Source organism: Oncorhynchus mykiss, chromosome 28, assembly GCF_057628025.1.
Source record: "Oncorhynchus mykiss isolate SJ-2025 chromosome 28, ASM5762802v1, whole genome shotgun sequence".
Lineage (NCBI taxonomy): Eukaryota > Metazoa > Chordata > Actinopteri > Salmoniformes > Salmonidae > Oncorhynchus > Oncorhynchus mykiss.
Window position 1 is genome coordinate 22,753,334 of NC_143049.1, and position 243,133 is coordinate 22,996,466.

General features: G+C 41.6%; 3 protein-coding genes and 1 long non-coding RNA gene across 8 annotated transcripts; 2 read left to right on the forward strand and 2 right to left on the reverse strand.

Moving 5' to 3' along the window:
* The first annotated feature begins 3,939 nt into the window (after positions 1-3,939).
* Positions 3,940-45,463, forward strand: tnn (tenascin N). The gene is made up of 19 exons (XM_021589499.3): positions 3,940-4,319; positions 14,965-15,390; positions 15,607-15,978; positions 20,129-20,392; positions 21,206-21,388; positions 21,676-21,765; positions 29,009-29,272; positions 30,553-30,816; positions 31,725-31,988; positions 32,979-33,242; positions 34,159-34,422; positions 35,530-35,793; positions 36,149-36,279; positions 40,942-41,080; positions 41,282-41,433; positions 41,587-41,683; positions 41,901-42,065; positions 42,341-42,504; positions 43,677-45,463. Exons 2-19 carry the CDS (start codon positions 14,967-14,969, stop codon positions 43,800-43,802), a joined length of 3,891 nt encoding a protein of 1,296 aa, XP_021445174.3. The 5' UTR covers positions 3,940-4,319; positions 14,965-14,966; the 3' UTR covers positions 43,803-45,463.
* A 13,717-nt stretch (positions 45,464-59,180) lies between these two features.
* On the reverse strand, positions 59,181-61,636 carry LOC110508740 (uncharacterized protein KIAA0040 homolog). Its single transcript, XM_090226106.1, has one exon. It carries the CDS (start codon positions 61,499-61,501, stop codon positions 61,184-61,186), a length of 318 nt encoding a protein of 105 aa, XP_090082232.1. The 5' UTR covers positions 61,502-61,636; the 3' UTR covers positions 59,181-61,183.
* Positions 61,637-78,310: 16,674 nt separating this feature from the next.
* On the reverse strand, positions 78,311-242,931 carry LOC110508741 (tenascin R (restrictin, janusin)). Of its 5 annotated transcripts, XM_090226107.1 has the most exons (24): positions 242,359-242,687; positions 182,018-182,055; positions 173,484-173,531; positions 145,693-146,296; positions 144,903-145,379; positions 139,247-139,510; positions 138,033-138,148; positions 131,440-131,590; positions 128,902-129,171; positions 126,957-127,160; positions 126,092-126,181; positions 123,778-124,041; positions 120,110-120,376; positions 117,788-117,907; positions 117,177-117,320; positions 110,997-111,116; positions 110,205-110,348; positions 102,984-103,114; positions 100,480-100,612; positions 100,036-100,187; positions 99,780-99,876; positions 88,308-88,469; positions 87,659-87,822; positions 78,311-86,304 (listed from the first exon to the last, which is right to left on the reverse strand). In XM_090226107.1, exons 4-24 carry the CDS (start codon positions 146,207-146,209, stop codon positions 86,182-86,184), a joined length of 4,110 nt encoding a protein of 1,369 aa, XP_090082233.1. In that variant the 5' UTR covers positions 146,210-146,296; positions 173,484-173,531; positions 182,018-182,055; positions 242,359-242,687; the 3' UTR covers positions 78,311-86,181. The 5 variants fall into 5 exon arrangements, with proteins under 5 accessions (XP_090082233.1, XP_021445181.3, XP_021445180.3 ...); XM_021589506.3 differs by lacking the exon at positions 182,018-182,055 and having other exon boundaries at positions 126,957-127,142; positions 242,359-242,931; XM_021589505.3 differs by lacking the exon at positions 182,018-182,055 and having other exon boundaries at positions 242,359-242,931.
* On the forward strand, positions 154,861-170,854 carry LOC149970800 (uncharacterized). The gene is made up of 3 exons (XR_016493051.1): positions 154,861-154,978; positions 155,328-155,389; positions 170,729-170,854. It is a non-coding gene; the product is annotated as an uncharacterized LOC149970800 (long non-coding RNA).
* Positions 242,932-243,133: the final 202 nt, after the last annotated feature.

Consider the following 243,133-nt stretch of genomic DNA (forward strand, 5'->3'; position numbering starts at 1 on the left):
GATTTGTTTGACACTTCATGTATAGCCATTAGACGAAGGATGTTTTGTCCTCCTCATATTATGACTGTTTTTGGCATTAACAAGGATATAAAGACAGCAGTGAGCTGCAAGCTCACAGCCAAGCATCACAATAAAACCCAGGCTACTCCATTTCCCACTGTAACTGTTCATCCCATCAAAACACAGAGAACAAAGCCACTTTCATTTGATTCGATCCAAAATGCCAAACAAAATGATAAGGGGAACATTACGTTTCTGAATAGTTTCAGAGCAGCGTCTGTTAACTCACTTAGGGTGGGACCACCAGAACCAACGTGAGATCCTTAAAGCTCAAGCAAGAAACTTTCGACCAGTACCAGTCAAAAAATGTGGACACACCTGCTCATTCAAGGGTTTTTCTTTATTTTCACTATTTTCTACATCAATCTATGAAATAACACATATGGGATCATGTAGTAACCAAAAAAAGTGTTAAACAAATCAAAATATATTTTATATTTGAGATTCTTCAAAGTAGACACCCTTTGTCTTGATGACAGCTTTACACACTCTGATGATAATGACAAGAAAATTAATCTAAGGAGGACCAGTCTAACCTAAAAATGTGTAAGGGAGGATTTCCCCATTGAGTGTCAGTCAAGGTTACATCCTTTTGGAATTACTGTGCCTGGATTTCTTGTTAAACTTCTCAGAAAATGCTTGAAACATCATGAGATGATCATATATCAACATTGAGTGTGCAGTTTGTATCATTGAAACTCTACTAGAGACACACAACTGTAATTCGTGACATTTATGAGGTTTACAAGGGAGTACATCTGTGTTGTTACTGGATAATTTGCATGAGAAATTGCAAAGACTGACAGTACGCCTTTGTAATTTTCTGAGCAGTCCTTGCCGCTTTTCACATGTGGTTGTCCTAACAAGAAATATATTGCCATCAAGAGATTTGCTATTTATGTTTCTGGGGAGAAAATAACATGATGAAATACAAGTGCGAGGGAGAGCATACAAAAGTGTTCCATAAATTATGCCCAGTATTTACACAGCAGCCAACCCTATCTGCTGATTCCAACCACCTGAACAGCAGCTAGCGGAAGGGTGACAGTAATAACAACGGTAAAATGAATTTCACATGGCTTAAATTAAATACAGTACTTGCGAGAGGAAAATGTGTAAATTGAGGTAAAAAAGCGCAAAGGATTAGAAACAAGATTCTGCCACTGATATGAACATTCCTTTGAGGCTGTGAATAACAAAAAAGGAATTTGGGAATATCCTCGTGAAATTCAAACCGTGACTGACTGGGACTAATCAATGTAGAAAACTGTTGAACAAAATTAAAACACAGCAGCCTTTTGTAGTGTACTCTACTTCTTCCCCGGGTACATTGTAACCATATTTACACGTTGACACTTAATGTTCCTCTCTGTGGAATACATGCCTTTCCATCACGTTACTCTTCAGGGTTACGGAGGTTTTGCTTAGTGGGCCTGTTATTGGCTCTCGTCACCCACTGAAGGAGTTTAATAATGTCAGAACTGGGTTACTTCCAATAGGAGAATCCATGGGGAGAATCCTGCCATCTGCGACTCATTAACACTGTTCAAATGAACTGCTACAAAGTACTACCTAAATCCAAGACATTACTTTAAACATCTGAAAGGTGGGCTGCCATTTTTAAGTGTGTAGTTGATCTTACAGGAGAGTTAAATAGTCAAACTCAAACAGCAAAGCTAGCTGCAGCTCTGGCTATTATGTTACCTGAATTAATTAATACATCTCCCTGCGCTTATGAGCTCATGATTAGGGACAGAAGTTTTATGCGATTGGATTCTCATCACATGAAAGGCTTTTTCAAAACAATCTTAAGAACATAGTAACTAAAAAAGTAGTACCAATTTGATTTTTTGTATTTTACCCCCTTTTTCTCCCCAATTTCAATCTTGTCTCATCGCTGCAACTCCCTAATGGGCTCGGGAGGCAAAGGTTGAGTCATGTGTCTTCCGAAACATGACCCGCCAAACCCCGCTTCTTAACACCCACCCGCTTAACCCGGACGCTAGCCACACCTTTGTGTCGGAGGAAACACTGTTCACCTAAAGTCAGCCTGCAGGCGCCCAGCCCGCCACAGGGAGTCTCTAGAGCACGATGAGCCAAGTAAAGCCCCGCCGGCCAAGCCCTCCCCTAACCCGGACAATGCTGGGCCAATTATGCACCGCCCTATGGGGCTCATGATCACGGCCGGTGGTGATACAGCCCGGGATCGAACCCGGCTGTGTAGTGATGCCTCTAGCACTCTTAGACCGCTGTGCCACTCGGGAGGGGCGGTAGTATGTACTTTTATCAGATGATATCCCCCTACTCCAAACAGAAATGGAGCCAATGTTTGTGAGTCTTTCAGCTATTTCCTGGCTCTCTGTTCCTAGACCTCCCACATCACTTTCCTTATCAAAACATTGTAATTTCACTGTGCATGCTGAGTCCCTTGCTAAGATTCAGACTCATTAGCAAGAATGAAGTAAGTCTTAATTTCATTTTACGTCATGTTAACATCCTTAGTGCATTCCTGAATACAAGCTAAATTCCCTTCTCTTCTACCTCCAACTGTTGGCTTTAAGAGTAGCAACTGGTATAGGTCGTCAGACATTAAGGGCCGAATGCCCCAACTCAAATGTTTCAGCAATGTTTTACAGAGGAGATGATTCAATGCTAGACCATGCGATATAATGCCAAGGGCCATGACAACTTGATAAGATTGAACATTCAGTTGAATGTTCCGAGGTTATTTCTCAACTCAGAGGAAGAGTTAATTGCCTCTACTGGCTTTTATCATGTGCCATCCGGTTGTTCTAGAATCTTTACACAGAATGGTTCCAAAAGGGACATTTCTAACTATTATCTGATTTGAGTCATTTCTGCAGACCAGTGAGTCTCTAGCTCGGTGAGCTCTGGGGTAAAGTGTTCCTTAGGTACAGATCTGGGATCAGTGTCTAGGGGCAACTTAACCCTTCACCACCCTGTGATTTCAATCAGTAGTAAGTATTTGTTCTTTAAAGACCATCACACCTGGCCTCAGCTCCAGCTCCAGTTTCACTGAACTATTTCACAGACAGCCGCTATGTCACAGTAATGTGATACCATATTATATATTTAGAGACAAACAGATGCCAGTGAAAAATATTACCAACCTTGACACCTGGAGCCTTTGGTGATGCTGCATGTCCATTAGACAAGGGTGGGTCGATGTGTGGGCGTGAATTCACGTTATTGCATTGGTTTCTATTGTATTTGTGTAAATATTCTTATGTAATTCATCTAAATACTTAGGGAATCAATTCATGATAATCCAAACACTTTGGTACAATAGATGTAACTTTATCCATCATTTGCTATTGTCTCTTGAAGTGTTGCACAATGTGGTCTGAAGGCTATTTCTGATGGTGGTGTTTGTGGTTTTGTACTAGCTTAGGAGAAGTGTTAGCCTGCTGTTTTCCCACAAAGATATCTGTCTTTCCTTGTTCTTCAAAAGGTAGGAACATTTCACAATGGTGCCGTATGCATAAGCCAAACCATGTACAGTATGTATAAACGATTACATGTGTTTTCTTTTGTTTTATTTCAGACCCATCCATCCTTGTAAGGATGACCACATGTAGCGTTTTAGTGGTTAATGTGATGATGCATAAAATCACATTGTAACTAAAGTCTATAATCTCTTAATCCAAATTCACACTTCAAATAGACTAATAAAGGATGGCTAATCTGATGGGACATTTAATTCACTTCACAGATATGACTAGATCTATTTTTTATTTTAATGAATTCCGGATTTTTCTTGGCAGGAGCTCAACACTAAATCCAAACGGTCTCTGGTTGCCTTGCAGCACATATTACTCCTGCTCAAAGTGATTCATTTTCTTCCACCACTGCTACTGTAACAGACAACATGTAAAAAAGTTCAACCCAAAAAAATGGTAGTGAAGGGGTGAGAGGCAACATGAGTGAGGGTCATGTTGATGTAGGTGATTAGCCCCAGACGGAGGAAGAGGGAATGACTCTCATTATCGCTCTCCATTCCATGATTGAGGAGCAAGAGAAGAGACACTCCCAAACTACTTCCCATTGGCCATAGGCCTTTCGGAGATGGAATTTAACGACTTGAAGGAAAGACTGTTGCTGCAGGAGCCACGGAGGCATTGGTTATAAGGGCCCTTTCAAACTCCTGCTCTGAGCTTGTCAACAGGTGTCAGAGAGAGAAGCAATAGAGCGACAGATTCTCAGGCTTTCAGAGGACGGAGTCACAGGGAATTGCGACGGTAAGTTAAACACTGCTTTCTGTTATCGTTGTTGTATTATTCTGCATTCATTTTGAGAGGCTTTGTAATATGTGAATACAAATGTGTTGTGATTGTGAGTTGTGTTGGTTAGTGATTGCATTTGATTTGACACATTTTTTTTGTTCATAGTTTGTTCACCTGTTTAATATTTCACAATTATATTGTTTAATTTTCTTCTAACAAATGCAGGTATAGGTGAGATTCACACTTCCTGCTGAAATAAGTAATTACAACGAAAAAGTCATACTCACAACAGAATAAATCATTTGCAAAGTTACTCCTGTTTCAGGAGTCATCATAAGATACAGCATATGATCAGGAAACATGGTTATCATCAGAGCAAATGAGATGTTAACATACAGTAGTCCTTTAAACAAAGATATGAAATGATTATAACAACTTCCAAAGCTAAGTTCTTTCAGTAGAAGGTACACAGTAAAATAAATGGATGAAAGAAACAAAAAGCAATCTGTTGATAGATTTATTTTCATATTTTGCATCAACCCCCCCAAAAACGACATGAGTTGTGACTAAGGCATCAAACCCAATACGGTTAAAGGTCCATTTCCTTGTTTATTTTACAAAGTTCTTGAATAGTTTCAGTTTTTAAGGAAAATAACCTGTGTTTATTATACATTTTCCTATTCATGACCTTCTATTAACCTGCCTTCTCATCACAGACTAAACTCCAGCCTCTCTGGTACCAGACTGAACTGCCGGGCAGTCAAGCATGAGACTAACCACTAACACGTGATACCTCAGCTAGCCAGACATATCTAGTAGGGACATAACTGACATTTTAGAATGCTATTAGATGTCTTTACTATGGGCTTAACACAGGTTTTATTTTAATGTAAAACTTTTCATTGAAGGTGCTATTTTAGTTTCCAGGAAAATAAACAGTTGCAGGCTTCATAGACATTATGTATGGTCCTTGCAGGTCACTCAACTTGATGAAATGCTACTGTACTGGCTTAAAGTTGACATGGAAGCAGTGATAAAACAAACAACAGATGTAGAGCGTTGCCTGCATCTAGCCATGAATGGGGTGGTTTCTAATATGTGACCATTACATAAGGCCAATGGAGTGACTTCTGGGCTCTTGTAACCTTATCAAGGTTTTTGTGGTTTGGATGGCAGGACCGACAGACAGAGCAGAGGGATATGAGTTTTAGCTCAGACTTACTCTAATTGCTTTCAGGTTTTTCTGCCTACAAGCAAAGGGAAATTCAACAAACGTTGCAAGTTTGCAACCACATAAAGACCATGAGCTCTGAGCTCATCCCAGGCTTGTTGGTCCAATTCAATTCCACTTGAAACGTAAAAGAGCAGACTGCCTTTTGTCTGTCTATTGGTTAATGTGTCTCAGGAGAGGATGGGGCATTGCACACCATCTGTCCTTGCTTGCTTCCCTTTCTTTCTCTCTTCCCTGCACAATTATTTTGGAGGGAAATTAGGTCACTGTGAGGACCTGAGATTGAATGCATTCACAGTCTGAAGCATTTCTGGTTAGTGAGTGAGGGGACACTTTCTACCTCCTCTTATGCCAGGAGTACACTGAGTGTACAAAACATTAAGGACACTTTCCTAAACCCAGCAGCATTGCAGTTCTTGACACAAACTGGTGCGCCTGGCACCTACTACCATACCCTGTTCAAAGGCACTTAAATATTTTGTCTTGCCCATTCACCCTCTGAATGGTACACATATACAATCCATGTCTCAATGGTCTCAAGGCTTAAGGTTGAACAAAGAGTAGAGGAAGCTCAATTTGACCAACCAGTGGAACACTGTTGAGCATCTACACTGAGTGTACAAAACATTAAGGACACCTGCTCTATCCATGACATAGACTGACCAGGTGAATCCAGGTGAAAGCTATGATCCCTTCTTGATCTCTCACTTGTTAAATCCACTTCAATCAGTGTAGCTGAATGGAGACATGTTAATTAAATAAGGATTGTTAACCGTTAGAGAGTCTATTTGAATAGCTGTTTGAAGTTTACTCTGAGCACTACTTGCTACCTCTGGAATTGTTCAGGTACTGTACTTTCCTGCCAATCCCGGTTGGAAGTCTATCAAACTTCACAGCTAGTCGACAAGTCTGCAAAGAAAATGGAGGCTGAAAAGAGGACAGACATTGTGTCTGACTATTGGAATCCCTTGTTATGTGAAGGTAATTCCCCTGTGTGTCCATGCCAACTTTGAGCGCGGAACTGAGGAGACTTTGAGCCTGCCACGGCTCTGCCATGTCTGACACGCATCACATGGATTGCATCCCAAATGGCACCCTATTTCCTATAGGGTGGAATAGGGTGCCATTTGGGACACATCCATGGATTGACATCGAGGAGAATCCTCAGGCTTACTAGTGTATCGTTCCTGCCTTTCCTGCCCTGCAGAGATTTAGATGTCCGTTGCAGCCATTTTGCTGAGCTGGAAGATGGCCACATTGGAATCTTCTCCAAGACAAATAAAAGTCTGAAAATGGCCAGCATCAAATAAAACCTTGACAGTGAGCTATAAAGGAGCTTGTTAAGGATCTGTGTGCGCCAGCGCCTTGTGCCATACCACAGGGCTGTAAAATGCTCCTGTGATGTGGGTTATTGTAAGGCTTTCATTGACTCGCTGGTCTTTCCCCCTGGTCTGATCTACTGTACTTCCTGGTTGCTGACACAGTGCCAACTACTGTAATTACTGCCAGAAAGTCAATGGGGCTGAATGGCCATAGATGTGAAGTCATAGTCTGTCTGAATCTCTATGGTCTGGCTACTCTGACCTCAAGTTTTTCACCCACTGAGTTTAATAGCAGACACAGGACTCACAGCAAACATGGTGGAACTATGGAGTGGCACTAATAGAGCTTGCCAGCTTGTAGTCCTAAAACCTGGGAATAAGTTACCTCTGGTTCGTTCAGCCATCCCTATGTGGAAAATGAATGGGGAAAGAATAGGGTTTGTAATAAACACATAAAACAAGGTCTGAGGTTAACACAGGCTTAGGAGACCTTAAATGTCTTGTTCTATGAGAAAATAGCAGTCAATTAACATTTCCTTTATGAATTATGAAGCCTTTATGCAATGTATGTGTGTTTTATCATTACATAAATTCTGATGATTATCTCATGGCACAAAACATATAAGTTCTCCTAAGCCTGTGTTTACCATAGACCTTATTTTCAGCATTTATCCCAAAACCCTACAAAAACAACATGAATTTTCCTCAAAGGCTTTGTCCAATGAGCCATGGCAGAGTTATTTCTCTCCATACAGTTACTGTAAGTCGTTAGCAACGTAGTCAACATAATTTTTTCCAATACATAGCCTACTGATACTCAATTCGTGAGCCACTGAGAACTCTACTATTGGATGGAAGCTTTCCTATAAGGTTCAAAGCAGTGTCTAAGGAAGTTTCAGTTGCAATGTTCAGTTTGTATTTGTGTTTATTAAGGATGGCAGCAGCTACTCTTCCTGAGGTCCAGCAACATTGAGGCAGCCTGTAGTATCAAAAACATCAACTCTTCACCCTGTGTCTGACAGCCAGCAGCATCTAAGCCATTATGTCAATCTCTGAACATCTTGACAAAGTCACTGATGTTGTGGACTGCTTATGATGCCATAACACCTATGTCATTGCGCTTATCACTTTCAGGTTAGGCTCAGAAGAAGCTGGTGGGAGGAGCTATAGGAGGACGGGCTCATTGTAATGGCTGGAATGGAATTAATGGAACGGAGTCAAACATGGTTTCCATATGTTTGATGTGTATGATACTGTTCCATTGATTCCATTCCAGCCATTATAACCAGCATGTCCTCTTATTGCTCCTCCCACCAGCCTTCTTTGGTTAGGCTACTTATTTTCAAGATCCCTCAGACGACTACATGGGCAAGCCTCAGTTAGCAGCACATGTCACAGCAGACACATATGCAATTACTTCAGCCTGTGGATGAGGTTGTTAGTGTTGTATGATTGATATATTCATTGATGTAGATTTCTTTATACTGGTATACAATGTTAAAGGAACCATCTATTAGCATAATTTGTTCTCTCATATACACTTCCCTACGCTACGTATTTATTTGGACAATGAAGCTAAAACTCTTAATTTGTATCTATACTCCATAATTTTGGATTGAAATCAATTGTTTCATATGAGGCGACAGTACCGAATAGGGATGAATATTTTACAAAAATCTACCAAGTTTCAATACTGGGAATAATTCATGTTATCCCGAGAGTCCTAGGAAATACTGCATAAATGTGACATTTAAAAGCGTTGAAAACCAAGATATTGTCACTCTGCCAGGTTTTTCCCAAAATAAGAGGGGTGCTGTGCCACCTTGTTGGCTTGGTTAGGATACTATGTAAAGATTTCAGAGCAAATGAAACTGTTGTTTTGTAATGATAGTTGCTCTATCTTTGATAGCCAATGACATTGTTGTGAGTTGCAAAACAGGCCATTCATAAATTCTGAACACTATTATGTTCCTCAATTCATTCACTGCATTTCAACAGTAAGGCTATCTCCACACAGAGCGCTTAGGACTCACGTCGAAATCATACAAAATTTGTTTAATGCCAGTCAAACAAAAGTCAAATGACCAAAGTTGCTAAGCTTGCTAGATAACCTCCTTCAACAAATGACAGAATACAATGCCTTCGGAAAGTATTCAGATCCCTTGACTTTTTCCATATTTTGTTAAGTTATAGCCGTATTCTAAAATTTATCAAATTTAGTTTCTATTCATCAAAATACCCCATAATGACCAAGCAAAACAAAAAAAAAGATAGTTTTTTGCTAATTTATTAGAAATAAAAAACTGAAATATCATAAGTATTCAGACCCTTTATTCAGTACTTTGTTGAAGCACCTTTGGCAGAGATTACAGCATCGAGTCATCTTGGTTATGACGCTACAAGCTTGGCACACTTGTACTTGGGGAGTTTCTCCCATTCTTCTCTGCAGATTCTCTCAAGCTCTGTCAAGTTAGATGGGGAGCGTTTCTGCACAGCTATTTACAGGTCTCTCCAGATATGGTTGATTTGGTTCAAGTCCGAGTTCTGGCTGGGCCACTCAAGGACATTCAGAGACTTGTCCCGAAGCCACTCCTGCGTTGTCTTGGCTGTGTGCTTAGGGTCATTGTCCTGTTGGAAGGTGAAGGTCCTGAGCCCTCTGGAGCAGGTTTTCATCAAGGATCTCTCTGTACTTTGCTCCCTTAATCTTTGCCTCGATCCTGACCAGTTTCCACGTCCCTGCCACTGAAAAAAATCCCCACAGCACGATGATGCCACCATCATGCTTCACCATGGAGATGGTACCAGGTTTCCTCCAGATGTGATGCTTGGCATTCAGGCGAGGGGTTAAATTCGGAAGACCCATTTCAGTCGAAGGCATTCGGTTGTACAACTGACTAGGTATCCTCCTTTCCCTTTACAAAGAGTTCAATCTTGGTTTCATTAGACCAGAGAATCTTGTTTCTTGTGGTCTGAGTCTTTAGGTGCCTTTTGGCAAACTCCAAGTGGGCTGTCATGTGTGTTTTACTGAGGAGTGTCTGTCGTCTGGCCACTTTACCATAAAGGCCTGATTGGTGGAGTGCTGCAGAGATGGACTGTCAACTGTGGGACCTTATATAGACAGGTGTGTGCCTTTCCAAATCATGTCAAATCAATTGAATTTACCCTCAGGTGGACTCCAATCCGAAGGCACTGAAGGCACTGTATCTCCTATATTTGTCAAAACTGAATTGATTTATACAGATAGAAGGTCAGCTCATGAATAATGGAAATATGAAGATGGAAATAGTTTAAATATTAATGGGGACCAACTCTGTTGAACAAATATTCATATCTACTCTCATACTGTTTGTTGATCACAAAGAAATTACTACCATTCCCAGTCTCTCCTACGAGACAGCACAGAGAAGTGGGGGAAATGTTATAGTGGTCTTTTGGCATGGATAGACAGGAAACGTGCTTTGATAATGTAATTTATGGATTACAGAAAAAACGTTAGGAATTTTTATGCATGATTTGGGATTTGGGGTTTAATTGGGATTGGGACTGGATAGGAAAATAGACCACGCTCTAGGACAGGATAGAATTTTCCCTCATGCCTCTGAATTGTTAACAGAGTTCATGTCACTGACAGAGATGCCTATGTAGTGAATTGTGCATGGGCCTATCAGATGTCTGAAGAGTCACAATGAAAGCTCAGAGGCACATGGTCTTTTATAGGCTGTAGGGGTTTCCTGTAGGGTTTATAAACTGCATTCGGGTCGCGTATGCAGTCCGGCAGTGTCAATTATACGTGTGCTTTGAATTTATGGCAACTTTGTGTGAAGAAAATACGCTAGGCTATTTGGATAATGTGCTATTTTTTTGTGTTAATCTGATGCTGTGTATTTTGTGAAATTGTTTTAGTGGCGACATTGGAGGAAAATATAATTTCCCTAGTTTTGTCTTTTTTTCTGGAGGTGGGTAAAGATTGTTCCTGGGACAGTTACCCATGTTCATTTCTAGTAGGGGAAACCGGGGATTGTTGTAACACTTTTTTTTATTTTTTGTAAATTTCTCAGAAATTGTTTGAGCTACTACATTCAAAATGTGATAGGAACAACTTCCATCTGTCTGCTACAAATTTGTACAAGTATTATGTCTTTAAATCAAACAGACAAGGAGTGAAATGTTACAATTTACCACATCTCCCGGGTCAGTTGTAACAGGCCTTGGGGTGAAATATAACAGTTTGAAAAAATGCTTAAATCACAACATGCAACAAGATATTGAAAGGATTTATTGAGAACACGAGAACAACATTGCAATGTTTAGCATTTTGTTTTGCAGAAATAATAGTCATAATATAAATCATAAAAATGTGAATTATTTTTACACTCCATTAACTAGCCCTTCTCAACTAAACAACATCTGACAACATAGCAGCATCAGAACTTAACAACTGAAGGTTTGTGGTGTGTGTGTGAGTGAATTTGAGAGATAGGCGTGGTGTGTGTGTGAATGTTGGACATGTTCAATCAGAGTCACAGTTATGGCAATGGTATGGTAGTGCTGGGGTACAGGCTTGGTGGGCCCATCATTTGTATTCCCAGTGATGCACCCAGATGTTAAAACTATCCCTTACCCAATTTTAGCTACATGTTAAAACTTTAGCATTGTTAATTTACATCAAATTAAACCTGAAATAAGTTTGGTGAATTTGAATTACAAAGCAGGTGATGCCATCACAAAACAAATTTGGCCCCAAAAATTACTTTCTTAACTCAAAATCTGACTTTTAGCAATAAAATGTGTAGAGTTTATCACAGGGTCTTGCTTCTTCACATGGGGGTTGAGGACTAAACTGAGAATGTGCAGTGTGAGTCACATGATTTTAGATTGTTCCTGATTGGTGATATTAAGAGTGTTGCAACTGACACCTTCAAATGTGGGGACTAGATACATGAAGTGCCTTCATTTCTAAACAATAAGACAGATAAAGTGGGGCAAAAAAGTATTTAGTCAGCCACCAATTGTGCAAGTTCTCCCACTTAAAAAGATGAGAGAGGCCTGTAATTTTCATCATACTTCAACTATGACAGACAAAAAGAGAAAAAAAATCCAGAAAATCACATTGTAGGATTTTTAATGAATTTATTTGCAAATTATGGTGGAAAATAAGTATTTGGTCACCTACAAAAAAGCAAGATTTCTGGCTCTCACAGACCTGTAACTTCTTCTTTAAGAAGATCCTTTGTCCTCCACTCGTTACCTGTATTAATGGCACCTGTTTGAACTTGTTATCAGTATAAAAGACACCTGTCCACAACCTCAAACAGTCACACTCCAAACTCCACTATGGCCAAGACCAAAGAGCTGTCAAAGGACACCAGAAACAAAATTGTAGACCTCCACCAGGCTGGGAAGACTGAATCTGCAATAGGTAAGCAACTTGGTTTGAAGAAATCAACTGTGGGAGCAATTATTAGGAAATGGAAGACATACAAGACCATTGATAATCTCCCTCGATCTGGGGCTCCACACAAGATCTCACCCTGTAGGGTCAAAATAATCACAAGAACGGTGAGCAAAAATCCCAGAACCACACGGGGGGTCCTAGTGAATGACCTGCAGAGAGCTGGGACCAAAGTAACAAAGCCTACCATCAGTAACACACTACGCAGCCAGGGACTCAAATCCTGCAGTGCCATACGTGTCCCCCTGCTTAAGCCAGTACATGTCCAGGCCCGTCTGAAGTTTGCTAGAGAGCATTTGGATGATCCAGAAGAAGATTGGGAGAATGTCATATGGTCAGATCAAACCAAAATAGAACTTTTTGGTAAAAACTCAACTCGTCGTGTTTGGAGGACAAAGAATGCTGAGTTGCATCCAAAGAACACCATACCTACTGTGAAGCATGGGGGTGGAAACATCATTTCTGCAAAGGGACCAGGACGACTGATCCGTGTAAAGGAAGGAAGGAATGGGGCCATGTATCGTGAGATTTTGAGTGAAAACCTCCTTCCATCAGCAAGGGCATTGAAGATGAAACGTGGCTGGGTCTTTCAGCATGACAATGATCCCAAACACACCGCCCGGACAACGAAGGAGTGGCTTCGTAAGAAGCATTTCAAGGTCCTGGAGTGGCCTAGCCAGTCTCCAGATCTCAACCCCATAGAAAATCTTTGGAGGCAATTGCTCTAGAGGAGATCTGCATGGAGGAATGGGCCAAAATACCAGCAACAGTGTGTGAAAACCTTGTGAAGAATTACAGAAAACATTTGACCTCATTGCCAACAAAGGGTATATAACAAAGTATTGTGACAAACTTTTGTTATTGACCAAATACTTATTTTCCACCATAATTTGCAAATAAATTCATTAAAAATCCTACAATGTGATTTTCTGGATTTTCTTTTCTAATTTTGTCTGTCATAGTTGAAGTGCACCTATGATGAAAATTACAGGCGTCTCTCATCTTTTTAAGTGGGAGAACTTGCACAATTGGTGGCTGACTAAATACTTTTTTGCCCCACTGTGTGTATGAAAATAGCCTCAAATAAAGTAAAAATAGCCTCAAATTCTGTACTGTCTTCTCATATAAAACATTTGATCTTGTAATGCGTACGATGGGAGACAGAGTGCTGGTTTCAAGCGCAGCAGGTGTTTATTAGGACCACAGGAGGAAGCAGGTAGCTGTGTCCAGGGTCAGGCAGAAGGTCATACACAGGGACTCCAAAAAAGTAACAGTACAGACAGGGAAAAGGCTAATATCGTAGTCCGGGAGATCAGGCAAGAGGTTGATGACAGGAAATCTGATAGGCAAAAATACAGGTAGGGAATAGGCAAAAAGGCTTCGTTAGTGAGGATGGCCAAAAACTACGATACACGTGAGGACTAACACAGAAATAAACAGAGCTTCGAATAGTATATGTACAAAACAAACATACCTCACAATGATGGGGTGCAAAGAACTGAACTAAATACAGTATGTAAATGACATACAGGCGTGTGAACAGGTGATCAGAATTCAGGTGATTGGGATCTGGAGAGTGAGCTGCGTTCAGGGGATCTATGTGTTGGAGAGTGTGAGCTGGAAAGTGGGCTGGAAAGTGAGCTGCGTTCATGGGATCTATGTATTTGAAAGTGTGAGTTGGAAGCAGACGTTACAGATCTCAAATCCAAAATGCTGAATTCTAGAGACAGATATAAAGTTTTAGCTTTACTGGTCAAATAAATATGTAGGGGAGTGCACATACTATATACAGTATCTATGCTCAGGTTAAATTAGCCTAGTATTTGTTCATGGTTGAGTCATTTCTCTTCTTCGATAGTCTTACATTGTGTGCTCCAAATGAACTATCCCTTTAGTGTTTTTGCACTTCATGCATATTCCATTGTCCAATCACCATTTCTTTAAAAGTAACCCAAGCTTTTTATTAAGCTTGTATGCTATTACTGTGCAGATTTTCCAGTTGTCAAGCACCCTGGCCTCTCTTTCTGTGTAGAGCAGAGCAGACAGTCACTTCATTTTGGTTTTCAGTTTCCACAGACCACACAAGTTCAGACCTCAACTATAAGTTCTACACTACCAATTTTCAAATGACTGTGTGCCAAAGAGGCAGTGGTTAAATCTAACATGCTTGAGAAAGAGGTCACTTATATTCACTCTAAAGGTTTGAACCAAGTCGTTTCAAAAATATATTTGGCCCGTTATTTTGATATCATAGCCTATAATTTCTCTTTCCGAGAAAGTCAAAAAGCTGGATGACATCACTGTCAACATGACATAATTTGGAAGACAGGGTTCCATGCTCCTTGAAGCCCTTATGGCTGGATGAGCACAATTCATGGTTAGGAACATGGGATAAAAACGTGCTTAGTTGGAGTGATGACTGCTGGCTTTCTGCTGAAAATTCCGACATTGTTCATGTCCCTTTTGTAAAACATAGGCTGCCGGCACTATAATGAATGTGACTTCTTTAACATCAGCCTTTATCAACCTTGTAAAATACAGTGATGTTCTCTCTGGAAAAAACCTTAATAGATCAAAAAGGTGCCAAGGGCTCTGTGTGTATGTCAAGAGTGTAATATCAATTTCCCCAATTATTCTACTTATTTTTCCATCTAGCCATGACTACTAGACTTCACTGGCTCTCAAGAGCCCTCTGCCTGATAGGCATACTGTGCACTGTCACTACCACATATGTGACAGAAGATTCTCCAGCCCCCGCTGAGAAAGGAGTCACCTTCAGCCACATCTATAAGATAGACCTGACCAAGAGCCCTGGCTGTAAATTGGCCTTGCAGACCATGCCTCACCAGCAGGACCAGGGGTTAGGTCTGCAAGAGCTGGAGGGGGGCCCTACTCTGGAGGGGGACAAGGACATAGTATTCAGGCACCAAATCAACCTCAAGACCTCAAAGTGTGACTGTGATGAGTCGGAGCGCTTCAAGTCTTTGCTGTACAGAGTCATCGGGCTGGAGGAGGAGGTGGAACACCTGAAGAGTCAGTGCTCCCAGGGCTTCTGTGGTGGCAAAGGTGGTGGAGCAGGAGGTACAGTACAGTTTATCACCATAAGATCTGACAGCGCATCTATATTCAATAGCTACAATATATCTGGAACTATTGAGGAACATAACCTAAGAAATCATTCAAAATTGGGAAACTGTTGTTTGAAAAATGATTGGTCTACAGACACTGACATTACAATTACAGTAAAGACTATTCAAATATCACATCATGTGATTTTTTTCTTCTAAATTTCCACAGGTGTGGACACTAGCTGTAGTGGCCATGGGACCTACCAGCACGACACCTGCAGCTGCCAATGTAACCCTGGCTGGGAAGGCCCAGACTGCTCCGTCTCCACCTGTCCTGATGAGTGCAACGACCATGGGCGCTGTGTGGATGGCAAGTGTGTGTGCCTTGCTGGCTACATGGGGAGTGACTGCAGCCAGCTGATGTGCCCAGGTGACTGCAACGATAAGGGATACTGCGTGGACGGGAAGTGTGTGTGCTTCAGCCACTTCACCGGCGAAGACTGCAGCGAACAGAAATGCAGTCCTGACTGCGTCCACGGTACCTGCGTGAATGGAATGTGTATCTGTGACGAGGGCTTCTTCGGGGATGACTGCTCTGCAGGTAAGGGCCCATATTCACAAAGTGTCTCAGAGTAGAAGTGCTGATCAAGGATAAGGTCATAATCAGGTCATAATGTCTTATTCATTATAATCTAAAAGGGAAACTGATCCAAGATCAGCACTCCTACTCTGAAATGGCCTAGGTCTACATTACAAACTCTACCTGTCGTTGATTCTGAGAACTGGAATGCAGAAAATATACAGAGAATGTAGAACATATACAGAGAATGCATAACATCTACAGAGAATGTAGAACATCTACAGAGAATGTAGAACATCTACAGAGAATGTAGAACATCTACAGCTGTAGAGGCCTAAGGGTTCTGTAAAACACTTTAAACCTGACGTTAGGTATTGCAGTTATTTGACTATAAGTTATTAAAAAGCAGTTATTTGACTTAGGTGCAGAGAAGCAGAACATTTGCGGTCAAAACATTCTGACAGATGAATTTACTGCTTCCACACTTATGAAAGTGGAAGTAATTGCTGCAGCCTCAGGCCATGTCTGCCAATCAACTGTGTAATGATTTCACTTTGTTAAAACCAAGTTTGCCTTGTGCACAGACCTAGGGTTGCAGGTCAGCTATTCAAATCTAATTAAATCAAATGAATTTATATAGCCCTTCTTACATCAGCTGATATCTCAAAGTGCTGTACAGAAACCCAGCCTAAAACCCCAAACTGCAAGCAATGCAGGTGTAGAAGCACGGTGGCTAGGAAAAACTCCCTAGAAAGGCCAAAACCTAGGAAGAAACCTAGAGAGAAACCAGGCTATGAGGGGTGGCCAGTCCTCTTCTGGCTGTGCCGGGTGGAGATTATAACAGAACATGGCCAAGATGTTCAAATGTTCATAAATGACCAGCATGGTCAAATAATAATAATCACAGTAGTTGTCGAGGGTGCAACAAGTCATCATCTCAGGAGTAAATATCAGTTGGCTTTTCATAGCCGATCATTAAGAGTATCTCTACTGCTCCTGCTGTCTCTAGAGAGTAGAAAACAGCAGGTCTGGGACAGGTAGCACGTCCGGTGAACAGGTCAGGGTTTCATAGACGCAGGCAGAACAGTTGAAACTGGAGCAGCAGCACGGCCAGGTGGACTGGGGACAGCAAGTAGTCATCATGCCAGGTACTCCTGAGGCATGGTCCTAGGGCTCAGGTCCTCCGAGAGAGAGTGAGAAAGAGAGAAAGAGAGAATTAGAGAGAGCATACTTAAATTCACACAGGACACCGGATAAGACAGGAGAAGTACTCCAGATATAACAGACTGACCCTAGCCCCCCGATACATAAACTACTGCTGCATAAATACTGGAGGCTGAGACAGGAGGGGTCAGGAGACACTGTGGCCCCATCCGATGATACCCCCCGGACAGGGCCAAACAGGCAGGATGTAACCCCACCCACTTTGCCAAAGCAAAGCCCCCACACCACTAGAGGGGTATCTTCAAACACCAACTTACCATCCTGAGACAAGGCCGAATATAGCCCACAAAGATCTCCGCCACGGCACAACCCAAGGGGGGGGCCAACACATACAGGAAGATCACGTCAGTGACTCAACCCACTCAAGTGACGCACCCCTCCTAGGGACGGCATGGAAGAGCACCAGTAAGCCAGTGACTCAGCCCCTGTAATAGGGTTAGAGGCAGAGAATCCCAGTGGAGAGAGGGGAACCGGCCAGGCAGAGACAGCAAGGGAGGTTCGTTGCTCCAGAGCCTTTCCGTTCACCTTCACACTCCTGGGCCAGACTACACTCAATCATATGACCTACTGAAGAGATGAGTCTTCAGTAAAGACTTAAAGATTGAGACCGAGTCTGCGTCTCTCACATGGGTAGGCATACCATTCCATAAAAATGGAGCTCTGTAGGAGAAAGCCCTGCCTCCAGCTGTTTGCTTAGAAATTCTAGGGACAATTAGGAGGCCTGCGTCTTGTGACCGTAGCGTACATGTAGGTATGTACGGCAGGACCAAATCGGAAAGATAGGTAGGAGCAAGCCCATGTAATGCTTTGTAGGTTAGCAGTAAAACCTTGAAATCAGCCCTTGCCTTAACAGGAAGCCAGTGTAGGGAGGCTAGCACTTTTATGATCATTTTTTTTGGTTCTAGTCAGGATTCTAGCAACCGTATTTGGCACTAACTGAAGTTTATTTAGTGCTTTATCCAGGTAGCCGGAAAGTAGAGCATTGTAGAGCTATTGCAATCACTGAGATTCAGATTTTCAAGCAGTGCCGCAAGAGATATTTGGAGTTATAGCAAGTTTCATATAGGAACTGTTGATTTAACTCCAACAACAATGGGGACATGTGAAGGGGAAAGAGGGAGGCTATGTGAATTTATGAGTTGGATTTGGAGGACAAATATTATGAGTATGGGACAAAAGCTATAGTATACTGAGTCATTTTCTGTTTTGTGTGGAGGAGTGCATTTGAAGCTACGCTATATGGTAAATAGGGATCTTTTCCACAAACATAGGCATTTTAGAGTCCAGAAAATGATCAGACCTTGAGGTGCACTATCATGAATTCTATTTCCATTTAGCAATGCTAACCATCTCCTAACTCACTACTATGATTGTGTCTGGGATCAGAATGTGGGCCTTTGGAGATTTGGGGTGTTTATTTAATGATAAAGAACTCAGACACACATTTCAAATAAATCACCAAGAGAAAACCTAAAGGGTTTTATTGAGGGTATATTTTATTCTCCCCACAAAAGACCTTGGTGGATTTCTGTGGATTTCTAAATGCAAGATCACAGCCATACAGATGCTGCATGTGGATTTGGTCTGTTTTCCATGTACACTTCCTGAGTTGGCCCATAATGCTCTTTCCACCATGGCAGACTCAGTAAAAACAGGACCTTATATGAATCACTGAAAAGTGGGATCACTCACAGACAAATGGCAGTTACAAGCAGACTTGTTCATTCACATTTTTGCTTCACATTTCAGAATCACATTACATTCTCAAACGGGTGATCTTGAATATTATTTGCATTGTAATGATGTATGGTCACAGCACAACATGGAAACAGCTTCCCCACTTGTGTCTCGTATTAATTATGACACAGAGAACACTGGGCAGCACACGTTCAGCCCACTTGATGAAAAGCTTATTTACAGTTTTCTCCAAATGTTTTTAACACCAAACAGATTTTTCCTTGGTTCAGAACCTGCCACTGTAGATTTATGCTTCCCTTCTTTATGAAGTCCAAACATAATTTCTGTTAGGATATTAATTTTCTTCTTCAAAATATGCTTCCCCCATTAACAATTCCGTCAGGACACACATTTCCCTTCCTTTAGCTTTTTACAAATCTCTAGATGTTAATTTATTCGTCCCTCTGGCCTTTCTGAAATATTATTTAAGTGCAAAATTGTTACTGGCGGTGGCTGTAGAAAATGTCAGGAACAGGCATAATAACTGCCACTGTTTGAAAAGGCCCCTGCTGAAGAGAAAGCTTCCTGCCTTCATCATGTGGAACAATGTCCAAACCTGCTGTTCATTTTTTCCTGGTAAATGTGGTCTCCTGAGCACCCATTTCATATTTCCCCCAATGTACAGTTACGCTTTTTCTGTGCATGAATTTCTCAAATTCACCACCTAAGGTCGCCTGTGCATTTCCCTGTACCCGCAGGAATATCTTGGCGTGGAAAGTTTGCTCCGTACACAGTTGACTGGCCGTCTCCCTAGGCTCACTTTCATGTTATTGAAACGTTCCCCTATAGTCTCTGATTCGCCAGACCATATTTTCCACCATCTTAATTGAAGGATCCTGGCTAGATATAACACTGTAACCACAGAAAAGCAATATCTTTTCACCAATTTCCATCTCAGGTTTTTGAAAAACCACTAAAAGTTAAAAATGTTATTTTCCTTAAATCAGATATGTTATTTCTGTCAGAGTAACATCGAGTGAAGTGTGAAAAGAGTGAAAAAGAGAGAAAGCAATAACATAGCGACCTTAATACAATAGCTTCTGATCTCTTCAAGAGGGTTTGATCTCCTGGCATAACAGCTGACGTTTTGAACTGACAGGCCACCAGGTTTATCCTGGTTGGGGTTACCCCTCGAATTCATGAAAATAACATAGTGAGTAACAGAGTTTTGAGCTGTCCCTTAACCAACCATACCCATGTTCCCCCTTAGTGTTTGGCCCTAACGGCCTGCGTCTGGTCAGGGTGACTGATGTCTCGCTACTGGTAGAGTGGCAGGCGGTGAGAGCAGCAGAGTACTACGTCTTGACCTGGCACCCTGAGGGCAACGAGGCAGAGCTGGAGCAGGTCACCGTTCCCAACACAGAGACCTCCTACCTGATCACCGGTCTTAGGCCGGGGGTCACCTACGTAGTGCAGGTGTACGCTGTCATCAAGGAGATCCAGAGCGAGGGGGACAGGATAGAGGCGACCACAGGTAAAGATGTGAAGTGAACCACAGTATGTTTCTCACAGCATTGATTTGTACTTTGTCCTTTTCTCTCACAAGTGCAGCTGCTTTCGTTTGTAGTAAGTGGTTCTGGATGCCAATTTTAATTTTCTGTCATCACATATAATTCACTGTGTACCGTATGTACAGTTGACCCAAATAACCCTGAAGTCTGTTTGTACTAAACTATTCACTTAGTGATAGTTTGTTTACCATTAGGTTAAAGGTAATTACACTAGGCAGCCTAATTACAAGGAAATTAAGTCGTGGACACATTTTATGGAAATGAGGCTAGTTCACAGATGTGGCGAAGACAGGAACTGAGCACAGAGCCTTGGGCTGTGGGAAACATCTCAGTGCATGACATTCCTCTCTGGGCATGAGAAAAAGCCTGATCATCTGGCTATGACAAAGACTCTAGCCACACAAGACGCTTTAACTTCAAAACATTATCCCTTCCAAATGGTTTAAATCTTTTTCCCCCCTGAGAAAGAACATTTAAAGGACATTAGTCAGCCCCTTTCTGGTATTTCATTAGTTTTTCCTGTCCTTTAATGGGCTCGTATGCAAGATCACGTACAGGAAGAGCCTCACAGGAAACATGCTGTGGTTCTGTACTTCAGTTATGACACTCTTTGGTAACCTACTGGGCCTGTCTTATAACTTGTCCCCAATCAAACCATACAACTAATAGATCATTATTGTGACATGAATGATTGTCAGCTTCGGTGTTGTATAAATACAATGGTTAAGTGTCACTATTTTGACATATTCTAATGAGACCATGTTGACCCTACACAGTGGTGTCTGGTATTGATGGTATCCGGGTATTGGGCCAGACTGAGGACTCTATCCAGGTGGACTGGCAGAACCCTGCAGCACCTCTGGACCACTTCAGACTAACCCATGCTAACCCTGACGGGCAGGAGGAGGAGCAGATCGTACCTATGAGTGCAGAGGCCAGGACCACCAACACCATCGTAGGTACGTCATTTAAACAAGGAGAACACTGTCTGGAATATTTTAAAATAGAATAGTACGTCATATTTTAAAACTGTTTCCTGTGTAACCATCTGTTTTAATGTTCTCCACCTCCCCTCACTTGAGCAGAACACTCATAACCCTTTGAGCATTCACAGATCATCCATTTTGTTTTCTATGTACATAAATGGCTATAATCATTGAATAGTGTTCAAATGTATTGTGGTAGATTAAGAACCTTGAACCACTGTGAGGTTTTGCAGCTTACTTTCTCTGTATGTGTTATACAGGACTGCAACCTGGCACTGAGTACCTCATCACAGTGCAAGGCATCAAAGGCACCATCGAGGGGAAAGCCTCCTTCGTCACCGGGGTCACAGGTGAATGCTGCTGATTCTAGACAACATGGGATATCTGGGGGTTTCAGGGAGTGGGGAGAACCTATGGCTGTGTACCAAATGGCACCCTGTTTCATGTATAGAATAGCCCTGGGGACCTGGTCAGAAACAAGTGCACATCATAGGGAATAGGGTGCCATTTGGGACACGGTTACCATATCCAACATCAGCCAGCTGTAACCACCCTCTGTAGCCCATTGGACCATAGTCTAACTCTAAATCCTTCCCAACTCTACTGTGGGAACAGCAGACAGGCACAGAATGTGCTATAAAGCATAGAATGATAACTGTACCCTGATATTTGGTCTTACTATAACAGACAATGATAATAGAATAATGACCGAAATGACAGTCTAATAATTATGGCTAGTGATTATGGGTCAGAAATGACAGTCTAATAATTATGGCTAGTGATTATGGATCAGAAATGACAGTCTAATAATTATGGCTAGTGATTATGGGTCAGAAATTACAGTTGAATAATTTTCACAGGTTCTAATAATTGAGGTAAGAGTGGTTAGCGCAAGAATGGAAGAGGCAAGTGGAAGGGGGAAAAAGTAAGGAACTTGTCTTTTGTCCCTGCATTAAAGACCAAAATTGGTTAAAGAAAATTGTGATGAATAAAAAAGTATACCAGTTTAACTTAAGGGCCCAAAAATTGACAGCTGTGCCGTATAGATTGTAAAATAGTTAGGAAGAGATTTTCAATGTACCGATTCCATGGCACATGGTTTATGAACTGACACACAAAACAACGGCAGAATAAAACGTATAATTTTAAAAATACATGTATTATACACAATTCTTGCGACCACTAGAATATTATAAATATGGGGGATACAACCATCCCAGCTCTGCAGATTTTGCTGCGAAGAGACCGAATCATTAGATAATTTGTTTTGATACTGTTCATATGTAGCTTTTTGGTTGCAGGTTCAGGAATGACTGAAGAATTGCAACATTTACCTGGAGCTAACTCTGCAGATAGCACTACTGGGGGATTTTAAAAGTCATCATCAATTGATCAATAACATAATAATACCTTTAGCAAAAATGTTTATCTTTAATTTACAATCTGTTGAAACTATGAGAATAGAAAGGTTCAGAACTTTTGTGAAACATCACAGCACAGTTGACACATTTTTGGCAAATTGAAATAAAAAATGGATGGTGTTAAGAGAGAGATGGGAGGGGTTGAGCGGAGCTGAAGGGTGGGATTCAAAACAACAAGATAACTCATGTCAAATATACTGTGTTCGTAAAATGTATAAACAGCACAGATACAAATATATGGCACTGGATGTTCTTCAGAGATAGATGGGAGGGGTTGATGGTAGCTGAAGGATGTTCTTCAGAGATAGATGGGAGGGGTTGATGGTAGCTGAAGGATGTTCTTCAGAGATAGATGGGAGGGGTTGATGGTAGCTGAAGGATGGGATTCAGAGATAGATGGGAGGGGTTGATGGTAGCTGAAGGATGTTCTTCAGAGATAGATGGGAGGGGTTGATGGTAGCTGAAGGATGTTCTTCAGAGATAGATGGGAGGGGTTGATGGTAGCTGAAGGATGGGATTCAGAGATAGATGGGAGGGGTTGATGGTAGCTGAAGGATGTTCTTCAGAGATAGATGGGAGGGGTTGATGGTAGCTGAAGGATGTTCTTCAGAGATAGATGGGAGGGGTTGATGGTAGCTGAAGGATGGGATTCAGAGATAGATGGGAGGGGTTGATGGTAGCTGAAGGATGGGATTCAGAGATAGATGGGAGGGGTTGATGGTAGCTGAAGGATGTTCTTCAGAGATAGATGGGAGGGGTTGATGGTAGCTGAAGGATGGGATTAAAAACAAACAAAAAAAGAACTATTGTAAAATACATAGTGTCTGTAAAATATATACAGTATGTATAAACTGGAAGTAGAAACCTAAGTGTTGTTGTCTACTATTTTACTCCAAATAGGGTGGGGGGAAATAATGAAGGAAAATATATTTTTTAAAAGCTGATCTACCTGAGCAATAGTCTCATGTAGCTCAGTTGGTAGGGAATGGTGCTTGCAATGCCAGGGTTTTGGGTTTGATTCCCATGGGGGACAAGTAGGAAAACATATGCACTCAATACAGTAAGTCACTCTGGATAAGTACGCCTGCTAAATGACTAAAATGGTAGTAGAACACATTGTGTAACAGCTTGATATTGTCACCAATGATCCGAGCCTTAAGGTGAGAATAGTCCATGATTTATGTAAGCCATCTGGTCCTTAAAGAATATTAACATGGGAATCCCTTATTTGGACTTCACAAGGATTCCGTTGAGTTGTTTGAGGATGAATTCATTAAGGATATTAACTTCTACAGCTGGTCCTATCCAACCTGTTACTTGCCTCCTAGTTGACTGACTGACTGGTCTACAATGGCAGCTTATCCAACTTGACCTGCTCCTTTTGTCAGGGTGATGTAGTGGTTCAAAAAGGAGAGCTCCCTGTCTCGTTACGCTGATGACGCTTTGTTTTCTCAACTCTCAGACGACTTTTAATGGTTTTTATTTGGAGTTAACTCTGTAGCGCTCCCGTTTGATGGTTGTCAGGTGGCTTCCATGATCTCACACATGCTTCCCCTACAGAGCTAATCTTCACATGATTCACAGTGGCTTGTCCTAAACCTTCACATGAGGAGTTGCACGTAAGGCTTATAGTGATTTTGTAATTCGGAACTCCTGAGTTCCCTTAGATAGGCATAAAATTAGTTCAAGATGAGTGTGTGGGGCGGTTGCTTTTAAAAGGGTAATCTATTACTGCTACTGCACGGTTTGTTCTCCTCAGAGCAATAAAGTCACACACGTAAAAGAAAAATAGGAAAAAACAAACATAATAGCATTCACAAAGAGACAGTCTAATATGTCTGTGACTGTCTGTGAATATATGAGCCTCCTACTAACTGTACAGAGTATGAAACTGTATCCTGCGGGGCCGCCCCTGACAGCTCACATTACAGTATGGAAGCCTCAATTATAGGAGCATTTTCTTCTTCTCTCAGCAAGTTATACATTACAGAATGTTCTCTCACACAAGTGGCCGGTCCTCCACTTACAACAAGAGAGGAAAAGGGCTTTTCAATACCTCTCTCTTTCAGGACAGACTCAGTATTTATTTACTATGAAAATTGCAGCTAGAGTGCATTACACACACATTAAGTATTTGATACACTGGCGATTTAGCAGGTTTTCCTACTTACAAAGCATGTAGAGGTCTGTAATTTTTATCATAGGTACACTTCAACTGTGAGAGACGGAATCTAAAACAAAAATCCATAAAATCTCATTGTATGATTTTTAAGTAATTAATTTGCATTTTATTGCATGACATAAGTAGTTGATCACCTACCAACCAGTAAGAAATCCGGCTCTCACAGACCTGTTAGTTTTTCTTTAAGAATCCCTCCTGTTCTCCACTCATTACCTGTATTAACTACACCTGTTTGAACTCGTTACCTGTATAAAAGACACCTGTCCACACACTCAATCAAACAGACTCCAACCTCTCCACAATGGCCAAGACCAGAGAGCTGTGTAGGACATCAGGGATAAAATTGTAGACCTGCACAAGGCTGGGATGGACTACAGGACAATAGGCAAGCAGCTTGGTGAGAAGGCAACAACTGTTGGCACAATTATTAGAAAATGGAAGAAGTTCAAGATGAGGGTCAATCACCCTCGGTCTGGGGCTCCATGCAAGATCTCACCTCGTGGGGCATCAATGATCATGAGGAAGGTGAGGGATCAGCCCAGAACTACACGGCAGGACCTGGTCAATGACCTGAAGAGAGCTGGGTCCACAGACTCAAGAAAACCATTAGTAACACACTACGCCGTCATGGATTAAAATCCTGCAGCGCACACAAGGTCCCCCTGCTCAAGCCAGCGCATGTCCAGGCCCGTCTGAATTTTGCCAATGACCATCTGGATGATCCAGAGGAGGAATGGGAGAAGGTCATGTGGTCTGATGAGACAAAAATAGAGCTTTTTGGTCTAAATTCAACTCGCAGTGTTTGGAGGAAGAAGAAGGATGAGTACAACCCCAAGAACACCATGCCAACCGTGAAGCATGGAGGTGGAAACATCATTCTTTGGGGATGCTTTTCTTCACCGTATTGAGGGGAGGATGGATGGGGCCATGTATCGCAAGATCTTGGCCAACAACCTCCTTCCCTCAGTAAGAGCATTGAAGATGGTTCGTGGCTGGGTCTTCTAGCACGACAACGACCCGAAACACACAGCCAGGGCAACTAAGGAGTGGCTCCGTAAGAAGCATCTAAAGGTCCTGGAGTGACCTAGCCAGTCTCCAGACCTGAACCCAATAGAAATTCTTTGGAGGGAGCTGAAAGTCCGTATTGCCCAGCGACAGCCACGAAACCTGAAGGATCTGGAGAAGGTCTGTAGGGAGGAGTGGGCCAAAAGCCCTGCTGCAGTGTGTGCAAACCTGGTCAAGAACTACAGGAAACGTATGATCTCTGTAATTGCAAACAAAGGTTTCTGTACCAAATATTAAGTTCTGCTTTTCTGATGTATCAAATACTTATGTCATGCAATAAAATGCAAATGAATTACTTAAAAATCATACAATGTGATTTTCTGGATTTTTGTTTTAGATTCCGTCTCTCACAGTTGAAGTGATAAAAATCACAGACCTCTGCATGCTTTGTAAGTAGGAAAACCTGCAAAATCGGCAGTGTATCAAATACTTGTTCTCCCCACTGTATATACATATATATATATATATATATGCCATTTATCAGACACTTTTATCCAAAGCAAATTACAGTCATGCGTGCATGCATTTTAAGCATGCAAATAATATCATGCCATTTTATTCAATGGCTACAAAGGGCTCTCTCTTCTACTGTGTGGTCATCATAAATCCTTATTTCACAGACAATGAAACAGTGGAGTACAGTGCTAGACCTTGACACGTTTCCCAGGGCGCAGTTAGGAGACATGAATTATAGCGAGCTATTACAGCATCTGAACAAGCCAAAATCGATTGAATCGCTACCTGTCATAGTGACCTGCCAGAGGATTGTAAGGCTAATAAACACAACATAGTTGTCTGCTGGTGTTACCTAATCAGATTCAATCAAGTTTACACAGGAGCGGTCGTATAACCAGAAGCAGCTGCATAGCTAGGTGAAAGCCAGGGAAAGTGTTTAGCCTTCATGCTATATGGTCCCTGGACTCGAAGGTCCTGTGGAGCTGTGGAGTACAGCCGGGCTGCAGTTGGTACGTACAGTAAGTGGAGGCGGACTCTGGCGCCCTTAGTCCTTATTCTTCAGAGTTATGCTGAGGTGCTGAAGTTACTAATCTCTTCTTCCCCTAATAAATATCTTCAGAAATAGTTATGAGCTGCTAATTTCAGTGTGGGTGGACTTTAGGTCTATACATACCTGTACATAGCCATGTACACTGCTGTTAAGAAAAATGGCACCCTTCTGATTGGGCCGGGACGATACCAGTATCGCGATACTCGTTAGTATCGTGGCAAGGAAACAAAACACGAAGCGGATTAAATCCTTTAGGAAAACAGCCCTTAATGTAGGAAACAAACATCATTATGTTGTCATCCAGATTCACATGTATTTATTTTCCAAGCTACAGTATTTATTTTATTTTACCTTTATTTAACCAGGTAGGCTAGTTGAGAACAAGTTCTCATTTGCAACTGCGACCTGGCCAAGATAAAGCGTAGCAATTCGACACATACAACAACACAGTTACACGTGGAATAAGGAAATAAAGTTAAGGAAAGTTAAGTTAAGGAAATAAATAGGCCACGGTGGCGAAGTATAGCACGCAATATTTTACATACCAAAGAGTTTGATCTGCTCCGGGTTTTCATTTTCGCCATGGAAAGAATATTGCGATACTGGTATCGTCCGGCCCTACCTTCTGACACAGCTCTCCCTTGGGCTCCTCGAGCACTCAACTTTCTGCCGTCACTGCCCGTTTAAGTAAGGCTATCGTGTAAATGCAGCTCGTTCCCCAGGCGGTAAGGCCTGTAAGGAGGCCTATGATGGAATAGCTGTTTTCCACATGGTAAACCACAACCAGTGTTTTGTAGTCTCCCACTCAGCCACTGTGGCGGCAGAACCTTGAGCTAACCCAATCCGTCATACGCCACGGCCTCGCCAGGCTGTCTTCAGCCTCTCCCACGGAAATAAAACACCTACCAAAGTGCTGATCTGTTCAAGCATGAACAACCATGCATTGCAGAGGATGATAAATCTGTAGCATGTGTGTCTGTCTGCATTTTTGTTTGATAAGTAAGAAAGATATTTCTGACAAGTGCTCCCTTTTGCAGGGAAATGAAGGTCTCAGCTTGGGACAACAGAGAAAAGGCTTAACTCATACACTGTACACATGCTTTTCTCAAAGTCTACTGCTACTTTGTTAATTAACTTGTTGGCATTTTCTTGCAACTAATCTCTTTGAGCTTGACGAGCAATGTGCCCACATGCAGTGGCAAAAAGACAACAGCTAAACCCTATATGTGGCTCCCATTCCCAGAACGTTGTCTTTGGATGCATCATTAATCAGTTTTCATGATGCGGATAGCGCGGTGACATAGAGCTGACCTTGGCGGAGTCATGGAGGAAAAGCCCAATGATGATTTCTTTTACATGTTTTCTCACTTCCTCTCTCTCTCTCTCTCTCTCTCTCTCTCTCTCTCTCTCTCTCTCTCTCTCTCTCTCTCTCTCTCTCTCTCTCTCTCTCTCTCTCTCTCTCTCTCTCTCTCTCTCTCTCTCTCTCTCTCTCTCTCTCTCTCTCTCTCTCTCTCTCTCTCTCTCTCTCTCAATGTCACGCTTTCCTTACTCCAGCGACCACCATTTCACTGCAACCCCATTCCCCTCACTCATCCTGCTCTGCTCTGTGCTCCGGTCTGGATCCCCCCTGTCAGTGTGTCCACATCCGCCATATTTATTCTCTGTCCTCTCATACCTTAAGCCCACTGACCTCCTCCTGTTTCCTCACAGAGAGATAGAGAGCCTGTCTGTGTTCGTCTTCCAGCCTGCTACTAGGACCTCTGTCTGCCCATAAGAATGTATTTTCCCACAGTTGAATGACCGACTTCAAAAAAAGTCAATGTTTCAATAGTGTTTTATAAACCATATGAGTGTCGGTATAGAAAATAAATATGCTTTACACAGCATCTCGCCTGCCTCCATCCTCATTATATCAACAGATCTTGACGCTCCTACTAACCTCTTGACCAAAGAAGTGACAGAGGACACTGCTACCGTGGAATGGCAGAAGGTACAAGCAGAGATCGACGGCTACATGATCAGCTACAGCTCTGCTGAGGGCTCCAGTGGGGAGATCACTGTGGGGGCAGACAGCAGCTCCTACAGGCTGACTGGGCTGAGGCCTGGAGTCATCTACACAGTCTACATCTGGGCTGTCAAGGGCTCCCGGATCAGCAGGAAGAGCTCCACAGAAGCTGAGACAGGTAAACTGTTGTGACTCTGATAGCATAATAATTAAACAATTACATAATTTAATAGTGATCACGTTGTTTTTGTTTCCGTTCTAGAAATAGTCTTAAGTGACGTCTGTCTTTATGTTTTGATTCTGATGGCTTATGGATGAATAGGAGAGATCTTCTCATCCTATGCTTTCTGTAGGTCCTTTGACAATCCTTTTCTTTTGGGCTATTGTGGATAGATCTTCGGGTATTTTCACTTTTTAAAGGATGTACTTTACACAATGGCAACATGGTAAAAAAAAACAACAACTGTTAGGCAGACTTTCACCCTCCGATCTTTTGTGCATATTTCTCTTCCTCACATCTTTGCCAAGAGGGACACTCTCACTCAGACCTGTACTGGGAAGCTATTTTAAGTAATAAGGGTAGATACTTCTTTTGACATGAGTTTAGCTTAGCCTAGCATTGTGGAACATGTTTGTGAGAATGTTTTGGCGACAACAGAGGAGATTTAACTCAAAGGGAACTAGCAAGTATTTTTTTTCTCATTTAATTCTCAAGTGCAATACCAGATGATGCCTGCCGCCAGGAAATAGAGACTATAGAAAAGCACTGCGTAGTAAATGTCCTCTTGGCTCTCACATCGCATAAATATCATCACCCAGTGCTACTGTACTTTCTAAATCAATGTATGTTTTCTCCCCCACAATTCCATTGATACCCAAAATGAACAATACGCTACATTAGGATGTAGGTGACGTGGCGTTGTCTGGCCTTCAGGGACTGTTGGTGTGGGACATTGTGTTAATGGAAGCCTACAGCTGCCTAGTTATGGACACCTGTTTCAGTGAGAAAATGACTGAAACAGACATAGTACACTAACCTGTCCCATAAGTCAAATAACGGGATTCCACATGAATAGAAACATCCGAAAGGGGTGAAATACACGCACGGCCACGTCAGCAGGCAGCGCTCCCCCTGTTTCCTCTGCTGACTGGTTCGGGGAAGATGGGGCAGGGTAGGATTTCTGGATCAGCGAACGTAAATTAACTGTGATACCGGACTGTGGGAAGCTTTCTGCTCTCAAACAAGAGGCTAAATTGAGTCTTAAGTGGACACTGATATTTGATTTAAAAATGTCTGAAAATGTATTGGCGAAAGCCAAAAGCCGACACGCGTTGGTTTTACTTTGAAAAAGAAAGAAAGTAACATAATCCCGAACACATATAGCCTTTAGTGCCTGATACTTACATAGTATATACTGAAACTAATGTACCTACTTACTTATACTGATACCTTTTCAGATCTGGATGCTCCTGCTAACCTGTTGACCAGAGAAGTGACAGAGGACACAATGACAGTAACATGGGAAAAAGTCCAGGCTGAAATTGAAAGCTATGTGATCAGCTACACCTCTGATGAGGGCTCCAGTGGGGAGATCCATGTGGGGGCAGACAGCAGCTCCTACAGGCTGACTGGGCTGAGGCCTGGAGTCATCTACACAGTCTACATCTGGGCTGTCAAGGGCTCCCGGGTCAGCAGGAAGAGCTCCACTGTAGCTGAGACAGGTCACAAACTTGTCTTGTAATTTAAAGGGTCAAAAAAACATGTGGATATCACAGGGGGCTGCTGAGGGGAGGACGGCTTATAATAATGTCTGGAGTGGAGTGAATAGAATGGCATCATGGAAATCATGAGTTTGATGTATTTGATACCATTGCAGTGATTCCTCTCCAGCCATTACCACAAGCCTGTCCTCCCCAATTAAGGTGTCACCAACCTCCTGTGGTGGATATGGCAGTTACTTAGAATAGGACACATTTGTAATAGATCTGGGACTATAAAAAGGAGTGTGTAGTACAACAAATTATCACTCAAACTTGTTTCACTCGTCCTTAGTCATACCTCAACTGACCATCACAGATAATTATGTTTTCAAACAATATGTTATACATAAAGGGACATTCCACTCCAAAATGTAGGCTTGTCAGATGTTTTTTAGACATAAAAAGAATGTCAAGATGAGTCCACATCCCACACCATTGGTTGCGTAGATCCAGCAAGTTACATTCCTGAACCCCAAATTAAAAGAAAAGATAAGCACTGCAAAGCTGGAAATTACATGGTGCTTATCTTTCCTAGTCATTTAGAGGTTTGTCATATAGCTAGAACTACAAAACTGATGGCCTGGGATGGGAACCTATCTCAACAGAAGACCACTTTTGAGGTCTAAAAACACAAGACAAAATCTGATTTTGGAGAATAATTCCTCAAATATAAGACTGTAAATTGTATGCAAAATACTTGTGATACTTCTAAACAAATCTTTACTAGAGAAATATTTTGCCTGTCACAAAAGTCATTTTTTTTTGCACTTGTGAAAATGTGCAACATAACATTATTTCTCCTAGAGGGAAAAAAAATAACAGCATGGAACACTAATATGATATTAACCCATTTACTAATGTCTCTCCAGATCTGGATGCTCCTACTAACCTCTTGACCAGAGAAGTGACCGAGGATACAGCCGATGTGTCGTGGGACAGACCTCTAGCGGACATCGACGGCTACATGATCAGCTACAGCTCTGCTGAGGGCTCCAGTGGGGAGATCCCTGTGGGGGCAGACAGCAGCTCCTACAGGCTGACTGGGCTGAGGCCTGGAGTCATCTACACAGTCTACATCTGGGCTGTCAAGGGCTCCAGGGTCAGCAGGAAGAGCTCCACTGTAGCTGAAACAGGTCACTAACTAGTCTCATACTTTTTGAGTGTGAGGGGTGAGATCCCACACACTGTAGAGATGTTAGTTTAGGGTTTGTCTTTGTTCTAGTTTCCATACCTGTAGGTAGGTAGAACTGAGGTCTGAGCAGACAGTTTACAGTTTCTGCTCCTTTTTATAACCTGTAGGGAACACAATATATGATCTATACTTGTCATGTAGGTTTGTTACTTATGGGTGGCACAAATTGGGATATGGGGAAGTGGAATGTGCAGGGTATATGCAAATGAAATACTGTAGTATAATATTTAAGTTATAATGCCAGAGAAGCCGATGTTTGGAGGATATATTACCACGGGTGTTGTTACCCCTAAGTTGAAGTCGTGTAATACTATAGTAATTACTTTAGTGTTTTTGAGGACTGTAGTGTTTTATTGACATTACTGTAGTATTTACTGTAGTTTTGTGGTGTGTAGTATACTGTATTATTTACTACATTATTCTCCAAAATTATATAGTAAGTACTACAAATGACCAAGGGATACTACATTGTGTAGTATAATATGCTACAGTATATTACAGTTCACTACAGAATTCCATTGTATATAATGTAGTATTCTATAGTAAACTGTAGTATTTGTTCATGTCCAACTACATGTCTAAATTCAAAATTAATGAAAAATAAAATAACTGTCTAAATTCATAATTTAAGATAGTAACTATATTTTGCATTCTTTTGGGATTTGGGATGAGGGCACATGGCTAGATCTACACAACAGATGGCAAGGCATATGGACTTATGTATCAATATTAGACCATTTATTTGGCCTGAAAACCTCTGACAAACTTTGATTTTGGTGTGTAGACTGTTCCTTTAAAGTCTCTCTTATACAATTACAGTGATTTACAGCTCTCTCAGGTATAGCAGGTCTTGAAACAGTAAGTCAATTAAATATCAAACTTCATGACATGACACAGAAGAGCATTAACCCTTATATCAATGGTTCTCCAGATCTGGATGCTCCTACTAACCTCTTGACCAGAGAAGTGACCGAGGATACAGCCGATGTGTCGTGGGACAGACCTCTAGCGGACATCGACGGCTACGTGATCAGCTACAGCTCTGCTGAGGGCTCTAGTGGGGAGATCACTGTGGGGGCAGACAGCAGCTCCTACAGGCTGACTGGGCTGAGGCCTGGAGTCATCTACACAGTCTACATCTGGGCTGTCAAGGGCTCCCGGGTCAGCAGGAAGAGCTCCACTGTAGCTGAAACAGGTCACTAACTAGTCTCATACTTTTTGAGTGTGAGGGGTGAGATCCCACACACTGTAGAGATGTTTATGAGTCATCTTTGTTAATGTTTCCATAACCTGTAGGTAGGTAGGACTGAGGTCTGAACAGACAGTTTACAGCTTCTGCTCCTTTTTATAACCTGTAGGGAACACAATATACAGGTATGGTCTATACTTGTCATGTAAGTTTGTTACTTATGGGTGACACAAATTGGGATATGGGGGACTGGAATGGGCAATGTATTTGCAAAGGTAATACTGTAATTTAATATATTATATGAATTACTTTAGTGTTTTTTGCGGAGTGTAGTGTTTTATTGACATTGCTGTAGTATTTACTGTAGTTTTGCAGTCTGTAATATACTGTTGTATTTACTATATTATGCTACAATATACTACAGAATTATATAGTAAGTACCACACATGACCGAGGGATACTACATTGTGTAGTACAATATACTACAGTATACTACAGAATTCTATAGTAAGTAATGTAGTGTTCTATAGGAAACTGTAGTATTTGTTCATGTTAAACTATGTGCCTAAATCCCAAATGAATGGAAAAGAAAAACTGTCCTAATTCATAATTTAAGATAGTGCCTACATTTTACATTATTTCGGGATTTGGGATGATGGCACATGGGTACAGTAGATCTACACAACAAATGGCAAGGCACATGGACTTATATCAATATTAAACAATTTATGAGGCCTGATAATCTCTGACAAACTTTGATTTTGGTGTGTGAACTGACCCTTTTAAAATCTCTCTTATACAATTACAGTGATTTACAGCTCTCTCAGGTACAGCAGGTCTTGATACAGTAAATCATTTAAATGTCACAAACTTCATGACATGACACAGAAGAGCATTAACCCTTATATCAATGGTTCTCCAGATTTGGATGCTCCTACTAATCTCTTGACCAGAGAAGTGACCGAGGATACAGCCGACGTGTCGTGGGACAGACCTCTAGCGGACATCGACGGCTACATGATCAGCTACAGCTCTGCTGAGGGCTCCAGTGGGGAGATCCCTGTGGGGGCAGACAGCAGCTCCTACAGGCTGACTGGGCTGAGGCCTGGAGTCATCTACACAGTCTACATTTGGGCTGTCAAGGGCTCCAGGGTCAGCAGGAAGAGCTCCACTGTAGCTGAAACAGGTCACTAACTAGTCTCATACTTTTTGAGTGTGAGGGGTGAGATCCCACACACTGTAGAGATATTACTTTAGGGTTTGTCTTTGTTCAAGTTTCCATAACCTGTAGGTAGGTAGGACTGAGGTCTGAACAGACAGTTTACAGCTTCTGCTCCTTTTTTATAACCTGTAGGGAACACAATATATGGTCTATACTTGTCATGTAGGTTTGTCACTTATGTGTGGCACAAATTGGGATATGTGAATGGGCAGGGTATATGCAAATTAAATACTGTAGTATAATATTAGAGCCAACGTGCATCTACACCTGCATTGCTTGCTATTTGGGGTTTTAGGCTGGGTTTCTGTACAGCCCTTTGAGATATCAGCTGATGTAAGAAGGGCTATATAAATACATTTGATTTGATTTGATAAGGCCCGAGAAGCCAGTGTTTGGAGGATATATTACCACGGGTGTTGTTAGGCCTAAGTCGAAGTCGTGTAATACTATAGTAATTACTTTAGTGTTTTTGCGGACTGTAGTGTTTTATTGACATTACTGTAGTGTTTACTGTAGTTTTGTGGCATGTAGTATACTGTATTATTTACTATATTATTGTAAAAAAGGATATAGTAAGTACTACAAATGACCAAGGGATACTACATTGTGTAGTATAATATACTACAGTATATTACAGTTTACATCAGAATTCCACTGTATATAATGTAGTATTCTATAGTAAACTGTAGTATTTGTTCATGTCCAACTATGTGCCTAAATCCCAAATGAATGGAAAATAAAATAACTGTCAATTCATAATTAAGATAGTGCCTATACAGTATTTTGCATTCTTTTGGGATTTGGGATGAGGGCACATGGCTAGATCTACATAACAGATGGCAAGGCACATGGACTTAGATATCAATATTAGACCATTTATTTGGCCTGAAAACCTCTGACAAACTTTGATTTTGGTGTATGAAATGTCCCTTTAAAATCTCTCTTATACAATGAGAGTGATTTACAGCTCTCTTAGGTACAGCAGGTCTTGAAACAGTAAATTAATTAAATGTCACAATCTTCATGACATGACACAGAAGAGCATTAACCCTTATATCAATGGTTCTCCAGATCTGGATGCTCCTACTAACCTCTTGACCAGAGAAGTGACCGAGGATACAGCCGATGTGTCGTGGGACAGACCTCTAGCGGACATCGACGGCTACATGATCAGCTACACCTCTGCTGAGGGCTCCAGTGGGGAGATCACTGTGGGAGCAGACAGCAGCTCCTACAGGCTGACTGGGCTGAGGCCTGGAGTCATCTACACAGTCTACATCTGGGCTGTCAAGGGCTCCCGGGTCAGCAGGAAGAGCTCCACACCAGCTGAGACAGGTTATCTATTTGCCCTGGGGCTCCAGTCGACAGCCAAGTCTTTTCATGATAATTCCACCCATTCATTGTCCAATGAGGCAGATAGTCATTACTGAACAGGAGCTTATCTTGTGGAGGCATAATCATTGAGGAGCTGCAGGTTCCTCCACTCTTACTGGAATGCTGGTCAACTCTGACTAACAGTTCAAGGATCTGCTCATTATGTGAGACATATACAGTGACCTTTTTTGGAGAATAGAGATGGAGGAATGAAAGGCATGATAAATTATACAGAATCTTATTCAATGACTGCAACTGAACATATTCACGTTTTCATTTGACTGAATTGCTTATGTTTTGGATCTTCTCTTCATAGAAATTGATTCGCCTAAGAACCTAAAAGTGTCAGATGTTAAGCTGGACGCTGCGACCCTGACCTGGACTGCTCCCTTAGCCAGAATCGATGGCTACATCCTCACATTCAGAGCTGAGGATGGCACATTGAAGGTACTTTGATTCTCACATGGTTCACCCTCTAGTAGTTGTAAACAGTGATGTATCCAATGTTATGACATCTGTGCATAGCTATATAAATCTATTATCATTGTCAGTTATGTTTTTTATCTTTTAGTATTGGCGATCACAATGACCTTTCATCCTTTTGGTATTTGGTATTTTATTAGGATCCCCAGTAGCTGTTGCGAAAGCAGCAGCTACTCTTCCCGGAGTCCACACAAAACATGAAACATGACATAATACAGAACATTAATATACAAAAAACAGCTCAAGGACAGAAATACAGTGCCTTGCGAAAGTATTCGTCCCCCTTGAACTTTGCGACCTTTTGCCACATTTCAGGCTTCAAACATAAAGATATAAAACTGTATTTTTTTGTGAAGAATCAACAACAAGTGGGACACAATCATGAAGTGGAACGACATTTATTGGATATTTCAAACTTTTTTAACAAATCAAAAACTGAAAAATTGGGCGTGCAAAATTATTCAGCCCCTTTACTTTCAGTGCAGCAAACTCTCTCCAGAAGTTCAGTGAGGATCTCTGAATGATCCAATGTTGACCTAAATGACTAATGATGATAAATACAATCCACCTGTGTGTAATCAAGTCTCCGTATAAATGCACCTGCACTGTGATAGTCTCAGAGGTCCGTTAAAAGCGCAGAGAGCATCATGAAGAACAAGGAACACATATTGAAATGGAAGGAGTATCAGACCACTGCAAATCTACCAAGACCTGGCCGTCCCTCTAAACTTTCAGCTCATACAAGGAGAAGACTGATCAGAGATGCAGCCAAGAGGCCCATGATCACTCTGGATGAACTGCAGAGATCTACAGCTGAGGTGGGAGACTCTGTCCATAAGACAACAATCAGTCGTATATTGCACAAATCTGGCCTTTATGGAAGAGTGGCAAGAAGAAAGCCATTTCTTAAAGATATCCATAAAAAGTGTTGTTTAAAGTTTGCCACAAGCCATCTGGGAGACACACCAAACATGGGTCAGATGAAACCAAAATTGAACTTTTTGGCAACAATGCAAAACGTTATGTTTGGCGTAAAAGCAACACAGCTGAACACACCATCCCCACTGTCAAACATGGTGGTGGCAGCATCATGGTTTGGGCCTGCTTTTCTTCAGCAGGGACAGGGAAGATGGTTAAAATTGATGGGAAGATGGATGGAGCCAAATACAGGACCATTCTGGAAGAAAACCTGATGGAGTCTGCAAAAGACCTGAGATGATGATCCCAAACATAAAGCAAAATCTACAATGGAATGGTTCAAAAATAAACATATCCAGGTGTTAGAATGGCCAAGTCAAAGTCCAGACCTGAATCCAATCGAGAATCTGTGGAAAGACCTGAAAACTGCTGTTCATAAATGCTCTCCATCCAACCTCACTGAGCTCGAGCTGTTTTGCAAGGAGGAATGGGAAAAAATTTCAGTCTCTCGATGTGCAAAACTGATAGAGACATACCCCAAGCGACTTACAGCTGTAATCGCAGCAAAAGGTGGCGCTACAAAGTATTAACTTAAGGGGGCTGAATAATTTTGCACTCCCAATTTTTCAGTTTTTGATTTGTTAAAAAAGTTTGAAATATCCAATAAATGTCGTTCCACTTCATGATTGTGTCCCACTTGTTGTTGATTCTTCACAAAAAAATACAGTTTTATATCTTTATGTTTGAAGCCTGAAATGTGGCAAAAGGTCGCAAAGTTCAAGGGGGCCGAATACTTTCGCAAGGCACTGTACATACATTTAAAAACTGGCACACATAACCTACATATCAATACATACACACAATATCTAGGTCAAATAGGGGAGAGGCGTTGAGCGGTGAGGTGTTGCTTTAACTGTTTTTTAAAACAATGTTTACTGTTCATTTGAGCAATATGAGATGGGAGTTCCATGCAGCACTTGACCATGTGGCTGGACAATAATCAAGATAAGGCAAAACTAGAGCCCGCAGGATATGCTTTTTGGAGTGTGGTGTCCGAGAAGCAGAGCATCTCTTTATAATGGACATGCCTCTCCCCATCTGTACAACCATTGAATCTATGTGTTTTGACCATGACAGTTTAGTCTCCTCAACAGCCACACCATGCATTACCAGATCCAGCTGAGGTCTAGAGCTTATGGAATAATTTGTACCAAATACAATGCTCTTAGTTTTAGAGATGTTCAAGACCAGTTTATTACTGGCCAGCCATTCCAAAACTGACTGCAACTAATTTTTAAGGGTTTCAGTGACTTAGCTGTGGTTGCTGACATGTACAGTGCCTTTGGAAAGTATTCAGACCCCTTGACCTTTTTGTTTGTTAGGTTACAGCCTTATTCTAAAATTGATTAAAATGTTTTTTCCCTCATCAATCTACACGCAATACCCCATAAAGACATCACAATACCCCATAATGACATCACAATACCCCATAAAGACAACGCAAGCACAGGTTTTTAGACATTTTAGCCAATTTATTCAAAATAAAACAACTGAAATATTACATTTACATAAGTATTCAGACCTTTTACTCAGTATTTTGTTGAAGTTTCTCCCATTCGTTTCTGCAGATCCTCTCAAGCGCTATCAGGTTCTCTTCATCTCTTCAGAGATGTTCGACTAGGTTCAAGTCCGGTCTCCGATTGGGTCACTCAAGGACATTCAGACATGTCCTGAAGCCACTCTTGCATTGTCTTGGCTTTGTGCTTAGGGTCGTTGTCCTGTTGGAAGGTGAACCTTCGCCCCAGTCTGAGGTCCTGAGCACTCTGGAGCAGGTTTTCATTAAGGAATTTTCTGCACTTTGCTCCGTTTATCTTTTCCTTGATTCTGACTAGTCTTCCAGTCCATGCCTTTGAAAAACATCCCCACAGCATGATGCTGCCACCACCATGCTTTACCATAGGGATGGTGCCAGGTTTCCTCCAGATGTGACGCTTGGCATTCAGGCCAAAGAGTTTAATCTTGGTTTCATCAGACCTGTTCTGAAAGTCTTTAGGTGCCTTTTGGCAAACTCCAAGCGAGCTGTCATGTGCCTTTTACTGAGGAGTGGCTTCTGACTGGGTTCTTGGTCACCTCCCTGACCAAGGCCCTTCTCCCCCGACTGCTCAGTTTGGCCGGGCGGCCAGCTCTAGGAACTTCTTCAATTTAAGAATGATGGAGGCCACTGTGTTGTTGGGGACCTTCAATGCCGCAGAAATGTTTTGGTACCCTTCCCCAGATCTCCGCCTCGACACAATCCTGTCTCAGAGCCTTACGGACAATTCCTTCAACCTCATGGCTTGGTTTTGGTGCTGACATGCATTGTCAACTGTGTGCCTTTCCAAATCATGTCCAATCAATTGAATTGACCACAGTGGACTCCAATGAATTTGAGAAAAATCTCAAGGATGGTCAATGGAAACAGGATGCACATGAGCTCAATTTCGAGAGTCATACCAAAGGGTCTGAATACTTATGTAAATAAGGTATTTTTCCCCCTTTTTGTCTGTTTGTCATTATGGGTTGGGTCATCAGCATACATGGACACACAGGATTTGTTTAATGCCAGTCGCAGGTCATTGGTAAAAAGGGAAAGAGTAGAAGGCCTAGAGAGCTGCCCTGCGGTACACCACACTCTGCCTGTTTGACATTAGAGAGGCTTCCATTAAAGAAAACCCTCTGAGTTCTAATAGATAGATAGTTCTGAAGCCACAATATGGCAGAGTTTGAAAAGCCATGAAACATATGTTTTCTCAACAACAGGTTATGGTCAATAATATCAAAGGCAGCACTGAAATCTAACTGTACAGCTCCCACAATCTTCTTATTATCAATTTCTTTCAACCAATACACTCAGTGTATCTCACCGGAGAAAGCATATGAGCGAGCAAAACAGCACCCCTCTGTCTTACTATATAGCCCATGTATCTGATATTGTCTGGCCTGAAATAGTATGACATGCCATTTTCTTTTTGATACATGGTCTACACATAAAAGGCCATTTATGCTTGATCATTAAATGTGGTCAGAGTGTGTATGGAGGGTGTGAAGCAATTGAGGGGCCTCCGGAGGCATGCAGAGGCCAAATTGTGCGGGGCACCGCATTGCTGTGCGTCTCCCACATTTTGTAACAATGCGGTGTGCTCTGTAGAGTTCTGCATTGACATGATTGGTTGAAGGTAGGTGAGGGCGGGAGGTCCTGTATAAACACAAACTCACTTCCATGACAATTTACGTAACAACAGCTCTGCTCTGCTCCGTGAAGCGCAAGAAGTATGAATAAACTGACTTCTGCAGAGGCCGTATTACAATGAAGACTTAGGATTGACCATGCAGCGCCTTTTATGAGACAGAGCGGCGCTGTTTCACTCGCTTAGATCTTTTATCTGAGATTGATGTCTTTCTGTCAGCACGCATCTCCGCAAATAAATTATCTATATTTTAAGGGCAAGGAGGTACTGTGGGGCAGACCAGGCCCCCTAAGGCCCGTCCATAACACCGGGCCTAATTTTATATAAGGTGTGCATCTTGTGCAAAAAATAAATACTGTGTATATACCACGGACCTCTAGTAGCAAAATATTGTAAAATCAACATAAATGGTCTTGAATTCTGTGTCAGTGACTCTTCTTTGTCCCAGCCAAGGATTATAATTAATCTGTGTTCTGAATAGACTTTGGAGAAGAAGCTGAGGGAAGGAGAGAGCAGGTTTGCCATGTCAGGCCTGGAGATGGGAAAGAACTATATTGTTACCCTCCTCGCTTACAGAGGAGCAAAGAGGAGCAGAGTGATAGAGACCACATTCAAAACAGGTATGATGTACCCTCTATGAACTTCCTCCCTAGACCAAACTAGTCTGATTTATTCACATATCAGTGTGTGAAATATCACTGACAGCCAACCTTCTGGTCAATTTGTTTATTGCTTTATCAGGGTAAATGAGTTAACACAACTACTTTTTCCCCCCTGAAAATGAAAGCTTACTGACATCATTGTACTTGTACCTTTAACAGTGGGTTTGTTGCACCCGTTCCCCATGGACTGTAATCAGATTAAGACGAATGGTAACATGGCAAGTGGAATCTACACGATTTATATCAACAGTGATCGCACCAAGCCCATGGAAGTGTACTGTGACATGGACACTGATGGCGGTGGATGGGTGGTATGGTCAAGCTAACGTACATTATGATTCATGTTATTGATGGCTGAAAGAAAAACATGTCAGGATAGATTGAACATTACTCTCATCAATATAAACTGTCAATCAACTTTGTGTGTGAGCAGAGACTGAGATCTACGGTATATCACTCCACAGGTGTTACAAAGACGCAACAATGGACAGATGGACTTCATGAAGCGCTGGAGACCATACATGGCCGGCTTTGGGAACATGACTGATGAGTTCTGGCTCGGTTAGTACTGTAAAGGCATCCTTTTAATCTCTTGTATCTAAATAGGACTGTTAGGTCCCTAGGAGTTCCTCTCATGGAATTGAAATTGATGATGCTGATGATGATGATGCTGCTGCTCTGATGATGATGATGATGACGACCACAACGATGGTGATGATGACAACCACGATGATGATGATGTAAATCATCATCACAATTCTGTTACTCTATCCCATAGGTCTGGACAATATCTATGAGCTGACCAATACTCCTACCCAGTATGAGTTGCGAGTGGACCTGGGTGTGGGTTCAGAGAAGGCCTATGCTGTCTATGACAACTTCAAGATAGCCCCGGCAAAGCAGAAGTTCAAGCTGACCATCGGCAAATACAGAGGAACAGCAGGTGGACCAGCTCTTTGTATCTTTCTAACAATTTGTTAAAGCAGACATGCATAAATACTCTACACATACACACCACACAAACCCAAGGCTCCAACCAACAAACAAACCTATTATCACACAATACCTTGAATTCTATTTTTACAATGGTTTGCTAAAAATACATAAAAGCTGGCAGTTTGACGTCTACCTGCCATTTAGGGGTCTTTTACCACTGTCCTTCTCTGACTTGGATTGCGTACAACAATTCTGTGAATGTGGTATGTGATTGTTTTCCAGGTGATGCCATGAACTACCATCAAGGTCGCCCTTTCTCTACTGTTGACAATGACAATGACATTGCTCTTGGTAACTGCGCCCTGACTCATCGTGGCGCTTGGTGGTACAAGAACTGTCACCTTGCCAACCTGAACGGCAAATTCGGAGACAACAGACACAGCATGGTAAGAAGTGTTCTTATTTCTTATTTTTATTTCTCGTGTGTTATTGTTTTGTAGTACTACGTTGACATTGATTACTGCGTTGTTGGCAAGAAAGGCATTTCACTGTACATTCAAAACTTGAAGTGTGCTCTTTAGTTTTTTGGATCTAGTGGGAGATTGTTCCAGCAGATGGCAGTAATAGAATAATGTAGAATCTATGGGGGTTGTACATGAGCGTCCTGTAGGGTCTTTCCAATCTTAGTTTGAAATGGCTATGTCCTACATCTATGAACTATTTATTTTTCTTCTCAAAAAGCCTTATAAATAGCAGGGGCTAATAGAGAACTTTCATTCTCAGAAAGTCTAACAAGAACTGTTGTTGTCTCACATGAACTGTTTGTGTGTCTCTGCAAAGAAGAATGTTGGGAGAAAATGGAAGGGTATCGTTTTGTCCTGTCACCTTATACCATGTTTCTCTTAATAATATGTTTAATAATTTTACGTCTGTCTTGGTGTAGGCAACACAAACAGAGTTAATAGAAGTTTGCAAAGTGGATAAATCCATCCGTTTACCTAATGTTGATTGATTTAAAATAGTTCCAAAATGCTCATCAGCATGTGTCAGTCAGTATCATGAAACAACTGCCTGACTGGCTAATCTAATGTGTGGCTGTGCCTCTCTTTACCGGAGACTGGATTTATATCATACCTATAACATACATTTTTATTCCACCTTTATTTAACCAGGTAAGCCAGTTGAGAACAAGTTCTCATTTACATCTGAGACCTGGCCAAGATAAAGCAAAGCAGTGCGACACAAACAACAACACAGAGTTACACATGGAATAAACAAGCGTACAGTCAATAACACAATAGAAAAAAAGAAAGTCTATATACAGTGTGTGCAAATGGCGTGAGGAGGAAGGCAATAAATAGGCCATAGCAGCGAAGTAATTACAATTTGGTCCCATATACAACCCTCTGTGTAAAGGGTTCCACATGGAACTCAATAGGGTTCTACCTGGATCCAAAAAGGGTTCTCCTATTGGAACAGCCAAAGAACCCTTTTAGGTTCTAGAAAACCACTTTTTTTCCCCCTAAGAGTGTAGGCCTATTAAAGACTGAAGCAGAATGAAAAACTGCCTGACTGTGTAATCTAATGTGTTGTCATGTGTCCCCCTAACCTCTACCAGGGTGTGAACTGGGAGCCATGGAAAGGCCACCTGATGTCTCTTGATTTCACTGAGATGAAGATCCGGCCAGTGGGCGCCGCCAGGAAGAGGAGGTCGCTTAGCAGCAGAACAGCTCCCAGAAAATAGTCCCTCTGACTAACTAAAATATTCAATGGGAACCTCATTACAAACCAGGCAGAGTAGCTAGAGCCTCAACTCTATCACAGGATTACTGTATAACTTACCTCTGTAACGTATCACATGACTGTCTTTATTATGAATAGAGGTCCCCTTTGTGATAGCAAATTCATCAGGGACCCCCTCATAATCAGAACACAACTCGAGTGAGATAAAAATAGCATTCAAGGAGTTTTACTATGACTTCAGCAGTGCATGGCCAGACGAACCAAGTCTCAGGCCCTGGAAAGGAATGTTAAACATAATTTTAAAAATGTATATTGTTTGACTTTTTTTTATCTGGCCACGGACCCCTGTGGACCCCACTTTAAGAATCCCTGAGCTAGATGACCTATTGACACCATGTTTTTAGAATAGTTATACCGCTCTTGTTCACATTCATAACATAGCATAGACCCTGACCCTCTCTTCTAAGGTTTGGTCCCCTGCCTACCCAGCCTACTCTGAGTTAGCTAGACATCACATTTCAGATGTCATGCATAGAAAATAGAATGGATGATATGCTCCTGTGCTTGTAAGATTGTATTTTCAAATGTGTATTGTAGTTGTTGTATTATATTCATGCCACACATTCTCAGAGAAATAAAGTCCCCTCAAAAAAGTTGCTTTTTAGCTCTAGCATCTACAGTATGCCTGCAGTGTGTGAGATTGTTTTTTGAATGGGACATGGCTTTGCAAAGTTATCAAATAGATGCATTTGAGATTAACCAAGAAATTTGATTCATACTTGAATGCTACATGCTCACTCAAATTCTAAGAAGAGAATCAAAGTGGAATATATTTGATTTCATGAGATTTTTTTCATGTGCAGTTGCTCTCTTTCCCCCCCAAAAAGGTTTGACTTGCTTTTTACCATTCATGTCACGTTGTGACATAACTGCAGGGTTAACCCGATCTTCATACAGGATCTTTGAAAATGGTCCCCATTTGTCTCAATTTTGAATGGACTACTATGGTTTTCTCTTTGTCAGACAGAGTCTAGGGTAGCCTACACTTGAGTCGTGTATCATCTACCACAAATTAAGCGCAGCAAGTTCAGACAGGGAACCTGAGTATTGGCTCCGGTGATGCATCAGCTGACATCGCACCATTCTACAAACACTTTCTACGAGCTGACAAGGTAAAAATCTGTTGTTCTGCCCCTGAGCAAGGCAGTTAACCCACTGTTCCCCGGGCGCCGATGACATGGATGTTGATTAAGGCAGCCTCCAGCATCTCTCTGATTCAGAGTGGTTGGGTTAAATGCGGAAGACACATTTCAGTTGAATGCATTCAGTTATACAACTGACTAGGTATCCTTATATTAATTCATTCTACGCAGCCTCAACTGCTGTTGGTCGTATGATACCATGCGGTTGCATTTTCTGGTGAGCGCTGGTGTTCTTGGTGACATGCTAATGTTGTAATATGCATACTCACCATGTATGTCTGTGTTCTGCTAGCTAGATCATTCTTTGCTTATGCTCTGTAACCAGTGGTGACTCGTCATTTAGAGCCTCACCTGTTTTGAGCCATATCTGTAATTCTGGCATCCATTCGTGTGACATATCCGTTTAGCAAACAATGTGAAAAAAAGATCCTTGACTTAATAAAGCAGCATGCAAACTTGATCTATTTCTTTGAGTAAGGCAGCTCCAAAATGCAGCTGTTTCGGCCTGGTGCAGTGCTTTCTGTGGTGGAGGGGCAGCCAGCAAAAGCACAGAGCATAGGGGCTGTTCATCTTCTCTGGTTGCGCCATGATTGGCTCAGGATTCTGTCACTCATGGGGACACGACATCACAGCAGAATCTATGGGAGAGCTAGGCAGTTCATGCCCCCTTGGGTGCTCTCATAGATTTACAGCAGAAGTGCCCGTCCAAGAAGGCTCAAGGTCATTGGTCACAGATGAAATATGTCAAATCACATAGATTTGATTGGACTGATCATGTCAACATCATACTTTAAAATCATAGCTAGCAAGCTAGATAAGCAGTGATCATCCGGAATCACGTCGACAATCTACTGGCAAATCCTATTCAATCTTTGTCATATGAAGAGAAATCAGAGATAAAATGTGTTGGTGCTCATTGGCCATTGGGCATAAACATTACACAACAAGTCGGAAATTGCAAATTTAACAATGAGTGGTTTGAAAATAATCAGTGGCTAACTGCGAGTGTCTTAAAGCAAACACTATTTTGCTTCCCCTGTCTGCTATTCGGTGCAGAGGGTGTGGTCCATGTCTGGGTTATTTTGCCATTTGTCAGTGATTTAGCTAGCAGCCAGACGGATCACAACACTGAACTCAGAAGTTCCCTTACTTAATGTTATTTTCTGTTTTAACACACTCTATTTCTCTCCACTAGGAGGCAGTATTTACACGTACACTAATTGTATTATTGCTACATTCTAGTCATGCATTAGTTTACAGTGCATTTGGAAAGTGTTCACACACCTTGACTTTTTCCACATTTTGTTAAGTTACAGCCTTATACTAAAATGGATTCAATCATTTTCCCCCCTCATCAATCTACACACAATACCCCATAATGACAAAGCAATAATTTTCTTTAAGAAATGTTGGCCAATTACTTAAAATAAAATAAAATGAAATATCACATTAACATATAGTGTCTAGAAAAAGTATTTGAACCCTTTAGAATTACCTGGACTTTTGCATGAATTGGTCATAACATTTGATCTGATCTTCATCTAAGTCGCAACAATAGACAAACACAGCCTGCTTAAACTAATAACACACAAACAATTATATGTTTTCATGTCTTTATTGAGGGTGGAAATAGTATGTGAACCCTTGGATTTAATAACTTGCTGACAATCCTTTGGCAGCAATAACCTCAACCAACAATTTATGTAGTTGCAGATCAGACCTGCACAATGGCCAGGAGGAATTTTGGACCATTCCTTTTTAGGAAACTTTTTCAGTTCAGCAGTATTCTTGGGATGTATGTCTGGTGTGAACCGCTCTCTTGAGGTCATGCCACTGCATCTCAATCGGGTTCAGGTCAGGATTCTGACAGGGCCACTCCAGAAGGCGTATTTTCTTCTGTTGAAGCCATTCTGTTGTTGATTTACTACTGTGTTTTGGGTCATTGTCCTGTTGCATCACCCAACTTCTGTTGAGCTTCAATTGGAAGACAGATAACCTTACATTCTCACGCAAAATGTATTGATAAACTTGGGAATTCATTTTTCAATCGATGATGGCAAGCTGTCCAGGCCCTGAGGCAGCAAAGCAGCTCCAAACCATGATGCTCCCTCCACCATACTTTACAGTTGGGATGAGGTTTTTATGTTGGTGTGCTGTGCCTCTTTTTCACCACACATATTGTGTGGTCCTTCCAAACAACTCAACTTCAGTTTATCTGTCCACAGAATATTTTGCCAGTAGCGCTGTGGAACATCCAGATGCTCTTCTGTGAACTTCAGACGTTGTCCTGTTGGAAGGTGAACCTTCGCCCCTAGTCTTAGGTCCTTAGAGCAGATTTTCATCAAGGATCTCTCTGTACTTTCTCCATTCATCATTCCCTCGATCCTGACTAGTCTCCCAGTCTCTGAAAAACATCCCCACAGCATGAGGCTTCTACCAGATTTCCTCCAGACGTGATGCTTGGCATTCAGGCCAAAGAGTTCGATCTTGGTTTCATCAGACCAGAGAATCTTGTTTCTCATGGTATGCGAGTCCTTCAGGTGCCTTTTGTTAAACTCCAAGTGGGTTGTTATGTGCCTTTTACGAAGGAGTGGCTTCCGTTTGGCCATTCTACCATGAAAGCCTGATTGGTGGAGTGCTGCAGAGATGGTTGTCCTTTTGGAAGGTTATCCCATCTCAACAGAGGAACTCTGGAGCTCTGTCAGAGTGACCATCTGGTTCTTGGTCACCTCCATGACCAAGGCTCTTCTCCCCCGATTGCTCAGTTTGGACGTGCGGCCAGCTCTGGGAAGAGTCCTGGTGGTTCCAAACTTCCATTCAAGAATCATGGAGGCCACTGTGTTCTTGGGGATCTTCAATGCTGCAGAAATGTTTTGGTACCCTTCCCCAGATCTGTGCCTCGACACAATCCTGTCTCGGAGCTCTACAGATAATTCCTTTGACCTCATGGCATGGCTTTTGCTCTGACAACTGCACTGTCAACTGTGTGACCGTATATACTGTAGACAGGTGTGTGCCTTTCCAAATCATGTCCAAACAATTGAATTTACCGCAGGTGGACTCCAATCAAGTTGTAGAAACATCTCAAGGTTGATCAATAGAAACAGGACGCACATGAGCTGAAAGGGTCTGAATAGTTAAGTAAATAAGGTATTTCTGTTTTTAATTTTAATACATTTACAAACATTTCTAGTAAACCATTTTTGCTTTGTCATTATGGGGTATTGTTTGTAGATTGATGAGAAAAACAATATAATTTAATACATCTTAGAATAAGGCTGTGTCACTCCCTGATATGTGTCACCTGTCTTTGTGATTGTTTCCACCCCCCCTCCAGGTGTCGCCTTTCTTCCCCATTATCCCCTTTGTACTTATACTTGTGTTTTCTGTTTGTCTGTTGCCAGTTTGTCTTGTTTGTCAAGCTTATAGGCGTTTGTCCTGTCAGCTCCTGTCTTTTCCCAGCCTCGCTTTTTCTCGCCCTCCTGGTTTTTGACCCTTGCCTGTCCTGACCCTGAACCCGCCTGGCTGATCGCTCTGCCTGACCCTGAGCCTGCCTGTCAGCCTGTATCTTTGCCTCTGTTGCTGTAATAAACATTGTTACTTCAACACGGTCTGTATCTGAGTCTTACCTTATCCTGATAGCTGTAACGTAACAAATGTGGAAAAAGTCAAGCGGTCTGAATAGTTTCCGAATGCACTGTATGTTATTTATTCATCATATGCACATAATTGTCATAGCATGTTGCTTGTATCGCTGGCAAGAGCACGCGTTTAGGGCATGGTGATATATTTAGGCTACTAATGTTTTGTTGTTCCACTATTGCCCCATCAATGCACTGGCCTGAGCCTTTCTGCCCAAAAACGTTGGACATCTGGGCACTTGCTTGTAGTGTATTTTATTTGATTGTTGTAAACATATGCTTGCACACAAACCCTGTAATTCAACCATAGTTTTACTGTCATCCATAGCTGTTCATTAAATTAGTGGTCACTTCTCCGGTCTTTCCCCAACTAGTATCAAATAGTGGTGGGATAATCGTGTTGGTTTTATCACAGACTGACCCTTGGATAATCTGGGATAATGATATGCATTATTAAGTATTTTAATTACTGTGGTCATCTTCATTCTTGCTGTCGTGCACATGAAACATTTAGGTAAAGCAGTATCTTGGAGTGTCTTTATTCTAGCATAGCAGTAAGCTGTTTTGTGCATGCTTGTACATTGTGCATATGCAAAGTATCTTATAGCCTTATACAGCTCACTCGGCTATAGTGTTTGTTTTATCATGCTGTAGGTCACGAGCTTCATGCACAGTAGCTGGGCATGACTCACATCTAGTACCATAGTGCTGTTCAAATGCTGTGGACCGCCATATGCGCCGTTCAGCAGACGAGCAGCGTGATATCCCCAAATATTATTACTGGGTTTCCGTCACTAAGCATATTCGCAGCTCATTAAAAAAAAGTATTACTACTACGAACCCTAAAATTGGATTTTTCTCAGATTTCAAATGATCACCTTTGACCTTAGTGGGGAAGCTGACACTATATTGTGGTGCGATGACCAATCAGGCATGTTATGCTGTAGCTTCCAGCTGTGTTGTATGGCTGTTGATACTAGCATTATCTAACATGTGGAGGGCTTGTTAATCACCCACATGGTGATTAGCTGTTGGCTATCAAGCGTTGTACCACTTGAATGAAACGTTATGTCTGAGAGGACTATTCCAGACAACTCTAATCTGCAGGTCTATTCTAGTGATCTCTGGGGTCTATTTCTCTGGTTATCAAGTCATCTATTCTTCTCTGATGGCATACTGGCATATCCATTTTGACAAAAAACAATACCCAGTGGTGTAAAGTATTTAAGTACAAATATTTTAAAGTACGTCTTAAGTACACTGCCGTTCAAAAGTTTGGGGTCACTTAGAAATGTCCTTGTTTTTGAAAGAAAATCTTAAAATAAAATTACAATTTTATTAAAATAACATCAAATTTATCAGAAATACAGTGTAGACATTGTTAATGTTGTAAATGACTATTGTAGCTGGAAATGGCTGATGTTTTATGGAATATCTACGTAGGCGTACAGAGGCCCATTATCAGCAACCATCACTCGTGTCTTCCAATGGCACGTTGTGTTAACGAATCCAAGTTTCTCATTTTAAAAGGCTTAATTGAGCATTAGAAAACTATTTTGCAATTATGTTAGCACAGCTGAAAACTGTTGTGCTGATTAAAGAAGCAATACAACTGGTCTTCTTTAGACTAGTTGAGTATCTGGAGCATCAGCATTTGTGGGTTCGCTTACAGTCTTAAAATGGCCAGAAACAAAGACCTTTCTTCTGAAACTCGTCAGTCTATTCATGATCTGAAAAATGAAGGGTATTCCATGCGAGATATTGCCAAGAAACTGAAGATCTCGTACAACGCTGTATACTACTCCCTTTACAGAACAGCGCAAACAGGGTCTAACCAAAGAGGAGTGGGAGGCCCAGGTGCACAACTGAGCAAGAGGACAAGTACATTAGAGTGTCTAGATTGAGACACTCTAATGACAGCTTCATTAAATATTACCTGCAAAACACCAGTCTCAACGTCAACAGTGTCATGACGTTGGCCTGGGGGGTAGGTGTATGACAGTCATAAATACCTCTTCCCCCCTTTTTCCTCTCTCTACCCTACTGAGGTTACATTTGGAAAACCCTTGGTTAACATAGAGATTCTGGGAACATCAGAAGGTGGGGGGAAATGAACTATATTCTGATAATCCAACCAATGGAACATACAGTGGGGAGAACAAGTATTTGATACACTGACGATTTTGCAGGTTTTCCTACTTACAAAGCATGTAGAGGTCTGTAATTTTTATCATAGGTACACTTCAACTGTGAGAGACAGAATCTAAAAAAAAATCCAGAAAGTCACATTGTATGATTTTTAAGTAATTAATTTGCATTTTATTGCATGACGTAAGTACATACATCATAAAAGCAGAACTTAATATTTGGTACAGAAACCTTTGTTTGCAATTACAGAGATTATACGTTTCCTGTAGTTCTTGACCAGGTTTGCACACACTGCAGCAGGGATTTTGGCCCACTCCTCCATACAGACCTTCTCCAGATCCTCCAGGTTTTCTGGGCTGTCGCTGGGCAATATGGACTTTCAGCTCCCTCCAAAGATTTTCTATTGGGTTCAGGTCTGGAGACTGGCAAGGCCACTCCAGGACCTTGAGATGCTTCTTACGGAGCCACTCCTTAGTTTGCCACTCCTTAATCGGCATCTACCACCAACCTACCGCAGCTCAGAGTAAATATTTACTGCATTTTCCTTTTCCAAATGGGCGGTAATTTAGAATGCATAAGATACTGTATTTACGATAGCACAGCTTCTTCCCTTTGTTCCTCAGTCTTCCCGCTCTTTCACTCAAACCCAGCCCCTTTTCTTTTGTGTAACAAGCTGTCATATCTGTTCCGCCTGCTAGGGACGTTGTCACGCCCTGGCCTTAGTTATCTTTGTTTTCTTTATTATTTTGGTTAGGCCAGGGTGTGACATGGGTGATTTATTGTGTTTCGTCTTGTCTAGGGGTTTATTAGATTAATGGGGTTATGTTCAGTTTAGTTGTCTAGGTAAGTCTATGGTTGCCTAGAGTGGTTCTCAATCAGAGGCAGGTGTTTATCGTTGTCTCTGATTGGGAACCTTATTTAGGCATTCATATTCTTTGGATATTTTGTGGGTGATTGTTTCCTGTCTTTGTGCTTTATGCACCAGTTAGGACTGTTACGGTTTTCACGTTTATTGTTTTGTAGTTTGTTCATGTTTGAGTTTTCTGATTAAAGAACCATGAACTATAACCACGCTGCGTTTTGGTCCGTCTCTCCTTCCCAGGAAGAAAACCGTGACAGAATCACCCACCACAACAGGACCAAGCGGCGTGGTGACAGGCAGCGCCAGCAGGAGCAGCAATGTCAGGATTTCGGGACTTAGGAGCAGAATCTGGACTATACAACTTGGGGAAGAGATAGACAGGTGGGCGGTCGACCCAGGGAGAGTGCCGGAGCCCGCCTGGGATTCGATGGAGCAGTGCGAGGAAGGTTACAGGAGAATGGAGTTGGAGAAACGAGCACGGCGGCGCGGTAGGAAGCCCGAGAGTCAGCCCCTAAAATGTATTGGGGCGAGGCACACAGGAAGTATGGCGAAGCCAGGTAGGAGACCTGCGCCAACTTCCTGTGCTTACTGGAGAGAGAGAGAGACCGGGCAGGCACCGTGTTATGCTGTGGAGCGCACGGTGTCTCCAGTGCGGATGCATAGCCCGGTGCGGTTCATTCCAGCTCCTCGGATCGGCCGGGCTAGAGTGGGCATCGAGCCAGGTAGGGTTGGGCAGGCTCGGTGCTCAAGAGCTCCAGTACGCCTGCACGGTCCGGTCTATCTAGTGCCACCTACACACACCAGCCCTCCGGTGGCAGCCCCCCGCACCAGGCTTCCTATGCGTGTCCAGAGCCCAGTACTCCCTGTTTCTCCTCCCCGCACTCGCCCTGAGGTGCGTGTCCTCGGTCCAGTACCACCAGTGCCGGCACCATGCACCAGGCCTACAGTGCACCTCGCCTCTCCAGCGCTGCCGGAGTCTCCCGCCTGTTCGGCGTTGCCAGAGCTTCCACCCCTCAGTCCAGAGGCGCCAGAGCCCCTCAGTCCAGAGGCGCCAGAACTCCTCTGTCCAGCGCTGCCAGAGCCTTCCTCCTCTCCAGCGTTGCCTGAGCTGCCCGTCTGTCCAGAGCCGCTAGAGTCTCCCGTCTGTCCAGAGCCGCCAGAGTCTCCCGTCTGTCCAGAGCCGCCAGAGTCTCCCGTCTGTCCAGAGCCGCCAGAGTCTCCCGTCTGTCCAGAGCCGCCAGAGTCTCCCGTCTGTCCAGAGCCGCCAGAGTCTCCCGTCTGTCCAGAGCCACCAGAGTCTCCCGTCTGTCCAGAGCCGCCAGAGTCTCCCGTCTGTCCAGAGCCGCCAGAGTCTCCCGTCTGTCCAGAGCCGCCAGAGTCTCCCGTCTGTCCAGAGCCGCCAGAGTCTCCCGTCTGTCCAGAGCCGCCAGAGTCTCCCGTCTGTCCAGAGCCGCCAGTCAGCCAGGATCTTCCAGAGTCGCCAGTCAGCCAGGATCTTCCAGAGCCGCCAGTCAGCCAGGATCTTCCAGAGCCGCCAGTCAGCCAGGATCTTCCAGAGCCGCCAGTCAGCCAGGATCTTCCAGAGCTGTCGGTCAGCCAGGATCTGCCAGAGCCGCCAGTCAGCCAAGAGCTGCCATTCAGCCAGGATCTGCCAGAGCTGCCATTCAGCCAGGATCTGCCAGAGCCGCCATTCAGCCAGAAGCTGCCAGAGCTGTCAACCAGCCTGAGCTAACTCTCAGTCCTGAGCTACTTCAGTCCGGAGCTGCCCCTCAGTCCAGTGGGGCCATTTAGTATGGTCGCCGTTCCTAGGATGCTACAAAAACGGACTAAGACGATGGTGGAGTGGGGTCCACTTCCCGCGCCAGAGCCGCCACCGTGGACAGACGCCCACCCAGACCCTCTATGGGTTTAGGTGTGCGCACCTTTGGGGGGGGGGGGGGGGGGGGGGGGTGTTTATCGTTGTCTCTGATTGGGAACCATATTTAGGCAGCCATATTCTTTGGGTATTTTGTGGGTGATTGTATTCCTGCCTTTGTGTTTTATGCACCAGTTAGGACTGTTACGGTTTTCATGTTTATTGTTTTGTAGTTTGTTCATGTTTGAGTTTTCTGATTAAAGAACCATGAACCATTCAACACCATAGTACCCTCCAAGCTCGTCATCAAGCTCGAGACCCTGGGTCTCGACCCCGCCCTGTGCAACTGGGTACTGGACTTCCTGACGGGCCGCCCCCAGGTGGTGAGGGTAGGCAACAACATCTCCTCCCCGCTGATCCTCAACACTGGGGCCCCACAAGGGTGCGTTCTGAGCCCTCTCCTGTACTCCCTGTTCACCCACGACTGCGTGGCCACGCACGCCTCCAACTCAATCATCAAGTTTGCGGACGACACAACAGTGGTAGGCTTGATTACCAACAACGATGAGACGGCCTACAGGGAGGAGGTGAGGGCCCTCGGAGTGTGGTGTCAGGAAAATAACCTCACACTCAACGTCAACAAAACTAAGGAGATGATTGTGGACTTCAGGAAACAGCAGAGGGAACACCCCCCTATCCACATCGATGGAACAGTAGTGGAGAGGGTAGCAAGTTTTAAGTTCCTCGGCATACACATCACAGACAAACTGAATTGGTCCACTCACACAGACAGCATCGTGAAGAAGGCGCAGCAGCGCCTCTTCAACCTCAGAAGGCTGAAGAAATTCGGCTTGTCACCAAAAGCACTCACAAACTTCTACAGATGCACAATCGAGAGCATCCTGGCGGGCTGTATCACCGCCTGGTATGGCAACTGCACCGCCCTCAACCGCAAGGCTCTCCAGAGGGTAGTGAGGTCTGCACAACGCATCACCGGGGGCAAACTACCTGCCCTCCAGGACACCTACACCACCCGATGTCACAGGAAGGCCATAAAGATCATCAAGGACATCAACCACCCGAGCCACTGCCTGTTCACCCCGCTATCATCCAGAAGGCGAGGTCAGTACAGGTGCATCAAAGCTGGGACCGAGAGACTGAAAAACAGCTTCTATCTCAAGGCCATCAGACTGTTAAACAGCCACCACTAACACTGAGTGGCTGCTGCCAACACACTGACACTGACTCAACTCCAGCCACTTTAATAATGGGAATTGATGGGAAATGACGTAAATATATCACTAGCCACTTTAAACAATGCTACCTTAAATAAATGTTACTTACCCTACATTATTCATCTCATATGCATACGTATATACTGTACTCTATATCATCGACGGTATCCTTATGTAATACATGTATCACTAGCCACTTTATACTATACTATGCCACTTTGTTTACATACTCATCTCATTTGTACATACTGTACTCGATACCATCTACTGTATCTTGCCTATGCTGCTCTGTACCATCACTCATTCATATATCCTTATGTACATATTCTTTATCCCCTTACACTGTGTACAAGACAGTAGTTTTGGAATTGTTAGTTAGATTACTTGTTATTACTGCATTGTCGGAACTAGAAGCACAAGCATTTCGCTACACTCGCACTAACATCTGCTAACCATGTGTATGTGACAAATAAAAATTTGATTTGATTTGAACTATAACCACGCTGCATTTTGGACCGCCTCTCCTTTCCAGGAAGAAAACCGTGACAGACGTTTTCCTTTATGACGTAATTTGTAATCAAGTTATGATATAATTATGTGTATGTGTAATTCTGTGTGATTAGATAGGTATTTAGTAAATAAATAATTAAACCCAATTTTGCATTGCTGATTCAACTTGTGAGCCAGGGTTCGTGCAGATAACCAAGAATGTACAACTTTCAGATGAGACTGAATTAAGATGACGATTAATATTGACTGCTATTGATGTAAAATATTACTAGGTCTTTAACAGTTTATTCGGAAGATAACAGCTCTATAAATATGATTTTGTGGTGCCCGACTTTCTAGTTAATTACATTTACATGATTAGCTCAATCAGGTAATATTAATTACGGATAAATAATTTTATAGAATAGCATGTCATATCATTTAATCCGGCATAGCCAAAGACACGACAACAGTGAAGAGGCGACTCTGGGATGCTGGCCTTCTAGGCAGGTAGTTTTGCGGGTACTGTAAGGTCTACACCTGTTGTATTCGGCGCATGTGACTAATACAATTTGATTTGATTTGATCATGCTAGCTCTGAGCTATTGACATTTTACTCTAGCATGGGCACTGCTACTGCTTCTCAACCAGTCCCAGCTTCACCCTCAAGATCATGTGCACTGCTACTGCTTCTCAACCAGTCCCAGCCTCACCCTCAAGATCATGGGCACTGCTCCTGCTTCTCAACCAGTCCCAGCTACACCCTCAAGATCATGGGCACTGCTACTGCTTCTCAACCAGTCCCAGCTGCACCCTCAAGATCATGGGCACTGCTACTGCTTCTCAACCAGTCCCAGCTTCACCCTCAAGATCATGGTCACTGCTACTGCTTCTCAACCAGTCCCAGCCTCACCCTCAAGATCATGGGCACTGCTACTGCTTCTCAACCAGTCCCAGCTACACCCTCAAGATCATGGGCACTGCTACTGCTCCTCAACCAGTCCCAGCTACACCCTCAAGATCATGGGCACTGCTACTGCTTCTCAACCAGTCCTAGCTTCACCCTCAAGATCATGGGCACTGCTACTGCTTCTCAACCAGTCCCAGCTTCACCCTCAAGATCATGGGCACTGCTACTGCTTCTCAACCAGTCCCAGCTTCACCCTCAAGATCATGGGCCGATGATCCTCTGCTGCTTACAAACGTTACATTTGATTAAACATTCTTAGATTGTGGAAGCCTAGTTGAGTTCCTGCATTAATGGCTAATTTTGTCATGATTGTCAGCCCCATGGTCCAATAGCCATGTTGCTTCTGTCTTATTGCATTACAATCTGCTATATAACACTGACTGTAGATGCAGGGGTCACAGGTAGAATATTGTCATGTACCAGATGACGGCTCATCTTGCCTCGGGGAGGGCACTGGACTGTGTGTCACATGAGAATAAGCCTACTCATAGTTCTGAGAAGCTATCTCAGTGTCGTGATTATGGCACAGTGTAGATGGGTTGATTCTTTTCATTTACCAAGATGGCAGGTTCATCTTGCCTCGGCGAGGACCCCATGTGGTGAGTATATGAGAGATAAGCCTACTGAGATTTTCTGAGAAGCTATCTCAGTAAGGTGTGCCTGCTATACTGTAGCTTACACAGAGTTTCAGAATGCTACACCATGTCATACACATGACATTGCTGAATTGCTGTTTAAAGGACATGCTGCTGCCATACACATAGTTTGTTGTCTGTCAGCGGTTCTGCAGTTTTGGGGATTGGTACAGCGTACCTTGCTCACTGCCTGTGATTATTATTATTTTATCATGATGCAGGCTCTGGTAGTGAGCTACCCCGAAGGAGCAGACCCTAACACCAAGACATATTGCATGTATTGTAATCTTTTCTAATAAATGGTTAAACGGATATGTGACGTTTCCTGTCTGAACTTGAGGTTTCTCAACTTCCACTGGTTTCTCAGCTGTCGTTGCAATCCACTGCTGAGAAATGATTTGTGTACATCACTCTGTGAATATCTTTTCTTGCATTGCTATTCACACAAGAATGACAAGAAGAAGAGGAAGAGACCCATCCTGGAATATGGTAGTTAAGCTTTTGAAATGTCTCACGGGAGCCAGTTGATGCAATAGCCCATTTGAGCCACACTGATGTCAAATTTCGGTAAATGAGATTGGTTCCTATAACAGCACAGCGGGGCAAGTGGCCTCTTAGTGCTGAGATGTACATAATAGGGATGGAAAGATAAAGAAATGCCTCACAATTCTTCACACATTTTTATTCAGTTAGACAAATCACATTAATCCTCCCGTAGGAAAATAAATAAACAGCTTAACCCTGAGCATGACTCTTTTAAAGTCTTATTCATGCTGCACAGGCCGACTCTAAATGTTTTATGAAGTCTGTACCTGGTTACGTCTATTGTCAATTAACATATAGAAAGTCTAAGCTTATTTTGTCATCCCTATGTAACAGTGTGAAACTGTTGAATTGTTGAATGTCAGCACCAGGAGCCTGTAATTGCCAACTGTGTGGCAAAAGGTATACATACTTGTCTGTTTCATTCATTCAGGGGACCCCCTTACTATGTGCAGATTAGCGTGCCTTGGGAGGATGGGTGTGGAGACTGTGGCCTAGACCAAAGTGATGACAATGAATTGTGAGCATGTTCATGGCAAGGTTGCCCATAGCCTCTGGTACCTGTTCCCCTTCTCCCATGGCACGACTCCCTAGATACAATATGTATTTTGTGTGTTGGCCAGAAACAATAAGAATATTGATTGTAATGTAATACACTCATTGATGTATGCATGTCTGTGTGCTAATGGAACTCTGATGATGATTTTCACCCCGTTGTGCTTGTCAGCAGTGATTGTACAGAGAACTAGGTGCAGAAGATGTCCATGAGAAGATTTCATACATTTTTGTGTATAATTGCAGCAGTGTTTGATTTTAGTATGTGTCTATTTTTGTCTCACTCTCAGGGAACAAGTTTAACACAAGCACAAGTTTGGACTTCAACAGATTCCAAAGCATGTGTCATCTGACGAGGAGTACCCATGAACATGAACCGAATCACAGTTGAGGCGGCTATGCGTAGGGTTGATGTATTTTTTCCCCATGCGTGGTAGTGTAATATTCTAACAAGGCTTGTTTGTTCAGAGGTGGAGTAGTTAGTGGGAGGGGTGTGTCATGGCAGGCAAGCTGCCATCAGCTCGCAGACACTTTCCACTGCATGGCTGTGTTCTGCCTCTGGATGGTTGGGTCTGTCAGTGCTGTAGGACTCAGCTACACAGCATGTGTGACAGAGAGTGGGAAACCCCCACACCATACACTTGACACACCATTAGCTAGTCACTGCTCCAGAGTCAGACTATGTATCACTATGTATCAATTCGAAATAACAAGCTCAAACATCCCGTGTGTGTGGATGCTAATGCTTTGTCAGTTACCAAACATCAGATAAAATGATGATAAAATTGCCCAAACCCCGTAGGGATGAAGTCAACTTGTACAACAAAGATGACAGAAATGATGTATGATGATCTCCAAGTGAAGATGGGTCTGATATGTGAATGGGCATAATCACTGGATTGCAGCGACTAGTTGGTGTCCATAAACTACATTCGAGGTCAGAACATGAATAATAACAAAATGGAAATAGCTCTAAAGGCAAAGGCCTACAGTTTCCGTTATAAAATGTATCATATATTGTTAGTGCTCTATTCAATTCGTATCGCAGAAGTTCAGCGTTACAGCGTCATTGAAATTGAAATGCAATTTTCCCACGTTAGGTGAGATTGTGATACACAATCGGAAATTGCCTTCACATTTATATTGTGCAATCTGTACCGCTTCAGCGATACAGACTGAATAGAGCCCTAATCTAATCGCACATATTATGAGACTGAGCCAAACATTAGCCAATCAACAAAGAATTAACAAAGCATAAAAAATACTTTATTTTTTGTCCCCCTTTTCTCCATATAGCTGTTATGTAAAACCAAATGACAGGATAAATTATGCATGCGGTATCCACTGTGGCCTGAGCTCAGAACTTGAATGATTACCTCAGCTTTTTCTTGTGTAATAACAAAACAACCAGAATAGACAGTATGTTCTCATGCATAATTGGGACAGATCACAGCTTCAGTGATAGAATGTGAAACTATCGTCTATGGCAGATTTCCTGTTCAAACAAACGGCAAATCCCCCCCCCCCCCCCCCTTGCAAAGGAAAAGTATTTTTCCACCCTCAGACTTTTTACATATGAATAACTAACGCAGAAGTCTTTAATCTCAAAATAAGGATCATGAATAGATAACAAATAAAAATGATTTGTCACTGGATTTGTAAATTCAGAGATTCTTGAAAGACGGAACAATCTCTACATTTGTTTCAAAAATACAAATATAGAAAATGATTAATTTGAAAATCCCCAATAAAAACACAACAATTCTCAGATCTTACAGGACTCTGATGGACTTGACGTCAGACAAATTTAATTGCCCTTTTCTTGACAGTTTATGGTTGTGACCATTATGATTTCAATATTGTTTGTTTAAATCTATCAAAAGTAGAGAACTTTACAGACCATGAGTGGTCTTGCTACGCTACATGTAATGAGAGAATGAATAAGGGGTCCTTATGTTATAGCTGACCCTGCCCACTCCTGATTCATTTAGGATTTTAAACATCTGACAGAAGTTGACCAAATCTTCGGACACATTTTTTAGGAATCCCAGTTTTGAGATAGAATAACTATTATTTTAAGTCAGAGGGCTACATTGGCACTGAGGGATGAGGATATAAGAAGGATCCACTCAGCGCCCCATACATCTGAGAGCCTGGTGTCCATGCATAATGATATTATGAACCAATAGGGATAGTGCAAGACAGTAAACATGAATCTGTGTCATCAATCTGAGCATAAGGCAGAGTAAAACACGGAACTGTTAGATACATTTTTTTATCAACAATACTAGCTGCTGTATGTAGGATACTCTACGGGGAAAGAAACCTATACATTGAGCAATGCAATTGAAAGATCTGAGTGCTTCACTTGGTTCTATTAAATTCTGCGCTTGATAATTAACTCATAAATGGAATTAAGATCTCCATTCAGTGGGTATAGCAAGTACAGCAAAATATTTCAAAGTAGTTACACAAATTTCTGTTGTAAGTGCAATAACTGCAAGTGCTTTGAACTTAAAATGGTCTAACCTATTAAAAATAGTCTTCTAACTGAATCCCAATACTAGATTGCTGGCCTCCAGCATTGGAAATATAAATAGTCCCCAAATGTGAAGACAGTGAATTTCACACAGAAGTGCACACTAACACATACACCATGTGTCATCTATCACTCTTCCTTGCACATACACACATTTGCTCATGCACACGCACACACCCACGTATGCAAGCACACGCGCACACACGCACACACACACGTTTTGTTCTTCTATCCTTATGGGGACCTAAAATTTGATTTCCATTCAAAATCCTATTTTCCCTAACCTTAACCTGTATCCCTGACCCAAACCCTAAACCTTACTCCTAAACCTAAACCTAATCCCTTACCCTAACCCTAATTCTAACCCTAAACCAATAGTCTTTGTCCTAATGAGGACATGGGAATTTGACTTGTTTTACTATCGTTGTGGGGACTTTTGGGGATTTTAGGTCCCAACATGGATAGAAGAACACACACACACACACACACACACACACACACACACACACACACACACACACACACACACACACACACACACACACACACACACACACACACACACAATCACGTATCGTTGGCTCTTTTACTGTCTTTCAACCGTTTCTGTCGAGCATATTGAACACCAGTGCTCGGCATCATGTACCTGTACCTTGCAGTAAAAAAGAGCTTCACATGAATACAAAAGGATAAAACCTTATCTGAACCTTACACCATCGTCAGGGCAACCCTATCTGGTGTCATAGGTCCTGTTTTGACCGAGATCCACAAGTCCTCATCTTTCGGACTCTTCTTATTTTTGTCTGATTTTGCTAAGGCTGAGCTGGGGCTGACTGCACAGCAACCAGCGCAGTTGGCGTGGCGACAGCAGCAGCAGTGGCAGCACACCACCAGAGAAGTGAAGAGCACCACCATAGGCAGGGCTAGCAGCACCACCAGGCAGACTGTGTTATAGATCCCCTGGTCATGCTTAGTGGTGGCCACCTTCCACAAGTCACTGAAAAAATCCAAGATGTCTTCCTTCATTGTTCACTGACAGTGTCTTAACAATTCCTCTTGAGGGTAATCTTTGAAGAAGAAACCAATTACAATAGTGAACACGTTCTGATTGAAGTAGTCAGCAAGGGTGTTGCTGTTATCAGGGGATTGTTCTTGTGGTGATTTGACCCTGATCTAGTGCTGGTTTCAGTTTCCTGGTGAACTCATGACATTGAAGATTTCGCTGATATAGTAGGACATTCCAGTCACAATGAATATCTGATGAAGGAAAGGGAGGATGGGACAGACTAGAAAAATCCTTGATGCAGGGAGAATCTCTTTATCCTCCCCTCCTTCCTTAACCGCCTTATCTGGGGGTTTGAAGACAAACGCATTTTTTATGAAAGTTTGAAGTCCAAAGATCAATTGTTTATGAGAGAGGGGGGGTTTTCCTTTGTAATCCTTCAGTTGCTGTAATGATTCCGATCTCTCCTTGCCTTGATGGGAAAGTCTATGAAGTCTGCCTGTTTGTGTTGTTTGTTTGTTTCCTCTTTTGGGATTTGGGATCCCACCTCACGTCCTCTGGAGTCTCCTCTCTATTTTAATCCATTCTCCTCTGGGAGAAGTGATGGAATGAGGACATTTTCTGTGGAGAGAATTAGAGAGAAGAAGGTGAGCAGAGTGAACCCCAGTCCCACTGGTGCCTTTTCGCTCTCTTCCCTCCCCTGCTCAAGTTTCTTATTCTGCTTTACTCTCATTGAAGTTGGAGGAAAATGTCATGGCTCTGGCTGCCTGAATGCACCATGGAGGGAAATACATTTAAATGTGCCGGCTAATGGCGGCCTAGCTTTGATGGTTTTGACTTTAACATTGACTGAGTGTAGCACTCCACTGTAACTTGGATCAATGGTAACCGTTATGGGTATCCAGGAGGTCAAAGGGTAGTTTGTAGGTTTATGTCGACTAGGATTATGGCCCTGTGAGGGGAAAAAAAAGATATATTATATTTCCTGCTCCATTTTCTAAGCCAAATGTTTCTGACTGCAAGTGAACAGAAAAAAAGTTTGTGTTTGTCTCACAGCCCATGTGTGAAATTGGCTTACCCATAGTCAGCTTCACTTCCTTCCTAGCATAACAAAACAGGAAACTGTGCGCTGCTGCTACTTTGTTGCATTGAGTTAAGAAGGCTGCACCTACTTGCAGTTTGTCAACATTAAGGTCCCATTTCAGCTAAACACATTTTGTTCACCAAATCCATTAAATGTAAGCTTCTCCATTATTCATGTATGTAGGTCTATGCATTTGTTTTATGGTGATGCTGAGTCTAAAGTTGAGACATACAAGGTATGATGACTGGAAGGAATGAGTAACAATCCCGTTGGGCACGCACTGGCTGAATCAATGCCACGTCATTTCAATGGAATGCTGGTTCAACGTAAAATAGATGTGGAGTTTACATCTTATCCCAGTGGGATATCACTCATTAGCATTGTCCAGCAAGGTGCAAGAATAGTCTTCCTCGCCAGAGTAGAAAATGGTCAGAGGTCTGTTGCAGTGCACACCACATACATTTACAGATGCTGAGGTAGTTCTCAAGCCGAAATTGAGAACGAAGAGAATCAATGAAAGCTCAATGCATTGAAAAATATATCAAGATCTAATTCTCTATCACAACATCCCCACTCCATAGTGTGTCATGCCTTCAGACGGCCTTTGCACTCTGGTCAGGCCGTGGAATTAATGTAATATAACAACAACGTAACAAAATGACATAATATTGTCTTGGCCTATGATCAGCTGTGAACAGGAAGATACTTTCAGTGGCTCACAAAGCCAGGATGGGGGAAAAACTCTTATGACTGCATTAGTGAGCTACAGCTATTTATGGAACTTGGAACTCTGTTCTGCCCAACCTAAAAGCCTGAATGACAGCAGGCAACACAAGGCAAAACAGGAATATTTCATGAATGGCCCACGGTAATCATTTGTTGAAAAACCCTTATGAAGAAGAACTGGCGAATGTTCAATTCTAATTATCTTAATAATAAGAGTCAGTCAACAGTCTTTTGCAGGGATAGTCAAAAGTTTAGAGACAGCAAAAGTCATGTGTTAGTGTACCAAATTCATATCTTTACTCTAAATCAGTGTTGTGGTAAGAAACACAAGATGGCATATTTTTGATGGGAACAGTTGGGAACATGCCCATATCTCCACACAGTATAAGAGAGGACATTCTCTCAATGCATTACAGTTCAAGCTGAAAGGTAACCTTTGAGTCAGGGAGAGTGAAATAGTATAAGTAGAGGAGAGAGCATAACGAGGAAAAGTTTCAAATCAAATGATAGAAATCTCAGACATTTAAGATCTTAGGTGAACCTTAGGTTTCAACCATCAAAACCATAATGTCACTAGTCATAGACAATGTGCAAAGCATTGTGCAAAGGCCCAATGCTATATTTAAGATTTACATTTCCTGAGAGAGATATGCTATAGAATGGCACTGAGTAGTGACTGAACAGCAACATATCACCTGGTACATCACAATACCTGTTTAACCGACGGAGGGGACTTTCCAAAACAACAGACTTCCAGTTCACGCATAGTATTATAAGTATATACATTGACTCCTTAGCCACAGATACTCAACCAAATAAGATCAACAGCATTCAAGATCAACAGCTTCCCATTCATAATTTCTCAACAGTCTTTTGAAATGTACACCTTACCGGCAAAAGGTTTTAGAAGTCCGGGCCAGTAAAGCTGTTTTTTCCCTCTCCTCTTCCTTGTAAATCCTGCTTTTTGTTGATAATCTCTAAGCTCTCAATGTTGCCCCATACTTGGTATGTATTGAACTGTGCTCTTTGTGCCTGTATCTCTTTACCTCTCTCTGCCCGTGTGTGTCACTCTCTCAGTGCAGCGTCCCTTCTCCCTGCCCTGCATACCCTGTGAAAGAAAGGGCCCTCTGTCTGTACTCGCGTTCCCTTGCCTGACACGCTGCATTCTTGTGGTTACTTTATACACACAAGTTCCCAGTGATGTCAGAGAGAGAGCGAGAGAGAAAAAAAGAGAGAGGACAGAGAGCTCCCCTGAGAATCCCACTGCTCATAATTAATTGGATTTGTCTGCAGTTTGTAACTTGATGTTTTCAGATTCGTATTCTAAAGAGCTGCTGACTTTAGTGTTTGAACGCTTTACCACAACATTAATGCGCATAATTATAAGTGTTATAAACCTAAAATGAACCAAAACACCTCACCCATTTCAGCGCTACCTCACTAACTCTAATTGGAAAGAGGAAATTAAAGTGTGTGTGCATGCGTGGGTGTGTGTGGGCGTGTGTGTGTCCTGTATGCTCAGGGTGTGGACAGAGCAGGGAAACAGGTGAAGCAGAGAGAGATGCATTGATGTGTGACTGCTCTGTAGAAATCTGTGAGAGATCATGTGACCCTGTTCGTGAGGAGAATGGACCTCATCCATGCCTGTGGCAAACAGCATGCACTCACTGGTAAGAGACTGTCACATCCCACAACATACACACTTTGACCCTTGTACTGTAATTCACAGAGAGAGATGAGGACAGAGAGAGGGAAAATACCCACTGAAATATGTTTTTTTAAACCAAATAGGTGCTCTGACTGTCTGACTGACTGTATTATTTTGTTAACCTCCTACTGAACCATGAATATGCTGGCTGTGGCCATGTGAGTATATGTGTTTCATGATCACAGTAATCCTCATTTTGCAATAAGAATGTGAGATTTATTCTGTTTGCTCCAGGCTTTGTTATAACGTGGAGTTTATTGGGATAAGCTACACCCAGTTACCTGTCTGTAGGCTATATACTGTCGTACTTCACATTGAGGGGTGAGGACTGAATAGTATACTCTTAGAAAAAAGGTGCTAGCTAGAACCTAAAAGGGTTCTTTGTCTGTCCCCATAGGTTAAACCTTTGAAGAACCTTTTTTGGTTCCATGTAGAACACTTTCCACAGAGGATTCATTCTACCTTGATGCAAAAAGGGTGCTACTATGGGGACAGCCAAAGAACCCTTTCGGAACCCTTTTTTCAAAGAGTGTAAAGAGGTAAAGGAACTGTAATCAGGATGTAAAGACTAGCACTACCACAGTCATTGCTCAGAGCTAGGATTCCCCTATTTGTGCTGCTAAATCAACCCATTATCTCTCCTAATTTTCTGTTTGGAAACTCTATTCTCAATTTTGTGGCCGAAACCAAGAACACTGCTCAGCAGAAAACATTCTCATAAAGAAGTGGCTCTTCTTGCAGATCTTTGGGGGTAGGCCCTGCATTGCCCTGCACAGCAGCATTAGGGTGCCTTTGAAACGTTACTCTGCACATTTTATGAGCTCGTGTGCTAATGAAAAGTAAATCAGAAGGATGCGGAGGCCAAAAATAGGCTCGGCCGTTCCGTTGCTAACAGGTCCCAAAAGCAAAGCAGGCCATGAGTCACTCATGTAAAATGTTTTGGCCCAGTGCAATGAAAAATAGGAGGAGGGATCTGAAGAACACACAAAGTTGATTTGATGGAGATTACTCTATATATGGAAGTAGCTCTCCTGTATTTTCAGTGATGGCATTGTAAAGAAAAAGTAGTTATTAGCTCTGATGTAAACAAAGGCCTGTTTAGGAACTTTCCAATCCACTTTCTGACTGACTGGTCCAGCATACAGCTTGTGTAAATGTGACTGGATGAAAGTAATTTGACTGTGTCTATGATATCAGATTCATGTTAAAGAGACTATTGATTTTGAAAGCACATCAGTAAGTAGCCAATCAATTCCAGGCTAAAGGTCGAGAACTTGAGGCAGGGGCGTCAATTGGCTATGGCAGAGTATGGCAGACACCATACCCTAGCTCAACACCAACAATTTAAAATAGGCTACAAAAATCATTCCAATCCCGATTAAAAGGAAATTAGGTTTGCAAGAAAGGCATTTCACTGTACTTTTGCATGCAATATTAAAACTTAGAATTTAGCGGGCTGGTTTTAAGACCATGCGGACAGCTCAGAGTGGACGGAGATGCTGTTTGCCTCGCTGCAGTGAACAGCTCTAAAGAATGCAGAGGTGGAAGATGGCTGTAGATGACTATGTAAATCCTGTTTGACTTGATATGAAACGAAACAACACTTTTTTAATCCCAGTGCATAGAAACTAATCGCGGTATGACGTGCTGTATGACGTGCTGTATGACGTGCTGTATGACGTGCTGTATGACGTGCTGTATGAATTGTTGTCGTCAAAATGTATGTCCCTTGTCAGCTGAGGTGAATGAAGCTACAGCAGCCAAGGTGTTCTCTGAATGGTTTTAAATTGTGTAGAAATGCAGTAAATAAGATTCAACTTTATAAGAATGACGCGGATTAGCTGAAATTACACCACTGACTCAAGATACATTTGACCACATGATATACTGGACACACTGTTTAAACCGGTTGGTTATTCCCAAGTGACTCATCTCTTCCTTCCCGTTATTCAAGTATTTTAAAAGGCAGAATGAAGTAGGCACCTTGTCAACCTGTCTGAACATGGATTAAGAGACCCTACCAATGCTTGGATTTGTTATTCTCAGTAGTTGACTACTAGGGTATACTGTCTGGTACATACAGTCCAGTAAATCAGACAACATCTATAGTATAAACAGAAGTATCTGATTTTCAGGAGGAAATCAGCAAGATGGAGACATGAACTTGTGTGGTCTGGCAACTTACTTTCTGTTTCTCTGTCTGCATTGTTCTGTTGCATTTCTCAGTAAATTACCCAGTATCACCATCAAATCAAATCATCAAATCAAATTTTATTTGTCACATACACATGGTTAGCAGATGTTAATGCGAGTGTAGCGAAATGCTTGTGCTTCTAGTTCCGACAATGCAGTAATAACAAGTAATCTAACTAACAATTCCAAAACTACTGTCTTGTACACAGTGTAAGGGGATAAAGAATATGTACATAAGGATATATGAATGAGTGATGGTACAGAGCAGCATAGGCAAGATACAGTAGATGGTATCGGGTACAGTATGTACAAATGAGATGAGTATGTAAACAAAGTGGCATAGTATAGTATAAAGTGGCTAGTGATACATGTATTACATAAGGATACCGTCGATGCTATAGAGTACAGTATATCCGTATGCGTATGAGATGAATAATGTAGGGTAAGTAACATTTATATAAGGTAGCATTGTTTAAAGTGGCTAGTGATATATTTACATCATTTCCCATCAATTCCCATTATTAAAGTGGCTGGAGTTGAGTCAGTGTCAGTGTGTTGGCAGCAGCCACTCAGTGTTAGTGGTGGCTGTTTAACAGTCTGATGGCCTTGAGATAGAAGCTGTTTTTCAGTCTCTCGGTCCCAGCTTTGATGCACCTGTACTGACCTCGCCTTCTGGATGATAGCGGGGTGAACAGGCAGTGGCTCGGGTGGTTGATGTCCTTGATGATCTTTATGGCCTTCCTGTGACATCGGGTGGTGTAGGTGTCCTGGAGGGCAGGTAGTTTGCCCCCGGTGATGCGTTGTGCAGACCTCACTACCCTCTGGAGAGCCTTACGGTTGAGGGCGGTGCAGTTGCCATACCAGGCGGTGATACAGCCCGCCAGGATGCTCTCGATTGTGCATCTGTAGAAGTTTGTGAGTGCTTTTGGTGACAAGCCGAATTTCTTCAGCCTCCTGAGGTTGAAGAGGCGCTGCTGCGCCTTCTTCACGATGCTGTCTGTGTGAGTGGACCAATTCAGTTTGTCTGTGATGTGTATGCCGAGGAACTTAAAACTTGCTACCCTCTCCACTACTGTTCCATCGATGTGGATAGGGGGGTGTTCCCTCTGCTGTTTCCTGAAGTCCACAATCATCTCCTTAGTTTTGTTGACGTTGAGTGTGAGGTTGTTTTCCTGACACCACACTCCGAGGGCCCTCACCTCCTCCCTGTAGGCCGTCTCATCGTTGTTGGTAATCAAGCCTACCACTGTTGTGTCGTCCGCAAACTTGATGATTGAGTTGGAGGCGTGCGTGGCCACGCAGTCGTGGGTGAACAGGGAGTACAGGAGAGGGCTCAGAACGCAACCTTGTGGGGCCCCAGTGTTGAGGATCAGCGGGGAGGAGATGTTGTTGCCTACCCTCACCACCATGTGGTATGTACACAGAAAGGAATAAATTCCACAGAAACTCCTAAAGAAGTGTATATTTTGGGGGAGGGAGTAACTTTCCCCACCTGGCACAGACATCATTTCAATGTCTAGTTTTGAATGACATTTGTTTGAGTTTTAAAAAAGTATATACTTTTTTTGTTGTTGTTTTATTTAACTAGGCAAGTCAGTTTAGAACAAATTTGTATTTACAATGACGGCCTAGGAACAGTGGGTTGACAGATTTTTACCTTGTCAGCTCTGGGATTCGATCTAGCAACCTTTCGGTTACTGGCCCAACACTGTCAAGTAATGTGAATTCAACGTGAAATCAACCAAAAAATTCACTATGTTATTGGTTTTAGGATAAAAGTTGGATGAAAAATAGACTAAAATACCTTCTGTTGATTACTTTTTGCAAATTCAATCCATTTTCCATGTTGATTCAACGTCATCACATTTATTTATTTTTGTTGAAACTTTGTGGAAACAACAACATAACAGCCTAGTGGGTTGTTATGTGATTGTATTTGCAATAACATAAATATTTTCCTGAATTACAGTTCATATAAGGAAATCAGCTAATTTAAATACATTTATTAGGCCCTAATCTATGGATTTCACATGACTGGGAATACAGATATGCATCTAGTCACAGATAGTCACAGATACCTTAAAAAAAAATGGAGGCGTGGATCAGAAAACCAGTCAGTATTAAGTGTGACCACCATTTGCATGCTCAATGGGTGACATGTCTGGTGAGTATGCAGGCCATGGAACAACTGTAACATTTTCAGCTTCCAGGAATTGTGTACAGAGCCTTGTGATATGGGGTTGTGTATTATTATACTGAAACATGTAATAGTGTAAATAGTCCGGGAGGCCATTTGATTATATGTTCAGCAGTCTTATGGCTTAGGGGTAGAAGCTGTTGAGGAGCCTTTTGGTCCTAGACTTGGCGCTCCGGTACCGCTTCCCGTGCGGTAGCAGAGAGAACAGTCTATGACTTGGGTGACTGGAGACTTTGACAATTTTTTGGGCCTTCCTCTGACACAGGTGGCAGGAAGCTTGGCCCCAGTGATGTACTGGGCCGTACGCACTACTCTCTGTAGCGTCTTACGGACAGATGCTGAGCAGTTGCCATACCAGAAAGTGATGCAACCAGTAAGGATGCTCTCGATGGTGCTGCTATAGAACTTTATGAGGATCTGGGGACCCATGACAAATCATTTTCAGTCTCCTGAGGGGGAAAATATTTTGTCGTGCCCTCTTCACGACTCTCTTTGTGTGTTTGGACCATGATAGTTTGTTGGTGATGTGGACACCAAGGAACTTGAAACTCTCGACCCGCTCCACTGCAGCCCCGTTGATGTTAATGGTGGCCTGTCAGCCTGCCTTTTCCTGTAGTCCACGATCAGCTCCTTTGTCTTGCTCACATTGAGGGAGAGGTTTTTGTCCTGGCACCACATTGCCAGGTCTCTGACCTCCTCCTTATAGGCTGTCACATCGTTGTAGGTGATCAGTCCTACCACTGTTGTGTCGTCAGCTAACTCAATGATGGTGTTAGAGTCATGTTTGGCCACGCAGTCATGGGTGAAAAGGGAGTACAGGGGGGGGGGGGGGGGGGGACAAAGCACACATCCCTGAGGGGCCCCAGTGTTGAGGATCAGAGTGGCAGATGTGTTGTTGCCTACCCTTACCACCTGGGTGCGGCCCGTTAGGAAGTCCAGGATCCAGTTGCAGAGGAAGGTGTTTAGTCCCAGGGTCCATAGCTTAGTGATGAGCTTTGTGAAGACTATGGTGTTGAACACTGAGCTTACGTCAATGAACAGCATTCTCATAAAGGTGTTCCTTTTGTCCTGGTGGGAAAGGGCAGTTTGGAGTGTGATTGAGATTGCGTCATCTGTGGATCTTTTGGGGTGGTATGCGAGTGGGTCTAGGGTTTCTGGGATGATTGTGTTAATGTGAGCCATGACCAGGCTTTCAAATCACTTCATGGCTATAGATGTGAGTGCTACAGGTCAGTAGTCATTTCATTTAAGCAGGTTACCTTGGTGTTCTTGGGCACAGGGACTATGGTGGTCTGCTTGAAACATGTTGGTATTACAGACTCGGTCAGGCACAGGTTAAAAATGTCAGGGAAGACACTTGCCAGTTGGTCAGCGCATGTTCGGAGTACACGTCCTGGTAATCCATCTGGCCCTGCAGCCTTGTGAATGTTGACCTGTTTAAAGGTCTTACTCATATCGACTACGGAGAGCGTGATCACAAGTTCGTCTGGAACAGCTTATGCTCTCATGCATGCTTCGATGTTGCTTGCTTCTTTGTAGTCCGTAATAGTTGGCAAGACCTGCCATATCCGATGAGTGTCGGAGCCGGTGTTGTACGATTGATGGTTCGTCAGAGGGCATAGTGGGATTTAGTGTTCGGGTTAGAGTCCCGCTCCTTGAAAGCGTCAGCTCTATTCAGACCCTTTATTCAGTACTTTGTTGAAGCACCTTTGGCAGTGATTACAGCCTCGATTATTCTTGAGTGTGACGCTACAAGCTTGGCACACCTTTATTTGGGGAGTTTCTCCCATTGTTCTCTTCAGATCCTCTCAAGCTCTGTCAGGTTGCATGGGGAGCTATTTTCAGGTCTCTCCAGAGATGTTTGATCGGGTTCAAGTCCGGTCTCTGGCTGGGCCACTCAAGGACATTCAGAGACTTGCCCCGAAGCCACTCCTGCATTGCCTTGGCTGTGTGCTTAGGGTCATTGTCCTGTTGACTAGGTGGGACGCTAGCGTCTCACATGGCTCTAAGAGGTTTTAAAGAACAAATTCTTATTTATAATGCCAGTTTACCCTGGCCAAACCCAGGCCAATTGTATACCGCCCTATGGGACTCCCAATCATGGCCAGATGTGATTGAGCCTGGATTTGAACCAGAGACTATAATGATGCCTCTTGCACGGAGATGCAGTGCCTTTGACCACTGCGCCACTCGGGAGACCTGGGATGGTTCCAGCTTTCCTCCAGATGTGATGCTTGGCATTCAGGCCAACAAGTTCAACCTTGGTTTCATCAGACCAGAAAATCTGTTTTTCATGGTCTGAGAGTCTTTAGGTGCCTTTTGGCAAACTCCAAGAGGGCTGTCATGTGCCTTTTACCGAGGAGTGGCTTCCGTCTGGCCACTGTACCATAAAGGCCTGATTGGTGGAGTGCTACAGAGATGGTTGTCCTTCTGGAAGGTTCTCCCATCTCCACACAGAAACTCTAGAGCTCTGTTAGAGTGACAATCTGGTTCTTGGTCACCTCCCTGACGAAGGACCTTCTCCCCTGATTGCTCAGTTTGGCCGGGTGACCAGCTCTAGGAAGAGTCTTGGTGGTTCCAAACTTCTTCCAATTAAGAATGATGGAGGCCACTGTGTTCTTGGGGACCTTCAATGCTGCAGACATTTTTTTGTACCCTTCTCCAGATCTCTGCCTCGACACAATCCTGTCTCTGATCTCTACGGACAATTCCTTCAACTTCATGGCTTGATTTTTGCTCAGACATGCACTGTCGACTGTGGGACCTAATATAGACAGGTGTGTGCCTTTCCAAATCATGTTCAATCAATTGAATTTACCACAGGTGGACTCTAATCAAGAAACATCTCAAGGATGATTAATGGATACAGGAGGCACCTCAGCTAAATTTCGAGTTTCATATCAAAGGGTCTGAATATTTATGTAAATAAGGTATTTCTGTTTCATTTCTATTTAAATAAATTAGCAAACATTTCTAAAAACCTGTTTTTGCTTTGCCATTATGGGGCATTGTGTGTAGATTGCTGAGGATTTAAAAAACATGTAATCCATTTTAGAATAACGCTGTAACGTAATAAAATGTGGAAAAAGTCAAGGGGTCTGAATACTTTCCGAATGCACTGTACATATTTTATAGTCTTTTTTTATTATCTTCATCAATTGTGCCAATAATTCTGGAGATACTTTTTCATTTGAAAAGCTTGGTTAATCTCGCAATTGTTTTTTAAATTATGAATGCCAGTGACATCTATTTCTCAGGTAACTGTCATTAATCAATATATTAAAGTAGGTACCTTACCTTCGTTATATTAGCAACTCAAATAATCAATAACTGAATTGCTGGTAATGATCTATGCAGTTCCCATAAGGATACCTGCCACAACATATGTAACTGGATGTTTCCTAACTTTATATTTCAGGCAGTTGTGGAATCTTATAATTATAGGGCTCCCGAGTGGCACAGCGGTTTAAGCCACTGCATCTTAGTGCAAAAGGCATCACTACAGTCTCTGTTTTGAATCCAGGCTGTATCATATCCAGTCGTGATTGGGAGTCTCATAGGGCCAGCGTTGTCTGGGTTTGGCCGTGGTAGGCCGTCATTGTAAATAAGAATTTGTTCTTAACTGACTTGCCTGGTTAAATAAATAGGCATATTTTACCCCTCCTCTAAAAGAACAGACACATTGTAGAGAGTTTCCCACCAGGCAGTGGATTGACCTCATGTTCATTCCTGGCCTAAAATTCTTCAAGAGCAATGAGCTCACTCAAAATAATACAAACATAATAATAGCTCTAGCTCCAAGCTAGAGTCTAGAAGAAGCACATGCTATACAGCATGACTTAGATTATGATTCAATCATCAATGTAAAATGACATTAAAGAAACAGTAACATTGTGCGTTCCATCGTACAACATGACATTATCTAACTGTATGGTTTAACACAAAAAACAGAACTAGAGAGGTGTCAAAATGAAATGCTGCTGTGTCTTGAATGTTTTCACTTGCATGTCCTGAGATTTCAATTCTATTACTTCTAGGCTGCTTCCCAAATGGAACCATATTCCCTTTATAGTGCACTACTTATAGTGCTTTGGGGAATAGGGTGCTATTTGGGGCGCATTTCTATAATTTTTCACCCTGAACGGCCTGTAACAGCTCTGAGCTGGACAGATATAGAACAGAGCCCGGAGCCCTGAGCCAGAACGATAAAGTGGGCCTGAGACTTCACATTCACATGGACCAGGAAGTGCTTACTTGGACTACATCCAGAGGGGCAGGAATAAGGTCTCCAGGACAAAACATTACTTATTTTGGAGACGAAGAAGCAAAGCATTAACAATGCTCGCCCAGTCCACAGCCTTAAGAGGCACTTTTGTGATTGTCTATGCTGTGGCATATTAATAAATGGGACAAAAGAGAGTGGTTTGAATAGACCCATGGATGGAAGGAGGAGGGGATTTGTACAGAGGTGATGCCTTTGAGCATCAATTCCAACAAAAGATTGCACATTGTAGAGTAATTCTATACCTTTTGGCCATGTTGACTTATACACAGATGATCTCTTTCCTGTATTATCTCAGCATGTGATAGGAGTCAACTCTGACCAGAATATTTACACTCCAGAAATGATGCTTTGTAAGCATGTCGCCACATGCAAGTATTGCATAGTCTTCATTTGTCATAGTCCTCGTCATGGACTGTTTAACAATACATGAAGACTGATATCTTATGATTCCTTAATTATAACATACAAGCCCATTTCAATAACTGCACAATGCTGACAGTTTGCCTTTATAATCATGGCTATTCACTATTGATGAGTTATCAATGATTTGCTGGTAAAGCACAATTCTCGTAACCTTGGCAAAACTCTATGTGATCAGTTCAGATAATGACATTGTCACCTTGCACACAAACGTACACAACACTAGATCACTGACTAAATCACGCCCTACAAGAAGAGAAAAAGCAAGAGAGAGAGAGCACAACATGTAGACAAAAACTCATACCTCTTATTTTCCTGCCTCCAATGGAGTTGTCACTAGTCTTCTTCATGGCCTGGAAACATTCATGTTGCGTAGCCCCACTGGCTTACTAAATGTTAGCTATGTCAGAAGTATCAATGCTGCCCATCAATCCGTTCCCGGTCCCTCAATTCTCAATTTAGCCAACGCGTTTACGGCACTATTACACAGTCCAATGAAGAGCAGCACTTGTCATACCCAATTTGCTTCCAGGGCTCAGTGAGTTGTGAAACCAACGCAAGCCGCCCAACCAGGCTGAGGTTTGGGACTTTACAGTGTCGCCTTTCATCACATTCCTCCCAGTGATCTGTGAAATGACTAGTGTGTTGGAAGAGGGGCAGAGGGACCTCAGGACTCATTAATGGTTGTCATCCTTATACAGTATGTGTGAGACAATTGTGCAGTTAAGCAGGAGTACACACACGTTATTACGAGCACAGTGAAGAATACCAAGAGTCCTATTCTGGTGTTAAGCTCAAGCTGGCTACAGACACCAAACATCAGGTGTTGAAATTTATCCTATGTTACTGTTTGTTACAGGTTCATTATTGTTTTACCACAGTATATTGCAATACCTCGTGACAACCTGGAGTCAGTGACATGTTTTTTCAATTAAGGCAGAAAGAATTATGTTTTTCAAAAGCAGCGCTGTCCATGTTGTATTTGGATAAGGACAGAGTATAGACAGCCATGACTTGGTCCTAATCTTTGGTCTTTCCCGCAGTATGCTGTTCTGTTTTTAACATAACTACTTCCGGCAGTAATTGTGTTGTTCATTATTTAGTGCTTCATTTCTGCTCGCTAGACATTTTTATTTAATTAATGACTAATTAAGACATTCCATTATTGTCATGCCAACTCCCGCTCTTCCTCCCCCTGGCACTCAAGGGTGCCAGGATCCCCAGCATTATGCGGTCAAGCCACCATCAGTACTCACACCTGCCATTCCCCTGTCACGCGCATCAGCAATCATTGAACTCACGTGAACTCAATTACTTGTGTCATTACCTTCCCTATATCTGTCTGTTCCCAAGCTCTGTTCCCTGCTTTGGGATTAATTGTCTCATGTCTGTGTTACCCGTGTTCTGACGCTGTTCCTGTCTTGTTTCCTTGTCTGTTCCCGAATAAATGTCTGACTCCCCGTACCTGCTTCCCCTGTCTGACATTGGCCCTTACAGAATCCCGAAGCCATCACACGAAGCATTGGAGAGTACTGGTGTTCCGGTTGGTGGTGACGTCGGTCCTGGGTCGCGGCCGATGGAACTGGGGGTGCCTAGCCAGCTCGTCGGGCTTCCATGCCCTAGCTGGCTCGAGAGGTTTCCTTGCCCCGGGTTTGGCTCGGAGGGCGCCCATCCCAAGTCGGGCCTCAGCCGGATCGTCAGGTCTTGTTCGCCCAGCTGGCTCGTTAGACTGTTCCGTCTCTGACGGATCATCGGTCTTCCATGCGCAGCGGGATCGCCAGGCGTTCATGCCTCAGCCTTGATGTCAGGCTCCTATGCCTCAGCCGGCTGGAAAGGAAACTATTACGAAAACTATTATGGACTACAAAGGGAAATCCAGACGTGAGCTGCCAGTGACGCGAACAAACCAGATGAGCTAAATGCTTTTTATGCTCGCTTCGAGGCAAGCAACACTGAAGCATGCCTGAGAGCACCAGCTGTTCTGGATGACTGTGTGATAATGCTCTCAGTAGTCTTCACTGACATTTTCTACCTCTCCCTGACTGAGTCTGTAATACCAACATGTTTCAAGCAGACCACCATAGTCCCTATGCTCAAGCAAGCAAAGGTAACCTGCCTAAATGATTACCGCCCCGTAGCACTCACGTCGGTAGCCATGAAGTGCTTTGAAAGGCTGGTCATGGCTCACATCAACAGCATCCCCCCTGAAACCCTATACCCAATCTAATTCGTATACCGCCCCAACAGATCCACAGATGACCCAGATCCACAGATGGGCAGTGTGGAGTGCCCTTTTCCCACCTGGACAAAAGGAACACCTATGTGAGAATGCTGTTCATTAACTACAGCTCAACGTTCAACACCATAGTGCCGACGAAGCTCAAAACTAGGCTAAGGACCCTGGGACTAAACACCCCTTTCTGAAACTGGATCCTGGACTTCCTGACGGGCCGCCCCCAAGTGGTAAGGATAGGCAACAACACGTCTGACACGCTAATCCTCAACACTGGGGCCCCTCAGAGGTGTGTACTTTCTCCCCTCCTGTACTCCCTTTTCACCCACAACTGCGTGGCCAAACACAACTCTAACACCATCATTAAGTTGCTGATGACACAACTGTGGTAGGACTGATCACCGACAACGACGACACAGCCTATAGGGAGGAGGTCAGAGAACTGGCAGTGTGGTGCCAGGACAAAAACCTCTCCCTCAATGTGAGCAAGACAAAGGAGCTGATCGTGTACTACAGGAAAAGGCGGGCTGACAGGCCACCATTAACATCAACGGGGCTGTAGTGGAGCGGGTCAAGAGTGTCCACATCACCAACAAACTATCATGGTCCAAACACACCAAGACAGTCGTTTAGAGGGAAGAACACCTTTTCCCCCTCCTCCTCAAAAAGTTCTACAGCTGCACCATCGAGAGCATCCTGACCGGTTGCATCACTGCCTGGTATGGCAGCTGCTCGGCGTCTGACCGTAATGCGCTACAGAGGGTAATGCGTACAGCCCATTACATCACTGGGGCTAAGCTTCCTGCCATCCAGGACCTATATACTAGGCAGTGTCAGAGGAAGCCCATTAAAATTGTCAGAATCTCCAGTCACCCAAGTGGTAGACTGTTTTCTCTGCTACCGCACGGCAAGCGATACTGGAGCGCCAAGTCTAGGACCAAAACGCTCCTTAACAGCTTCTACCACCAAGCCATAAGACTGCTGAACAATTAATCAAATGGCCACCGGACTATTACATTGATCCCCCCTCCATTTGTTTTGTACACTGCAGCTACTCGATGTTTATTATCTATGCATTCCTACCTACATGTACAAATTACCTCTAACCTGTACCCCCGCACATTGACTTGGTACCGGTGCCCCCTGTATATAGCCTCGTTATTGTGTTACTTTTTATAATTTTTTTATGTTTTACTTTAGTTATTTGGTAAATATCTTCTTGAACTGCACTGTTGGTTAAGGGCTTGTAAGTAAGCATTTCACGGTAAGGTCTACACTTGTTTTATTTGGCGCATGTGACAAATAAAGTTTGATTTGATTTTTAATGCTTAAGCATGATATCCAGGTTGTGTGAGTCTCTGTCAGACTCTAAGGTAATAGGTCCCTATGTAATGCACTACTTAATCAAAATAAGTGCACTATATAGGGAATAGGGTGGCGCGAGATTTACACCTTCTCCCCCCGATTTTCAAGGGCCAGCGAGAGCTCACCGGGAACCGTAACACTTTCCAGGGCTTGGGCCCCTCTCTCGGGGCGAACCCATTGCAGGGTGCCTTGCCCTTCACAAAGAAAAGAGAACTCTCCCCGGGACGTTTCTATTTGGGACACAGCCTAATGTCTCCGTCAGGCTCTTCCTCTTTGGGTCAGTTAGTGTTGAGTATGATGGCAGCCCCTTTGCTGCAGCCATCACAGATAATCCCATCATTGCATGACCCAACACAACACAAAATCACCCACACATTTACTTAACTTTCAATCAATCACTTTCATGAACTCACAACATGTTGTACATGTGAGTTACTGAGAATACATTCTCTGTAAAAACAAATAGGCCAAAAGATAGGAGTATTGAATGAAATTAAAGCAAAAAACAACTATTAGTGTGAGTGAAATTACTGTTAGATTGTTGTGTTTATTTATAAAGCAGGTAAATGGTCTTGAAACAGAAAATAACATCTGAAATAACTGCACTTGTAAACAGCAACATTGACTATTGGAATATTTTATTAATATGTAGAAAATGTATTAAAAAATTTACTATACAGTACATGTTTTAAGTCAAACTAGAACTAATCTGATCAGTAATATCCAAGATTATACAACACAATCCAGATACTAATCAAAGTAGCTTTTCCACGGTCTCAACCTTCCTCAACATTCTTCTTGGGATCTTAAGTCAAACAGGTAAAGTACACCTTTTAACATTCCTTGGGGCTCTTTTCAGCTATACAACAGTGTTGCATCAATTGAACAATTAATAACATAGCTGTGTCTAGTAGTCATAAATACCACAATATAAATAAATGACAGGAAAATATTCCACACACTTACTATAAGCCTGATTAAATCACACAACAGAGGAACAGATTGTGGGTTTGAGTTGTGAGCCAGTGCGAGTTGTTGTTCCAGTAAATTGTGAAGCTGTGATTGGTTTCAGTAATGGGGAAATATGGAACATTCTGAAGCACTAGATGAGCTGCTACCATCTGTTATGCAAATTAATAATAGAGTAAAGTCTGCCCTCGACATTGTTAGAAAAATGCAGTCTTAATTTCACTCCCATCCTGAGACAGAAAAATCTCCAGACCTCTCTCAGATATAAATACAAAGATCTGCTGTGTGTGTTCCAGATAAAACAGAGAAAGACGCTTCACAGTATCTCATCTATTCAAATAGAAGAGCAGCTTCTCATACAAGTCACCGCTCATAAATCCTTTAAGGTCGAGATGCTAACTTGGCCTTAGGCCACATTCAAAACCCTATCTGCATCCCAAATGGCACACTATTCTGTATATAGTGCACTACGTTTGACCCTGGTCAGGGAATAGGGTACCATTTGGGATGCAGGTCCAATCTGACTATTGTCCTGATCCTCCTACATCAGCTCCTGGGTAGAGAGGGCAACAACATTAATTTACAATGCCTACTAACAGAGTAACAGCAATGTTATTCCTACAGCATATCAAAAAAGGTCAAATCTATATTCTGAGCACTAAGCACTAATGATTCTAGGGCAATATAATCAAAGACACGGGTAAACAAACCAAGGTACCTAATTGGCGTTGTTTCCAATGGGAGCAAATTAAGCACTGTGGCAGAACAAGCAAGGACGTGGGCAGAGCCAAGCATGAGCTAGTGAGATCCTACTGGTGCTTTTTAGCATGTATTTGCATATTTCTGTTAGGGAACGCCTTCTCTGTGAAGTACGTGTGTGCAATAACTCAATTCGCCCTTGTACTCCTACTACCAACACATTATTTGCACTCTGTTTGTAACAGATTCTAGTTTTGGGAGCAGAAAACTGTATTGAGAGCAATGATAATTAGCAGAATGTCGGCCAGGTTTCTTCTAGCTCAATTTTCTCCCACTTCCCGCCACTGGACCTTCTCTCATCATTGTATTTGATGGTGAGTGGAAATTCGAAACCAATGCTTCAGTTGAATCTAGCTCCTTCTTCTGTCAGTGATATAATCATCCTAAAGTGATGAGATAATTCACCCATAATCTGCATGATGTTTTATACTGCCATGCAATTGTCCGTCATTTAATTTACATAGGCTCTGTGATAAACTGACTAAAGCATTAGTCTTTTCTGTGAGGTTGATTATGTGCAGTCCTATTATCAGAACCATAGAAATGGAATCACAACAGTGTGTGTTAGACCCATTCTAGTGATTATATTTCTATGATCAGAACTATTCCTTCTGCTTTATGATGAAAGTGATGGCATGGGAGCAATAGTAGGACATATCGACTTGGCCCTAAGGGGAAATACATTATTTCTCCCCAAAATGTAAGAATTAACCACATTCTTCCCGCATAGCATTTCAGTGCTAGAGGTGTCACTACAAACCCTGGTTTGATCCTGGGCTGTATCACAACCAACTGTGATTGAGAGTCCCATAGGCTGGCGCACAATTTGCTCAGCGTCCTCCGGGTTAGGCCAAACCCTAACCCTAACCGGGTTAGGCCAAACCCTAACCCTAACCGGGTTAGGCCAAAATAAGAATTTGTTCTTAACTGACTTGCCTAGTTAAATAAAATAAAAACATCTATACAGTTCCAGTCAAAAGTTTGGACTCACCTACTCATTCAAGGGTTTTTCTTTATTCGTACTATTTTCTACATTGTAAGATAATATTGAAGGCAGCAAAACTATGAAATAACACATATGGGAATCATTAAATAACCAAAAAAGGTGTTAAACAAATCAAAATATATTTTATATTTATATTCTTCAAACTAGCCACTCTTTGCCTTGATGACAGCTTTGCACACGCTTGGCATTCTCTCAACCAGTATCATGAAGTAGTTACCTGGAAAGCATTTCAATGAAAAGGTGTGCCTTGTTAAAAGTTAATTTGTGGATTTTCTTTCCTTCTGAAATGCGTTTGAGTCAACCAGTTGTGTTGTGACAAGGTAGGGGTGGTATACAGAAGATAGCCCTAATTGGTAAAAGACCAAGTCAATATCATTGCAGGAACAAAAAAAAAGCAAAGAGAAATGACAGTCCATCATTCCTTTCAGACAGGAAGTTCAATCAATCTGGAAAATTTCAAGAACTTTGAAAGTTTCTTCAAGTGCAGTCGCAAAAACCAAGCGCTATGATAAAACTGGCTCTCATGAGGACTGCCACAGGAAAGGAAGACCCAGAGTTACCTCTGCTCCAGGGGATAAGTTAATTAGAGTAACCAGCCTCAGAAATTGCAGCCCAAGTCAGTGCTTCACAGAGTTCAAGCAATAGACACATCTCAACATCAACTGTTCAGAGGAAACTGAAAGGCCTTCATGGTCAAATTGCAGAAAAGTAACCACTAGTAAAGGACACCAAAAAGAAGAATAGACTTGATTGGGCCAAGAAACACTAGCAATGGACATTAGACCGGTGGAAATCTGTCCTGTGGTCTGATTTTTGGTCCCAACCGTCGTGTCTTTGTGAGAACCAGAGTAGGTGAACGGATGATCTCTGCATGTATGGTTCCCACCATGAAGCATGGAGGGTGAGGTGTGATGGTGCTTTGCTGTGACACTGTCAGTGATTTATTTAGAATTCAAGGCACACATAACCAGCATGTCTACCACAGAATTCTGCAGTGATACACCATCCAATCTGGTTTGCACTTAGTGTGACTATCATTTGTTTTTCAACAGGACAATGACCCAACACACCTCCATGCTGTTTAAGGGCTACTTGACCAAGAAGGTCAAGAGTGATGGAGTGCTATGTCAAATGACCTGGCCTCCATAATCACCTGACCTCTACCCAATTGAGATGGTTTGGGATGAGTTGGGCCACAAATTGAAGGAAAAGCAGCAAATAAGTGCTCATTACATGTGGGAACTCCTTCAAGACTGTTGGTAAAGCATTCCAGGTGAAGCTGGTTGAGAGAATGCCAAGAATGTGCAAAGGTGTAATCCATGCTCAGGGTGGCTACTTTGAAGTATCTCCCCCAAAAATTGTTTACTACATGATTCCGTATGTGTTTTTTAAAATAGTTTTGATGTCTTCACTATTATTCTATAATGTAAAAAATAGTATAAATAAAGAAAACCCTGGAATGAGTAGGTGTGTCCAAACTTTTGAATGGTACTGTCTATTATTCTGCTTCACAGTTGCTGTCTAGTAGAGGTCTGACAATGCCTGGTAGAGGTATACTTTATTTACACGGTTCAGTTTCCACAGTTTATGGAATTAGTTCCAGCATCGCAAATACTCCTGTTACGTACACTACATGGCCAAAAGTATATGGACACTTGCTTGTCAAACATCTCGTTTCAAAATCATGGGCATTAATATGAAGTTGGTCCCCCTTTGCTGCTGCTATAACAGCCTTCATTCTTCCGTTAGATGTCGGAACATTGCTGCAGGGACTTGCTTCCATTCAGCCACAATAGCATTACAGAAGTCGGGCACTGATGTTGGTCGATTAGGCCTTATTCGCAGTCTGCATTCAAATGAATCCCGAAGGTTTAAGGTCAGGGCTCTGTGCAGTTCCAGTCAAGTTCTTCCACAACAATCTCAACAAACCATTTCTGTATGGACCTGAAATCATGCTGAAACAGGAAAGAGCCTTCCCCAAACTGTTGCCACAAAGTTCGGAGCACAGAATTGTCTAGAATGTCATTGCATGCTGTGGCGTTAAGATTTCCCTTTACTGGAACTAAAGGGCCTAGCCTGAACCATGAAAAATAGCCCCAGATTGTTATTCCTCCTCCACCAAACTTTACAGTTGTCACTATGCAGGCAGACAGGGAGCGTTCTCATGGCATCTGCCAAACCCAGAATTGTCCGTCGGACTACCAGATGGTGAAGCCTAATTTATCACATAGAACGCGTTTCCACTGATCCAGATCCAGAGTCCAATGGTGGCGAACTGTACACCACTCCAGCCGACACTTGGCATTGCGCATGGTGATCTTAGGCTTGTGTGCGGCTGCTCGGCCACGGAAACCCATTTCATGAAGTTGTGCTGAATCTGTGCTGACGTCGCTTCCAGAGGAAGTTGATAGTGTGTAGCAACTGAAGTTGAACAATATTTACACGCTATGCGCTTCAGCACTCGGCGGTCCTGTTCTGTAAGCTTGTATGGCCTACCACTTTGCAGCTGAGCCGTTATTGCTCCTAGACGTTTCCACTTCACAATAACAGCACTTACAGTTGACCGGGGCAGCTGTAGCAAGGCAGAAATTTGACAAACTGACTTGTTGGTGCCAAGTTGAAAGTCACTGAGATCTTCAGTACGGGACATTGTACAGCCAATGTTTGTCTCTGGAGATTGCATGGCTGTGTGCTCGATTGTATACACCTGTCAGCAATGGGTGTGGCTGAAGTAGCTGAATCCACTAATTTGAAGGGGTGTCCACATACTTTTGACAATTTAGTGTATGTGCAAAGTGTTGTCCTGGAGTGTAAAGGCATGATTAAACAACTTCATATTCAGCATATTGAGATTCTATTACCTTTCTTACAGACAATACATTTTTAGTGAGCTTTTATTTTCGTCCTCGGTATCCCTCAATCTGTTTATAATCTTTAGCACTCAGCATTTTCTCAGCCACCATTGATTACATGCATTTGCACTTGAGGTTCCCTTCAATAGTTAGATGTGCTTTTACATCGCAAGCCAAACACAAGAATCTTACTACTCTAATACCTTTCAATCAAAAGTCCAGTTCTTTGTAGATATTCTCTCTTTAGGCTCCCCTGAAACCATATCAAAACAGGTAAGGGTATTTAATCACTGCATTTGAAATACTTTTCCAGCTCAGACCTCAACTTGAATTCTATGAAGAGATTCTGGGGGTTTAAATAGTGACAACTAGCTTAATGTGTGTGCACATTGCACACAGCCTTGCTAAACCAGGGGTGTGAAGGAAAAGGTTAAGTTACTGAAAGGAATCATAACATAAATAAGAACTACAGTATACCTGTCCTACAGCTTGGAATAGGCCTGCATCAACTTCTGGATAATCTTCTGGATAATCAGAACACATCACTTGACCAAGCTTGAGTCTTTGCAAAATAAGACTGTGTCATTCTGATTGATTGATTGACAATTCATTAATTTCAGATTTCTGTGAAAGAGAGCAGGAGTCAGTAAGCATTTGGATTACAATTCGGGCACACCAGCGTTTGACAAAAGTGATATCTCTTATGTTAAATACATTCCATCTGTTATCTACAGAGCTTCATCACTCTCATTCCTTGCACCAAGTGCCATGAAGCAAAGTTAGTCTAAGTAGTTAATAAATAAGTACACATCCTATTCTAGTAAAAAAGAAAACACAATGTCTTGCTCTGGGAGATGCATTGCATTAACAGATCTGAAACAGTCACTTGACAAGCAGAATTCAGAGGAGAATTTCTACATTTAAATTCAAAAGTAAATCAAAATCAAATCACATTTTATTTGTCACATGCGCTGAATACAAAGGGTGTGGAATTTACCGTGAAATGCTTGCTTAAGAGCCCTTCCCAACGATGCAGATTCTGATGACACGTTTGTTGTTACCATGGAGGTGTTGATCATGATTGTTAGCATGCATTAGGCTCACCCCTTTTCAAAACAAGTCTGTGTTAACAACTATGGTTAGAACAATAGGGGAAGTAGTATCAGCGTTTCTTAATGCTTCTATATTACTCTGCATCTACAAGGGTAAATACTGAAATATGTCTCCTCCTCCTAATTCTTATATGGATATATTAGTACCAGTAGTCTATAGGATGGATAATCACCATTGTTTCAAGTCATCAAGTCTAAAGGACAATGAACGACATAAAATGTACAAAATGATTATGACCCACTGTGCGGGTGTTACAGTTTGTAGAGATTGGGTGAGGGTATTTAAGCCATATCTGAATGAAAATATGAGTCAATTAGTCAATAAAAACAACTAAGGAGAACAATACAGTTAAACGATTTGATGAAAAGTATTGGATAAGTAGGATTACAGTGTATCCATCAAATGTACATCGAGGACATGAGGGGTTCTCTACAGCAGGCCAAGTGTTACTTGCACTGGTGGCATAACATAGTTAAACATTAAATATGGGTGAGACAGAGGATTGTATAACGTACAGGACGACTATCGAACACCAACATACAGTAAATGAGCTTATCAATTTCAAATCATTCGCTAAAATACTGACAAAGAACTAATGTTCACAAAGTAACCATGAGACTTGTTGCTGGGCCTAAAACCGAGGATCACAAAAACATCTGCTAAGGTGATGATGAGGCTACGAAGAAAGAGATCTCTGTCGACAGCGCATTTTCTCTCCAGCAAATCTTTGGTTTCATGTCAGAACTATTAGCACCATCAATGCAAGTAACATAGCGGGGAAACATTTGAGAGTGCTAATTCCTAAACAGGATCTTCACACAGCTTTATATTTGTTTGTGGAGTTGGAATCTCCTCATGGAGAATACCGTGTGTGAATATTGGTCAACAATGTTATATATTTGAGTTATGCAGGGCAGTGTAAAGACAAGTATTGAATGACAATGGTCATACTATGTATTACCACAGCGCAAATAACTTGCTCACTGTTATTTTCTTACTAAATGGGCACTGGAGTCTAGGCCTATACATTTCAAGTTGAACAGCTATTGTTTGATGATCCTGTTTCTTCCATTCCAACAAGGGTGTGGATTTGGGATTTTATTGTATATTCAAAAGCAAATTGGACCAATGGACATAAATAAATAAATCAATAGCTGATGTTGAATCCACTGCTACAGGCTGGTGTGTAGCTTGGTGATTGCTAATGCTGATTGGCTCATTATGAGTGCCAATGTTTTGTCAATGTCCAATGAATTTCTCCATGCAGGCATTTGACTATGAAACTCATGGAGGGTTGCTATTTCAATAAAAATATCAATAACAAGGCATCAAATTATATCATGTAATAAATTAACTTTGTTACAATATCAGTTATAAAAATAGAGATATCTTACTTGATTACGGGCATATAGAATTTTGTTAAAATTACTTTTTTTTAATGGGGAAAATAATCCCAGCTCTCATGTACTTATATTGTATAGATAGAGAGAAGATCATGACAGCTACTCTGAGTTTATCTCTTCACCTTCCAGGACAGGGCAAATAACTAAACATAAAAACCTTATGGTTTACCTCCCCATTTTAGCAAATAGATAGCCTTAAAATCCAGACTGAATGGATTGTGAAACAAACATGAAACAGAGCTGAGTTCAGTCTGGATATCTAGGCTAGCTAACAGAACCATTGTCATTCAAATTTTGTATAAATTGCATAGCTCCTCCTTTTGTCTTTCAGCCTTATGTAAAAGTAGGAACAGCAAGCTGGATTGGGGTTGAGGGGTAAGGTGTAGGGGTTTATTCTGGAGGAGTGGACCTCCTTCGCTTGCCACTGATGCTGCGGTAGTTGAACGGCCTCATTTTCATCTCCACAAAGGGGACAGAGAACTCATGGCCCTTCCAGTGGTACCAGTTGATACCCTGTATAGGATGAAGAGAGGACAAAATGTAGGATCAAGAGAGAACCGTGTTCAGAAACAAAGATTTCTGATATTACACAACGTGGTTTTCTTAGAATATGTACAGTGCACTTCATTTATCAAGGATGTGCGTACGCCACAATCTTTACTATATGACTTATACAGTATGTCTAATATGGATATTGTCCTCAATGTTCAGTTCACTTCTAATTCAAATGTGACATCCTCAGCTGTCTCCTGTCTCCTCAGCTGTCTCCTGTCTCCTCAGCTGTCTCCTGTCTCCTCAGCTGTCTCCTGTCTCCTCAGCTGACTCAGACCAACCTTAGTGGTATTTCTAATATTGCCCATTGTGCTGTTCAGAAAAATGTGTGGACATTTTCAATGCTATTTGTGGTTTGAACTCACTATGGTCATTGTAGACCATAATTCAATTAGTGGATAAAAAATAATTCAGACAGACATTCTTATCTTACCTACAGTACAATGCACAGGTAAGTGCCAAAATAAAGGAAACACTTGATTAAATTAGGGATACAAAGTATATTGATAGCAGGTGCTTCCACACAGGTGTGGTTCCTGAGTTTAATTAAACAATTAACATCCCATCATGCTTAGGGTCATGTATAAATAAGTCCAGTTGCCCATTATTTTGGCTACCATGGCTAGAAGAGGAGATCTCAGTGACTTTGAAAGAAGATTCTCAAAGGAGTATAAGGGGTTTAAAGTGTGTGTGTGCGTGTGGGCGTGTGTGCGAGCGAGTACGTACGTGTGTGTGTGTGTGTCTCAGTCACCAGATCTCAATTGAGCACCGGTGGGAGATTCTGGAGCGGCCCTTGAAACAGCATTTTCCACCACCATCAATAAAACACTAAATTATGGAATTTCTTATGCAAAAATGGTGTCGCATCCCTCCAATAGAGTTCCAGACACTTGTAGAATCTATGCCAAAGCACATTGAAGCTGTTCTGGCAGCTCGTGGTAGCCCAATGCCCTGTTAAGACACTTTATGTTGGTGTTTCCTTTATTTTGGTAGTTACCTGTAGCTAGTTCCTCTTTTTATGTCTGAGATCATTTCATGTCATCAAAAGGTTATATTGGAAACTGCTAATCTGTGTAATGTTGCAAGGCTTCTGTAGTAGTCTCATCAAAAGCTCTTTACAAGACTCTTACTTGAAACAAATATCACACTGTTGGGAAAGCAGTAAGAGATTTAAAGTTTTCTTTACGTCGTTAATGGAAATGACTGGGAATCTCACAGAGTGTGGCCTTTAATTCCAGTCATCACAGTGGTAAGCTGATGCAGCTGTTCAGTCCCACTGCTCAGTCCCAGTGCGGATGATAACAGGGACACCAACCTGACTGTGTCTCGACTCGCCGTATTTCCCGTTCAGGTTGGCCCGATGGCAATTTTTGTACCACCAGGCTCCTTTGTAGGACAGAGCACAGTTGGTCACGGCGATGTCATTGTCTCTGTCCTTGGTGGAGAAGGGACGGCCTTGGTGATAGCTCAGCGAGTCCCCTGTGACAGGGAATAAAAATGAATTGAACTGACGGAACCAGCAAATGACATGGGTACACTGGCAGTCTGAAGCGTATAATACTACAGGGCTAGAGCCAAGTGTTGAGGGATGGGGGATAAAATAAGTACAATACATTTCATCAAGAAACCATAAAGAAGATGGAGGGAAAAGGCTTTTATTGTTCAGTGGGGCGGCAGGTAGCCTAGTGGTTAGATCGTTGGGCCAGTAACCAAAAGGTTGCTAGATCAAATCCCCGAGATGACAAGGTAAAAATCTGTCGTTCTGCCCCTGAACAAGGCAGTTAACCTACTGTTCCTAGGCCGTCATTGTAAATAAGAATTTGTTCTTAACTGACTTGCCTGGTAAAATAAATAAAAATGTCTTGGCTGTTAGAGGTTGTATATGTTTAATAGATCAGTTGATTGGTTGCTAACAGGTGTGTAAAATCAGCACCACATAGAATAGAGTGTACATAAGCGCTCACCAGCTGTGCCATTGTACTCTCCTATCCTGAGTTTGTACAGATTCCTGACGTCTCCAATGGCGAACTTGTCATAGCTGGCGTAGACAGACTCCTGGCCATCCTTCATGTCGATCCGGAGCTCATAGCGACCTTGAGCTGAGAGCTTCTGTATGTTGTCCAAACCTGAAGAAGAAGAAGAGACAATAAATACACACAAATATTATACATACACACCAGTCAAAAGTTTGGACACACCTACTCATTCAAGGTTCTTTCTTTATTTGTACTATTTTCTACATTGTAGAAGACATCAGGTGTATAAAATCGAGCACACAGCCGTGCAATATCCTTAGTATGTGTGTATGTGTTATTTCAAAACTATGAAATATGAAATAACACATATGGAATCATGTAGTAAGCAAAAAAGTGTTAAACAAATCAAAATACATTTTATATTTGAGATTCTTCAAAGTAGCAAACCTTTGCCTTGATGACAGATTTGCACACTCTTGGCATTCTCTCAACCAGCTTCACCTGGAATGCTTTTCCAACAGTCTTGAAGGAGTTCCCACATACACTGAGCACCTGTTTGCGGCTTTTCCGTCACACTGGGGTCTTCACTATTATACTATTATACTATAAAATAGTAAAATAAAGAAAAACCCTTGAATGAATAAGTGTCCAAACATTTGACTGGTACACACTATATATTCAAAAGTATGTGGACACCCCTTCAAATTAGTGGATTTGTCTTTTTCAGCCATACTGTTGCTAACAGGTGTATAAAATCGAGCACACAGCCATACAATATCCATAGACAAACATTGGTAGTAGAACGGCCAGTATTGAAGAGCTCAGTTACATTCAATGAGGCACTGACTTTCCAACAAGGCAGTTCGTCAAATTTCTGCCCTGTTAGAGCTGCCCCGGTCAACTGTAAGTGCTTTTATTGTGAAGTGAAAATGTCTATGAACAGCTCAGTCGCGAAGTGATAGGCCACACAAGCTCACAGAACGGGACCGCCGTGTGCTGAAGTGCATAATGTACTCACAACTGAGTTCCAAACTCAGGAGCTTCGAGAAATGGGTTTCCATGGCCGAGCAGGCGCACACAAGCCTAAGATCACCATGCACAATGCCAAGCATCAGCTGGAGTGGTGTATAGCTCGCCGCCATTGGACTCTGGAGTGATGAATCACGCTTCACCATCTGGTTGTCCGACGGACAAATCTGGGTTTGGCGGATACCAGGAGTTCGCTACCGGCCCCAATGCATAGTGGCAACTGTAAAGTTTGGTGGAGGAGGAATAATGGTCTGGGACTGTTTTTCTTGGTTTGGGCTAGGTCCTTTAGTTCCAGTGACGGGAAATCCTAACGCTACAGCATACAATGACATTCTAGACTATTCTGTACTTCCAACTCTGTGGCAAAAGTTTGTGGAAGGCCCTTTCCTGTTTCAGCATGACCTCAGCCCCATGGAAGACCTTTGGGATGTATTGGAACGCCGACTGTGAGCCAGGCCTAATCGGCTAATATCGGTGCCGACCTCACGAATGCTCTTGTGGCTGAATGGAAGCAAGTCCCCGCGGCAATGTTCAAACATCTAGTGGAAAGCCTTCCAACAAGAGTGGAGGTTGTTATATCAGCAAAGGGGAGACCAACTGCGTATTAATGCCCATGATTTTGGAATGAGATGTTCGACAAGCAGGTGTCCACATACTTTTGTTCATGTAGTATATATGGTGCATTTGGAAAGTATTCAGACCCCTTGACTTTTTCCGCATTTTGTTACATTACAGCCTATTTCTAAAATTAATTGAATAAAAGTTTTCCTCATACAGCTACACACAATACCCCAAAATGACAAAGTGGAAACAGGTTTTTAGAAAAAAGAAAAAAAGAAATACCTTTATTATATAAGCATTCAGAACCTTTGCTATGAGACTCGAAATTGAGCTCAGGTGCATCCTGTTTCCATTGATCATCCTTGAGATGTTTCTAAAACTTGATTGGAGTCCATCTGTGGTAAATTCAATTGATTGGACATGATTTGAAAGGCACACCGCCTGTCTATATAAGGTCCCCCAGTTGACAGGCCATGAGGTTGAAGGAATTGTCCTTAGAGCTCTGACACAGGATTGTGTCCAGGCACAGATCTGGGGAAGGGTACCAAAACATTTATGCAGCATGGAAGGTCCCCAAGAGAACAGTGGCCTCCATCATTCTTAAATGAAAGAAGTCTGGAACCACCAAGACTCTGAGCTGGTTTCCCGGCCAAACTGAACAAATCCAGGGAGAAGGGCCTTGGTCAGGGAGGTGACCAAAAACCTCAGTCACTCTGACAGAGCTCTAGAGTTCCTCTGTGGAGATGGGAGAATGTTCCAGAAGTTCAACCATATCTGCAGCTCTCCACCAATCAGGCCATTATGGTAGTGGCCAGATGGAAGCCACTCCTCAGTAAAAGGTACATGACAGCCCGCTTGGAGTTCGCCAAAAGGCATCTAAAAGACTCTCAGTGCATGAGAAGCAAGATTCTCTGGTCCGATGAAACCAAGATTGAACTCTATGGCCTTATTGCCAATCGTCACGTCTGGAGGAAAGCTGGCACCATCCCTACGGTGAAGCATGGTGTTGGCAGCATCATGCTGTGGGGATGTTTTTCAGCTGCAGGGACTCGGAGACTAATCAGGATCGAGGGAAAGATGAACTGATTAAAGTAGAAAGAGATCCTTGATGAAAACCTGCTCCAGAACGCTCAGGACCTCAGACTGAGGCGAAGGTTCACCTTCCAAAAGGACAATGATCCTAAGCACACAGCTAAGACAACGAAGGAATGGCTTCGGGACAAGTCTGAATTTCCTTGAGTGACCCAGCAGAGCCTGGACTTGAACCCAATCCAACATCTTTGGAGAGACCTGAAAATAGCTGTGCAGAGAAGCTCCCCATCCAACCTGACAGCTTCAGAGGATATGCAGAGAAGGGAAAAACTCCCCAAATACAGGTGTGCTAAGCATGTAGTGTCATACCCAAGACGACTCGAAGCTGTAATCGCTGCAGAAGGTACTTCAACAAAGTACTGAGTAAAGGGTCTGAATAATTATGTAATTGTGATATTATATTATATAAACAGATTTTTGCTTCAGCATTATGGGGTATTGTGTGTAGATTGACGAGGGGGAAAAAACTATTTCAAACATTTTACAATAAGGCTGTAACCTAACAAAATGTGGAAAAAGGAAATTAGTCTTAATACTTTCCGAGTGATTATATATATATATATACTTGTCCTATATATATATATATATATATATATATATATATGTATATATATATATATATGTATATAGGACAAGTCAAAAGTTTGGGCACACCTACTCATTCAAGGGTTATTCTTTATATTTACTTTTTTCTACATTATAGAATAAAAGTAAAGACATCAACACTATTAAATAACACATGTGGAATCATGTAGTAATTATTCAAAGAAACCACTCTTTGCCATGAAGACAGCTTTGCACACTCTTGACATTCTCTCAACCAGCTTCACCTGGAATGCTTTTCCAACTGTCTTGAAGGAGTTCCCACATATGCTGAGCACTTTTTTGGGCTGCTTTTCCTTCACTCTGCGGTCCAATTCATCCCAAACCATCTCAATTGGGTTGAGGTCGCGTGATTGTGGAGGACAGATCATCTGATGCAGCACTCCATCACTCTTCTTCTTGGTCAAATAGCCCTTACACAGCCTGGATGTGTGTTGGGTCATTGTCCTGTTGAAAAACAAATGATAGTCACACTAAGTGGAAACCAGATGGGATGGCGTATCACTGCAGAATGCTGGTTAAGAATGCCTTGAATTCTTAATAGATTTCCCACAGTGTCACCAGCAAAGCACCCCTACACCAACACACCTCCTCCTCCATGCTTCAAGGTAGGAACCACACATGCAGAGATCATCCGTTCACCTACTCTGCTTCTCACAAATACATGGTGGTTGGAACCAAAAATCTAAAATTTGGACTCATCAGACCAAGGGACAGATTTCTGCCTGTCTAATGTCCATTGCTCGTGTTACTTAGCTCAGGCAAGTCTCCTCTTCTTATTGGTGTCCTTTAGTAGTGGTTTCTTTGCAGCGATTCGGCCATGAAGGCCTGTTTCACAGTCTCCTCTGAACAGTTGATGTTGAGATGTGTCTGTTGCTTGAACTCTGTGAAGCACATATTTGGGCTGCAATTTCTGAGGCAGGTAACTCTGATGAACTTATCCTCTGCAGCAGAGGTAACTCTGGGTCTTCCTTTCCTGTGGCGGTTTTTATGAGAGCCAGTTTCACCATAGCGCTTACGACTGCACTTGAAGAAACTTTTAAAGTTCTTTTCATTTTCCGGATTGACTGACCTTTATGTCTTGAAATAATGATGGCCTGTTATTTCTCGTTGCTTATTTGAGCTGTTCTTTCCATAATATGGACTTGGCCTTTTACCAAATAGGGCTATCTTCTGTATATTACCCCTACCTTGTACAACTGATTGGCTCAAACGCATTAAGAAGGAAAGAAATTCCACAAATTAACTTTGAACAAGGCACACCTGTTAATTGAAATGCATTCCAGGTGACTACCTCATGAAGCTGGTTGAGAGTATGCCAAGAGTGTGTAAAGCTGTCATCAAGGCAAAGAGTGGCTCATATAAAATATATTTTAATTTGTTTAACACTTTTTGGTTACTACATGATTCCATATGTGTTATTTCATAGTTTTGATGTCTACACTCTACATTATGATTGAGTGTAGTCTGGCCCAGGAGTGGGAAGGTGAACGGAAAGGCTCTAGCCCTTGCTATCTCTGCCTGGCCGGTTCCCCTCTTTCCACTGGGATTCTCTGCCTCTAACCCTATTACAGGGGCTGAGTCACTGGCTTACTGGGGCTCTTTCATACCATCCCTGGGAGGGGTGCGTCACTTGAGTGGGTTGAGTCACTGATGTGATCTTCCTGTCTGGGTTGGCGCCCCACCCTTGGGTTGTGCCGTGGCGGAGATCTTTGTGGGCTATACTCGGCCTTGTCTCATGATGGTAAGTTGACGGTTGAAGATATCCCTCTAGTGGTGTGGGGGCTGTGCTTTGGCAAAGTGTGTGGGGTTATATCCTTCCTGTTTGGCCCTGTCCGGGGGTGTCCTCGGATGGGGCCACAGTGTCTCCTGACCCCTCCTGTCTCAGCCTCCGGTATTTATGCTGCAGTAGTTTATGTGTCGGGGGGGCTAGAGTCCGTTTGTTATATCTGGAGTACTTCTCTTGTCCTATTCGGTGTCCTGTGTGAATTTAAGTGTTCTCTCTAATTCTCTCTTTCTCTCTTTCTTTCTCTCTCTCGGAGGACCTGAGCCCTAGGACCATGCCTCAGGACTACCTGACATGATGACTCCTTGCTGTCCCCAGTCCACCTGGCCGTGCTGCTGCTCCAGTTTCAACGGTTCTGCCTTATTATTATTGGACCATGCTGGTCATTTATGAACATTTGAACATCTTGGCCATGTTCTGTTATAATCTCCACCCGGCACAGCCAGAAGAGGACTGGCCACCCCACATAGCCTGGTTCCTCTCTAGGTTTCTTCCTAGGTTTTGGCCTTTCTAGGGAGTTTTTCCATAGCCACCGTGCTTCTACACCTGCATTGCTTGCTGTTAGGGGTTTTAGGCTGGGTTTCTGTACAGCACTTTGAGATATCAGCTGATGTACGAAGGGCTATATAAATAAATTTGATTTGATTTACACTATCGTTCTACAATGTAGAAAATAGTAAAAACAAAGAAAAAACATTGGAGTAGGTGTGTCCAAACTTTTGACTAGTACTGTATGTATATAAAATCATTGCTCATTTCAAATGATAACGGTCACTTACTCAAGTCTAAAATTAACTTCTACCTGCACCTTGACATGGTTAAAACTGATGCACACAGCAAATGACATGTAGAGATAACAGGAAGTGGTCAGATGGTGAAAAGTGTCCATATCTTCCAGTCAACAGTCTGTGGCGGATTTGGCCTTGCTGCTACTGCCAGCCCAGAGCCTAGCCAGGCTGTGATGATAAGGACCAGCGAGATTATACCTATCTTTCCCAAGATAACAAACCTTCCTGCTTGGCATGGATGTTTCCTGTTTAACCTCAAGCTGAAAATCATATGATGTTGTAGATGCCTCATGATAGCAGATGGCAGTTTTTTGAAGCTGTCAAGCTTCCGATGATAAGCATTGGGCTGAACCAGAGCAAAACTGGGCTTGGTCTTCGATATGTCAGCAAAAGATACAGTCGGCATTAGAAAGCAATGAAGGCACTTGGTGGTGACAGGGGAAAAGCAATTGCTGTAATAAGATGTGTTAAACATTGAGTGAACTCAGATTTGCCATCGCAGAATGCAGGATCATCTGCTATTCAGCGCTTAGATAGCTTAGTTTTTCATTACAAATTGCCAGCAGGATTAAAAATGCACTCAGAGGCTGTATTCTGTTCAAATTTGATCTCCTAAATTAACATCTCTTATCATTTTATTACCCATCTTACTTACTTCCACAGAAATGAGGGGTCAAATTAAAAAGTGCAATAATAATTGCATATTGCACAACTGCATCAATTTCTTTATATTACAATATATTTGGCCAGGGTCAGGTCAATGAGTCCGATTAATGGATAGCGCCCCCAACTGTAATAAAAATGAGCTTTAAAAAAAAAAAACGGCCTCTGATAATATCATCCGCTAATTCCCGTTTCTTCCATGTGAGCAAATCGTAATCTTAAGTGTCCCATTAGATAGAGCTCTTCCATATCAGGGTAGTTAAACCAAATGTTATTGTGTCTCCCTGTACTGCAGGATGTTGTAGATAAGGTCAGGTGCTGTGTGCTTACGTCATCTGAAGCTCCACTATGCTGTCCTCCGGGAGCACCACTATTCTCCTCTCATGGTCATATCTATCTATACCAGTGGCGGACAATGCCGTTTAAGATGAGGGAAGAGGATTTTTTGAGGGCCTGACTTCTATGACAGCATATTGGATGACTCTCATTCATATTCCATTCACCCAGTTCAAAGTAACAGTGATAGGTTTAGGCTACTACATGATGCTCAAATTGTTCGCTATACCCATGATGAGCTTGCTACTACCTAGCCTATGAATGAATGTTTACAATGTAGGTGCACACAGGTCGAGAGACAAATTTGCGGCGACACATGGACAGACAGTGACATTCATTAACGCCTTTCACACTCTTGCTTGCATCTAGCTGATATAGGGTGTAATCATTAGTCCAATAGTTGCACGCGAGAGTTTCTACTGGACAAATTCAGGTATGTTTATCCCAGTTTTGTTCTGTTTACTACCGTTTAAGAAACTTTTTTTTAACAGAATCGGCAGAATGAATGCACCCCTGATCAGCCATTTGGGGCGCAGCATGGGTCTGCCAGCAGGAGTGAACACAGAACTGAGTCAGGGGAATTAAACCAATGAAGTCATAAGGAATATTTACTGGATGAGAAGTGCTTTTACCAATCAGGAATGAGTCATGAATCATAGTCGTTTACCAGGATCGGTGTGTCACTAGTACACGTGGTACAGCCTGGGTAGGGGCTTAGTGGCATTTGCTGATATAGAAAGAGGCATGAATGAACGCTCCAACGTAAATGCAGGGTCATCAAGACTCTGTAATGTTCTAAAGGTTTAATTAATTAACAATCCTTTTATCAAACAGACAGATTTGGGTTCTGAAAGTGTACTGTCTTGTCATTCTATTTTTCTAATTAAAAGTACCAAAAGTATTTCTCAAGGTTGGGATCTCTATTATGAAGTATTCATGGGTACAATCTTTTATCTATTTCCAAAACAATAACATGAAAACTGGCCCATGAAGAAACAGCTTTTCTAATGAATATAATTATGGCTATTATAATGAGATTTGCAGAAATGTTTCACAGTGCATCAAAGGAGCGAGCCTTTTGTTTTGTTTCAGAATCAGAGAATTTATGAAAAACAATTACCATGCAGTGAGAAATGAGAGCGAATACATCCATTAATAAATCACAGAACTAGTGTTGTGAAGTAATAAAATAAAGGAGAGAGAGAGAGAGAGAGGGGGGGGGGGGGAGAGAAACAGAGAGAGAGAGGGGGAGAGAGAGAGACAGAGAGAGAGAGAGACAGAGACAGAGACAGAGAGAGAGGAAAGAGGAGAGAGGAGAGAGGAGAGAGGAGAGAGGAGAGAGGAGAGAGGATGGAGGAGAGAGGAGAGAGGAGAGAGGAGAGAGGAGAGAGAAAGAGAGATAGAGAGAGACTACAAACAAATGTGTAAATGAGGTCAACTGTTAACCCTGCTCTGGGAGAGATAAGCAGAAGCAGACTGCAACACAAACACAAGGGCCTCCTATTCCTATTTTAAAGAGTTTCTTCTGTACTTTTTGTACGTTTTAGCCTGTAGTTCTGAAAGTAGTACACCCGAGCCAAAAGTGGTCCCCTGAAAACTGCGTACTACGTGCACCACGTCAATGCTCTCTACCTCTCTCTCTGCTGTGTCCACTGAGCTGTTGGGCCCACCCTGCAACCTTATTGGATAATGCTGGGCAGACCTCTTGCTAGCTGTCACTCAAATGCCAAGTGCTAAAGCTCATTGGCTACAACTCAAATTGCTAGGGGGCTGGCCCATGTGGGGGGAATGTGGGAAAATTTGCGACGTATTCTTATCTGTAGACTCAATAGCCATGGCTTCTCAAATGACTGCCTCGCCTGTTTCACCAAGTACTTCTCAGATAGAGTTCAGTGTCAAATCGGAGGGCCTGTTGTCCGGACCTCTGGCAGTCTCTATGGGGGTGCCACACGGTTCAATTCTCGGGCCGATTCTTTTCACTGTATACAGTATATCAATGATGTCACTCTTGCTGCTGGTGATTCTCTGATCCACCCCTACGCAGACGACACCATTCTGTATACATCTGGAACTTCTTTGGACACTTTGCTAACAAACCTCCAAACGAGCTTCATTGCCATGCAACACTCCTTCCATGGCCTCCAACTGCTTTTAAACGCTAGTAAAATTAAGAGCATGCTCTACAACCGATTGCTGCCCGCACCCTCCCGCCCTACTAGCATCACTACTCTGGACGGTTCTGACCTAGAATATGTGAACAACTACAAATACATAGATGTCTGGTTAGACTCTAAACTCTCCATCCAGACTCACAATAAGCATCTCCAAACCAAAATTAAGTCTAGAATTGGCTTCCTATTTCGCAACAAAGCCTCCTTCACTCATGCCGCCAAACATACCCTCATAAAATTGACTATCCTACCAATCCTTGACTTCGGTGATGTCATTTACAAAATAGCCCCCAACACTCTACTCTAGCTAACTGGATGTAGTCTATCACAGTGCCATCCGTTTTATGTACCAAAGCCCCATATACTACCCACCACAGCGACCTGTATGCTCCCGTTGGCTGGCCCTCGCTTCATATTCGTCGCCAAACGCACTGGCTCCAGGTCATCTAAGTCTTTGTAAAGCCCCGCCTTATCTCAGTTCACGGGTCACCATAGCAACACCCACCCGTAGCACGCGCTCCAGCAGGTATATTGCACTGGTTATCCCCAAATTCAGCACTTACTTTGGTCGCCTTTCCTTCCAGTTCTCTGCTTCCAATGACTGGAACGAATTGCAAAAATCTCTGAAGCTGGAGTCTTAAATCTCCCTCTCTAACTTTAAGCATCAGCTGTCAGAGCAGCTTACCGATCACTGTACCTGTACACAGCCAATCTGTGAATAGCACACTCGACTACCTCATCCCCATATTATTACTTATCCTCTTGCTCTTTTGCACCCCAGTATCTCTACTTGCACATCATTATCTGCACATCTATCACTCCAGTATTAATGCTAAATTGTAATTATTTTCACCTCTGTGGCCTATTTATTGCCTACCTCCCTATTCTTCTACATTTGCACACACTGTACATAGATTTTGAAAATGTTCTTTTATTTTGTGTTTTTGACTGTACGTTTGTTTATGAGTAACTCTGTGTTGTTGTTTTTGTCACACTGCTTTGCATTATCTTGGCCAGGTCGCAGTTGTAAATGAGAACTTGTTATCAACTGGCCTACCTGGTTATATTAAGGTGAAATAAAATGTAAAAAATTAAATGGTAAGGCCCAACTTCAGGAAAACAGTCGCTTTCAAACTATGGATTTCGTGGCAAATTGAGGTGAGACAGTAATTATTTCCATAGCTTATGCATGAACTACACATTGACACATCCAGCCCAAAGTATGTTATGGATGATGCGAATTTTCGCAGCTTTTTGTTAAAAATCGCGCAACATTTCAAAGTCCTGCTACTCATGCCAGGAATATAGTATATGCATATGATAAGTATGTGTGGATAGAAAACACTCTGAAGTTTCTAAAACTGGTTAAATCGGGTCTGTGGCTATAACAGAACGTGTTTAGGAGTAAAAATCCCTGGTAAAACTGTTTACCAAAAACAAATACAAAAATATTCGTCCGCCATTCAATGAATTGTTTTTAGATGAGAGAAAATATATGCGAATCCCCTGTAAACGCCTACAGCTTCCACACGATGTCACCATTGCTATCAATATCTGAATCATTTATCCTTGGTTACAACACGAATAGACCCCTCCTTTCTTGAGGCGCACCACAGTATGTTGTGAAACTGAAAAAATGGACGATGATTTCCAGACTTGCTGCTATCGAATACAGATCGCCCCGTGATCAATTTGATACATCATTAACGTTTATTAATACCTAAAGTTGGTTTAGAAACGTCGTTTGAAGTGATTTGTAAAAGTTTATAGGCGACTTTTGTAATTTTAAAAAGTGACGTTGCGTATTGTAAATGGACTTTTTGCAGCATCAGACTGGCCTTCAGCAAATGACATTTTGGGTATACAATGACGGATTTGATCGGGAAAAAGACCCAATTGTGATGTTTATGGGACATATAGGAGTGCCAACAAAGAAGCTCGTCCAAGGTAATGAATGTTTTATATTTTATTTCTGCGTTTTGGGTAGCGCTGGCTACCGCAAAATCTGTTGTTTACGTGTCGTGCTGGTATTTTGGGGGGTGCATGCTATCAGATAATAGCTTCTCATGCTTTCGCCGAAAAGCATTTTACAAATCTGACTTGGTGGCTAGATTCACAACGAGTGTAGCTTTAATTCAGTACCTTGCATGTGTATTTTTATGAAAGTTTGAGATTTATCGAGTACTAAGTAAAGTACTATAGGTGGCGCTCTGAAATTTCCGCTGAGCGGTCCCTGTACAGGGACCACCTCCATAAGAAGTTAAAAAATACTTTTAGTCGCCAAAGTACTGGAGCATGTATTTTAGTAGTGTACAATTCAAACTACATTCTCTATCCCAGGAGTGGGGGTACTTCTCTAGAGAGCTAGATATAAAGTACCTCTGGAAAAGTGTTATGGGGTTGAGATGAGTCATCTAGAAAACAGTCTTACCGAGCCAGAATTCATCCTCTAGGTTTCCAAAGCCGACCCTGTAGTCACTCCACTTTCTGGAGAAGTCTGTCAGGCCGTTCTGACGACGTTGGAACACCTGAAACACAGATACAGATAAAGATAAGACCAGGTGACAAAACTTTATTCTACCAACATTTTGATAAAGTACAGTCCCAAATGGCACCCTTTGCACTGAAGTGTTGGGTGTTGTTGAGTTTTTGTCTGCAAGGTATATATCTTGCTATGAGACACTTACGATCCAGCCTCCTTCATCTGTGGTCATATCACAGTAGACCTGCACTCCCTGATTGGCGTCTCTGTTGATGTAGATGGTGTAGACGCCATTGAGGGACTCCCCGTTCAACAGATGCTGGGCACAGTTCTGGGGGGTGGCAAACAGACGGTTTCCTGGAGAGGAGGAGAACAGAGCACATGAGATCAGCTCAACACAATGGAGAATCACCAGGACTGGGCTGTATTCATAAAGTGCGTAATAGTAGGACTGCTTATATAGGACTGCTGATACAGGATCATAGTGAATACGATTATATAGACAGGGGAGATCTGATCCTAGATTAGCTATCCTACTCTGAGATGCTTATTGAATATGGGATTGGACTTTAGATAGAGATTGTGGATATGGGGAGAAATGGTAAATGTGTGTGTATATCTGTGTGCTTGCATGCGTGTATGTGTTTACCTGTTGTGAAGGCCGTAGAGACGATTCCGCTGGTCTCTAATCCCCTGGCAGCCTGCAACCTCACAGTGTATTCTGTGGTATCTGCCAGCCCCTCCAGACGGATCCAAGTGTCCTCGGCATCCAGGATCAGCTCCTGTAGTACCACACACACACACACCAGGGAACCGGAACTATGAGTGGATACGGTACAGCAAACTGTTTTATCTAGATACAATCCTAACAATTGTACAGCAGACAGTAGCCCAAAGGGGGGACACTGTCTGACTCCTACTGTACCAACAAACAACAAAAGCACCCAGGCACATCTACAGAAATGAAAAATTGTAGGTGAGGCTCATTTACATGTTGAATTCATTATTCAGTGTTGTTGGTCCTTATACAACTCTGTCCTGTGTTTTTCTTAGAGTTAAAAAGGACAACTTAAATCACAGATTGAGGAGAGGAAAGGACCTTATCAGACACTGGTGCTATAAGGAGCTGCCAAGAAGAAGAAGAATTTATATTTCTGTCTAAATCTCAAGATGGCTCAATTCCCTTTCGTTGCTTTTGACAAACCAACTTTTATCAAGCGGATCTTCTGATGGCATCATGTTTCTCTCAGAGATCTTTTTCTGGCAGATGAAAAAGAGATCTCTTTGATAAGCTCTCTAGGAGCCTGCCGTGACAGCAGAGTGAACTGAATTTAATGGGGCTTTGAGCCACATGAAATATCTATGAAGAACTGGATGAAATATTCAGCCATTTTGTAAAAAGTCACACATTTTAAGGCAATTTGTTGGATGAATTATGCAGTTAAAGCCGCTCTTTAATTGATGTTTCTCTCACAATGGACCTTACACTGTTTCGCTGTAGTTTTTTTGTAAAGATTATTATTTTTTGTTAGAAAGACTTGTTACTAATATAAAATATTGGCATGTTTGGAATTGTTGATCATGTACAAGGAATCATTTACAATAGAGGTTGCCTAATTACTGTATAGAATCTAGTATTGCTCTGATCTGGAAGGTCAACATATGATTCATAACCAAACTAAAACAGATTGCTGTGGTGAATATGAACATTATATTAACAGAGAGAGGAGGTTGGGAATAATTTATGCGGACAGAAATGAACTCAAACAGAGTAAAACAACATAGTCTGTGACTTAAACCAACTCCTCTGTGCATGACTGACACCCACTGGACAAACACAAGCACCAAAAAAGGTCAATATAGTAAAACACATGCATCTTAACAGATGTGTGTGTGTGTGTGTGTGTGTGTTTGTGTGTGTGTGTGTGTGTGTGTGTGTGTGTGTGTGTGTGTGTGTGTGTGTGTGTGTGTGTGTGTGTGTGTGTTGAAAGATATAGAAAAGACGAAGACAGTGAGTACAGTACAGTCTTGAGCTCTTTCTGTGACTTCGGACCAAATGGCACTCTATTCCCTTTATAGTGCTCTACATTTGACCAGAGCCCTATGGGAATAGGTTGCCATTTGGGATGTATCCTTGGGCTCTGTCTGTATGATGTAATTAGTTGAGAGAGATATCTGCTGCAGAATATCAGGGGAATTGTTCCTGGTGAGTCATTAATAGAGGTATTGCATCAGAATAGACCGGTTAATCTACTTTATTATTATTACCCAGCTACATCAAAGAATTTTATTAAAATGAAAAATGTTCCAGGAGGCAAATTAAAAGATCTAAATGGCTCTATTGCCTGGGCATCCACTGTGGAGTAGAGCTGCATGGGCCTGTATTAAGAGGCAATTTGTCTGGGAGATACAGGATGTCCACTGTTTTGGTAGCTTCAAAACGCTACCGGTAACACTCACATTACGGCTCATATATTATCAATCATATCTCCTGTGAGCACGTTTGGTTTGATGATACAGCATGGAGGCTACAGTGTGTGATTTAGATTGGAAATTCATAGACAAAAATAAGGCAGTATTTTGGTAGCCTGTATGTTTGGGCTATGATGCTAACTCCTTGTCACTAATTCATTCTCATGCCAATGTTTGACTTGACAATGACAGCAATGGAGAAGACAAGAGCACAGACAGATCCGGGACCAGGCTAGTATTTTGGCAGCTTGAGAACACTACACATAACACTTCTGGCTCATATCAATAGGGCTGGCACAATTACAGTATAACCTTGTAAAAGAAAAAAAAAACATTACAAAAATGACTGACAGATGTGGATGAAAACCCCCATGAAAATAAAATAAGTCAAAAATGTTTTGGGTGGAATGAACAGGGACAGACGGGAATTTGTATGGTTATTGATCCTAGCTGAAATGTAAAATGGTCAACTGTTTAAAAAAGTATATATGGTGACGGTGGTCATTTGGCCAGCCAATTACCGTCATCCAAAATTCCATGACTGTCACAGCCCTACATCTCAATTCCTCATGTGAGCTTCTTTGGCCTGATTATACAGTAACAGTTCAGTGTGTGTCTGTGTGAGAGTGATTGGAAACTCTTGTTGATGAAGTTAGATAAGACCTACTGTATTCTACTTACCTTTCTGTTGCCGTCCACTGACTTGTATGTGAGCATGTAGTTGTCGATGTCTGCGATGGGCGGTTGCCAGGAGATGAGGGCACTGCGGTGGTTCACCTCGCTAGCCGTCAGGTTCAGAGGAGCGTCCATGGCTATAGGGGACCAATCAAATAGCAGATTATCACATAACAGTTCCATTGAGTCAAATCATTATGTCTGGTGGTCAATTTTTTAAAATCCATATACTGTACTTAAATTGGAAATATTGCCCAATTATGGTCTCTCCTAATCTGATGACCCCCCTCTAGCGGACCTTAGTTGAAGTCACCCTTCTGAACATGCATTCTCATGTCCTTTACCCAGCATCCATAAATGCAAAATGTTTTATCTGCTCAAAATTCACGCTAAGAAAAGAATTAGCCATTCCAAACAGAATATTTTTTACCCAAGACCCTATCCTCCTCTCACATCTAGATAGCTGATACATGCACTCCTTTTCCTATCTCTCTCATTTTCATATCTCCCTCCTCCTGTTGTCCTCAGGTGTTTTTAGGGGGGGGGGGGGGGGGATCTATGACAGTTCAGTAATCAACAGCGTGTTCTACCACTGATAGCCTCAGGACTGAAGGATTTTCTACATGAGATGCAATGACATCTCAACACTGCAGTAGTGCCGACGAGAGAAAATTACAATGTGGATGTCCACACTGACCTGACTGCCTCTTCCAGGAGAGACTGTCACTCTCCTCCTGTCTCCTCAACATGACTGCAATGCCTGAAAGAGTGTTTATCTTTCCTTTCCCTTTCATCCCCCTTTCATTGTGATGGACACTGATTCAACATTTTCATGTCGTCCGAGGGCACATCTCAGAAGCTTTTTCAGTCATCACAATGCCTGCACTTCTCTCTTGTTTCTTTTCTTTCTCGCTCACTCTCTCACTCTCTGATCTCGGTCAATTCTTTCTCGACTCTCTCTCTCTCTCTCATTCCCTCTCTTTAATTACAGTATGCCTGCACTCTGAGGCGTGTTAACACTCTTTACAATAGGACGTTCTGTAACATTCTAATGTTCTATAGTTTTGCCACATGCAAATGTAGAGGTGTCTCAATAGACAAACAGATGGCAAGGGCAGTAATGAATTATTATTACTATTACTCCTGTATGCATTGTACCGAGACAAAATAAATGTGTTTCCTTCAAGAAACAATTATAAAGTTCATCCCAATGCACTGGTTCAGGTGGAGCTGAAGCTTTAGTTATTTGGAAGAAACATAAAAACTTATGTGAATAACATATCTCTCACTGGTCAAGTCTTTTAGAAAGTGAGTCAACCAATAACTTCATGCTCATAAGAGGTCATCAACACTGGAACTATTTATCAGAGCATAACAGCCAGTGAAACAAAGCGTAAGCAAAAACATTTAATGAGACGCAAATTAAGAGCAAAAAAGCCCAATAAAGTCTGGTGAATTTGGTCATCCCATCCAGTGATTATGTGTCAACATCAGACAACAAGGCTGGCACTGGAGTAGCAAAGCCAATGGCCTGTGACACTTTAGACAAATTCATTTAGCCCAAAACAGTGTCAATAAATTAAGTTTAGCAAAGGCCACTGTTTGATTAAACATTGGGGAATTGCCCCTCATTCTAGGGAGACTTTTACTGCAAGACACAAGACAAAAATAAAGCCAGAAAAAAGTACTGGTTGTTGTTTTTTCTGGGAATAAGTTTTTGTACTCTACAGAGGCAGAGCAACAGCCCACGTGTTCTGAAAATGTTCATGCAGCTCCAGCACTGTGCAGACTGGATAAAACTCTGCCGCTCTGCTCCCTTGGGGATATTAATGGCCTGCTGCTGACAGAGAATTTTTGTCTCAAAAATAAGTTTAGAGCCCCAACTAAACTAAACTAGACCATTTTCTCCCCTCCTCTTCTCCCTCCCCTGCCGTAGAGTAGGTATGATCTCATTGGCTTGTGGAGGTCGTTAGCTAGGAGTAAGGTGGCATATTAGGACAGCCTCAGTCTCAGCAACTCGTGCGGAGATTTAAAAAAATCTTGCTGAGACTGAGGCTGTCCTAATATGGACACTGTATAGCAGGAGTAGAAACATGGACAGCCACTGCAAGGGCCTCAGTAAGAGGGGCAATGATTCCTGTTGCTAATTAGACACACTTTATCTGGGAGGTGTAAAAGGGCACCCGTTAATTGAATAGGAGCAAGTTTCAAGTAGCTCCAGGTAGCCTGCCTTTCTGAGCCTTTCTCTCTGCTTCTTGAACATGTGATTCAGAAATTCCACATTAAGATGTGTTATAGTCTGGATTTAAAATGTATTATATTTAGATGTTGTGTCTCTGGCCTACACACAATACCCCACGTTGAAGTGGAATTATGTTATTACAAATTAATTTGAAATGAAAAGCTGAAATTTCTTGAGTCAATAAGTATTCTACACCTTTGTTATGGCAAGCCTAAACAACTTCAGGAGTAAAAATGTCACATCCCATGTTCAAGAATTGGCTTTCTCTCACTCACTCTAGGTTAAATAAAAACGAAATCTCCAAAATATTGTTACTTTTTAAACAAAGAGATTATTATAATTAATGAATTTAGAATTATATAAAAGTCCTTTAGATATTCTCAGATATTCTCACAGATCCTAACAGAAAATGCCCCTTAGATATTAATTTAGAATCCTCCAAACCTCTAAATGGCAGAGAGACACGTCATTGAAAAAAAATATTTTTAGATATACTGTAGGCCTACCATAGGTGAAATGAGTCTCACTAGTGTTGAGTAATGTGCTGTTAAAGGTGGTGTAGGTCTAATTTCTTTAAAGAGCATATTGAAGTTAGAAGCAATAGGATTTGAAGCAATAGCCTGCAACTATTTTAGCACCATTTTGCGCTGCTCTGAGACAAGCATGGGGACTGGTCTTGATAAATCAATAATATTTTTATTTTCACTTTATCTCCGTTTGGGTATTGGTTAGACTAGAATTAGAAAATTAGGGTGCAGAAATGTTATGCTCTTGGTGTAACCTTTATTTAACTAGGCAAGTCAGTTAAGAACACATTTTTATTTACAAAGACAGCCTACTTCTTCCTCCCCATCGGGGAATTGAACCCCGGTCTTCCACGTGCCCTGCCTGCAAGACACAGGGATTATTTTGCTAAATAGCCCAGTAATGTACTTCCGACTGTCACGTTATACGGTGCCATATTTTCCGTTCCATCCTAATGGAAACCCAGAGGGATTTTTGTTTTTCTTGTAATAGAAACACCTTAATATTAATCAAATTAATTAAGCAAGTACAAGTTAAAAGTTTGGACACAAATTCTCATTCCAGGATTTTGCTTTATTTGTATTATTTTCTACATTGTATAATAATAGTGAAGCCATCACAACTATGAAAAAACACATATGGAATCAGTTAAGAACAAATTCTTATTTACAAGGACAGCGTACTTTTCCTCCCCATCGAGGAATTGAACCCCAGTCTCCTGCATGCTCAAATTCTCTAATACAGACATTGCTCTCCCTTATGTAAGGAATTATGATAAAAATACTATTTTCAACATGCAGATGTTGAATTAGTTATGGATCCATGACGAATTACTATGGGAATAAATATCACTGATTTGCAGAAATATTGGAACAAAGTTTTCCGATGAAGGCAAACAACTTAGAATCCTCCAATCCTGCTGTAGCCTACTCCTGACCGTCACGCTGTACAGCGCCATAATAACCCTGAGGGTTTCGTTTTTTGTTTTTATTGGAAAAAAAACACCATAATATTGATCAAATTAATTAAGCCAAATTTCTTAAAATCAATGCCATATACTATGTTATTACAAAAAAGGGTTTAAATTATCTGGTAATGCCAAAATGGAAGACTATCAAATGCTTCTCAAAGATGCCCTCTGGTGGTCATACTAGCACTAACATGCAATAACAGAAAAAAATGGCTGACAATTAAATGACGTGCCACGGAATGCTCCAGCAGCCTACAAGGTGTGCTACAGTATGACACAACTTTTAATGGAGGAACAACTGTAATAAGTTGCATGGATGGACTCTGTTTGGAATAATAGTGTTTAACGTGAATTTTTAATAACTACCTTATCTCTACACCCCACACATACATTTATCTGTAAGGACCCTGAGTCGAGCAGTGAATTTCAAACACAGATTCAACCACAAAGACCAGGGAGGTTTTCCAATGCCTCGCAAAGGGCATCTATTGGTAGATGGGTAAAATAAAAGCAGACATTGAATATCCCTTTCAGCATGGTGAAGTAATTCATTACATTTTGCATGGTGTATCAATACAGGCAGTCTTAACAAAGATACAGGTGTCCTTCCGAACTCAGTTGCCGGAGTGGAAGGAAACCACTCAGGGATTTCACCATGAAGCTAATGGTTATTTTAAAACAGTTACAGAGTTTAATGGCTTTGAGAGGAGAAAACTGAGGATGGATCAACAACATTCTAGTTACTCCACAAAACTAACTTACATGACAGGGTGAAAAGAAGTTTGCCTGTACATGATAATAATATTCCAAAACATGCATCCTGTTTGCAATAAGGCACTAAAGGAAAATTGCAAAAAATGTGGCAAAGAAATTAACTTCATGTCCTGAATGCAAAGAGTTATGTTTGGGGCAAATCCAACTCAACATACCACTGAGTACTACTCTTCATATTTTCAAGCATGGCTGTGGCTGTATCATGTCATGGCTATGCTTGTCATTGGTAAGGAATAGGGATTTACTTATTTTTTATATACAAATAAATAGAGCTAAGCACAGGCAAAATCCTAGATGAAAATGTGGTTCAGTTGTAACGATTGTCCTCTTCTTCTGACGAGGAGTAAGAGATGTCGGACCAATGTGCAGCGTGGTAAGTGTCCATTTTAATATATAAAACTGAACAATACAAAATAACAATGTGAATGAACAAACGAAGATCGAAACAGTCCGGTAAAGTACAGACACAGGAAACCAGGCTACCTAAGTATGGTTCTCAATCAGGGACAACGACTGACAGCTGCCTCTGATTGAGAACCATACTAGGCCAAACACAGAAATCCCAAATCATAGAAAAAGGAACATAGACAACCCACCCAACTCACGCCCTGACCATACTAAAACAAAGACATAACAAAATAACCAAGGTCAGAACGTGACATCAGTCTGCTTTCCAACAGACACTGGGAGACAAATTCACCTTTCAGCAGGACAATGACTTAAAACACAAGACCAAATATACACTGGAGTTGCTTACAAAGACAACATTGAATGTTCCTGAGTGGCGTAGTTACAGATTTAAATAAAATCGCCTTGAAAATCTATGGTAAGACTTGAAAATGGCTGTATAGCAATGATCAACAACTATCTTGACAGAGCTTGATCGACTTTAACAAGAATAATTTTTTAATATTGTACAATCCAGGTGTGGAAAGCTCTTAGATACTTGTATTGTATGGAATACTTGCAGTTGAAGTCAGAAGTTTACATAAACTTAGGTTGGAGTCATTAAAACTTGTTTTTCAACCATTCCACAAAGGTCTTGGTAACACACTATATTTTTATTTTTATGACACAAAGTTTACATACACTAAGTTGACTGTGCCCTTAAACAGCTTGCAAAATTCCAGAAAATTATGTCATGGCTTTAGAAGCTTCTGATAGGCTAATTGACAACATTTGAGTCAATTGGAGGTGTACCTGTGGATGTATTTCGAGGCTTCAAACTCAGTGCCTCTTTGCTTGACATCATTGGGAAATCAAAAGAAATCAGCCGAAACCTCAGAAAATAAATTGTAGACCTCCACAAGTCTGGTTCATCCTTGGGAGCAATTTCCAAATGCCTGAAGGTACCACTTTAATCTGTACACACGTACACAACAATAGTATGCAAGTATAAACACCATGGGACCACGCAGCCGTCATACCGCTCAGGAAGGAAAAGCGTTCTGTCTCCTAGAGATGAACGTACTTTGGTGCGAAAAGTGCAAATCAATCCCAGAACAGCAGCAAAGGACCTTGTGACGATGCTAGAGGAAACAGGTACAAAAGTATCTACTGTATATCCACAGTAAAACGAGTCCTATATTGACAGAACCTGAAATGCCGCTCAGCAAGTAAGAAGCCACTGCTACAAAATCACCATAGAAAATCCAGACTACAGTTTTCAACTGCACATGGGGACAAAGATCGTACTTTTTGGAGAAATGTCCTCTAGTCTGATGAAAGAAAAATTGAACTGTTTTGCCATAATGACCATTGTTATGTTTGGAGTAAAAAGGGGGAGGCTTGCAAGCCGAAGAACACCATTGCAACCGTGAATCATGGGGGTGGCAGCATCATGTTGTGGTGGTGCTTTGTTGCAGGAGGTACTGGTGCACTTCACAAAATAGATGGCATCATGAGGAAGGAAAATAATGTGGATATATAGAGGCTTGGTCGTAAATGGGTCTTCCAAATGGACAATGACCCCAAGCATACTTCCAAAGTTGTGGCAAAATGGCAACAAATTCAAGGTATTGGAGTGGCCATCACAGAGCCCTGACCTTAATCCCATAGAATATTTGTGGGCAGAATTGAAAAAGCATGTGCGAGCAAGGAGGCCTACAAACATGACTCAGTTCCACCAGCTTTGTCAGGAGGAATGGGCCAAAATTCACCTAATTTATTGTGGAAAGCTTGTGGAAGGCTACCCGAAACGTTTGAAGTTAAACAATTTAAAGGCAATGCTACCAAATACTAATTGAGTGTATGTAAACTTCTGACCCGCTGGGAAGGTGATGAAAGAAATAACATCTGAAATAAATCATTCTCTTTTCTTTTATTCTGACATTTCACATTCTTTAAAATAAAGTGGTGATCCTAACTGACCTAAGACAGGACATTTTTACTTGGATAAAATGTCTGGAATTGTGAAAAACTGAGTTTAAATATAATATATAGTGTATGTAAACTTCCGATTTCAACTGTATGTAAATGGAATATTTGTTTTGAATTTGAAATACATTTGCAGAAATGTTTTCACTTCTTCATTATGGGGTATTATGAGTGTTATGAGTTGTATTCAGGCTGTAACACAATAAAATGTGGAATAAGTCAAGGGGTATGAATATTTTCTGAAGGCACTGTATATGTACTGTAGCTGCTCTCAGTCTGTGTGGGTTGCTTCTGAACAGCTGGGAGGTAAGTAACTAAGCAAGTAAAGTAACTAACATACGTGTTTCAAAGTTGGCGATGACGGTTCCACTGGTCAAGGGTCCCTTGGTGGCATAGAGGGCTACAGAGTAAGTGGTGCTGGGCTTGAGTTTACTAAGCTGGTGCTCCTGTTTCACACCTTCCACCAGGAAGGTATTAGCTGTCACTACAAGAGTAGGAGGAACACAAATACATATTAGATTAGGAGAATACATGAGATAGTAAACAAACCTGATTTTTATGATTACATTAAACAATTTGGAGTCTTAATTATTAATGTATAGTGGTTGCCTTGGATATGCATGTACACGGTCACGGTTGGTAGATTGCGGTTCCTATGGGTGTTACATGGGTCAGGTTTAAATACATTCAGCTCAAATTCATGATTCCTTATTTGTTTGCATGACTAAACTTTGTACAATAAATCTAAATAAATTGCCTGTTTAATAAATGGTTTGCTGTAGCCTCAGAAATACCAGGATCCATGTCGATGGTGAAAAATAATAGGTTAACAAAAATGTTCAGCCAATATTTTCATTGCCTGGCTGAGTAAATTAGAAAGGACACCTAATGAACACACCAAAGAGTCAATAGAACACATTGGCAAGAGGTTGCTGAAGAACCATAATTTGTGGCCATATTGATGAAAGCTGCATCGACTAGCAAGCGGATGTCTGAGCTGATTTCCATGTAGCTGTGCGACACTTTCCTCTGAGAGCCGACTTGGCAGGAGTCCAGTCCAGCTGGTCTCACACTACAGCTCCACCCCTGTAGCGGAGAAACGGGTCTGTGAGAAGACAATAAATCCACCTACCCTGGTAGCAGGTGAGGGTGAACACGTAGTTGTCAACGCTGGACAGAGGAGGGTTCCACCGGAGTAAAGCTCCTTGTGGGGTAATGTTGAGGGCTGTTAGTTCCATTGGCATGTCCATCGCTATATCAAAGAAAGAGATGAAAGCAATGTGTGGCTCAGAGAGGGTACCAAGATGGCCCCATCACTTTCCAAAATGTAATCAACTGTATGTTCCAATTTGCAGACCACCATGTGGACTATATACTCTGCAGATTGAGGCTAATTTATAATGACTCTTTTCTCCAGTGAGATCACAATTCTTGCTAGTATAACTGAAATCAAAGGCAAATTATACAGTCAAATATTCTGTACAGTACACAGAAGAACAGTTCTTAAAAGCTTTTATTTCAGACCCCCTACTTACCGGAAGAACCAAGAGAGAGTAGAAATGTAATTACATGTTTCACTTAGTGTTTTAACCTCCAAGTTTTCATATGGATTTTTGGCTTAACAGAAAAAGTATAGAGAATACAGAAGTAAACAGCTTGCCTTGAAAGGACTTGAATCAACCGTTAATTCACCATACCCCCATGTCTGGGAAATGTCTATGATTATATCTAGGAACTTTAATCACACTGCTTGTGAATGAAAGGTGTTTGATTACACTCATTACTTAAATTACAATACTATTTAATTTAATCTAATAAAAGCTGCCAATTTGAAGTGAAATGATATTGAATTAGATTAGATTGAAAAAAAAAAAATGTATTTCTGTAACTGTTGATTGTCCTATTTGAAACGAATGAATACATGTCAGAATAAAAAATAACAAATAAAAAAAAATATTAGATTGAATAAAGCGTGTAATGATGTGTGGGGATGTCAGTAGCACCACTACTGAGTAGGGATGTGTTTGTGACTAGTTGGTACTGGATGAACCATTAAAGACGATATCGATGGAGAAGGATGGAAGCGGAATGCCAGAAATCGGGTGCAAAAGAGGTGGTAGATTTATTAACAAAAATGGTTACAAAAATAATAAATAATTAATGCATATGATGTATAAATAAATGTATTCCCGGGAAAATGAAAATGACAAGAGAAAGCTTAATTAGAATAAAGTACAATTAAACTTACTCAAAAGTTTCCACAGTCTCAGGACAAGCTGTTCACCAACCAAGAGTCTGAGCTCAACGCCCAGCTATATACTTTCACAGAGCCCTGCCCTGCTTGGACTGAACCATTTCTGCCGGTAAGTAGAGGGTAGGCTAAACAACCGGAAGTATAGAGTAAATGCTTTTTCCAACTATGAGGTTGGAATAATACTGTGAAATTGTGATGATAATGCCCTTTAGCGTAAGAGATGTTTCAAAAGACCGCATTAAATTTCCACCTGTTTTGGTGGTATGGAGTTTTGTTCTCCCTGTCACCAGGCGGTAAATCAATTAATAGGCTAATAAGAAAGAGAGTTCCAAACCTTTCTGCCAATAACAGCTAGTTTTCAGTTTTCTCCTCCCCACTCAGACCACTACCACACAGTCTTACCAAAATTCTTCTTTTAGAAATTGCTCTTTGCTAAGAAGCTATTTTGTTTCTTTTTGACCATTTTAATTGAAAACGATCACAGTAAGGTACTTATTTGTGTTTATTTATTTTCCACTTTGATGGCAAACTTTCTGTACTGATAAAATTCACATCAAGACATTCTCGTTTTTCCCAAATTTGTTTATTTCAGAACCCTTCTGTATGGAATTATGATGCTGTCTTAAAGCCCCATGGAGAATTTGCATTTGATTTATTAAATCATCACTGTATGTCTAATAAATCACTTTGTGTATATATTTCATGAAAATAACTCCAACACACAGTATAAGTCACAAGTTTAGGCACACCTACTCATTCCAGGGTCTTTTGTTATTTTTTACTATTTTCTACATTGTAGAATAATAGTGAAGACATCAACACTGAGGTAGTCTCCTGGAATACATTTCAATTAACAGGTATGCCTTGTTAAATGTTAATTTGTGGAATTCATAATCTGTTTGAGCCAATCAGTTGTTGTGACAAGGTAGGGTTGGTATACAGAAGATAGCCCTATATTTGGTAAAATACCAAGTCCATATTAAGGCAAGAACAGCTCAAATAAGCAAAGAGAAACGACAGTCCATCATTTATTCAAGACATGAAGGTCAGTCAATCTGGAAAGTTTCAAGACATTTCTTCATGTGCAGCCACAAAAACCATCAAACGCTATGATGAAACTGGCTCTCATCAGGACCGCCACTGGAAAGGAAGACCCTGAGTTACCTCTGCTGCAGAGAATAAGGTCATTGGAGTTACCAGCCTCAGAAATTCTACCCAAATAAATGCTTCACAGGGTTCAAGTAACAGACACATCTCAACATCAACTATTCTGAGGCGACTGTGTGAATCAGGCTTTCATGGTTGAATTTCTGCAAAGAAATTGGGCAGAAGGTAGCCTAGTGGTTAGAGCATTGGACTAGTAACCAAAAGGTTGCAAGATCAAATCCCTGAGCTGATAAGGTAAAAATCTGTCGTTCTTCCTCTGAACAAAGCAATTAACACACTGTTTCTAGGCCATTATTGAAAATAAGAGCTTGTTCTTAACTGATTTGCCTAGTTAAAGGACATCAATAAGAAGAGTCGAAATTGGTGAGTTTTCCTTCCAACCGCTCTGTCTTTCTGAGGTGCAGAGTAGGTGAACTGATGATCTACGCATGTGTGATTCCCACGTAAAGCGTGGGGGTGCATTTCTGGTGACACTGTCAGTGATTTATTTAGAATTCAAGGCATGGCTACCACAGGTTTCTGCAGCGATACGCCATCCCATCTGGTTTTCGCTTAGTGGGACTATCATTTGTTTTTCAATAGGACAATGACCCAACACACCTCCAGGCTGTGTAAGGGCTATTTGACCAAGAAGGAGAGTGAGGGAGTGCTGCGTCAGATGACCTGGCCTTCACAATCCCCCAACCTCAACCCAATTGAGATGGTTTGGGATGAACTGGACCTCAGAGTGAAGGAAAAGAAGCCAACAAGTGCTCAGCATATGTGGGAACTCCAAGACTGTTGGAAAAGCATTCCAGTTGAAGCTGGTTGAGAGAATGCCAAGAGTGTGCAATGCTGTCATCAAGGCAAAGGGTGGCTACTTTGAAGAATCTTAAATATAACACTTGTTTTGGTTACTACATTTCATAGTTTTGATGTCTTCACTATTATTCTACAATGTAGAAAATAGTAAAATAAAGAAACACCCTTGAATGAGTAGGTTTTGACTGAGCCTCCTTTTGCCATTGAAATTCTCATTCTGATCATGTGGGCGTGATGCACAAGTTGTAATATATTTACATACCCACGGCCCTGATTGGCAGATAGGATCGTCTAGGCCTACCCCCGCGTACCCCTTCAAAGTATGAGGTTACATATTCAAATAAAAGATGTCTGGTCATTGGTCAGAATAATCAGATCAGATTGTGATGTCATGCTGTGGGCCAAAAACCATCCCACCTGAACAGGCTGAAAATCCAGGCGTTGTTTTCAAAAAGCTCTTACACTAACAGGCATTTTATTTCATGTTATTTCAACCTCATAGTGTGGAAATATCATAAAAAAACAGGAATGAATTTTTCTGACTGTACTGCCCCTTTGTTATCTTCAACCTAGTGGACAACCAGGAAGGGAAACGCTTTGTTTCGTCGCTTTCTTAGCAAACTTCAGCATTAGCATAGCAAACACAACATTCTGTTAGTTATAGCATGACTTTGTATGTAAATATCATTGTGGGTTTACCAATAAAGTTACTGTATGTTTTTTACCATGATAACCGGCGTCTGTAATCTTTCATCATTATGAATTCGATATGGACTACTGTACACGTAACTTTCAATGAGGGCTGGTAGCAAAGTTTAGGACAATCAGAATGCAGGGTTTTTGTCAGGCTAACTGGGTCTCGTGAAAAGGTAGGGGGATAACCTTTTCACGTGATGTAGACACCTGTCTCAATCCATGAGATGAGATTTGATGGATTACTTCATGGAGCCAATTTTTTAATAACAGAGCATTTTGTAAATTCAAACGAACAACCTGCAACTAGCCATGGAAGTTTAAATGACATGCGTTGTCTTCCAAGTCGGGAATTGAGGAAGTATCGCCAAGTAAAGGTTGTTCAAAAATGATCTGTGCTACGCTTTACACTACCTAAGAAATAACGCCTATCCGCCAGCTGGAACAGTAGTAATGGTCTGACTAGGCAATATTTTTAATAGCTAATATTAAATGCAACGTTGTAAAAACACCAGAATCTGCTGAACCACAGTACCTGTCCGCCCCAGCCAATGCCATTAGCTGGACAGTTGACTCAGATCGAGTGAATCCTGGACAGTCATTACCTTTGGAATTGCAGCTAGTGCCTCAGTGCCTTACAACAGTAGCTACCCAGCCGGCAGGACTCTCCAGCGACCGCACAAAAACTATTCCTTAGCGCTAAGGATCTTAATAAGCTGTCTGTGTTTTTGTTTCTGGCCTGTAAGTGGAGCACCAGCCCAGCTCCGTTCGCGGCAGAGCTTCTCATCTGACACATTGGATTTTGAGACACTTTTAGGCACAGCGAGCTCCTCTTTCCGTAACGGTTTTATCTCTTTCTTGCTGAACCACACCACAATGGAATGATATTGTTCTACTTATGACCCTGTTTTAATGAGAGCTGCCAAGTGCTCCTTCACATAGTTTTGTGAAACACTGCCTGCGACTCTGCAGCATTAGCAGAAGGCTAGTGTTCATCTGTTTCTCTGAAAATAAGTTAATAGCAATGCCTTGAGATTCCTTCTGCTTTAAAGGGGGATGTCTAACACTTTCTATTCACATACAAATTAAAATCAATATTTGGCATGGTATTCTCTGTTTTTTCTCTGTCATCGTCCATCTGTCATATTCTCATATTGTCTGTCTGTCTGTCTGTCTGTCTGTCTGTCTGTCTGTCTGTCTGTCTGTCTGTCTGTCTGTCTGTCTGTCTGTCTGTCTGTCTGTCTGTCTGTCTGTCTGTCTGTCTGTCTGTCTGTCTGTCTGTCTGTCTGTCTGTCTGTCTGTCTGTCTGTCTGTCTGTCTGCCTGCCTGCCTGCCTGCCTGCCTGCCTGCCTGCCTGCCTGCCTGCCTGCCTGCCTGCCTCCCTCCCTCCCTCCCTCCCTCCCTCCCTCCCTCCCTCCCTCAATTCAATTTGTCTCTCTCTGTCTCTCTCTGTCTCTCTGTCTTTGTTTGTGTGGAGTCCTGAACCTTTTGGTTTTGGATGACATCTCTACCTGGCTCATCAGTATGCAGTGGTGCACACCCTTTGCATGCGGTGGCGAGCTGGTTAAGCCCATGTTAGCGGAGTTCACTTCACACCCAGAGGAGCTACTGTAGCCTACACACCTCTCTGGTGGTTCACTAGATGTCAAATATATCTCACATCTCACACAGCTCAATGCTGCAGAGGTCTGTCTATCTGACTGACAAACTGCCTGACTGCCTGTCTGACAGAGGAGAAGCAGAGGTAGAAATAAGGTGAGGCTAACAATTATAAGGCCAAGGGGGTAATGGTAGTTACACTCGCTGCAGCAGCAATGAGAGGCAGGTATTCTACTGTCTGTGTCTGAACATCATTTCTTAGTGTGCAGGTGGCAATGTGAGAGATCCACAGAGTGGGTACTAATAATACATTTCACTGAAAAGACAGAACGTCCCATTTATCTTGGAAAGACGCTATGTCTGACTCCAGAACATTTTGTTCCCCAATCTCACATATAATAAATAATAACTCTAGCTATCATTTTAGCAAACAAGCTAACTCACTTGTCAGTCAAGAAAACATTGACTCCCTGGAAAAAATACCAAAACAGGATTGTATTGGTTGTTCTTTGATAGTTGTGCAGGATGTGGAGACGAAGATTCCATCAATATAATGTGTACATTTACCTTTGGACCTATACGAATGGTACATTGTCCGTCCCTTTCTATAGTGGCATGGTGGCTGAGATGGTAAGGGTTTAGGGGTGCCACAGCATGTTTGCAGAAGTTTTATAGGATGTGGAGACAAAGATTATATAATGATATACATTGTCAGTTCCTCTCTATAGTGGCATTATAGCTGAAGCAGTACAGGATCGTAAGGGGTCAGAAGAGATAGTAAGGGGTCAGAGCTCAGACCTGTGAAGACCCTGGTGGTGATGGACTTGCTCTCCTGGCTGCCTCGCACAACGTTCAGGTTGATCTCATACTCTGTTGCTGGGTGGAGGCTGGACAGGGTGTAGTTAGTGACGTCATTGTCAATTACCACGCTGTCCACTGTCCCTGAAGAACATTGCATTCATTTAATGTCGCACTGTTACAGTATGCAGCCTTTCTTTTATAAGAAGTTGAACTTTCACCTCCAATGCCAAACAATGGAAAAACATGATTTGGTCACACTTGGATTTGGATCGTCCCATATAGAATATCTACAAACTGTTATACTATCAACAAACTATAGGTTGCTAAGCAACTGCTTACTAAGGTTACGGTTAGGGTTAGGTTCAGAATAATGATTAGATTAAGGGTAAACTTTATGGTAAAGTTTAAGTTTAGAGTAGGATGAGGGTTAAGGTTAGGGTTTGGGTTATGGTGTTAGTGGATCGTTTGTTGAAATGTGGTTGACAGTTATTGAACATCTACGGAATATCTACAAACCATGTCCTTGGGTCTATCCAAATAAAGTGTTACCCATCTTTTTTTTTTTAAATGAACTTTTCAATGAAAACATGCCAGATGTTTTTGCTTACCTCTTGCTGATTGATAGGACATCTTGTAGTAGTCGAAGGGAGCAAATGGTCTCAACCATGATATGATGACGGAGTCTTCAGTGGCATATGACACAGTCATCTCTTTAGGTGGATCCATTCCTCCAATAGAGAATCACAGTACATGTTAAGAACGAAGAGATGTCCTTGCTATTGAGACACACACTATACACTAATACAAGATGTTCTTGAAATTTAACAACCACCTTCTCATGAAAACAGCTAGCTCCATGTATATGGAAGGGAAGGGGACACTGACACTATCTCTGTCTCCAATCAAGGTGCATGAATTAGGGAACAAACAGAAGTGAAGAGGAAATTCAGCTACTCTTGGAGGACACCCAAGGCACTGGAAGTTAAAGCGTATATAAAAATGCTTCTTTATTGATTCAAAAAACCATGCATTTCTGGACACATTTTCCTACCATAGTGTAAAAAGCCCTGTGTTTATCCTGCATATTAGCTACATCATAAAATATGTACTAAAATAGCATGCTTCTCTGGCCAGAGCCAGGAGAACAGAGTGGAATATTTGCATTGTGATCGAGTGTGGTTGCCCATAAGGGATTAGTTCATGATTTGTTTATGTGTCCCCAGAGCTCTTACCGCTGCGACAGCAAAGGTTACCAGAGACAATGTGAGCAAACAATTAAAGTGACTTATAAGGTCGGCATCCATTATGGAGGGAAGGGATAGAGAGATTGGTTCTCTATATTGTTGTGGAATGAAGCTATAGAAATGCTTGTAAAACCAACGCCACCACCCTCCAATTTCCATTACAATAATGAATATTATCCACCAGCACTGACGACGATTCATAAGTTAGGCTTCAGCCTCATTTAAATTCTGCTAGTAGGAAAGAGTGGTGTAAATAAGTTGTGATTATTCATGTATGCCTATCTTTAATTATTTCCCATTCAGCAGTGCAGGCTGCTGTAATAGCTCTGAATTTAGACTCAGTATTCATGTGACATGAGATAATTTGTGCAAACTGACAGACTGCATCAATGTGCTCTGCTGATCCAAGGTGCGTCCCAAATGATACCTATTACATACAGAGTACATTACTTTCGATCAGAGCCCTTTGGACCCTGGTCAAAAGTAGTGCACTGAATGGGGAATAGGGGCCATTTGGGATGCAACCCAAGTCTAACCTGCATTCACCTGAGGCATTACAACATATGGTACAGTAAACATGTTGTCGTCACTTTATTCAGATTTACCATAAGAACTACCACTTAAACATAAAGAAATACGTTCAACCTACAAAGATGGTCAGGTGCCACAGCAAGCCCACCAACCCTGTGGTTAAATTTGCATATAATAACATAGTGTGATAACAAGCTGAAAATAGCAACTAAATAACAAAAAACACACAGATGCCAAAGAGCTGCAACAAATGCATCCGTCTGAATCTACGATACCCCTAGCCTTCGTTCCAGAAATCTGTATGTCACCAGACAAAGAGAAAATGGCTGGCACTCTGGCAGACAGTGACTAGAGCAGTAATCAGACAGAGCAGTAATCAGACAGCAGTATGCAGGTGGCTTTCCGCAGAGTTAATATCAGAGTGTTTAGAGAGCTGTCCTGTCCTCCTCAGACAATAGATATTCCCTTGGGCTTGGCAGCTGTAACTGTGAGTAACAGCCTGCTGATGCGACAGCTGAATATTCCTGACACCTCCAGGTTTAGGCAGGGGTAATTATGGGAGGATTACACACCCAAGCATTAATAAAGAAATGAAAGGTGGAGGGGAACATTGTTCTGCAGTGAGTGCAGCTGTGTGTGTAAGAATCTTAATGAGCAAGAGGAGACATGCCATAAAAGTGTCAAGATGTTGTTCTGTTCTGGAGCTAGACTACTTGCTGACAAACAGAACGCCATTTGAATACCACAATAAACTCCAAGCACGTACTGCATGTATAATGTGATGTGTATCCTAAGTACAGGAAGTTTTATATATTCTAAAATGTAGTCCTTCGTTAGCAACTGTCTTGTGTCAGCAAACCATCAGCCAAAATCAGACATCAATGCACCCTGTGGACAATCAATGCATAAGATGTTGCAGCAGTTTTGTATTAGTCAGTAGTTATTTAGCCTTGTTGTCGTTCCTGTGTGACCCTCCATGAACCATGGGAACCTCCAGCGTAGCTCTGGGTCGTATGCATTAGGGCACACCGTAGCAAAACGTTTTGCAGCAGGAATTAACTTTTTTGTTTGTTTATCATTGTTTCAGTCTGTTTTCTTCCATTTGGTGCCTAGTGAATACAACCTTGTTTCCCCTTGCAGAGATAAATAGCCTACCTGTGGTGAGCGTGGCTGTGACAGCCTCAGACTTCACCTCTCCATGTATGGTGATAAGACTGACGGTGTACTCTGTGGAGGGCAGGAGTCCCTTGATAGAGGACCGGGTCTTGGATCCATCCAGGGTAACCTTGGACGTGTCAGTGCCATCCTCAGAGCTATAGGTGAGGATGTAGAGGTCTGCGGGTGGGGCAGGGGCACTCCATGCCACCGTCACCGAGTCCCATGTGACATCAGACAAGTAGAGTGCTATGATGGGGCGGAAGCCTGAAAGTCAAAAAGTCAAAGATACTGGCTGCATGGTCATGAAGGACTGTAAGGGACAGCTGCTGTCAATATGGTTGGAGGTGCTGAGGTTCTCAGTCAGTCAGTCAGTCAGTGGATGGCATGGCATGGCTGGTTATTAATTGGCAGATCTCTCTGGAGGTTCTCCTTCTCAGTGAGACTGGCAGTAAAGTAATGAGCATGACAGGGGAGCGTGGAAGTGAAGAGCTGCAAATGGAATACACACAGCGTGGAAGGCCCGTGACAATGGAATGAGGCTGAATGCTGAGCAAAGGACGAATGTCAAAGTTGACAGCAGAGACCGGATGAAAACTTGTCTGTCAACGAGGCATGGCTGTTTTTGAAAGATTCACCAATAAAAGACACTGGTTGAAGTGTGTTGTCAGAACAAGAAGATGCAATAGGAGATATAAAGACTGCCAGGACAGCTTGCTGTCTGATGTAGATGAGTGTGAAAGAAAGAGGGACAGGAAAGATGAATGGAGTGAACGCAAATAAACGTTGATATAATTTTTTTCTCCATTGGATGGGTCAATTTGATGAAGGACAGTTATGTGATTAACAACCTCATGTAATAGCTTATTAACATGAATTGTTGCATCAAAGCTTGACACTATCTAGTAGCTCGATTTGTAGTCTCCTTCCCAAAGTAGTTCCACATGACATGCAATGTCAAGCATATTCTCTAGTACAGCAATAATCTCTACTTTTCAGCGACATAATTGCTTATTTAGGGATGTGAGAGCTTCACTGAAAAAGCTCACCTTTATCCAGTTTATTTGAAAATAAGCCGTTATTTATAGACTACTGTACATCATGTATTCATCTAATAGAATAATTTGGTGGATGCCAATTTGTCCTATTTTTCATGTACAAGTGTGTATTAAATGCATGTGTGAATTGGAAATGTGTTTTTGCATATCCCAACTCCCCCTGAGACACACTCGGACAGTGGGGTCATGGCCAGGGTTAGCCATTATCAAAGGCAACCCTGGAGCAATTAGGGTACCGATGCACCAAGTCTGGAACCAACAGGACCCTAAACAACCCCCAAGCTTTAAGACTGCTACGTAAATAGTTAACCAATAGCTAAGTGGACTATATGACCCCTTTTGCACTAACTCACTAACTTTTTTTAACTCATTACATACGCTGCTGTTCCTGTTTATTATCTATCCTGTTGCCTAGTCACTCTATCCATACCTATATGTACATGTCGATCTCAATTACCTCGTACCACTGCATTGACTCGGTACTGGTACCCTGTGTATATAGCCAAGTTATAGTTACTCTTTGTGTATTTATTCCTTGTGTTATTATTTTTATAATGAAATGTTTTTTCTCTCTGCATTGTTGGGAAGGGCCATTAGCATTTCACTGTTAGTCTACACCTGTTGTTTTACAAAGCATGTGATAAATACAATTGATTTAGTGCCTTGGTCAAGGGCACATCAACATATTTATTTTACCTTGTCAACTCAGGGATTCGAACTAACAACTTTTCAGGTTACTGGCTAAGCTACCTGCAACTGAAACTGATACAGGTGCAGTTACAGTCCAGTCTGCATCCTAAATGGAACTGGTACAGGTGCAGTTACAGTCCAGTCTGCATCCTAAATGGAACTGGTACAGATGCAGTTACAGTCCAAACTGCATCCTAAATGGAACTGATACAGGTGCAGTTACAGTCCAGACTGCATCCTAAATGGAACTGATACAGGTGCAGTTACAGTCCAGTCTGCATCCTAAATGGAACTGGTACAGGTGCAGTTACAGTCCAGACTGCATCCTAAATGGAAGTGGTACAGGGTGCAGTTACAGTCTAGACTGCATCCTAAATGGAACTGATACAGGTGCAGTTCCAGTCCAGTCTGCATCCTAAATGGAACTGATACAGGTGCAGTTACAGTCCAGTCTGCATCCTAAATGGAACTGGTACAGGTGCAGTTCCAGTCCAGTCTGCATCCTAAATGGAACTGATACAGGTGCAGTTACAGTCCAGTCTGCATCCTAAATGGAACTGGTACAGGTGCAGTTACAGTCCAGACTGCATCCTAAATGGAACTGGTACAGGGTGCAGTTACAGTCTAGACTGCATCCTAAATGGAACTGATACAGGTGCAGTTACAGTCCAGTCTGCATCCTAAATGGAACTGGTACAGGTGCAGTTACAGTCCAGACTGCATCCTAAATGGAACTGATACAGGTGCAGTTACAGTCCAGTCTGCATCCTAAATGGAACTGATACAGGTGCAGTTACAGTCCAGTCTGCATCCTAAATGGAACTGATACAGGTGCAGTTACAGTCCAGTCTGCATCCTAAATGGAACTGATACAGGTGCAGTTACAGTCCAGTCTGCATCCTAAATGGAACTGATACAGGTGCAGTTACAGTCCAGTCTGCATCCTAAATGGAACTGGTACAGGTGCAGTTCCAGTCCAGTCTGCATCCTAAATGGAACTGATACAGGTGCAGTTACAGTCCAGTCTGCATCCTAAATGGAACTGGTACAGGTGCAGTTCCAGTCCAGTCTGCATCCTAAATGGAACTGATACAGGTGCAGTTACAGTCCAGTCTGCATCCTAAATGGAACTGGTACAGGTGCAGTTACAGTCCAGTCTGCATCCTAAATGGCATAGGGCACTAATCTTGACCAGAGCCCAATAGAATCCCTAGAAGGGGAAAATAACCTCTGACCATGGTTAACTCATGGGGTAAATGCAGTGGTGTGAAAACACTTTACAGAACTACTTAAATAATTTTTTGGAGTATCTGTACTTTACTTTACTATTTATATTTTGGGCAACTTTTACTTTTACTTCACTACGGTCCTAAAGAAAATAATGTTCTATTTTCCATGATATCCAGAAGCACTTGTTACATTTTGAATGCTTAACGGGACAGGAAAAGGTTCCAATTCACACACTCATGAAGAGAACATCCCTGGTCATCCCTACTGCTTCTGAACTAGTGGACTTACTAAGCACAAATGCATCTTTTATAAATTATGTCTGGGTGTTGGAGTGTGCCCCTGGCTATCCATACATTTTAAAAATAACAAAATGGTGCCATCTGTTTTTCTTAATATAAGCAATATGAAATTATTTATGGTTTTACTTTTCATACTTAAGTATATTTAGAATCAAATACTTTTTGACTTTTACTCAAATAGTATTTCACTGGGTGACTTCCACTTTTATTTCAGTAACTTTCTATTAAGGTATCTATAATTTTACTCAAGTATTACAATTGGGTACTTTTTCCACTACTGGGTAAATGCTATTGCTATGTTTAGGCTACCTCCACCTCTGCTATTCATAATAGTACAATGTAATGTCAGTTGTGTCAGTTACTTGTTCCTGGTACAGTACACTTCCAGTACCTGTGAAGCCATCGATGGTGGCTGCAGTGCTTTGCTGCCTTCCCCTCTGGGCAGCTACAGTGATGGTGTATTCTGTGCCTGGCTCCAGGTCATTGAGCGTGGTGGTGGTCACGTCCTTGGGGATGGTCACCTCCGTGGTCAGGCCAGATGAGGAGGTGTAGGTGACCATGTAGTGGTCGATAGGCCCCTGGACCACCCCCCACAGCAGGGTGATGGTGTTGTCTGTGGACGCTGTCACAGTTAGGTCCATGGGGACATCTAGACCTGAAACGCACAGTAAAGAGTAGTTCAAGTATAATCAACATGTAGTGAACATACCAATAAAACGATTTATATTTAAGATTCAATTCTTGATTGCCATACCAACCAAAGTTGTAAAGAATTTGATTTAGTGCAGCTAATTAAAACAGAGACAAAAATACACATACAGTATACAGGTGCCTTCAGAAAGTATTCACACCTCTTGACTTATTCCACATTTTGTTGTGTTACTGCCTGAATTTAAAATGGATTAAATTGAGATTTCATGTCACTGGCCTACACATAACATCAAAGTGGAACTATCTTTTTAGATTTTGTTATGGAAAGCATAAATAAGTTCAGGAGTAAAAATAAAGTTAACAAGTCACATAATAAGTTGCATGGCCTAAGAGCATTGGGTGAGTAACTAAAAGGTTGCTGGTTCGAATCCCTGAGCCAGCAAGTTGGAAAACTCTGCCGTTCTGCCATTGAGCAAGTCAGTTAACCCCCAACAACAATGATTCAGAAAGGTTAGGTTAAATGCGGAAGACACATTTCAATGGAATGTATTCAGTTGTGCAACTGACTGGGTATTCCCATTCCCTCTGTGTGCAATAATAGATTTTAACATGATTTTTGAATGACTACCTCATTGCTGAACCCCATAAAAACAATTATCTGTAAGGTCCCTCAGTTGAGCAGTGAATTTCAAACACAGATTCAACCACAAAGACCTGGGAGGTTTTCCAATGTCTCACAAAGGGCACCTATTGGTAGATGGGTAAAAAGAAAAAAGCAGACATTGAATATCCCTTTGAGCATGGTGCAGATATTAATTACACTTTGGATGGTGTATTAATACACCCAGTCACTACAAGATACAGGCATCCTTCCTAACTCAGTTGCCGGTGAGGGAAAAAAACACTCAGGGTTTTCACCATGATGGTGAATTTGGTAAATTTGAAACAGTTACAGAGTTTAATTGCTGTGATAGCAGAAAACTGAGGATGGATCAATGACATTATAGTTACTCCACCAATACTAACCTAAATGAAACCGTAAAAAGAAGGAAGCCTGCAAAGAAGAAAACATTCCAAAACATGCATCATGTTTGAAATAAGGCATAAATTAAAACTGCAAAAAATGTGGTAAAGAAATTCATTTTATGTTCTGGTTACAAAGCATTATGTTTGGGGCAAATCCAACACAACACATCACTGAGTACTACTCTTCATATTTTCAAGTATGGTGGTGGCTGCATCATGTCATGGGCATGTTTGTCATCGGCAAGGACTAGGGACTTTCTTAGGGTAAAAATAAACTAAATGGAGCTAAGCACAGGCAAAATCATAGAGGAAGCCTGGTTAAGTCTGCTTTCCAACAGACACTGGGAGACCAATTGACCTTTCAGCAGGACAATAACCTAAAAAAAGGCACAAATATACACTGGTTGCTTACCAAGACAACGTTGAATGTTCCCGAGTGGCCTAGTTACAGTTTTGACTTAAATCGGCTTAGAAATCTATGGTAATACATGAAAATGGCTGTATAGCAATGCTCATCAACCAACTTGACAGAGATTGAAGAATTTTTAAAGGATAATGTGCAAATATTGTACAATCCAAGTGTGCAAAGCTCTTAGAGACTTACCCAGAAAGACTCACAGCTGTAATGGCTGACAAATGTGATTCTAACATGTATTGACTCAGGGGTGTGAAAACACATGTAAATGAGATATTGCTGTATTTCATTTTTAATACATTTGCTAACATTTCTAAAAACATGTTTTCACTTTGCCATTATGAGGTAATGTGTGTAGATGGGTGAGACAATTCAGGTTGTATCACAACAAAATGTGGAATTAGTAAAGGGGTATGAATGCTTTCTGAAAGCACTGCAAATCGGTATTTTGACATGATTTTCTTTCATGCTTCAATGAAATTCAAACAAACAAAACATGTAAGAAACAAAAGAGAACAGGGTGGTGAATTTCTATTTACTGATACTGGTAGTTGTGATTTTCTGTGTCAGATCACTGATTTGCACAGATGAGCCAGGCGATTAACTCACTTACCAGTTCTGGCGTTCATTGTGGCAGGAAAACTCTGGTTGGTGCCAAGCATAGCCGATATGCCAATGCCATACTCTGTACCTGGCAACAAGTCTGTGAGAGGAGAGGAGAGGAGAGGAGAGGAGAGGAGAGGAGAGGAGAGGAGAGGAGAGGAGAGGAGAGGAGAGGAGAGGAGAGGAGAGGAGAGGAGAGGAGAGAATGAGAATGAGAATAAGAACATGACAGATTGACAACGACAGAGACAAAACATAGACAATACCTCAACAACTATTGATTTTAATTTGTATATGAATAGAAAACCATAAACACAAGCTGGTTATGTGAATGAATATCTCCATACAATACCCCGGCAGACAATACAGTATGATGATATTAAAGAGGAAAAATGAGCAGGCAGATGGAGCCTTTCAGAACTGCCTATTAAAAACTGCATTAATAATGAAGGGCTTGCAACAAACCATGTCTATCTACATGTTTTCTTAAAAATTCTGCTAACCTTTTTCCAAAAGCATAATTAATCAGAGTCACATTCGATATTACAACAGTAAGCTTATCAGGTTACAGAAATGGAGAGAGGAGAGCATTGATTGCTGTCATCCCGCACAGACAAGGCCTTCCCTTATTCTGATGTGCCCTTTACGTAAGACAGACACCATACCGTTTCCCACATATCTGAAAACTGTTCATGTCGGCAACTTGTTAATAATCTTTAGTTAAAATGTTTTAATAAAGTGCACGACGTTTGAATCTCACTCGGTCGTTCAATAGACATCCTTATCATACTACACAATTCCACTATAGTGAATCATGAGTAAGCAACATTTTGTCCTAAAAACAGAGGTGTAACAAAAACTCAAATGATCCCCACTTGTGAGTGTGGTCTTGCTGGTGGGTCCATCGTTGAGTGGGACAATGACTTTTTCGTATTGGTCCCCTGCTAGGGTGCTGTAGACCACCTGGTACCCCTCTACCTCCGCCTCGCTGTTGTCCCACTCCAGCTCCAGGGTGGTGGAGAACTTGGACAGCACTCGCAAGTTCTTGGGCGCGTCGATCTCTGAGAGGAACACCAGAACTGACAATGTTGGGGCCACTGAGACCAATCATCAGAAGTGAGACATAGTTTCCACGTGCAGTTTCATCAGCAAGTCAGATCGTAAAAAAGGATGATATGACCATAGAAATAAAATTACTAATGACTATTTCTATGCCATTCTTTACTGTATTTGTAAGAGATGACATTGTGAAAATGTCAAGAGACAAGAGTACAGTAGGTGCTACACTACTGTTCAAAAGTTTGGGGTCACTTAGAAATGTCCTTGTTTTTGAAAGAAAAACACATTTCTTGTCCATTAAAATAACATCAAATTGATCATAAATACAATGTAGACATTGTTAATGTTGTAAATGACTATTGTAGAAGGAAACGGCTGATTTTTACATAGGTGTACAGTGGCTCATTATCAGCAACCATCACCCCTGTGTTCCAATGTCACGCTGTGTTAGCTAATCCAAGTGTATCCTTTTACATGGATAATGGCCAGAAACAAAGGACTTTCTTCTGAAACTCGTCAGTCATTTCTTGTTCTGAGAGGTGAAAGTTTTTCCATGCGAGATATTGCCAAGAAACTGAAGATCTCATACAATACTCCGTACTACTCCATTCACAGAACAGCGCAAACTGGCCCTAACCAAAGTAGAAAGAGGAGTGGGAGGCCCCGGTGCCCAACTGAGCAAGTGGACAAGTACATTAGAGTGTCTAGTTGGAGAAACAGACGCCTCACAAGTCCTCACCTAGAGCTTCAGAAAAAGGTGTGGGAAACACCAGTCTCAACGTAAACAGTGAAGAGGCGACTCTGGGATGCAAAGTTCCTCTGTCCAGTGTCTGTGTTCTTTTGCCCATCTTAATCTTTTTATTTTTATTGGCCAGTCTGAGATATGACTTTTTCTTTGCAACTCTGCCTAAAAGGTCAGCATCCCGAAGTCGCCACTTCGCTGATGACATTGAGATGGGTGTTTTGCGGGTACTATTTCATGAATCTGCCAGTTGAGGACTTGTGAGGCGTCTGTTTCTCAAACTAGACACTCTAAAATACTTGTCCTATTGATCAGTTGTGCACCGGGGCTTCCCAATCCTCTTTCTATTCTGGTTATTGCCAGTTTGCTCTGTTCTGTGAAGGGAGTAGTACACGCCATTGTACGAGATCTTCAGTTTCTTGGCAATTTCTCACATGGAATAGCCTTCATTTCTCAGAAAAAGAATAGACTGACGAGTTTCTGAAGAAAGTCCTTTGTTTCGGGTAATTTTGAGCCTTTAATCGAACCCACAAATGCTGATGCTCCAGATACTCAACTAGTCTAAAGAAGGCCAGTTGTATTGCTTCTTTAATCAGCACAACAGTTTTCAGTTGTGCTAACATAATTGCAAAAGGTTTTCTAATGATCAATTAGCCTTTTAAAATGATAAACTTGGATTAGCTAACACAACGTGCCATTGGATAACAGGAGTGATGGTTGCTGATAATGGGCCTCTGTACTATTCAGATATTCCACTTAAAATGGAATGTCAAGACTGTATTTCTGTTCAATTCAATGTTTTTTAATGGACAAAAAATGTGTTTTTCTTTCAAAAACAAGGACATTTCTAACTGACCCCAAACTTTTGAACGGTAGTGTATATTCGATGGATGTGTCTATAGTGATGGCTGTGTCTACAGTGCTGTATGTATTCACAAGAAAACATCTTATTCCATCAAATACAATAATGTGGAAGCAGGTGCTTGTACAGTACGGTCCTATTGTTGTACGGTCCTCACCGGTGCTGAATTCTGTGGAGATTGTTCCACTCTCATTGCCCTTGCGAACACCACTGATGGACACCTCATAGCGCGAGCCTGGCCTCAGCATCTGCAGGGAGTACTGGCTGAGGGTGGGCTGCAGGCGAAAAGTAGTCTTGGGTCTGTCCCCTCCTACCAGGCCATAACGCAGCACTATCTGGTCCATCTTGGCCTTGGGATTGGTCCACTCCACGAAGGCTACCGAGTCAGAGACATCACGCACTATCAGCTGTGTCGGCCCATCAATCACTGTAGGGGACAGGAGAGGTAAATCTACATGACAAGGTTCATGATCTAATGTGATTCCAAAATCACACCCTATTCCCTATGTAGTGTGCTACTTTTAACCCAGACACAGGGTTCTATATAAGGGATAGGGTGCCATTTAAGCATCTATACAGTTCACACTAATACTGCAAGAGGCACGTCCACCATGACTATTGTTGTACCAAGTAGCACCAGAATGAATTTAAACCATTGCTTTGCACATTTAGAAACATAAGCTTCAATAAAAAATAAGTTATACAAGCAAGAGCAGTGTGTGAGTTTCTCTTTTCTTTGAAATTATCGCTGTTCCCATGATGCACCTGCAACAAGATACATGTACAGTATATCAGATGTTCGCCTGAGTGCCTTTTTGAAATTTGAATCACATTTAGAGAAGTAAAATGGAGGTGTTGGCAGTGTCACGCCATGATCTGTTTCACCTGTTCCTGTGATTGTCTCCACCACCTACATGAGTGGCTTATTTTCCCCAGTGTATTTATCCCTGTGTTTCCTGTCTTTCTGTGCCAGTTCATCTTGTATGTTAGTCAAGTCAACCAGCGTGTTTTCCCGTGTGTCTTTCCTGCGTGTTTTTCCTTTTGCCATTCTCTTTTTGATAGTCTTCCCGGTTTTGACCCGGTTTTGACCCCTACCTGACTAAGGACTACTTTTCCGCCTGCCTGATCATCCTGCCTGCCTTGACCTTGATTATGCCTGCCCTTTGGTACCTTTTGGACTCTGAACTGGTTTTGACCCTTTTGCTTGTCGAAGACCATTCTCTTGCCTTACCCTATTGGATTAATAAATATTGTAAGACTCCAACCATCTGCCTCCTGTGTCTGCATCTGGGTCTCGCCTTGTGTCATGATAGGCAGGGAATGCAGTTTAGTAATTGCTGACCATGTAAAACAAATCAAGAGACGTGGGGCATTACTAAAATAACTACAAAAATAAACCCAATAATCAAATATTTTCCATGGCAATTGTGTGGATTGTTAAATAATTTGATTACATCTGAGAAAACAAATTATGCTGTTGGTTATACAAGCATAAACAACTAAATGTTATTGGAGGTGGAGGAACATTTGCTGCAGTGTAGTTAGCTCGACTGAACAGTACACTACTTTTATAGCGTTGTCATTCTGTGAGGGACCAATGTCAAAGTGTTGCCCTCTGATTGGTCACGTTTCTCTCAGAGAGTGCTAATTGGCTGTCCTTGTAATTTACTAGTTTTTCACTGAGTCTGCAGGGAACATCTGCTGCTTCAAAAGGCCTTGTAACTAAGCTAAACCGCATCCATTTCTTCTGACCTGAAGATTAACACCTGAAACACCTACTGTAATTGACTGCTAAACTATTAATGTGATAAACCAGACAGAAAACCGTTTGCTGTGTTTTCTCGAAGATCACACTAGGGGTTTCAAGATTCTTGGCCAAGAATGAATTCCCTCATTCCCTCACCAGAAGTTTGGTATCTTTCTCTCTTTTCTTTCTTTCCTCAAAGAAGGATGGCTAAATCTTTATACCTATAAATAATTGAGTGACTTAAAATTTGTCTTTCTTTATCCAATAAGGTATCTGTGGGTGGACATGGTGAAAAATGTATGAAGGCTCATGAATTATGAATGCCTTAATTACAACCGACAGTGGGCCTGGGTTGGAAAATGAATGGTGTTTTCACTGCGGACGCGTAATTTGAATTGTTATGGAAAAGTTCAATTGAATCTAATCCCACTGTCTGGAACTGTCAGTCTGAGGAATTCCCGGGTGAAGTTTACATTAAGTGCATAATTGCTGGCAGACCAAGTCATTCGTCAAGGTGACATTTCCCATTAGTCTCAGCCGTGTGATGCATGTAGTGTATGTGAGATGTGTATGTGTGAGTCCCCCACATCTTGAGTGGTCTTTTTCTGAGCTCCACTGATTAGCCTGAAGACGGAAAGAACAGGGTAGGGAACACATCCTGTGGAGACAACAGCGGCAAAGAGACTCATTTTCAGTGACATGGGGATAATACAGAAACAAAAGCTGCAGTAGGTATATGGAAACTGTGGACCAACTGCGGGAGTTAAGTCTGAAAAATGTGGGACTTCCTAATATGGATGCCATACACAAGACACCCACAGGTCTACGCCCTCAAAAACCTACCAGCAGGGATATTTCAACAACCAAATGTTTATGGACATATTAGATACATAGAAGTTTGTGAATTATGGTTTGGTGAGATTTGAGAAATCACAGAACCATACATACATGTGGTGACGGTGGCGGATACAGGCTGGCTGCGGCCTTGGTCCCTTAGAGCTACCAGGTTGACGGTGTACTCCTCCCCTGGCCTCAGGCCTGTCTGGTGGAACGAAGTGATGGTGCTGGGTAGCTGGGCTGTCATCCCTCCATCATTGTCCTGTCAGAGAACACAAACGAGCATAACGCTTTGGCTTCACTTGGGCTCCTCTTGTCATACAGTACATAGTAGGGTTTCCAAATGGAATCCTATTCCCTATATAGTGCACTATTTATCATAGGCTCTGGTCAAAAGTAGTGCGCTATAAAAGGAACAGGGTGCAATTTGGGACACACATTCTGTCTTCACTATAATATTCATACACAGGTAAACAACCCCACCTGCTGCCCGTGCAGGAGTGATTTATGGTTCCACCTGGGCTACTCCTGGACAGACGGTAGTGCAGGGGAAGGATCTGAACAAACCTCAACCCTCACTGCTCTGACGAGCACCAAGCTATGGCATCCATAAATGTAATATTGTGACTGGCTTTATGATAAATTCAGCTTGAGTTAGTTGTTATTTTGGCAGTTGAGCTCGAGGTCTTGTTAAGAGTTCTGTGATAAATGACATTGTAAAAAGGGTGATCCACATAATATTTGATTGACAGGTTGATGATAGATTGATTGATTGATTGGTTGATTGATTGATTGATTGACTAACTGACTGACTAACTGACTCCCTGACTGGATGATTGAAAAGTGAACAATCCTGATAAGTACATTGGTATGGTATATTGTGTAAACAACTGTGAATATGTAATATTGCCAGGCCACCTTGTCTCAGATAACTGCTGTTGGTGTAGGGTGGGTGAGCCCTCATTTCTCATTGCTTTTGGCACTGTGAACTCTTGTTTGTCATTAGTCGCTGCTTTTCTGCTCACATTCATTACGATATTGTCAAGTTTCAGGGCGCTTTGGATTAAACCCTCTGACTTCTAATATGATTTCCCAAGTGTTGACGTTGAGCTTGAACCCCTCAAACCCTTATGGGGAAGGAGATAGATAGCAGACAGTCTCTTAGACAGAATCACACCAAATGATGTAGATTGAAGTGCACTGTGACCCAACTACTCCCATGCCATTTGGTATTCATAGCCTGTCACCTCCAAAAAAGCTTTCCAAGTTAATGTCCATGGCATTTATGCTTTTCATCTAAAAGCCCCAGGCTTAAAGTCTTTGAGCCCAGCCAAACTTCTATCCTTCCTAGCCGGGAACACCTAAATGAGAAAGCCAATTATGGAGAGAGGTACTGAGGATTAGAGTACCTTGTGTTTATAGAGGGAATTAAAGGGAAAGCTCTCCTAACTTTGAACCTGTAGCTATTATGGTTATGAGTTTGAAGACAGCTCCTGCTTGCTGATCCACCTAATCGTCAATAAGCCTTGGGCAATCCATCATCTAATTTGACAGAGACTTTAAGTTGAACGGTGAGAAATCAATCCCCCTCCCAAAATGTTCCACTTTTTTCAACAACCCGAGAGTCAAATTCTAGCCAAGGATGGGCATATCAAAAATGCATGTTAAATTTGGTTTGGCAATATAATTTTGGTATTAAAAAAAAAGCTTCCTGAGATAGAACTCACCTGAACTGACAAAGATAGGTTTTATTGTACAGTTTGTTGTTGTTTTTGTATTTGTTGCTCTTCAGCATACTGCCGTGTACAGAATTACGCTGCTCTTCCCAGAACATCGCCAACCATGTTCTGAATGTTTTGAAGCCAGAGTGACTGAATGTTCTCCATGGGGAAGCTGCATATGTACACTACCTTTCAAAAGTTTGGGGTCAATTAGAAATGTCCTTGTTTTTGAAAGAAAAGCACATTTTTTGTCCATTAAAATAAAGTCAAATTGATCAGAAAGACAGTGTAGACATTGTTAATGTTGTAAATGACTATTTTTTTATGGAATATCTACTGTACAGAGGCGTACAGAGGCCCATCATCAGCAACCATTGCTCTTATGTTCCAGTGGCACGTTGTGTTAGCTAATTCAAGTTTATCATTTTACAAGGCTAATTGATCATTAGAAAACCCTTTTACAATTAGGTTAGTACAGCTGAAAACTGTTGTCCTGATTAAAGAAGCAAAAAAACTGGCCTTATTTAGACTAGTTGAGTATCTGGAGCATCAGTATTTGTGGGTTTGATTACAGGTTCAAAATGGCTAGAAACAAAGACCTTTCCTCCGAAACTCATCAGTCTATTCTTGTTATGAGAAATGAAGGCTATTCCATACGAGAAATTGCCAAGAAACGGAAGATCTCGTACAACGCTGTGTACTACTCCCTTCACAGAACAGCGCAAACTGGCCCTAACCAAAGTAGAAAGAGGAGTGGGAGGCCCCGGTGCCCAACTGAGCAAGAGGACAAGTACATTAGAGTGTCTAGTTGGAGAAACAGACACCTCACAAGTCCTCACCTGCAGCTTCATAAAATAGTACCTGCAAAACACTAGTCTCAACGTCAACAGCGAAGAGGTGACTCCGGGATGCTGGCCTTTTAGGCAGAGTTGCAAAGAAAAAGCCATATCTCAGACTGGCCAATAAAAATTAAATATTACGATGGGCAAAAGAACACAGACACTGGACAGGGGAACTCTTTCTCGAAGGCCAGCATCCCGGAGTTGCCTCTCTACTGTTGACGTTGAGACTAGTGTTTTGCGGGTACTATTTAATGAAGCTGCCAGTTGAGGACTTGGGGCATCTTTTTCTCAAATTAAACACTCCAATGTACAGTCGTGGCCAAAAGTTTTGAAAATGACACAAATATTAATTTTCACAAAGTTTGTTGCTTCAGTGTCTTTGTCAGATGTTACTATGGAATACTGAAGTAAAATTATAAGCATTTCATGTGTCAAAGGCTTTTATTTACAATTACATGAAGTTGATGCAAAGAGTCAATATTTGAAGTGTTGACCCTTCTTCAAGACCTCTGCAATCCACCATGGCATGCTCTTAATTAACTTCAGGGCCACATCCTGACTGATGGCAGCCCATTCTTGCATAATCAATGCTTGGAGTTTGTCAGAATTTGTGTGTTTTTGTTTGTCCTCTGCCTCTTGAGGATTGATCACAAGTTCTCAATGGGATTAAGGTCTGGGGAGTTTCCTGGCCATGGACCCAAAATATAGATGTTTTGTTCCCCGAGCCACTTAGTTATCACTTTTGCATTATGCAAGGTGCTCCATCATGCTGGAAAAGGTATTGTTTGTGACCAAACTGTTCCTAGATGGTTGGGAGAAGTTGCTCTCAGAGGATTTGTTGGTACCATTCTTTATTCATGGCTGTGTTCTTAGGCAAAATTGTGAGTGAGCCCACTCCCTTGGCTGAGAAGCAACCCCACACATGAATGGTCTCTGGATGCTTTACTGTTGGCATGACACAGGACTGATGCTAGTGCTCACCTTGTCTTCTCCGGACAATCTTTTTTCCGGATGCCCCAAACAATCGGGAAGGGGATTCATCAGAGAAAATGACTTTACCCCAGTCCTCAGCAGTCCAATCCCTGTACCTGATGTTTTTCCTGGAGAGAAGTGGCTTCTTTGCTGCCCTTCTTGACATCAGGCCATCCTCCAAAAGACTATGCCTCACTGTGCTTGCATATGCACTCACACCTGCCTGCTGCCATTCCTGAGCAAGCTCTGTACTGGTGGTGCCCCGATCCCGCAGCTGAATCAACTTTAGGAGATGGTCCTGGCGCATGCTGGACTTTCTTGGGCGCCCTGAAGCCTTCTTCACAACAATTGAACCGCTCTCCTTGAAGTTCTTGATGATCCGATTAATGGTTGATTTAGGTGCAATCTTACTGGCAGCAACATCCTTGCCTGTGAAGCCCTTTTTGTGCAAAGCAATGATGACGGCACGTGTTTCTTTGCAGGTAACCATGGTTGACAAAGGAAGAACAATGATTCCAAGCACCACCCTCCTTTTGAAGCTTCCAGTCTGTTATTCGAACTCAATCAGCATGACAGAGTGACCTCCAGCCTTGTCCTGGTCAACACTCACACCTGTGTTAACGAGAGAATCACTGACATGATGTCAGCTTGTCCTTTTGTGGCAGGGCTGAAATGCAGTGGAAATGTTTTTGGGGGAATCAGTTCATTTGCATGGCAAAGAGGGACTTTGCAATTAATTGCACTTCATCTGATCACTCTTCATAACATTCTGGAGTATATGCAAATTGCCATCATACAAACTGAGGCAGCAGACTTTGTGAAAATGAATATTTGTGTCATTCTCAAAACTTTTGGCCACGACTGTACTTGTCCACTTGCTCAGTTGTGCACCAGGGCCTCCCATTCCTCTTTCTTTTCTGGTTAGAGCCAGTTTGAGCTGTTCTGTGAAGGGAGTAGTACACAGCGTTGTACGAGATTTTCAGCTTCTTGGCAATTTCTCGCATGGAATAGACTTCATTTCTCAGAACAAGAATAGACTGATGAGTTTCAGAAGAAAGTCCTTTGTTTCTGGCCATTTTGAGACTGTAATAGATTCCACAAATGCTGATGCTCTAGATACTCAACTAGTCTAAAGAAGGACCGTTTTATTGCATCTCTAATCAGCACAACAGTTTTCAGCTGTGCTAACATAATTGAAAAGGTTTTTCTAATGATTTTTTAGTCTTTTAAATTGATAAACTTGGATTAGCTAACAGTACGTTCCATTGGAACACAGGAGTGATGATTGCTGATAATGGGCCTCTGTACGCCTATGTAGATATTCCATTAAAAAATCTACCGTTTCCAGCTACAATAGTAATTTACAACATTAACAATGTCTACACTGTATTTCTGATTCATTTGATGTTATTTTAATGGACAAGAAATGTGCTTTTCTTTCAAAAACAAGGCCATTTCTAAGTGACCCCAAACTTTTGAACAGTAACATGTTGACTGTGTAGTCTTCTTGTTCCTGAATAATGTTTTATTTTCATAAAAACTGTAGGTGAGGTACATGTCAAAATATGTATAATGTTGTTTCATGTTATGTCAAACTTCTGTTTTGTTCAAAATATGTTAGGGGGCTGGAACCATAAATGTTATGACATGCATTATTCTAGTAGGTGAATCCAATGTGAAACATGATAACTATATTATCCTTAACTAGCAAAGTCAATCAATTCTTCTCTAATTAAAAATATCTCCCATATTTCTGAATAAAGCTTGTAACGTTAGTAGGCTACAGTAGCCTATGCTTTGAAGGGGCAGGTAGCCTACCCAGCTAGCACAGTGGATCTGGAACGATTCTGGCTGAGAGTCGAGGCACTCGGCTGAGAGTCAGACTCGGCCAACGTCCTGTGGCCCAAGTCTGGGCTGCCTTCAGCAGTATTACTTATGGCTAGGATGCGGGGACTGAGCTCGGGCCGATTCCTGTGTGAGTTATCTGTCCCAAATGTATTACCTGGGGCCGGGCCGATTAGTTCTACTATCTGGCAGATGATTAGATGGGCAGCTTTATATAATTAACATTTATTTATTTATTTTTCCATATTTTCTAATTGTTTCTGTGATCAAAAAATACAATTAACAATAAAATGAAATTATATAAGAGTCCTGTGTTGTATTTTAGTATTTTGATACTTTGTGCGAGGCATTGATAAGCATTAAAAAACATTGTGGCTGGAGCCTCCCAAGTGGCTCAGCGGTCTAAGACACTGCATTGCAATGCAGACTGCATTGCTACAGAGGCTGGTTTGAGACCCACGCCAGGGAGACCCATGAGGCGACGAGCAATTGATCCAGCGTTGTCCGAGTTACGGGAGGGTTTGTCTGGCTGGGATGTCCTTGTCCCATCCTACAGTAGCAACTCCTGTGGCAGGCCAGGCGCATGCACACTGACACAGTATTGTGTTTCCTCCGACACAAAATGTTTTTTTGTGGATGGGTATAAAATGTATAATAGTAAAGTTTAAAATGACTAAATTGGGTAATTTTGTATACATTTATAAAAATTCTGAGTGGATTCTGGTAAGATGCAGGCAAAGTTGGCTGAATTCCGGTAGACAGAAACGGCCCGATGTACTTGGGCCTATTCTGGGCAGTCATTAATTTTGATTGCTGCCGGCTGAGTCCGACACCCGATTCCGGGCCGATTCAATCATTTCCGGCCACCCGGAAGAAGGCCGCTTCTGGGCCGATTCCTCATTGCTATCTGGGTACACGCACTGGAATACATTTCTGAGTGACAGAGTGAGGACTTTGCGTTGTAGCATTTTTTGTGGGGGCAAAATGCTTGGAATGTAAAATAGCATTATTAACCAGTTCCGATGATTTGAAAATAACGGTTCTGTTCCGGAACAGTATAGATCACTTTGGTTCCTGGTTTTGATTCGTCTTTTCAGGTTTTGTTACCTGAACTGGTTCCAAACCCTGAAATATGTTTACCCAAATCCGTAGACAGAAACAGATTATTTGCATGATAGGGGATTCCAGCGATTGTAGGTACAAAGTAACAAATCATATCTGCCCTGTACTATTTACTCTGCATTCGTTCAAATGCTTTATTTACAGTATGTGGCTAAAGATGAATATTCATCCACATATGTCCTCTCTGCCTGTGAAACCTTACCTTGGGAATGAAGCTTATTTCCCAGCCATCAAAGGAGTAGTAGAAAGGTTGCCACTGCACCTCCACTGACGTCTCTGTGATGGATTTGAAGAGTAAACCGTCTGGATTTGAGAGATCTAGGAGGCAAGGAGAGATGTATTATAGGCGTCCATCTTCTGTATGCTCAATAAATCACCCTCTTTACAGAGGCAGAGACAATTCCTCTCTGGGAATAGGGGCAGGGGGAAGAATACCCCACCCACCCTGTGGTTAAACCATGTGTCTTTCATAGTGGAAGGCAGGCCAGGCAGCAGGTGCACATCCACTGCTTTTAAACAAACTGTTGAATACTGTGGTAGTTAGCATAGCCCCTATGTAAACATTTTCCTCATTGGGTAAGCTTTGATCTATAAACACATCATCATGAAAACAACATTTCCAAATACACTAGATCAGTCTTAATCAGAAGGACTAAAATAGATGTGCAAAAAACTAACTATGTAAAGCTTCACAAATATATTGTATTATAGGGAGAAAAAAAGCTTGAGCAGAATTGCATGAACATACTCAAAATGTGTGATCATATCAGAACTAGGAGTGCTGCCTGCCGATGGGAATTGTAATTTTTAGCGAAGGCCCAATCATTCCATGACAGATAATTGAATGTTTACTGTTTTAAAAAAATGCTTTCTATTCTGGGCCGGAGTGAGAGTTTTGCATATGTCTGAGAAGCATTGAATGGAAACTAAGAGACTGCAGCAATTTGCCCATCTGACATTTATACCCAGCAGGTGGCAGGAGTCTAGTTACATCCTGTAGGCAAAAATGTCTGTCCTCCTTCCAACAAGATTTCACTCAAGATGTGGCTGTGAACGTATATGGGAGTTTTTTTATTGTTGTTGTCAAAAACTTTAATTTTTTAAAAGTGAGGACCAGACCTAGGATAATGTATGATATGGTTACTTTGTTTGAAGGTGAACTTTAAGTGCATGGATATTTCACAGTATCCAGGAAAACTAAGCAGAAAATGAATACATTGTGAAGGACTTAAAGGACTAATCTGCATTTGGTACATACATTTAGATAATGTGTTATTATGTATATACAGGCCTACCCATTGATTCTTGAAGAATGCCAATTATAAATCACCAGATTGCCCCTTTAAGCAGAGGTCCACTTGGCATGATGAGGCCTGAATATAATTATAGAAAATGGCTGCCTGCTGTTGTACTCACAGGTTGACACCTGAGTGTTGGTAGGGGCACTGATGACGTTGTTGAGCACAGCGTAGACGTTGATGTTGTACTCGATGCCAGGCTCCAGGTCTGGGATACTGCAGGTGGTGGTGTTCCCAGGGATCCTGATCTCCAGCTGGACCCCACCTGGGCTGGTGGCCACGTAGGTGACCAGGTAGTCCGTCATCAACACTGACCCCTCCCACTCCAGGTCAATGGTATGCTCCGTCACTCCCCGCATGCGCAGGTTCAGAGCCGGAGCCACTGTGGGTGAGATGTAATTTGCATAGTGTGAAATCAAAACCTTGCAACCTTGCAGGAACATGCATGACATTACATCCAGCAGGTGATCTTATTCATCATTGTTCAGTCCCACTTGACCCACCTACAAAAACAACAGATTCTGATTTGCACTTGACTTCCAATTTCGTGTTGGAATAGCATCACTCAACATGCAGAGAAAACAAGACCTGTTCATTTTAACTTACAATACACCAGTGGGGCCACCACCACAACTAAGCTTGCATATGAGTGTGGATTCGTGGAAGGCTTTGATGTTCTTGTGGGCAACGGAGACAGAGCCAGGCCATAAACCTGAGAGGGTTTGAGTGTAGAATGCAAATGAAGCCCTGCATCAACAAGAGTGGATAAGTTTATAGCTCAATCAGAGAGAGTGAGTAACAGATCTTGTCCTGAAGGCAGCTAGTGGTGTGGGACTTTACTCTGTAGATTGGGCTCAGTGGTAGTGGTGGTGGTGGAGCATTAAGCCCTCCTAGGGGAGCCGTTGAGGGACTCGAGGAAGCGTTTGAGTTACTTCCACACGAACACGACAGATGGAACCGAGCCTGCCTCCTCCTCAAGACTGACCCTGGAGTGAGGAAAACTCCTGCGGCATTCACTTAGGAAGATTAATCGCATGGACCAGATTCAGTCTTAAGTAAGACACAAAAAAGTGAACCAGTGGTAAAGTGATTGATATGGGTTATAGGGAGTGAGCACTGTAACTAAGCCTTCCAACAGAATGAAGGACACCCATGAGAGAGTGCCCACGTGAAGCAGTGTCTAGATGCTTAGAACAGCGGTCCTGCTGAAGGGCTTTGGGTACATCCCAATAGGCACCCTATTCTCTTAATAGTGCTCTACTATGGACCATGGTCAAAAGAAGTGCACTATAAAGGGAATAGGGTGCCATTTAGGATGCATTATTTGAGCCAGGACAGGCCCTCCCTCCAGTGCTATGTCTGCCTCTCATTAATCAGACTTTCATTGGGATGGATGATCCATCCTGGATCAACAGAGAGAGGAGGGGAGTGAACCACTGCACCGCTGCACTGCTGCACTGCGTTACACTGGGGTCATGAGGGTGAGAATGCTGGCATGATGAGGCCAAGGCCCCACAGCACAGCTGAGGACCACATCACATCACTGTTTTTTGTTTCCATCCACTTAACTTGTTATTGCTCACAGGATACAGCCTTCGCTGCTTGACTGATCTTCTGTTTACGGGGCAGCGGTTGGCCCAATATTGTACATTAGGACAAAACACAATTAGTAGAAGGGGTGAACTCCCTCAACTCATCTCATATTGTTGCATTGGGTTTAGACTGATAATGTGAGTACTTATAGAAGCGTGATTGGAGTTTAATCTTTAGGGACTGTTTATCAGAGATGGGATTATAAATAGGTCATAGGTCATTGTATTATGCTAACATTATGCAAGGTAATAAACAGCACTAATAAACAGCGTTGTATAAACAACAAAAATGTGGTTATCCTAAAAATGATCCATAACATTGAAGCTAATGTTGAGTTAGATATACTTTTTGGAGTGAAAGCATTAATGAGGACACAGTGATGTCATATGGCTCTGGAGGAGGGTAAGCAAAGCTACTTCTATCTCTGCTGGATTGAGCTATTGATTACACATTCATACTTTCCACCATCACTCAGTTAAGTTGAGTAATAATTCAAAAGTGTGATACAAAATGCAGATGTCATGAAGACTGAATATAAAACATTACAATCTATTGTCATTTAATGCAGCTGAGCTACTGTATGAAGTCAAGGCTTTGTCAAAAAATATGTTTAATTCAATATTGTTGGTATTCTGAATGTCAAGGTCATTGATATGTTCTCTCTGGCTGAAAGTGGCTGTCAGTCAGTGAACAACTCTGTTAACAACAGGTGACAGGATGACAGGCTCACATACAACCTCTCAAAGTGAGAACTCCTGTATTTCACTGGCACAAACTTCAAACCATTTGCATTAGGTGTATATATATTATATTTTGGGGGGGGGATAAAAACTATTTTGAAAACCTTTTAGTCACGCATAATTATTTTCCAATAGGATAATTTGCAAAAGTGGTGGAGTAATGATGAATAGCACTTTGAATGGTAAACTCATCATGTGAATGCTGCTGATTTGTTTCAATTCCATAGTCTCATTATTCTCATAGCAGGAGAAAACGGGGCCACAAAAGCATATCCTGATTTTTCTACTTTGATAATATGAAACACTTACAATGCCTGCCACCCTATGAGCCCTGAATAGGCCCTGGTAATTGAATGGCCTATTTTTGTATTCTGCAACCTCCCCCAAACGTGCCTCTGCTACTTAAATCTAATTGCAAAGAAATAAGCAATTTTGGCTTCGGCAGGTCCTGCTGAAAATGAGAGGGAGCGAGGTAGTGGATAGGTAATATGATTTGTTATTTTTTTCCTTTCCCGTGTGAGATGACAGCTGTCTACAGCAATGGGGGGGATCAGAAGCCTTACTGAGAACTAGCTGTGAACCCAAGCTAGCTTGATTCAGATATTGTCTCAGCATAGGTTAATGTGACACATCTTCCCCAGTGAATGTGACTTTTGACAAATGAATGCTGTTACACCGGCGAGCCGTCACCAATTGTATAGCTACTGTTAGAAGCACAGGGTATTTGCATGAGGTGTTTGACTCCAGGAGTCCTGTTTTTGGTCAAGCGCTGTGGATTCAACTGCTATTGCATGGAGAGCATTTCTATTATATGGAAATATTCTGTTCTTGGAAGTAATTTCCAGAAAGTAAAAGCTTACATATCCCCAAAGAACCAACAGGATCTGAGTGGCGCAGCGGTCTAAGGCACTGCATCTCAGTGCAAAAGACGTCGCTAGAGGCCCTGGCTCAAATCCAAACTGTATCACATCTGTCTGTGATTGCGAGGTCCATAGGGTGGCGTGCAATTGGCCCAGCGTCGGCAGGGTTAGGCCGTCATTGTAAATAAGAATTTGTTTGTAACTGACTTGTTAAATAAACTTTTCTTTAAAAAAAGACTGCTTACCATAACCTTTGTGAAAATTCACTATCTCTAGATATGATGGGATGCAGAGCCTTATGCCCCATTTACATTGTGACATAATATATCTTCCTGCATTCTCCGCTACTGGATTGAGAGCATAGGGTTCCACAACGCAAGACAATGTGGAGGAGAGTCTCTCGTCAGAGATTTTGGAAGATGGCAAAATATGACCTTCTTATTCAAGACAGGTTCGTCGTCGGAATGAGACCAAAGCGCAGCGTGGAAAGTGTACATCTTTCTTTATTTTTTTATGAACACCAACAAAGCAACAAAAGAATACACAAACGTAACGTTCTGCAGGCTACCTAGTAACTGTGCAAAAAACAAGATCCCACAAACTCAGGTGGAAAACAGGCTGCCTAAGTATGATTCCCAATCAGAGACAACGATAGACAGCTGCCTCTGATTGGGAACCATACCCGGCCAACAAAGAAATAGAAAACTAGAATGCCCACCCAAATCATACCCTGACCTAACCAAATAAAGAAATAAACAGGCTCTCTAAGGTCAGGGCGTGACAGTACCCCCCCCCCCCCTCCCCCCCATAGGGGCGGACTCCGGCCGCAAAACCTGACTCTATGAGGGAGGGTCCGGGTGGGCATCTAGCCTTGGTGGCGGCTCCGGTTCGGAGCATAGACCCCGCTCCGCTTGCTATTCCCTCTGCTTCCGTGGAACCGGACCGTGGATTGTCGCCGGAGGCTCCGGACCATGGATCGTTGCCGTAAGAACCGGACCGTGGATCGTCGCTGGAGACTCTGGACTGCCGACCGTCTTGGATCATCACTGGAGGCTTCGGGCCATGGATCATGACTGGAGGCTCCGGGCCATGGATCATCACTGCAGGCTTCGTGCCATGGATCATCACTGGAGGTTCCGGACCGTGGACCGTCTCAGGAGGTTCCGGACCGTGGACCGTCTCAGGAGGTTCCGGACCGTGGACCGTCTCAGGAGGTTCCGGACCGTGGACCGTCTCAGGAGGTTCCGGACCGTGGACCGTCTCAGGAGGTTCCGGACTGTGAAACGTTGTTGGAGGTTCCCGAATGTGAAATGTCGCCGGAAGCTCTGGACTGGAAACTGTCGCCGGAAGCTCTGGACTGGGTACTGTCGCCGGAAGCTCTGGACTGGGTACTGTCGCCGGAAGCTCTGGACTGGGTACTGTCGCCGGAAGCTCTGGACTGGGTACTGTCGCCGGAAGCTCTGGACTGTGGATGCGCACTGGAGGCCTGATGCGTGGGACCGGTACGTCCATTGTCGGAATGAGACCAAAGCGCAGCGTGGAAAGTGTACATCTTTCTTTATTTTTTGATGAACACCAACAAAACAACAAAAGAATACCCAAATGTAACGTTCTGCAGGCTACCTAGTAACTGTGCAAAAACAAGATCCCACAAACTCAAGTGGAAAACAGGCTGCCCAAGTAGGATTCCCAATCAGAGACAACGATAGACAGCTGCCTCTGATTGGGAACCATACCCGGCCAAAAAAGAAACAGAAAACTAGAATGCCCACCCAAATCACACCCTGACCTAACCAAATAGAGAAATAAACAGGGCGTGACAACAGGAGAAACATATTGTTTTGTTTAGTTACTTTCTCCTCAACTTGTTTCTATAACCTTCTAGCAAGGCAAGCTATCTTACAGAGCAGCTAAAAGCTAGGACAGGGCTCGCCCATCTAATTCCTTGAAAGCTACCGCCCTGTAGATTTCCACTGCAACCCCAGTTGTTACTAACCTGATTCCGCTTATCAACCAGCTAATTATTAGAATCAGGTTTGCTAGATTAGGGTTGGTGTGAAAACCAGGACGGTAGCTCTCCAGGAATGGGGTTGGAGAACCCTGAGCTAGGCTATACTGTAGCTAGTGACCTCCACCTAATAATTATACTCAAAACAAACGTCATTACCATTAAAATGAACTAAAACGGGAGGCAACAGTCATAAAGTATAATTGGCTCATCAGCCATTATTAAAATAGTACTTTATTATTTACAAGTTGCTCTTACTCTGGCCGGACTGAAGAAGACGCAGAGTTAGAAAAAATGATGTATGCGGCATCCGTCTCACAATGGAGCCTTCAACCGCAAGGGGTCATTGCGATTCCACTCCATTGAGGACCGTCACCATTCAAGTGAATGACATCCGGCGCAACGTAACCGAGTGCTTAAAGTTAATGTGAATGAGGCTTGTCTCAAATAACCAAATATCCACCCATATATATCAACTCTTGGAAACTACAACAGCAAAAAGTATGTAAGTAAATGAATACCTCTCTCAGAGGAGCTACTGTATGTTTTCCTATGGTTCCCTTTTTCTCTCACCTGCAGAGCAGTCTTCTCCAGCGAAGCCATCTTGGCAGACACAGAAGCCTTCTTTACAAATGCCCTTCTGACTACAGTTGTTGGCGCAGTAGGCCAAGGAGCAGTCTTCTCCTATGTATCCCGGGCGACACTGGCAGGTTCCGTTGGTGCACAGCCCCTGGTCAGAACAGTCATTGAGGCAGCGACCCAGTGTACAGTCCTCTCCAGTGAAGTTCTCCTCACAGATACACTCCCCATCCATGCACAGCCCTCGACCGGAGCAGTCCGCCGGGCAGCGGGGCTCTGAGCAGTTGTCCCCCCCGAAGTCACGGTCACACACACACTCACCCTCCATACACACTCCCTGTCCGGAGCAGTTGTCTGGGCAGCGCGGCTCAGAGCAGTTCTTGCCCGTCCAGCCGTCCTCACACACACAGCCACACAGGTCCATTTTGAAGCTGCCATGGCCACTGCACTGGGGAATAAAGTCCAGGTGACCTAGAGGAAGAAAGGGGGACACAAAACAACATCACTAAAGATACTGTATGGCTTTCTAATGTCAACATCATCTGTTGTAACAGTATATATATATATATATATATTTTTTTTTTACAAAATAACAGTCTAAAATAAACCTATGAACACTAGAAATCGCCAGGCTTTCATATCCTGGTGCTATCTACTCAAACCAAGACGCTCAGTAACTGAATGAAATGAAACCTGACATTCCACATTGGCCTCAAATTAGCCTATGACCAGGGTACAGTAGCTCTAATAATACTGTCAAACAGCACTATTATTCCGCACTTACCCGTGACTGAACTCTCCCCACAGCCACAGTTGCCAGAGCTGCACTGGGCTCTCAGAAGCAACACCTCTCTCTCCAGCATCTCGATGCGGATGGCCAGCTGCTGCACGATGTTGGCTGTAGGACAGGCGCAGGCCTGTTTGGGGATGTTGATGCGGTGGGTGAAGGTGACCTGGCTGTCTGCGTCCACTGTCTGCTCTGTGAACTCCGTGGCGCCCTCCCCACCCCCACTGGACACAGCCCCTCTGGTGGCCTGGCTAGGTAGAGGCACTGCTGAGTCCAGATCCACTGAGCACAGAGACTCTAGGGGCACGTTGATGTTGTACACATGGTTGAAGACCATTGGCTGCTCCTTGATGGTCTGGTTGTTAGATTGGCTGGTGGGGCCATCTGAAGGTGCCTGTCGTCTGACCCTGATGGTCCGGACCAGCTTCCCCTCCTCACCGGACGGGGATAGAGCAGCCTGGGTCCCCAGAAGGAGTAGAACCTGGCCCAGCAGCCGGCCTCGTACAGGGCTCATGGTGAACCACCACGGCGTTAGAGCCTCGTACCTAGAGATAGGGCTCTCCTGACACCACCGTGCTTACCGACAGACTTCCGATAGGATCTACAGAGAAGAGATAATAGTGAAAAACTGTGGTGGGTGGTTGAGTAGGGTGTTGGGGTTTGCCTCTGTTCCAAAAATTGAAAATAGTCTTTGATCTATTGTGAAAGAATAATTGGCTGTGGAAAAGAACTGGATGCTTATGGGATGTTCAGAACCCCTAAATATATTTCTGCACACAATACCAAATATTTGATCTTTCCCACAGGATAGGGATGTCGAAATATTGAGCACATAGAACATGTTGATACAGGGATTCAATAGAGCCATGGCTTTAGTGATTTTTCCTTCTACTGTAATCCTCTCACAGGAACAAACCGCAGAATGAATCACATTGAGGGACTGCTTCCCAACTAGAAAAGCCCCTGGTCAGAAAGTGATTATCTGCGATGACATTTTACCATCTCTGTTAGACAGACTAGACAGAGGGCTTTTCTAAAACGATGAAGTATTTTATCAAAGCTCAATCAGCAGAATAAAAGTGAGACTTACACTAAATGACACATGCTCTCTGTTCATGGGAGAACAATTCATTTTTTAGAGGACACAAATTGAACTGTGTATAAGGTTGTGTCTCTCATATGTATCTTTAGGAAGTCAAACACAGCATGCCAAGAAGCCTGCGGAGTCTGAATACTTCAAGCCTTTTTCAAAAGAATATATCTGATTGAAAATCTGCTTATTTTTTTTAAACTGAAAAGGGAAGTCAACCTTTCATATTATTCTCTTGCTTTTTTATCATAAAGCAGGACAATTCCCCTAGACTTCATATTTGAAACAAACCACAGGCATGAGGTTTGCAGTTCATGTCATTACTGCTAATCTTTAAAGGTTACTTATGAGCACTGCACCCTCAGGGTGAGAACATACAACTGACTTGGCGCATGTGTGCTGAACTGAAACAGTCATTATAAAATTGAAGACGAGACGGTGTGTAAGTCACTCCAGGTATTTGAGAGTTGGGAGATATGTTCAATTATAAACTGGGTGGTTCGAGCCCTGAATGCTGATTGGCTGACAGCCATGGTATATCAGAACCTAAACCACGGGTATCACAAAACATTTATTTTTACTGCTCTAATTACATTGGTAACCAGTTTATAATAGCAATAAGGCACCTCGGGGGTTTGAGGTATATGGCCAATATTCCACGGCTGAGGCCTGTATCCAGGCACTCCGCGTTGCGTCGTGCATATGAACAGCTCTTAGCCGTGGTATATTGGCCATATACCACACCCCCTCGTGCCTTATTGCTTAAATATACTTTGTTATATACTGTAACATATTAGGTTCAGCTGCTATATGATCATATATGACTTTGGCCTTGGGACAGGTACATTTTTAACCCCTCCCCCCACCCGTAGATAATAGGAAATGTCCTCATGTGAAAAACCCAAGCCATCTAACCAGCGAATCCACCAAATTAATGAGAACCAGAAAGATGAGAAATAAATCAAATGGACAAAATTATTTTCATACCCATTAACTAGTGCAGGGTTCATTTGATTAAAGTGAAACGTGTTACATGCAGTTCTATAGTCAAATTGACATATTCAATAAAAGGCCCTGAATGGCTCTCTGACTCACTCTCAGCCACACACATGGGACTTGTATAATGGTCTTGCTCCTCTATGCCACAGCAACTGAGATACACCAAGTTTAGTTTAGCTTATTTGCACAAATATGCATACTGTGAGTAAAAAACATACTGTTTTACCTACTTTATATGTACATACTGTATTCTAGTCATGGATCATCCTACATAACTACTCTGTACACACCTTTTCTATTCATGTTCTGCCAATATTCTCTATACCCACCATATACTATATATTGCATGTTCTGAGGTTGCTCGTTCTGATATTTCTTAATTTATTTTTTACTTTTTTACTGTTGAAACATAAGCATTTCACGATACCATCTGAAAATCTGTGTACGTGACAATACACTTTGATTTGATGCCCTCATTGCCCTGCTCTCCAGCTCAGGCATCATATGGGCTAAATGTATTGAAGTTGTATAGAGAGACTACAGAGTCATAGGACGTTTTCCTCAGGTATTTAGGTCTCTACATTTGCAGTGGGCCCACATTGTTTGGAGACAATTGGGTTTCATCAAGGACTGTTGTCAGGCCTCAATTAGGATGCCTCTCAATTAGAAGCGACAAATAGGAGGATGAGGATCAACGGCTCGGGGCAACACCATTGACTATCTCAATTTACTCTTCAAGAGCAAGGTGTTTTATCACGCATTTCCGCCCTGGATGCACTTAATGGTCATCCTCCTGACTTGACCGTAATGAGAACTGACAACGTGGCGACTCACAATCCTACGGCCTCCGGGCTGCCTACTGCTGAATGGGTGGAAGTGAGGAGGCACTGTGGGAGCTGGGAGCACATTGACAAGTAAGGAAATTATTTTGGCACAACTATGGCATATTGCCATTTTAGGCTATATCTTGTAATGACTAGTAGTGTGAAAGTGAGTAGAGAACCTTCTAAGGTAGATGACCAGAAAACAATAGAGTCAGTTTTCCTGGAAGTGGTAATTTTCTCTGGAAATTGAATGTGAATTGGTTCTCCCAGTTCAACCCCCTGCTAGCTGGAATGATAAAAAAAACACTGAGGCATAAAGCAATTCTGCTCAAAGTTTATGATCATGAACCCTATAAAACTGGCTGCCAGAAACAATATCAAATATACAAACTGTACTTTAAAATAATACACATTTGGGTACACCCTCTGACAACACACTCTGACAGGACACTCAGTAGCACCGACAGCTTTGGGATGCCATTGTCAAGCACTACACAAAAATCAATAAGTGACCTGAGCAGGCAAATAATTCACCAAAATAAAGTCATTATAATTTCCCCGTGCACCCAAAAGCATGCTTAAAAGTGTGTTTTAAAAAGAGTTGAAAAGCCTTGATTTTAGTCAGATACGTATTTTCTTTCAGAGCCATAAGCTGAATATCCCTTTCATCCAAAGCTTTCTTTTTATGGCTCAGGCTGGAGATGATACAAGAGAAGAGTTGAAATATGCATACTCCAATTATGCAAAGATTTCAGGTTTTGTCTTAACGATGGTGAGAGTGAGGTCTAAAAAGATAACTTTTCTTAAAAAGTTGCATTGAAGGCAGTGAAGAGGGATGACTCACGAGAGTCGACAGTAGAGTGCTTCACTTTCACTGGAGACAAATGCTCTACTCCTCATCACAGATCACAGAGGAACAAAAGCAGAGTATCAGCACAGGCAATAATGAAAACACAAATCTTGTCATGCATTTTAAGCAGCCATTCCAATAACAAATGTACTGAGCCTCCCCTATGTCCCGACCATCTACTTTCACCTTGAACATAACATTACCATCAAGCCAGACCATGAAATAACTCCTGTCTGTTGACGGCCAATAGCACTTTTCAGTCTCACAGAGAACAGGTACCAGGACGCCTGGGGCTTGATTGAAATGTCAGGACAAGGAGCATGTATGACAAAAGCTCAAGTGGAATAAATAGCATGTCTGGACGTTTGAAAAATAGAATTCTGTGCTGAGCCTGTGGGCTAGCCGTAACGTTGCTGGTCAGTCACACTGCTCCCCACTGCAGAACGGGGTTCAATCGCTGTGTCCACCTTTCCTACTGTTCTCCAACTTGACTGTCTTCCCCATCTGTTTCCAACTGTCTAAATAAAAATGTACAAATATATACAGTATGTAACAAAAAATATATTTAATTCGGTTACAGTTATTTTATACCTGTGTAGTAATGGTGAAATTACACAAGTAACACCATTGTTCTGTTGTAGGTTAGTGGTAGATTGTTGTAGGTTGGTACAACTGTTGTATGTTGTTAAATATATGCAAACATTTGTTTATGATGTTTATGGTTATGATGCCAATGGAAAATGTACATCAGTGTCTGATCTGATCAACAGTAATCATAATCAAAACCCTGGGGTGTTCTTGTGTTTTTTTGTGAAATTGTCCTATGACACTGACTCTGAGTGTATTTACCATCTAATGCGTCATCAATAGAGAAACACTGTAGGGAAGTGTTAAAATAAAATGTACAGTAATATGCTGATAACTACATGGTGTTACAACTAGTGTAGGTCAAAAAAATACATGAACCTTTCCCTTAACATAACACAGAATCCTATTTATTAAAACTTGAGAAGCCTAAATCATACTGTAATAAAGAGATAGCAGAGATGCTGCAATTGCAACCTTTCAGTGTGCAATGAGTGACATTCTGAATTACCTGCAGTAAGGTTTTATATTAGACAAAAAGGCACAAAGATACATTTCTCAGAAATTGAAGAAGAATATGAAGGCTGGGATACACCACAAAGCCAGGACCGGATAATTGTTAGAAAGAAATCATGTTACTAGGCTACCTCTTGTTGTTTTATATATACTTCTAATAAACTTCAAAACTTTCATCTGACGGGAATATACTTTTTGTAAAATGTGTCTATACAACACCTTGCTCTCATTTCGATCTGCTTTCATTTCTCATTCAGCTGCCATTACACTGAGAGGTTCTTAAAGAGGGGTTACACAAGCTATTACAGCCCATGCTGCATTATATATGAGAGCGACATTGATGTTCCTTCCCTCCCTGGTGCCGTGCTAGATCACAGTGTCACCCGGCACCCTCGGGGAATAGCATCCTTGTTGTAACACTGAGGCGACGCTCTGCATATCTTTATACACTTTATGAGCTTATCTGAGTGGGACAGAGGCCTAAAGCCTTTTGACTTTTCCTGCCCCCCCCCCCTCTTTTCCCAGTACTGAACATTGTGAGATGTTTTAAAATCCACATGTGTATATATTTCCCCTTGAGGACTTTCTATCTACAAAAATAAGCCAGCCTTGGTGGCTTAGTGGCTGCCTGGATCTTTCAGGAGGTCAAATTGCCTGTTTAACATACTGTACTAGGGGAATGAAGTGTCAGTATTTCTTCATACCCAGTGTCCTGTGTCACAATAGAACATGTGGGGGGGCAAAGCACCAGAGCAATTCTGTAATGCTGCTACAGATGTAGGATCTTAATTTTGTTGCTGAACATTTTCCTGTACCGCAGGAAACGCAGATGAGCTTCGTGACTTACATAAATTCACTGAAAACCCCACACTAACACACAGTTTTATTAACAGTATTGCACTTTTCATGTAGCCTAATATTGGCCAGCTACTAACCACCAATCAAGCAACATTATGGACTAAACATTCAAATCCTGTTGCTAAAGGATTCATTTGCTGCCACAATACTGGTCGAATTAAGATCGATCCTATACCTGTTCCTTTCCCCCCTGGTTCTGTTCAACTCCATCTTTCTCTTGAGATCTCTCTAACTGTCGTCCTTTATTTCACACAGTATACAGTATCTGTCCAGACCAGAGCTGCTGAATAAAGAGATGTCTGCATGTATGGTGCTGAATCCCTAATGGAGCTGGGTTGCTACAGAGCTCTGTCAGGCTCTGGCTAACCGCAGACAGACCCAGGCCCTGGGAAGTGAATCTGTAACCCCTATTTGCACAGGTTAATGTGCAAACACCCTGACATGTTCACTATACCAATAGCCAGACTCCACCGGCACTCTGCCCCTCTACCTTGTAAATCTCTCTCTAGCAACATTACGATTCTACACTGAGTTTACAAAATATTAAGAACACCTGCTCTTTCCATGACATAGACTAACCAAGTGAATCCAGATGAAAGCTATGATCCTTTATTGATGTCACTTGTTAAAGTCACCTCAATCAGTACAGATGAAGGGAAGGAGACCGGTTAAAGAAGAAGACGATTCTAAGCCTTGAGACAATTGAGACATGGATTGTGTATAAGTTCCTTTCAGAGGGTGAATAGGCAAGACAACATATTTAAGTGCCTTTGAACGGGGTATGGTAGTAGGTGCCAGGCACACCGGTTTGAGTAAAAAATTGCAAATCTGCTGGGTTTTTCACGCTCAACAGTTTTACGTGTGTATCAAGAATGGTCCATCACCCAAAGGCCATCCAACTTGACACAACCGTGGGAAGCATTGGAGTCAATATAGGCCTTCATCCCTGTGGAACACTTTCGACACCTTGTAGAGTCCATGCCACGATGATTTGAGGCTGTTCCTAGGGGCAAAAGGGAGGGTGCAACTCAATATTAGGAAGGTGTTCCTAATATTTGGTATACTCAGTGTATTCTCATTACTCCAGCTGCACTTGGCAAATTGCCTTGTATTTCAGGATCATTGGCCACTGTTCATTTTCAGCACCTGCAACCTATAGGGGTTGAAGGTATCTTCTTCTCCTCACTCCTTAGGCCATTTTTGCATAAGTATACATACCAATACTACTAACATTGTTAAAAAAATATATAGCTTAACAAATTATATTTGGAGAAGTTTCCTGTCTACAAATGATGTACATTCTATATTTCCAAATGAAGTAAGGACCTTATCAGTCCTCAATAGCCTCAAAAAAATGTTACCTAACACAGGCTGTGTCCCAACTGACACCCTCTTCCTTATACAGTGCACTACTTTTAACCATAGGGCTCCATAGGGCTCTGTGGTCAAAAGTAGTACACTTTATAGGGAACATGGTGTCATGTAGGAAACAGCCACGGTGCATTTAAATGAAGAATCACTGAGTTTATGATGCTATGATTCAGGATGAATTGAATTTCATATTTGTATCACCAGAACAAGGCTGTATTGTCTCAGGTCAGAAGCTGCAGGCATACTGGGGATGGGCACCATGGTGATGGCTTTTAGATGAACTACTTTTTCTATTGTGATGTATTGTTTCAGAGCCATATATTTAGGATATGTCTAAATATATGGCTATGTATTGTTTTCTTTTTATGCTGATTTTGTTGTGATGTAAGTTTGTTTTGCCCGAGCCTAAAATAACACATTTACAGTACGAGGAAATATGGATGCAAAAATAATGAATGTGTTATCTAGAGGCTGCCTTTTTGAGTGGATGTATTTGATAATGGAATCCCCATTTAGTAAATGTAAAGCCAATGACTGCCCATTAGTCAGACACTATGTCATTCCAATGAACCCATGTTTGTGTAACTCCTCTTTCTTTGCAAAAAGTGAATCCCACTTATACAAAGCATAAAATAATCTGTCAATGCTGTGGCCTGACAACCACTAAAATCCTCCTCCTCTACACCCCTACCGACCAAGCCCTCCCTAACCCGGGTGACGCTAGGCCAATTGTGCGCCGCCCCACGGACCTCCCGGTCGCGGCCGGTTACGACAGAGCCTGGGCGCGAACCCAGGGACTCTGACGGCACAGCTGGCGCTGCAGTACAGCGCCCTTAACCACTGCGCCACCCGGGAGGCCCGTTGGTGCCTGTTTGAGTTAGATGCCAAACCAGAGGAAATCATAAATAATTTTACCTGGTTAGGATTTCATTCAATCATCGAAATAGGTTTCTATACACATCACAGTGATACACTGATTTTGCTTGGAATGTGTAACATGATATTTAATGAAATGATATCAATAAAATGCTAAATAACAGTTTTTATATGAAGTTTTACGAGACTAAGGGAAGGTCCAAGGATGAAATAAAGTGCAAACTTCCTGTATGCAACCAGCAATGTTTAAGCCTCGTATCTTCCACACTTGTAAATGGAAATTTGTCTGTGAGAACTACTCAGAATCACCTTGTGAAGATCCACTGAAAGTAAGTTACATGTCAACTCAGATAGGGTTAAAAATAACACAGTGCAAGAAGAAGGGAAAAAAGTCTGTCTACATGCTCCGAGAAAAGTTGGACATTGAGTCGACTGTCATAAATATCGAACACTTCCTGATGGGATGCAACAATGGTCAGAGGAGCATGCGTGTACCGATAGGATGCATGGGAAGGGAGTAGCTCTGTTTTGTACCATCAAAACTATGATTATAAAGTTGAAGTCGGAAGTTTATATACACCTTAGCCTCTTGAACCTATAGGGGCGCTGTGTCATTATTGGATAAAAAGACGTGCCCGTTTTAAGCGCAATATTTTGTCACGAAAAGATGCTCGACTATGCATGGAATTGACAGCCTTGGAAAGACACAACTCTGACGTCTCCAAAACTGCAAAGATATTATCTGTGCGTGCCCCAGAACTAATGCAACAGGGGAAACCAAGATGATGTTTCATACAGGAAATGCCCCGGATTCTGAAGGCGCTGTGTTCCAATGTCTCCTTATATGGCTGTGAATGCGCCAGGAATGAGCCTGCGCTTTCTGTATATTCCCCGAGGTGTCTGCAGCATTGTGACGTGTTTGTAGGCATATCATTGGAAGATTGACCATAAGAGACTACATTTACCTGGTGTCCCGCCCGGTGTCCTGTGTGCGTAATCAGTAAGTCCATGCGCGTTCCATTTCTTCAGAATTGAAAGTAAACTGCCACGATGGATTTTATCGTCGATACATATGTGAAAAACACCTTGAGGATTGATTCTAAACATCGTTTGCCATGTTTCTGTCGATATTATGGAGTTAATTTGGAAAAAAGTTTGCGTTTTAATGATTTTTTTATTTTTATTTTTTTTCCTTACCCAAACGTGATGAACAAAACGGAGTGATTAGTCGACACAAATAATATTTTTTGTAAAAACGGAACATTTGCTATCTAACAGAGTCTCCTCATTGAAAACATCTGAAGTTCTTCAAAGGTAAATTATTTTATTTGAATGCTTTTATGGTTTTTTGTGGAAAATGTTGCATGCTGAATGCTAGGCTTAATGCAATACTAGGCTATCAATACTCTTACACAAATGCTTGTTTAGCTATGGTTCAAAAGCATATTTTGAAAATCTGAGATGACAGTGTTGTTAACAAAAGGCTAAGCTTGAGAGCAAATAGATTAATTTCATTTCATTAGCCATTTTCATGAATAGTTAATGTTGTGTTATGCTAATGAGCTTGCTGATAGATTTACACAATCCTGGATACAGGGTTTTTTTCATAGCTAAACGTGACGCAGAAAACGGAGCGATTTGTCCTAAACAAATAATCTTTCAGGAAAAACTGAACATTTGCTATCTGAGAGTCTCCTCATTGAAAACATCTGAAGTTCTTCAAAGGTAAATGATTTTATTTGAATGCTTTTCTGTTTTTTTGTGTAAATGTTGCCAGCTGAATGCTAATGCTAAATGCTACGCTAAATGCTACGTTAGCCATCAATACTGTTACACAAATGCTTGTTTTGCAATGGTTGAGAAGCATATTTTGAAAATCTGAGATGACAGTGTTGTTAACAAAAGGCTAAGCTTGAGAGCTAGCATATTTATTTCATTTCATTTGCGATTTTCATGAATAGTTAACGTTGCGTTATGGTAATGAGCTTGAGTCTGTATTCACGATCCCGGATCCGGGATGGGGAGATCAGAAAGGTTAAAAAGTACATTTAAACTCAGTTTTTCACAATTCCTGACATTTAATCTGAGTATAAATTCCCTGTCGTAACAAACATAACGATGGTCATTATGGCCAAGCAGTTCTATTTTTGTTTCATCAGACCAGAGGACATTTCTCCAAAAGTACGATTTTTGTCCCCATGTGCAGTTGCAAACCGTAGTCTGGCTTTTTTATGGCGGTTTTGGAGCAGTGGCTTCTTCCTTGCTGAGCAGCCTTTCAAGTTATGTCGATATAGGACCCGTTTTACTGTGGATACTTTTGCACCTGTTTCCTCCAGCATCGTTACAAGGTCCTTTGCTGTTGTTCTGGGATTGATTTGCACTTTTCACACCAAAGTATGCTCATCTATAGGAGACAGATCGTGTCTCCTTCCTGAGTAGTATGACGGCTGCGTGGTCCCATGGTGTTTATACTTGCGTATTATTGTTGGTACAGATTGAACGTGGTACCTTCAGGAGTTTGGAAATTGCTCCCAAGGATGAACCAGACTTGTGGAGGTCAGTTTTTTTTCCTGAGGTCTTGGCTGATTTCTTTTGATTTTCCCATAATGTCAAGCAAAGAGGCACTGAGTTTGAAGGTAGGCCTTGAAATACATCCACAGGTACACCTCCAATTACCTCAAATGATGTCAATTAGCCTATCAGAAGCTTCTAAAGCCATGACATAATTTTCTGGAATTTCTCAAGCTGTTTAAAGGCACAGTCAACATAGTGTATGTAAACTTCTGACTCACTGGAATTGTGATACAGTGAATTATAAGTGAAATAATCTGTCTGTAAACAATTGTTGGAAAAATGTATTGTGTCATGCAAAAAGTAGATGTCCTAACTGACTTGCCAAAACTATAGTTTGTTAACAAGAAATTTGTGAAGTGGTTGAAAAACTAGTTTTAATGACTCCAACTTAAGTGTATGTAAACTTCCGACTTCAACTGTATGTAACAGCCAGACAACATAGTTGAAATTAAGCCTTTAAAATCAATAGATCATTATATCCCCAAGCAACCAGGAGAGAGTGAGTGGTCAGTTATAGGCTATTTCACATCTGGCCGTGATTGGGAGTCCCATATGGTGCAGCACAATTGGCCCAGCGTCATCCGGGTTTGGCCGGGGTAGGCCATCACTGTAAGTAATAATTTGTTCTTAACTGACTTGCCTAGTTAAATAAAGGTTAATTTAAAAATATATTATGTACATATTATGTACTAATCTGTGGGTAAAGCAATGCTGCGATTCGAACCCAACAAGACATGGATTCCCTTAGAGGAAAAAACTACTTGGAGATGCAAATGAGAGCAACGAACAGCTGAAAGATATCCAGGAAAACATTGCTAAATGCTCTCGATGCTCTCAATGCTCACCAAAACAAACTGCCAAAATCTATTGTTAATAAAGTTGATTTGCTCGAAGGGAAAGTAGAGTCTATCACGTCAGATGTGCACGTACAGAAAAAAAGTGGAGAAATAAGACAACTAAATTGGCCTCTGGAAACAAATGTGCAAACTTTAGAAGATGAACTTGACCAGCTAGAAAACAGAACGACACAAAATAATATGAGAATATTGTCTTTACCGGAAGATGAGAAAAAGGTAGACCTTTCCAGCTAAATATTCAAGCTGATATCGGAGAAGCTTGGCATGTACACTAACATTCAAAAGTTTGGGGTCACTTAGAAATGTCCTTGTATTTGAAAGAAAAGCACATTTTTTGTCCATTAAAATAACATCAAAATGATCAGAAATACATTGTAGACATTGTAATGTTGTAAATGACTACTGTACCTGGAAACGGCAGATATTTTATGGAATATCTACATAGGTGTACAGAGGCCCATTATCAGCAACCTTCACTCCTGTGTTCCACACTCCTGTGTTAGCTAATCCAAGTTTATAATTTTAAAAGGCTAATTGATCATTAGAAAACCCTTTTGCAATTATGTTAGCACAGCTGAAAATTGTTGTTCTGACTAAAGAAGCAATACAACTGGCCTTCTTTAGATTAGTTGAGAATCTGAAACAGAAGAACTCTAAATACCCTTAAGTGGTAATAATTAAGCTGTGGAATTATCAGTACAAAGTCAACATTCTGAAGGCATAGGGGGGAAAGGAATTCAAAATCCATGGCAAGTGCATTTAATTGGTCCAGAACCTGTCTGCTAAGCTGAGGAAAAAATGCAAGAAATTCATTCGGATTCACCATAGGAAAAAGGAGTCAAGTCTCAACTCTGATTCCCGGCAGTGCTGTCGGTATGGAAGAGAGCACAGAGAATGGAGTTCACAAGCGCCGATGAAGCCCTGAACAGGCTGTAGAAAAAGCTCAATTCCCTGAGGAGAGGTAGAAGCAGAAAAAAAGAGAAAAGCACACTAGGCTACATACAATGATGCCCAAACCCAGCTTATTGTAAATTGAGACAATATTCTTTCCCTCTCACCCCAATACAATCTATTACCCAAGCAATTGTTCTTCTCCAGGAAGTAACAATAGAATTAGCCAATGAGATACATGTCACTGAAAAGACAATATAAGAGGAAATATAGCATGTAAGTCAATAATTGTCAATAATTGTTCTATGGATGTGTGTGTATGTTGGCAAGTGTAGGTCTGTGAACAACGTGAATATGTATATGTACAGGAGGGCGGGAGAGAATGGGTGTGCGGAGAAATAGGGTGTATGTTGTGTGTGAATGAATGAGAATGGATGAGTAATCGATGTATAGAGGGGTGTAAATGTGTCTGAGAAGAAGGGAGGGGAGATGGAGGTTGGGATAAACTTGGTCTGGGTGGGTAAAGGAGGGCAAGGATGGAAGGAAGTGATAAGCTTGGTTGGGGGGCAAGGTTTGGACAAGCTTGGTTTGTAAGGGCAAGGGTGAGTAAAGATGGGAGGGGGGATAAGCTTTGCTTGGGTGGGGTAAAGGGAGGAAAACTGGGAGGGGGTGGTGGAGAGAGATATATTTAGTTTGGGAGAGAGAGAGAAGGACTTAATTATATTACAATGTAAACCTGTTTTAAAATGAATAAGATTTCTGGACAGATTAGAAAAGGATGTTGAATCATTATTATTCCTTGTTTGTTATTACAACTAAGATTTAATGGTGGTTATTGGTGAGAATGGAGAAGGGCTATGTCCAGGGGATTGGGATGGGGTGACTGGGAGGACATAAGACACTTCTCTGAGGTGTGTGTGGGGCCTCCAATCATCCCATTTCAGTCTCTCGGAGGACCCACTCACCCCAAGTAGACCCCCACCAACCACCCTACTATAATTTAATTTCAGGGCTATACAAACTAACCACAGTACTTAAGTGGCAGTCTTTAATCAAATGTATGTACAACGTATCCACAGTTATTTTTTGGGGTACATTAGGAGAGTGTTATGGAATCTAGTTGATAGGTAATCGACTAGCCGGACTGTTCCCCGGACTCCGCGTCTAGGGATTTGTACAATGCTTGAACAAGGCTATTGAACTTGATATTGGTGTCTGTCTTTATTCCTGTATCCAACATATCATACTGAAACAGAGAGGAGTCGTTGCTTAAAATCCCTAAAAAGGCATAGCATCTCAAGTACATGTATTTTGCTTTATGTGTTTATTTTTTTGTTTTTTTGTTAAATGTCTACTCAGCCCACATGCCCACACTGTCTACTGTATATACTGTATGTAATGTATACAATAACTATGTATTTATACAATGATCCTCCCATATTATAGAATGCCCACCGCCTTCCTATGTCATGCCTGCTAAAATGTTTTACTTGATTCTTCAATAACACTGTAGTCGGAACAGATAAGGTTAACTTTGATTCTATTCAGGTAAATTTGTCACATGGAATGTGCACGGGCTCAATGATGGAATGGAATGTGCACGGGCTCCAACATTTAAAGAGGAGCTGGGTTGGAGAGGCCTATGCTTCCACATACTGTAGTAACAGTAGAGGTGTAGGCATCCCGATAAATAAGAATACACAATTTTCCCTTATATCTCAGCACATGGACCAAGAAGGCTGTTTTCTAATGTTGCATTGTATCTTGCGTGGTGAAAAATATACATTGATTTCATTGTATATCCCACCCGGGCAAATCTGGTGTTTTTAGATAGAATTCCAGCTATATTAGATCAAATCCACACAGAAATAATTTTTTAGCAGGGGACATAAATCATTAATTCGATAAGATTGGCAGATTTAGTAATAAAAAAGGCAACTTCAGGCAGCCTCCAAAGAGGCTACAAATGTAATCTCTACAAATAATTTACAGGACACCTGGAGATTATTATTCCCAACAACAAAATACTTTTCCTTTTACTCAAGATTTGACTACATTTTCAAAAATGCACCAAAAATGTTACTGTATACAAACATTCACGATATAGTGATAACAGATCATTCTCTGGTATCATGCTCAATTACACCAATAGAAAATACACTTAGGGACAGAATTTGGAGACCCAAAATATATTTAAATACGTAAATGAAAAAATGTAAACCTTTACAAATACAAATGTAGAGATATTGGACAGAGAACAGCCGACCCCCGATATAATTTGGGATGCCAGCCTCAGATATTTCAGCCCAAATAAATGCTTCACAGAGTTAAAGTAACAGACACATCTCAACAGCATCTGTTCAGAGGAGACTGTGTGAATCACGCCTTCATGGTCGAATTGCTGCAAAGAAACCACTACTAACGGAAATCTATCCTTTGGTCTGATGAGTAAAAATTGCGATTTTTGGTTCCAACCGCCGTGTCTTTGTGAGACACAGAGTAGGTGAACTTCTCTCTGCATGTGTGGTTTCCACCGTGAAGCATGGAGGAGGAGTGATGGTGTGTGGGTGCTTTGCTGGTGACACTGTCAGTGATTTATTTAGAATTCAAGGCACATTTAACCAGCATGGCTACCAAAGCATTCTTCCTCTAACCTCAACCTCTCCCATCTATTTCTTCCACAAAGGTTCTGAACCTATATACTGTATGTTTTATGGACACTGTATGTTTTACTTTAGTTATCTTGTTGTTATTAGTTGTTATTATTCCCAACCTTCAACTCCATTGAACCGCTCCCATTAAATCTCTTAACACCATCCATTGGATTTCTATTTGGCATATATTTTTCAGCTGTGCTGTGATGTTTCACAAAACATCTGAACCTTTCCAGCTCCAGGTAAATGTTGCAATTTTTCAGCCATTCCTTGACCTGTGACCAAAAAGATGCTACATATGGACAGTACCAAAACAAATTATCTAATGATTCTGTTTCTTCGCAGCAAAATCTGTAGAACTGGGAAGGTTGTATCCCCCATATGCAGTATATAACATTATATTTGTTGCAATAACTTTGTATAGTAATTTAAATTGCGAAATTCAAAGTTTTGAATCCGGTGTCATATTGCGTATCAATTCATAAACCATGTATCATGCCCTGACATTAGATATCTCTGTTTTCTATATGTTTTGGTTAGGTCAGGGTGTGACTAGGGTGGGTACTCTAGTGTTGTATGTCTAGGGTTTTGTATGTCTAGAGTTTTGTATGTCTAGGGTTGTTGTAGGTCTAGGGGTTTTTGTATTTCTATGTTGGCCTGATATGGTTCCCAATCAGAGACAGCTGTTGATCGTTGTCTCTGATTGGGGATCATATTTAGGCAGTCCTGTTTCCCACTTTCTGTTGTGGGATCTTATCTATGTGTAGTTGCCTTGTCAGCACTTGTTTGTATAGCGTCACGTTTCGTTATTTTGTTAGTTTGTTCAGTGTTCATTCTTTAATAAATAAGAATGTAGAATGTACGTACCATGCTGCGCCTTGGTCCGATCCTTATAACGAACGTGACACCATGTGCCATGGAATCGGTACATCAAATTGCAAAAAATATTTTGCAATCTATATGGCACAGCTGTCAATTTTTTGGTCCTTAAATTAAACTGGTATACTTTTTCATTTATCCCAGTTTTCTTTAACCAATTATGGTCCTTCATGCACAGCCAACAGACAAATTCCCTACTTTCCCCCCCCTTCCACTTTCCTTTTCCATTTTTGCAGTAATGCTGCAATTAGTTGGTTGTAATTTTGGGTAGAGCCGGCATATCCATATATTTTTGTTAACTGCATGTGTGACATACTGTAACTCCACCAGTCTTATTTATGATGCCACTTGCAAAGATTATACCTTTTTTTTAACCTTTTTTAATATATATATATTTTTTTATCAATTAGTAATTTGAGTTTAACCACAATATTTGTTTTATTTGCTATGGTTTTTTTTCAGGTAGATTAAATTTAAATTGAAACCAACTTTTTATGGCTTGTTTTAAAAATAGTAATATTTGGGAAATTATTTCCTTTTCAAATAACTGAAAGTGTGAGGTTGTAATCTGAATGAAAGGGAAAAGGCCATTATTGAACATAGTGAGATACTCTTATTATTTTTCTAGAGAACCAGTTTGGATTTAAGTCTAATTTTGTATGACTGAATCCTTTAGTGAGAGGTCATAAGCTTTAACATTGAATAATTTATGCCCTCCAAATTCATATTCATTATATAAATAGCCATTCCAAATAAAATTGAATATTTTTTTCTCATATAATATAAATAACTGTTCGCTAGGTGGTAATAAGTAAATAGGTAAATTGGGATATGGCTAAAGAGTTAATCAGGGTGATATTTCCACAAATAGACAGGTATTTTCCATTCCATGGGAGCAAAATCGTATCTATTTTTGCTAACTTTCCATTGTAATTTATTGGCGTGAGATCATTTATTTATTTTGGGATGTGTATACATCACCATCAGACCATTTTAATGGTAAACTACACGGTAATGTAACATTTGTATTTTTTTGTGGTCCAATACGTAAAATAGTGTACACTTATCATAATTTCATTGTAATCCAGAGAGGTTACAAAAGTATCTAAATCCTCTATGAGGCTGTGGAGGGATCCACATTGTGGATTTAAAAGAAACCATGAATCGTCAGCGTACAATGCAACCTTTGTTTTTAAGCTCTGGATTTCTAACCCCTTGATATTATTGTTGGATCTGATTTTAATAGCTGACATTTTGATGGCTATAATAAATAGATGTGCCGATAGTGAACAACCTTGTTTTACTCCTCTTGAAAGTTTAAAACTTTCTGAGAAGTAGCCATTATTTATTATTTTACACCTAGGGTTACAATATATGACTTTGACCCATTTTATAAGAGATTCTCCAAAATTGAAATATTCCAGGCATTTATATATAAACTCCAGTTGTACTTTATCAAAAGCTTTTTCAGTTTCCAAGATCTTTTATAGTGTTCTATTGTTTCCAGTATTTATGACCCATTTCAGGAAACTAGGCGTGTGTCGCAGGTCACTACAACACAGGAGAGCCTTTTGAAAGTAAACTTTTTTTAAATCAATATGCGTTTTTTTTGTTGCAAAAATGCCTGCTCGAACATATGAACTTTCATGTGCCTTAATAACAAATGTGTGTGCCATCTGTAAATCCAAATAAAATTGTTAAATTCCGAACCCAGTTGGTTTAGCCACAGAAAAAGCCAGGAACCTTCCTGCTAGCCATGATTGGCTGAGATAATGAGTGTGTTTGACATGTCGAGAGATGAGTTTGGATTGGTCTGCCATATAGCACGCTTCTGTCTATTTGAGCTGGTCAGTATGGCTAGGTAATCTTGCCTAACGAAGCATTTTTAAAAGGTGTTGTGTAGAAAAACTGCAGAAGCCTCTCAAGTTAACTTTTTATGGCTGCAGGGGCTGTATTGAGTAGCTTGGATGAAAAGGTGCCCATTGTAAATGGCCAGCTACTCAGTCTCAGTTGCTAATATATACATATTATTATTAGTATTGGATAGAAAACACTCTAAAGTTTCCAAAACTGTCAAAATATTGCCTGTGAGTATAACAGAACTGATATTTCAGGCGAAACCCTGAGGAAAATCAAAACAGGAAGTGGCTTCTATTTTGAAAACTCCATGTTCCATAGCCTCCCTTTGCTGGATTTAAAGGGATATGAACCAGATTCCATTTCCTCGCTTCCTCAAGATGTCAACAGTCATCAGACATAGTTTCAGGCTATGATTTTAAATAATGAGCCAGAACGATAACATCGCGTCAAGTGGTCACATGAGTTTTGCTCGCGCAACAAAGTTTGGATAGGTATTGCTTTTCCCTCTCCTACTGTGAAAGACATTTGCGGTTGATATATTATCGATTATATATATTTTTTAAACCTGAGGATTGATTATAAAAAATGTTTGACATGTTTCTGTGGATATTATGTAAACTATTTGGAATTTTCGTCTGCATTGTCGTGACCGATCTTTCCTGTGGATTTCTGAACATAACGCGACAAACAAACGGAGGTATTTTGGATTTAAAAATAATCTTTAGGGAACAAAAGGAACATTTGTTGTGTAACTGGGAGTCTCGTGAGTGAAAACATCCGAAGGTCATCAAAGGTAAACAATTAATTTGATTGCTTTTCTGATTTTCATGACCAAGCTTCCTGATGCTAAGTGTACTTAATGTTTTGTTGTGCAATCGATAAACTTACACAAACGCTTGGATTGCTTTCACCGTAAAGCATAATTTCAAAATCTGACATGACAGGTGGATTAACAAAAGGCTAAGCTGTGTTTTTCTATATTGCACTTGTGATTTGATGAATATAAATATTTGTAATAATATTTATTGAATGTAGCGCTATGCTATTCAGCGGTTTTTGATGACACTTATCCCGATAGGGGGATTGCAGTCATAACAAGTTAACGTTTACTGTTAGCTAGCAAAAGTTTCTGGAGGACCGAGTTTTGAAATCAGTGTAATTCGAGTATAATAGCTAAGGAGATGAAGAACACCTGTCTCCGGATTACATCTTCAAACTAAGGGCAACCATGGCATCCGACAGGAGACACGTCCATCCATGATGTATACGGGTAAGATAGTCTAGCTAGTTACATTTCATTTTGACAGAAAATGGTATCATTTCAACTTAAAGTGTACTGTTATCTGGGTGTCACAATAGCTAACGTTACGTGTATGACCATATTATTTGTATATAAGAGCCATTTGCTTGACTAGTTATAGCCTAGCTATATGTCTTAACAAAAGACTCCACTATGCAAATATCCATTTCAACAGAATGTCACTGCAACAACTAGCTGGTAAATTCGTGGCTATCTACTCTGATTTCAGACCAGATTGTAAGATTGTCTAGGTAGCTACATTTTCAGATATTACACATTTCAAATGTTTTCAGATATTACACATTTCACATTTCAAATGTTCAAATGTACTGTTAGCTAGATAGCTAATGTTAGCTGGCTGGCTGGCTAGCTAACGTTACATGTATGAGCTTATTATTCATATCTCAGAGCCATTTGCTTGACTCGTTATAGCCTAATGTAACCTAGCTAGCATCCTTGTACTTTACAAAGTATTTGGAACAGATTCCTGTTGGAACGTTCCACAAATTATACCCACCCTGACTGCCATTGTGAGGTCAGAACGTTCGGATCAACCCTACTCATCGGCCAGAGCGTCCAGTGTGAGCTCAGAACTCTCCGAGAGCAAAACGCTCTGAATTTACGAACGGACAATCTGACAGCACATTTGCAGTCGCCAATGCTCTGGGTAACATAACAGCCTAACCAGCTCTCCTAGGGTGAGTAATGTTCAGTGAGCTGTTCTCTCAAATGTGTCTGGAAGTAGCTAGCAAGTTAGCTTGGGTGCTTGGTTGCTGTTAGTACAGAACGCTCGGATCAACCCTTAAAGAGATGGGTAGGGGTAAAGCTTAAGAGGGTGTGAACGATGCTGAATGGGTGTAGACACAGAAGGGCTCTCCAGTCGTAGTCCCAAAGCATTCAAAGGCCATTTTCTCAAAAGTGAGTTTTCAAGTTAATCAACTTCCAAAGCAATATTACTTTCCCATTGTTCCTCAACTGTAGTGTATGATATATTGTTTTGTAGCTCTGAGTCTCTACTTTTAAATTTAGCTACTTACAGTAAGACCGATTTGAGCTGGTCGGTCAATGTATCGTCCATGTAAAAAATCTGGCGGATTAGAATGAATAATATCCAACAATACTACTTTAATTCTATGTGCTATGCATTTTGCTAGAATTTTTGCATCATTACACTAAAATGTAAAGGGCCTCCAATTTTTTAAATGGACTGGATCTTTATATATACCACTTGGATCCTGTTTCAGTAAAAGTGAAATCAGTACTGAGTAATTGCATGGCCTCTAAAGGCACATTTAAAAGTGTCCCATATAATAAGGGGATCTGCTGTACCTATGTTATGTCGGAAAAATTCAGTTATAAATTCCGTTGTCCGAGTTAAAAACAAGTTATCATCCAATAGGCTTTGATTAAATTTCCAATATCCCATGTGGAAATTCAATAAGTGTAATGTGTATGCCAATTTATCTGATGGTCCGACCAAATTCTGCCCCCTATCAACACTTACTTAACTATTGGTGCCAACGAGAATGACATAGTAGTCAAGACGACTAGCTTGATTGCGCCTCCGCCATGTATATCTCACTAGGTCAGGATATTTAAGCATCCATATATCCACTAGTTACAATATATCCATGACATTCATGATTTCCTTAAGAGCATGAGGGTGATAGTTTGTATTGTGATTTCCTTTACAGTCCATTGAGGTATTTAAAACAGTATCATTATCTCCCACCATAATAATAGAGTCTTGTATTGCTTGTAAGGTTGATCGTTTATTATATATATTTTCAAAGAAACATGGATCCTTATTTGGTCCGGAAAGGTTAATGAGCCATATCTGTTAATGGTCCAATAGCATATTTAAAATCATCTGTCTACCTTGCAGATCTGTTTGGACGATTTGCACATCCGGATCAAAATGACTGTTAATTAATATCATCACCCCCGAGTTTCTTTGCTCATGGGAGAAGTATATTTCACCCCCTAGTCCTTTTTCCACACAACTTCAACTAAAATTGTTAAATGAGTTTCCTGTAAACAATGTATATTATTATTATTTAACTAGGCAAGTCAGTTAAGAACAAATTCTTATTAACAATGACAGCTTAAGAACAGTGTGTTAACTGCCTTGTTCAGGGGTAGAACGACAGCTTTTTACCTTGTCAGCTCATGGATTCAATCTAGCAACCTTCCGGTTACTGGCCAAACGTTCTAACCAATAGGCTACTTGCTGCCCCAAATTGTATTAAATTCCTTCTCTTTAAGTCAGATCAATATTGTTAGTCTTTTCTTATTTTCTGCGAAGCCATTACATTTATAACTGGCTATAAAATTACCATAATGAGATACATATATTTGAAACTTGTATCATAATTTATATTTGTAAAGGCACCATTAAAAAGTATCATAGTGATTGAGTATCCATATATAGCTGTACTATGATATTTGCATTGCTACTAAATAACCCTCTGATTGTTCTCCACTATTCCACCCGCTAAAGCCCCTCCCCATCCCAAGTTGGGTTGTCATCCCATCGACCAGCAGGCCACCCCCGTCCCCCGGATCCCTAGGCCACCTGAGAGGACCCATCCTTCGAAAAGAGCACACAGTGCCACCCACAGAACAGAAGCAGATCAACCTCTGAAAGCATTTCCAATGCTCTCAACACAATTTGCTTTATATATAGCTATTAAAAACAACGTATATTCAAAAATCTTGTGTATCTTAATTAATTATTGCATAATTAATTGGATTGTTACTTATAACCAGGATTGTTATTGCATTACATTTTTGTCAAGCAATTATTATTTTAGCAAACAATTATTATGATTAATTCAATAGTGTCCCTAACATCCTTACCCCCTAGCAACAGATGTGGGATACACACACACACACACACACACACACACACACACACACACACAACCCATTTCCCCCCAAATCAACCATAAGTTCAGATGCTCAACGGTTGTTACATTCCAGAGCCCAACTCAAGAAAGGACTTGATTTACGAATGCATCTACAGTTACAGCTGTTTGAGAAAGCATGCAAGATTGAGCAAAATTGGCAAAAACGGGGTGATTTGATTGACCAATGTCAAGTCCTAGATCCTAAGTCCTAGAGATCAGAAACACCCCCTTTCCCTGAAACACACACACACTGGTCCCCTGTTGTGACCACTTTCCCAAGCATTTCTGTGCAGCCAGACCTTTGATTATTTTGTGCCACAGGGGTCACAATAATATGCCCCCTCTCTGATTGTCCGTCTGTGACCCCTTCCCCATGGGTTACTGCAGCCAGTGTTGCCAGCACTGCCAATACCTGGAAGGGGGTACCCCACAGGAATCTCCACCGACTAGGTACAAGGTCATCAAGGTTCTCATTGGCAGCTTTGAGAATTTCTTTGTATATTATGCCCTCCCATCAGGGTGCTCTGGCTTTATAGGACCAACCCTGCCATGCATGCTCCGAATCTTAAGGGGCCTGTGCTGCTCTAATAGGTCTTTGTCCACATTCCTGTTTCTGTTTTGGCTGCATATAGGCAACTTACAGTAAGCCCACAAAACAGATAAGGACTTCTCTTTAGTGTATGGGTGTCTGGGGTATAGGGTTGGGGACCATACCATCATGATAGGATAATAAATACATTAATATTTTAAGATGTATAACCCTCATCTGAACAACATTGAAAGCTCTCTCTCGCATACCCTGCTCACAGATACACATTGGTTCCGGGATATGCAACAGTTTCCTTACTCACTCACTTAATGTCATGCTTTTCCAAACACAAAAACACACACCACACCTTCCATCACACATCCACACATCTCCACCATGTTGATTGAGTACTTTTGTGTTCCAGTTCATTATATTTGAAGATGAATTATTTTGCTAGATTTCCTTTCTTCTAATCCTGTCTTGTCCACTTATAAAATGCATTAAATGGAAAGTTAAATAATTATTATTTTACAACATGCTCTATCTTGAATGGTATAGTGTAGTTGTAGTTTATTTAACATTTGTTTAATTGTATTGCTTTTTTATCTATTTAAAAATATATATTACAATCCCTACCATGGCTAGAATTTGGTGTTCCATTATTCGACTCATTTATGAGAACTTTTACATTTTTAGAATAGCAATGGACTGGTCTTTGTGTCACGGAACATTTGGTTGTCAATATACAGTTGATCGACTACGAGAGCTACACGCTTCCCTTTTAATCTATTCTGCTTGAAGATTGGACACATAAATTTGCCCTGTTCTGCAATCTCCCTCGGGAACTGATCACTCATGCCTATTTTCGTGCGAGCGAGTATTTTACACAGGCTTTTAACCATTTTTTTTTTAAAGAAAGCAAATTTGGCAACGATTGGGCGCTCATAACTCTGTCCTAGTTGTCCGAAAGAGTGTACATGTTCGAGTTGGATTTTATCGACAGCATCGATTGGGATTTGCAGAGCTGTAAGAAAGAATTCATTCACTAATCTTTCAGGAACTTCTCATTCTCTTTCTTGAATACCAGAAAGTATTTGATTTTCTGTCATAGATCTGGTCTGTATATCAAGGAATGCTTCTCTCTGAAAGATGTTCTCCTTTTTAAGTTCATTAATGTCTGTTTCAATTGTATTGACTGTCACTTTTAGCTTGTTTCTTTATCCATTGTCACAGCTTTATCGTCAGTCATTTCGAGGCCTGCCTTCAACTCCTTTACATCTTTACTTACTAATTCAAGTATGCCAAGTTTGAGCGACCCGGGAAAGAGGCTGCCCGGAAGTTACTCCAGCTTCGGCAGGACACCCTCAGTGTGGCAGACTATGAGGTGGAGTTCCGCACGCTAGCTGCGGAGTGTACCTGGAACCGGAAGCGCTGTTCGACACGGTCCTGTATGAATTATCGGCGAAGGTAAAGGATGAGCTGGCAGCCTGAGAACTACCGACAGATCTCGACTCACTCATCGCTTTAACCATCTGGATCGATGGTCATCTACGGGAAGGTAGGAGGGAGAAGAGGTTCGATTGCGGTTCCTATCGCTCACTCAGGGATCTCACCTTGCAGCTAATAAACTCCGGAAGTCCCCGAAAGGATCCGTGTTTAATCGAGTCCCTTCAAGAGCCTCCGGAGACTGCCGATTAACCTCTTCCCGAGCCAAGGCAGCTCGGCAGGGCTAGGCTGCCTCCAGCTGATCGCATACGCAGACTTGAGACTCAGAGTTTCCTGTAATGTGGTACTACCGGTCATTTTGTGTCAAATTGTCCCTTCAAGAGTGCTAGCTCATGCGTTGGAGTGAGTACACTGGTGGGTCTGAAAGATAATGGTTCTTCTCCCCTTACTCGCCCCCTTCTCTATGCCACCCTGCTGTGGGGCGACCAGTCCAAGTCTCTCCAGGTACTCATCGACTCGGGGGCCGATGTGAGTCTCATGGATGTTACCCTGGCGTCTGAGCTGTGCATCCCCACTCAACCCCTCTCCATTCCCATGGGTGTTAGATCGCTGGATGGGCGCTTTATAGACCGTGTCACCCACCAGACCACCCCCGTCAGCCTATGCGTGTCTGGGAACCACAGCGAGGCCATCCAGTTCCTGCTGGTTGAGTCTCCACAGGTTCCTGTGATATTGGGATTCTCTTGGCTCCAGCGACACAATCCCTCCATTGACTGGCTACTGGTGCCATCGTGGGCTGGAGCCCAGTCCTGCCACACTCATTGCCTAAAGTCAGCTCTGACTGCCCTGTGATGTCTTCCTGGGGGCTTGGAAATTGCCCTGGACCTCTCCGCCAGTTCTGCAGAGTACCAGGAGGGGTTCAGTATGGCCCGGGCCACTTCGCTTCTGCAGCACCGACCGGTATCCAGGAAGGTCAAGTCTGAGGCACTGGCAAGTTGCTATAGGGCCGTGGCTATACCCCCAGAAGCCAAGACCTGTCTCCCCAGCTCAAGACCATTAGCCCCTCTGCTGTTCATCCACTGTTGATCTGTACCCTCCGTATTTTTCTACCTTTTCTGTGTTGAGTCAAAACCATGTCTAACTGTCTCTTGTCTTCTGTTTCTAGGCCGATCTCTCCCGCCGTGTCATCGATGGCCAGCCAGCGTACACGGTGAAACACCTCCTGAGGGTTCGACCACGGGCAGGGGTTTCCAGTACCTGGATGACTGGGAGGGTTATGGCCCACACCCTGATCTGTTTCCCCTGTCCTTGTGCATGTTTCCATCCCCCTCCAGGTATCACCCATCTTCTCTATCTTCCCCTGTGTATTTATACTTGTGTTATCTGTCTGTTTGTTGCCAGTTTGTCTTGTTCGTTCAAGCTAACCAGCGTTTTTCCTGTCAGCTCCTATCGTTTCCGCCCACCTGACCCCTCTGCCTGACCCTGAGCCTGCCTGCCGTCATGTACTTTTGCCTTACCCTGGATCTTCGACCCCTGCCTGGTTTGACCTGTCTTGCCTGCCCCTGTCGCTACAATAAACAGTGTTACTTTGACAGTCTGCATCTGGGTCTTACCTTAATTCCTGATAATTTGGAGATTATCTTTCTGATATAAGCGACCAATATTGTAAACTCAATGCCCGCTTTGCTAATAATATTTTCAGAATGCTCAAAAATCTCAGGATATAACTTTTGTGGAAATAATTAAATAATGGCAATAGGAAAAAGAAAATAATCACAATCTACAGTAAGCGGACCACTAACAATATTGAATACCTAGGATGCTTAATAAGTGACAACAAACACAGTACCGTGAAAGTATTTGCCCCATTTCTGATTGTCTCTATTTTTGATACTGAATGTTATCATATCTTCAACCAAAAGCTAATATTAGATAAAGGAATACATTTACAAATAACAAAGCATTTCTAACTCTTGGAAGATCCTCCATCATTAACACAATGAAAAATCGAATAATTGTATTATTGAAATATTGAAATTGCTTTGGTGAGCAAGGAAAAACACATTGATACAATGTAAGGCCAAGTGGCAAACAATAAAGCAGGCACCAGAGATAGGGGTGTGAGCATGCAGGCCAGGGCAAATGAGACGTAGTCATTGTTTGTGTGTGTCTGTAAGTTGTTGTTGTCCGTATGTGTATGTTTGTATATGGAGTGGAGGAAAAAAAGAAGAGAACCTGAAAGCACTTCAACAGGAGCCTGTTAACAACTAAATAATAGACATAGCTAACAATTGCAGACTCATAAATTGCAGACTTTGTTTCATCGTGACTTCCACCTAGTAAGATTTGACTGGTTATGATTAATAAGATATTTTGATACACCTCTACTCGTTTGGAATGATACAGTGTAGGAAGCGGAACGTGTAGAAAGTGAAACCAATCCTTTTCCAATCATCCATTATTGATCAAGCCACGGTAACATTTGGCTAGATTATTCATGTATCACCACTGCCTGTACCAGGGGCATTGAATTCTGATCTGTTCAGTTCCCAACATATCCCAGAGAGGTGACTCCAGGTCTAATTCATTAACAGGCAGCCACCCGTTAGACTGCCAGGTCTAGTGTACCTTGCCCTGGGAGGACAACTCATCAGCATTAGGGGCTGTGTGTGTGCGTGTGCGTGTGTGTGACTGGTGCATGCATCATGATCTAAGGCTTCCAGTGGCTTACTTCCATTTCATCTCATGTCTGCTGCACCGCCACAATAACAACAATCCCTCTAAGTATTTCATTAAGAAGTTAAAGATGCCATATCCCAGAGGCATCTAGAGTCTCTGAGCCGGCTACCTCCCGTCATACATAAAAAAAATCCTAATCTGCTATTGTGTGGAACGAATAAATTAATGTCTACAGTACGCCATTACTTATTCAGTGCTAAGCCCTGGCTGTGATGCTGTGATCACATTAGTAACAATTAAGCGTGGCCAGGTCAGTCAGACAGTTACTCTGGCCTCTTGAGCACCAGGATACTTTGCAGCATGCAACAAGTGATAACTCACTTGTTTTCAACCAGTTTAGAAAGTTAGAGGTTTAATTGAAGATGAAAGAAAACTGGTCTCTAAATGCTTCATCGAATGTATAGTAGTAGGGATGATAGCTTTATAACTAGGTAAAGCTCCGCCTTATCTCAGCTCACTGGTGACGATAACAACACCCACCCGTAGCACGTGTTCCAGCAGGTATATATCACTGGTCATCCCAAAAGTCAACACCTCCTTTAGCCGCCTTTACTTCCAGTTCTCTGCTGCCAATGACTGGAACGAATTGCAAAAATTACTGAAGCTGGAGACTTATATTTCCCTCACTATCCGAGCAGCTAACCGATCGCTGCAGCTGTACATAGCCCATCTGTAAATAGCCCATCCAACTACCTACCTCATCCCCATATTTACTTTTATGCTCTTTTACACACCAGTATTTCTACTTGCACATCATCATTCTACTTGCACATCTATCACTCCAGTGTTAATTTGCTAAATTGTAATTACTTGCTATTATGGCCTATTTATTGCCTTACCTCATGCCATTTCTTCAGACTTTCTTTTTTAATTGTGTTATTGACTGTACGCTTGTTCATTCCATGTGTAACTCTGTGTTGTTGTTTGTGTCGCACTGCTTTGCTTTATCTTGGCCAGGTCGCAGTTGTAAATGAGAACTTGTTCTCAACTAGCCTACCTGGTTAAATAAAGGTGAAATACATTTTTTTTTAAATAACAAACCAGTGCTTTTTCACTCATCTCCTTTACTGAGGGATGCATCGAAAAGTCAATACTGTGCATGTCAACACAATATACATGCTGACTTCCAAACCATAAATACTGAATGATAAACCATAGCTTTATGGATTATGCTGTTTTACCTTAAATTCAAGCGGTGGTTCTCCTGTGTTCGATGTCTAATCTTGCACCTGTCAACACACAAAGAGAGGAGAGGTGTTATAGTCAGACAAAACACACACACACACACACACACACACACACACACACTATCCCCCTACACATGAGCTCTCTGTCAGCCAGGTTAAAGAACATGCATACTACGCCAGCACCCTCCTGCTGTTGGAATAAACAAAGTAGTGAAGACAATCCTTCTCTCAACATGAAAAGAGAAATCCTCATTTACTTTCCTCGCCTTGTCTCATCCTCAGGGCCTTTCCTCACCTACTGGGAGATGAAGCGACAGTCTTTGCAACTTGTGTTGTCAGCTGTAAGGAATTGCAAATATGCCAAAATTGCTTCATTTTCGCTCTCCGACAGCTATTCAGTTTTATTATACACTGAGGACGGCAGCAGGGTTAGATCTGAAATACGACATGGTGCTGATGATACCTATCTCAGTGTTCCTAAAAGAAAGGCCCTTGGCCACAAGGGCATCCGTCCACTTTGTACTATTGTGCCCCACACACACACACGCACAAAAGCAAACCCACAGACACAGGCACACACACTCTTTACTATTTCTCTGCTGTCCCAGTCCTGGAGGAAGAGAACGATGCAGATAATCCTGTTTTAGGTCGTTCTGTTTTATATATGTTTGTGAGAGAAAGGGATTTTAAATGTAATTCATACTGCTTCCTGGTGTTCATTGAGCAGGTCAGCAAAGCTAATAAATAATGATAGTCATTTTGAGCAAACAGAAATGCATAGTATTAATTCAAACACCAAATGCATTACACTTCAAACTATCATACATAACAGATTGTTTTGGGGGGAAATGTGTCACTTTGCCAGCAGTATGACTATAAGGAGAAGGTAAATGGGATCTCTACAATACTACTTGTGGCTGGTCTCTGTGTGAATCATTGCTGGCTTCTTGTAATTTGTTATCTTTTGGAGATCCCATTTTCAATTTGTTGATGCAGCAGATAGATTCCCCCACAGCATCCATTTATCACCTGACATGGAAAACCTGTTTTGTCGTTTTCCACCAAAAAAAAAATGGGTAGCGGGAGGGGTGCGGGGGGGGGGGGGGGGATAAAAGCTGTTATTAACTGTATTTTTTAAAGGTTTCCTCAAAAAATATTGAAACCGTTAGTTCCGCAACTGGAGTTTTAAAACCTTGACTATGACATATCAAGTTCAACCTCAGAATGCATAACGAAATGAAAATGAAAAGCCACTCAATGTGACAACTTCTCGTGCTAGTGAAAAACTATTTTTTAGATAATGAAAATGCGTCATGCCTCAATACACAAATGATTATATGCATAATAATTTACTGGATAAATGGAGCATTTTAATTTAAGATACATTTTTCATCCTAGAAACAAAGGATCTTTTGGGCTGGCTGATGGGATAATTGCAAGCTGAAAGAGCCATTGTTAGCGGTTCAAAGCTCTCTGAGTATCTTAGACTTTTGACGCAAGCTTTTATTTCAGAAACTACTAACTGAAATAATGAATTCAACACAGGTTGCAAAATCCATTACACTCACCAACTTGCTTGCTGAATTAGGAGAGACTGCACAGTACAGCAGCAGTGTGTTGTATTCTAAGCATTTACAGTAGGAGGGAAAAAAACACAGTCTATTGAACCATAGAAGAAAATCCTTTTAGTCCAAGAATAGGCTTAATATATCGGCTTTATTTACATAAACTTGCTATTTTGTCATTTGATCTTTCAATTGTCTTTGACGTTTTCTTGGTTTATTGCTGTGTGCAACAGGCTATACGCTAGCTATCACTGCATACAAAAATGTCACAGGGATACAAATACATGTTTTATGCAAGGCCAGGCCAAGCATTTCTTGTTAGACATGTATTAGTAATTAATTTTATGTAGCTATTAGCCTAGTCCATGAGATATGGAAGGAAACAAAATAGTTGCTGAAGGGTGTTTACAGAGCTAAGCTAGTTAAGCGAATCCTCAGTTAATCAGGATGCCAACTCTCACAGAGCAGCACCAGGTATGATTAACCTGAACCCAGCAGACCACAGGCCCTTTCCACAGTCATTAATCTGGACTTTGCCAGTTCCCAGCAGGACAGGCCAAGGGTGGGGAAAAAAATTGGCTGTGCATATCTATAACTATCTGACATTCCTGCATGACAAATAAGAAATAAGATAACTGATTAAAATCCATAAATCAATATCTAAGCACAGGTCTCTTCAAATTAGAGCCCTGGAGTTAGAGGCAACAACATAAGCCAATTTCTAGCGGAGTGATAGGGACCAAAAAAAAAAAAACGAATTCATTGATGGAAAATGTATCTGCACAATGAAATGTTACACTTGCTCTAACTTTAGAGGTGAATAAAAAGCAGACATGTTTCAGCTTTTAAAGGAGTCTTCACCCCAGGAGCAGAGACTTTTATTTTTACCTGTCTGCCATACGCAAGGATCTTCTAAGTGCTTTTATCTCTTGCATTTCATTGAGTGGCAGGGTTCAATGAAGCACAGTTCATTTGTCAGAAAGCAGCAAATAGTGAACTAGCAATGGGCTACATATCAAAACCCAAGAATGTATACCCTAAAACCCATCCTAAAGGAACATGTTTGACCTGCCAAGTCCATTCAGTTAGTTATTTATTTTCTTAAAACGCACCACATTAGCAACACCTTAAAATAAGCCCATGCACTCCATGCTGGGCGCTACGAGCAGTGTTTTTCCCATGCTTTCAACTAGTAAATGTATCCATCAAAGTCAGCGTAAAAGAACTGACAGTTCAAGTAATGTGCTGTGGGCAAGCCACATCTGATTAAGAGGTTTTTAATGGCGTTATGGCCCGTGGCAAGCACAACAACTGCCTTCTGGAGGCATAAAAGCCCCATTCCCTCACTGGAAATATCCCAAATGCTACAGACGTAGGACCTTAATTGTATCACGCTGTTGCAGAAGAACAGGACATTTTAAACTTGTAGAGTATTTGAGATTTAAAAATTTCAGACTTGATTTTCCCTTACGAGAAATACATCAACTAATAGAAATGTCAATTCATTATAAACCACATAATAATTCACATTTCATGTTGTTGCAGGATAATTTCCCCAACTGGCTCAAATTAAGATCCCACATCTGTATACACCCACCAAGCGATGCACCTGAATTTATTTTATTTTTCTGCACATCAGAGATTGGTTTGGTTTTGAGAATGTTTCCCTGCTTGCAACCTCAATCTACAATACTCAAGAAAAAGGTTTATATAATTGTTGAGACTGTGAGAAGGTTACTTAGCCTAGTAGTTAAGAGCATTGGGCAAATAACCGAAAGGTCACTGGTTCAAGCCGGCAAGGTGTCAAAATCTGCCGTTCTGCCTTTGAGCAAGGTAGTTAACCCGCAACAACAACTTCTCCATAGGCGCCAGTGACGTCGATTAAGGCAGTCCCCTGCACCTCTCTGATTCAGAGACGTTGGGTTAAATGCGGAAGACACATTTCAGTTGAATGCATTCAGTTGTGCAACTTTCTAGGTATCTCCCATTCCTGGTGAATTCTTTAAAGAACATTCTATTGCAAATAAAATTATGTTATCTTCCTTCGAAACTCTTCTGAAAATCGAGGACAGTTTAATTTGAATTCTTGAATTTGAATCTATATATAAGATTGGCTACACTTCCAGGATTACAAGCTAGCTAGATAGTTACCTTGGAGGTTTCTCAGATGACCTGATAAGAATCTGAGGAAGATATGTCATTTGTTGTAACTTGTCACTGATCTTAAAATCACGTCTCAGCAGACATTTAAAAAAACATATGTATACTATTATATATATTTTTTTGCAGTGGCAGCAACGATTAAATTAATATATGGGAAAACACTGACCCCTCAGCCCCCACTCTCTCCTTGAACTGCAGCAGAGACGTGTGGGCAGCAGAGAGGTGTGGGGAGCAAAGAGCTGTAGGGAGCTTAGAGGTGTGGGGAGCAGAGAGGTGTGGGGAGCATAGACGTGTGGGGAGCAGAGACGTGTGGGGAGCAGAGAGGTGTGGGGAGCAGAAAGGTGTTGGGAGCAGAGAGGTTTGGGATGGGAGGTGAGGACAGGAGGCCAGTCTTAGATTTCCTCCAGATTGACACAGAAAGGGTGAGAGTGTGAGAGAGAGTGAAATTGCACTCCTCAATCAATTCCTATTGACCCTTATTGCAGTAGGGAAGGGATTATGAATATGCCTTCCTCTGATATAAAAAGTAGTATTTTTGTTGTTGTTGTTGCTGACCCCTGTCTGTTATACCGTACCATATGTGTTATTACACATTTCTGCCCTCTGTAAACAAGTAAGATGTCCTGTCAATTAACATTGTGAGAATTGTTTGGGTCAGCAATAGGCCAGTTCATTACTTGAGTAGCCTTAGGAATGAGTGATTGGGTAAGATAATTGGAAACTCTAACACAATCAATTTAGCCTTTAATATTTATTTGTACAGCTTTCTTAACCCACAAAGGCACCTCAAATCTCTGATTAATTTCAAATGCCTTTTTTTTTGTCTTCCATAGATATTTAGCAATTGATTTCAGATTGGATGCTGTCATACAATCTTCATGGATTCGGTTCCCAGTTCTACTGTCTTGTTCAAATAGTCAAGTCTCAAATGACCGAACACAGGCATACATGACATTCTTTGCCAAACTCATTTTTAGATTTGTGAGTTACAAAGATCAGTAGCCACCGACCTGAGGGTTGGAGGAAGTACATGTGGAGGACATTAGAGGAAATAAGGTGGATTTATGTGTAGTGTTCAAGATCCACAACCAATATGCCGAAAGTAATTCCTTCCTGTGCTTCAGAATATTTCCTGCATGACTCACTCAATTAATTAAGCAAATCAACTCTGGCATTACAAGCTCTCTGCGTTCTATATATAACTTATGCATCTGGGATGGAAATGCAAATGCAACAGACTATTTCTTGTGGTGAAGCTGTATAGGAAGTTCTGGTTATGATATGTTCTTAAAGTGTGTTGAAAAGTTTGCATGCTTAAAGAAACCAATTTTTTAATAAGATGATTTGCTGAGAAAATAATCTCTCAATATTCTGCTGAGCAGGCTACCCCAGTTGGGACCTATGCAGCTACACTCACATCAGGCCTTTGTTCTACCAGTCAGCTTGGTAGTGTCATGACAACGGCACAGGCAGACTTCTGAAGGCTCCTGTCACAACTGTCACACGCACTCCTATCACTTCAGAGACGACATTGCCTCTCTGGAGGCAGTATGGCGCACAACCAAATTGATTTCTGTATGCTCATAGAGAGAGTTCTGACCGACAATGTGTTAGCCTGCAAATATCTGACCTTTGGATTACAGTGTATAAACCAAGACAGCTCAAAGAGGTTTATCTTGATTTCTGCTTGGACGAGGCAGCGATAGATAGATGTGATAGAGCTTTATGTTCTGTATGTTCTGTATGCCTCCCCACAGGCAATATTCCACTTAATCAGTGTCCAGGACAAGGCTATTGGCTGTGATGTCAAAGTGGGTGACGAAGCCAACCAACCCCCTGGTGGTATCTATACTAAAAGTTGACTGTGCTGGCCTGGCTGTCACATCTGGATTGGCAAATTGGACTAGCTTGTAGAACTGGCTAGGATCTGATCAATGCATTGGGATTCATTGGGCCGTTGGGCTGTGTGGAGGGGGAGCATGGGAAGCATTGATGGTGTTGCCTGCCCTTGAACACATGCTGTCTCTAAACAGAGATCAGTTGGCCCAGTTTTGTCTGTGGATGTAGCGCAGAGAACGGATGTGTATCAGGGGAACTGCTGGTGAATCAGTCCTAACATCAGCCTCATTCCTCAAAGGGGGGAGATGAACACTGGAACACCAGGAATTTGCATTGTGGAAAAGAAACAGGCAAGTTAGTATTTGGTTGGACGGTGTATACCATGTGTATCCCATTCATACGTCTAATGAAACTTTACATTTGACTTTATGCACTCTGGCCTTGTACCATAACACGTTCTCTGTTAATGAAAAAACACTATGAACTAGACTGTTTTTTTAAATGTGTTATCAGATGAGAATTCCACCTCACGGACCATCAATGTGCACTTGTGAATGAGCAATACCATATAACTAACAACTCAGAGAGCATCACTTGATATAACGGAAATTGCTCATTGAAACTATGCTTGTTTCATTAAGAATCATGTGATGAAATAAGTCTTTTTTCATCTAGTATCTCATGGTGTTTATTTTTACCTTGGTAAAAAATATGTTACAAGTTACCTTTTGTTGGATACAAACTAAAGGAAACATGGACACCTGTAGTTCTATTGGATATTGAGCTTTCTTCACATTTAACGAGTTGTACTTACATGGTGAGACCCAACAACAATACTCCAGTTTATTGGGAAGATGCTGTCCTCGAAACTACTGGCAAAGTCACAGTTATGAAATCATCTTTAAAATCAATGTTCATTAAACTTCTAATTCAAGACAACCACAGAGGATATACAGTGCCTTGCGAAAGTATTCGGCCCCCTTGAACTTTGCGACCTTTTGCCACATTTCAGGCTTCAAACATAAAGATATAAAACTGTATTTTTTTGTGAAGAATCAACAACAAGCGGGACACAATCATGAAGTGGAACGACATTTATTGGATATTTCAAACTTTTTTAACAAATCAAAAACTGAAAAATTGGGCGTGCAAAATTATTCAGCCCCCTTAAGTTAATACTTTGTAGCGCCACCTTTTGCTGCGATTACAGCTGTAAGTCGCTTGGGGTATGTCTCTATCAGTTTTGCACATCGAGAGACTGACATTTTTTCCCATTCCTCCTTGCAAAACAGCTCGAGCTCAGTGAGGTTGGATGGAGAGCATTTGTGAACAGCAGTTTTCAGTTCTTTCCACAGATTCTTGATTGGATTCAGGTCTGGACTTTGACTTGGCCATTCTAACACCTGGATATGTTTATTTTTTAACCATTCCATTGTAGATTTTGCTTTATGTTTTGGATCATTGTCTTGTTGGAAGACAAATCTCCGTCCCAGTCTCAGGTCTTTTGCAGACTCCATCAGGTTTTGGTCCTGTATTTGGCTCCATCCATCTTCCCATCAATTTTAACCATCTTCCCTGGCCCTTCTGAAGAAAAGCAGGCCCAAACCATGATGCTGCCACCACCATGTTTGACAGAGGGGATGGTTTGTTCAGGGTGATGAGCTGTGTTGCTTTTACGCCAAACATAACGTCTTGCATTGTTGCCAAAAAGTTCAATTTCTGTTTCATCTGACCAGAGCACCTTCTTCCACATGTTTGGTGTGTCTCCCAGGTGGCTTGTGGCAAACTTAAACAACACTTTTTATGGATATCTTTAAGAAATGGCTTTCTTCTTGCCACTCTTCCATAAAGGCCAGATTTGTGCAATATACGACTGATTGTTGTCCTATGGACAGAGTCTCCCACTTCAGCTGTAGATCTCTGCAGTTCATCCAGAGTGATCATGGGCCTCTTGGCTGCATCTCTGATCAGTCTTCTCCTTGTATGAGCTAAAAGTTTAGAGGGACGGCCAGGTCTTGGTAGATTTGCAGTGGTCTGATACTCCTTCCATTTCAATATTATCGCTTGCACAGTGCTCCTTGGGATGTTTAAAGCTTGGGAAATATTTTTGTATCCAAATCCGGCTTTAAACTTCTTCACAACAGTATCTCGGACCTGCCTGGTGTGTTCCTTGTTCTTCATGATGCTCTCTGCGCTTTTAACGGACCTCTGAGACTATCACAGTGTAGGTGCATTTATACGGAGACTTGATTACACACAGGTGGATTGTATTTATCATCATTAGTCATTTAGGTCAACATTGGATCATTCAGAGATCCTCACTGAACTTCTGGAGAGAGTTTGCTGCACTGAAAGTAAAGGGGCTGAATAATTTTGCACGCCCAATTTTTCAGTTTTTGATTTGTTAAAAAAGTTTGAAATATCCAATAAATGTCGTTCCACCTCATGATTGTGTCCCACTTGTTGTTGATTCTTCACAAAAAAATACAGTTTTATATCTTTATGTTTGAAGCCTGAAATGTGGCAAAAGGTCGCAAAGTTCAAGGTGGCCGAATACTTTCGCAAGGCACTGTATTATTTGCTTTTAAATATAAGTTTTGTTTTGACTCCCTGCTTAGAATGAGGGCTCAAATAGGCACACAGAGAACCAAATCATAAGAATAAGTCACTTTGGCGAAAATGAGAAGCTGGCTTTGTACTGTATGTAAAATATCCCACAGATGGACCCTGTAAGCATATGGCTCTGCTGTAGACAAGACTATCATCTGCAAAGTTGACAGTGAGAATTAGGATTTTACATGGGGAGGATAATACTTTGTTATCGCACAACCAAATTTGTTGGCACAGTAGATTTTTAAATCAATGGATTATTCCATTTGGGAGTCAGTTACTGCTAAGGTCAAAAGTGATCGAAAGTCATTTTCACTGGGGGCTGTTTTCCATACAGTGTGAAATACTCACCCGAATGACCATGGAAACTCTGAGCCCTCAAACTTTGCCTGAAAGTTATATGAGAATATAAGTTACATGAGAACATATCAAAACAGATCTGCTGACTCATTAGCTACTCCAACATGCTGCATTGTAAATCATTGCTTTAATTTCCACTTTCCATGTTGCTTTAATGAATGCAAATAATCAGAGAGTTCTACATGTACTTCAGGTAGAAACTTAGCCTGGTCCCATATCTCTTGCATGGCAATTCCATTAGGAGTTGGTATGAGAGCAGAAACAGACTGGCATCCAGGCTATAGAAATGTTCAAGGGGTGACAAGAACTCCGGGCAACTGTCACCAGCAGAGGGAGTAGACTACAACCATAATAAAGTTCACAAAGCCAGGGAACAAAAGGGTAAAAAGCCATCATCCCTTTCTCACATGTTGAAGTCTGGACATGAGCTCACCAGAGAAAACAAGCTTGTTTGGACAATCAACTCCATACCACAGCTACATAAAGCATCGAAGCATCCATTCAGCTGTTGTCCTGTGTCTATCAACCCTCTTTCAAAATGGCCTTCTGGGAACTAAATTGTTTTGCCTTTTCTAGATTAGTGTGCACCCATTTTATCCAGAACACTATATATTCGTAGTCATGGCAAATTTCTAGAATTTTATAACAATAATAATAATATAATAATAATAATATATAATGTAATACAAAGCTATCATTTCAAACTGATAATTTCCATTTCCGAAAGAGATACTCAATGGACTATCTAATCTGAACCCTTATGTTGTCTTAACCCTTATGTTGTCTTAACCCTTATGTTGTCCTAACCCTTATGTTGTTCTGAACCCTTATGTTGTCTTAACCCTTATGTTGTCTTAACCCTTATGTGGTCTTAACGGTCAGAAATGACCCGCCACTATGTTTAACAGCAGAGAAAACCCCCTAAATGATATATTTTCAACTTGAAATGTTATTACTTTTCCAAGAGTGACCCAAACATTGGAAAAAGTGAAGCATCTCCTTTGTTCATATTCCCATGAAAGCTGTACACCACCAGGTTACAAAGATTGTCTTGGGGTCATTTTTGACCCGGCAGTTATAAAATAATTTACACACCACAAAGACACACACACACACACACACACACACACAGAAATTTAGATTGTGTGCTCCTGATTGAACTAAAACGTTTTGTGCATGTGCAGCATCTCCCCTCCACGACCCCTCCACGACCCCACACATGACTCAAGTACATAGACAAAATAAAAACAATTTCAGAAAAAATGAACAACATTTCAGACAAACAATTGTTTACTAATGGGGAATGTAGTCAGAGGCTACAAAGGTGCTGCAGATGACAGTCCCCCCAGTTCTCTCTTTGCTGAAGCCATGAGTGCACGTTTCAGTGCCCAACAGGTCGTAGATCAGATTTTTTCAGATGTCCATGAGGAACAAGAGAACAGCGATTTAGAAGAGAAAATGTATCTGAAGAAGAAGATGGGGAAGAATACAACCCAGAGCACGATGGAGAAGAAATCCCCCAAGCTGAAAGAGACATTTTTGTCAAAGAACAGCAAAATAACATGGTCCTTGTGACAACCAGGGTTGGATGGCAGCACAACAAGTCATAAGGGTGACCCCAGGGCCCACAAGACATCCAGTTGCCCATGCTCAGGACATCGCCTCAACATTCTACATGTTCATCACACCAGCCATCGAAAAAATCATTCTGGAGATGACAAATTTGGAGGGTGTCCGTAAATATGGTGCCAACTGGAAAAGGATGGATGAGATTGACCTGCATGCCTACATAGGGCTGCTAATCTTAGTGGGTGTGTATATATCCCGAGGCAAAGCTACATGTAGTCTCTGGGATGCAGAGAGTTTAAGGGTGATTTTCCGTGCCATGATGCCACTGAAAGTCTTTCACACTTTCTCAAGAATACTACGATTTGATAACGTGAGTCAAGACCTCCAAGACGTGTTAGAGACAAACTGGCGGCCATAAGAGAGGTCTGGGAGAAGTGGGTGGAGCGTCTGCCATTCCTCTACAACCCTGGCCTGAAGTAACAGTGGAGGAGCAACTGGTTAAATTCAGAGGTACATTTTTATTTTCATATCTGTAATGTAAGTGATTTTCACTGTTCCTTTCATTATGTATTGCTGTAATATCATTGATTTATGTGATTTTCTGTGACACTGATACTAATTACTGATAGTAATCTCTTTTGTCAAAAGGTCGCTGTCCTTTCCGGCAGTATATTCCCAGCAAGAGAGAGGGCTTCTCATCAAAGTTTGCCTTCACCCCCACCACCAATCTAGTGTCTTACCTCCCAAAGAGGAACAAGAATGTGTTCCTCCTGAGCACACTGCACAAAACGGCTGAGATCACTGATCGTGAGGACAGGAAGCCAGCCATCATCCTGGACTACAACCACAACAAAGGAGGCGTGGATTACCTGGACAAGGTGATTGGAACTTACAGCTGCAGGAGGATGACTGCGCATAACATCATTGGTGTGTCCTCATACAAAAAAAAAAGTCACTTGTAACACAACAAATACAAAGAAGGGAAGGGAGCGAGTGAAAGCTGTTCAGGGGACTGATTCTTGTCCTGATCCACCTGTCTGCAGCGGCAGGCAAGAGCAGGAGATGCCAGTTCTGCCCCCCAAAGAAGTACTGTAAGACAATACTATGTGCTACACATGTAAGAAATACATCTGCAAAGTCCATGGACACACACTTGCATACTGTCCTACATGTGCTAATTAGAGCTGATTGATTTATGTTCTTCACATTTTTGTTTTGTATCTATTATCTTATATTATAATGATTTATTTTTGTTGTTTGTACACCTTGTGGGTGGGGGCAATGGTTCAGAAAATGGGAGAAGACTAGTATTTTGTAGTTGAGTTCCTCATTGTACAGTATATAAGAATGTATCACCATGTTGCCTAAAACGTTCAAGACTGTTATTGTTTCCCTTCAATAAAATGCATTCAAACTACTTTCTGCGCATTTCTGCTACTTTCTTAGGCTATAGAAGTGCCATCTCTGGCTAAAGAAATCATGTTTACACCGATGTACCTTTTGTACGAGTACCTTTAGCAATAATAATAATAAAGACTGCATTTAATAATAATAATAATAATAATAATAATAATAAACCAATTAGGACAGGTGTGTTGTAATAAAAACGAGTGGTGTCCACTGATTAAATGCAGTCTTTCTGCATTGTGAACAGTGAAAATCCAGATATTCACAACGTTTGTGATGAACGACAGGTTGTTTCTTCAATTAAGCTACTTTAAATTAGGGCTTTAGTGAAGACGGGTCATTTTTTTACCCTTAGGACAAGGAGAGTATACCGAATGTTAAGACTACACAAGGGTTAGAAACATGTGTAATCCATTGCATAGAAATCAACACATTTCTCACAGGGACCGTAACAGTGTAAAAACAGTGACCTAGTTGACACTGTCAGTGTGTAGTGTCTGCATTGTCACTACTTCTGAGGTGCTCCTATGTATGTGATCAAGAGGAATATGTTATGTCTATGAAAACGCTTGATTGATTTTCTTATTACAGTACAACGAACGGATCACTTTTAATACATTTTGTTTTGTTTTGTCACTAAGACATGAAGTAAAAGATAATATCCAACAAGTCACATCAATTGCTTTAAGGGTGTTAGGATAGAATATACATATAAATGACCATAATTCACACTATGCTAGTTAACCCTATGATAAGTATCTTCAGTTTGAATATAAATTGTGTTTTGTCTCTACGCTACCGTGTACTCTGTCAGCTATTCTCTAATGTTCATATGCTCTTATGCACACCTGTCAACCCAATCGTGCCATCATAATTGAAAGTCTAAGAAAACTCAACATTATACATTTAATTTTCTTACGAGAACAATATGCCTATGTGAAAGTTTATAAATGAGTGTTCTAGATTGAAGTTCCTTTACAGCATGATAATCTAAATGATGTTTGAGAGGATAGAGGGAAAAGGAGAAAATAGAATATGATAGATGAACTAAGTGGTTTACTTGTATACCACTAACAGGAAAATTATTTGTCTAAAACATTATGCGCATAATTCACTGGTACATTGCAGCTGATGGACTGAAACATATCACATTGGTTTAATGTGAAACTTAACCAAGAGAAGTAAACACATTCTGATAAATGCTCTGTTCAGTGTGACATTAATTAAATAAGTCAATGAAAGTCCATCATGTGAAAAACGTTCATTAATGTTCTTAACTAGATAATGATAGCTTCCTCAATGTCGTGCAGCAAAGTAGGTAATTGGTTTTCATGGACTGAGACTTTGAATTTACTTTATCACGAGGAGGAGACTAACAAAATGCAATGACGTGGAGAATAATTAGTCTCATGGCTGGATTGGAATTCAACCATGTCAACATTCAATCACTTTATTCAATGTGATCTATTCATAATTTCCTTCTACGGATTATTAAATATGTATTAAAATTTTTTACTTTCCACAACAAGAATCATGACTGTGCATTTTAGTTATATGATTACATTTTTCACTTTTTCAATGATAACGTCTTGGATTCACATAAATCATTTTTTATACAATCACAGCATTCACAATATCCTATAATAACCTATGGTGGCATCACGATGACAAATGAAATATATGCAGTGCCAGGACGGCGGAAAATGTGTACAATGTTCTCTAATTCTACAGAAGTGGGGATAGTCTAGTCTACAGTGTTCCTCCTTCATTTGAAGAGATTAGGATTCCATTTGAATTGAGAGTGCTTAACGTTCAGCAGTGTCCCCAGTTCTCTTTCACAAGTTCACATTTTTACGGGCAAACATAGACATTCCGTGGTAACTGCGAGCTTTTGCTGTCTATTCAATGGCAGAGAAATTGTATTTCAGGCTATTGACCTCTGCAAGCCATTTAATAACTATGGGGAAGAGACTGTGGCAACAACTGAATTGAAGTGCTAATATGGTCTGTACTGTGTGTTGTTTGCTGGTCTAAACAGTTAGGCAAAGGTCATATCAACTGAGATTAAAAGTAAAAGAAAATCAGAAAATGTGATGTAATTCAACTAAAATGGATGGCACATATTGTGTAGACACCTTTCCCTCACAATACAGCATGGAGACATACCGGTATGCATGTTGTGACTACTACTCATTGCATTGATAGGAATGCATCGTGAGACTGATCACAGAAAGTTCTGTACTTTGACCCAAGCTTGAGTGCGTTCCAATTGGGACTGCTTTGGGTTTGTGTGAACCAAAGCTTCTTATTACTCCACTACCTGCTCTTCCTCAACCCAGTGCTCCTGACTCTACACCCTCTACAACGCCACCAACCCAGACAACCATCAACAGCATCTATCATGTAGACAGAAGTGCTGAGTGGCTATTACTCCTCAGCAGCCCTCATAAAACCAGGCAATTAAATGCTATTCGCCCATTCTACTTTGGCTAAGCCCCAAATGGCATCCTATTCCCTATGTAGTGCACAACTTTTGACCAAGGACCTGGCTCTGGTCAAACGTTGCGCACTACATAGAGAATAGGGTTCCATTTGGGATGCATTCTTTGTCTCAGAGCAGAGACCCCTAGTCGCTCTGCTTTGAAATGGAGATGGAGAATTAAAGACTGTGACAGTTCCTGTGAAATTGGAGCTGATGAAGTACCTCTCACCAGGGCCACGGACTGCATCACTTTCACTAAGGAAGGAATGGGCATCCTACAAGGAAATTATAGGTACTCAATGTGTCCTCTCAGAGTATTTTTCACTCTAGATGGAGGCCTCTTTAATACTGTACATTAAGTTATAATATGTAAGTGCTATATATAGGGTAGTTATCTGATTCAGTGGACATCTCAATGGTATTGGCCACTCTAGGTGTAGGCCTCTGAGGTACAGTACTGTAAGTACTGTAAGGAAAGATACAGTATATCTGTGCTGTATGTAGGGTAGTTATGGAGTCAATTGTAGCCTGGCCCATGCTAGAGTCTCAGAAGTACCCAAACACAAAGGGCTATCCCTCTCTGACTGTGTCCCACTATTTAACATTGCCAACTAGGCAGCAGTGGGTTTCTCCCCTGTCACAATGGGAAAAAGGTCTCATTCATAAAGGCCACCCTGACATTCCCAGACAACTAAAAATAAACCACCAATCAAGCAGGAGATGTAGGTACACAATGCAGCAGACAATGATGAGCAGAGAGCTCCAGCTGAAAGTACAAATGCCTCTGTCTCATTAGGCAGGCAAATCACATAAAATCTCGTCTTTACCTCTTCCTATATGTACATATCTACCTCAAGTACCTTGTATCCCTGCACATTGTTATGGTGTTGGTACTCGCTGTGTATATCGTCATTCTTGTCTATTTTATTCCAACATAGTGTTGTTTTTATTTTTATTATTTTTATATTTGCATCGTTGAGTAATGGTAAGTAAGCATTTCACGGTAAAGTCTACACCTGTTGTACTCAAGGCGAGTGACAAATACGATTTGATTTGATTTGCAACCATATTCAGTTGTTGTACACTCCTTCTCCAGGTTATGTGGAGCTGACAGTCAGTCACATTAGAATCTCAGTCATCGAAGGTATTCCGTTATTCAAAACCACCCAGAGAGAGGGGTCGGAACAAATACTTTGTTATGGTATTATTCACGTCTACACTTACAGTATGTATGTATACAGTTTTCTATTGTAGCTACACATACTGCAGGTCCTGGAAAACAATAATACATGACTATTATCAAAATACACCCTACACAGGATCCACAACCCACCAAAAATGAACAATCTTTCAAAATGAAAAACAACACATTCAAGAATAATGCATTCATTTAAGAATACATCCTCTAGGAAAAGGACAATTGCGAGTCACAGTGACTTCACAATCGTGTATCAATGATTGGAGGAAGCCAATTCATCTATTCGTTCAATGACTAACCATCCTTCTGTCGACCATACTGGGATTGAGCTGAGGAAACTTCACCCTCTGCACTTTTAACATGTGATCTATCACTCTCACAAACAGCCAGAGTGGCACTCGCCTCTGATGAACACTTCCAGCCAGCTCTGTTAGCTCAAGATACAAATGCAATAATAGTGATCAAAACAAATTATATCTCAAGTATGTACAGTATGATGCATTGATGCAATGTTTGATCCAAAAGTGGCTAATTGGTCATTGGTAATGAACCAGATGCCGTGCCATCACAACCATAACCTTTCCTAGGGATTTGTTTGGACTAGAGGACATCAGTGTGATTTTTCCAGATGACAACAAGCACTTTACCAATTCTGGCCTGAGCCATTGAGCTATCTGGATGTGCAAGGCAAGCACACACATAGTTGCATGGCAGATCAATGTCTCAGAGTAGGTCTCAAATGGCACCCTACTCCCTACATAGTGCACTAATTTTGACCAGAGCCCTAGTGTCCCTGGTCGAAAGTAGTGCACAATATAAAGAACAGGGTGTTATTTGGGATGTACACTCACAGTCTGGGTGCAGACATGGCCCAAGCAAAAAGCACAGGGTTCCTTCGCAGTGCACCAGGATCAGTGGCATTCAAGTCATACAATACGTCTTTAGAATACCCCAAATCAATTCACATTTGCAACAATCAAGGGCCGGTTCCTATCTGGAGTAATTAGACTTGCCGAATTAAATAAAAATAAATCAAATATAAATTAGAAAGGCCAACACAGATGGGGGGAGGGAGAACAGGGATGTGTCCCAAGTTAATTGGCTTATTAAAATGTTTTAATTTAGCGAAAAGCTAAATTGCGTATACAAGTACAAACAAAAAACAAACAAATCATAAATGGTGAGAGTAATGGAACTGGAAGGGAAGATGGAGCAACAGGGAAGCAGCTCTGATGGCAATGAGACCAGAAGTAGCATTGATGGTCTGATTATCAGATGAGCGGAGAAGGGAGCCGGTCAGAGTAGAGAGCCAGTCAGGCCCATAGCCTCAGCAGTACATCTGGGTGCCCCCTCATGTCCTCTGAGCTGGTGATGGTTAGCTTGGATGGCTAGTCACTCCTCTAGTCACTCCTCTAACACTAGCCCCCCTACTCCTCTGTGGCTCAGTTGGTAGAGAATGGTGCTTGCAATGCCAGGATAGTGGGTTTCATTCCCGGGACCACCTGTACTCAAAATATATGCATGCATGGCTGTAAGTCGCTTTGGATAAAAGTGTCTGATAAATGGCATGTACAGTATTATGGGCAAAAGTAGTGCAATGTACAGGGAATAATAATTGATTTTAGTGTCAACCTACTGATGACCGTATCAAACATACCATTGGTAATAGCAATAGCTGGAATGGCTGCAAGGCAATACCTATGTGGGCACTGTGCTCGGTGTAATGTCTGTGTCTGCACTATCCATTGTGTGAGAAACCTTGCCTGCCTCGGGCTAACACTTTTATTATTGGGAGAGTGTTTTAGAATCAGTTTCCATCACAATGGAGAACAGAATCTACTACTGCGCTTACTTGAAATTAGTTCTGTGCACTAGCCATACAGTATTGAATCGAATTGCTCAACATTCTTTGAACAGATTGGATAAAAGAGCAAACTAATCCTTCTTGGAGTCACTATAGCCATGAATATGTGTTACAGAGGACCAATGTATTTTCAAGGTTAATACCACCAATTGTGCTACCGCTGAGAGTGAGGTACCCACTACAATGGGGGAGTGGACTAATAATACTGGTCAGTTTCATGCTGGCTAGCCATGCCTGAGACAAAATATCTGGTTATGGTCCATAGGTATTACAGGTCGTATAGTCAGAAGTGAATCCATGCATTCACTGAGAGTTGATCATGTTTACCTCCTCTCAAATGTAGCCGATGATGACAGAGCCAATAAATCATCTGCTAATATCAGTTTCAAACAAGTTCTTTTCCCCATTCACGAATAACATTACAAGTGTTTGGCTACATTGACCTAAGCTAGTCATCAGTGTAAATTACACCATCATCAACTGAAATAAATCTGCTACTCTCACATATCCTTAAAGTATGTCCTCAGTTTTAAGTAGTTGAATTACAATGAACAGAGGTAGCCATTATCAGCAATGAGTGACAACAGGAACAACAGGGAAACAGAAAGGAATGGAAAGAAGTCAAAAACAAGTTTTTTGTAGAACATAGAAGACCAGCCTTGCCTCAGTCAATGCTGAGATCCTGAGAGCCTCCATCTACAGTATGTGCTGCCAATCCTCCTGAGTGCTTTAACCTGCTCTTGAAGTCACAAAGCTCTGTGATCACATTTCTCTTTGAGTGATGATATATTTCCCTCCCTCCTCTTTTACAAGGTCAGTTCTCAGCTTGAATGAAATATTTATTTAATACTAAAACGGATAGCACAACACACAACACATTCAAACAAGTGCTTTCAGAGTGGAGTGAAGGAGTGAAGAGAGATACGGTGATGTCAAAGCATGTACACTACCGTTCAAAAGTTTGGGCTCACTTAGAAATGTCCTTGTTTTTGAAAGAAAAGCTATTTTTTGTACATTAAAATAGCATCAAATTGAATAGAAATGCAGTGTAGACATTGTTAATGTTATAAATGACTATTGTAGCTGGAAACGGCAGATTTTGTATGGAATATCTACATATGCGTACACTGGCCCATCATCAGCAACCATCCCTCCTGTGTTCCAATGGCACGTTGTGTTAGCTAATCCAAGTTTATCAGTTTAAAAGGCTTATTGATCATTAGAAAATCTTTTGCAATTATGTTAGCACAGCTGAAAACTGTTGTGCTGATTAAAGAAGCAATAAAACTGGCCTTCTTTAGACTAGTTGAGTATCTGGAACATCAGCATTTGTGGGTTCGCTTACAGGCTCAAAATGGCTAGAAACAAAGACCTTTCCTCCGAATTTCGTCAGTCTATTCTTGTTCTGAGAAATGAAGTTTATTCCATATGAGAAATTGCCAAGAAACGGAAGATCTCGTACAACGCTGTGTACTATTCCCTTCACAGAACAGTTCAAACTGGCTCTAACCAGAATAGAAAGAGGAGTGGGAGGCCCCGGTGCACAACTGAGCAAGAGGACAAGTACATTAGAGTGTCAAGTCCTCAACTGGCAGCTTCATTAAAGAGTACCCGCAAAACACTAGTCTCAATATCAACAGTGAAGAGGTGACTCCGGGATGCTTGTCTTCTAGGCAGAGTTACAAAGAAAAAGCCATATCTCAGACTGGCCAATAAAAATAAAATATTAAGATGGGCAAAAGAACACAGACACTGGACAGAGGAAATCTGCCTACAAGGCCAGCATCCCGGAGTCGCTTCTACACTGTTGACGTTGAGACTGTTGTTTTGCCACCAGGGTCTGCCGGTATAACTGCTAAACTGCTTGCTGATTGTACACTTTACTGCATGATTGTAGCGGGTTTACTAACACATTAGTTCTACTATATCTGTTGACTAGCATCGTTAGCTAATGACATTGTTAGTGGTTATGATATGAAGATTTGGCTTGGAAAGTTTTTTTTCACCTGGTCACAGACAGCTGATGTGTTGTCCACTGAAGTCCACAAGCTAAGGGAAAAGGTGAGAGGACGAACATGCGCAGATGCAAGAAGGAATTATACAACAAGCAAAATGTGCATGCTGTTTGCATGTGGCTGCTGTGAAAGTGAACTGGGTGTTTTCATTCTGCCGATTCTGTTGAAAAATGTTTCTTAAATAGAAACAAATGGAACTAAATAGGGATAAACTAATTTGCAACTGTTCGACTAATGATTACATCCTAGATCAGCAAGAGTGTGCAAGGCGGTATTGAATGTGCCATTGACTGTCACCTGGATTACTCAAATTTTTCTCTCGAACTGTGTACCCATATTGAAAACTTTAATTCATAGGCTAGGTTGTAGCAACCTCATGGTGGGTATAGGGAACATTTGAGTACCATGTATTGGCCTAAAACTATAGATGTTACATTGACCTGGGTGAATGGAATATGAATGACAGTCATCCAATATGCTATAATAGAAATAAGGCCATGCTCATAAAAAAAAACATTGTCCTCCCTCATTTTAAACGTCACCGACTGCCACTGGTTTCTACTGCAGCTAAGACTAGGCCTAAATGCTAAACAGCATGACTATGGATTACCCCTTTTCCAGCTCTAAACCAAGTCTAATTCTCCCCTTACATGGACTAAAAAAGAGTCTACCAGAACAGCCTAAACCAACTGCTTGTACATACAGGACACAACAAACAAACTGAGATGGAGCACATTGCAAAATGGTGTTCAACATGAGCTGAGAGAAAAGGACAGCATTTATCCCTTTGCACCTCAACCCTGCCCACACTGATTAACCAATAAGAATGAGCATTTAATTAGAATAACTTTACTTTGTTAATTAGACCAGGTAACACTATGGAAAACATGATTTATGTGAATTGCATTCATTAGTTTAAATGACCATGTTTAGTCATGTACACTTTAGTTAAAAAGACAAGAGTTACATCAAAGAAAACATGTTTAGAATTACTACTCAGGGAGACTGAAAGCATGGGTGAACTACACACGAATGATCTAATTCACCACATATGGCTTAAACCTGAGCAACCAACTCCTTAGCACACAATTAAGGTCAGAAACACCTAAACTGGTAAATAGCTATGCATGGCAATGGACTGGTGCACTTTATACAAACCACACACAAATGGTGAAGAGGCCAGTCTAAGGCTGCCTTATCACAATCCCTTTGAGAATGGCTAAGTCATTAATTACACTTTGGACTGTGTATCAATACACCCAGACACTAAAAAGATACAGGCATCCTTCCTTACTCAGTTGCCAGAGAGAAAGGAAACCGCTCAAGGATTTCCCCATGAGGCCAATGGTGACTTTAAAACAGTTACAGAGTTTTATGGCTGTGATAGGAAAAAAAACTAAGGATGGATCCACAACATTGTAGTTACTCCACAATACTAACCTAATTTACAGAGTGAAAAGAAGAACGCTTGTACAGAATACAAATATTCCAGAACGTGCATCCTGTTTGCAGTAAAGCACTAAAGTAAAATGTGCATACAATGTGGCAAATGAATACACTTTATGTCCTGAATACAAAGCATCACTGAGTACCACACTTTACATTTAAAAGCATGGGGGTTTGCTGCATCGTGTTATGGTATGCTTGTCATAGACAAGGACTAGGGAGTTTTTTTTTTTTTTATAAAAAGAAACAGAGTAGAGCTAAGCACAGGCAAATCCTAGAAGAAAGCCTGGTTTAGTGTGCTTTCCAACACACACTGGGAGACAAATTCACCTTTCAGCAGGACAATAAGCTAAAACACAAGGACACATATACTCTGGAGTTGCTTACCAAGATGACATTGAATATTCCTGAGTGGCCTAGTTACAGTTTGACTTATATCGGCTTGAAGAAAATAAAAAAAATAATGTGCAAAATTGTACAATCCAGGTGTGCCAAGCTCTTAGAGACTTACCCAGAAAGACTCACAGCTGTAAAGGCTGCCAAAGGTGATTCTAACATGTATTGACTCAGGGGTGTGATTAAATATGTAAATGAGATCAATGTAAATTTGCAATACATTTGCAAAAATGTCTAAAAATATGTTTTCACTTTGTCATTATCGGGTATTGTATGTATATGGGTGAGAAACAATATATATTTAATCCATTTTGAATTCAGTCTGTAACAACAAAATGTGGAATAAATCAAACGATGTGAATACTTTCTGAAGGCACTATCATACATTTCAGCAAATTCCCATATGCCTATTATATGAAATGGCCCTCCTAACCTGGGAACAAATACATGCTTAAATCAATAAACCTCATTTGAATCCATTCTGACTGCTTTTCTGGAGTTCACACGCAAAACTACAAACATAAACAAGAGAGCTCAAATGAGAAAGCAACAGAGCACATGACAGCTGGAGTGATGGTTCAAAACACAGATTAAGAAAAATCATCATTCTGCAGAAGGCATTTTCTTCGTCTTTCCGTCAAATTTGAGTGGTGGTTCTGTTTTGTTTTTTTTTAACTCAGAGTGAAAAGGCGCTCTATCATCGTTCAGTACCATCATTGTTTGAAACACTCAGGATGGCAGGATGCCTAGGTAGTCTCTTTGCTGCAAGTTTCTCACGCAAAATAAGTCATAGGAAGGCATCCGGTGGTAATTAATTACAAATTTCATCACTGAAAAAGCACAATGCAGATTCTGAGATACGATCACACCTCACAGCAGCTTGTCCCACAGACAGCGGGAGAGAAGATAATAGGATTATTATTATTTTCACGGGAATCAATTTACGACTCTTTCATACACTCTTAGAAATAAAGGTGCTATCTAGAACCTAAAAAGGTTATTTGGCTGTCCCAATAGGATAAACCTTTGAATAACCACTTTTGGGTTTCATGTAAAAACCTTTCCACAGGGGGTTCTACATGTAACCCAAAAGGGTTTTACCTGGAACCATAAAAGGGTTCTCCTACGGGGACAGCCAAATAACTATTTTGGAAGCAAGAGGGTAGGGACACCAATACATATAAAAGCATTGATTTCATCTTTATCCTTGACAATAGTGAAACAAAGAACAGGCTGTTTTTGAGGGTCCTTGTCAGATGATTGTCATGGAATTTGGCAGCGAGGCAATCAGCAGATGCTGCATGGGTTGCACTTCACACGAGTACACTTGTGTGTTTGAGGGCTGCCAATGGCACATTAAACCTGTGCTTCTCCAAACCCCATGCCTGTTTGTCGGCATGCCACGCGCCTCTCGGTATCACACTCCTTTTGCTCCACTCTTGTGAAGAACAGCATATTAATGAAGCTCAGTTTATTGGAGTGGGTGGGCTGAAGGAGGCATGACGTTAATCATACAGCCTGCATTGGAAGAAGAAGACGTGCCACTGCTGGGTACCAGCAAAAGGAAGAACAGCAACACTTAGAGACTCTGAGAAACCACCCACATGTATTAATGAAATCTAGGCCACCGAACAGTACAGAACAGAGCAGAACAGAACCAAGACATGCCCCTGCACTTATTGGAACACTTATGTCTTAATGATGACCCTGGGTAATACTAATTCATCCAACACGGTATCGTTTTTTAGAAATACATGTTCGGGATGGAAAAACACTTTCAGTGTAAACTTAAACAATTAAAACCAAATATAGAGTATGTAGAAAATATAATGTACCTGTATATTTATAAATAATATAATATTTGAGAACAATCAGCATAATAAAAGCTAGACAGTCAGGGAGAATTGACAATTCCAAAAACAATGCATTTAGCAGTATTAAGTTTGTTATTATGTTTCAGCAAAGGAACAGCATTATGTATTGAGAAATGTATAGAATTGCAGGCAAATAGCTTTAAACTGCAATATCTTCTCTCAGCTCCATGGAGAAATGTGTAGAATTGTAGGAAATTGGCTTAAAAATGAAAACATTTCTCTATACCTCCAAGATGGGGGCCTCTAAAATGTTATCTAAAATTCAGCTGCGACGACGAGCCGACTGCGCCCACTGCCAAGCCCCCTGTCACACCCCCCTGCCACGCCCACCACCTAAGCCCCTTTTGATCCAGAAAAAAAAACCTGTAAGGGTGTTATTGTATGAGGCTGGACCTGGAATTCAATCGAACATGCACAGGGGAAGGGAAATCCACATCGCAAGAAAAGTCAAATGAGATTTTCTGCACTGAAGGTTTTATTTTAATTCAACCCTGGATGTCAATGTACCTAAAACGGTGGGCATGACCATTATTCACTTGTTTAACATGCTGGAACACTGAATCGTTATCACAAAAACAGATTGTGAAAGTGGGCCCTAGATCACAGATAAGGAGAGCTGAAGGCCTTAACAAAGCCCCCTGAGCGCAATGCTCATTTTGTCCTTCTCTGCTCCGTTCTAATCTCAATGTGCCACCTACAATACTATACCAAGCTCACTGGGTGAAATTGAGTGTCACCATGGTATATATATAAAAATAAAAAAAAGATTGTCTGGCAACTCTGCCATTTGTCAGAAGATGAACTGAGTGGTATTTTTCCTCATTACAGAACAGCCTCCAAATGCCTCTACTAATTTTAGCACCAATCCCTCAGGGGATCCTTTCCTGGAGTGACTGGGAAAAGTCATTTTCATGGCCGGAATTCTGGCCTCGATCAGCCCGGACTGTTGATGTTTTAAACCCACACCGACAAGTAAATCTGCCAGCTTTAATTAAAATAGTGTCTTTACTTTTTGTCCTCCATGACATAACGATCCCAAATCTTCCAGCGAGCTTATTCAAAGGGCTGACCCTCAGAGATATGGAGGCAGGCTTTATGACGTGCTTAAAAAATATATATTTCCTTGACCTGGTTTGTAAAGTTAAGAATGAGGAAGAGGTTTGAACTGATTTTATTGTAATTTTGAATTCAATTATACCTATACTGATTATATTAATAATTACGTTTGTATAAACTAAAATCACAAGATTTTTTTTTTTTTACACATAATGCATCTGCACACTCTACAACGTGTCTCTATGAATAGGTGTTTTTCTTCCAAAATGCCCCCACCCCCCAAAAAATATATATATCCTCCTGCAAGGTCTCTTGTCCATTGTATAGATAATAACAACACGATTCATATACGTTCCTTTGCAAATTGTCTGAAGGCTCACATTGACCTTTATTGATAAACTGATTTATATCATACAGTGCCTTGCGAAAGTATTCGGCCCCCTTGAACTTTGCGACCTTTTGCCACATTTCAGGCTTCAAACATAAAGATATAAAACTGTATTTTTTTGTGAAGAATCAACAACAAGTGGGACACAATCATGAAGTGGAACGACATTTATTGGATATTTCAAACTTTTTTAACAAATCAAAAACGGAAAAATTGGGCGTGCAAAATTATTCAGCCCCCTTAAGTTAATACTTTGTAGCGCCACCTTTTGCTGCGATTACAGCTGTAAGTCGCTTGGGGTATGTCTCTATCAGTTTTGCACATCGAGAGACTGAAATTTTTTCCCATTCCTCCTTGCAAAACAGCTCGAGCTCAGTGAGGTTGGATGGAGAGCATTTGTGAACAGCAGTTTTCAGTTCTTTACACAGATTCTCGATTGGATTCAGGTCTGGACTTTGACTTGGCCATTCTAACACCTGGATATGTTTATTTTTTAACCATTCCATTGTAGATTTTGCTTTATGTTTTGGATCATTGTCTTGTTGGAAGACAAATCTCCGTCCCAGTCTCAGGTCTTTTGCAGACTCCATCAGGTTTTCTTCCAGAATGGTCCTGTATTTGGCTCCATCCATCTTCCATCCATTTTAACCATCTTCCCTGTCCCTGCTGAAGAAAAGCAGGCCCAAACCATGATGCTGCCACCACCATGTTTGACAGTGGGGATGGTGTGTTCAGCTGTGTTGCTTTTACGCCAAACATAACGTTTTGCATTGTTGCCAAAACGTTCAATTTTGGTTTCATCTGACCAGAGCACCTTCTTCCACATGTTTGGTGTGTCTCCCAGGTGGCTTGTGGCAAACTTTAAACGATACTTTTTATGGCTATCTTTAAGAAATGGCTTTCTTCTTGCCACTCTTCCATAAAGGCCAGATTTGTGCAATATACGACTGGTTGTTGTCCTATGGACAGAGTCTCCCACCTGAGCTGTAGATCTCTGCAGTTCATCCAGAGTGATCATGGGCCTCTTGGCTGCATCTCTGATCAGTCTTCTCCTTGTATGAGCTGAAAGTTTAGAGGGACGGCCAGGTCTTGGTAGATTTGCAGTGGTCTGATACTCCTTCCATTTCAATATTATTGCTTGCACAGTGCTCCTTGGGATGTTTAAAGCTTGGGAAATCTTTTTGTATCCAAATCCGGCTTTAAACTTCTTCACAACAGTATCTCGGACCTGCCTGGTGTGTTCCTTGTTCTTCATGATGCTCTCTGCGCTTTTAACGGACCTCTGAGACTATCACAGTGCAGGTGCATTTATACGGAGACTTGATTACACACAGGTGGATTGTATTTATCATCATTAGTCATTTAGGTCAACATTGGATCATTCAGAGATCCTCACTGAACTTGTGGAGAGAGTTTGCTGCACTGAAAGTAAAGGGGCTGAATAATTTTGCACGCCCAATTTTTCAGTTTTTGATTTGTTAAAAAAGTTTAAAATATCCAATAAATGTCGTTCCACTTCATGATTGTGTCCCACTTGTTGTTGATTCTTCACAAAAAAATACAGTTTTATATCTTTATGTTTGAAGCCTGAAATGTGGCAAAAGGTCGCAAAGTTCAAGGGGGCCGAATACTTTCGCAAGGCACTGTACATCTGGAAGGCATTATGAGTTTAGAGTCAAATCACATGGTAAACTATAAGGTGCATCTTAAAATATATCATAAAAAAATCTCTTACTAACTACAACTCCATTGTTTCTACATGCAAACTATACACTTCACAGTGTGGTATTCATGCCATGCAACAACATACCTATCAGCCAGCCCCACTTGTATTTGGAAAAACAATTACCCTGAGAGATGTGAGAGTGTCTTTTGAAATGATTTGTGCTAAAAGGAAAAACAAGACGACCACCAATTGAGAACACTGGGCGTGATGTCGAAATAGAACGGAAGCCCCCCGAGACAGGCACTAACTACCTCCCCTCTCCTCTCCCCGAGTGTGTCTTCACCAGCTGATAGAACTTCCATTGGTGGAACCCAGAACTATTATCAGAAGATGACAGAGGGCCCCAGTGTATCCTTGTCAGACTAATACACATCCTTTATGTGTCCAAGTCTACTTTGTTGAGCCACGGCAGACAGAATAGACAGAACAGACACGGGGGCCCATTGATTTCATGGATAGTTCACAGTATTTACACTACTTCCACTAATCTATTACATCTCAGACAGGGCACTATTGTTTTGCCATGCTCAACTCACTGATGGCACTTATTCTTTGAGAGATGTTCCACTAAGCGTAACTGACATACTGTATGTTAGGGAGTGGCTACAGTGCTACGGGCCAGCAGCAGAATCCATCTCCAACGAGTCTTTTCTTATGCCCTGTTCTTTCTCTTGTTGACACCGCACTTCAGCTATATGTTACAGGCTGTCGATTACAGCTAGAGTGGCAGAGGGGTCAAAGAGCACAAATCACATTCAAAGCATCTGTGCAACACACTGCTTCAGCACCCTGGACAGCTACCCCAAGTTAGCATATTGTTCTACAGAGAACACACAAGGAGGCAAGAGAAACGCAGTGTTGGATGATGGAAAGCAGCATTATACCATCATGTTCTATTCAACTATATGCTAGAAAAAATATGTATCAAGTTGATGTAACTTTGATTGTGTTGGTTGCCTTTTGAACTGCCCTTTAGTCCTAGTGCAATATAATCAATGATCATGGAAAGCAGCCATTACCCAGCTGTGGCCAGGCAAGCCCCTGTTAAACTGACTAACAGACCTTCACTTAGCATCTGTGTTGATGTACTAATTGTATAAGAAATATGAATAATACAATCAGTTGTTTCTTAGGAAATATTTCTTAAATATGTCAAAATATTATATTCCACAAGACAACAGGACTATTGGAAAATGAGTCCGAATTAGGACTAAAAGAGATCCAAATGAAATCAAAATCAAACAATTTCATTAAACAATGAAATGTTCTTTGGCTTTAAAGTTGGCCGTAGTAGGCCTACCTCTCGAAAATGTTGTTCAAAGCTTTTGGACCAAATAAAACCAATGTTCTAACAGGATAAGCATTGGATCAACACTGACCTTTATGTCCTGTAATAGTACAACTGCCATCACTGTAATGTCTTTGCTTTAAGTTTGTCTAAAACAAGAAAATACGAACATTCTCAGAAGTCAACAAAAGGATGGGGGATAATGCACTAGCTACTCCCTATCAGATCCTTTCATGAGGACAAAGACCTCCGCTGTCTGTAACCAAGTTTCCATCCACAGTTTTTATGCAAGTAAAGTCATAACTTATAAAAAAAGAAATTCAGGACAGCTGTGATGGAAACAGGAAGTTTCGGTACAATTTTCTAAATGCCGACAGATAATTTGTTCATTCGGCTACAGATGAAATAACCTGCGAGGAACTTCGCAGGGTGGTAAAAGTACACTGTGACATTGATGCTCCTTTCCAATAAATATTGAGGCTCTGATTCTGGTGAAATGATGATCGATGCTTGACTGCCTTTTGAAAATATTCTTGCTCTTTCCATAATAATCTCATCATGTAGACTACCCATCCAGCACAGTTTACCCGCACTGTATCAACGAGCTGTTGGCTACAGCGCATGTGCCAAGACCAGAATAAGCTGTTTTAGTGACCGTTTTTGTGACAAAACTATTGGTAGAGTTGAAAATGCCATGGAAACACTTATCATTTTAGATTTGTATTCTGTATATGAAAACTTAACCAAAAGAGTGAATGTTGTGTGCTACCAAAAAAAGTAAATGCTGTGTGCTACCTCATCACCCAGTTAGTTTTATCCCCAACCAGTCCTTTTGGTGGAAACACCACCAGTGGGGAAATTCCCATAATTTCTTTATGCAGATTTTTGAATATTCGCTTGACAATCTGTCACCAATTGGATGGAAACCTAATTACTAATCGTGTTTCCATCCAACCTTTTTATGCAAGTAAAGTACATGTCGGATAAAACAATATCATGACAGGCCTGATAGAAACAGCTAGTTTGTCTGTAAACAGTTAACCCACTGTTCCCCGTTTGGCGTCATTGTAAATAACAATGTGTTCTTAAACATACTTGCCTAGTTAAATAAAGGTTACATTTTAAAAAGTAGTGGGGGCACACTGTATCCGCGAGCTGTTGGCTAGAGAGCATGTGCCAAGACCAGAGTGGGCACATTCTGTCACGTTCTGACCTTAGTTCCTTTTTTTATGTCTCTATTTTTGGTTTGGTCAGGGCGTGAGTTGGGGTGGGCATTTTATGTTTTTGTTCTATGTTTTATATTTCTGTGTTTGGCCTAGTATGGTTCCCAATCAGAGGCAGCTGTCTATCGATGTCTCTGATTGAGAACCATACTTAGGTAGCCTGTTCCCACCTGTGTTTGTGGGTAGTTGTTTCCTGTTTTGTGTTTTGTCACCTGATAGGACTGTTTTGTTTTTTTCATTGTTTCACCTTTGTTATTTTGTGTTCAGATTAATAAAGTTAACATGGACACGTACCATGCGGCATTTTGGTCCGATCCTTCATATTCCTCATCAGACGAGGACGAGAATCGCTAGACATTCGCTATATAAAGCAACATTTTTTTGTGACAAAACCATCAGTAGAGTTGAAAACGCGTTGGAAACCCATTTAACGTGTCGTTTTTATTCTGTACATGGTCATTTATCCGCGCAATCATCACGCACAGACTATTTATCCGGCAACAATTTGATGAAAAATGCTTAATTGTTTTTATAATATTTGCTTATTGGATGGAAACCTATCTTGTGGTACACATAATAGGCCTAAACCATGCATCTGTATATATAATATGGCATTTAGCAAACACTTTTATCAATAGCATTTACATTCATGCATGGGTACATTTTACATAGGGGAGGTCCCTGGAATTCGAACCCACTACTCAGACGTTACAAGCACGATGCTCAACCAACTGAGCTATAAAGGACCACGTGCTGCTACAATGCTATGTTTCAGCATCCAACACAAATTAACTGCCATTAAGAAAAACATCTCAAAGGCTATTGAAATAGCAATTAGGCCCACCTATCCAGGGTGACTGCTATTTAATCATCTGAGTATACAGTATCAGTACCTGTGATGGAGACAGACACAATATATTTTCAAAAACAGTTTATATAACCAGATGGACATCACCGACTCCTAAGGTAAATATTTAATTTACTTTTGACAGGCTGTTACTATATTCATTTTAGCATGACTAGCGCATCATCTTTGTGACAAAACATTGAAGAGGTCTCTTGAGCACAAGAGGTTGGTGGCACCTTAATTGAGGAGGATGGGCTCATGGTAGTGGCTGGAGCGGAATCGGTGGAATGGTATCCAACACATCAAACACATGGTTAACATTTGTTTGATGCCATTCCATTCGCTCTGTTCCAGCCATAATTATGAGCTGTGCTCCCCTCACCAGCCTCCACTGCTTTTGGGTATTATTCAGGTTCATCATAGTAGATGCATCTAGTTTGGCACATCAACTTTACAAAAAAACAGGCGAAGGTTAAACTACCATCAGGTTTCAAGGTTTACTCAGCAAATTCCCAAAGAGTCAATGGGACCTCTGACCAACAAACATCTAACCACATCCAGTGGTCAGCTGAGAGAAGCGACCATCTACCTACTATATGTAATTTTGTATAGCCCCAAGTCTATTTCCAAGAGAAATCAGTCTGAGATCTTGACGAACTGCTTTGCTGACAATGTTAGATGAGAGTTCTATTGATCTACAGATTGACTGACTGGATGATTGATTAATGTGGCTGTTTATTCTGTTATACCCAAGCCTCCTGATTGAAGGTTTGGGGGACAAAATGTCAATGACCTGTCACAGAGTAGTACAGATTTCCCAGTGACCACAGCATAGGTCAATATATTTCAACTTTGAAACAGGATTTCTGCTAAAACTCAAAATAAGTGCAGTTTGAGTGATATACTTTTTAGGTATTAGATATTTCTCACAATTACATACATGAACATTTGATGAATGAGGGGTACTGTTCTAACACACACAAATGAAAACAATTGAAAGAAAAGAAAAAGAGGGACTAGAAATTAACACAGTAAACATGGTGTCTGGTCTGGACATTGTACGTGAACCATTGAAATCAGAATTTAATGGAGTGTTTTTAAAGAGAAGCAGTGCCCTGCGGCTAAAGGATGAAATGATCTGTGTATATCTCATTAGCCCCCCATGATGACAGACGTATGCTGCAGTGATTAATGGCTGTCGGTAGAAAGTTAAAATGTGCATCCCAAATGGCACCCTATTCCCTATGGGCTCTGGTCAAAAGTAGTGCACTATGTAGGGAATAGGGTGTCATTTGGCAAGCAGGCAGAGTTCTTGACATGACCTTTGGAGCTCTGGTTAGGAACAAATGGACTGACATATTTTCTTCTGAAATTATCCCGTTTAACATTTCCATCTGCTAGCCTTTCTCAAAACTTGTAAAAACTATTTCAAAGACAGGTCGCTGCCATATCAGAATCTATCAGCAATGAACACAGCAAGGTTTTACATTATTTTGAACTGCCAAAATGATATTTTTAGCATTTTATGTACTAAATATGTCTCATTATTAATTGCTACTTGGTGTCTTTCGTTGGCGATCAGTGGTGCTATTTCGTTGGCCATGCAAATTCGGAAAGTGCTACAATTACATTGGTTCATGCTGCATGGGTGAATGGTCACTTCGTGCTTGGAGTTTGTGAAATACATAAAAAGTGACATTCACAATATTCTGAGACAATGTCATCTTGGATGATGGGATTTTAATGACTAAGAACCTTTCAGTCCTATTATATCCAGGACATTTAAAACATTAATTCTACATTATCTGGGATGGAAAAGTTGAGGGAAAGAGGGAGGAGATGGCAAGACACTAAATGTCAGCCATTACAACAAGCCTTTCAATTAATTCCTTCCGACAAACACAGATGTTACCTTACCCCCGTTTACCTTCCCACTTTCTCTCTTCGTTCGGTAGTCCAGATAATTATTGATTGAGCGCTTGTGTCCCATTCATCTTACTCACTGCTACTGTGCTACCAACTTGATGGGAAGGACCCAGGAGCTCTCTGCTCATTGATCCAACGTCCTCACTGTGAGAGGGGCCATATTCTTAACAGGGATGTGTCCCAAATGGCACCCTATTCCCCATGGGCTCTGGTCAAAAGTAGTGCACTATGTAGGGAATAGGGTGTCATTTGGGATGAACTCATATTCTTAACAGGTCAATACTCCCCCCTATTCCCACTAGGGGAATGGCTTATGAGCTGTTCAAGTGTTATTATAATACAAATACACTTGTCCTAAGGTGGGCTTTCTACATGGTTGCTAGCTATCGCTTTGTCTTACCCTGTTGTAAGCGTTTCCTTAATTTGCATGTCATCCATGCTTTAGTGGCATCCAAGGTTTCCCCTAAAATGTCAAGGTTATATGTTATTGTGGAAATGCTTTTTTTGGGTGGAAGGCCCAGAGCTTGATCTATTCATGTTGTCCTTTTAAAAAATCACGTTTGGGAACTGAAAGCCCCAAATGAAAAATAATTAACTATTTTATGAAAGAAGCACCATTTTCGAGTTGTGATAGCACCGTAGCCAAGAGAGTTTGTGTAACACCATGCAAAATATTTAAGAATATTTTCTGCTCTTGTCACGCCCTGACCTTAGATATCTCTGTTTTTCTATATATTTTGGTTAGGTCAGGGTGCGACTAGGGTGGGTACTCTAGTTTTTGTATGTCTAGGGGGTTTTGTATGTCTATGTTGGCCTGATATGGTTCCCAATCAGAGACAGCTGTTTATCGTTGTCTCTGATTGGGGATCATATTTAGGTAGCCATTTTCCTCATTTGTGTTGTGGGATCTTGACCATGTGTGGTTGCCTGTCAGCACTATTTTGTTCAGCGGCATGTTTCGTTTGTTGATTTAGTTTTTCTTCAGTGTTTCATTTATTAAAAGAGAATGTACCTATACCATGCTGCGCCTTGGTCTCACTCATACGACGAACGTGACAGCTCTCAAGATCCTTGGAATGTTTGTTGGTGTTATAGCTTCTCAAAAAAGGAAAACTAGTTTCAGTTGCTATAGATGTAAGACTCCATAACCAATGTTTAATTTTATAGGAAAATCTTCCACAAATAATTAAAGATAAGAGGGCATCCATCATTAATAAAAGCCTGTAAAACTCCTTACTGGATTAGTAGCAGATCAGTTTGTGCTTTAGCCAACTCCTGCTGTGTTTGTTGTTTTGCCCAAAAAATGACATTTTACATAGGCCTACTTTATGCAAGATTTGTTCTCAGCCAGTCTTCGAGAATACAATTCAACATTTGCAAACCTCAGCATACACGATATGGTATTGTTGCAGGGAGATGGGCTTAGTGATTTATAGTCAGGCTATAAAGTAGATTAGAAGTGCATTTTATGAAACCATTCACATGTACAGTCACCGAGATTCCTGTCTCGGTTGACATGCAATAGTAGAGTGATATACTGCTTGCTTATTAGAAGTGGAGGTTGGGTGGACTGCAAAGGCTATGATATATTAATGGCCTCCATATCCCAATGACAACAACGAGGAGTGTTATTACAAAGTCTCAGCCACTGAAATAACTTCATCACTTTTTGTTGCGTAATTCCAATGGTACTGGGCAAATCCATGGTTAGGGAATTACACCAAGACTCAGATTTTTCACTTTAAAATGTATATGAGGCCTCCTGAGTGGTGCAGCATCACTATAGACCCGGGTTCAATCCCAGACTGTGTCACAACCGTCTGTAACCAGGGGTCCCATAGGGTAGTGCACAATTGGCCCAGCGTCATCTGGGTTAGGGGAGGGTTTGGCCGGGGGGCTTTCCTTGGCTCATAGGGCTCTAGGGACTCCTTGTGGCAGGCCGGCCACCTTCAGGCTGACATCATTTGAACGGTGTTTCCTCTGACACATTGGTGCGGGCAGGTGTTAAGAAGCACAGTTGGCTGGTCATGTTTCAGAGGATGCATGAGTCGACCTTCGCCTCTCCCTAGCCTGTTGGGGAGCTGCAGAGATGATATTATGCCCAAGGATTGTAATTTTTATTTTAAAAAAACCAACATAACATCTTTAAAGTAGCCACCCTTTGCCTTGATGACAGCTTTGCACACTCTTCCCATTCCCTCAACCAGTTTCATGTGGAATACATTTCAATTAACAGGTGTGCCTTGTTAAAAGTTCATTTGTGGAATTTATTTCCTTCTTAATGCGTTTGAGCCAGTCAGTTGTGTAGTGACATGGTGGGGGTGGTATACAAAAGACAGCCCTATTTGGTAAAATAACAAGTCCATATTAAATAAGCAAAGAGAAACAACAGTCCATCATTAATTTAAGACATGAAGGTCAGTCAATACGAACATTTCAAGAACTTTGAAAGTTTTTTCAAGTGCAGTTTCAAAAACCATCAAGCACTATGATGAAACTGGCTCTCATCAGGACCGCCACAGGAAAGGAAGACCCAGAGTTACCTCTGCTGCAGAGGATACATTCATTAAAGTTACCAGCCTCAGAAATTGCAGCCAAATTATTGCTTCACATGGGTTCAAGTAACAGACACATTTCAACATCAACTGTTCAGAGGAGACTGCATGAATCGGGCCTTCATGGTCAAATTGCTGCAAAGAAACCACTACTAAAGGACACCAATAAGAAGAAGAGACTTGCTTGGGCTAAGAAACACAAGCAGTGGACATTAGACCGGTGGAAATCTGTCCTTTGGTCTGACGAGTCCACATTTTTTATTTTTGGTACCAGCCAAGCATGGAGGAGGGGGTGTGACGGTGTGGGGGTGATTTGCTGGTTTATTTATTGTGATTTATTAAGAATTCAAGGCATACTTAACCAGCATGGCTACCACAGTATTCTGCAGCAATATGCCATCCCATCTGGTTTGCACTTATTAGGACTATCATTTATTTTTCAACAGGACAATGACCCAACAAACCTCCAGGCTGTGTAAGGGCTATTTGACCTAGAAGGAGAGTGATGAGGTGCTGCATCAGATGACCTGGCCTCCACGATCACCTGATCTCAACTCAATTGAGATGGTTTGGGATGAGTTGGACCGCATAGTGAAGGAAAAGCAGCCAACAAGTACTCAGCATATGTGGCAACTCCTTCAAGACTGTTGGAAAAGCATTCCAGGTTAAGCTGGTTGAGAGAATGCCAAGAGTGTGCAGTCCAAATAAATCCAAATAAATACATATCCTTGACTGAGTAGGTCAAAACTTTTGACTTGTAATTTCCATTTTAAAAAGAAAAATCTGAGTCTTGGTGCAATTCCCTTACCATAGAATTACAAAAGTTTGGTAACAGAATAAAACTGAGGGAGATTTAACTATAATTTTGATACCAAACTTTGTATCTGCACAGTTTTTCCAGTAAATGATTTTTATTTTACTGTGTAAATTGTTCAAAGTAATCATTGTGCATAGAGTTGTATGATTTGTTAAACTTTGAAATCAATGGTTTTTGTTTGCCATCCAAAATCGGATTCTCAACTTAATTCTGTTTATCGTGGAATTGTCCTACTCCATCCTAAGTACAGCATGCATCAATACTTTTTAGAAAATCTAAGAGTAGCTTCTTGACACACTCTTCATAGAGCTCATGTCTCGAGAGGTTTAGAGAATATAAGAAGGTTCCGGTGTTTTGCCAATGACAGACAGTTAGTTACAGTATCTGGCAAGACTTAACTGAAAGAAGACGGGGGGGGGGGGGGATATTTCACCCTGCACAATACTACACCACAGGAAAGCAAGCAAGCAATCCATACAATATAAACCATTAGAACCCATTGCAACAACAAGCATGCTGTTAAAGCTGCAATATGTAACTTTTTGGGCGACCACACCAAATTCACATAGAAATCAGAACTATATCTGTGTATTAGTCATTCTCAATGAAAACAAGTCTAAGACGCTGTACATCTATTATATTCTAAACTTAAGTTTTGTTTTTGCTTTCTGTTTTGTACACCAGCTTCTAACAACTGAAAATGCCATATTTTGGGTTATTGAAAATATATTTCACAGCAATTTATATGGTAAAATGATTCTCTACATTGCTTGTTTTGTCACATAAATTGAAATTAGGCGAACTATTCAAATTTTAGCAACCAGGAAATGGCAGAGTGATTTCTGCATATTGCACCTTTATCAGAGCTAGATGTTTAATACAAGGTAATTAGTTCATTAGTTTCATGCTGAGCTGAAGTAACTCTGTATTAGCTCCTGTTAGTTACGAAAAACCTGAGGAATACAGTGTTCAAATCTACAAATTAAGGACATCAAAACATTAGTCTGTGACTCTGGGTGCTTCCTGTAATAAAGGACATATGTGGTATTGGACATTTAATCTATACACGCGTATAAATGACCCATCTTGTTGAGATGGCAAACAGACAACAGAGTATGTTAGAGCTCCCTATTAAGGACCCTGGGCCCTTTTCATAGTTGGATTGGGTTGAGCTTGGGTGTAGCACTCTGATTGTGCACGTAATTTCCTTTCCAGAGAGAGACAAGCTGCACTTGGTGGTCACTTTTATAACCTTGCTCCAAATGAACATGTCTCTTTCATAATCCTCTAAATAAGCGATCTGAGTTAAATGGACTGCACTATAGGGAAAACAAGCCATGAACCAGAAGATAGAACGCAAATTCAATATGTATCTCCTCATATTCATACCTTATAATGTAAGGTTAAATATTGTCATTCATACCAAGACAAATCCCGTCTATATTATTCTGATCAATGTTTATTCACAAACACATCTACACTTTTGTCCAGTGATGTTTATAGCTCACTGCCTGTTCCTCATATGATTACAGGTTTGGCCTCATGATACAGGGGAAGGTAGTAATCTGAGCCGAGGGGATTGACTGGTGTTCCGTAAACTAAACACAACCTTCAATGTCAATAGCTCAGCATTGTTTAGACTCAGCGTGAAACATGCCCGATGAGATATGCTTTGTGGGCTTGGTGAAGTGACCCTGAGATTTCAGGGTCGCTTCCGGCAACAATGAAAAATGGCAAATCAGCATATAAATGACTGCTTTATGGCTCCGACATTAAAACCAGAGTCCATTATATTAATTAGAGAGGCTTACGTACGTGGCAGGCACCGGGCCGGGCCAGTGATAAATGAAAGGTTACTGTAGAAATTAAGCTGGCCAATAATATATACAAGCATCAGAACAACTGTTCCTTTTTGTTTATGGCGGAGACCTTGTAATTAATCACAGTGGCTCAGAGAGGAGGGGAAAGGTCACTGAAACATACTGGAGAAAGGAGATGGATTTAACTCTCCTAAGATCCAACAAGGAAAATCTTACTGTATAAATATGAACCTTACCAGCAGCTAACCAAAGCATTTAAAAATATGTTGAGAGAAAAATATGAAATATTTTGTGGTGGGGAATGTGGAGGGGAAGGATTTGGTAGGAGTGTGTGTTACTCTGTAGGCTATAGAACGGTGGTTTAGAGTGAACTTCTTACTTCTCTAATTCATTTGTGTTATGTCATCAATAAGCAGACAGTGTATACCAGCGGGATGCATATGAAAACTGAACATTTCTCGGAAAGATATGAAATAAAACTCTAAACTAGATCCTGAGGGTGTTTTGCTTAATTCACCATCTCAGCTCTCACTATATTGCCTCTCTCATTACAGCAATGCTAAAATAAGATATGCTAAACATTGCAAAAGTAATTCTGACTCATCTGTATGGGGTTAGTTTTAACCTTTTGTTTAAATCTCCCATTTTGAATTAAATTATATCACATTTAAATTATGTTTATGTAACCAAGTTTGTGCCCTCCAAGCTCGTCATCAAGCTCGAGACCCTGGGTCTCGACCCCGCCCTGTGCAACTGGGTACTGGACTTCCTGACGGGCCGCCCCCAGGTGGTGAGGGTAGGCAACAACATCTCCACCCCGCTGATCCTCAACACTGGGGCCACACAAGGGTGCGTTCTGAGCCCTCTCCTGTACTCCCTGTTGTGGTCACGCACGCCTCCAACTCAATCATCAAGTTTGCGGACGACACAACAGTGGTAGGCTTGATTACCAACAGCAACGAGACGGCCTACAGGGAGGTGAGGGCCCTCGGAGTGTGGTGTCAGGAAAATAACCTCACACTCAACGTCAACAAAACTAAGGAGATGATTGTGGACTTCAGGAAACAGCAGAGGGAACACCCCCCTATCCACATCGATGGAACAGTAGTGGAGAGGGTAGTAAGTTTTAAGTTCCTCTGTGTACACATCACAGACAAACTGAATTGGTCCACCCACACAGACAGCATCGTAAAGAAGGTGCAGCAGCGCCTCTTCAACCTCAGGAGGCTGAAGAAATTTGGCTTGTCACCAAAAGCACTCACAAACTTCTACAGATGCACAATCGAGAGCATCCTGTCGGGCTGTATCACCGCCTGGTACGGCAACTGCTCCGCCCACAACCGTAAGGCTCTCCAGAGGGTAGTGAGGTCTGCACAACGCATCACCGGGGGCAAACTACCTGCCCTCCAGGACACCTACACCACCCGATGTCACAGGAAGGCCATAAAGATCATCAAGGACAACAACCACCCGAGCCACTGCCTGTTCATCCCGCTATCATCCAGAAGGCGAGGTCAGTACAGGTGCATCAAAGCTGGGACCGAGAGACTGAAAAACAGTTTCTATCTCAAGGCCATCAGACTGTTAAACAGCCACCACTAACATTGAGTGACTGCTGCCAACACACTGACTCAACTCCAGCCACTTTAATAATGGGAATTGATGGGAAATGATGTAAAATATATCACTAGCCACTTTAAACAATGCCACCTAATATAATGTTTACACACCCTACATTATTCATCTCATATGTATACGTATACACTGTACTCTTATCATCTACTGCATCTTTATGTAATACATGTATCACTAGCCACTTTAACTATGCCGCTTTGTTTACATACTCATCTCATATGTATATACTGTACTCAATACCATCTACTGTATCTTGCCTATGCCGCTCTGTACCATCACTCATTCATATATCTTTATGTACATATTCTTTATCCCCTTACACTTGGTAAGTGGTAATAGTTTTGGAATTGTTAGTTAGATTACTTGTTGGTTATTACTGCATTGTCGGAACTAGAAGCACAAGCATTTCGCTACACTCGCATTAACATCTGCTAACCATGTGTATGTGACAAATAAAATTTGATTTTATTTGATTTAGAACCCTTTTTGGTTCCAGTTAGAACTATTTTGGGTTCCATGTAGAACCCTCTGTGTAAAGGGAACTCAAAAGGGTTCTACCTGGAAACAAAAGGGTTCAACCTGGAAACAAAAAGGGTTCTTCAAAGGGTTCTCCCATGGGGACAGCCGAAGAATCCTTTTAGGTCCTATATAGTATTTTTATTTCTAAGAGTGTAGCTACAATTCCGTCCCTCACAACTCACAGCTCTGAGGTGTAACTCACAGCTCTGTGGTGTCATTCACTACATCCCCTCACCAACAACATCCCTACTCCCACAGTGGTAGGGGCCTATATATTGAAATTCTGAATTTATTTTTGATTCTTTACCACCTGCCTGTGTAAAAACACACTGTCTTAATTGAAGTTCATTGCAGAGTTTAGCGCCCCTAATATGAGGAATAGAATCACATAATACCATGAAACCCTCCCACAGCACAAAGTATCTGACGTATCTTGGGAGAGAGAAAGACCATATGACACTCTTATGGGATACTAAAGAGAACATGGGAGCTGTGACGACATCCTGCACCTGCTATGGACAGACCCAGAGCCAGACCCAGGCTGAGTCCCAAATGACACCCTATTCCCTACATAGTGCACTACTTTTGACCGGAGCCTGATGGGCCCTGCATTACTTTTGATCAGAGCTCTATGGGACCTGGTCAAAAGTAGTGTATTATACAGGGAATACGGTGCCATTTGGGACACCCAAGAACCAGAAAGCTGAGGAGATTGACTGTAGCGAGACTGGGGCTCTGGACTTTCTCTCCTGGGAGCCTCTTACAACTCTGTCTGCCATGGGGTGCAGGCAGAGTAATAGAACGGACCCATCTGCACACATGCCCCAAGTGTTCACCCAACAAAAATAGATGAAAACCAGCACCTGTCCTGTAGCCAAGTCCCCCCTCTCTATCTCTCCACAGACACTTGGAGGCGAGAGGCTAGAAACAGCTTACCTTTTTCTCTCTATTTCTCCACAGACACTCTCGAAGGCGAGGGGGAGAGGCTAGAAACAGCTAACCTTTCTCTCGCTATCTCTCCACAGAATCTGACCAAGGCGAGGGGGAGAGGCTAGAAATGGCTAACCTTTCTCTCGCTATCTCTCCATAGACTCTGTCCAAGGCCAGGGGGAGAGTGAGGCTAGAAACAGCTGTATTCAGGAAGGTGGATGACTTTGGACACGGATGAAAGAGGCTTCTACTGTTGGCTTCTGCTTCTGCAGTGACACTGTCCATGGACAACACTTAAATGACTGTGCAAAATATTCAGCTGCTTGGCAGTGAAGGCTGGCTAGATTCAAAAAGAAAGGATGGTTGTTGGAGAAGCCATACATAAATAAAACGGATAAATAGGCTGTCTTTTTGTTTGTTTGTTTGTTTGGACTTGTCTGTATTATACGAGGCTTACTTTACCAGCAAAGAAGTCTACATTTATGTTGGTAAACTCATTTAAAAAAGATATACCTCATAAAACAGTGAGAGACCCGCACTGCAACATGATTTAGCCTAACATCCAGGAGTAAATGGGATTCTCAGATGACACCATCAGTATAATAGAGTTAGAGCCATTAAGAGATGCTTTAGCTAAATGTTGCCTAGACAATAGCCATTTCCTAAGATCAGATCAATCCCTAGCCTGTCAAACTGTAGTACCTCGCCGCCAGATTGAATCCCCAGGCAGGCCAGAGAATGGGGTAACTCAGGTGGAATGATTTACCCGTTGAGCAGGAATATACTTTGAGTGCCACCATTTGTCTCTAGGAGCCCCGACATCATCTACCGAAAAGTCATAAACCGACACAGCGGCATCCAAATGGAGGACATCTTTCATTTCTATTGGCATCAACCTCCGTTATGGCGGGGCGCTGCTGCAAAGTGGCCATGTAGCCAGCCCACCGCTTTCCACATGTACGCGGGAGGTCACCATTTCTCACAATGGATGACCAAGGAAACAGCTGAACCACAAGGTAAGATTTCTCTTTATAACATGATACACTTGGTTCTTTTTACACATAAACATTTAAATGTCTTCATCCAGCCAGGGTAAAGTGCCACTGACCCCATACCTGGTACTAGAGCAGATGGTAAGGTCTGGGGCAGTAACTGGGGCAGTAACTCCCAGCACCACATGGGATAATCAGGACAGTGTGTGAAAAACCTTGCTAAAGGTCTGGGCCCAGCCTACATAATGCCCAGGTAACACTCCTCCACTGACCCCAGACCTGGTACTAGAGCAGGTGACATGGTCTGGGCCCAGTAATGCCACTGCAGCCTGCCCAGGTAAAGCACCCCAGACCAGGTGGTAAGGTCTGGAGACAGCGTCTATAATGCCCCTGGACTGTTCCACAGCCAGCAAGAGGCTAAGGCTGGTCACTCAGCTAGTGCAGCTGTCCCAGGCCCTATGAACCAGCAAATTGGACAGATCACTTGGCAGTGTATGATTTGGCTGAACTGTACCACAGACTCATTCAAATGCAAGTTGAAGTTTTATTACTGTATGGAGGATTCTTTCTGAGGTGCCACTAGCCAAAGGTTCAGAGGTTTAGTGCCTTGCTCAAAGGTACGACAGCATGAGTCCCCGGGCATCCCCCACATTCAAATCCATGGCTTTGTGGCAATGACCCGAGTCCACCACACACCAGTGTTAACAGTGCTGACCACACTTCATTTACAGAGCTGGAGTCACAGCCGATGAGTCCAGCAGACTCCAGAGGCCCTCCACCCCGCGTGCCCTTCATCTGGGCCTGACATCAGTTCCCATGGCAACTGCATCGGGGGGGTGGGGTGGTCACAAAAGTCTTAACATCTGAGGCAAGAATGGAAACTAGTTATACAGATCTCGACATCTATAACATCTACAGCTTTGTTTACTCTTGATGTCACGGGTAATGGAAAATGAGAGTTTATGCAAATTGGTAATTTTATTTTATTCTGTGTTTGGATTGTCCAGTGACAACAATTGCTAATTAAATCCCATACAATATCCACAGGGTCTAAAAACGTTATTCAACACATCCATAATCATGCCTTTCTGTCCTTATATTATTAATTCATGCCAGAAATATTTAAATGCCAACTAGCTACAGTACAGCGCAAGAAAGGCACTTAGAGGCATTGTAAGGGATTTAGGACGTGGAACCAGACTTTATTTAAATGACATGGTGGATTAAATGAGATGGACATCATTAAGAAATTATAACAATGGTTTATTGGATTTTTAAGACACAATGCTCTTCAATTAATTTGCAATTTTAAATAATTGATCATATCATTATTTCTGATGGTTTTCTCAATTCTTCATTTTTATGCAAAACCTAGTGAATAAAGTTACAATTTATTATCACACAACAAAATAACACTTTCCATGAGAGCCTTTCTTCATTGCGCGGTCACTTGCTGTGTGCTAGTAACAGCATCGCTTTTAAACTACATTCAATGTTTGATGTAAAATGTACTTCATTACTATAAATGTCTTGGCCTCAGGGTTCTGTTTTTGTCACCCTTCGTAAAAACAATCGAAGCAACGCATGACATTTGGGAGAAGATTTCTAAGTCATCCTTTTTCCCATACAGGGGAGGCGAGCTACAGGCTACATGCTGACGAGCCTTATAATGTAGTCCACAGGAGTACAAGAACACATTTCTATTCCCAAAAGGTGAGCATATTGTGTTGCACTGAATACCAATCCTTTCTGCCACCTGCTTTCTGCCAGGGGAGGTGTTGAGTGCCCAAGACACTCAGATTGTGTTAGTACTTAATCATATCTCACATCCCATCCAGTGACAGATGTACTGAAGGTTTTACAACCATAGGGATGCAATGTATACCATATGCATTAACTTCTCACCCTACCACCAGACATATGAAGTCACTATTGTTTAATTTTTCACTGTAGCTGTTAATGGCGCTAGTCAAATTCTTGAATGTGACTTTGCATTTTACTATTGTAAATGTGGCATAGAAAATGTTACGAAACAGAGAAGCTTTAATTGAATAGTAATTTGCGACAGAATGCAGCCACTCATTCACTACATCAGCATCCTCAATGGTGAGTCCTATGGTGTCACTATAAACAGGGACATCTGGGCCAATCACTTACCTTCTCAGAGTCAGACCAGGGGGACACTGATGTAACCTTAATGCTGACCTTTTACAGTGCCTACAAGTCAAACCACTATTATTCTGAATTCGAAATGTCTCTGATGTGTTCTTGTCTATTGACTGTATTATTGACCTAAAACACATATTTTCCAATCTTAATTATCCACTGGGGAATTGACTGATGACTATGGGAACTGTCAAATCATGCTTTGGAAACCCCTTTGAGCTAGAGGAGAAGTAGGACACTGGTATTAGCATGGGGATGCTACTGTATCACCCCCATCCCCCACACTGGCACATACAATACATACAGTGCATTCGAAAAGTATTCAGACCCCTTGACTTTTTCCACATTTTGTTATGTTATAGCCTTATTCTAAAATTGATTAATTGTTTTTAATCCCTCATCGACCTACACACAATACTCTATAACAACAAAGCAAAAACAGGTTTTTAGCCATTTTTGCAATTGAATTAAAAACAAAAAAATCACATGGTGCCAGGTTTCCTCCAGACGTGACGCTTGGCATTCAGGCCAAAGAGTTCAATCTTGATGTAATAAGACCAGAGCATCTTGTTTCTCATGGTCTGAGAGTCCTTTAGGTGCCTTTAAGCAAACTCCAAGCAGGCTGTCATGTGCCTTTTACTGAAAAGTGGCTTCCGTCTGGCCACTCTACCATAAAGGCCTGATTGGTGGAGTGCTGCAGAGATAGTTGTCCTTCTGGAAGGTTCTTCAATCTCCACAGAGTAACTCTGGCGCTCTGTCAGTGTCCATCGGGTTCTTGGTCACCTCCATGACCAAGGCCCTTCTACCCCGATTGCTCAGTTTAGCCGGGCAGCCAGCTCTAGGAAGAGTCTTGGTTCCAAACGTTTAAGAAAGGAGGCCACTATGTTCTTGGGGACCTTCAATGTTGCATACATTTTTTGGTATCCTTCCCCAGTTCTGTGCTTCGACAAAATCCAGTCTCGGAGCTCTATGGACAATTCCTTCGACCTCATAGCTTAGTTTTTGCTCAGACATCCACTTTCAACTATGGTACCAAATCATGTCCAATCAATTGAATTTACCACAGGTGGACTACAATCAAGTTTTTAGAAACATCTAAAGGATGGTCAATGGAAACAGGATGCACCTGAGCGCAATTTCAAGTCTCATAGCAAAGGGTCTGAATACTTATATTTTGAATGCTTAGCAGAATAGGATAATTGTCCAATTCACTCACTTATCAAGAGAACATCCCTGGTCACCCCTACTGCCTCTGATCTGGCGTACTTGTGAAACACACATGCTTTGTTTGTAAATTATGTCTGAGTGTTGGAGCTTGCCCTGGCTATCCGTAAAATTAAAATAAAAAAATTAATTGCTGCTGTTTGGTTTGCTTAATACACATTTTTTTTACTTTGATACTTAAGTATATTTTAGCAATTACGTTTACTTTTGATACTGAAGTATATATTTAAAACCAAATACTTTTAGGACTTTTACTCAATTAGTGTTTTACTGGGTGACTGACTTTTACTTGAGTCATTTTCTAGTAAGTTATCTTTACTTTTACTCAAGTATGACAATTGGGTACTTTTCCCACCACTGAGCATGGGCCAACTTTGGACTGGAGCAGTCAGTGGCCCAAAAATAAAGAAGGTAACTAGTAACTAGCGCAGTGGAAGTATACAAAAACCACCCTATTTAGTTGGCCAAAAATGACAAGAGCTACATGAGATACAAAAGTGATAGAGTATTAACCACACAAAGTGATACATGGGACCATCTGGCCATCGGGTAAGGTGGACAAAAACATGGATTGGCTTGTTTTCAGCCCAGGGATGTTAAGGCGTGCCTCAGCGACTGACTCTTGGCACTTGTAGGTCTGGCAGGTCAGCGAGAGGAGCGGTGGCGTCAAACATGCTGTGACTAACAGCCGCGTCAAGTGAATTAGTATTTGAAAGTGGACACGTATTCCTGTTAAACTTGTGAAGTTAAACCTTTTGGATGAGTGAGAGCTGCTACAAACGCAGTGATTTGAAGATAGACTTTTATCTACGTCTCTCAAGAGTTTGCAAATGCAAATATGAATTTAATTAAGTCGTGGTAGTGATGAAGTGAAGAAATAATGTGCCGTTATCATACTGTTACATCTCAGTGAGGGATAGCTCCGCTACCTTGTTGAGCTGTCTGAAGTTTATTTCATCAAGCTAGACTTGTGAAGTGAGAGTTTTTACTTGATCACTGTCAGACAATAATGTTATGTTTTTGGAACGTAACAATAAAACGGACAGTTTCAAATATATATTACACCTATTTCATTTAAGGTATTGTGTTTTTGATGTTTTACATGACGTCGCTTAGTTACCTGTGTAATAACAATGTGATTGCTGTAGTAACAATGTTTTACTTGCATTCTGGGTAAAGCGTTACCATTTTATTTAGCTACTACTCCAGCATTACAAAGACCCAACCTGGCAAGTTCTATTGTTACAATTCCTCAGGCTATATTGTACCATGTGTATGCTGTGTTACTGTCATTTGGCACTGTTCATTTGTCACATTGAATTATTTCACTACTAAGATTTCAAATGCAATCTTATGAGGACAGAATGATGGAGTTATATGGCCTGTAGACATTTTTGAATTCATCAAATCTGTATATATACAATATGAAGGTGTGACATCTCTTTAATGTGACATAGTTACAAGAGAAATTGAACAGTCAGATGAATGACATGAACACTCCCTCTAAATCACAGCCGTTCTGCTGTGAGGGGATGAAATAGATAGAAAGACAGAAGCTTTTTCCCTCCCATCCCATTCAATCCTTATACTATTGTCTCCACACTCCAATAGCTTTCTATATTCTATTATTGCTCTGAAACACAGGTGTATCGAAAATTACAGACAGTTGGAAAATCAAAATCGCTGACCTTTGAATAGCTTTAGAATGCAGCGGAGTGTCTCGTCCCAGATGTCACTCTATTCCGAGCCCTATGGGCCCTGGTCAAAAGTAGTGCACTACTGTACTGTATGGAATAGTGTGTCATTTGGGACGAAGCCCCAGACTCTTCCTCATACAGGTCTTACAAGAGAGGAATGAGGACAAAGGTAAGTGTTCCAGAGCTAACAATAGGAGTGTATGGGATCTTACATGTACCTCTGAATATGTGATCTTACCCAATTTCAAGCAAGACTGCCTCAATAAGATTCATACATTCCTTTTTAAATATTCCCAGAAAACATTTATCTAATTTGCTTCATTGCTCCTTGCTTCCACATCCTCTCTGGAACATTCACCGAGCAATGGACATGCGGTTGGACATGGTTAGTATTGATGGCTAGAGTGACTATGGTAGGTAAACAGGGAGTATCATGAAGCACCATACAATATACAATATTAAGCAAATAGTGTAGACCAGCTATTGTTGTGTTGTATTATTTGAACTGCTCATGCTGATAATTGTAAATTAAAAAGCCAATTAACCACCTTGTCTTGTTGTCTAAGATAAAATGTTCTCACCATACAATGTTTTTTTATGTCTTAGTATGCCTTTGTTTTTGCTTTCCCCATGACAATTCCAATTTGAATTATCAAACTTCTAAGGGATTCGCATTTTAAGCCATCCCAAGCTAGTGAGAAGTAATGGCAGCAATCCTACTCTGAAATGTTACTGTCTTATCACCACAGACAGACTTCTCTCATTCAGCAAGCTGATTTCACTGTTTGGTTAGTAACATTCACTTATTCCATAAGCCTATTCCACAAATAATAAGTAGGCCAATATAAACAAACACCCATGAATTAAAATATTATAATTTGAGTATGTCTAAATTTGAGGGAACTGCTCGGTCAATTATTCAACAGTACTGCTTCATTACTTCATGTTTTTTGAGCAGTGCTACCTCAATGCATGAAGAGACACTAATTGAGAACAGCACAGAGCTTTCCTTTGGGAAGGATTTGAGAAGTTTTGGAATTGAACTGCCTAGTGTGTGTCATGATGTCTAAGTATATAATGTAAAGGTCAATGCTTTTTCATGTGCCCTAATTCCATCTCGCTTCCGTCTACAAAGTCAATACATATTGAGGTCAAGCAGATATCAAATGAAATCAGTGGAAATGCCATGTTATTTCACCAGCTCCCAAGAACTCTGGTTCTTTCGTGTACTTTTTAGCCAATGCTTCTTCTGTAAGTAGCGCTCACGAGCCAAAAGTGGTCCCTGAAAATTGCATACCACGTCACATGTGCAGATGTGTGCCTCACATCATTGTTCTCTCACTCTGCTGTATAGAATATGCATCTTGCAAGCTGTCACTCAAATGGCAAGGTGTTGAGCCTCATTGGCTGGAGCTCGAATTGCTATGGTGCTGCACAGTTTACAGTAAACAGACTCTTTCAAACTAGGTATTTCATGGCTAATTGAGATAAGACACTAATTCTGCTCATAGATTATATATGTATAACTACACATTGACACATCCAGCCCAAAACAGGAGGTTTAAAAAATACTTAATGGCACCGGAGAATGTCTTTGATCAATATATTCAATATCTATGTCTATATCTCTTTTACCAGGGGACTGCTATATCCTCTCTACACCGAAGCTGGTCTTACTGTGTCTGTGAAAGACGTTCTCTCTCACTGAGGCTGGTCTGATTTTTGTTCAAATAGCTTAATTGGAACAAAGCTCCATGCCAGTCCCAATGTCATCCTCTCCTCGCCCTTTGAGTGCACCATTGACTGAGTGCTGGGCTGAGGGGAAGAATAGCTCATTGTGTGATCTCTCTGGGTGGACTGGCTTATGTAATGAGATTCCAGACATTTAATCCTAGTAAACATTCCCTATCTTAGGTCAGCTAGGATCACCACTTTATTTTAAACGTGAAATGTCAGAATAATTGTAGAGAGAATTATTTAATTCAGCTTTTATTTATTTTGTCACATTCCCACTTGGTCAGAAATGTACATACAATCAATTTTGGTATTTGGTAGCATTGCCTTTAAAATAATTTAACTTGGGTTAAATGTTTCAGGTAGCCTTCCACAAGCTTCCCACAATAAATTGGGTGAATTTTGGCCCATTCCTCCTGACAGAGCTAGTGTAACTGAGTTAGGTTTGTAGGCCTCCTTGCTCGCCCATGCTTTTTCAGTTCTGCCCACACATTTTCAATAGGATTGAGGTCAGGGCTTTGTGATGGCCATTCCAATACCTTGACTTTGTTGTCCTTAAGCCATTTTGCCACAACTTTGGAAGTATGCTTGGGGTATTTGTTCATTTGGAAGACCTATTTGTGACCAAGCTTTAACTTCCTGACTGATGTCTTGAGATGTTGCTTCAATATACCCCCGTGATTCACGATTGGGATGGTGTTCTTCAACTTGCAAGCCTACCCCTTTTTCCTCCAAACATAACGATGGTCATTATGTCCAAACAGTTCTATTTTTGTTTCATCAGACTAGAGGACATTTCTCCAAAAAGTACAATCTTTGTCCCCATGTGCAGTTGCAAACCGTAGTCTGGCTTTTTTTTGCGTTTTTTGCTGAGCGGCCTTTCAGGTTATGTCAAGATAGGACTCGTTTTATTGTGGATATAGATACTTTTGTACCTGTTTTCGCCAGCATCTTCACAAGGTCCTTTGCTGTGGTTCTGGGATTGATTTGCACTTTTCACAAAAAAAGTATGTTCATCTCTAGGAGACAGAACCCGTCTCCTTCCTGAGTGGTATGACGGCTGAGTGATCCCATGGTGTTTATACTTTCGTACTACTGTTTGTACAGATGAACAGATGAACCAGATTGTGGAGGTCTACAATTGTTTTCTGAGGTCTTGGCTGATATCTTTTGATTTGCTCATGATGTCCAGCAAAGAGGCACTGACTTTGAAGGTAGCCCTTGAAATACATCCACAGTTGCACCTCCAGTTGACTGAAATTATGTCAATTAGAGGCTTCTAAAATCATGACATCATTTTCTGGCATTTTCCAAGCTGTTTAAAGACACAGTCATCTTAGTGTATGTAAACTTCTGATCCACTGAAATTGTGATACAGTGAATTATAAGTGAAATAATCTGTCTATAAACAATTGTTGGAAAAGAAAAATGTATTGTGTCATGCACAAAGTAGAAAAACGAGTTTTAATGACTAACCTAAGTGTATGCTAATGTCCAACATCAACTATATATTAAAAGGCCACAAACTGATTGGCATGGCAACACTAAGCATTTCTTGTCACAAGCTTCTTTGAGCATCAATGAGGCAACTTGGAGGCTCCAACGAAAAGAAAGAGAATCCAACCCTAGACTCTGACACCCTCTCCCTTGGTCTACAACTTCCCCCACGGGGTATAACTTTCACCTCCAGGATTGGGCTCTTAACATGATAACGCTAAGATTTTTTTACACTACCCTCAGCAGAACAATCACCACACCACAAAACACGGATACTGGTAAAGCTATGATGCTGAGCAGTAGCCGAGTCCTTTCCTTTTAACTACAGAGCAGGATAGAGAAGACTTGGCAGCAGATATAGCTATGTGGGAGCTGTCCTCCATCTGCCCGCACAGATGGGGAGAACTAGCAGCTGAAAGACCACCAACACAAGCAAACCTCATTTATCCTCTTAACTGCTAAAAGACCACCAACACAAGAAAACCTCATCTATGTCTGCAAAATTCATCAAATTCACACATTCATCAAATTCACATCGAAATTGCCATGTGCTGTAGTCATATCGCAAGAAATCCATATCACGTGCAATATTTTGAAACGCATCTCAGCCACGTGTAACATCCGTTTTGATAATATACTTTTTTTTCTCCTCTTACGGCTGCTTTCCCGCACAAACCAAGCCCGCCCCCTGTCACTCAAGCAGCACAGTTCCGCCTCCTCGTTAGATTCACAATAAGCTTGCATGCTGTTCTGTTAGGTGAAATACTGTCAACAAATTGTTTCAAACAAGAACAATGCTGCTTTCCTCTTCGCTTCTTAAAATAAATCATTCTATTTCTATGATTCCAACAGTTTCCCCAATTTTGATGTATATAGCGCAAAGAATTGAAATTGCAATATTTGGGGGGGTGGGGGGGTGGGATCTTAATAAAATGTTTTTCCCATATCGTGAAGCCCTAACCCCATCTACTTATCCTCATGTTGAAAAATAGAACTGAGTAGTTCAAATATAGATTCAGATACATTTTTTGCCACATAGTAAGATTCCCTTGATAAAGCGCTCAACAGAGTTGTATTCTTTGTTCAAAACAGTTGTATTCCTCTTTGACACAAAGACATTATGATAATCCAAACTCGGTTTCAAGCAAAAATGCCCCTGTTTCCACTGTCAATTAGCAAGAGGAAGGAAAGGTTTTCAACAGCGCACGGAATATCAATGTGTCTGACCACTGTCTAACTGGAATTGACTGTTGCTCATTTCACAAATTACAATTATCTGATTGGCCTACAGCTGCAGGGGGGCTGGGAAGCCAGTGAGCCAGGCAGGCATGAAGGCAGGGTATTGCGAGTGAGGGAGCCAAGAGAAAAGTGTAATTGGGAAATCAATGATGTTTGTTTAATTACTGAGTGAATTTAAATCAGTGTCACAGCTGTCATTAATACCACTGCCGAGGAGCCATCAGGAAGTCATTTTAAGCCATTCTGATAATGCTGAAACCCAAAATAATTAATACAACACCTTTTAATTGGTCCAGTCGCCTACTGTAGATACAGGAGAAACGGTAGAAACAACACAGAAGACACAGTAGAAAGATAGCTGTGGACACAATAAAAACATGAACACTGGACAGGGGAGAATGAAACCTCTATTTCCCATTGGCTTTCATTGTCAGTTCTGATGCAGGCACAGTAAACAACACGGACATTGGTTCACTCGGTCCTTTGGCAATAAGGCTTTGACACTGACAATGAAAGCCCAATGACAAGAATCACTAATGTAAGCATTCCGCACTCAGAGGCTGTTTGAAAGGGTGGATAACAGCCACAAAAGTTTGAAACAGAACTGCAGACAACAAAGACTGTACTCTGGTGTATTTAGCCAATTATGTATTCTTATACATCTGATTTGTTAAGATCCTTCTGTGATTAAGATGTTTACACCTGCTGTATCCTGTGCACATGGTGAATGAACTTTGAAACTGGAAACCTTTAGCTTTACGGAACTAAAAATTGAAACAACTCAAATTATGCAAGCATATTTTAGTGTCCTGCATGCTTTCATACTGTGGCTAGTGTGATAAATGGACCAGCAGTTACAATAGTGGTGTGTGTGTGTGTGTGCGTACATGCACTCAGAATGGGAATGAGGCCTCCATTTGTGAGCAATAAGATCATTATTAGGTTAATGATACCATTCTCTCTAATTGCAGACATATGGAATCTTCACTGGAACAAACAATTGTTTTAGTCCTTAATCACATGTCAATTAACTTGAGAGTGGCAGTGGCAGTGCAATCCTGATTTGTTTCCACATTATTTAGGATTAAAGCTCATATAGATTTAAAAATGGGGTCCACCCTATGTTCCCTCAGCCCCATGTTCCCCCATGTTCCTTCAGCACTATTTTCCCTCAGCGCTATGTTCACTCTGCCCTATGTTCCCTCAACTCTATGATCCTTCAGCCCTATGTTCCATCAACTATATGATCCTTCAGCCTTATGTTTCCTCAAACATCTCTTCTCTCAGCCCTATATTCCCTCAGAACCTACTTAACTATAAGGGTATATGGGACCTACTGAACATGTTGAATCACTGTGACCTTGACCTTTTCTTAAAGGCCCAGTGCAATCAAAAATGCACTTTCCTATGTTTTATATACACTGAGTATACCAAATATTAGGAACACCAAACATCCCAACCATATGACATATGACATATTATGACATGGTTATGACAGTTTCATAACGTTTTATGACACTAGGTGTCAAGTAAAATGTTACCAAACTTTAATATTACAGCAGCCCGAATGGCATTATGAGATTAAAAAAAATGCCTTTTAGCGTCTACTGTAAGGGTGGGGGAACAGAGAGTTAATTAAAAAATAAAAAATAATAATGAATGGGATTGGAATCAGGTGTGATACAAGACAAGACAAAACCAAAGGAAAATGAAAAGAGGATCAGTGATGGCTAGAAGGTCCGCGACTTCCACCCCCAAACGCCGCCCGCACATGGAGAGGGACCAACTCTGTCATATTGACAGAGCTTTAGCCCCCCCCCTCGACGCACGGCTCCAGCAGCGCGTCGACACCGGCCTCGGGGACGACCCGGAGGGCGAGGCGCAGTGCGATCCGGACAACGACGGTGGAACTCCTGCAGCATAGATGGGTCCAATAGATGGACCCAACTTCCGGCAGGGCAGGTGGGGGGGCAGGTTTCAGGTGGGGGCAGGTTTCAGCCAGACCCGGTCCCCCGGTGCGAACACCGGGATCTCACTACGGTGGCGATCTGCATTACCCTTCTGGCGCATCACGGCCTGCTGAGGTAGACACGGACAGCTTCCCATGTCTCCTCCGCGCGCCTGAACCAGTAGTCCACCGCAGGAACCTCGGTCTGACCCTGATGCCAAGGCGCCAGAACCGGCTGGTACCCCAGTACGCACTGGAAGGGAGAGATGTTAGTAGAGGAGTGGAGGAGCGAGTTCTGTGCCATCTCGGCCTAGGGCATGAACTCCGCCCACTCCCCCGGCTGGTCCTGGCAATAGGACCGCAGAAACCTGCCCACATCCTGGTTCACTCTCTCCACCTGCCCATTACTCTCGGGTGAAACCCGGACGTAAGGCTGATAGAGACCCCCAGACCTTCCATGAACGGCTTCCAGACCCTAGACGTGAACTGGGAACCCCGTTCAGACACTATATCCTCAGGCACCTTGTAGTGCCGGAAGACGTGTGTAAACAAGGCCTCCACAGTTTGTAGGGCCGTAGGGAGACCGGGCAGAGGGAGGAGACGACAGGACTTAGAGAAATTATCCACAACGATCAGGATCGCAGTGTTACCCTGTGAGAGTGGAAGGTCAGTAAGAAAATCCACCGACAGGTGCGACCAAGGATGCTGTGGAACGGGTAAGGGGTGTAGCTTACCTCTGGGCAGCTGCCTAGGAGCCTTACACTGGGCGCACACAGAGCAAGAGGAAACAAACTCTCACGTCCTTAGTCAAGGTAGGCTACCAGTACATCCCGCTCAAACAGCGCACTGTCCGACCGATCCCAGGATGACCAGAGGAGGGTGACGTATGTGTCCAATAGATCAACCGGTCACAGACAGCAGGGTGTACAGACACCCAGCGGGACACTGGACTGGAGCGGGCTCCGCACGTAATGCCTGCTAAATGTCCGTGTCCAGCTTCCACACTATCGGTGCCATCAGGCAGGAGGCAGGGAGTATGGGAGTGGGATCCATGGGATCCATGGGAGTGGGATCCATGGGCCACTACACTGTGTCATACAGCAGGGACAATGCATCTGCCTTCGTGTTCTCGGAGCCTGGTCTGAAAGGGTAAACACAAACGCGTGAAAAACATGGCCCACCTCGCCTGGCGAGGGTTCAGTCTCCTGCTGCCCGGATGTACTCCAGATTGCGGTGGTCAGTCCAGATGAGAAAGGGGTGTCTAGCCCCCTCAAGCCAATGTGTCCACACCATCAAAGCCTTGACGACAGCCAACAACTCCCGGTCCCCCACATCATAGTTTCGCTCGCTGGGTTGAGCTTCTTTGAGAAGAAGGCACAGGGACGGAGCTTCGGTGGCGTACCTGAGCGCTGAGAGAACACAGCTCCTATCCCAGCCTCGGACGCATCCATCTCCACTATGAATGCCAAAGAGGGATCCGGATGGGCCAGCACGGGAACCGAGGTAAACAGAGCTCTCAGGTGACTAAAAGCCCTGTCCGCCTCAGCTGTCCACTGCAAGCGCACCAGGCCCCCCTTCAGCAGTGAGGTAATGGGAGCCGCTACCTGACCAAAACCCCTAGTAGTAGTTGGCAAACCCTAAGAACCGCTGCACCTCCTTTACCTTGGTGGGAGTCGGCCAATTACGCACGGCTGCAATGCGGTCACTCTCCATCTCCACCCCTGAGGTGTAAATGCGATACCCTAGGAAGGAGACGGACTGTTGGAAGAACAGGCATTTCTCAGCCTTGACCTACAGGTCATGCTCCAACAGGCGACCAAGCACTCTGCGCACCAGGGACACATGCTCGGCACGTGTAGCGGAGTATATCAAAATGTCATCAATATACACCACTACACCCTGCCCGTGCAGGTCCCTGAAAATCTTGGCGCGTTAATCAACCCGTACGGCATGACGAGGTACTCATAGTGCCCAGAGGTGGTACTGAAAGCCGTCTTCCACTTGTCTCCCTCTCGGATACGCACCAGGTTGTAAGCTCTCCTGAGATCTAATTTGGTGAAGAAGCGCGCCCCGTGCATTGACTCTGTCACTGTGGCTATGAGCGGTAGCGGGTAACTATACCTCACAGTGATCTGATTCAGACCCCGATAGTCAATACACGGGCGCAGACCGCCCTCCTGATTCTTCACAAAAACAAAACTCGAGGAGGCGGGTGAAGTGGAGGACCGAATGTACCCCTGACGCAGGGATTCAGAGACATATGTTTCCATAGCCTCCGTCTCCGCCTGTGAGATGAGATACACGTGACTCCTGGGAAGTGCAGTGTCTACTAGTAGATTTATTGCACAATCGCCCCGTCAATGAGGTGGTAATTGAGTCGCGTTCTTTTTGGAGAAGGTGAGACCCAAATCGGCATATTCAGGGGGAATGCGCACGGTGGTCTGGACTATCCACCGTAGTAGCACCAACGAAAACCCCTAAACACCTACCTGAGCACTCTCGCGACCACCCCGTGAGAGCCCTCTGTGGCCAAGAAACAGTAGGGTTATTAGAAGCTAACCAGGGTAGGCACAGCGCCACGGGAAACGCAGGAGTCAATAAGGAAGAGACTAATTCTCTCCGTATGACCCCCCTGCGTCACCATGCCCAAAGGAGCGGTGACCTCCCTAATCAACCCTAATGGTCGACTATCTAAGGCGTGAACGGGGAAAGGCACATCCATGGGAACGATGGGGATCCCTAAACTATGAGCTAAAGCTCTGTCAAAAAATTCCCAGCCGCGCCTGAAACGATGAGTGCCTTATGATGGGAATACGAGGCAAACACAGGGAAAATGACAAACACAAACATCTGTGCAACAGAGGGCTCTGGGTGAGAATGGTGCCGGCTAACCTGGGGTGACGCCAGAGCGCCCTGCCTGCTGCCTCGATCCCCAGAGGAACCAACCCGACACCGACCGTCAGTGTGACCTCTGCGGCCACAGATGGTGGGATTCCTGGGAGTGCATTCTGATGAAGCTCATCAAAGGTAAGTGAATATTTATAATGTTATTTCTGACTAATGTTGACTACACAATATGGCGGATATCTTTTTGGCTGCTTTGTTGTCTGAACGCTGTACACAGCGGTTGCATTAAGGAGAAGTATTACTCTTATTCCATGTATAGCACTTTTCATCAACATTTATGATGAATCATGAATGATGATTGATGTGGCTCTCTGCAAAATCACCACGTTTTAGAACTACTGAACGTAACGCGCCAATGTAAAATGAGATTTTTTTATATAAATATGCACTTTAGCGAACAAAACATACATGTATTGTGCAACATGAATTCCTATGAGTGTCATCTGATGAAGATCATCAAAGGTTAGTGATTAATTTTATCTCTATTTCTGCTTTTTGTGACTCCTCTCTTTGGCTGGAAAAATGGCTGTGTTTTTCTGTGACTTGGTGGTGACCTAACATAATTGTTTCGTTTCGCTGTAAAGCCTTTTTGAAATCAGACACTGTGGCTGGATTAACAAGAATTGTAGCTTTAAAATTGTGTAAAATACTTGTATGCTTGAGGAATTTTAATTATGAGATTTTTGTCGTTTTGAATTTGGTGCCCTGCACTTTCACTGGCTGTTGGCGATGTGGGATGCTACCATCCCACATATCCCAGAGAGGCTAGAAGGATCCGATGGCTAGAAGGTCGGCGACTTCGACCGCCGAACGCCGCCCGAACAAGGAGAGGGACCATCTTCGGCGGAAGTCATGACATCTACTCAAGTAATTTTTATAACAATTGGCTCAAATATGTACAATTATATAGCCTAGGACCCACTGAAATATTGAATCATTGACTGGAAACTGGAAACACAAATCTGAGTATGCTAACAGTCCTGAACATTAGAACAGAGCATGGAAAAAAGTTCTCATTACTCAGCCCCCTGGTGTTCCCTCCAAGTCAACCTAAAGCCACAGGACCTGGTGTCCCTAGAGGAGTTCAAACAACAAATAGAAGAACAGGTTGTTGAGGCATGTAGTTGTTTCTGGTTGTCACCCTGTCACTAGTCGGTGTTGCCTTATGTAAGAAAGCATGTTGAAGTATTTGATAATATTTGATACTATTTTATGCTGTGTTGATACTATTTCATATTTTGATACTGTGCCCTGTGATTTGACATATTGCACTTCAATGCTTTTTTTTCCTCGAAACCTGTGTCATGTACAACCGTGCTGCTTTTTATATTAAAATTGTCGGAAACTAATGTGTTGATGCTGCTGTCTTGGTCCAGGTCTCTCAAGAGAATAACCTGGTTAAATAAAGGTAACACGTTTCAGGTAAGACCCAAATGCAGACAACATCGAAGTAACAACAGTTTATTAAATCGAAAAGGGGTAGGCAAAAGGCGGGTCAAGGGCAGGCAGAGGTCAGTAATCCAGATAGGTGCGGCAAAGGTACAGGACGGCAGGGAGGCTCAGGGTCAGGGCAAGCAAAGGTCAGTAATCCAGAAAGGTGGGGCAAAGGTACAGGATGGCTGACAGGCTCAGGGTCAGGGCAAGCAAAGATCAGTAATCCAGAAAGGTGGGGTAAAGATATGGGATGGCAGGTCGGCTCAGGGTCAGGGCAGGCAGAATGGTCAACACCGGTAAAACTAGGAAACAGGAACAATCGAGAGACAGGAGTAGAGGGAGGCTGGTAGGTTTGACAAAACAAAACAAACTGGCAACAGACAAACAGAGAACACAGGTATAAATACACAGGGGATAATGGGGAAGATGGGTGACACCTGGAGGGGGGTGGAGATAATCACAAAAACATGTGAAACAGATCAGGGTGTGACAAAAGGTTAGCTTACAGAAACTATTTAGATCGTATTTGGCACAAATAAGCAAGGCCATTGGACTGACTCAAAATGCCTTTGAGGCCCAGTGTGGTCAAAATTGTATTTTTCCAATTTTCTGTATTATATCGTAGAAAAGCTGATAAAACAAAAACTGTAAAACTGTGAAGAAATGTCGACCAAATGTAATTTCCTGAGAGTTGAAAATACAATATACACAGGACCTTCTGGATGGGTGGAGTTGTGGCTTGACATCACCAGGCGGTATAAAATAATATAGACCAATAACAAAGAGTTCCAGACCTTTCTGCCAATAACAGTTAGTTTTCAGATTAAATATTCCCCCCTCAACACTCTACATTATTCCATGTGTGTTATTTCATAGTTCTGATGTCTTCACTATTATTCTACCATAGTAGAAATAAAGAAAAACCATTGAATGAGTAGGTGTGTCCAAACTTTTGACTGGTACTGTAAGTATTCACACCCTGAGTCAATACTTTGCAGAAGCACCTTTGGCAGTGTTATAGCTCTCGTTTGTGGAATGACTGGACCAAGGTGCAGCATAGTAGGCGTACATCGTACTTTTTATTCATGACACCAAAAGCAAAATAACGACAAAAACGAAAGCGCACAGTTCTGTAAGGCAAAATAAACTATACAGAAAACAAGATCCCACAACTGAAGGTGGGAAAAAGGGCTGCCTAAGTATAATCCCCAATCAGAGAACGATAAACAGCTGCCTCTGATTGGGAACCATACTAGGCCAACAAAGAAATAGACAAACTAGAATGCCCACCCAAATCACACCCTGACCTAACCAAATAGAGAAATTAACAGGCTCTCTAAGGTCAGGGAGTGACAGGCAGCGATTACAGCTGTGAGTCTTTCTGGGTAAGTCTCTAAGAGCTTTGTGCAACATTTGCCTATTATTCTTAAAATAATGTGTCAATCTTTGTCAAATTGGTTGTCATTTCTAGACAACCATTTTCAGGTCTTGCCATAGATTTTGAAGTAGATTAAAGTCTAAACTTTGCCACTCAGCCATTGTCTTCTGTTAGGGTTGCGTCAATCGAATCTGGTATCAGGATAAATATGACAATGAGTCACCGATTGTATACTATGTACTTTTTATTAGCTAAGCAATAAGTGGTAAATGCAATTTTCATATATACGGGCTCTCTGTCCCACCTCGCAGGGCAAACAGAGAACTGACTTGTTCCTGACAAAGATATTATAATATACTCTTGACAGAAGTATTTCCTGGTTCCTAGCCGGCCTGTCAGAGTAGAGACTGGGCGTGGTTTAGACTCACCCAGCCTATCGTTGATTGTTGGCGCAGAGCTGGTTCCAGCCCCCTGGCGCTCCAGCGGTCAGTGTTGTAGTTGTGTAGAATATACAGTTATCAGGCACCTGGCTTCTGTTATCTAACAAAAGACCGTTCGTTCTCGCAACACTACGTTCTGAATGTGCCCTCCCCCAACTCATTGCACAGTTCCTGTCTTCATGTTATTCTGTATTTTTCCATCATGAGAAAGGCCCATGGCCCTGAAACTGTTAACAATGTCTCAAGTCAGCTATGTTGCATAACACATACATACACACAAGCCAACAGCAGATAATATTCAATCACATACAGTGCCTTGCGAAAGTATTCGGCCCCCTTGAACTTTGCGACCTTTTGCCACATTTCAGGCTTGAAACATAAGGACATAAAACTGTATTTTTTTGTGAAGAATCAACATCAAGTGGGACACAATCATGAAGTGGAACGACATTTATTGGATATTTCAAACGTTTTTAACAAATCAAAAACTGAAAAATTAGGCGTGCAAAATCATTCAGCCCCTTTACTTTCAGTGCAGCAAACTCTCTCCAGAAGTTCAGTGAGGATCTCTGAATGATCCAATGTTGACCTAAATGACTAATGATGATAAATACAATCCACCTGTGTGTAATCAAGTCTCCGTATAAATGCACCTGCACTGTGATAGTCTCAGAGGTCCGTTAAAAGCGCAGAGAGCATCATGAAGAACAAGGAACACACCAGGCAGGTCCGAGATACTGTTGTGAAGAAGTTTAAAGCCGGATTTGGATACAAAAAGATTTCCCAAGCTTTAAACATCCCAAGGAGCACTGTGCAAGCGATAATATTGAAATGGAAGGAGTATCAGACCACTGCAAATCTACCAAGACCTGGCCGTCCCTCTAAACTTTCAGCTCATACAAGGAGAAGACTGATCAGAGATGCAGCCAAGAGGCCCATGATCACTCTGGATGAACTGCAGAGATCTACAGCTGAGGTGGGAGACTCTGTCCATAGGACAACAATCAGTCGTATATTGCACAAATCTGGCCTTTATGGAAGAGTGGCAAGAAGAAAGCCATTTCTTAAAGATATCCATAAAAAGTGTTGTTTAAAGTTTGCCACAAGCCACCTGGGAGACACACCAAACATGTGGAAGAAGGTGCTCTGGTCAGATGAAACCAAAATTGAACTTTTTGGCAACAATGCAAGACGTTATGTTTGGCGTAAAAGCAACACAGCTCATCACCCTGAACACACCATCCCCACTGTCAAACATGGTGGTGGCAGCATCATGGTTTGGGCCTGCTTTTCTTCAGCAGGGACAGGGAAGATGGTTAAAATTGATGGGAAGATGGATGGAGCCAAATACAGGACCATTCTGGAAGAAAACCTGATGGAGTCTGCAACCTGAGACCTGAGACTGGGAAGGAGATTTGTCTTCCAACAAGACAATGATCCAAAACATAAAGCAAAATCTACAATGGAATGGTTCAAAAATAAACATATCCAGGTGTTAGAATGGCCAAGTCAAAGTCCAGACCTGAATCCAATCGAGAATCTGTGGAAAGAACTGAAAACTGCTGTTCACAAATGCTCTCCATCCAACCTCACTGAGCTCGAGCTGTTTTGCAAGGAGGAATGGGAAAAAAATTCAGTCTCTCGATGTGCAAAACTGATAGAGACATACCCCAAGCGACTTACAGCTGTAATCGCAGCAAAAGGTGGCGCTACAAAGTATTAACTTAAGGGGGCTGAATAATTTTGCACGCCCAATTTTTCAGTTTTTGATTTGTTAAAAAAGTTTGAAATATCCAATAAATGTCGTTCCACTTCATGAGTGTCCCACTTGTTGTTGATTCTTCACAAAAAAATACAGTTTTATATCTTTATGTTTGAAGCCTGAAATGTGGCAAAAGGTCGCGAAGTTCAAGGGGGCCGAATACTTTCGCAAGGCACTGTATATGGTAACGGGCTATAGTGCATAACACAGAATCCTCATACTTCTTAGTAAGCAAGCAACCAGTGTAGATTTGGCCTTGTGTTTCAGGTTATTGTCCTGCTGAAAGGTAAATTAATCTCCTGGTGTCTGGTGGAAATCCCTGAGTGGTTTTGTTCCTCTCCGGCAACTGAGTTAGGAAGGACGCCTGTGTCTTTGTAGTGACTGGGTGTATTGATACACCTTCCAAAGAGTAATTAATAAGTTCACTTGTATGTGTGGGGTACAGATATGAGGTCGTCATTTCATGAGGTAGTCAACACTATTATTGCAACTTATTATTTGGCTTGTTAAGCAAATGTTTACTCCTGAACGTATTTAGGCTTGCCATAACAAAGGGGTTGAATACTTATTGACTCAAAACATTTTCAGCTTTCATTTTCTATTCACTTGTAAAAACATAATTCCACTTTGATATTATAGGGTATTGTGTGTAGGGCAACGACACACAAAAAATCTAAACGTAATCAATTTTACATGCAGGTTGTAGCAAAACAAAATGTGGAAAATGTTAAGGGGTGTGAATACTTAATGAAGGCGTTTTATCTACACACTATTAGGAAGCAGCATCTGAAACTGCAATACAGATATGAAGAGAAAGATACTAAACACCCAAAACATATTTACCCTTCGGCTCAGGTGTCTCTTGCATCTAAGAAAATTGCATCTAAGAAAATCGAAATTACAAACAGTGATGGCTAGATGTGGGACCTTTGTTGCATTTCAAAGATGGTGGTAGGAAAAAAAACTTTTTTCATTGTATTTTCTCCTACCAGATCTATTGTGTTATATTCTCCTACATTCAATTCACATTTCCACAAACTTCAAAGTGTTTCCTTTCAAATGGTACCAAGAAAATGCATATCCTTGTTTGTTTGTCATTTTAGGATAAAATTGAAAAAAGGAGGCTATCCCTAAGAACTTTTTAAAGATGGGTTTGATTCAGAGAAGTTTAAGAGTTGGAAACCTTTGGCAGAAGCTATACACAGAATAGACCAGCATAATAGATGCATGGATGCTGTGGAAAGAAATTGTAACGGACACACACAAGCTCTTGGGGCCCCATGCGCCTGTCTGACATCTGTATATTTTTTCTTCATTTAATAAATAATTTTGACAGTAACCCTCCAAAAAGTAATTCATAACCCTTTTTAATTTCCAAATCTACTAGCAAAATGAGTACCTGTTTCTTGGGCTTCAAGAATGTGACTGGTCGAAGTGCTTCAGGCCTTGAAAATGAAATCATTGAAAGTAAGGGGATATCGGTAAACAAATGCTGTGGTAAAGACTAAGACACCACCAGTGCAATGAGTTTACCTTACTCAGGTGTTCAAAAGCGCATATCAGAACGAGAGCCTAATGCTTCTTAGGTAGTTCTTTATGAGATTCATTTAGAAAATGATCTCTCTGCAAAAGTGACAGTTAAAGGGATGGTTAAAAACAGCTTGATTGCTTTAGCAACATCAGGGAAACCAGGCAGAAGGGAGTGGTGCTTCAAATACCGAAGTTCTGCAACATCTTTAGCTAAGCCTCTCACATTCTCCTTAATTGCTGCCCTCAACACGTTAAGGAAAGAGATTAACTGTATAGGAAGCTCTGGGACAGGTCGTACTGATACTGGACAACAGATGCAAACAGATGATCATCTTAAGTGGACAACAGTTCTTGAGGGCTCAAACTAAAAAAAGCGGTTTGTGATTTGGTTCATACTGGTGAACTGGCGGTTTAGTTGTGTGGTTGCAATATAAACAGTCCCTTATCTCTGGTATATCTTGTAATGCATCATTCAAGACTACGTTTAAATTATGTGCAGTGCAATGGACACATGATGCACAATGTCTCAGGAAAGACAGTCTGGGTTGTCAATATTATTTTTTTTGTTATTATTTATTGAACCTTTATTTAACTAGGCAAGTCAGTTAAGAACAAATTCTTATTTACAATGACGGCCTACCAAAAGGCAAAAGGCCTCCTGCAGGGATGGGGGCTGGGATTAAAATGAAGAATAAATTAAATAAAAATATAGGACAAAACACACATCACGACAAGAGAGACAACACAACACTACATAAAGAGAGACCTAAAGACAACAAAATAGCATGGCAGCAACACAACATGACAACAACATGGTAGCAACACAACATGGTAGCAGCACAAAACATGGTACAAACATTATTGGGCACAGACAACAGCACAAAGGGCAAGAAGGTAGAGACAACAATACATCACGCAAGGCAGCCACAACTGTCAGTAAGAGTGTCCGTTAATGAGTCTATGAATAAAGAGATTGAGATAAATGACAATACTCAGTATAGAAAACAGTCGGCCTGCAATATAGAGCAATAGGCCGTAATGAAAACATTTGACACAAAAATGCAAGACGACGCCTTACTGTACCTACTATAGGCCTCTCCATAGAAAACCAATTGAGATTGGCATTAATTGATTGGTTTTGCACACAACAACCTTCTATCCAAGCTGGGAGATGATAGCACAAGGAAAGCTCTTGTCATGCTGGTTCAGGTAGGCTATACAGGACAGTTGTATATATATATATATTTTTTTTAAATGGCTGCTGATTAATATGCTGTTGAAAAGAAAATATATTTTTTTATCTGCAACATTTGAATTTCAAACTTCAATTACTGAACAAGTAATTACATTATTGAGGCAAGCCAGGAGTCTAAATGGACGCCCTGTAACACCATGTACTGTACAGTGCAATAGAAAATAATTCAGAATACTTCACTTTTTTTAACGTTACAGCCTTATTAAATAATTGATGAATAATTGATGTTTTTTCTCTAATCAATCTACACACAATACCCCACAACGACAAAACAAAAACAGTATTTTAGAAATGTTTTCAAATGTATTAAACATTTTTTTAAACTAATCACATTTACAGTTGAAGTCGGAAGTATACATACACTTAGGTTGGAGTCATTAAAACTCATTTTTTAACCACTCTACAAATTTCTGGTTAATAAACTATAGTTTTGACAATCGGTTAGGACATCCACTTTGTGCATGACACAATACCTTTTTACAACAATTGTTTATAGACAGATTATTTCACTTAGAATTCACGGTATCACAATTCCAGTGGGTCAGAAGTTTACATACACTAAGTTGACTATGCCTTTAAACAGCTTGGAAAATTCCAGAAAATGATGTCATGGCTTTAGAAGCTTCTGATAGGCTAAATGACATCATTTGAGTCAATTGGAGGTGTACTTGTGGATGTATTTCAAGGCCTACCTTCAAACTCAGTGACTTGTTCCAAAGCCACTCCTGCGTTGTCTTGGCTGTGTGCTTAGGGTCATTGTCCTGTTGGAAGGTGAACCGTTGTCCCAGTCTGAGGTCCTGAGTGCTCTGGAGAAGGCTTTCGTCAAGGATCTCTCTGTACTTTGCTACGTTCATCTTTCCCCTCGATCCTGACTATTCTCCCAGTCCCTTCCGATGAAAAACAGCCACGCAGCATGATGCTGCCACCACCATGCTTTATTGTCGGGATGTATTGGCCAGGTGATGAGTGGTGCCTGGTTTCCTCCAGACGTGACGCTTGGCATTCAGGCCTTAAGAGTTCAATCTTGGTTTCATCAGACCACAGAATCTTGTTTGTCATGGTCTGAGAGTCCTTTAGGTTCCTTTTTGAAAACTCCTTTTACTGAGGAGTGGCTTCCGTCTGACCACTCTACCATGAAGGCCTGATTGGTGGAGTGCTGCAGAAATGGTTGTCCTTCTGGAAGGTTCTCCCATCTCCCACCGAGGTACTCTGGAGCTCTGTCAGATTGACCGTCAGGTTCTTGGTCACCTCCATGACCGTCAGGGTCTTGGTCACCTCCATGACCAAGGCCCTTCTACCCCGATTGCTCAGTTTGGCCATGTGGTCAGTTCTAGGAAGAGTCTTGGTGGTTCCAAACTTGTTCCATTTAAGAATGGAGGTCACTGTGTCCTTGGGGACCTTCAATGCTGCAGAAATGTTTTGGTACCTTTACCCAGATTTGTGCCCCGACACAATTCTGTCTCAGAACTCTAGGGACGATTCTTTTGATCTCATGGCTTGGTTTCTGCTCTGACATGCACTGTGAGACCTGATATAAACAGGTGTGAGCCTTTCCAAATCATGTCCAATCAATTGAATTTACCACAGGTGGACTCCACTCAAGTTGTAGAAACATCTCAAGGATGATCAATGGAAACAGGCTGCACCTGAGCTCAATTTCAAGTCTCATGGCAAAGGGTCATGCTTATGTAAATAAGGTATTTCTGTTTTTTATTTGTAATAAATGTTTTCTAAAAACCTATTTTCGTTATGGGGTATTACGTGTAGATTGATGAGGGATAATTTTTATTTATTACATTTTAGAATAAAGCTATACATTTTTTAAGTTAAGAGATCTGAATACTTTTCGAATGCACTGTATAGCATTGTGAAATGTTAGGCTTAACATGAGAAAATCACGACCAAATATGCCTACCAATAAACATTGGTGTATTAGCTAAAGCAAAGCTATAGGTTACATGCCCTGGCACCACAGAAAGTCCATCATCAATTCGATAGGCAGATGCATAGTCATGTCGCAATTTGGACAGCAATCGGAAGTCTATACTTTGTGAGTGGCTGGCTGGCTAACGCATTCAATTCATTTTGATTTTAGGGAAGGTGGGGGGGGGCGAACTCTGACCAGAGACACTGCATTACGCCACTGCTCTCATCCCACTAATAAGAAGTCATTAGCATGGCCCTCCTCGTTCCCTAACGTTGGGAGGAGAAAATGTGGATAAAAATAACCTCAGAGACCCGTAAGGCAAATGCTTGTTAAAGAGATACTGTACTGTTTCTTCCTTACAAAATGATTTATTTGAAGCACCCTATAGTATAATGCTACACCTGGATCAGAGAAGCAGAAATTATACCCAACTGGGGATGATGAACAAATCCCATGACTGTTGTGAAGATCAAATAAAACAAAACACCTTAACAAATATAAAGAGAACAAGTCCACATACTATACTTTTAGTGATCTGGTCTAAGAAGTGTCCTAACGAAATAGCGAAAATAATTAGATGGCCTATGTTTCAAATGATTATTAGCTGAAAGATGGATGGTCTTCATTCATCCTCATCCTTCTTAACTTTTTATTGCGGTTCAGTTTAAGTGTTCTCTGGGTTTTCTGTCGACACAAGCAGTAATATACTGTTGTGAATCCGAGGAGAATTAAAGCTAATCCAAAGCTCCTGTCCAGCTATTGGAAATCATATTTGATTTATGCTTTTTTTTTCTCCCCATTTCCTTCAGGTTTATGGCACAATCAATCGCCTGGTTAGCTCAGGCATGATCAAACAGAGCTGATAAGACAAACGTTCTTTGTCACTGAGCAGTATATAACTGGGATTTTTTAGCCCTCCATCGATTGCTGATTTTCTCTGGCCTGCACTGCAATTCAAAGCAAACTGTAGGTAGTCGGAGTCTATCTTGCCGGATAAGACTCCTGACCACCAAACTGCTGACTTGTTGCTCGCCCACTGTCACTTAACATTTATCTGAGTCTGGTATCATTTCGGTGCTCAAAGAGCATGCAGACTTTCGAATAGAGGACACACAGAGAACGCTACTACTGTATGCAGCCTGCCTTGGGCAGCCAAACCGAAACAGTGTAATAAGATCTTCATAGTTAATATATTCATCATAAACATTAATGAAGACAGGCATGGTCTAAGTTCAACACTAGTTCTTTGTTGTGCCAGAGGATTGTCTCCAGAGCTTTTCTCCACAGGCCAGAATAGAAGCCTGGCACCACTGCAAGCCAATGCACTTTAACTCCCCCACTGGTGATGAGAAAAAAGCCATGCTACCACGGGTGCATGATAATAAGTAACATTGTACATTTCAAATGGGCTCTTACTCTATCTCTCGCCAGGGAAACAGAGGGTTGCATAGGTAGGAAGATTTGCATGAGCATGAGTTTGTGTGTTTCATTATTTTCTGTTTTCTATACTTTGATTTTGGGAAATGGAAATGCTTGTGTGGCTTTTTCTGTGTGTGGTGCAGACAAATCAGTGCAGGGTCTACAGAGCATTCATCAAACAGATTGAGAATATGACAGAACGGACCATGGTGACCCCAAAGGGATGTGTGGAAGACTGGTAGAATAATCTAGAGAAACCACATAGCAGCATCTCTATACTGTATCATCATTGTGCATTGCATGCATCCACTGTCATTAGCTAATGACCTTTGATTGTAAGTGTAATAATATTGTCCAAAAATAAGCTTGAAATGGGATAGCATGATGGAGGAAACCAGAGACTGTTCAGAAGTCCTCAGTTGCATTTCTTTTGCAAGAAGCTGTTCATCACACTGTCAGTTTCTTTATTACAGTGGCCAGAGAGAAACACAATGGTACAGATTTAGGTGGATCTGGCTATTGGTATTATGTACACCTGAACAGTGTTTTGGCAGCTCTGTTTGTCTGACTACATTATTTGATTGATGATACAAATGAATGAAATACCTCCATTTGAATGCAGAATAATGAGGAGTAATGGGGAAACTTCTCTAACAAAATCACCGTTGGGCGCAACAGGGAACTAAATCCCCAGGATTTAAATATTATGTCAATGATTAATGACCACATAGACTAACATCATCTTGTTGTTTGGCTACCCATTGGCACACTGGTAAATATTAATTATTCACATAGAGAACAAAAAGAAACCGTCCTGTGCTCTAGAGTAATGAAACAAGCTGAGGCAAAAAAGAGAGAGCACCACTTAATGATGTCAATATTTTTAACCTAACCTAATGAATGAGTCTATTTCTAAGCGTTATTAATGAACAAAAGTCCACAAGGAATAGGTTACGATGTTTTTCTATCAATTCTCTTAACATATAGCACAGACATATTATGCCTTGTGATTTTGAGCCATTTTACACACATTCATTGATCACTGTATGGTTAGCAAGCTAGCTTCTAACCGAAGTCACACTTTATGGATGGATGGATCTACTTAGTAGATGAAATAGAGAGAATGTTATCTACATTTTCAGACTTAGGGAACCTTTGAAAGCATGGCTCATGCTAATGACACAGGGTCACAGGGGAGAAGGGAATTGAGAGGCTGGGAGGTATGATGAATCCTAAGACTGATTCCTTTCTACCTCCAGACTCACAGCCAGCCTATATCCACATTGCACACAGCATGAAGGTGGTGCCTAAAATTAACCAAACGATATCTCAGAACAGAAGAATACTACTCTACACCGCCAGACTCTTTCAGCATACATAAACATCAGACACAACTCAAAGGTGGTGACTAAAATTAACCAAATTATATCTCACAATCACAACACAGAGTGGACCAACAGAGTTATTTTGCAATGGTGTGAGATTTCTGTACAGACTGTAAATCATCCAAAAGAGTATGCTCTAGGACACCCCCTCACCAGATGTTAACATCATGCTAATATCTAACAGCAAACCTCCGACTCTCTGGTCCATGGACAATATGTTCAGCTGACTTTGACCAATTAGACACATGAGATATATGACAGTAACCTTCACTGGGTGATGCTGTCTAGAGGAACACCAGATATATAGCTAAATGTTTCCCAAAAAAGAATACCATGAGATAAACATATTATTTCTGGAGATATAAACCACACTATATCATCCTTATCTGACACAACATTAAAGAAATGATTGGATGTATATACACAGCCATTTTCTTAGTCAACAGCAATAATACTTGGCTTAGATTTGATATGGGGAAATAAAACTAAAATACAATGATAGCAGTGGTTTAGTTTCAGACAACAATGTGATCAAGACTCAGTGACCTGGTGGTTAAGGGGTCTGCAGTAAAAACAGAACTCAAAAGAACGGAGTTGTATGATATGACACACCACCACTTTTCACACGTACACAGCAGGTGAAACAGTAAGTTCCTTTGATATTTCTTGTTGTTGACATTAATGACAACCCCAGATTTTCTTGCTAAGTGACCCATTCACAAGCCTCAGAACCCAGTGTGACATTGGCTAGTTGAGACACTTGAATATGTAGGGGAAATTAGGGACACTGATAGTGTTCCTCCGAAACAAGTCAGTTATGGGTTTGTTTCAAATTGTATACTCGGCACACGGAATAAATCTATACCCTATAACCCTATCTATACAATGCATGCTACATTATGTGATCAATTGAACATGTCATTTATTGTTAGAAAAGGTTAAGTAATGATAAAGATTATTTTTTTGTTTTTATTCAATTTTTCCAGTGAATTACAGAGTAACTAGATACGGAACCATATACTAGGTGTACATTTAAAAAAAACGTTTTTAAGAGTACTGATTTTGTTGTGATATGAAATGTGCTTGCCATTAAAGTCTGCAGTACTTTGACATTACTTTTGGAGTACTCATTGTCCTGTGAAATTGTATCAGTATCAATTAATGTAACATGAAATTGCTCTAGCGCTTGATGAAACTGTTTCTAACAATATTAGAGGGGTTTAGTTTCCTGATGTTGTCTGCTGTTTAGTCCCTGCTGAGAAGTCATTAGCTGGATATTGTTGTGTCCCCTCTGCTCAGCAGGATAATGTTTTGATTGATATATTTGTTATCTTGCCCCCGTCAACCAAACCCCCGCCAGGAACAAAGCTATACCTGACATCAATTTCATTTTTTTTAAACATGCAGTCTAACTTACCCAATTTCCCTCGGTTTATCTCTCTCTTCCCTCTGGTGCCGGTCCCTTTCTCTCGCTGTACACTGATCTCCAAGAGGCTTCTCTCTCACTCTCCTAGCATCTTTTGCCGACTGTATTGATCTTTCAGCCAAGTATGTATGTAGCCCTGTATTGTTACTACTGCTGATCAGATGAGAGCTCTCCTCTCTCCCTGCCTCTCACAGCTGCAATGGGGAAGCAATGTGTGCTCCTCGCTTTTGCTCTCTCTCTCCCCCGCTCGCTCTCTGACTCGCTCTCTGCCTCTCGCTCTCTGACTCGCTCTCTGCCTCTCGCTCTCTGACTCGCTCTCTCTTGTTGTGCTGTATTGAACTCTCTGTGCTGTTCCTCTACTAGTGCAGCCCCTAGTGGGCGTTCCAGACACTACTTGTAGCAATCTCACTGTGATTGTCCCAGCTCAGTACACATCGAGAAGGGGAGGGGAGGCAGGAGGCAGGAGGGAGGAGGGTGCCTGGGCAAGTGTATGATGCCTCTGAAGAACAAGGTGCAACCTGGGCGGTCAGCAGGCAGCAGGACCCCTACCTTCAAGAAAATATACTGTATGTAACAGAGATGTGAATTAATGTTTCAGCAGGCAATCATAACCAAATAACTATACACACATGAAGGTGAACAAGCACTCATTGATGCTTCTACCTGACTGGTTTTACACAATTCTGATAGTATCTGAATGTGATGAGGTTTAAAGGAAAACTCCACTTATCATCTAGAATAATCCAGTTGGTAGCAGGGGATCATA

What these genes read in the sequence shown, in the direction of transcription:
- LOC110508740 (XM_090226106.1), bottom strand. Translation starts at nt 61,501, where the DNA reads ATGAAGGAAGACATCTTGGATTTTTTCAGTGACTTGTGGAAGGTGGCC.
- LOC110508741 (XM_021589505.3), bottom strand. Translation starts at nt 146,209, where the DNA reads ATGAGCCCTGTACGAGGCCGGCTGCTGGGCCAGGTTCTACTCCTTCTG. An exon ending in TGGAGAAGACTGCTCTGCAG is followed by an intron (nt 139,511 to 144,902) that starts GTGAGAGAAAAA and finishes TCTCACCCACAG; the next exon opens with TGGCTCCGGCTCTGAACCTG. An exon ending in CAGTGGACGGCAACAGAAAG is followed by an intron (nt 100,613 to 102,983) that starts GTAAGTAGAATA and finishes GTGGTACTACAG; the next exon opens with GAGCTGATCCTGGATGCCGA.
- tnn (XM_021589499.3), top strand. Translation starts at nt 14,967, where the DNA reads ATGACTACTAGACTTCACTGGCTCTCAAGAGCCCTCTGCCTGATAGGC. An exon ending in CTGAGGATGGCACATTGAAG is followed by an intron (nt 36,280 to 40,941) that starts GTACTTTGATTC and finishes TGTTCTGAATAG; the next exon opens with ACTTTGGAGAAGAAGCTGAG. An exon ending in GACTGATGAGTTCTGGCTCG is followed by an intron (nt 41,684 to 41,900) that starts GTTAGTACTGTA and finishes TCTATCCCATAG; the next exon opens with GTCTGGACAATATCTATGAG.